We start from the raw sequence: 234581 nt of genomic DNA on the forward strand, positions 1-234581 counted from the left end.
TCTGATGCCTTCACTTGCCAGATGTTATTGTATTACTTAGTTTCTTTTAACCTTAGTTTCCTTATTTATAAAATGTTTATAATAAAAACAGATCAAATTACATAGGGGCTACAATTATATGTATGATTCAACTGCACATATAAACCTAACGCTATTAGGCTTATAAAACATACCCTATCCTATGTAATACATTAAACAGATGCTTCTCAAAAAAATACCATTGTTGTCTCCTTTTATCTCAACTATACCTATATACTACTACACCCTACTACACACCCTAGAAGTTTATTAATGACATAAATATGAAGTTAATGGTATTTTTATAGATTCAATAAGAGCAAGAAACTTATTAGAAGATACTTGCATAACCAGACCATTTTGAGTTTGCCATATTTTCCCCTAGTGGTCAGAGGAGCCAAGCCTTAGCTGCCTGAACAGCAAGCATAGTTTCTTCTTCCATCATGAGACATATCCTTTCTGATTCTCTCCCTCCACCCTCAATCCCCAGTAAAAACCTCTCAATCACACTAAAATTTTCTCTGACAATTCTTCTTCTAGCTCCACTACTAATTCCCTGTTGGTGACAAACAAGTGCTATTCATATAAAAGTATAACAAAAGCAAGAAACATACTAGATAAGATGAAATTGAAAATAAATAACCACGGACTATGTTATTTTCCAAGCTCACATTATGCATAAGACATTAAGTTTCAGAAATGAAATAAAATATTGCAGCTTGTACATCTACTATATTTAACGGTATAGCTATGTTACCAGTTTGCCACTCTGGACTATCGTTACCTACCCTTACAGAGGTGATGAGAAAATGAAATAACATACGTAAAGATCTAGTACAAAAGTGTCGGTTCCCTTTGTTCATGTCACATTTTCCATGTTGTAAATTTTTTTTTTAAGATGTTTTTCATGTGGACCATTTTTAGTCTTTATTGAATTTGTTACAATATTGCTTCTGTTTTATGTTTTGGTTTTTTGTCTACAAGGCATGTGGGATCTTAGCTCCCTGACCAGGGATCGAACCTGCACCCCCCTGCATTGGAAGGCGAAGTCTTAACCACTGGACCGCCAGGGAAGTCCCTACCATGTTATAACTTGTCTTTATATATATGTGCATTCATATTATACTGCTTTCCTTTCAGTTCTCAATACAGTACACTCAAAAATCATGCTTGTTAGGGACCAAACAGGTATTCGTAACCATGTTCACAGCAGCATTATTCATAGTAGCCAAAAGGTGGAAGCAACCCATTCATAGACAGATCAATAGATAAACAAAATATGGCATATACATGCAATGGAATATTATTCACCCTTAATAAGGAATGAAGTTTTGATACATGCTACAACATGGATGAACTTTGAAAGCATTATGCTAAGTGAAATAAGCCAGACTCAAAAAGACAAACACTGTATGACTCCACTTATATGAGGTACCTAGAGAAAACAGAATACTTACCAGGGGCTGAGTGGAGAGAAGAATGGGTAGTTATTGTTTAGTGGGTGCAGTGTTTCAGTTTGGGATAATGAAAAAGTTCTGAAAATAGCGGTGATGGTTGTACAGTAACAATGCACTTAATGCCATTGAACTGAACACTTAAAAATGGTTAAAATGGTAAATCTTATATGTACAGTTAACAATAAAAACATTTTAAAAAATCATGATTGTTAAAAGATATATATAGTAATGAAACAATATACCTGATCTACCTTAAACTGGGTGTGGCTAGGATTTCTGAGTGAAAAACATCAAGGAGGTAAATTTCTAAGAACTGGACTTAGGGTCCTAGGGGATGCAGGAATCAGCAGATGTGAAGTTAAGAGCCACCTTTAAGATTTGACCTTCTGGAAATACATTTTAATCCTGGGCCTATTCTCTCCAAATCACCTTGTTTCTTTTTGTCTTTTTCAACCGACATCATTCATGTTTTGCTTCCAACAGAGGTTCAGTTTCAGTCTTTCCCCTAGTACCCTATCCTAAAAGTAAAAACCTGGATGTTCTGAGAAAGTGGTTCTCAACAGGGGGTGATTTCACAACCCAAGATGACACTTGGCAATGTCTGGAGACATTTTTAAGTGGTTACAATGGGGTGGAGAGCAGTGGTTGCTACTGGCATCCAGTACGTATAAGCCAAGGATGCTGCTAAACTTCCCACAAGACACAGGACAGCCTCTCACAACAAGGAATTAACTGGCTAAAAATGCCGATAATGCTGGGTTGAGAATCTTGTTCCAAGATCCTGTTCTAAGGTTTTACTAAGTTCCTTGATTTCTGGTAGAAATTGATCATAAATTAAAAGTTACCTCCTGATTCCCTACTTTCTCTTTTCATTTACATCTTTTACAGGAAAAAGCAAAAATAAGCACTTATGCTAAGGGTAGGTCTTTTATTTTGTGTAAACAGGATAAGGATCAGTAGTGATGCTTTTGTGACAAGTGGGGGTAGGTGAGAGGAGGCTATTTACATTTACGCTGCCATTCTCTTCACCCTGGCCAATCCTACCCATGAAACTCTGTGCCATGGGGCAAGGTGAAAAATAGAGGGGGACAAGGTGGTAGGGACAGAGAAGAAGGAAAAACAAAATCCACATGAAGCCAGGGGAAGGCAGGCGCCTATCCTATCTGAATTGGATAATTCTTCCCAGTGGCTGTTTGGATAAGAGGAAATATCTATGTCACCAAATAAAGTTGTAAAAAAAAAAATTTTTAATTCAATTAAAAATTTAAATCATGGATTTTCTACAACATGCTATTTTTACGTTGTTTTATCTATTTATTTTTTGGCCACACCACACGGCATGTAGGATCTTAGTTCCCTGACCAGGGATTGAACCCCTGCCCCCTGCACCGGAAGCGTGGAGTCTTAATCACTGGACCACCAGGGAAGCCCGACAACATCCTATTTTTAAACTCAACATACTGCTTATGATTACCTAAAACTTGCATTTCTTCTGAAGAGCAATAATCTAATGAATGCATAATACTACTGTGTCAATAACAAGAACAGAGGACGAGGGGAAGATGGCGGAAGAGTAAGACGCGAAGATCACCTTCCTCCACACAGATACACCAGAAATACATCTACACGTGGAACAACTCCTACGGAACACCTACTGAACGCTGGCAGAAGACCTCAGACCTCCCAAAAGGCAAGAAACTCCCCACGTACCTGGTGGGTAGGGCAAAAGAAAAAAGAATAAACAGAGACAAAAGAATAGGGACGGGACCTGCACCAGTGAGAGGGAGCTGTGAAGGAGGAAAGGTTTCTACACAGTAGGAAGCCCCTTCACTGGCAAAGACGGGGGTGGGGAAGGGGGAAAGCTTCGGAGCCGCGGAGAGCGCAGCCACAGGGGTGCGGAGGGCAAAGCAGCGAGATTCCCGCACGGAGGATCGTTGCCGACTGGCACTCACCAGCCTGAGAGGCTTGTCTGCTCACCCGCCGGCGCGGGCGGGGGTTGGGAGCTGAGGCTCAGGCTTCGGTCGGAGCACAGGGAGAGGACTGGGGTTGGCGGCGTGCACACAGCCTGCAGGGGGTTAGTGCACCACGGCTAGCCGGGAGGGAGTCCGGGAAAAAGTCTGGACCTGCCGAATAGGCAAGAGACTTTTTCTTCCCTCTTTGCTTCCTGCTGCGCGAGGAGAGGGGATTAAGAGCGCTGCTTAAAGGAGCTTCAGAGACGGGCGTGAGCCGCGGCTAAAAGCGCGGACCCCAGAGACGGGCATGAGACGCTAAGGCTGCTGCTGCTGCCACCAAGAAGCCTGTGTGCGAGCACAGGTCACTATCCACACCCCTCTACCGGGGAGCCTGTGCAGCCCGCCACTGCCAGGGTCCCAGGATCCAGGGACAACTTTCCCCGGGAGAACGCACGGCGCGCCTCAGGCTGGTGCAACGTCACGCCGGCCTCTGCCGCTGCAGGCGCGCCCCGCACTCCGTGCTCCTCCCTCCTCCCGGCCTGAGTGAGCCAGAGTCCCCGAAGCAGCTGCTCCTTTAACCCCGTCCTGTCTGAGCGAGAGCAGACGCCCTCCGGCGACCTACACGCAGAGGCGGGGCCAAATCCAAAGCTGAGCCCCGGGAACTGTGAGAACAAAGAAGAGAAAGGGAAATCTCTCCCAGCAGCCTCAGAAGAAGCGGATTAAAGCTCCACAATCAACTTGACGTACCCTGCATCTGTGGAATACATGAATAGACAACGAGTCATCCCAAATTGAGGAGGTGGACTTTGAGAGCAAGATTTATTATTTTTTTCCCTTTTCCTCTTTCTGTGAGTCTGTATGTGTATGCTTCTGTGTGAGATTTTGTCTGTATAGCTTTGCTTCCACCATTTGTCCTAGGGTTCTATCCGTCCGTTTTTTGTTTTGTGTTTTAATTTTTTTTAATAATTATTCTTTAATAACTTTATTATATTTTATCTTTATTTTATTTTACTTTATTTTCTTTCTTTCTTTCTTCCTTCCTTCCCTCCTTCCTCCCTCCCTCCCTTCTGTCCTTCCCTCCCTTCTGTCCTTCCTTCCTTTCTTTCTTTCTTTCTACTTCTACTAATTCTTTCTACTTGTTCTCCCTTTTATTCTGAGCCGTGTGGATGAAAGGCTCTTGGTGCTGCAGCCAGGAGTCAGTGCTGTGCCTCTGAGATGGGAGAGCCAACTTTAGGACACTGGTCCACAAGAGACCTCCCAGCTCCACATATCAAATGGCGAAAATCTCCCAATGATCTCCATCTCAACACCAGCACCCAGCTTCACTCAACAACCAGCAAGTTACAGTGCTGGACACCCTATACCAAACAACTAGCAAGACAAGAACACAACCCCACCCATTAGCAGAGAGGCTGCCTAAAATCATAAGTCCACAGACACCCCAAAACACACCACCAGACGTGGACCTGCCCACCAGAAAGACAAGATCCAGCCTCATCCACCAGAACACAGGAACTAGTCCCCTCCACCAGGAAGCCTACACAACCCATTGAACCAACCTTAGCCACTGGGGACAGACACCAAAAACAACGGGAACTACGAACCAGCAGCCGCAAAAAGGAGACCCCAAACTCAGTAAGATAAGCAAAATGAGAAGACAGAAAAACACACAGCAGATGAAGAAGCAAGATAAAAACCCACCAGACCTAACAAATGAAGAGGAAATAGGCAGTCTACCTGAAAAAGAATTCAGAATAATGATAGTAAAGAGATTCCAAAATCTTGGAAATAGAATAGACAAAATGCAAGAAACATTTAACAAGGACCTTGAAGAACTAAAGATGAAACAAACAACGATGAACAACACAATAAATGAAGTGAAAAATACTCTAGATGGGATCAATAGCAGAATAACTGAGGCAGAAGAACAGATAAGTGACCTGGAAGATAAAATAGTGGAAATAACTACTGCAGAGCAGAATAAAGAAAAAAGAATGAAAAGAACTGAGGACAGTCTCAGAGACCTCTGGGACAACATTAAACGCACCAACATTCGAATTATAGGGGTTCCAGAAGAAGAAGAGAAAAAGGGACTGAGAAAATATTTGAAGAGATTATTGTTGAAAACTTCCCTAATATGGGAAAGGAAATAGTTAATCAAGTCCAGGAAACACAGAGAGTCCCATACAGGATAAATCCAAGGAGAAATATGCCAAGACACATATTAATCAAACTGTCAAAAATTAAATACAAAGAAAACATATTAAAAGCAGCAAAGGGAAAAACAACAAATAACACACAAGGGAATCCCCATAAGGTTAACAGCTGATCTTTCAGCAGAAACTCTGCAAGCCAGAAGGGACTGGCAGGACATATTTAAAGTGATGAAGGAGAAAAACTTGCAACCAAGATTACTCTACCCAGCAAGGATCTCATTCAGATTTGATGGAGAAATTGAAACCTTTACAAACAAAAGCTAAGAGAGTTCAGCACCACCAAGCCAGCTTTACAACAAATGCTAAAGGAACTTCTCTAGGCAAGAAACACAAGAGAAGGAAAAGACCTACAATAACGAACCCAAAACAATTAAGAAAATGGGAGTAGGAACATACATATTGATAATTACCGTAAATGTAAATGGACTAAATGCTACCACCAAAACACACAGACCGGCTGAATGGATACAAAAACAAGACCCATATACATGCTGTCTACAAGAGACCCACTTCAGACCTAGGGACATGTACAGACTGAAAGTGAGGGAATGGAAAAAGATATTCCATGCAAATGGAAATCAAAAGAAAGCTGGAGTTGCAATTCTCATATCAGACAAAATAGAATTTAAAATAAAGACTATTAGAAGAGACAAAGGACACTACATAATGATCAAGGGATCGATCCAAGAAGAAGATATAACAATTGTAAATATTTATGCACCCAACATAGGAGCACCTCAGTACATAAGGCAAATACTAACAGCCATAAAAGGGGAAACTGACAGTAACACATTCATAGTAGAGGACTTTAACACCCCACTTTCACCAATGGACAGATCATCCAAAATGAAAATAAATAAGGAAACACAAACTTTAAATGATACATTAAACAAGATGGACTTAATTGATATTTATAGGACATTCCATCCAAAAACAACAGAATACATATTTTTCTCAAGTGCTCATGGAACATTCTCCAGCATAGATCATATCTTGGGTCACAAATCAAGCCTTGGTAAATTTAATAAAATTGAAATTGTATCAAGTATCTTTTCCGACCACAACGCTATGAGACTAGATATCAATTACAGGAAAAAAATCTGTAAAAAATACAAACACATGGAGGCTAAACAATACACTACTTAATAATGAGGTGATCACTGAAGAAATCAAAGAGGAAATCAAAAAATACCTAGAAACAAATGACAATGGAGACACGACGACCCACAACCTATGGGATGCAGCAAAAGCAGTTCTAAGAGGGAAGTTTATAGCAATACAATCCTACCTTAAGAAACAGGAAACATCTCAAATAAACAACCTAACCTTGCACCTAAAGCAATTAGAGAAAGAAGAACAAAAAAACCCCAAAGTTAGCAGAAAGAAAGTAATCATAAAAATCAGATCAGAAATAAATGAAAAAGAAATTAAGGAAATGAGAGCAAAGATCAATAAAACTAAAAGCTGGTTCTTTGAGAAGATAAACAAAATTGATAAACCATTAGCCAGACTCATCAAGAAAAAAAGGGAGAAGACTCAAATCAATAGAATTAGAAATGGAAAAGGAGAAGAAAAAACTGACACTGCAGAAATACAAAAGATCATGAGAGATTACTACAAGCAACTCTATGCCAATAAAATGGACAACCTGCAAGAAACGGACAAATTCTTAGAAATGCACAACCTGCCATGATTGAATCAGGAAGAAATAGAAAATATGAACAGACCAATCACAAGCACTGAAACTGAAACTGTGATTAAAAATATTCCAACAAACAAAAGCCCAGGACCAGATGGCTTCAAAGGCGAATTCTATCAAACATTTAGAGAAGAGCTAACACCTATCCTTCTGAAACTCTTCCAAAATATAGCAGAGGGAGGAACACTCCCAAACTCATTCTACGAGGCCACCATCACCTTGATACCAAAACCAGACAAGGATGTCACAAAGAAAACTACAGGCCAATATCACTGATGAACACAGATGCAAAAATCCTCAACAAAATACTAGCAAACAGAATCCAATAGCACATTAAAAGGATTATACACCATGATCGAGTGGGGTTTATTCCAGGAATGCAAGGATTCTTCAATATATGCAAATCAATCAATGTGATACACCATATTAACAAATTGAAGGAGAAAAACCATACGATCATCTCAATAGATGCAGAGAAAGCTTTCGACAAAATTCAACACCCATTTATGATAAAAACCCTGCAGAAAGTAGGCATAGAGGGAACTTTCCTCAACATAATAAAGGCCATATATGACAAACCCACAGCCAATATCATCCTCAATGGTGAAAAACTGAAAGCATTTCCACTAAGATCAGGAACAAGAAGACAAGGTTGCCCACTCTCACCACTCTTACTCAACATAGTTTTGGAAGTTTTAGCCACAGCAATCAGAGAAGAAAAGGAAATAAAAGGAATCCAAATCGGAGAAGAAGAAGTAAAGCTGTCACTGTTTGCAGATGACATGATACTATACATAGAGAATCCTAAAGATGCTACCAGAAAACTACTAGAGCTAATCAATGAATTTGGTAAAGTTGCAGGACACAAAATTAATGCACAGAAATCTCTGGCATTTCTATACACTAATGATGAAAAATCTGAAAGTGAAATCAAGAAAACACTCCCATTTACCATTGCAACAAAAAGAATAAAATATCTAGGAATAAACCTACCTAAGGAGACAAAAGACCTGTATGCAGAAAATTATAAGACACTGATGAAAGAAATTAAAGATGATACAAATAGATGGAGAGATATACCACGTTCTTAGATTGGAAGAATCAACATTGTGAAAATGACTCTACTACCCAAAGCAATCTACAGATTCAATGCAATCCCTATCAAACTACCACTGGCATTTTTCACAGAACTAGAACAAAAAATTTCACAATTTGTATGGAAACACAAAAGACCCTGAATAGCCAAAGCAATCTTGAGAATGAAAAACGAAGCTGGAGGAATCAGGCTCCCTGACTTCAGACTATACTACAAAGCTACAGTAATGAAGACAGTATGGTACTGGCACAAAAACAGAAAGATAGATCAATGGAACAGGATAGAAAGCCAAGAGATAAACCCACGCACATATGGTCACTTTATCTTTGATAAAGGAGGCAGGAATGTACAGTGGAGAAAGGACAGCCTCTTCAATAAGTAGTGCTGGGAAAACTGGACAGGTACATGTAAAAGTATGAGATTAGATTACTCCCTAACACCATACACAAAAATAAGCTCAAAATGGATTACAGACCTAAATGTAAGGACAGAAACTATCAAACTCTTAGAGGAAAACACAGGCAGAACACTCTATGACATAAATCACAGCAAGATCCTTTTTGACCCACCTCCTAGAGAAATGGAAATAAAAACAAAAATAAACAAATGGGACCAATGAAACTTCAAAGCTTTTGCACAGCAAAGAAAACCATAAACAAGACCAAAAGACAACCCTCAGAATGAGAGAAAATATTTTCAAATGAAGCAACTAACAAAGGATTAATCTCCAAAATTTATAAGCAGCTCATGCAGCTCAATAACAAAAAAACAAACAACCCAATCCAAAAATGGGCAGAAGACCTAAATAGACATTTCTCCAAAGAAGATATGCAGACTGCCAACAAACACATGAAAGAATGCTCAACATCATTAATCATTAGAGAAATGCAAATCAAAACTACAATAAGATATCATCTCACACCAGTCAGAATGGCCATCATCAAAAAATCTAGAACAGTAAATGATGGAGAGGGTGTGGAGAAAAGGGAACCCTCTTGCACTGTTGGTGGGAATGTAAATTGATACAGCCACTGTGGAGAACAGTATGGAGGGTTCCTTAAAAAACTACAAATAGAACTACCATATGACCCAGCAATCCCACTACTGGGCGTATACCCTGAGAAAACCATAATTCAAAAAGAGTCATGTACCAAAGTGTTCATTGCAGCTCTATTTACAATAGCCCGGAGATGGAAACAACCTAAGTGTCCATCATTGGATGAATGGATAAAGATGTGGCACATATATACAATGGAATATTACTCGGCCATAAAAAGAAACGAAATTGAGCTATTTGTAATGAGGTGGATAGACCTAGAGTCTGTCATACAGAGTGAAGTAAGTCAGAAAGAGAAAGACAAATACTGTATGCTAACACATATATATGGAATTTAAGAAAAAAAAAATGTCATGAAGAACCTAGGGCTAAGACAGGAATAAAGACACAGACCTACTAGAGAATGGACTTGAGGATATGGGGAGGGGGATGGGTAAGCTGTGACAAAGCGAGAGAGAGGCATGGACATATATACACTACCAAATGCAAGGTAGATAGCTAGTGGGAAGCAGCCGCATAGCACAGGGAGATCAGCTCGGTGCTTTGTGACCGCCTGGAGGGGTGGGATAGGGAGGGTGGGAGGGAGACGCAAGAGGGAAGAGATATGGGAACATATGTATATGTATAACTGATTCACTTTGTTATACAGCAGAAACTAACACACCATTGTAAAGCAATTATACTCCAATAAAGATGTAAAAAAAAAAAATAATAACAAGAACAAATACTTTTGCTTTATTTTCCTCTTGCTTTCATACTAAATAACAGACCTGCTGTAGCAAGTATAACTCATTTGGTATAATTTAAGAATTTCAAGAAATTCATTAACATTCTCAGGCCACTAGACCATTATAGTAATTCATTATTATAGTACACATTAAAATGGTGTCTTCTTACAAACACTTTGGAAAACTGACAGTACATAGTAAACACCAATACATGCACACCCCATGACCCAACAACTCCACTCCCAAGTATATATCCAACAGAAATGCATATATACACTCACCAAAAGACATGTATAAGAATGTTCTCCACAGCATTATTCATAATAGCCCAGAACCAGAAACCACTCAAATGCCCATCAATGGTAGAATGGATAAATTTTGTATATAATAAAAGTAGATAATGAAATACTATTCAGCAATGAGAATGAATGAACTACAAATACATGCAACAATATGAATGAATCTCACTCTAGTAGGCTGAGTAACAGCCTCCTAAGATATCCAGGATTGAAGCCCTGGAACATGTAAATGTTACCGTATATGACAAAAGAGACCTTGTGGATATGATTAAATTAAGGATCTTGAGATGGGGGATTATCCTGGATTATCCAGGTGGGCCCTAAATGTAGATGTAGAGGAATATTTGACTATAAACAAGAGAAGATGATGTGATGATAAAAGCAGAAGCTTTGAACATGGAGGAAGAGCCCACAAGCCAAGGATTATAGGCAGACACTGGAAACTGAAAAAAAGACAAGGAAACAGATTTTCCACTCACAATTAATTTCCAGATTCAGGAACCAACCTCAGCTTTGGCCTAATGAAACTGATTTTGGACTTCTGATCTTCAGGACTGCAAGAGAATACGTTTGTGTTGTTTTAAATCACTAAGTTTGTGATACTTTGTTACAGTGGCATCCGGAAACCAATCACTCACAAATATAATGATGAGCAAAAAAAGAGTGTATTATGTATGCATTTACATAAAATAAAAGACAGGCAGAACTGATTTTAGAAGTCAGAATAGTAGTTACTTCTGGGGAGGAAGAAGAAGATAGTGCTGAGACAGGGGCAAAAGGAGGGATTCTGGGATGTTCTTAACACTCTGTTTCTTGATCTGAGGGCTGCCAAAATGAGTATGTTTAATTTGTGAAAACCCTTATTTATGTACTTATATGTATGGTATATGTAAGTTTAAAAATTGATGCCTTTTCAACACTTACCTGATAATCTGCTGAAAAAGACATATATTCAAGGTGGGGAAAATACTTACTAAACAATAACTTTATTTCTCAACAACCGTAAAGATTTTGTTTCTCTCTCCAAAGGATTTTAAAAATCTCAACAGACAGAATGTAATAGTTAACTGCTAAAAAATAAGCTAAGAGTAAAATACTGCTTAATTAGCTCTGTTACGCCTGCACCCTAGGACTGTAAATTACAAAAATACAAGTAAAACCACATTTTCTGAAATAACAGCAAACAGAGGAGAAAGTCAAGTACTATATACCAAATGATCAAAATGTCTTTTGGGCCTAGGATTCTTCAAACTAGTAAAAATGGTAATAATAGAAATCTCATGCCATTAATCTATATAGATTATTAAATATAAAAACAATTTATAAAACACATCAGATTTTATTGCTTGAAGAATATAGCATATGAAAATCACAAGAATGTCAAAATGAAAAGTCACTAGGATTCAAACATATAATACATTATCAGATGCAGTAAAATATTAATTAACCTGAACTCTGCATCAAAAAAAAAAGTATGGAAAAATATCTAAGTTGTTTACATAAGAAACAGATATACTTAAAATAGAAAGTATAAGGATGTTACAGTACAAGTTAGAAAAGCCAACACTTATTAACTTATTATTTCTTAGACTAGACTACCTTTGGTACTTAAACTTTTAAAAAAACAATCCCTTCTATTTTGTCCAAATGCACTTCATGGATTCAATACCAACTTCAACTCAAAACATGAAGCAAGATTCACTTAGTTGTGGCATGGAAGAAGTGTATTTAATAAATGTATGACAATATTTCACTTTTTCTAAAACTGCAAAATATGATCATTAAGAAATCTAATGCTTGTAAACTTCACTTATTTAGCTCTTCAATTAAAATTGGAATCCTGGCATCTGCCATCTGTCTTTAGACCTGGTGAATATACAAATTTAAAAGATTTGGCAACTGACATAGGAATTTAGATTACTTCATACTATCTTAAGTGGCTTTCCATTCAATACAAACAATAGGCCAGTTCTTCAACACACTGGATTCCTATAAAAATCACTACCATAGTTTATTTATTGGAACCAAATTAAAGCTTTTCCCTTGTAATGAGCAGGTTGAAACTATGTTTCATATAGGGCTGATCAATTATGATACACTTTCTTAAACAAAATAAAACAATCATTTTTTTAAAGCTCAATTATGATGGAGACAATGATGCCATTTCAAAAGGAAGCATTGGACACTCTAGGCCATCTAGTCAAGAAATTGTAAAAGTAATGCTAAAAACAAACAATAAGTAAACTATGACTACAAGTTAAATTACAAAAAAATCCGTCTTATAGCAAGCATGCTCATTAACTTTCATTTCTTTCCCCCAGCAAAGGTTTGAATATTCATGAACCTTAGTTAAACCAACGGAACCTAAGCAATTGTTTCACAAGTTCCAATAAACATGGATGGACTAAGCAAGTAATACTATTAACAATCACTGGAGTGAAATACTAAGAATCATGACAGTCCTCAAAACGGGGCAGTCTTTGAAATGTAATAGTGTAGCTCAAAATGAATTATGCTATAATAAAACTTTAGTTTTTACCTCTACATAAAACAAAAACAAAATCAAAACATAACCTACCAAACTTTACAACTACTACTGAACATACTCACCCTAGTTTCTGAACGTCTTGTTTGAGATTTTTTAAAACAAGTATATTCATCTGAGCATATATATTTAGTGCCTGTATATATACTCATTTTAAAAGACAAAAAATCCAAATACTACAGAACTGAACTCTTTGTTTTTTCACCAGCCTGATCTAATATCTACTGCATCACATAGCACCTCCCCCCCAATAATTTAAAATTCCCAATTTTTAGTTTAGTTAAAAGGGCAGAGGAAATGCAAATGAAGATTTAGAGCTTCTGTATAAATTTCACTGTATTTTTATAAACTTGAAGTTTTCTGTAACACTGTTTATTGATCAAATAAAGGACTCACTGCTATCTAAAATTTCATAAACACCATTAAAAATTCAAAATTGATATTATACTGAGCCTTAAATTTTCAATAGTTAGAAGAGACAGTTTTTACATGAATAGCACACAATAGATGAAACTTAACGGCAGACAACCCTAGAATACCAATGGCAAGTCCACCAAGATGCATACAAAATTACAGATAAGCATTTCTTTCACTGTTTTCTTGTGCAGGGAAAAACATTTATAGAGGAAATAGAAACTCAGCTGGTGAATTTCAGATATCATCATCATCTTCTTCATCCTGAGAAGATCCTGCCTGGTTGGATGCACTTGCTGAAGCAGCAGCAAGCTGTGCTTGTTGGGCAGCTTGCTGCATTTGAAGCCATTCCTGTTGGGCTAATTCTGCTTGTTGCTGTCTAGCCTAAACACAAAAAACATAAAAAAAAAATAGTAATTTTTAAAAAAACCTACAACATGCACACTTTCATAAACTCAGTCATTATCAAATTTGGATATTTTCCAACCATGATATAGTTGTTGTACATGAGGACAACATGAACTCTATAAGAAAATATAATTAGAGGTTGCTTCTTCTCAATTTTCTTAAGGAGAGTTTCCAAAAGTTTCCATAAAAATTTTCGATAAAAGTTTCCTTTCATGCTACATAATGGTTCAACTGAAGAACCTAAAAAAATTTAAAGAAAAATCACAACATTCACTCTTTGGTTCCTTTTCCCTGTGTTTCTCTCTCTTTTGTTTCACTTGATTCTTCTGTCCTCTCAACTCATAATTTTGATGTAAACATTTGCAATCCAAAAATTATTTCTGTGGCTTAAAAGTTCACTAGTACAATACCTCTGTTAGGGAAAAGTACTGTACGTGAATGCACCAGCTACCTTGAATTTCTTTTAAGTTTCTATCACAGTTTCCTACTCTATAGATACATCTCTTTCTTCCTCTGTCCCTCTCCCCTCTCTCTGTAAATACACACGTATGTACACACAAAGAACATACTCTTCCCACATACACACTAGTGAAAATTATTTATCCAGTACTGAATTTAAGTGGGATAATTAAAATCCATTCATTTGAAATATCCTCTATAAAAACCACCACAGGATTTGAGAAATCAATATGCATACATATGCATTACATGCCCTATTGCACGAGCTAAGGCTCCTTCCCAATTTAATTTCATCCATTAGCAGAAAAACCACACCAAGAAGGGAAAAATGAATCTGTTTTTGAAAAGATCATATAATTTCCCATTAGAGTTTACCAAAACAATGTTGTTTCTCCATTTCTGTCTTTTCTCAGAAGTATTCTTTAAGCCTGGCTCATACCCTCCTTTATGAATGGCCAATTGCTAGTCATCATTTAAAACACACATCAGTTTTCAGTTTTTCTTGGTCCTTCTAGGTCACATTTTCTGCTCTATTTCATATTCTGTAATTCTCTATGCATTCCCATACCTATCCATTTTGTTCTCTAATTATGTAAGTATACATCTTTTTTCTCCACTAGAGTGGAGAATAGAAAATGTTTCCATATTCATTGTTGCATTCCCAACATACAGGCCCCCAGTAGTTTCTGACTGGATGAATGTTTTGTGGGAAAACAATGAGGCTCAGCACAACCTTAAGATTTTACCATGTAAATTCCTAACTTTTCTTAATAATCTGTCATGAATGTATTATCCAAACATTCCTAGGGGAAAATTACTACACTTAAAAAAAAATCATTTAGGGACTTCCCTGGTGGTGCAGTGGTTAAGAATCCACCTGCCAATGCAGGGGACATGGGTTCGAGCCCTGGTCCTGGAAGATCCCACATGCCTCGGAGCAACTAAGCCTGTGTGCCACAACTACTGAGCCTGCGCTATAGAGCCTGCGAGCCACAACTACTGAGCCCGCGTGCCACAACTACTGAAGCCCGGGCGCCTAGAGCCCATGCTCTGCAACAAGAGAAGCCACCACAATAAGAAGCCTGTGTACTGCAGTGAAGAGGAACCCCTGCTCGCCGCAACTAGAGAAAGCTGCGCTCAGCAATGAAGACCCAATGCAGCCAAAAATAAATAAATAAAAATAAATAAATGAAATAAAATAAATTTGTTTAATCTGTAATTTTAAAAAAATCATTTAATTGTTACCAATTAAGTCCAAATTTCTCAGCCTAGAGTTCAAGACCCTCCAAATTACTGTCTGCCCCAATGTATTTCTCTAATTTTCTTTCAAAACATTTGTCTTGTGCTCCAAAAAACAACAAACCAAAAAGACCCCTAGATAAACATAAAGTGTTTCCTAAATACACATCATACCCTCCCACTTTTGCTACCTTTACTCATGCTGATGGTCATTCTATTTGAAATCTGATTTTCACCTACTGAAATTCCACTCTTCCTTCAAGTCAAACTGAAATACTAGTTTCTCCATTAAGTTTGTTCCTGATTCCTTCCAGTATCATGCAGGGTCTAATCAGGAGATAGAAGTTACACTAGTCAGGGAAATAGAAAGAATGTCATATAAAAGATTATTAACCAAGTATAAAGGTGGTAACTAGGTAACTGAAAAGGCAAGAAATGAACACTAAGATATGTGGGTGGCAACTACAGGAAGCAGCCACCAACCCTAAAACTGGGGGAAACAAGGGAAGAGGCTGGGATTTTTAAAACTTGGAAGCTTAGAGGAGCAACCCATGGAAATGAAACTCAGACTTCTGAAGAAAGGGCATAAATTGGCTGGTACTACTACCATCTCTGAGCTTAGAGGAGGGCCTCAAGGTTTGAGACCCAAATCCTTGAGGAAGGGGATGCATGTTCAGGCTGCTTCTGTATTAGAGAAACTGCAAACCAGATTCAGTTCCCACTACAGGAAAAAAATGATGCAGCCAGGGTGATGCATTGCTGGGTTGCTCAAAGGAACCTGAAGCCAACCGAAAGTAAAAGAAAGGAACATGTGCCTTCTTTCACCCAGCCCTGTAATCTCCCTCTAGAGCCCCCTACTGGCAGCACAGTCTAAAGGAAGTCAGCTAGAAAACAGAAACGTGGTTTGCAGAGTACTGTGCCCAGTCTCAAAGCGGAACATAGAAAGGATGGTTTCATGCTGAGATAATTGCTTAGTAACTGGCACACTCCTATATCATTAAAATCTAATGTGATATCTCTGTACTTGGGGATCTCTTTACATCTTCCTCATGAGACTAGTCAACCTCATAATACAGCTGTTAATATACCTATATTATACCTTCCCTACAAGACAAAAACGTTATTTGTGTTTTTTTAGGAAATTAAAGACCAGGTATTCTAGTAACTACTTCTACCTATTTTTATAAAGAAATATGAAAATATTTCCATAAAACACAGGCATGTTTACTTTTATGGCAGGAATACCCAGAGTTCAAAATAGACTAAGAACGCTTCACAGAAAATACTTGAAAATGGTAGGACAAACCAAATATATTGATTTAATCAACTTAATAATACCTACTTTGTGGCCTAATCAACTATAAATAGATACAATTTTGTGGCACATACAAGATAATTCAAATAATTTCAAGTCTCTACACAGGTCTTATTGCAAAGTTGCTTTATCTTGTAGTTTGCTCAGTGATCTACAAAGACATGTACTGGTTACACTAAAAATTTAACTGACTTTTAGGTATCATCACCCCATATCAGCACCCATACTTTTCTCTCTGAACATAAAAGCATTCCAGTGTCTTTAAAATCAACGTTGATTGGTAAATATTATTTGTATTCATTTCCACAAATTAAAAATTTCAGTGTATTTATTCTGCTTTCTTTTTTTCCCTTTTGCTTCTCACCCAATCCATCCCAAGTATTTTCCTTCTAAAATGGAAGAGTGAAAGAGAAGTAAGTAGGCATATACTTCCTAATTCACTTCTTCTGGAGATTTTCATTGTGTTTTAAGTTTCCCACTTCCACACACTAAAATAACTCATTTATAATTTACAGCTAACTTTAATCTCAACATATTAGAGATTACCTCCTTTTCAAATATTTGCTGCTAACAGTGAAAGATAGCTTCAAATGAGGCTGCTATTGTTTTGGCATATAAAATAAAGTCTAAATGATTAAGTGAAATGAAAGTTATGTAAAAGATGTTATAATAATTTATCAGTTCCTTTTATATTTAAGACTAAAGTACTTTATGCTCTAGGAAAAAAAGTACTAAGCGGCTGCTATAATTTTACTTCTCTTCTGATTTTTCTCACAATAGCAAAGAAATACTAGGGTATTTTCACCCATAGGTCAGGGCAAGAAAGAAGGGAGATAAGGGGAAAAAAACAAAACAAAATAGATGACAAGTGTAGAGAGCTGAAGACAGATATGGCAGTCAATTATTTTTCATTCATCTTTTTGCCCTAGAAACGATAAAGCATGTTCATTTCACTTAAAAGTTCCAAAATAAATTTAAGCAAACAAAATGGTGGCTAGAGCATTAGCACAGTATAGTAGAAAGAGCACAGGTTTTGGAGTCAAAAGGTACTTACCCTTTCATTTGTTTAAGTCAATCCTTCCCAGTACTAAGCTTCATAATGATAGGAACCATGTCTCTTTTTTATACTGTTAGAAGCCTAGCACCTAGCACTATATCTGGTAAATACTGAAGACTTTAATAAATGTCTGTAGAACAAATGATCTGATCTCATGCAAGCTTCTCTATCTCTGAGTCTGTTTCTTAAGGCATAAATGGGTATAGTAAAATTTGTATTACTCATTAAGAACTCTGCAAAGTATATAACATATTTAGCAGAGCATCATTTTCCTTTTATCAAATATTTCCTTTGGCACCCTGTAGGTGATCTGCAATAGTAGAGACTCAATAAATAATAGTCATTAGCTTTTTTTTTTTAAGACATCTTGCTATTTCATGCCTCTTTTTTTTTTAATAAATAAATTTATTTATTTATGGCTGTGTTGGGTCTTCGTTGCTGTAAGCGGGCTTTCTCTAGTCTAGCTGCGCGCGGGCTTTCTCTATTTGCAGAGAGTGGGGGCTACTCTTCATTGCAGGGCGTGGGCTTCTCACTGCGGTGGCTTCTCTTGTTGCAGGGCACAGTCTCTATGCGCACGGGCTTCAGTAGCTGTGGCACATGGGCTCAGTAGTTGTGGCTCGCAGACTCTAGAACGCAGGCTCAGTAGTTGTGGTGCACGGGCTTAGTTGCTCCGCAGCATGTGGGATCCTCCTGGACCAGGGCTCGAACCCATGTTCCCTGCTTTGGCAGGCAGATTCTTAACTACTGAACAACCAGGGAAGTCTGCCATTAGCTTTTTAAAAAAATTATCACTCCTCATTTGGTACCTCATATTCATATGGATTATAACACTGTTTGCATGTGCTCATGCCTGCCTCAAAGGCTTTTCCACTTTAGCACCTATTTCATGGGTTGTTGTGAGGATTAAATGAAATAATACTGGTAAATTACTTGGCAACATGATTAACACATGTTTAGAACTCAAATGTTGGTAAGCTTTTATCTTCCTTATTAGTTTAAACGGTATCTGCTGTCTAGTGCTTGATAACACTTAAAATTCAAATGCTTTTAAATATAAACCAAACTGGTTGTTATGACTACAAAGAGATCAGTTATGGTACTAATCTGGAAGAGATGACCTAAAATGGTATTTCCCAGTTCTAATGGTAATTACAGTAACTGGTAGCAATTCTTATTCTATTCAAACCAAACCTGTCTTTCAATTTCAAATGAGAAGCCAGAACTTTGTAGGGAAAAAACAATATCACCTTCTCCCCTCTTTTTTTTTAAATAATGGTGAATAGGTTCTTTAACCTCCTTGAACCTCAGAATTGTAATTTGGAACATCAAGGTTGAAGTAAATGATTTTCAAAAGTCTCTTCCACCCCTAGAGTTCTGTGCTTCCTTGACTTACCAACCCAACTCAGTCATCCATTCAACAAATAGTTATTGAATACTCCCCCTGTGCTAGTTACCATGTTAGGTGGGTGCTAGAGATACAACTAATAATGGGTCCTGCCCTCAGGGAGCTTACAGACTAATGGTAGGGACAGACATTTATAAATGACCATACAGCTCTATGCCCATGATGAAATAAGTATCTCTATGGAACTGAAACACTCCATATTTTACATCCTGTTTGCCATAGAACAACCTCTGGCCCAACGATTTCGGTCTAACTTTCAAGATCTTCCCACTGGCAAGTCAGTCAAATGCTTTATTTCAAAAAAGTATTTACATATAGACAGTTTGCTTGAGCAATCTGAGCATTTTAGTAGTACCCAAAAATGGAATGGATTATTTTTTAAGCTGTTATCATAAATTTTCAAGTTCATAATTCCTTGCCCCTGCCTTTGCAGGGTAGGTGGGGAGGAGGTACAGAGAAGAGAAAGTAAAAATACCGTTAAGGTACCTCAGCCCCAGCCGATAAGTTTTGCCTTGAACAGTGATTTGCATTCTTAATAATCAGGTTATTAAGCTCTCAGTCTTATGTGGAGTAAATATTCAGTCACATTCAAGAATCACTGTACTCTGTAACTGTCTTCTCCCCAGCTTCAAGGAACCTGGTAGAGAAGAAGGAAACGCCAATTTTTCTCTCTCAATTTCTTCCTCTTGTTCTTGCCCTACATACCTGTGGGTATTCTAGGTGTTGCATCCCATCCCTGAGTGGAAAGGACTGATGGAAAGCTTTTTTGTGTTGGTCTTTGCCATCAGCATGGGGTATGTGTGCATACTGGTTGTAGTGTCTATTCACTCCATGTGGAAGCTGTGCTGTGTGGGCTTCTGCATCCCCTTATCTTCATCCCTAGGTATTTTTATTAGGTAATAGATGCTGCCAGCCTTTGTTGCCTCTACTATAACACCAAGGAACAGTGAACCATGGGGAGAGCACGAGGGGTGAGATATACTATAGCAGTCATCTTTGGAAAATATGATCTTCCACAGAGGATAGCTCCAAAATGTGTTACAGAGCTTGCTTCTATTTTGCCACCAAGGGGACCTGGGAGGGAATGAAGAAGGTACCCAGGATTCTAAGGATGGGCCAAGGCAGGCCCAGAAGATGGTACAGAGATAACATTGGTGAAATTCTAAGAGGCTAGCCACAAATTCCATTCAGTCCCAGCTCCCTGTGGTCCCCTCCTTTCTTTTTTTTTTGCGGTATGTGGGCCTCTCACTGTTGTGGCCTCTCCCGTTGCGCAGCACAGGCTCCAGACGCGCAGGCTCAGCGGCCATGGCTCACAGGCCCAGCCGCTCCGCGGCATGTGGGATCTTCCCGGACCAAGGCACGAACCCTGAGAGTCAGCAGGCGGACTCTCAACCACTGCGCCAGTAGGGAAGCCCCCCTCCTTTCTTAAAAAATAAAGGGATATTAGTACTTGTTGCTAACCCTTCACAGACTGGACATTAGAACTGTGACAAGCAAGAAAGGAGAAAAGTTTTCTCCCTTTCTCTGCTCCACTGGCCCTTCAAAGTTTTTAAGATTAGAATGTTTTAAAGGTGTATTAAAGTCCTAATTTAACTACAAAGTAGATGTTAATCAGATTTTTCTTATATGCCATTCGTCTAAAAATTTGATACAATATTTTCTCACCAGTCTATCATTTTAAATCTTAAGAATGTTTAGGTATACTTTTCATGCTTTTAAATGGCCATTCTGCCTGAGAAAACATCAAAGTAAAATCTCAGTAGTTATTTGGAGTTCTTCTCAGAAAATAGGCTGCTGCAAATATTTGCTTTTATATAAAGTAAAAAACTAGCCAGACCTAACATCAGGCTCTATGATCAAACAATCAGCCACAGAAAGAAAATTTTTGGGGTACGTATGTTGACTAAGGAAACGATTTTAGAAACCAGTATGATTTTGGTTAGCAAAAAGGGTCAGATTCAGATGAAAATAATTTAAAACGTGTTACTTACTTTTGCAAATAATTCCTGTTGCTGTCTCAATAACTCTTCTTCAGGAATGCCAAGGTTTTCCAAACGAGAACTGGCCTTTCTTCTTTTTAATGCTACTGTCTTGCATTCTTGTAAGACTTCTTTTACTTCACTGATATAAGAGCCAAAGCCTAAACTTTCTAGTGCTGGGGAAATGAAAATATGAAAACATGAAAAAGTGGTAAAAACACAACTTTTTCTCTCACCTATGGAACATTAAGTTTGGTGAGGGTTTTGGACTGGGTGTTGGAGGGGAAGGTTGTTGCTTTCTAATAATTTTACCTATTTTATAGCTGCACAACAATCATCGGTATGGCTAAGACAAAATATTTTATCAAACTTTCTTAATATTAGATGGCAAATTAGTTAAAACTTAAGGAACATTTCAAGGCACTGGCCTTCACTTTTCCTTTTCTTTCTAATTTTTTAAAAACCAAAGCATTTCCTGGAGGAAAAAAAAAGTCCAATGTAAGAACATGTGGTTTTAGTAAGAAAACATTTTTCCTATACCACTCATAGTAAATCAACCATTAAGTCATCGCTTTCTCAAAGAATACAAAAAGAGCAAATGTTTGGAATATATTTGTTAATAAAACATATTTTGTACCATTTGGCTTAGAAAAAGTAGGCTGGTAACACATGCTCTAACTTTCAGCAGGATAAGATGAAAGAACAGATAAGTTCTTTTGTCTAATATACCAACAGGAAACTAGTATTTTTAGCAAAGACACTCAAACTGCCAAGTTTAAGAAATACTGGTGGAAAGAGCTTATGAAATTCAGCATTTATATTCAACCAAAGTTTCCCTTGAAAATAAAACTTAACAGGAAACACTATAAAAATATTTAAAGTGACATGGCAGAAAAACTGGGATAAAGGAAGACTATAAGGATGGAAGAAACATTAACAAAAAATTATCTCCCTTTATTTTTTCACATTTAGAAAGAAAAATTTGTAAGAAAAAAAGGCCTTCTGTAATCCAGAAAGACAAAGCATAAAATTTCCTTTTGGCTCACGGTATTTAAGATTATATAGTTTTCTAAATGTTAAGGCCCCAAAATCATATTTTGCTTTCTGAGCCACTGATGAAATATAGGTGGTGAAAAACACAGTAAATGAACTTAAGTTAGTTCATCAGTTCTTACAGTCTTTCAACAACTATGATGAGCCAGACTCCCTCAGTAAAGATGCCCTAAGTTCCAACTTTAGGAATTTGCTCTTCAAGGAGAATACCAAATATACCTTTAAAATCTACATTCCCATATAAGCTGTTTTTTTAGGCATTTTGAATGACTTACAACTTTAATTATTTCATATATTAAGCTGTTTTCATAAACCGTCTTTAGAAATAATGTGATGCCAAAAAGCAGACTGCTATTACTTGAATTTTAATTAACTTACAGACCCTCCCCTTGTCTGAGTTCTGTTTACCAAATTAACCACCACCTAATCCCTGGCCTCAAGGAGTTTGGAGTATAGTAGGAAATTAAGTGAAAATTAGGCAGCCTGAATTTTTTACTTGAATTGACAGACATTATTTTTTAAGTGTCAATGCTAGAAGCCAGAGTTTTATCTTTTCTCTCTCTTTTTTTTAAATAAATTTTTTTATTTTTGGCTGCATTGGGTCTTCGTTGCTGCGCGCAGGCTTTCTCTAGTTGCGGCGAGCAGGGGCTACTCTTTTTTTTTTGGCTGCGTTGGGTCTCTGTTGCTGCGCGTGGGCTTTTCTCTAGTTGCGGCGAGCGGGCTTCTCATTGGGTGGCTTCTCTTGTTGCAGAGCACAGGCTCTAGGCACGCAAGCTTCAGTAGCTGTGGCACTCAGGATCAGTAGTTGTGGCGCACGGGCTTAGTTGCTCCACGGCACGTGGGACCTTCCTAGATCAGGGCTCGAACCCGTGTCCCCTACATTGGCAAACGGATTCTTAACCACTGCGCCACCAGGGAAGCCCCAAGCAGGGGCTACTCTTCATTGCGGTGTGCGGGCTTCTCATTGCGGTGGCTGCTCTTGTTGCAGAGCACAGGCTCTGGGCGCGCAGGCTTCAGTAGTTGTGGCTCACGGGCTCTAGAGCGCAGGCTCAGTAACTGTGGTACACGGGCTTAGTTGCTCCGCAGCATGTGGGATTTTTCAGGACCAGGGCTCGAACCTGTGTCCCCTGCATTGGCAGGCGGATTCTTAACCACTGTGCCACCAGAAAAGTCCCTCTTTTCTCTTTTTTAAAGGCACAAGCATAGTAGTGCATTTTCAATACTGGCTGGAGACAGTACCAAAAGAAATCAGTAAATGATTTAAGGTGTCCCACCACATTCTAAAGAAAAGTCTTATTTTCTTATTCTAAAGAAAAGTTTTGGGCTTCCCTGGTGGCGCAGTGGTTAAGAATCCGCCTGCCAATGCAGGAGACATGGGTTCGAGCCCTGGTCCGGGAAGATCTCACATGCCGCGGAGCAACGAAGCCCGTGTACCACAACTACTGAGCCTGCACGCCACAACTATTGAGCCTGCATGCCTGGAGCCCGTGCTCCGCAACAAGAGAAGCCACCGCAATGAGAAGCCCATGCACTGCAACGAAGAGTAGCCCCCACTCGCTGCAACTAAAAGAAAGCCCGAGCACAGCAACGAAGACCAAACGCAGCCAAAAAGAGAAAAACAAATACCGTATGCAGGCAAAAAAAAAAGAAAAGTCTTATTTCCTTAGCCCTACAACAAGGTTCTCCAAGATCTAGCCCCACTTACCTTCCCAGCTTTATTTCTGCCATTAAATCCCTGCATATTTTGTTAAACCTGACCGCTCAATGTTTCCCAACAGGCACCAGTTTCCCACATTCGTGCTGACAGTAATTCATTCAAGGCCTGGATCAAACTATATCTTCAAATTAAGCTTGCCTGATCCTCCTAGACAGAAGTAATCTCCCCCTTTTGAAATAAGATAGACTTAGAATTTGGAACTTGGTTGTCACTGTATTTGTATAACCTTGGATATGTTGCTTAATATCTCTAAGCTTCAATTTCCCATCTGTAAAATGAAAACAGCATCTATTTCCTAATATCTTCCTACAGCCAGAAGCACTATAGTGGTTAAGCTTGCAGCCCCACAGGGACTGACTCCCAACTCTGCCTCATATTAGCTGTGTGAGTCAGGGTAAGTTCCTTCACCTCTGTTCCTCTAAAACAAGAATAACAGTACCTACATCTCATCAGATCAGGTTGCTGTGAAGAATAAATGAATATAAACAAAGAGCTAAGAACACAGGCTGGCCCACAGAAGGAGCAAAATTAAGTATTCACTATTATATTTTTAATACTTTAAGGACTGTGGAAATCAACAAGTGATTAACCTATGGCATTTAACAACACAGTGTCTAACATGTAAGAGTCCCTTAACTCGGACATATTATTCATCTTTTATTCATCTTTTTGTTGTTGTTGTTCAGAAAACATTTAGGGGAAATTAGGGGAAATTTAGGGTGAAATTTAGGGTGGAAATTTAGGGTGGGCACATTTCTTAGTTTATAATTCTACCACTTCAGAAAGAGCAATAATTTTACTGAAAATATTTAATTTAAAAAACATCACTCAAGAACTACTATGACTTTTCAGATGGGGAAAGCAAGCCCCTGGGAGGGCGAGAGCCCAGTCGGGCAGTTACTGGGGGAGAGGCTGGGTGCCACTGACGTTTGTGGCTTCACTCAGCAGGCCAACTGCCCCCTCCCTGAGGCCACTCAGAAGTCACTGGGTGGGGAAGGGGCGTTCAAGAGGTAAACATGATTCCAGCAGGGGACAGCCCCAAGGTCCCAAGGGAGGGCTGGTCGGGGCAACGGCTGCCTGGACAGGCATCATCTTCTCGTGATGAGATGAGAAGGCTGAACGTGAAGACCTTCTTCCAGCCCCTATGTGAGCGAGAGTAGATTCAGAAAACTGCCGCTACGTGGCAGCAGTCACGGCTTTACTGTTCACCAGCTTCCCAGTTGAAGGGTTGTCAGGGCACACAGGTGCACACGGCCACAAAACACGGCATCTTAAATAACTTCCAGAACATGATATAGCACAGCCCCAGCCTCTCCAGCAGGAGACTTTGCTACAGTTTAGGGTAATATTCTGATGATGTGGGGCTTCTTGCAGCTCCCCAGTCACCTTCCATGAGTCGGGGGGAATCATCTAAATGGACCCCACTTCCCGGAGCAGAGGCCTAGCCGTAGCACTGCACTTCCGCCTGGAGCTCCTTGGTGACGTAGTTGGCCAGCATCGCCAGCAGCTGCTGCTGCAGGGCCTCACTGCCCATGACCAGGATGGTCAGCTGCACGGCGTCTGTCCATTCCAGGCGCCTGACGATGGCAGTGGCTTCGTTAAGGAGCTTCTGCTGCTCAGGAGGTGGCAGCTCCATTATGATCTGAGGAACTGGCTTAAACTGTCCACTTGTCATCCAAGCGCCTAACAAACCCCCGACGGCCCCCCCAACGGCTAGTCCTGGTGACCCGCCCACCAAACCACCAACGAAGGCCACGGCCCCTGTGACCAGGCCGCCCCTCCCGGAGTGCTTGACGGCCGCCCACATTTTCCTCTCCTCGGAGACGGAGCACAGGAGCCTCATGATGTCCTCCACCGCGACAGGCATCGCAGCAGACCTGCAGAGGCGGCGCTGCGAGGTCACAGGCTGGCAGGCGCCGGGACTTTTTTTATTCATCTATATCTTTTCTCTTACACTTAAGAGTATGCTAGTAAGTATACAGGACCTAAATAAATGTATAGCTATGCATTATCACACCATTAAATTCAAGCTGAACAAGTATATTAAATTTACTAAATTAACAAGTCAATACACTTGAGAGAACTCTTCAAAATGTCATGAATCACTAGACTAGACATTAAAAACTTCAATCCAATCTACCTTAAACCATGGAGGGCTTGGGTTAAAAATTAAAAAACAGAAACAAAAATCTCACTTTTAAACACATCTAAGGTTGAAAACACTGTTTTCAAAAAAAAAAAAAAAAACTGCAAGTAAGTCCAAGGTTAATATTTAATATTATTGAAAGAGCTATATTCTCAATGCTGAGTACACTGTACTCTCAAGAAAATGGTTCAACAGGAGCAGCCATAAATTTAATTTCAAAACTGCATTGACTTTAATCCTAATTTTAAACACATTTTGGCTAACGGATATGAGTAACTGGACACAGCATTTTCTAAATGGGGCTATTTTACATCATCTGTTATCATGTAGTAATAATATCCCTATTTTACATAAAGGAGAATCTTGAAGGATAAGGAAAATGGCTCCTAAGCAGGGCCATCAGTTAACAGTTGTGCAGGTGGTTCAGTGCACAACAGCAGCATATCTGAGGAGAGCCATTCATACTGTAAACATCATAGATTGGTATGCTTATTATAGCACTTTTTCTGGCAGATGGTAGTAAAGGTTTTTAAGGAAGCAGTGTCTCAACAGCCATTTATAATAAAAACTCTCCAGAAAGTGGGCACAGAAGGAACCTACCTCAACATTCTAAAGGCCATATATGACAAACCCACAGCAAACATCATTCTCAATGGTGAAAAACTGAAAGCATTTCCTGTAAGATCAGGAACAAGACAAGGGTGTCCACTCTCATCACTATTATTCAACATAGCTTTGGAAGTCCTAGCCATGGCAATCAGAGAAGAAAAGGAAATAAAAGGAATCCAAATTGGAAAAGAAGAAGTAAAACTGTCACTGTTTGCAGATGACATGATACTATACATAGAAAATCCTAAAGATGCCACCAGAAAACTACTAGAGCAAATCAATGAATTCAGTAAAGTTGCAGGATACAAAATTAATACATGGAAGGAGTGCCTTTTTCTAATTTGTACAAAGGGATTTTATGGACTATTGATGGCCCTCGCTCTAAGGATCTCAAAGTCAAAAAATATATATATATATATATATTTTTAAATTTGTGGATAAAACACATATCCCTTGTTTCTCAGAGGTCTGTCTGCTACCCTCTGCCATCTACCTTAAAACTGTACCCAGAAAAGTGCATGGCATATTAAGGAAAAAAAAAAAACATTTAGCATGTTTTTTTCAATTTGAAAGACAGATATTAAGACAACTACTTAAAAAAAAAAAAGGTAAAAATGTCCACCCAACAATTTTAATACAGTCGTATCTTATATTTTACCAAAAATGATGTACTCCTCAAAAGTTTTGTTATAGGGCTTCCCTGGTGGCACAGTGGTTGAGAGTCCGCCTGCTGATGCAGGGGACACGGGTTCGTGCCCCGGTCCGGGAAGATCCCACATGCTGCGGAGCAGCTGGTCCCGTGAGCTATGGCCGCTGAGCCTGCGCGTCCGGAGCCTGTGCTCCGCAATGGGAGAGGCCACAGCAGTGAGAGGCTCGCGTACCGCAAAAAAAAAAAAAAAAAGTTTTGTTATAACATGAATTTGTGTGAATTACTTTATACTTCAAATGCATAATGCATGCTTTTCATTTGAAAAAACTAAAATATAAAAAAATAGCGTTCTCTAATTTCTCTATTTTCTTTTGTTTGTATGTTAGGTGATGGAGGTATGGAGGTGATGTAGTTAGCTTAAAATATATTAAGAGGATGTAGGCCAAAGTGACTTCTTGGCTTACTGGCCTGACAAAGACCCTTAAGAATCATGCCCTCTATGGTATCACCACTCGTGGGAATCTGGGACAACAATGAGAGACGGATGGCAGAGCAAGAATCAAATATCATTCATCTTTATATCCTTAGCAGTATCTAGTACAGTGCCAAGTACACAGTAGTATTCAAAAGTAACTGCTGGGTGGCAGAAGGAAAACAAAAACAAAAGACATATCAGTTTTAAAGAAAACAGTAAAATCCTAACTTGAAAAGCACCTGATTATGTGATAAATTGTGCAATGTAAATTACATGTCCCTTCAGAAAAAAATTTCAGTATGGATGATTATTTAGGCAATACAATATCATTCTTATTATTATTACAACTTCTCTGCAATCACTCAGATCCTCTGATTTCAAAACTACTCCACATCCACCTTCCAAAACAGACTGTGGTTTAGGCTTTAGAGCAAGATTCTCAAAGTGTGGTCCATGGACTTGTGCCAGAAATGCCTGTAATGGTCTGCAATGAGTTAAGCACGGAAATTCAAAGTAAGCATTTTAAGAACCTTCACGGCAAAACTGTAACTATGTGAAGTGATGGCTGTGTTAACTAATTTTATTGTGCTAATTATTTCATAATATATACACACATCAAATCATTACATTGTAAACCTTAAACTTACACAATGCTACATGTCAATTATATTTCAAAAAGCTGGGGGGAAAAAAAAGAAACTTCATAGCAATTTGACAAAGTAATTTTATTTCTATTGAATGCAGTATCAAAAAATTTCATTTTGTTTTTCTAGTGATCCATTTTTTTTGTATTTTACCAAAGTACCAGTGTGAGAGGGATTATAATTTTTTTTTAAAAAGTCCTTCAACACAGAGCTTGGAGCAACACAACTGCTGAAGAAGTGAATCCTCGGAGACTTTTTCAAACTTTCACTACTTTCAGTTACTATTCTCAAAAACATGAGGAAAAAAAAATGTAGCAAGAGATTTAAAATGCAGAAATAAAATAATATCACTTAAAATATTCTTATTTACACTTTGTCTTTACAAATGGCATCATGATGTAAGGTTAAACATAACAGACTTTCAGCTTTATATTTCCATCAGTATCACTATAAAGTTTTTAAATTATTATTTATTGTAGCATATTTCATGTAAGTTCCTCAATCCTGACAGATTCTCAGTAATTGCTAATTATACCTGAAACCATTAAGTATTATTTATACATAAATGGGGAAACCTTAGTTAACAGATTTGCCTAAGGCCAGACTTTCCGGTACAGAACCTGCAGCTCCTAACTCTCAATGTCAATTCTTTCCATAATGCAACAGAACATGTTAGTACTCATTTAAAGATATGTGTTCACAGAAACCCAGCAACGAAATAAAAGGAACACCTTATAAGCTTAGAACTCCCTCTGTTGTGTGTATGTGATCTTCAAAGTCCATGTTCTTAAAACTAAAAATAAGCAAAATAGTTAGATAATTTTTTAAAATTTTAACTAGGTTATATAATTTCAGATTTACTGGCAATAAAATTATTTTAACTTCTGCATGCATTTTACAGAACTGCCTCAAATGCTTAATTTGCCCTGACAAGGTAAAGCAAAGTGGCAAGTGAACAAGTGAAATGCTCTGGAGCAAAGTTTAGTTCATTAAACTTATTACCAAAAAAATCCAAACTTCAACATGTGAAAATCAAACCACTTTAAAACGTACATTATTCCACTTGGCTATATCTTACATTCTTAAATAATCAACATTGACAGAACAGCATAAGAAATGTCATACCCAGCTTTCTAGAGTTAGTCTATAAACACACACTTTAAACACCTAAAAAAATACACACCTTAAGGATTTCTTTTAAAAAATTTTAATCACTCAAGACAAAAGTTTCTTTAAATGATTAAGCAATATGATATCAATATGAGATTATAAATGTATAAAATCTATTCCCCTAACTGGGGAGAATTTGGGGCTAAAATGTAGGTCCTTATCCACTTAACAAAGGCAATGTTAAAAGAAAAAAAAAAAAGGTAAATTTATAAGGCTGTAGCAGGTTAATGCATGATTTTTTTTTTAATTAATAAATCATCCTCAGTACACAAGGAAAATGCTTTCACTGGAACTTTTTGACTCATATGTTAAACTGAATTTAGCATATTCCAAAGTTGAGCTGTTTAGCATACTGTTCACTACAGCTGCACTTTTCTTCCATCATGTCAATCAGAAATCTAAATATATCCTAGAAAAGAATAAACTCTACCCAAGAAGACAGATTGTAATGTGTTTTTAGATTTTTGGAATGATCCCCACTTCTGTGGTGTAAACAAATGTTTAGGCAGATCCTTTCGAAATCTTTTGCAATTTTCATTAGAAAGACAATGTTGATAAAAGATCCTTTTTCTCTTTTATGAGTTGTAAAAGGTAATTACAGCTATTTGTGTTGGATAATCTTGTGAAAGGCTTGCGACAACTGCACATACAATGTAAAAATAAAAACACAAGAGGAAACATAGACAACTTGGCTTTCATTTTACTTCAGAGTACACCAAACAAGTAGAAGAAAACACTAGCTTTAAAATCAAATATACTTCTTCCTAGAGATTTTTTTTCTCCTTATGTACTGAAATGGAAATGGCAGAGTATGTTTTAAATCTACCTCCTACACATCATTAAGGATCAAAAACGAATCATTTAATCCTTTTGTCAATATTGACCATAAAATACTGCATATGGTGAATATAAGCAGATGTGTCCTCTACTTCAGAGTAACAGGGAAGTCACCTTTTAAAAAGTTAAATTTTAAAAATAAAATGGTAGACAACCGCCTGCCTACCAAAATTAAATTAATCATGATTTTTTTTCTGACTTCAAAAGCAATCAAGAAATTGTTAGAATTTTAATTGGGTTATTATAAAAAGCAAGTTATCACCTCAAATAGAATGCAACCTTTTCATAAGAGTATATGTACAAGTCACAGAAAGTGCCTCCCAAAACATTATGACTAGTAAATGTCTCCCCATCCCTGAAACAAACCATCAGAATATGGTCCCCCAAATCCCTATTAACTGAACTAAATCCTTTCCAAGATGAGAGAAGAAACTGTTAAACTTTCAGAACTGCTGTTCAATAAAAGCTGAAGCGTTTACATCTAAATGGGGATGACAGCAGGAAACAAGTGGGAAATATTCCATGAAAAACATCTCACAATCTTTCAACCCAAGCTTTAAAAATCTATCTCCATGGAACAAAGCAAGCTACAGAAAAAAGGAAGAAAGTAAGGAAGGAGGGGAAGGAAAATTAAAGAACACTGCCCCTTTTCTTACAGAATAGAACTGGAGTGCTTTGGCAACTTGTTGATTAACGTTAGGACCATGAAACCATTTTTAAAGCAGAAAATATACTCTATCCAACTAATAAACTTTACAACGTTGAACATGCACGTTAAGAATATTTTTACTCGTGTTCTGAAAATTCATCTTTTCCTCTACACTGGTGAAAAGGTCGGGTGGGGAAGGGGTACCCTTTCCACTCATGCTTGAACTTCCGGTCTGAATTCTAATTCTCCAAGGCAGAACTTCTGGGTTCCTCTCTCAGTTGTCATGATCTAGGTTCCACTTTAGGCAGGCACTTTCTCAGTTGTCACGTCTAGCTTCCACTTCAGGTAGGCAAAATTCTTGTTGCTTGGGCTTACCTGGCTGTAAATTGAGATCGCTGCTACTACCTTATTTGGGGGGATGTTAGCTGACCTAATCGTTTGAAACCCTTACCTGCATTCGCTGTTTGAAAAGGACCACGAGAATATTACACAGGGATTTTAAGGCACCGGCTGCTTCTATGCCCGCGCAGCTTTTTCAGTTATCAGTACTAACCAGGGGACAGGACTGAAGGCTTTGACATGAACGAGTCACGCGATTAGCACTGTCCCCGGCCCCTCTTTGAAACAAAATCCCACACATACCACTTACCTTGTATGACGTGCTCTGGCGAGATGGTCTTCTTTTCCGATTTATTGCAAATCTCATTGGCTTCAGAAGATATAAGGTGAATGAATTCAGTGCAGCAGTTCACCACCAGCTCCCGGGCATCGTTGGCCACCCGGACATTGGGGAGAGTCTCTTTAATCATCTTATTGATAGCAGCTCTGGGTATAGTGAGATCATCATCGTTTCCAGATGAGGAAGCCATCGTACCTTCCTATCTCTCGCGCCCGACTTTGAAAACTCCCCCAGTTCTGGTCCACTGCTCCACGAAGATTTTTCAAAAGGCTGCCCTCGGAGAGCAATCCGGGGGGCGCTATCAGACGAGGGTGCAGGAAATTAAGGGGGGAGGGGTTGGCTCGAGAGGGCGTGGAACACCCGCGTGTGTGAAAGATTCAGGGCGAGGCTTGGAGCAAATTTGGGGGGGCGGGCTGAGGATTCTGGGGACAGCACTGCCCAGGTCGCAGAGGGGAAGGCTAGGTGGTCCGGAAATCTGAGCACTGGAGAACCCCCTTCGTGTCTCCTCTGCGGGGCGTGCGCTGTCGCCTAACCGGTTCCCCAACGGCGCCGGAGCAGACGCAAGGTCCAGGGGCACTGGTCTGGCCGCGGTACAGGACGGACACCCAGCGGGCTGGGCTCTACAGAGCCGGAGCCCCCGCTGCCAATGCCGCCGCCGCCAGCAGCCGCTGCTGCCGCCTCAGCCAAACCATCCTTGAGACACCCGCGCCGCCGCCTCACAACATGTCGGCCGCGGCCGCTGCTGTAACCGGGGCGGCCTCCGGGGAACAAATACGGTCAGAACCAGGCACAAGGGGAGCGGCAGTGGCGCCGCTGTGGCCGTTTAGCCTGAACGCAGATCGCAGAAGCCAAAGCCGCGGAAACGGTGGTCCGTCCCTCCAGAAGCCAGAGAAGGTTTGCTGGAAGCCTCTCCCGATACCCTTTGCGCTACCGGAAGCCTCGCCCCCACATGTTCCCCCCTCCCTTCCAGACCGACTTCCGGGTGTGGCTGCCGCCCTTCCCCCACCTGCGCTGGCGGGAACCGCCCGTTCTCTCCGCCAGCGGCTTCCGCCTGCTGCTGTCCCGGCACGCGTCCTGGCATCCCGCCCTTTACCAGGAACAGTGGCCGGGCGACCGCGCGCCTCGCGGTACCGGGGAGCCCCAAGCACGCACCGGGGTTTCGGCGCCAGACTCGGGTTGGGGTGGGTGGGTGGCCCGGCGAGGGTGGATCGCCGCCACTGCCTTCTCTCAGCCAGCTGAGGCCTCGGAATCCTTTCCTAGCCAAGTTTGGAGACAAAGGAGCGCTGGATTTCGTTAAAAGAACTCTTTGCTAACCTTCAGGAGCCCGAATTGAGGTTGAAAGGAAGAGGAACGAAGCCGAGGCTCGGGAGTGGGATGCGGGCAAAGCAGAACCCCGTGTGCCTGGGTTTGCATCGTCCGGAGGAAAAAGCTTTTGATGATATCTAATAGACGTTATTCGGCTCAAAGCTCTCTATGGTCCTCCACCCATTTTCTGGTTTTATGGGAAATGAAACATTCAGAGAAGTGACTTGCCCTCCCAGCCACTACTAATAGCTAAGCTGGAAACTAGAAATAAGATCCAACGTAGTGGAAAGGCGTAGTGTACAATGAGCCAAATTACAAGGTTCCAGCTTAGACATTTTTCATGTTGTATTGCACGTTGGCTTCTGATGAGGCGGAAAAAAAGTGTGTTAAAGTATCTTAACTCTGATTTTTGCTTCTCTCCAGGGAAGCAAACGTGTGTCAAGTTCTTAACAAAAATTGCATTATTTTTAAAAACTAAGTTTGCCATACTGTCATTTTGAAGAAGAGGCTGTGTTATATAAATAGCAGCGTGTTGCAATTTCTAAAAAGTAACCAAGATACCATTTAAATCAGTTTAGGCACTTTAGTTAATGGGATACTTTGTTCTCCATACATTGGCAGCAGCTGGCTTGTTTGAAATGTTTTAAAGTTTTTTATTTCGGTGTAAGACCCTAGATGTGGCACCTTGAGGAGAACTTACTTACACTTTTTTTTTTCATTTAACGTTTTCTCCAGTACACTTGCAGGTTCTTTAATTTCTTAAGTGTAGACACTTGTTTTTCAGTGTTCCTAAGTTTAGTCAAAACAAAATTTCTTTGATAAAACAATATTTTTAAATTTTTCTTCAAAATAGGAATGTGAAGGAATGTGTTGGCGCAGATGTTGGCTCTCTATTGTGTTTTTGTAAGTCAGTTTACTGTTAATTTAAAGAGTTATAGTGTCTAAATTTATCTCAGCCTTACCAAGTTTGTCAGACTGAAAAAGCTAGCTAGCAAAAAATGTCCCCCAAATTATCACATTATTATCACTGACCCAGGTATTATCATTCCTGAAAAAATGTAATAGTGATAGTTATGCTTGTTCATGTAACATTTATGCTACGTAGGCTTATAGAGTTATGATAACATAAATCAGTAGAGCATATGTGTTAAGTTGTTATTCCAGTAATGGTTTATCACTACAGGGTTCTGTGGTAGCATAAACAAGAAATGTGTAGTAAAGGAACCTAGGTTCCAGTCCCAGTTTTTCGTTACTTTAGACAGGCCACTGTCCAAGTCTCCTTTTCTTCAACTAGGAATGGAAATAATATATAACTCAGAAGATTCAAAGTCAAGTGAGACTATGCAAAAGCACTTTTAACATTATGAATTATTATATAGATGTGTTTATGATTGTCATCTTTACCAGGTCTGGGCAGTCTTCAACTAATAATAAGCCATACATAACATGGCTGAGAGAAAATTTAATTAAATATAAATAGTGGGGTGATATTGTAACCGAAAGTGGTGTCTGGCTGCTTGCCGCTCAAAAGCCAATAAAGGGGCAAGGTTGGTGGACAGGAAAGTTTGCTTTGTTTTGGATGCCGGCAAACGGGGTGGGGGGGGTGGGGGGGCGGGGAGGTTGGAGGGCAGACGCCTGTCCAAAGACCGACTCCCCCCCCCCCCCTACAGCCAGTGAGCAAGAACTTTTATAGGTTGAGGGAGAGGGCTACATGCAGAAACAGTACAGTCAGCTCTGACAGTTATCTTGAAATTGGCCATGCGGTGGTCTGACCAGCATCATCTTGGTTTTTTTAGATACAGTGAATCTTCAGTTCCATGGTCGGTTCGTTCCCATTTCCTTGAGGCCAGTTCTTGGAATTGTGGCAGGGTATGTCATGGCTACAGTCTGGGCATCATGTAGTTAACTTCTTACACCTGGTGTGGGTTTCAGTATCTAGAAGACAGCTCACAGGATACGGCTCAGAATATTATCTATAGCCCTTGAGAAGGAACTAAAGGCCCTTGACTATACTCAATGACTAAACTATTATTATTTGGTCTCCTTTGACTGTTTTCTTTGTCTCTGCATTTTCTCACTTCTCTGACTAAAGTTATTATTTGGCTAAAGTTTTTCCACAGACTAAAGGCAGGCTGAGGACGTGGGACATAGACCATAGGGTCCTGCTCCATTTCAATATATCATGAAATATGCTCATCTGGATCCCAAATTTAAATAGTTATTTATAGAACAATATATCCCTATTATAACTGGGCTTTTGAAAACAAGGGTAACATCTCTTTAATAAGCTTTAAAGGTTTTAGAGAGAATGCATATATATGAAACGTTTTTTTCATGGTATCCAAAAATTCATGATATGAAAAGAAGAAAAGCTGTTTCTTATGATGAGTTAGGCTAACTCTATAGTAGTTATCTTAAAATGTTAGTTTGTAGATGCCTAGGTTTTCAACTAAAATTACTGACAAGAATATTATACCATATGTAATTTGAAGTTAACATTTGAAAAAGCAAACAATACTCTCCATTATGCTCATTTGTTATTACTAACACACCAATTGCTAGCTGGTGATAATTCAAAAGTTTTAAAGAACATTTGTGTACTTCTTTTGTGCTTAGCACGGTGCTAAGTACCTCTTCCTGTATTTTACCCACGTACTTTTACCTGTATTACCTCATTTAATCCTCAGAGCAACCTTATTTGATAGATACTGTTTTAATCTCTCTTTTACATATAAGGAAAGTGAAACTTGGTAAAGCTAAATTACTTCCCTGAAGTCAGTAGATCAGTCAGGATAGGCTAGATTATGTTGCAAGAACAAATAACCCCCAAATCTCAAAAGGTTTATTTCTTATTAATGTTACTGTTTCATCATGGGTCAGCAAGAAGACTTAACGCATAGTAACCACTCAAAAACTCCATTGGAACTGTTGAGAATAAGTAATGAAGGAGCTTTGAAGTATAGGCTTTTGACTATATTTTGAGGTAGAAAAGAACAAAATATTTGTGTTCAAAGTAACAACGTAAAGTTGTGGAGACAGAAATTGTTCTGGAAACAGTGAGGAGGTTGCCTTAATTGGAGTAAAGCGCTTGTGTTGCACAATAGTGAGAGAAAAGTAAGATAGCCAAACATACGAGGCAGCAGAAGTCACGAAGTAATAGAAGCCAAGAGGTAGAGGGGGAGGAGAGAAGTCAGTCAGTTGTAACAAGGGCAACAGAAGCAAGGAGAGAAGCCTTAGGGCCTCAAATGCTGATGTCAGAGAGCTCCCCAAAATAACTAGATCGCTAGAGTGTGGGTGTATTCCGCTTTCGAAAAAGACAGTACGCGTCCATGATGCAGTTTCCTGTGCTTGTTTACTTCCTGTATATCTTCATAATACTCTTCTAAAAATCCTATTTTTGTTCTACACAACTTGAAAGAGTCCAGCTCTAGGCTTTGGCTTCACATCTGGGTTTGATCCCCACTCTGCCACTTAATTAACTGTAACCTTGGGCAAAGTATGTAAGCTGTGTCTTGATTTTTCTCATCTGTAAAATAAGAGTAAGAGTACCTGCTTCACAGAGGTGTTAAAGATCTAATGACATAATGTATACAAAGTAGCCCAGAACGTAAATGCTCAATAAATGGTGATAGTTGTTAAAAATAATGATTGATAATCCTAGGAATGGAATAAAGAAAGATGAATCCAAGAACTATTTCACAGAAGGAGCTGCAAGAACCTGGTAGTTTGGCTCCTAGGTGGTCAAGGAAACAGATCAGTCAAATACAATTCTAAGATTTTTAGCCTCAGAAACTGAGACTAGGGATTAGGGTAGTATCAAAAACAGCAAAATTGAAAGGGAGCAGTTTAGGGAAGATGCGCTTGCTTTTGCACATGTTTGGGTTTGAGGCAACAGTAGGCATTTAAGCAAGTGATGTCCTGTAGCAGTAGAAAGAGAAAGACAGCATCCAATTCTACATTCATTCAATAACTGAGTGTCTACTGTCGTAAGTATAATGTGACAGAAATAAACATACAACATACAACATCCTCCTTGTTTCCGAGGCCCCTACATTCTGTTGGGAGAATCAGAATATAAACCAGATTGAAAAAAAAGTGCTCTAATCAACATACAAGCTAAGAGTGTACAGAGGAAGGAGAGATTAACACACCAGTTGTGAGATACACAGGGCTTTAGGGAAGACAACATTTTAACTGAGCCTTGAAGACTTGAGTAGAATTTTAATAGAGAAGGAAAGAGTATGCAGCTGAAGAAGAAACACAAAAGTACATCATATGAATTAAGAAAATCAAGTAGCCTGCAGTGGTAGGGTTTGTGAAGAGGTATAGTGGGATATGCTGCAGGAAAAGTAAATTAGGCCCAAAAGAGAATCAATCAGTGCCTATTATAAATTACACACTGTGCTAGAAGTTTTCATATTCACCATTTCATTTAATTTTCAGACAGCCGTACAAAATGAGTGTTTTGACAGGTGGGAAGAGAGTTTTAGAGAGGTATACTAATTTGTTCAGAGTCTTATAGATAATGAGTAATAAAGCTGAATTTGAAACCAGGTTGTTGTTTAACTGAAGCTTAGGCTAGTATCAATATGGTAACTATCTCTAAACAAACTAAGAAAAAAGAGTTATATTAATTTTAGCACTTTAAGAATATAAAGCACTTTCATGTGTATTTGGTCCTTATTACTAGTCATTAATCCCATCTTATAGGTGGGAAAATCAAAATGCAGCAAGGTTATTTAAGGTCATAGAGTGAATAAATGGAAGATTGGGAATACAACCCAAGCTTTCTGACTCCAAAGCCTCAGGTCTTTCCAACATCATTTTAAGGAGTCTAGTGTTTCTTCTGCAGGCAGTGGAAAGAGCAAGTGAACATTTTTTAAGGGGGATGACATAAATGTTTAGAAAGATTAGTCTGGGATAATATGTGGGATGGACTGGAATAGAGACGAGGACACTAGTTATTAGGCTGCTGAAAAAACAAGTTAATAATGATGTAGACCTGAACAAAGAGAGTTTAGTTATAATAAGATAGAGGGAACAAATCAGAGTCATTTGGAAACAAATTATAGGATTTTGCTTCTAATTGCATCTGCAAGTGAGGAAGGAAAAGTAAGTACTACAGAGCCAGTGAGCATCTGGTTTGTTCATCCCTGCATCCCTGGGGCTGCACAGTTCCTGGCACATGATAGGCACTCAGTAAATATTTGTTAACTCTGGAAGTGAATGAGGACCTTTAAGGATAGTAGAGTAAAAAAGAAGTCCAAAGACAAAAAGCAGCAAGTGTGTCAGGGAAGACTTGATAGAAACCAAAAAAGCATAGTGCAAAGGAAACCATGAGGGGAGAGGTGGAAGGGTGTGAGATGCCACAGAGAGGCATTGTTGGAAGGCGATCAAGCAATCACTGAAGTAAAAGGTCAATAGGCAAAAGCAGAAGTCAACATGCAAACAGTTACAGAGAGGAATGAGGGAAAGAACTGGATGCAAGGAGCACAGAGTACACTTTCCAAAAATTGGGTGGTAAAGGGAAAAGGGCAATGGGATGACAGCTTGGGGGAAAAGCTGGGTCAAGGAAAAATTGCAAAGGCTAGGAGACACGTGTAATTCAAAAGAAAAGAGGTGTAGGTTGAAAATACAAGCAAAATAAGGTCTTCAGGAAATGGAGGTGGATGAGATTGAAAAGGCACAAATAGAGCGATCAGGATTAGATATACAGATCTGGGCATGTTTCACAGAGAGGAGAGGCTGAAGGCAAAATTATAAGTGGGTGATTATAGACAGTGATCGCAAAAGGAGATGACCAAAGGAGAAAGGATATCTTTAGAGAATGACCACTGGCAAGGGCAAAAGAGGGGTCAGAGAAATAGCAAGAAAGTTGTATAAATTCACTGTCACATAAAATGATACATGACAGAGTTTAAGAAAGAAGTAGCCAAAAGTGTCAAGAGTTGCAGAGAGGGGAATAAGAACTGAGAATAAATGGTGTTCATCTAGTGATATTTGTACAAGCAATTCATGAATAAAAACCTTGGAATTCCTTCTTTTGTCTACTCTATGGGTCAACTTTGTAACCAACTCAGAATTTTTAAGGTGAATAACAAATTCCTTTGTCTATAGGTGATAAATTTAAGATGTGATGCAAATAAGTTTTTCTTTCAAATGATATGACTTTTGAATACAATTCAATTGTGCTAATTTAAAAAGCATTTGAAGCACATGAAACTAGGAAGCCTACTTATGTAAATTCCATTATTCATTCATGCGTGGCGTTCATTCAGTGAATGTTTATTGGGTGTCTACAATACACTTTGCTAGGTACTTGGGATATAACTGCATTGGCAGTAAATAAGAAAGACACCATCCCGGCCTTCGTACCTAAAGCAATAATACCAAATAAAGAAAAAAGCTGTATTTTGCCATCTTCTTTTCTTTTCTTTTTTTTATGGGAAAATGCTTATGATATTGTTCGGTAGGGAAAAATGTTTATGACTCCACTTTTTTAATGTACAGAAAAAAATGAAGACAAATATCAGAGAGTCTTTTCCTTTGATTCTGGGAGGTGAAATTATAGATGACACTTTCCCTTCTCTTTTTACTCTTCTGATATCTTCTTGATAATAGGGGAAAAAAAGTAGTCTAAAATAATACAGAAATAATATAGTATATATGTTTGAAGAGTTATTATGTAGCTATTAAAAGTATTATATATAAATTAGCACTTTCCCTTGAATATTAAAGCAAAATATAACTATTGTTATTAGAACTATATAAAAATACATATGTAAATGGATAAAAGCTGAAGAGAAACATTCAACAGTTAACAGTTGTGTTGGAATAGAGAAATTATTGGTGATTTTACTTTTGATTTTTCCTTTAAAGTTTGAAAAAAATCTTAATCTAGTTTTTTTAATGTCATATTAGCAAGTAGTGAGAAGTTTATTTTTCTATTGATTTATAAATGTATCTGTTCTTCACATTCACAATGTGACTTGAAAAAGCAGTCCTTGGATTTTAACTCTTTTGTTTAGCAAGCAAAGCTCTTAAGTTGGTGATCCCCAGGTGAAATCTAACCCACAAATATCGTACCAATTATTTATTCCCACAAAAAATGCTGCCTAACAAGCTACCGCAAAGGTCAGTAGATTAAAACACTAACAAGTTATTATTTCTTAGGAATTTCTATGTTAGTTGGGCAGCTCTTCTGGAATTGGCTGGGTTTACTCATTTTCTGGGTCAGCTGTGAGTGAGGTAAATGGCTCTACCAATTTTGGCTGGACTCTCATGTGTTTGGGGACCAGATGTCGTCAGATCTAGAAAGGTTCCATTGTCTTTCACATTCTTCCAGCAGGTAAGCCTGAGCATGTTCTCATGAGCAGAAACTGTTCTCATGAGCAGAAACTGTCTACTCATTTATACATTTACTCAATGAGTCTCCTATGTGCCAGACTGTAACAAGGAACTGGAGAAATAAAGTAAACTAGAAAGTTACCACATCTATCAAGGAGCTTGCCGTCTAATGGGCAAATAAACCAGGGACTACAGTGCAGTGTGTTACGTGCCGTGATTGTGGCGTAACCGGCCCTATGGGCATAGTGGAGGATCTTGCAAATCAAAGTGTCATAGAGGAGGTAATGGTTGAAAAAGTTTTCAGAAAGAAAGGAGAGGGAATTTCATGCAGGGGAACAACAAAAGCTCGGTTAAACAGAACATCACGGCATTCTTGGTGAGCTGTGATACTTTGGTGGAAGGTGTAGGGAAAGGAACATATGAAGGAGTAGCGTGAGAGAAAGCTATTCACGGAAGTGTAGTATTTAAGGTACTTCCAGTTGCAAATAGCAACTCTAGCCAGTTAAGCTGACCTTACCAGAAGGATGCCGGTATATCTCACAGAATGTTTGTATTGTTGGGTAATCAGGGAAACTCAGTAGTAGGAATCCATAAACTGTCCTCCTTGTGGGCTGTAAACAACTCCGCATCTCTATGCACCTCAGTTCAAAATTCCAATTTCCCAGGAGAGCAAGTCTGTTTGGCCAGTTTGGGTCAGATATCTACCCCCGTGTCACTCAGCCATGACTAGACTACGAGTTACATGTGTGAATATTGCTGCAGTTCTGTCCCTGTGCTGGGGAGGGAGATGGCACTGTGAGCTGTGTGTCTGGCCTAAGAGGTATCCATTGTATTTTATTATTTAGTTGCCTTTCCCCACATGTACAATGACAAAAACACCTCCAGCCTACTTGATACAGCCATTCTAGTCCAACAGCCCCTGCTCTTGTCCTCTTCCATGCCCCAAAGTACATCCAACTGCTGGAAAGGACATCTTAGAGTTATTGTTCTCTTAGTCCTGATCTCTGGAGGTAAAGTGCCCATTCTTCTAGGTCTCATCTAGGTGTGGGTCCTCATGGTCTTGCAAGCCAAGAACTAAATGGTAAGTTTAATCACTACCGGTACACTGTAAATAATTTGGGGGCCAGGGGTCTCAGTGGTTGCTACAGAAAGAAAGGAAGGAGAATAAAACAGTGACAGTTGTTTTATTTATTTTTTTAAACTTTTATTTTTATTCATTTGTTTTTGGCTGCTTTGGGCCTTCTCTAGTTGCAGCTAGTAGGGGCTACTGTTTGTTGCAGTGTGCAGGCTTCTCATTGCAGTGGCTTCTCTTTGTTGCACAGCACGGGCTCTAGGCATGCAGGCTTCAGTAGTTGTAGCACGCGGGCTCAGTAGTTGTGGCACAGGTGGTCAGTTGCTCCGTGGCATGTGAGATCTTCCCAGACCAGGGCTCGAATCCGTGTCCCCTGCATTGGCAGGCGGATTCTTAACCACTGCACCACCAAGGAAGTCCCAATGACAGTTATTTTAAAAGGGGAAAAATTGGGTAATTTTTCAGTCTTCAGATATTCCAGCAATATATTCCCGCTACTGTTGAAGCCATAACTGATACGTATGACAGCCCATTACAAGCTTCCTTGCTTGTAGCTAATATCTCAGCTGACTGAGAACTCTGCCTACTAGGGTAATTTAAGCCTTCATTTGTAGAGGTCTAAGCCTTTGGTGATCTTCAGCGCCAATTGTGTCAAACTAAACAAAGGCAATGTAGCAGATTGGAGAACAACACTGAGGTAGAATGACTGGAAACCAATGAATGTTTTTTCAGTAAATGGTCTCTACTTAACAGATAATGAAACTGAAGCACAGGAAGTTTATTAACTCTTACGCTACAGATTTAAGATTTAAACCCATGCTGTCTGGCTCCAGAACAACCGTTCCTCATATTTATGTTATACTGCTTCTGCACTGATAGCGTGGAGATTGCGTATTGGGGGTGAGCCTTCCATACCTGGGATTAAGTCATGCTGTGGTTCTTCAGCTTTAACTAGCCTTGTGACCAAAACAAGTTATTTAATTTTTCTAAGTTTCAGTCTTTTCATCTATAAAATGGGCATATCCTTTGTCCATTGCACCATACCTGTCATTTGATAAGTAGATTTATTAAATGGTGGCTATTATTAATTTAATAAAAATATATTGAGCATTCTGTGGTAGGCACTGCATGTACAGTGGAACAGAGGATGGACATAATTCCTGTGCTCATGGATCTTCCAATTAAAAGGATCTGAACCAAGCCATAAAATGATAACAGGAGGGGCTTCCCTGGTGGCGCAGTGGTTGAGAGTCCGCCTGCCGATGCAGGGGACACGGGTTCGTGCCCCGGTCCGGGAGGATCCCACATGCCGTGGAGCGGCTGGGCCCGTGAGCCATGGCCGCTGACCCTGCACGTCCGGAGCCTGTGCTCTGCAACGGGAGAGGCCAGCCACAACAGTGAGAGGCCCGCGTACTGCAAAAAAAAAAAAAAAAAAAAAAAAAAAGAACAGGAATGTGTGGTCCACACAATTGCCTCCCTCGCCTTGCATTATGAACACCAAGACTGACATATGGGAACATAACGGTGATTGGGAGCTGAAGACGACAGATCAAGAAAGAAAACAAGCCTGGAACAATCAAGAGTAAAGGGAGCAAGACAAGGATCAGGCATGAAATCAGGAAAACTCCCAAGAGAAAGAGTACCCGCCTGGTTTTCTAGTTCGTAAATCGGGATTTTACAAGAAAAGTGGAGGGAATGGATCAAGAAGTTCTTGTCATAGCACAGGAAGTAGAGTAGCTGAAATGGTAAGTGAGAGACCTGTGGAGATGAAGTGGTATATATTCACTACACACTGTAGAAAGCATGATTAAAGAGAAGAAAATGAGAAACATTAAAAAAAAATTATCCTCCTGATTTGGAGAACAGCCATACTTTGTAATATGAGCCAAGAGATAAAGTCAACTTTGTCTCTCAAGGGGGGGAAAATAATAAGCCTTTTTTCAGGCTAAATTCCCTTGCTACCCAGTTTGTTTTCTTAACTGTAATGATCACTGGGAAAAGAACAGGCTTTAGAGATTCTGCCCAAGCAATTCACAGACTGTTTTCTTGATAATAACTATGTAGCTCTTTTCTCAGTCAGGCTCACAGGCAGGATTTAATCTTGGTTTTTGATGGAAAGTATCTTTAACATTTATCAAATGTACCAAAATAGCTCTAAAAGTGTCTTAGGAAGTATGTGGGGGAAGAAAAGTGAATTATATATATCCTTGGGGTGACCTCATATAAAATTATGCAGATTTACCCTTATGATCGTGGTTATATAATTTGACCTAAATCATTGTCAGGGTTCAGGCCAGCATTTATCACAGTGAGATAGGAAATGGATTCATTGGTTATGTATAGTATTTTCAGGAGCACCTAACTTAATTTGTGGATAAATTACAGGCAAAGTGGTTGAGAAAGTCATAGTTCCCAAGTAAACCCCAGTTTACAGTGTTCACCATCTGTGAACATCTTTCATCTTCAGTAAAATTAAAAGTAGGGTTATTGTTTGGACTGGAAATATGTACTTTTGTGATTTGTTTGTTTGTTTAGGTGACAAGGACATCTAAAGCACAAAGACTGTCTTTTACACAGATGCTTTTCTATGTGTTTGCAGCTTCAATTTAAAGGACAGCAAAGTTGATTTCAATTTCTGTGCTGTAATTATGTTGATTATATTGGAAAAACATGAACCAATACATTTAACTTTACGAACTGGTTACAGAAACTTATCCATGTATATGAAATTTGTTGAGCATTTCATAAGTTCATAAATAATATTTACCTTCTGAATAATGATAGTATATACATTTATGCACATATCCCATATAATACATTGATTATTGGCTTGTTGAGAAAAATATGATCATAAAATATATGTCATTACAGCCCAGATACAGAGCAATAAAAAATTTAAAATATCTGACACCACAAGTCTGTATTAGCAATAACATTGTTATAAAATACTTGTAGCATTCTTGATTTATTTTTAAAAACCCAGAGATTCATTCAGTATCTTTCTGGCATTTGAACCAACGTCTCTTCATCTTCCACACAGTTGCTGACTGAGAAGGAAAATGGTTAGATTTGTCAAGCAGCTTTATAGTTTCACATTAAATTTCAAAGTTATTGAGACCCAAGGAGAGAAATAACAACAGTGGCATTCCTAATCAGCAAGAAAAGTATAAATTATACACTAAGTGAAGGAGCCACTGGCCAATTGTTTAGAGGAAAAAAAATACACCATGTGTCAAATTAAATTCCTGGTGGGTTAAAGATTTTAATGTAAAAATCAAACCATAAAATTACTAAAAGAAAATATAGAAAAATACCTATATAGTCTTGGAAATGGGAATTATAGCACATAAAATGTAAAGCAAAGATTGATTTTTAAAATACATAAAAAACTAAAAAGTGTTTTGGAGATCACCAAAAAATTAAAGGGCAAATACCAAACTGGAAGGGGAAAAAAAACACCAAAAAAGTAAAAGGCAGACACCAAAACTGGAAGGGAGAAAAAGGGACAAAGGGTTAAGAAGTCTTACAAATCAGTAAGAAAAAGATAAATAGCCAAATAGGAAAATGGGCAAAGGACTTCTGCAGGTAAGTCAGAAAAGAAGGAATAGAAAGGGTCAATCAAGATGAATTTTTAAAATTTTTGTCAGTAATAAAAAATACAAATTAAAACAATATTAAAATGCCTTCTTTGCCTGTAGAATTGATAAGGATTACTTTAAAAGACTATCCAGTGTTAGAGAAGGTACTACAGCTGTTCTCAATAGCTTTTTGGCAAAGTGTCTGAAAAGCACATACCTTTTAACTAGAAATTCCACGTCCATATAATAAGAAAATATATGCTACGGAAATTATTGATGATGTTATGTCACAAGATATTTGTTGCAGTTTCCTTCCTTGCTCCCTCCTTCTGCCCCATCCCCTTCTCTCTCTCTTTCTTTCTATCTCCTTTTTCTTTTTTGTTTCATGTTTGGTATTGGTGAAAATTTGAAAAAATTAAAATGTCCAACAAAAAGGGGCTGGTTAAGTAAAATATGGTAAGTTTATTCAATAAAACATGTTATTCAACCAATAAAAATGACAACACAGTAAAATATTAGAAAAATATTCACAATATATTAGGTTTAAAAAAATGGGGTACAGAGCAAAATGTACTGGGAAAGCATCTCCTGTCTCTTTCTCTCCCCCCACCTCTCCCTGTCTCTCTCTCCCTTTCTCTCTCAATCCCTCTCTCTCTCTCTCCCTCTCTCCCTCTCTCTCCCTCTATCCCTCTCTCTCCCTCTCTCCCCATCTCTCTCTCCCTGTCTCTCTCTCCCCTTCTCTCTTCCTGTCTCTCTCCCTCTCTCCCTGTCTCTCTCCCTCTCTGTCTCTCTCTCCCTCTCTCTCTCTGTGTCTCTCTCCCTCTCTCTCTCTCTGTCTCTCCCTCTCTCTCTCTGTCTCTCCCTCTCCCTCCCTCCCTCTCTCTCTCTGTCTCTCCCTGTCTCTCCCTCTCTGTCTCTCTCTCTGTCTCTCCTTCTCTCTCTCTTCCTCTCTCTCTCTCTCCGTCTCTCTCTCTCCCTCTCCCTCTCTTTCTCCCTCTCTCTCTTTCTCCCTCTCTCTCCCTCTCTCTCCCTAGCCGCCACCATCACACCCACATACACAACTACTGGAAAGGTTTTGGAAAAATATAATAAACTGTGGGGAAGAGTGATTACTGGATTGTTAAATGTTCTTCCTTTTGCCTGTCATTTTTTTTAAATTTTGCTACAATGAACAAGAGTTATTTTTTGGTAGATAAAAATATTTTTAAATGAAATATGTAATGTTACTTAGTGGTTGCCTTTTCAAAACAGGTAAGAATCATCAGTTAGCCATTTGGTTACAATGTTTTAAATCTCAACATCTTAATAATCATGATGCAAAATTGAGAAAAAAATTTTTGAATCTTAAAATGCTATAGAATTGGTAGATCATTTTTCATTTCATAAGGTATCACTTATAATCACTAGTTTTTATTGTTCCTATGGCAGTGTTTTATACACAAGAATGGCTGAGGTTAGGAACTTGTGCCCTGAACAACATATTGGAATATAAAATCTGAAGTAAATAATAATTTCCTCCTTTAAATATAATGAAGATGTGGGAAGAAGTAGTAGGCAAGAAGGCTCAGTGTTACCATGGGGACAATTAAGTTCTCCATGGTACAAACCAACCCACTCCAGCTTCTGGGTCAGTGACTCACTAGCTCACAGGGAAGTTGCTAAATACTTAAGTGCATACCTACTACCTGCACAGAGTGATTTTCATTACCCAGAGAAGTGCTGTAAAAATACTATTCAAACAAATAAGGAAAACCAATCCAAGTTAGTATTTTAAAAATTCTACTTGGGGAGCATTTACTATGCATGAGAAGACAAATTTTTATCCCAGGTCACTCCAGAACTGTCACGTAACAAATTAAAAATTGATAGGGATACTAATTAAAGTCATTAAAGCAAAATTACAAAACACTTCTATTAGTACTTCCATGGTTTTTTTAAAGAAAACAGCATTTCTTAAAACAATCCCCAAGGTAGTCTTGTAATTTGTTAATTTTAAGGATCTGTGTTAAACTTTGGGGCCAATCAAGGGAGCCAACAATTTAGCTGAGGAACCAAGATAGCCATTCATCAATTCATTTATTTGTTCAATAAAATAGATCGACAACCTAGTATATGCAGAGCTTTAAGCATTAAAGAATACCTAAAACATGCCTCCTACCTTCAAAAGCTCACATTTAGAAGGAGAGATAGATTTATAAATAAATCACCACTATAGGTCAATCTCAGTGACTGCCGTACCCAGCGCTCCTTCCAGCAGAACTCTGACCATGCCACCTGGTGAATGAGCAGCCCTGGGTAGCCATGTTCTGCATCGAGTGACCAACCCACATCCCCTTTTCACCTGCTTTCCCTGCCATAGCGAGGAAAAGAGCTTTGGCCCAAAAATTTCAGCCAGAGAAAGACAGGGTAGCAGTCAGATTGTCTCTTTAAGACTTCCAACAAGAGATACAGAGGGCTATTTAGTAAATTGGTAGTAGAAATGAAGCTGAAGCTGAAAGGATTCTTAGAGAATCTAATAGCCTATTGTTGACCTGAAGCCTTACCAATAACACCATCAATTAACATATATTTTGTATATGTACCATATACTGTATTCTTAAAATAAAGTAAGCTAGAGAAAAGAAAATGTATTAAGAAATTCATAAGGAAGAGAAAATACATTTACAGTATTGTACTATATTTATCAACACGGTAAGTTTATGTCATGTGTTTACAAAATGAATCGTCTGTCAGTACCTAAATCAATATTGTCCTATATGATACAAAACACTGTAGATGTTATATGTATTACTAACGCTAGACATCAAAAATGGAAAGGTAATGTGAAAAATAAATCTGTATTTATTTACAGGTATAATAATACATGCATTGATAACAAAGAAGCAACAACATTGCTTTATGGTAGCCTAGTGTAATCGACACGATTGCTTCACAGCAGCCTAGCCTATACACCAATGAAGGAATTTTTATGGCATACAGTATTACAGTCATATTCATAATACAGTATTGGAAACATTGGTACATTTTTTTAAAAAAACACTTACCTGTGATGATAGGCTGATATGCAGTTTCTCCAATTATGAGAGAGACATACTATATGGGAATATATTCTTTAAAAAAAGCAAAGAGGGGCTTCCCTGGTGATGCGGTGGTTAAGAATCTGCCTGCCAATGCAGGGAACATGGGCTTGATCCCTGCTCTGGGAAGATCCCACATGCCACGAAGCAACTAAGCCCGTGCGCCACAACTACTGAGCCTGCACTCTAAAGCCCACGAGCCACAACTACTGAGCCCGTGTGCCACAACTACTGAAGCCCGCGTGCCTAGAGCCCGTGCTCCGCAACGAGAAGCCCCCTCAATGAGAAGCCCACACACCACAACGAAGGTGGCCCCCGCTCGCCACAACTAGAGAAAGCCTGCGCACATCAACGAAGACCCAAAGCAGCCAAAAATAGATAAATAAAATAAATAAATTTTTTAAAAAAGCAAAGATATAAAGCAGTAAGAAAACTAACATATTATTAATTTTATAGTAAATATCACTCACCATAAGCCTATGTAAGGAAAGAGTAATATCTGCATATATTTTATGCATTCTTGACATACCTTTTTCTTAATTTTTTGGCTATTTCAAAGCTACACAGTTCATCTGTGAGTTTTTCAAGTTGTCACAAATCTCCAAAAAATTTTCCAATAGATCTGTTGAAAAAAATTCCCATGTAAGTGGGCCCACACAGTTCAAACCTGTGTTGTTCAAGGGTCAACTTAATGGATTTACCTTTCCACAATAAATAACCATAAAACTGGATAAAAATAAAACAGCAAGTAAATTATATGGTTAGATTTGAATTCAGTGCCGCCCAGTCCTTCCCACTCTGCTTCACGTGTATGTTCTCAACAACTTGCCCAGCAGGATTGATGAGTGAAGCTAAGGAAAGAGCAGCTTGAGCACCACAGGATGGCTGCAGGAAAACTCTCACCAGAGGTGTTTGTGGGGATGGAACGCCCAGCCCTCAGGATTCATCAGGATGTTTATGTTTACAAGTAATAGAAACCAACTTGAACTATTTTAAGTAGAAAATGGGTAGTTACCAGAAGCTAGGGGTGTCTCACTGAGCCAAGGGCAGGAATGTAAGCAGCCAGGCATCCGAAGGACTGAAATTGGAACAGGAACTTCAGCAGAACTCAGAGAACTGACTGCTTCTCCCTTGACTGTTTTCTCAGCATCTGGCTTCTCAGTTATTCCAACCATATGGCAGCTAGCAGATGGCAGCCACAGCCCCCAAACTTACTTTTACAGTTCCAGCCACATGGAGAAACTCATTCTCTCTCTCCTCCCATCCCCACTTCCAAATTCTCTGGGAAAGAACACTGCTTAGCTTGAGTGAGCAGCTATCCCCAGTACAGTCTGTGCCACCAGGGCCTGGGTAATGTACACAATTCTGCCGTAGGTGAGGGACCAGTTAAAGGTTCATTGTGAGCCACCAATACATTCCAAAATACATCCACTATGCAAGGACAGTGCTATAGATCCTGTGGATCCTGGCAGGAATGATCTTCCTCCCTTGGGGAAAGCAAATGAGCTGAGGGGCAGCCAGGGATGTGACTGTCTGCAGCTACACAGACATACCTTCTTTTTTTTTTTTTTTTTTTTCGGTACGCGGGCCTCTCACTGTTGTGGCCTCTCCCGTTGCAGAGTACAGGCTCTGGACGCGCAGGCTCAGAGGCCATGGCTCACGGGCCCAGCCGCTCCGCGGCATGTGGGATCTTCCCGGACCGGGGCATGAACCCGTGTCCCCTGCATCGGCAGGCGGACTCTCAACCACTGAGCCACCAGGGAAGGCCCAGACATACCTTCTTGATGCATCTCTTGACCTTGAATGTCAGACTAAATGAGAGTTAAGAGGGGTATTGGTAATTTTTTTTTATCTGTGACAACGTTCCCTAGAAAGCAGTTATCTTTCTCTACAAATGACAATGATCGAGTCTGTTCAAAAGAATTGATTTTACCACCCTAATATCTTGCCCAACTGATTTGGTGGTAACAAGTTTAAACTGCTTACAAATGGGCTGATTGAAGTAATCTATTTACTAAAAAATATAGAAATATATTCTGGTATTTTTGTACTCCTTATGGAGAAGAAGTAATGGTTGGTTTCTTTATTGTTTTCCCCAGAAACAGCTGGCATCCTTACAATGCACATTAGTCAGAAATAGCATTGGAAGAAAGACAGAGAAGGACAGAAGAGACTCACACAGGGAAGGAGGTGGGGTAACATTTCTAGTATATATATTTTTTAAAGTCCTTTTTTTTAAATCAAAAAGTACTCTACTTAGAGGAGATACATAAATAATTCATTCTGAAAATTATACCAACAATAAATAGATTGTGTGGCCTAAATGGGTATGGCCGTAAGTGGTAAAACCTTAAAATCTTGAGCTGCTATAACCCAGAAGGATACTATACAGTATTACATGGAAGGAAATTACATGGTGGCCATTTTCTGTCAAATGGGAAAAAAGAATTTCCAACTTAGACTCTAATTAGAAAGTTACTCTTTTACATAAAAAGAGAAGAGTTTAAAAGATCTTCCACTCTTCATCCTATGAGAAAAACACTTTGGAGAAAGAGACAATGGCCATATTCCAAGAATTGGCAGAAGGCATTTTACAGAGAGAATTGAATCCTACTTAGCAATACCCTTGATAAGGACTTGGTACATAAAGTTTAGGTTTCAGTTTAAATATCCCTTCTTTTAGGGAGCCTTTTCTCATCCCTTTAAACTAGGTCAAAATCTCCTGCTCTGAACTTCCACAGAGTTGCAGATTACATGGACATACTTATACATTATAATTTATCTGAAATTCAAATTTAACTGGGCAACCTGTATTTTATCTGACAACTTTACCTATATTTCATCTTTTCTTTTTTGAGCACCTACCACATTCCACTGTGACTGCTCATTTAAGAGAATAAGCTCTCTAAGGGCAGGGACTATTTTTATCTGGTTTACTTTGCATCTCTAGGGCCAGGCATGGTGCTGGTCAAATAAAGGTATTAGATAAAGATATATTGAATGAAAGAAAAAGTTATTGCAAATGAATACAAAATAGAGAGTGAGCCTTTTTGGTAGAAGGTTATAAAAACTCAGATTCAACAAGGGACACATCTTAAGGTGGAACATCTTGAAGATAAAAAGAGTGGATTATGCAGAGTGGACTACACAGAAGAGGATTAATTGAATCTGGGGTTGATTAAGGTAAGAAAAGAAGGCATTATATTAGACTAGACTAGAAATAAGTCCCTAGGTGTACTGGCTTCTCATTGAGGGGAAATACAAATCCCTCACCGAATAGTAATTATGATTTATTGATATATTCTGGAATTGTGCTGAAATTAATTGTCTAGTGAACGGTTTATAATTCTCATTCCACAGTAGGCACTCACGCTGTTTCTGGTCATTGTTATAAAAAGGCCCTCCTGGTATTGTGATACATGAATAGATGTGGCTGAATCAGACACACCTAAATGCCTCCTGTGGTGGGATTCCCACAGCTCAGAGTCGGAAGACTTGGGGAGAAGCTGACAACAAGCCTCTTTATTTCAGCGTGGTGTGCTGTGCATTTCACTTGCAAGTGGCCAGTGCCAGGCTGTTTCTCAGCTTTTTGGGTGGACATTGGAGCCAAATGAATTGCTTCTGATTACTAAAATATTTCTTTAGTGTATTTACACATCATGTAATTCCAAGCACTCAAGCTGTTTATACTGTTCCCTCCCCCTAAACAGAACTTCCCTTTCATCTGTGGTTAAATTCAACTCTCTGACTACTGCATGCTTGCATCACCAACTGAACAGGTAGCACACTCACTGAACCCATTTTAATACTCCCTTAGTGCTGCCCACGGTCATACTACATTTCCTTAATCCTTTCACTCTTCTACTACTGCATGCCTTCTCCTCTCCTCAAACCTCCAACACCTCCTCCCCGTCGTCATCCTCAGCAGGTGATCTTGCTTCACTGTAAACGGAGAAGCCATCAGAAGAAAACTTGCCCAAAAAGGAGAACCCACGATGTTCTTTTTGGGCCTGATTCCAAACTCTCCACTCATTCCCTTCCACCTCAACTCTTACCAGACTCCTGGTCATTTTGGCCCTAATCTGTTGGACCAAAGTTATTGTGATATAGGAATAGAGAAGAAAAGTAATGAAGAAATAATAAAGAAAATAATGTTATATTTGTTGTATTTGCAGTTTATTTCAAATATTCAAATAGCTGACGTGGTCCCCATGCTTCTAGGAGATTTTTCTAACGGTGTTTGCAGGCCGCAAGGCAGCCAGTGCTTTCGTTTGAAGTATGGCAGAATTATTACTCTCATCCACCTCAATCCTGAACAGCTCTGGAGCTCTGGCTAACAGGGCTCAGGAGGTAAACTCAAATGTCATCCTAAGACTACCACATAATCTGCTTTCTACTGTAAGACACTGAATTTTGTTCATTTAGGCAGTGGCTTTCAGACTTTTTGTTGTTGTTGTTTATTTCCTACAATAAGAAACATATTTTACATCAAGACATAGTACACACACATACACACATTCACATATATGACTGAGACCAAAGTTTCACTGGACAGTACTTATCTTTAAAAAATGCAATGCACTCATATTTTCTAATCTATTCTTCAAATGCTGATTGTAATGTAATAAATAGATTTCATTACTCACTAATGAGTCAAAGCCCATGGTCTGGAAAATAATTCACTAAGGGATAATTAAAGATGTTAATAGTCAAAATTTTTAAGATTTCACGAACAAATACATGAACATTAATTTAGAACACACTCAACTATCACCACCTCCAAGGGAGTGGCCACATTATTAGCTGCTTAGCTAAGAATAAATGACTCATATGACGACTTATCTATGTTGTAAAAAGCAAAACTGGGCTTCCCTGGAGGCACAGTGGATAAGAATCCGCCTGCCAATGCAGGGAACACGGGTTCGAGCCCTGGTCCGGGAAGGTCCCACATGCCGTGGAGCAACTAAGCCCGTGCGCCACAACTACTGAGCCCGCGAGCCGCAACTACTGAAGCCTGCACACCTAGAGCCTGTGCTCCGCAACAAGAGAAGCCACCGCAATGAGAAGCCTGCGCACCGCAATGAAGAGTAGCCCCTGCTCACTGCAACTAGAGAAAGCCCGCACGCAGCAACGAAGAGCCAACACGGCCAAAAAATAAACAAATAAAATAAAAAAGCAAAGCTGATATCAGAATAAGTAAGGTAAAATCAATTAGGGAAAGGGAAACAGCTCCTTCCTATTGTTCTTTTTTGTTCTCCACCAGCATAAACGCCACTATTCAAGTAGCCCCTGTATTACAGAGGGCTGAAAATTGAAGTCGTGGATTGGGGTAAGGGACTAGATGGATTAGGTGACTTCTAAATTACTTTCTAATCCTATGATCTTATTCCTTCAACAAGTATTTACTAATTGCCTGGTATGTATGCCAGGCATGATACCAGGAGATAGGGACCCAGCAGTGAACAAGACATGCAATGCTCATGCTGTGGAGAAACTAACATTCAAGCTGAGGAGACAGATAATAAACAAATAAACAGATTGATAGGATATAACTTAGTTATGAAGGAAATAACAAAGATCAATGATAGAGAATAATAGGGGTGACCTACTATTCTTCCTATCTATTATTATTAATTATACTACTGCTGTATTACTGTAGAGGTAGTAGCAATATAATAGTTATCATTATCATTGTCAAGGAAGGCCCATCTGAGAAGGCGACATTGAATCTGAAACCTCCAGAATGAAGAGGAGCCAGCTCTGGACTGAGCCAAGAGAACAGCCTTTTCCGTCAGTGGAACAGCAAGTACAAAGGCCCTAATTCAGGAAAGAGCTTGTCAGGGCCTAGCAGACAGAGGACTGGCATGACTGAGCTGAGTGAGCAGGGGGAGAGTGCTTGAGATGAGTTTGGAGAGGTAGGAAGATGAGGGCCTTGGAGGTCAGCATATGGATTTCAGATTCTATTCTGTGTCAATGCGCAGCCATCAAAAGGACTTAAACAAGGAAGTGACATGATATGATTTTCAAAGAACACTGGATATTTTGTGGAGAATGTGTTGGAAGTAGGGAAGTTGTTCTAGGAGTCCAGGCAAGAGATGATGGGGCCGGATTACGCTGGTGGCAAACTCTAAAATCCTGTTTCGTTTGCAACTAATAGACAATAAGAAAGTAATTCTGCTTATTTGAAAATGTTGCTTATTTTGCCTCCAAAGCAAACATTTTTCCATCTTTGCTAAATAATTTAAATCCAAGGGCCCTAAACTTGTGTGTATGTGTGCACACAGGTTGGGGTGGGGTGGTGGTGGCTGTTTTTAATATCCCAGAGCTGCTTTGTAATCATGGATGTGTAGCAGCTGGTTGGAGGGTGGAAAGACTGCAGTGAGTTGAGACTCACTGTAGCTCCCCGGGAATTCCATCAAGCTTGGGAAAGTGTTAAAGACGCTGTATATACAAGGCCCACCTCGGTCACATAGGGGAAAAGAAAGGTGTATAATCTTCAAATTCACTTGGGAAAATCTAAGATAGCAGAGTAAGAGAATATCATTTCCATGAGGGTCTCAAAGCCTCAAAACCTCCTGTACGGTGTAAGAATTTGAGACTGACAGTCAGTCCCCTAGGATACCATGATGATATTTCCTAAGCCAAACAACAGGAGACTTTTTCTAACAGTTCTGGGGGGAAAGGGCTGGGGCTGCCTGGGAGGGCAAGAAAGTTAAGCTAGCAGAGAACCTAGAGATGCGACTGTCTGCTTGTGAGGAATTGCTTATTGTGACACAGATTTTTTTTAACATCTTTATTGGAGTATAATTGCTTCACAATGGTGTGTTAGTTTCTGCTGTATAACAAAGTGAATCAGCTATACGTATACATATATTCCCATATCTTCTCCTTCTTGTGTCTCCCTCCCTCTCTCCCTATCCCACCCCTCTAGGTGGTCACAAAGCACCAAGCTGATCTCCCTGTGCTATGCAACAGCTTCCCACTAGCTATCTATTTTACATTTGGAGGTGTATATACGGATGACACAGATTAATGCTTCTCTGTCCCAGTCTCTGAGGAAACTGTTTTAAATTCTTAATAAAAAGAACAGTGAAGTTGAAAAACAAAAACAAAAAAAGCTGACTCTTGGAGGCTTAAACTGCATTAGCCCGTTAGCCCAAGGGCTGGTTTACGTCTAAAAGCTCTGTATTATTCACCAGAAGGAAGGGCTTGGGAATTCCTATCCCCTCCTCCATCACTTTTGGGCAGAACCCCTGCAGGAGTAGCGGAAGACTGCGCAGTGTCCCACCTGGAGCTCTGGCAGGAGGCTGATCCTGAGCATGAAGAAAAAAAGTTCCCAGAGGCCGTGAGATCACTTGGGGCCTATGAAAATGAGAAAAACTTAGGAAGTTGAATGGCCTTATAAGGAAACCAGAGTGGGAACTTAGAGCCAGATACCACTGATGCTGTCATCCACTTATTAAAAAACCCCCAATGGCCTGGGAAGATGAAGCTGACAACTGGTGGGCTGGAGTAAGCCTTGCTGCATCCTAAAGCAAGCTGTGGAATCTTATTTGGAAATTCACAAGAATCAATTAAACCAATATATAGTCTAGGAATAGTTTATATCCAGATCTGCTTAGAGGTGGGAAAACGGGTCAGGGAAGCTCCCAGCCCCACAACAGTTGTTCAAAAAAAGAGAACAATCACAGACCCACACTCAAAGTGATATTGTGTCCTTTCCTCCTGCACATGTGGTTGACCCAGTGTGAACGACTCTAAAAGTAAGCTCCCTAATCAAGATTCCAGATCAGGGGAGGGTGGGAGGGAGGGAGACGCAAGAGGGAAGAGATATGGGAACATATGTATATGTATAACTGATTCACTTTGTTATAAAGCAGAAACTAACACACCATTGTAAAGCAATTACACTCCAATAAAGATGTTAAAAAAAAAAAAAAGATTCCAGATCAGGTGCAGGCTAAAAGAGGCTTGAGCTATGTCTAATTTCTTAGAGCCCTTTGCTCTGTAGACACGCATGTGAGTAGAGGCTTGCTCTTAAAAGCCCTCGTTTGGACTAGGTGCAAGGGCCCTACAGGAGTTTAGCTGGCTGCTGATCACTTATGGTTGTGTGTCCACGTCCATTCTGGTTCTTTAGTCACACTTGTAAACAGCATACAGGGTTTTGCAAAAGGGCACGTCAAAAGCTCGCGTGAAGTTCTTAACATGTGATATCACACGGAAACACATTTGGTTTCTGAAATGCCTCGGAAATGAATCACACACGTTGCTTTCTACTTTCGGAATAGGCTGGAACTGGCTCAGCATGTCCAGCAGGTTGATCTGTCTCCCCAAATCTGTGTTGCTATGTACATATGTGCATTTCTCTAAGGAAAAATAATTAACAGTGTTTTCATCTGTCAGAAGTTGTTCTTTGTTTAATTATTCTTTTTATCACCTTCATAAATTCACATTCAGTTCACAGCATCATCCTGGAGAAGTGATATATGTGAGCCAATAAAAATGAACTAACGAAAAAATGTTGAGTCATTTTAAGAAAACATCGTTAAAAAATTGAGTAAGAAAATAAATTTTGCAGTCCAGATATACCTTGAACAGAACTTTTTGTTCAAATGAAGAAAGTAATAAAAAAAATGTAGAAAGTGACAAACACGTATAAGAAAAACATGCCTATGTAATTCTTGCAAAAACATAGACTACTGATGGGAAAGAGAGAGAGAAGCATGGATATCAAAGCCTGAATTTAATTCTTGTGAAACACCTAGACTTTATTGATGGGAAACAGAAATAGACGCATGGATGTGGGCACATGCAACGATTCACTTAAGGTTATGAAAGGCCATGAGGAAAGAAAGCATTGACACTTATACCTTCCTGAAGTTGTTCCTATATTGTCAGGGCCAGATACAACAGATCCTTTAAAAAGAGGGAGGAAGGATTTCCCTGGTGGTCCAGCGGCTAAGACTCCGTCCTCCCAATGCAGGGACCCCGGGTTTGATCCCAGGTCAGGGAACTAGATCCCGCATGCCACAACTAAAAGATCCTGCATCCCAAAAGGAAGATCCCGCACGCAGCAACAAAGATCCCATGGGCCACAACTAAGACCCGGTGCAGCCAAATAAATATTTTTTAAAAAAGGAGAGACAGAGGGAGCACAACAAAACCAATGAATTAAGGGAAATCAATTCTAGGCCAGAATTGTAAAAGATGAGAGATTAGTGTTTTTGAAAGCCAATGCTATCTAAAAAGGTAAAAAATCAAATTCTTTCTTCCATAAAATTACTTTTTAGGAAACATTAATCAGAATCAAAACAACAAAACTCAACAACTGATCTTTTTAAGAAAAAAAGCACACAGAAGCACACCATTTGAACAGTGAGAGAAGAATCTAGAATGATTCATTACCCTTCTGAAATTCCTGCCCCACCTGTTTCTATCAGCCAAACACTTTATGTCCCATATCACAGAGAAAAGAGGATTTCCCTTCCTCTCCCCACCTTCTCTCAACCTACTTGCAGAATAAAGAAATAGCTAACTTAAATGAACACTTATTGTGTATTTATTTTGCAGCCTATATTGTTCTAAGTACTGAAAAATCAGCTGTGAATAAGATAGTAATAGTGCCCCCAAGGAGTTTACGTTCAAGTGAGGAAGGACAAACAATAAACATTAAAAAAATGAATGAGAACTTCAGGTACCGATAAACGTTATGAAGGAGCTATAATAGGATACTGGGATGAAGGTGACTAGGGAGTTGTAGTACTACTTTAGCTACAGTGGTCAAGGATGGCCTCTCTGAGAAAGTGACATCTGAGTCATTTTTTACCATCTAAGTGATAAAAAGGAGGAACCACATGAAGATCTGGAGGAGCTCTCCAAGCAGAATGAGTGATAGGTGGGATGGCCTGAGGCAGGAAGAAGCTTCCTGGCCTCACTGGACAGAAGGAAGATCAGAGTGATTGGAACTCAGTGAACAAGGGGAAGAGTGGAGGGAGATGAGAGCAAGATTTGGAGGGCCTCGCAGATCCTGATGAGAAGTTTGTAGGTTTTCTGATTGCAGTAGGAAGTCTTTAGAGGGTTTCAAGCAGGAAAATTATATTATTTGATTTGTACTTTGTAGAGATTACTCTGGTTGCTATATGGATAGAGGAAGAGCAATGAGGGATCAAGAGTGCAGCAGGGAGACCAATAAGAGGTGTTGATGGCATTGACTTAGATGAGAAGAGTAGAGATGGAGAGAAGTGGTTGGGTTCAGGATATATTTTGGAAGTTGGAGCCAATATTGATGAATTTGAAGTAGAAACTTATTGACGGGCTGAAAGTGCTATGTGAGGAAAAGAAAAGAGCCAAGTAGGGCTCTTAGGTATGTGTCCTGAGCAATTTAGTGTTATATGTATTATTTACTAGGATGGGGAGGCTGGAGGAAGCAGACTTGAGGTAGGATAGAAATCAATGACTTTGTTTTGGCCATGTTAAATTCGAGATTCTCATTAGACATTTTAGTGGATATGTTGAGAAGTGGGTTGGATATACAAGTCTGGAAAGCAGGAGAGAATTTGGAGGCTAGAGATATAAACTTGAAAGTCATCAGTATATAAAGGTCTTTGAAGAAACAGGACTAGAGAAGATCACTAAGGAGACAGTATACAGAGAGCTAAGGACAGAGCTCTGGATACTCCAACATTTAGAAGTCCTGTAGAGGTGGTCTCCCTTCATGTCCAAGGCAAGTCTTTTACATGTTCTCTGATTTTATCCAACCCATCCCTTCTGTAGTTGAAGACTTAAAATGGCTGTAAATTCTCTGGTACTTCTCTCACCAAGAGGTGGAGTCTAATTACCTTCCCCTTGAATCTGGGCTGTCACTAAAGCCAGTGATTTATTTGACCAATAGAAGTCATCGGAAGTGACATTTTGGACGTAAGAGGCTAGGTCTTGCAGCTTCTGTCCAGGACATTTGGAATATTCTCTTTGGAAGCCTGAGCCATCATGTAAGAAGGACAATCACCCTGAGACTGCCCTGGAAAAGGCCACCTGCAGGTGCTCTGGTTGACATTTTCAGCTCAGCCCAACCTTCTAGTCACTCTTTCCAAGGCATCAGACATATGGGTGCAGCAATCTTGTACCTTCCAGACTAACCCATACAGCAGCCGATCTGGCAAGTGACCTCATATGACATCACATGGGGCAGAAGAATTGCCCACCTTAACTCTGCCCAAATTGCTAATGCTAAAATCATGAGATATAATAAAAGAGTTACTAAGTTGGGGATAATTTGTTATACAGCAACAGAAAACTGTGACACCTTCCTTCTTCCTCTGGGACCTTATTTTGTAATCATTCTCATCCCTTCTGGATCATTCTACCTTCTCTCACACAGGTTATTTTGTTAAAACTTTTCCTTCCTTACTGTTTTTTTTTCCTCCACTTGTAAGTATACTCAGTCTTTCCTATCTTGATAAAAATCTTCTTTAACCTTCAGCTCCCATTTGTCAACATACTGCAAAATCTGGCTTTTCCCTTCAGCACACCCCCGAAACTGATCTCATTGAATTCAACAATGTCAACTCCTAATTGGCAAAACCATCATATATTTTTCTGTCCTCAAATTGAACTATATCTAGTTTTAAAAGCTCTCATGATTTTGTAAGGATGAGAATAGCTGATGTGGATGGCCTGAGAAATAAGGTGAGAATCAGAACTAGTCTGCACAGCCAAGGACTTCAGGATGTCAAAGGCATGAGTTTCTTGTGCTGAAATATGAGAAGCACCTCAAAACCAGGAAACCTCCTGGAGACAAGGTGGATCCAGAATGAATGAACCAGGTAGAACAGAGTTGGGTAGGTGAAAGGAAAATACCAACAATGAGAAATTATTCCATCTAGAATTTTGGTTCAGCATTTGGACAATGAGCAGGGTCAAACTCCTGAGAGTAGAGCAGTAGATTTTTAGAAAGCAGGGTAGGCTTATAAGAGTGTGGAGAATAAGCAAGAGAAAGCCCTTAAGCAGATTCTTAAACTTTAAAGCGCTTATCATTCAATTGGGGAAGTCTCATTTAAGATGCAGGTTCCCCTCCCTTGCCCAAGAGGTTCTGGGTTTGGATCAAAATTTCCCCTTTAGAATAAATACCCCAGGTCATTCTGATACAGGTGGTCTTCAGGCCAGACTTTGAGAAATACTACTAAAGCAAGAGGAAGGTCTTGGCTATGGTGTTCCAGGATGAGGCCATTTGGTTATTTCTTTTTACATAGTTAATTCATTAATTTCTCATGATTGTGTAATCAATGCTTGGTTTAGCTGGGACACTGGGACCCCTGAGTGGGGTTTCTCTCTCTCTCCATGTAGTTTCAGGGCCTCATCCTCTCTACATGGCCTTTTAATTAATTAATTAATTTTTGATTTTTATTTTATATTGGAGTATAGTTGATTATATTGTATTAGTTTCAGGTGTACAGCAAAGTGATTCAGTTATACCCATACAAGTATCCATTCTCTTTCAAATTCTTTTCCCATGTGGGTTATTACAGAATATTGAGCCAAGTTGCCTGTGCTGTACAGTAGGTCCTTGTTGGTGATCTGTTTTAAATATCTCTACACGGCCTCTTTATGTGGCTTCGTTCCCCGTGGTCTCTGCAGCAGAGTGGCCAGACTTCTTAACAAGGCGGCTCAAGACTCCCAATAACACAAAATGGAAGCTCCTAGGCCTCCTTAAAGCTGAGGCCTGGAACTGGCATGGTGTCACTTTTGCTACATACTATCCGTTGAAGCAAGTCACAGGCTTAGTCCAGATTTAAGGGACAGGGACTATACAGGTGTGTGAACACTGAAAGATGCCATTCAGTAGGGGCCATGATGTAACAGATTAACAGGGAAAATAAAGGAAGAAAAAATAAGATAAAGCTGGGGATGTTGGGAGCAGGAATGTGTAAAGTTAGGATATAACATGCATACCACAAGGCATGTTCACTTTTCATAGGTGAACTACAAATTGGGCTCTGAGTTTCCCAGCAGCCAAGACCAGTTAGAATTAAATGAGTTAATAAAGAATGATTATTGTATTAATTACTATTAATATAATAAATCAAAATAATAGTTATTATTGCAGTAGTCTAAGTGATAATAGAAATAGGAATAATACAGATGTGAATAAGATGCCTAAAAAAATTGGAGACAGATTTGGCTTCTAATTAGATGTGGAAAGTAAGAGAGAGAATTATCATCAATTTTATTAGGTATAGAATGGCAGTGGAATTAGGTAGAAAGCTGTCATTTTTTTTTATAGAGGTATACTGAAGTATTAAGGATTTACCCTCATCATATCTATAATTTACTTGAAGTGCTTAGGAAAAAATGTAGAACAAACAAATGTGGAAAAATACTAATAATGGTTAAATCCAAAAGTGATAATTGTTGGTTTATAATACTGTCTTTTCTGTTTTTTAATGCTTGAGATATTAATAAAAAGTAAACAAACAAATAAACCTCAAATGTATGAATTGTCTTCTATATTCTAGGTTCTGTCTTATGGGCTTGTGAACATCAGCAAACAGAATAGACCAAAATCACTGTCCTCAAGGAGCTTACACTATAACAGAGGGAGACAGGCAATAAACAATAAAGAAAATAAATAAGAGGAGCAAAGTACCATGGAAAAGTAGAACAGGATTAGGAAGATGGGGAGTGCAAAGATGGGGAGCAGGGCTTCCCTGGTGGCGCAGTGGTTGGGAGTCCGCCTGCCGATGCAGGGGACGCGGGTTTGTGCCCCGGTCCGGGAAGATCCCACATGCCGCGGAGCGGCTGGGCCCGTGAGCCATGGCCACTGAGCCTGCGCGTCCGGAGCCTGTGCTCCGCAACGGGAGAGGCCACAACAGTGAGAGGCCCGCGTACCAAAAAAAACAAAAAACAAAAACAAACAAACAAGCAAAAAAAAAAAAAAAGATGGAGAGCAAGTACAATTTTAAACATGATGGCCAAGGTCAGCATCATGGAGAAGGAGACAAATGAAAAAAGACTTAAAGGATGTGAGGGAATTTTTCATATGTATAACTGAAAAGAGCATTTGAGGCCGAGGAAGCAAGTGCCAGTGCATCTGAGGTGTTTACGTTCTACGAACAGCAAGGAGGCCAGTGAGACTGAAGCAGGGTGAACCAGCAGGGGAGCAGTGAAGATAATCAGAAAAGTCCCAAAGGGGCCAGATCACATAGGGCCTGGTGGGCCACTGTGAAGAATTTGGCTTTTACTGTGAATGAAATGGGGAGTCGCCAGCGTTTTCAAACAGAGGAATGACTGAGCTGAATTCTGTTTTTAAAGGGTCACTGTGCCTGCCGGCTTGAGAAGGGACCATAGGGAGAACAAGGATGGAAGCAAGGAGACAAGTTTAGCGGCAGCTGCAGTAATCCAAGGGACTGATGATGGTCTTTTGAATCAGCATTGTAAAGCTAAATATGAAAACCAATGTCCTAAGAGAAAACAGGGGGAAAACGACAGTGCCTTGGCACAAAGCTTTCTTAGACAGGACACGTAAGGAATTGTCCATAAATGAAAAATCTGATAAGCTTTACTTTCTCAAAATTTAAGATTTTAGCTCATTAAAATGTCGTTAAGAAAGTAAAAAAAGAAGCCATAAACCAGAAGAAAATATTCATAGTACATATATCTTACAAAGGAGTCATATTCAGAGTCCTACAACTCAACAATAAGTTTAACAGAACTATAAATATAGGCAAAAAATTTAAACCATTATTTCATAAAGAAGATATTCGAATGGTCTTGCTCAACATCACTTGTCACCAGAAAAATTCAAATTAAAACCACAATGAGACACCACTATACACCCACCAGAATGACTAATATGTGAATGACTGGCTCCATAACTCCCTTTGAAAGTTGTCCAGTCCTTCAGTGCAGTAGTTCACAGGGAGACTGAGGGGACAAGCTGGTGGAGCAGAGGAAGGCCTGGCCCTCTCCATTAATATGCTGTGGCCAGAATGTGGAACGGCTGGAACTCCTGCACGATGCTGGTGGGAGTGTAAAGTGGTTCAACTGCTTTGGAAAACTGTTCGGCAGTTTTTTATAAAGTTAAACATACACCTACCTTATGACCCAGCAATTCCACTTCCAGACACCCAAAAGAAAAGCATATGTCAGCAAAAAGGCAAATGTTAACAGTAGCTTTATTTATAGTAGCCCAAATCAGGAAGCAGCCTACTTGTCCATCAACAGAGTGAGGAAACAACTGCAGTATGTTCATACAGTGGAATACCACTCGGCAATAAAAAAGAACACACTACTGGTACGTGCAACAACATGGACAGATCTAAAAACCATGTGGGTGAAAGAAACACATGACAAAAATAGTATACACTGCATTACTCCCTTTATATGAAATTCAAGAATAGGCAAAACTCATCTTTGATGATAGAAAGTAGAAAAATGGTTGCCTTTGGGTTGGGGTGACTGGAAAGGGGCACAAAGGAACTTTCTGAGGTGATATATCTTGATCTGAGTGTTAATTACACAGGTATATATGCCTGTTAAAAGTCAGGTTTGTGCATCTTCCTGTTTACAAATTATACCTTAATAAAGTACTGAAAGCATAAAAGGAATGATTCCGTAACTCCCTTTTAAAGTCGTCCAACACTTCAATCTGTGGTTTGCATGTACCTTTTGATCTGGCATAGTTTCCTTAAGGAAATGGAGGGGACAGAAGGATGCCACCCCTCTCCCATCTAGAAAAGAAAACCAAGAGGGTGTAGTGTCTCTGAAGCCAAGTGAAGAAAACATTTCAAGGAGCAGGGAGTGGGCAACTATGTGAAATGCTGCTGGTAGGTCAAGTAAAGGAGGACTGAGGATTGACCACTGGATTCGACAACGGAGACATCAGTTACTGGTGACCAGGACAAAACCAGAGTCAGAGGGATAGTGTAGAGAAAAGCTTTATGACAGTAGGCTTAAAAGAGAAAACGAGGAGAAGAATTAGATATGGTGAATACAGACAACTGTTTTCAATTGTCTGTTTAATGCTGTGTGCTCAGTGCCTAGCATAATGCCTGGCATATATTTAAGAGGTGTTAAAAAAAAAAAGAGGTGTTCAAAAATATATTATTTTGAATGGTTTGATTACAGAAAAACATGAATCCGAAGTTCCCTGGCGGTCCAGTGGTTAGGACTCAGCACTTTCACTGCCATGGCCCAGGTTCAATCCCTGGTTGGGAAACAGATCCTACAAGTTGCGTGGAGCAGCCAAAAAAAAACAACTATGAATCCACCTTATTTATTTATTTATATTTTTGGCTGTCTTGGGTCTTTGTTGCTGTGCATGGGCTTTCTCTAGTTGCAGCGAGCAGGGGCTACTCCTCGTTGTGGTGGCTTCTCTTGTTGTGGAGCACGCGCTCTAGGCGTGTGGGCTTCAGTAGCTGTGGCATGTGGCTCAGTAGTTGTGGCTCAGTAGTTGTGGTGCACGGGCTTAGTTGCCCCACGGCATGTGGCATCTTCCCAGACCAGGGCTCGAACCTGTGTCCCCTGCATTGGCAGGCAGATTCTTAACCACTGCACCACCAGGGAAGCCCTGAACCATCTTTTCAGAAGGATTTAAGACCTAATCAATGGAAAGTTGGGATGGGCCTTGGTTTGTTAAATTTATGGGCAGAAGTTAGAGCCCAGGTTAGGTTTGCATTTGGGCCTCAGAGCTCCAGAGTTAGCTCCCAGTGGGCGTTGCTGCTCAGACTCTAGTCCTTTTATTTAGAGGCACTCAGACCTGCCCTGTGGAACTAAGTGGGACCAGTTTGTATAAGCCCCAATCACTCATGCTCTTAATTGAAGGTTAACTCAAGTATAGGATGATCCCTTTTAGCCTCAGAAGTTTCTGTATTGGAATGATCCTAATAACTGGACTGATGACCAAATTTTGACACATCATCAGGGTATCCTCAACAAACATTGAGAAAAAAGTTACTCAGATGCCATATTTAGGAGGCATAGTTTTGGAGTTTTTTTCCATTTTTAAATAATTGAAGTATAGTCAATGTGTAGTATTATATAAGTTACAGGAATACAATTTTTAAAGGTTATACTCTATTTATAGTTATAAAATATTGGCTATATTCCCCATGTTGTACAACATATCGTTGTAGCTTATTTTATACATAACAGGTTGTTTTGTTTTCTTTGTTTTTTTTACATAACAGTTTTTAACTCTTAATCCCCTACCCTTATTTTGCCCCTCCTCCCTTCCCTCTGCCCACTGGTAACCACTAGTTTTTTTTTGTTACATTCACTAGTTTGTTATATTTTTTATATTCCATATATAAGTGATAACATACAGTATTTGTCTTTCTCTGTCTGACTTATTTCACTAAGCATAATACCCTCTAAGTTCATCCATGTTCCTGGAAATGGCAAAATTTCATTCCTTTTTATAGTCAAGTAGTATTCCATTTTATGTATATACCACATCTTCTTCATCCATTCATCTGTTGATGGACACTTAGGTTACTTCCATGTCTTGGCAATTGTAAATAATGTTGCTATGAACATTGGGGTGTATGTATCTTTTTGAATTAGTATTTTGGGCTTTTTTAAAATATACACCCAGGAGCATAATTGCCAGGTCATATGTTAGTTCTATTTTTAGTTTTTTGAGAAATCTCCATACTGTTTTCCACAGTGGCTGCACCAACTTACATTCCCACCAGCAGTGTACAAGTGTTCCCTTCTCTCCATATTCTCATAGGAGGCATAGTTTTAAATGGCCACTCTGTCTACAGCTCCTGCTTATAGCCACTAGATTGCACCACCCCTTAACTCTCACTTCACCTCTGCCATTATTGATTGCACCCTGGTTAACACCGGCCCTAAGCCGGGCCCATCAGATTCCCTCTCCCTGGAATATGGAATTGGTGGCGGGGAAATCTCTGAGGACAGGGCACAAATTGAGTGCATTGTCTTTGGGGATAAGCAATTTTTTTTTTTATTGGAGTATAGTAGATTTACAATGTTGTGTTAGTTTCTGCTGTACAGCAAAGTGAATAAGTTATACATATACATATATCCACTCTTTAGATTCTTTTCCCATATAGGTCATTACAGAGTATTAAGTAGAGTTCCCTGTGCTATACAGTAGGTCCTTATTAGTTACTTATTTTATATATAGTAGTGTATATATGTCAATCCCAATCTTTCAATTTGTCCCTCCCCCTCTTTCCCCCCTGGTAACTATAAGTTTGTTTTTCTACATCTGTGACTCTATTGATAAGATATGTTCTAAGCACTTTATGGAAGCTATCAATAATTTTCCATCTGAGATGAAATACTTTTTTTATATCATAAAGTGACATAGATCTAGGATACTTATAGGCTATTCTTCAATTCTTCAGATAATTAGCTCAACTGTGAAATATAGTAAATGCAATTATTTGTGGTTTACTTGAGCCACAGAAGGAAGAATGAAAAAATAATCTTTCTTTGGGATAAAATTTGAGACATTCCAAAGAGGAGGATCCATTAGGATGGTCATTTCAAACTTTTTCGACCATTACTTACAGTAAGAAATATATTTTACATTGCAACAGATACACACAATTGAAACAAAAGTTTCACAAAACTATATTAATCCTTAATATATATGATACATCCTGATATTTTCAATTCTTTTTTGTGTTTTTAGAATGCTGGTCACAACATACCAAATTGATTTCACAACTCACTAATGAGCCGTGTCCTTGAGTTTGAATAACACTGCTCTAAGTATATGTCTTAGTCTTTTTGGGCTGCTGTAACAAAATAGCATACACTGGGTGGCTTATAAGCAATAAAAATTTGTTTCTCACAGTTTTGGTGGCTGGGAAGTCCAAGATCAAGGCACTGGCAGATTCAGTGTCTGGTGAGGGGGCCACCTTCTATAGACAGTCCTCTTTTCACTGTACCCATACATGGCAGAAGGGTAAAGGGGTCGTTCTTATAAGAGCACTAACCCCATTCATGAGTGCTCTGCCCTCATGACCTCCCAAAGACCCCATCTCCTAATACCATCACCTTAGGGTTAGGATTTCAACATATGAATTGGGAGGAGGAAATAAACATTCAGTCTATTGTAGTGTAATAGGCAGGATACTAGTTCAGCAGATCTGTCCCCCCAAAATTTAAGCTACAAAAAGAGAAGCATCCAGAAGATTAAGCAAAATGAAAGAAATTAACCCAACGTCATTGAAAAAATTTTGCAACTCCAAAGAGAAGTAACAAAGCAATAAAAGCCTGGAGGAAATATCTACAACAGGGGAAATTAAGACACCCCCAAACCACAGACAGAGTAGATGGATCATGTCTAGTTTGAAAGAGATAAATGTCATATTGAAGCTCTCAAACGCTATGATCACAAGGCTGTGGCACTCTGGTAAATGCTGAATGAGCTAAAAATAATAGTGAAAACTACGCAGTATTTAACAAGACTTACAGAATCCATGATGCCAGTAAAGCGAAAACATAGTGGAGATAAAACAGTATATTGAATACCACCACTGACACCACCACCCCACCCCATGGAGCAGGAGACCTGAGACCCTGCTGGACATGTCCTGATTAGGAGTGGGGTTTTGGCTTCTGAGCCACAATCCTATGGTTATGAGCAAAGGCTTTGAAGGGAGCTGGCCCTACCACATACCAGCCATGTGACTTTCATAAACATCTCTACACTCTTTTCACTCTTTTCCTTGTGTGAAAAATGTGGATAATAACAGTCACTGCATTATGACTACACTGTGGCTGTCACAATTAAATAAGATAATGTATTAAAAGGTTTAGCAAAGTTTCTGGCCCATAGTATTATTATGTTCTGTTGTTTCTGAATCAGTCAAAAAACAGACACTGAAGGGTCTGGTAACCACGTACAAATGTGGTGGGAAGAGAAGGGAGAGCTGAGCTAGGAAATCAAGAGGGTCCAGGACACATGGAGTCAGTGCCTAATGTTTGGCAGCTTCCATGAGAATCACAGTTTGAGGGAGCACTTCCCACAAGAATAGGGGTTGCTGTTATGGAAAAAAACAACAACAAATGTCCACAGCACCTAAGAAGCAGTGAACACAATAAATGAATCCATGTTCCTCTGGGTCTAAAGTTTGTGTCCTCAATTACTGTATTATCCTAAGATTTTTTTTTTCTATCTTAAGATTTTAATTGGGACGTTGAACACACAATAAAGTGTGTAAAGAGAACTAAAAAATAGATTTGTGAAATCATTCCATAGTTAAATACTATATGTGATTATGTTTCAAAGAGTTTTCAGTCTAACAAAACTTGCCCTCTATTAGATCCTTTCTAAAAACAACAAGAAGCTCACATCCTGTTCTTTTACCTGCTCTGTTATTTCTCCTTCAAAAGAGAACTGCATCTTATTCACCTTAGAATCCACAGGCACATAGGAGAGGCTCAATAAACATTTATTTCATAAACCCAAGATGTCTTCTAGAAAATCATATTTCAGGCTTTAATACCTCAAAACGTAGTTAGCACAGAAAGATATAAATGAATAAATATAGTGCAGTCATATAGTGAAATACTACTCAGCAATAAAAAAGAACAAACTACTGATGCATTATCAAAAACTCAAAGGGATATATAATATATTATTCCATTTTGGAAAAGACAAAACTATAGGAACAGAAAACAAATCAGTGGTAGACAAGGGATGGGGGAAGGTGATTGATTACAAAGACGCATGAGGAAAGTTTGAGATGATGGAAGTGGTCTATATCTTGATTGTGGAGGTGGTTACATGACTGTATATCATTGTCAAAATTCATAGAACTGTGTATGTAAAAGGGGGGTATTTTACTATATATAAATTATTCCTCAGTAAACCTGACTGAAGAATAAAGGAAGACCTAAAGATCATAATATATGACACTCTTTGATAATTTACTTAAAATACATTTATTAATTTTGAGGTGACTATCAGAGTATTTCACAGAAATCTTGAAAGCAATTGTCCTGCAATTAAAGTCCAAAACATCATTTAACTATAGCATATCAAAGATACAAATAATCCTAACTATTCATTTGCTATTGTTTTTGTGAAGAATATGTTGTATAAGCCTGAAAAGGGGGTGAGAAATGAGATATGAGCCTAAATTTGGAAGAATCAAATGGAGCTGAAAAGTGGAAAGGGGTGCTTTCCTGTATGAAAAGTGTTAGTTTAGCTATCTTTAAATATTCAAGATCTGAATATATAATGAAGAAAAGACAGTCTCTTCAATAAGTGGTGCTGGGAAAACTGGACAGCTACTTGTAAAAAAGTGAAATTAGAACATTCTCTAACACCATATACAAAAATAAACTCAAAGTGAATTAAAGACCTAAATGTAAGACCAGATACTATAAAACTCCTAGAGGAAAACATAGGTGGAACACTTTTCAATATAATCACAGCAATTTTTTTTTTGATCCATCTCCTAAAGCAAAGGAAACAAAAGCAAAAATAAAAATGGGACCTAATTAAACTTAAAAGCTTTTGCACAGCAAAGGAAACCATCAATAAAACAAAAAGGCAACCTACTGAATGGGGGAAGATATTTGCAAATGATATGACTGATAGGGGGCTAATATCCAACATATATAAACAGTTCATACAACTCAACATCAAAAAAACCAAACAACCCTATTTAAAAATGGGCAGAAGGATTGAATAGACATATTTCCAAAGAGGAAACACAGATGGCCAACAGGCACATGAAAATATGCTCAGCATCACTAATCATCAGGGAAATGAAAATTAAAACCACAATGAAATATCACCTCACACCTGTCAGAATGGCTATCATCAAAAAGAACACAAATAACAAATGTTGGTGAGAATGTGGAGGAAAGGGAACACTGTTGGTGGGAATGTAAATCTGGGGCAGCCACTGTAGAAAACAGTATGGAGACGTCCCAAAAAACTAAAAATAGAACTAACATATGACCCAGCAATTCCACTCCTGGGTATATATCTGAAAAAAACCCAGAAATACTAATTTGAAAAGATACATGCACCCCAAGGTTCATAGCAGTGTTATTTACAATTGCCAAGGTATGGATGCAACCTAAGTGTACATCAACAGGTGAATGGATAAAGAAGATGTGAGATACACACACACACACACACACAATGGAATACTACCCAGCCATAAAGAAGAATGAAATTTTGCCATTTGCAGCAACATGGATGGACGTGGAGGGCATCATACTAAGTGAAATAAGTCAGACAGAGAAAGACAAATACTATATATCACTTATATGTGGAATCTAAAAAATACGACAAACTAATGAATAAAACAAAAAAGAAGCAGACTCACAGATATAGAGAACAAATTAGATGTTTACCAGTGGGGAAAGGGAAGGGGGGGGCAATAAAGGGGTAGGGGACTCAAAAAATGGGTTATTATGGGATTATATAAAATCATGTGTGAAACTTTTGAAAATTGTAAAGTACTATAGAACTTGAATCTTTCATTCAATAAAAAAAGAGTTTTAAAAAAGATCTGAATAATAAAAATACAAGCTTACATTTTCAAGGTATATAAAAACTATCCAGCAATTAGATAGCTACTTATCTTCATGGATCATTTCCTTGGTTGGTCATCTCTGTCACAGTTCATATCACTGAAGGTTGTTATATGCTGGCTTCTGTCTTCCCATTCATTAATTCAATTTTTCGTTCACTTAATAATTGTTTATTAAGCATCTCTATATGCCAGACACTGGGGATGCAGGGGTGAGTAAAACACATGAGAGCCATTCCTTTTGCCTTACATTCTGGTGAGAAGAGAAACCAAAAATGTGGACAAATAAATACTTTCAGGTAATGGTAAGTCTTATGAAGAAATAACACAAGGTGATGGGGTATACAATAATTTTGGGGGTAGGCAGTGGGTGGGCAGAGTACTTTGGATAGAGTAGAGAGGAGACAACATTTGCACGGATAACTCTGGGAAGTGAATGGTGAGGAGTCAGCCACGGGAAGAGCTCTGTGGGAAGAGTGTTCTAGGCATAGGGAACAATAAGAGCTAAAGCTTGAGACAGAAATGCATTTGGCATTAATGAGGACTATAAAGCAAGCCCATGTGGTCAGAATGCAGTGAACAAGGTAGGAGTGTAACAGATGAGTCCAGAAAGCTCTGCAGGTCTCAGAGGCCTTGGAGAGGAACTTCCAAGGCTAGTAAGACTTGCTGATGGATTGGACATGGGGTGGTGAGAAGAAGCACTGGGTAGGTGAGGATGCTTCATCCAAGATGGAAAAGACTGTGATAGGAAAAAACTCTGAAGGGAGACCAATAATTCTGTTTTGGGCTTGTTATAGTTCAGATACACTAAGAGACATAAATGGAGATGTAAGAAGGCAGCTGGATATTCAGGAGTGGAGATCTAGGGAGAGAACAGAGTTAGACACATAATTCTGTAATTCATCAGCATATAAATTGTGTTTAAAGCAACGAGACTAGATATAATGACTTATGGAGTGAGTTTAAATGCAGAAGAAAAGAGGCTCTAGAATTGAGACCCAGGGCACTTTAATATTTAGAGATGGAATAAAGGAAGAAGTGACCCAGAAGCAACTCCAGTGATACAGGAGGAAAACTGAGAGCATGTGGTTGAAGCTAACGGTAGAATGTGTTTCAAATAGGAGGAAATGGTCATCTCTGCCAAATCCCACAGAGAGGTCAAATTAGAGAGGATTGAGAGCTAATACTGAATTTGGTAAGGCGAAGTCACTGGTGACAGATTTGACAACAGTCATTTCCACAAATAATTGGAGTGGGTTGAACAGAGAAAGAGAATTGAGGAAGTGGAGAGAGCAAGTACAATATAAGCAATTGTTGATAAGGTTCACTGTGAAACGAAGGGCATAAGTTGGCAAGAATGTGGACTCTAGGGAGAGTTTAGGCATGACGCAGAACAGAGGTCAGATAATGGCAGGAGTGAATCTTCAACTAGGCAGGCATGCAATCCAGTGCCCTAGAGAGGACAGGGTATGCTTCTTCATCGTGAAAGGAGGGAGTACAAGTATTTGGTGGTGAGAAGATGTAGTAATTATTGCCTGATGGCTTCTGTTCCTTCAATGAAGTGTAAAGTGAGATCACCAGTTGAAAGTGAGGGAAGATGAAGTGCTGGAGGTTTAAGGAGAGAGGAGATGTAAAATAAACAACTTGAAGAGTCAGAGGCAATGTCATATTCATATTTGTATCCTAGCACAGTGCCTGGTACATTGTTGGCATATTGAAAAATGACTGAAGTTTAGAATCAGAAAAGAAAGGAAGAACTCTTACATGCATTAAAAACTTACATCTCAAAAATAAAAGTGATGAATTTGTAGTGTACTTTTGTTGACAAAGAGTCTGCTTGGATTTATTCTATAAATTCTAGAATATTAGAGGAAGAAAGCATCCTTGCAAAAGGTGATTTAGGACAAGATTACTACTTTACACTTTATTTATTAGGCTATCTTTCTCACTATGCTAATCTTTTCAAGCATGAGGGGATTCTGTCTTGTCATCTTTGTATTCTCAAGACATATATAAAACAGTGCCTGCCATGAAATAAGTGCACAGTAATGCTTTTTTAAAATAAATAAATGACTAGTAACATAAGGGGCTTCTAATCCCAAGAGGATTTATAAACTGGAATGGAAGACTAGCCAAAAGAATTTAAATGCTTCAGGGATGAACAATTGTAGTGGATTATAAAGACAAACATGCTTTAGGGACATTTTGAGGGAGTCACAATATGAAACTTTTCTACCTTCCCACAAAACTTTCTTTGTGACATTATTTCAAGCATGAAAACTGATCTAAATGGATTTTGGGTCTCACCAATGTGGCAGCTCTTATATTTGCTTGAGTTTACAGACTCTTTGATCTTTCCTCCATAATGGTCATGGATTTTCTTATTTAGCTAACTCTGTGCGTTATTGTGAACCACATTCCCAGATGCTTCAGAGCCACCCATCTTGCTTACTCTTCTCCTCTAGAAAGACTCGGAGAGATATCTTTTCTGTCTGGATGATGAGGTACCACATTCACCCTCGCCTGCTATGGAAGACCAGCCCCAAAGGAGGTTTATACCAAGCAGGCAGATTCTGGTTCCACCTCATTCCTACGTTAAGGCTGTTCTTACTCCTAGAGTTTTGTATACCAGTACCTTCCCATTTCTTGTAACATTGCTTTCAGGAGTAAAATATTTGAAAAATTAAAAAATAATCAGGAAAATATACTTGGGAATATATGATGGAAGGAGAGGGAAGATAGAAAAACAGAAACAGAGAAAGGTGGAAAAAGAAATCTGACCACTTTGAAGTCAATTAACATAATTACAGCCATTCAGTTGAGCAATACAAGAATATGATAAACTTCACAGCTGAGGGGGAAAAACATGGCAGAGGGGCATGCAAAGAAAAGCTGAGAAAGAAATCTAACTCTGAACTGGTCATTCTGCCCTGTAGTGAAGGGCATAGGAGCAATTTTTATGCTGGGGAGAAGTATGTGTGGCCATAACTATCTCTGCCTTCATGCGTTTATACCAGTACAAATCACAAACGACAGAGAATATAAACATACTAACTGAGGCTTTTACCAAGAAGACTTGACTTCTGATTTAGAAACAGTTCAGAACAGGGAAGGAGGGGACCCGTTACTCAGTCATTGTGTAAGTGGCTGGCGCCCTCTAGTGGCTTCTTAATTCCCTGCATGCGGGTCCTAAAATGCACTTTTGAGGAAAAGACCTTTTAGGAAAAAAATAACTAAACATTTTAGGAAAAAACAAAAACACCCTGTTTCAATGTCCTGACATAGAAGTTTTTCAGGGTGTTCTGTCAACAAAGGTAAAATTGGGGAAGATACAATATTTGTCTGTAAAACAATTAAATTATTGAAAATAATCTCTGGTGACCGAAATGGGAAGGAAATCAAAAAGAGGGGATATATGTATACATATAACTGATTCACTTTGCTGTACAGCAGAAACTGTTGCTTTACAGTGTTGTAAAGCAACTATACTCCAATAAAAATTAATACAAAATAAAGAAATAAATTATTGAAAATAAGCTAAGTCTTTGACAAAATGAAATGCCCGTGAACAAAACGATAGCAATTAGTCCTTTCCAGGGAAGGTTTCTACACATCTATAAATGAAGCCAAGAGAATGGATGAGGCATTCAGATAAGCACATCAGAAAGAAAAGAAAAGGTTCAAGGAAGTCAACAACATCTAAACCTGTTAGGGAGCCCAAGATAAGAATTATCAAACAAATAGGAGGACCTTAGACACTGGTATTTGAAAAGATCAGAGAGGAGAGACCATCAAGCCATGGTAGTGGACAGTGTCAAATGGGGCAGAAAAGTAAAGCAGACTCTGATTAAAAACCAGCCAATATGGGGGGTGTGGCCGAAATGTCACAGTAGGATGACCCTGAACTCACCTCCTCCCATGGGCACACCAACATTACAACTACTTACAGAGTAACTATCTATGAGAACGACATGATGACTACCAGAAGAGATTAACACAACTAAAGATATTAATAAGGAACAACAAGATGGGTAGGAGGGGCACAGACATAGAATAGTCAGGACCCACACTCCCAGGTCAGTAATTCACAAACTGGAGGAATTTCACAATCATAGAGGTTCTCCCCAAGGAGCGAGAAGTCCCAACCCCACTTCGGGCTCCCCAACATGGGGGTCAAGTACTAGGAAGATGAGCCCTCAGAATGCCTGGCTTTGAAAACCGGGCGAGGGAAACAAGAGCAAAAACAAACAAATGGAACTAAAGAAAACTAAAAATCTTTTGCACAGAAAAGGAAACTATCAACAAAGCAAAAAGATATTTGCAAATGATGTATCTGATAAGGGACTATTGAAAATATATATTGAAAAAATATATATTGAAAACATACAAAGAACTCATACAACTCAACATCAAAAAAAACAAACAACCTGATTTAAAAGTAGGCAGAGGACCTGAATAGACATTTTTCCAAAGAAGGTGGCCAATAGACACATGAAAAGATGCCAACATCACTAATCGTCAGAGAAATGCAAATCAAAACACAGTGAGAGGGCTTCCCTGGTGGCGCAGTGGTTAAGAATCCGCCTGCTAATGCAGGGAACACGGGTTCAAGCCCCGGTCCGGGAAGATCCCACATACCGCGGAGCAACTAAGCCCGCGAGCCTAGAGCCCGTGCTCCGCAGCAAGAGAAGCCACCGCAATGAGAAGCCCGCGCACCGCAACGAAGGGAAGCCCCCTCCTGCAGCAACTAGAGAAAGCCTGCGCACAGCAACGAAGACACAGCACAGCCAAATATTAAATAAATTTATATATAAAAAAAAAAAACACAGTGAGATATCACCTCACACCTGTCAGAATGGCGATCATCAAAAAGACAATAAATAACAAGTGTTAGCTATGATGTGGGAAAAGGGAGCCCTGGGTACTGTTAGTGGGATTGTAAATTAGTGCAATCAATATGGAAAACCGTATGGAGGTTTCTCAAAAAGTAAAAAATAGAATTGCTGTATGACCCAGGAATTTCACTTCTGGATTTTTACCCAAAGAAAACAAAAACACTTATTAGAAAAACATATGCACCCCAATATTCACTGCAGCACTTTTTACAATAGCCAAAATATGAAAACAACCTACGTGTCCACTGATAGATGAATGCATAAAGAATATGTGGTATATATAATATTATATACATATATCTCCTGTATACAATGAAACATAACTCAGCCAAACCAAAAAAAGAATGAAATTTTGCCATTTTCGATAACAGGGATGGATATAGAGGGTACTATGCTAAATAAAATAAGGCAGAGGAAGACAAATACCCTATGTCCTCACATATATATGTGAGAATCTAAAAAACAAAGCAGACAAACAAACAAAACAAAGTGAAAACAGACTTATAGATACAGAGAATTATGGGTGGTAGGCCAGGGGTGGGCAGGTGGGGGAAAACTGGTGAATTACAAACCTCCAGTTATAAAATAAATAAGCCACAGGAATGTAATATACAGCATAAGGAATATGGTCAATAACATTGCAATAACTTTGGTGACAGATGGTTACTAGATTTATTGTGGTGATCATTCCATATGTATGCAAGTGTCAAATCACTATGTAGTATACGAAACTAACATAATATTGTACATCAACTATATTTCAGTAACTTTTAAAAATCTCTATGCTCAAAAAAGATTAGAAGGATAAAAAACAACATATTAAAAGTGATCTTTTGGTGATAAAAAAACCCAGCCATTGTGCGATGGATTCAAAGGTTAAAACAAGTACCATTCAAAAACAGGCAAACAATATTGATCAGGGTAATAAAATTATAGTTAAAATGAAACCTAAAAGTGTGTCAAATTTTTCCACTGTACTAGAATTTAGATATATTAAATACTGTTTGCATGGGCTTGTTATACACACACACACACACACACACACACACGCATACTTTTCTAGTAACAAAATTTGATCTGTATTCTCATTAAACAGCTTTTATTTCAACATGAGGAAATGGCTTATTGAGCTCTCTATTCAAGGGGAAATGAGTTGAACTAAAAGCTTTCTGTCTTCCTAACTACTTTAGACAGTGTCTGTTGTAAAACGCTGAGGCTATTAGCTTCTCAAATGAATCACAATATATGAAGATATCCAAATTTAATGAGGTAAATGGAAGTATGCCCAGACTACAAAATTATTATTGAGAAATGCATTTAAAGCACTAAACATTTCCCTAATTTGGTTATTAGGCTAGAATGATTCTGCTGTTGTACCACTTCTATCTAGTCCATTTAAAGAAGAGAGAATTAGCATGCTATACAGGAAGCTCCTGAAATGCTTCCACTGCAATAATACTGTTGGTATCTAGAGATTTGGCTCAGGTTTTAGATCTGTTAGGTAAGTTTTGTTTTGTAGGTTTTCATCGCCTTCCTCCCAAATTTACTGACGCCTTAAGACAGAAGAATTATTTTACTCACTGAAAAGAGGTTTTTTTAACTGTTCAACTATGACTTAACTGTCATTACTGACAAGTGAATAAACCCAGTCAATATGCTGGGTTTCTTTTAAAAAATGAAAGTGAACAGAATAATTTTGAAGAGTTGGCTAAACTCAGATGATACAATTGAAACAGTATTTTAAGACAAATTCTACACAAAACCTCATTCTATACAAACACTTTATATTAATAGCACACAACTAGATTATATATTCCTTGAAGTTGGTTGACTGTACATTTAAAATCTTCAGGTCCCAGCACAGTGCCATGAGAATACAATGCTCAATTATTGAAATATTTCTTGACATGGATGACAACTGTGATAGGCAGGATTCTAAAGATACCCCCTTCCATAAGATTCCTGCCCCTTGGTTATTCAGTCAAACAATACTTTAAGTACTGCAGAAATGGGACTTTGCAGATGCAATTAAGGTTATTAGTTGACCTTATGAAAGGGCAATTACCTAAGTGGATCTAACTTAATCATACAAACCCTTAAAGGCAGAGAATATTCTCCAGATGCTGCAGAAAAAAAGGTAGGCAGAAGAGGAAGTCACTTTGAAGCACCACCAGGATTTGATTCCCAGTTGCTGGCTTGAAGATGGAGGGAGACACAGGTCAAGAAAACAGAGATTCAGTCCTAGACCCACAAGGAACTAAATTCTGACAACCTGAAGAAGCCTGGGAAGTAAATTCTTCCCCAAAGCCTCCAGAAAGGATCATAGCCCTACCAACACCAGGATTTTGGCCTCATAAGATCCTGAGCAGAGAACCTTACCACTGCTTGTCAGACTTCTGACGTGTAGAAATGTGAGATAATAAATGGGTATGGTTTTAAACCTCTAAATTTGTGATAGTTTGTGGCAATAGAAAAGTAATGCAAAAATCAAATAAACATGAAATTTTTTGCTATGTAAAAAATTTTTACTAGGTAGGATCTTAAAATTGGGTCCTACATATAATCAGATTCACAATGGTGCCCCTCATAGTCAAACAATTCTCTTTGGGGAAAGAATCTAGAATTTAAATCTACAAGTCTGGTGCAAACCCGAGCATTGCTTCAATTCACGCAGTTCCTTTCATTGTCTTTTCAAATAGGATGCTATATTATTTGGACAGAGGATTTGGTTTTGGAATTTCTCATTTCAATTTGTAATGCTATTTCCTCCAGGAAATCCTTGATCTCTCTTTCTTCTCTGAATTACCTAGTTGTATCATGTTAATGTATCCCTATCTTAAGCCTCCTTAAATTCTGTTTACATGCCTTATATTCCTTTAATTTGAAGACTTTTGAGAAACATAACTTTTTTTTTTTAGTAGGCTGGGATACATAGTGTAATGCAAAATTATATGGAAACTTTCATGTGCAGTTTAAGGGATAATAAAGTGAATAATTTGTCTACCCACCATCCAGGTCATTCTACATCCCAGAAGTTCTCTGTATGCTCCTCCCTAGTTGAATTCCCTCACTACTTCCAGAGATAACAACTATCCTGATTTTTGTGTTAAGCATTCTCTTGTTTTTCTTTATAGTTATTGCCTATGTTTACCTAAACAACATATTGTTTAGCTTTCCTTGTTTTGAACATAAAGTTTGTGAATTTCTACCAAAAAAAAAAAATCCTGCTGTGATTTTGATTGGGATTGTCATCCCTTCTAATCTGGAAGCTCTTATTTTATTTTTCCCCCATATTACACTGGCTGAAACCTCCATTAAAAGTTAGAAAGAAATGGTGAGAGTGGATATCCTTACCTTGTTTCTAATCTTAGGAGGATATCATTCAGTCTTTCATCTTCAAGTATGGTATCAGTTATAGGTTTTTCATAGATGTCCTTTATCAGATTAAGGAAGTTAATCTTCTATTCCTAGATTGCTGGGAGTTTGTTTTTTATTGTGATAAGATATATATAAGAAAACATTTTTCCCATTTTAGCCATTTTGAAGTGTACAGCTCAGTAGCATTAGGTACATTCACATTGTCGTGCAGCCATAGCCACTATCCGTCTCCAGAATTTTTCATCATCCCAAAATAAAACTCTGTAGCTATTAAACAATAAATCTCCATTCCCTTCTTCCAGCTCATGGTAACCATCATTTCTATGAATTTGCCTATTCTAAGTAACTCATATAAGTGAAATCATACAGTATTTGTCCTTTCATATCTGGCTTATTTCACTTAGCATAAAGATTTCTAGGTTCATCCAAGTTGTAGCACAAATCAGAATTTCCTTCTTTATTAAGGCTGAATAATATTCCATTTTTGTATGCATATACCACATTTTGTTTATCCATTCATCCATCAGTGGACACATGGGTTGCTCCCATCTTTTTTGCTATTGTGAATAATGCTGCTAGGAACATTGGTGTACAAATATCTGTTCAAATCCCTGCTTTCAGTTCTTTTCAATATATACTCACAAGTGGAATTGCTGGGTAATATAATAATTCTAGTTTTAGTTTTTCGAGGAACTGCCATACTGTTTTCCATAATGGCTAAATCTTTTACATTCTCTTCAGTAATGCACAAGGGTTCTAAATTCTTCACATCCTCACTAAAACTTATTTTCTGTTGTTTGTTTTAAGTAATAACTATCCTAATGGATGTGAATTGGTATCTCATTGTGGCTTTGATTTGCATTTCTCTAATGATTAGTTAGCATCTTTTCATGTGCTTATTGGCCATCTGTATATCTTCTTTGGAGAAATAGCTATTCAAGTCCTCTGTCCATTTTTAAATTGTGTTGTTACTACTGTTGTTGCGTTTTTTTGTTTTTTTTTTTTTTTGTGGTACGCGGGCCTCTCACTGTTGTGGCCTCTCCCGTTGTGGAGCACAGGCTACGGACGGGCAGGCTCAGCGGCCATGGCTCACGGGCCCAGCCGCTCCACAGCATATGGGATCTTCCCGGAACGGGGCACGAACCCGTGTCCCCTGCATCGGCAGGCGGACTCTCAACCACTGCGCCACCAGGGAAGCCCTGTTGATGAGTTTTAAGAGTTCTTTCTATATTCTGGATATTAATCTCTTGTCAAATATATGATTTGAAAATATTTTCTCCTAGAGTTTTTTTCTAATCAAGAATGGATGTTGGGGACTTCCCTGGTGGTGCAGTGGTTAAGAATCTGCCTGCCAATGCAGGCGACAAGGGCTCGAGCCCTGGTCCAGGAAGATCTCACCTGCTACGGAGAAGCGAAGCCCGTGCACCACAACTACTGAGCCTGCGCTCTAGAGCCCACAAGCCACAACTACTGAAGCCTGCATGCCTAGAGCCCGTGCTCCACAACGAGAAGCCACCGCAATGAGAAGCCCCCCCACCACAACAAAGAGTAGCCCCCACTCGCCGCAACTAGAGAAAGTCCGCGCACAGCAACAAAGACCCAATGCAGCCCAAAAACAACAAAAAAGAATGGACGTTGGATTTTGTCAAAAACTTTTTCAGCATCTATTGATGATGTTTTCAAAATTTTTACTTTGTTAATATGATGAATTTCTCTGACTGCTTTTTAAAAAACACTTTATTGAGACATAATTCATAGCCCATAAAATTCACCCATTTAAAGTACATAATTAAATGGTTTATAGCATCCACAGAATTATACGATCACCACAATCGCTTTTAGAACATTTCATTACTCCAAAAAGAAACCCTGTATCTATTAGTAGTCACTCCCATTTCCATCTGTATTATTCAGTTGTCATATTAATTAAGGCTGCCAGAACAAAATACCACAGACTTGGTGGCTTAAACAATAGAAATTTATTTCTATTCTGGAGAACAGAATATATTTAATTCTGGAGGCTGGAAGTCCAGATGGCTGTCTTTGTGCAGTATCCTCAGATGGCCTTTTTTCTGTTTGTGTGTACTCCTGGTATCTCTTCCTCTTCTTTTTTTAAAATAAATTTATTTATTTATTTTTGGCTGCATTGGGTCTTCGTTGCTGCATGCGGGCTTTCTCTCGTTGTGGCGAATGGGGGCTACTCTTTGTTGTGATGCGTGGGCTTCTCATTGCAGCGGCTTCTCTAGGAGTGTGGGTTTCAGTAGTTGTGGCATGCAGGCTCAGTAGTTGTGGCTTGCAGGCTCTAGAGTGCAAGCTCAGTGGTTGTGGCACACGGGCTTAGCTGCTCCGCGGCATGTGGGATCTTCCCAGACCAGGGATCGAACCAGGGTCCCCTACATTGGCAGGCAGATTCTTAACCACTGTGCCACCAGGGAAGTCCCCCCTGTCCCTTTTCTATTCAATTCCCCACCCTTGAGAGACAAGCACTGTTTTGATTTCTATTATATATCAGTTTTGTTTGTTCTTAAAATTCATATAAATGGAGTCATATAGTATTTTTATGTATAGCTTTTTTCATTCAGTATATTTTTGATATGTATCCACTTATTCTGTATAACAGTTTATTCTTTTTTATAGTACTTAACTGTATGAATGTATCAAGTTGCCTATTCATTCTTATACTCACGGACATTTGAGTTTTTCTAGTTTTTGGCTATAAATGAGAAATGGTACTATGAACATTAATGTACAAGTCTTTTGGTGGACGTATATTTTCATTTCTTTTGGCTAAATACCTAGGAGTGGTATTGCTGGATCATATAATAGCTGTATGTAGAAATTAAAAGGAACTGCCAAAGAATTTTCCAAAGTGATTCTAGATGTTCCACATCATTTGGTGTTACCAGTTATTTTAATATTAGCTATTCTTTTTTTTTTGGTTATTTGTTAATATTAGCTATTCTCATGGGTAGCCTATTGTGGTTTTATTTTTATTTTCTTAATGACTAAATATGTTGAACACTTTTAAATGTGCACATGACCACTCACATATATTATTCTGTGAAGTATCTGTTTAAGTCTTTTACCTTTTTTTTTGTTTTTTGACCATGCTGTGCAGCATGCAGGATCTTAGTTCCCCAACCAGGGATTGAACCCAGGCCCCCTTCATTGGGAGCATGGAGTCTTAACCACTGGACAGCCAGGGAAGTCCCCTTACCAATTTTTAAATTGGGATTACAAATTTTTTTTTAATTTATAGTGAGTTGTTTTACAAATTTTGAATGCAAGTTTTCTGTCTCATATATTTATAGCTCTCTCTCTGTAGCATGCATTTTCATTTTCTTAATGCTGAGAGATTTAAGAGAAGTTTTTCATTTTGATCAAGTCACTTATTTACTTTTATAACTAGTGCTTTTTGGGTCCTAAGAAATCTCTACATACTCCAAAGTCATGAAGTTATTCTCCTATGTTTCTTCCAGAATCTTTAAAGTTTTAGCTTTTACATTTAGGTTTATAATCCACCCTGACTTATTTTTAAAATATAATATGAGGTAGAAATTAGACTATTTTTTTCCCCCTTAAGTTTCTCCAACAGTTCCATCATTATTTGTTGAGGGCTTTCCTTTCAACATTGAATTACTTTGGTGCCTTGCTGAAAATCAGTTAAATATATACCTTTACATATTATATATATATATAAATATATATTAAATCATATAAATATATAAATACATAATTTGCTATGTTCCACTGATATATTTATGAACTCTTTTTAGTTCTATTGAATTTTAACTTTATAATAATTCTTGAAATCAGGTAGTATAGTGTAAGTCCTCCAACTTTGTTCTTTTTCAAGATTATTTGTCTACTCTAGGTCCTTGACATTTCCACTTAACTGTTAGAATCAGCTTGTTGAAGTCTTTAAAAAAATCTGTTGGAATTTTGTTTGGGTCTGCATTGAATCTATACATCAATTTGAGACAGAACTGACATCTTAGCAATATTGAACATCATGAATGTGGTATATATTCTCTATCTCTTTATTTTTTTATTTTATTTTTCTTTTTGCGGTACGTGGACCTCTCACTGCTGTGGCCTCTCCCACTGTGGAGCACAGGCTCCGGATGCGCAGGCCCAGCGGCCATGGCTCACGGGCCCAGCTGCCCCGCGGCACGTGGGATCCACCCGGACCGGGGCACGAACCCACATCAGCAGGCGGACTCCCAACCACTGTGCCACCAGGGAAGCCCTCTCTATCTCTTTAAATCTTTGTCTTGGCAGTGTTTTGAACTTTTTAATATACAGGTCTTCATGTCTTACATTAAATTTTTTCCTAGGTACTTTATGTTGCTTATTGTTGACATGAAAAAGGTTTTAGTGATTTGAATAGAAGATAAAAACAGTCACAACAGTCCCTTAAGCCAAAGCATAATCAAGGCCCTAATTCTCTTCAATTCGGTGGAGGCTGAGAGGTGAGGAAGCTGCAGAAGAAAAGTATGAAGCTAGCAGAGGCTGGTTCATGAGGTTTAAGGAAAGACACCATGTCCCAACATCAAAGTACAAGGTGAATCAGCAAGCGCTGATGTAGAAGCTGCAAGTTATCCAGAAGATCTAGCTAAGATAATTAATGAAGGTGGCTACACTAAACAGTAGACTTTCAGCGTAGACTAAACAGCCTTCTATTGGAAGAAGATGCCATCAGGACTTTCATAGCTAGAGAGAAGAAGTCAATACCTGGTTTCAAAGCTTCAAAGACAGGCTGACTTTCTTGTCAGGGGCTAACATAGCTGGTGACTTGAAGTTGAAGCCAATGCTCATTTACCATTCTGAAAATCCTATGGCACTTAAGAATTATGCTAAACTACTCTGCCTGCACTCTGTAAATGCAACAATAAATCCTGGATGACAGTAAATCTGTCTACAACATGGTTTACTGAATATTTGAATCCCACTGTTGATACCTACTGCTCAGAAGAAAAGATTCCTTTCAAAATATATTACTGCTCATTTACAACACACCTGGTCACCAAGAGCTTGGATGGAGATGTACAATGAGATTAATGTTGTCTTCATGCCTGCTTAACACAGCATCCCTTCTGCAGCGCATGGACCAAGGAGCAATTTCCACTTTCAAGTGTTATTATTTGAGAAATAAATTGTAAGGCTATAGCTGCAATAGTGAGTGATTCCTCTAATTGATCTGTGCAAAGTAAACTGAAAACCTGCTGGAAAGGATTCACCATGCTAAATACCATTAAGAACATCTGTGATTCATGGGAGGTCAAACTATTAACACTCATAGGAATTTGGAAGAAGTTAATCCCAAACCTCCTGGATGACTTGGAGGGGTTTAAGACTTTAGTGGAGGAAGCAGCAAGAGAACTAGAATCAGAAGTGGAGCCTGAAGTTTTGACTGAATTGTCACAATCTCATGATAAAACTTGAATGAACAAGGGGTTACTTCTTATGGATGAGCAAACAGAGTAGTTCCTTGGGATGGAATCTACTCCTCGTGAAGATGCTGTAAAGACTGTTGAAGTGACAACAAAGGATTTAGAATATTATGTCAACTTAGGTGATAAAGCAGGATTTGAGAGGATTGACTCCAATTCTGAAAGAAGTCCTATTGTGGGTAAAATGCTGTCAAACAGCACTGCATGCTACAGGGAATTGTTTGTTAAAGGAAGGGTCCATCTGTGCGGCAATCTTCATTGTTGTCTTATGTTAATAAATTGCCACAGACACCCCAGCCTCAGCCACCACCAAGACAGAGGAAAGACCCTCCACCAGAAAAAAGAATATGAATGCTGAAGGCTCAGATAACGCTTAGTATTTGTTAGCAATAAAGCATTTTAAAATTAAGGCATGTACATTGATTTTTTTTTAGACATAATGCTACACAGACTAACATACATAGTTATATAAACATAACTTTGATTATGCTTGATTTGTTTACTGTGTATTCACTTTACTGCAGTGGTCTGGAACTGCACTAGCAATAAAGCATTTTAAAATTAAGGCATGTACAAGACTGTCATGTGGATTAAATGAGTTATCAAATATAAAATGCCTAAAATAGTGCTTGATAAATGGTAAACATTCAACAAAAGCTAGCCATTATTAGTACAATTATGAACCTGTGGCAGAATGAACTCTAAATTCATATTACTTGTTTTAAAAATAAAGTATCACTAGAAAAATAAGCAAATAATATGGTAGTCTGAATGTACTTATTATGCATTTTAACAATGATTTCTACATAAAAAATAAAGAAAAGGAAAGTAGCAAGTTTAAACCAAAACAATAAATAAAGTGAATTAATTTTCACAAAAAGTATAAGTAAGCTTTAGAAGAAAGAACTTTCTTTAAAAACCTTAAAATTTATTCAAAAGCAATAAAATAACAGTTTCTGTGAAGTATGAACTGTATATAATAAGTAAACACAGCACAGTACCAAAAATTCCATTTTTCATCACATCAACGTCTTCTTTTAATTACAAATTTTCTCCCTGGAATAATGCAAATTAATAGATTATTATTTGAAATACTGATTTAGCATTAAAAGTCCACTATAATAATGAGGGGCATAATTTAAAGCAAGAGTGGAAAATATTTAGTCAGTTGAAAAACATGAATCAGAATGTCAGTAATGGACCACATCGATAGAAAAAGCAAATAAATCTGGTTGGGGAATTAGGAGGGAGTGCAAAATTAAATTGATTTTAAAAACAAAAACAGGTGACAATAAAAATAAGATATTTAGACATTGGTGTCACTTTATGGTTCAACTGAAGGCACAGTAAGATAGATGAAGGGCTACATGAAAAAAGTCAATGAAAAAGAGAGAAAAAAACAGAACAGGAAAGGAAAAAGACAAGAGAGAAATGTTGCACAAAGAAGTAGCACAACATACAAAAGTGGAAAAGTCTCAGGAGATTCTAATACTATAGGTCAAATATTCTTGTCGTATCTTGGTCTTTGCTTGGGCCAGGAATTTGAAAATATTATCATGTCTCTAGGTACGTACCTGTACTCCTACTTCATCTTGGTTTTTTTTTTCCACTTTTAATTGTTACCCAATCACTGATTTTATCAATTCTCATTTTTCATCTTATTGCGCAGTATACAGGACCATATTTTGTAAACTACTTTTCTTTTTGAAAATAAGAGGGATAAATAATACTCCTTTCAACTTCCTAATAAACTGTGAATTAGCTAATTAATTCACAACACTTCTACTGCTCTAATCTAAAACAGGAGTTCTTAACTTGAAGTCTGTGAACTCCTTGAAATTGTGTTCAAAATTGTGTGCATGTGTAACTTTTTGTGGGTTTTGAAACTTTTGTCAGAGTCTGAAAGCAAAATACTACTGTGGTAGAGGCTTTATTGTGAATGGAACTGCCAACATAGTTAACCATTAAGAAAATCAGTATTGGGGCTGATCTTCTTGTTCCAAGAAAGGAAGCTAACACTTACTTAACATTTCTCACATACCAATTTCTATGTTCTTTCTGCTGCACCAGTGGACTTTAAGATTGCACTCTTTGGAGCAGGGCTAATGTACGTCCTAAGCACAGTCCAATAGTGATGCCCCCAGCCCTTCCATTGCTTAAAATAAAGAGCTTTATTTTACACCTTTACACATATTAACTGATGAGTTAAATGCTATCAGGACTTAGCCTGCTGGTTTTTACTCTCTACAGAAGTGAAACTCACACCATGAATTAGAAACAAATGTAAATATCTGACAACACCTTCAAACCAAACTTTAAAACTTTAGTCATTCACCATACCAAAGAAAGATTTTTTTAACAGTGTAGATTAAATTGGAATATGGCAGATAAAGACAATAACAAAAAAGTCTACTATAGTCAAGTGTGGCAGTGAAAGGGTTAAGGGCATGATAGCTAGGGCAAAAAACTCTGTGGTGCTCCCCTTCCCTTGGTGCCCTAAGCTTGTACTTATTTTCCTTAAAAGTTAATCCAAGGCTGCTCTGTAGTTTTTGCATGAGCAGTCATGAAAGAGGTGAGCAAGTAATTGGGTAAAGCTCAGAAACAATTCACCCTCAATCAGATAAACTATCTTTGTATCTGATTGACATATTTGTGTTTCTTTATAACATTTCATTTAAACAACACTCCTTGGCTTTTTAAAAGAGCTTAAAAAGTCTGCTTTTAAATCGGAGACCAATCCAATGTCTACTTTAGTGATGGGTGAAACAAGCTGAGAACCAGAACTAGCCTGTACATCAAGGTTCTACACCCCAATTTAAAATACTTCATGTCAAATTTTACTAAGTGGTACACAGTTATTAATGCAATGCACATGTAAATGACCATGAAGGTAGTTAAAGAGTAAAACCATAGCAAGTCAAAGTTTCTTTCAATAGTAGCTGTCCTAGCTCTGAATTTTCTTACTTTCCATTAGAAAAAAACAGTGAAATTAGAAAAGAAAAAAATGGAGGTCCTACAGAAAAAAGCATTGAGAAGACATCTTCAGCCACCTTTTCCTCAACATTAGGTATAATCAGTAAGTAATGACCATTAGAGAACTGAAAAAAACCCACAGATGAGCATTTATCAAGCATCAGTCCTAGCACAGGTTCCAAAGGACACCGAATATAGTTCTCAGCAACCAAAAGAGCCAGTCCTTTCTGCCCAAGACAAAATTAAGCCAACACAGAGGCTCATGAGTTATGAGTCCCAAGTGAGCCTCAAGTCATGATGAATATTGACAGTGAAACCGAGCAGGACCCTGTGGGGCTCCTGGGCACAGAAGCCTTTCTGTGTTCCCCGTTTATTGTTTGTAGAAAATAGGCTTCAGCCTCCATGACCTTCCCTGAATTCCAAAGGGCAGGTTCAAACCGTTGCTAATCAGGGAAGGGAGGGGACACAGAGACAGACAAAGGAGGAACAGTCCAAAAACAATAGCGCAGCCTTGGGGCAGGGTCCTGGTTCTGCCTCAAGGGATACACATAACAATATCTTTGAGCTCTTCTGCAGAACTAAAACTCCCAACAAATGGAAGATGTTAACTACTTGAAGCATTCTTCATTCCAGAGAGAAAGTCACAGTTTGATAACCTCGAGAACCACAGCAGCTCATCAGGAAACCACCTGAGGACAGATTAAAGGAATACAGGCCCTGCACATACCCTGATCCTTATCAGCAACCCTGCCCTTGAACCATTGCTATAAAATTCCTCACCAAACTCCCTGGGTTTTGAGGCTACGAGCCTGCTGTATCCCCCTTTGCCTGGCAAAGCAATAAAGCTCTCCTTTTCTACTTCACCCAAAACTGTCTCTGAAATTCAGTTCGGCACCAGTGCACAGAGGCCAAGTTTTTGGCATTAACAGTGGTTAATGCATTTAAAACTCAGCAGAGTATCACTAGTGTTAAAAAACAAAATACAACCAAGTATATTTGAAGATCTAATTGGCTTTATGCATGAATCAGATAGCATTTCATCTAGTAAACAGAGAGGTGCTCAGAGTGTTAGGGGAAACACTGACTGAAACCGATGCCCTAGCCAGGCACCATAGTAACCACTTGCATGAATTACCTTAAACAGGAGGTCCTGGGAAGGAATGCAGAATTAACAAGCTACCACCAACCGGAGTAATTCAGGGAAGGTCAAAAGGAGAGAGGAGACACCAGTCCATATGTCCTAGCACCCTCCCAGAATTCTCCTCGCTGGAATCCATCTTGGCTGAGTGATGTGTGTGCCACCAGGAAGGACCCTGAGTCAAAATGATTGGCCAGAGACAACCTGGAAACTAATCCCATCACCGTAAAACCCTGAAAGCCAGTGGCAGAGCAGTCCTCCTGGGTTCCCTTATCCTCCTGCTCTCCACCCAGGTGCCCCTTCCCAATAGTCTCTTGCTTTGTCAGCACATGTTTCTCCTCGGACAATTCATTTCTGAGTGTTAGAGAAGAGTCCACTCTCAGGCCCTGGAAGGGGTCCCCCTTCCTGCAACAAAAGGAGCTGTACAATATGGAAGGCTTTAATAGGCAGAATCTGGGCAGGATAAGACAGTTATTAGCAAAAGAAAAGAAAGGATTGTTTCAGTCAAGGTCACCTTTCTTTGGGGGAAGGGTGGCAGGGGTCTTATCAGGTAGATTACCCCGCTACTGCTGATCGGAAAATTCCAATGATTGACTTAAAATTCCACTCCTAGGAGAGGCTGCAATTAGGTCTTGGTTTGCTGTCCTAGGGGCAAGTGACTCCACTTTGTGCTCCACCTTTTTTTTTTTTTTAACACTAGCAATAAATAAAACTATATGTGTACAGAATTTAACTTTGGCTAGATTTTCTTAAGAACTGACTAAAGTATTTTGCACTGAGTTTCCATGATAATAGAATAGGTAAATTGATTTGCAATATTCAAATCCATCTATCTTTCCCAATGAGCTTTAGAGTGAGAAATATTCTATCAGCTGTGTAGTAATTTTAAGTCCCACAACCTTAATCTCTAATTGACTAAGTAGTTGCAAGACCAAACTATATAATTAGACAGTACTGAAGAAAAGATAAGTACAATTATGTAAATAGTATTATCAATAGTGGTTAAGAAGAGAGACTCAGCTTCCTCATCTATATAGTGAGAATAATAATAGTAGCCACTAAAATAGAAGATTTGGTATTATTAGGATAATAATAGTACCTATCACAAGGTTGTTAATAAAGATTAAATGAGTTAATCTATGTAAAGCATTTAGAATAGTAAATTTATCCTGTATAAATTCTATTTTACCAAAAATAAGACTCTTGTATATCCATGACTGTAAGGGCCATTGGAATATAGCAGAGGTTCTTAAAGGGAGCAGTACTCTCCCCTAGGGAACATTCTGGAAATCTGTAAAAGTACTTGTTGGTTGTCACTATGATGAGGAAAAAGGGACATCCTGTTGCTGGCACAGAATAGACAGGGACAAAAGACACCAGATGTCTTATGGTTTGCATGGCAGTTCTACACAACAAAACTATCTCCTTGGCAATCCTACTAGACTTCCCTAGTCCATTTATATTTTCCCACTCTACAAGATAACTGTTTCATATACCTCCCCTCTTCTTAAACCTCTAATACCCTACCCTGCCTTAGCTGATAACCCTGTTTCTTATTTCACTAAGAAAACAAAGGCAATTAATAATGGAATTCCTCCCCCGCCACCATGTGTTTCTTCCACTCCATGTATTTCTGTACCCTTATATTCTGCCTTCCTTCCCAGTACAGTGGATAAACTGCCCCTTCTTTTATTCAAGGCCAATTCTACTTCTCTTCTGTATCCTGTCCCCTTCAGCCTACCTTAAGGATTTTACTCCTTCCACTCTGTCTTGCATTATCAGTTTCCTCGTCTACTGGATCATTCCTACCAACATACAAAATGCTGTTTTATCTCTTATCCTAAAAAACAAAATAAAAAACTCTCCCTTGACATCACATTCCCCTCATTTCTCTGCTCTACTGTATATCAAGAGTTGTTTATTCTTGGTGTTTGCATTTCTTCTCCTCCCATTCTTTGCTGATTCCACTCTAATCAGGCTTTTATCCTCACTATTACTCTGAAGCCATTCTTAAAAATGTCATTAACAGCTTCCACATTAACAAATATGATATCAATTATCAATCCTCACTTTATTTAGCAACATTTGACACAGTTGATCTCACCCTCCTTCTTGAAGCACATTTTTACTTGGCTTATGGAATATTATTATACTCTCCTATTTTTCTCCTATCTCACTGTTTACTTCTCAGTTAGCTTTAATTTAAATTATCGATACTCACATGCTAAAAGTAATTTAGCCTTACTAAATTAGGCTTAGTTTTTGGACTTTTTTCTTTTTTTAACCTCCATTAATTTCCTTGATTTAATCCATCATTATGGCTATAACTACCATCTATATGCTGATGATATCTAAATTTATAATTTGTCTCATAAATGCAACAATTTATCATCTTCATCTGGATATCTAATAGAACTCTCAAATTTATATCTAAAATCAAACCCTTGATTCTCTCCATGCCTCCAAATCTGCTCATCTCCTAGTATTCCTCATCTCAGTAAATGCTCAGTTACTCTGGCTAAACTCTTTGTAGTCTTTCATGACTTCTATGTCACTCAAAACCTATATCAAACACTGTTTGCTCTACCTTCAAAATATATCCAGAAATTGAACCATTCTCAACACCTTCACATCTATCCTCCTGCCTATCCAAAATCATATCCTGCCTGGATTTTTACAAGTAGCCTCCTATATGTTCTCTGTTCTTGTCCCTTTATCATCCATTCTTCATAAAGCAATCAGAGTGATCCTTTAAAAACATAAATCAGATCATGTCACTTTCTTAAGCATAACCCTCTGATGTCTTCCCATCACACTTCAAAAGGAGCTACAAGATCACTATGGCACCCCCACCTCCACTACCCTACCCTTGGCATTATCTCTTATCACATCCCCTCCCTCTTTTTACACCAAATCATCCATACACCTCCTAGCAGTTTTTTGAACATACCAGGCATGCTACCACCTCAGGACGATAACACTTGTTTCTGTTCCTCCAATGCTCTTCCTTCAGATACTGAAGTAGTTTAATTCCTTACTTCCTATAGGACTCTGATCAAATGTCATCTTCTCATGAGACCTTCCCTGATCACCAGATCTAAAACAGTATACCTGATTCACATCATATCCTCTTACCAGCTTTTCTTCATGACACTTATTTCCACCTGGCATTAGAGCATATGTTTATTTACTTGTTTATTGATGATCTCCCCACTAAAATGTAAGCTCTGTTTGGACAGGGTCTTGATCATTTTTGTTTTGTTTATTTCTATAATCCCAGTGCCTGGTACATAGTAGATGCTCAATAAATCCTAAATGAATTAAATGGCTAAATAAATGATATACAGTAAACACAACTGTAGTTTTAAAGGCTAGATGAAAATTAATTTTATCAGGCTTTATAGAAGTTTGCCTTGTTTATTTTACCATCTTACTTGTTTGCTATACACTTGAAATTTCATAATGTGTAAATTTTGTTTTTACCAATACCATTATTATTTCTAGTCTTCTGCTTATAAATAATAAATTAAGCTTTTTCTTTTTTTTGGCTGTGCCACGTGACTTGCGGAATCTCAGTTCCCCACCAGGGACTGAACCTGAGCCATGGCAGTGAAAGTCCGCAATCCTAACCACTAGGCTATCAGGGAACTCCCCAGATTAAGCTCTTTTTAATGTAAGGAAGGACGTGGAGAAATGAATAGAAGCTCCAACAGTCTTTGTCTTGGATCCATTCTAAAAACACTTTTTAAACTTTTTAGGCCACCAAACTTATTATGACATGTTTGAAATGAGGCAAATGGGCATTTGAAAAAAGCTGAAATTACCTGGAAGAGATTCTTTATTTCTCTGTGCAAACTATAGATTAACTGCTTATAAACAATGTCGAGTGTCTGTAAGGTATGTAAGCAGGGACAAAGTTGCCTCTTCAGTATGATATGCTCAGGAATAATGAGAGCAGAAAAATCATGTGAATGAGATATTCTGAGCCACTATGGAAATTCTATGACCAAAACAAAGACTACCTTAATAATCTTTACTAGAATGGTTTCCAGGAAGTCTAGGAACACAACTAATTTTGGAACTCCAAAAAACATTCTCTAATACTCTGGAGTTCAAAATACTTTCCCAGTATGAGGTAGAATTAGTCTTCAGTCAAATATAGAGATTATATTTAATCAAATACATAGGCTACTTTAACAAAAGGTAATTTTCAAAGCTTAATTTTCAACTCTACTTATCTGGGGTAAAGGCATTCTAAACTCACAATGAAGTTTTTCATACTTTCAATATTTGTGTACATCACCTAATGGCATGAGTGCTTCATTTAAACGTATGGGTTTCTTTCTTACAGAAAATAAAATGATACTAATTGGAGACAAATTATTATAACTTCTAACGTATGAAATACATACCTGAGTTGAACCAGCACCTGTTTGCATAGAAGACTTTTTTAATAGTCTCACTTCTTTGTTTATATATCTTAGCATTCCACTAAGTGTACTGAAGTCATTATTCTCAGAACTATCATCTTCTAGGTCATATGGGAGAGGTTTAAATGAGTCTGACTGGGTATAAGTCAGATCCTTCTGGCTTTCTTCTAATGTTGAAGGTTGTTCCAATTGCATTTTTTTTAAGTCCTGCAGTAATTCTTCAGAAAGATCTTCATCACTACGAGTTCTGAAACTAAGGTCACTGGCACTAATAGAGCGACGTAGTTTTCTACACTTGAAGAAAGCTGTGTGAGAATGCTTAGCAAATTTTGAATCTTGAATATCAGGCGCAATTTCTACTGGAGATGTAAATGGGGCTCGTAGAAACTTGATGTCTTCTGACCTTTCATGTCCAGAAATTTTGGCTTGCAATCTGGTTAATTCTGATTCCTGTAGAAAAATTGGTACATAGTAGGTGCTGATTACATATTTCTTAAATGAATGAATTACTTAGAAAATCAGACTCTTAGAAGTCATCTAAGTTAAACTTCATCCTAGTACAGAAATTCTTTTTATAACAACTCTTGAGTTTTCCAAGCTCTGTTAAAACCCTTCATTGTGGGAAAATTATCTATATTCACTAGAAATATGTTTAAACTATACTAAGGAATTCCACTGAAAATTACATTTTCCTTATAGAACTTTTTCTTTCTTAGTATTGATGACAATATAAATTTCTATTCAAGACTGAAATCTTACATCTAAAAAATTTTCTGCAAAAGTATAAAAAGGTATACAATCATTTGTTAATCTAACATACATACATACAAAAAAACAATGCCCTGCAGAGTTTTCTAATAGGAAATAAATGTCTATTAGCTACTCTGCTTTATATGTCATCATCACAAGAAATCTTTACTAGAAAATTTTCAAAGAAAAGCCTTTAAATGATTAATAATATTTAATAAATTAATCCTTATTAAATAAACTTTTCATTTCTGTTTTTCCGTGTCCTTCATTTGGGTCCTCTGACCCAACTTTGGGATCCTAAGAATAAGACTGCATACACTGAAAAGCGATAAAGCCAAAAAAAAAAAAGGGAAGACATTTTAATTTCAAAAGTTAAACATACGTAGTAGTTTCCTGTTCAAATACATTCTCCTTTTCTTACAAGTATCCATAAGATGCATATTTCTAAACCAGTCACTTTTAAACTGATAGTTTCTATTCTTTCTAAAAATACTGTACTTATAACTAAAACTGTCATAACCACAGTGTGCATTGCAAAATGAAAGTTTAACATGCATGTTTCAGTCCTTTGATGTCTTTACAGTACTTTATCTAGATAAGCTTGATTTATAAGTGGCAGAAGTGCGAATTTTTTTAGTAAGTCTTGTATTCACATTTTTATAATCATAATTAATGAAGTAATTATAAAGTTGACACATATAAGGTCATGTGCAGTTTAAGTTTTTTTTTAAACTTCTGTGTGTTATCTAGCCAAACTGAGAAATGTGGTATCTCAGATAAGCAGGATTCCATTTAACTTACAGTTCAACACCTAACTTTTACAAAGAAATGTAGTATATTGAATATATTAAACATAATTCAACTTTTTCTTAAGACTCAGAGAAGTTCACTGCTGTGATCATTATTGTAGTGTGCAATAATACAGTGATGTCTTCAGGGCTTTCAGAAAATGGACTTAGCTTTGCTCTTACTTCCTCAAATACGAGGGTACTTGTTAGGGTACCAAAAGAGGTGAACTGGAAACAGTGCCTCAAACAGTGTTCTTCTCTTCTCCCTCACTTCTGTTTCTGTTCTCTGTCATTTACTGCTGCTGTCAATGAATTGCTTTCCATTATTTATAGTTACTTCTAATTGTTACATTTATGCCAGCTTCTGCTCTTCTATTAGCTTTTCTTCTTTCTTTCTCTCTTATCCTCCTTAACTTCTCTCCAATCTAGACTTTGGAGCCAGCTGTGGTTGCCTTACTTTCTACTGTCAGAAAACAAAGAAATTCTACCTCTGTCTGGTATACTGGCTAATCATAGTACATGTTCTAAGATCTCTGTATGTATGGTTCATTTAAGAATTGCTGCTATTTTGACAATATTTTCACAACTTCCTAAGTATTTGAACTTAAAAACTTCTGAATAATTGATAAGTGCAATACAATTTTATTTATCTCATTGGTAATATCTAACAAATGAGCAGACATAATTACTGTGACAAGGGATATACAATGCAGAATCTTTAAAATTTTTAGTCAATTTTTTGCAATGAAGTTTTATTATTTTGTGTAAATGTTGTAAATCCCCAGAACACTAACTATATTACTATTTCATAGAGTGTTCAACTGAAACATAATTTTAGATTCTGTCTATTCATCTTTCCTCTAGTACTGTGAATATAAAGTATTTTATAAGAGGAATTTAAGTGCTCAGGTTAATAATTACAAATATTTCTAAGGTATTAATTGACTGAGTTCTTTTGGTTTTTAATAACTTCCATTTTGCTATAAAATCATTTATTGCTTCAAAACTATCAGTGAGTTTGGTCTTTTTTTAAGGTCTTAGCTGACAGTGTTAATCATGCTTATTGGCAGTTTGAACTAATATTAAATTTTTTATCTCTATGCATCAATACTGAGATTAATTCAAATTCTAGAGTAAACTGTCATGATCAATAGGGGTGAATAAGTAGCAAGAGGTTATTTGAAAAATGACATATGTACTCAAAAACCAGTAAAAAATTTTTTTAACATAATCTTGCACTTTCTACTTTATGATTTTTAGAGGAACTTGCCTGATTTCGAAAAATACTATTTTTTCTTTTTTATATATATCTTTATTGGAGTATAATTGCTTTACAATGTTGTGTTAGTTTCTGCTGTACAACAAAGTGAATCAGCTATATGCATACACATATCCCCTCCTTCTTGAACCTCCCTCCCACCCTCCCTATCCCACCCCTCTAGGTCGTCACAAAGCATCGAGCTGATCTCCCTGTGCTATGTGGCAGCTTCCCACTAATGCTCCTCCTTTTATTTATTTTTTATTTTTTATTTTTTTTGCGGTACGCGGGCCTCTCACTGTTGTGGCCTCTCCCGTTGCGGAGCACAGGCTCCGGACGCGCAGGCTCAGTGGCCATGGCTCACGGGCCCAGCCGCTCCGTGGCATGTGGGATCTTCCCAGACCGGGGCACGAACCCGTGTCCCCTGCATCGGCAGGCGGACTCTCAACCACTGCGCCATCAGGGAAGCCCTGCTCCTCCTTTTAAAGTACATCAAGTATAAAACCCTCTGAAGTAAACATTATGATTAAGTTGGTATTTGCATAAGTTCCAGGCCAAGATGGCAATATAGGCTCCTCTCATATCTCCTCCCACACACAAAACACCAAATCTACAGCTACATAAGGAACAATTCCCTTCAAAAGAAACAAGCTGAGAAAGAAACATCTACACATTGGGTGGATAAGAAAATGCCCACACCAAAACTAGTAGGAAAGCTGAGACTCACTTTTGCCATAAACCCCACGTCAAGCACAGGGCCATACAATGGGAGGGAACACCTGACTTCCAGTTTCTTCCTTAGAAGCAAACGGCTTGGATCCCACATCTAGTGCTCCAACTTTTAAGACTTCCACCTGAGTGATGGGCCCTCACAACACTTAGCTGTGAAAGCCAACAGGGCTTGAGTCTGACACACAAGATTACAGCAAACAAAGAAGCAGTTCTTAACAGGCTTCCAAGGATGTACTATGGCTATCCCCTTAGAACTCAGTACAGAAGGAGCAGTACAAGGGAACCCTGTAAGACTATCAGCAGAAACTGCAGGCCAGAAGGTAGTGGCATGATATATTCAAAGTGCTGAAAGAAAAAAACTGCCAACCAAGAACACTCTTCCTGGGACTTCCCTGGTGATGCAGTGGTTAAGAATCCGCCCTGCCAATGCAGGGGACACAGGTTCGATCCCTGGTCCGGGAAGATCCCACATGCCATGGAACAACTAAGCCTGTGCACCACAACCACTGAACCAGTGCTCTAGGGCCCATGTGCCGCAACTACTGAGCCTGTGTGCTGCAACTACTGAAGTCCGCGCACCTAGAGCCCATCCACAACAAGAGAAGCCACTGCAATGAGAAGCCCCTGCTCACTGCAGATAGAGAAAGCCCACGTGCAGCAACAAAGGCCCAACGCAGCCAAAATAAATAAATAAATAAATAAAATAAATACTCTTTGAGTTAAAAAAAAAAGAATACTCTTCCTGGCAGTTGTCCTTCAGAATTGAAAGAGAGATAAAGCATTTTCCAGAGAAGCAAAAGCTGAAAGAGTTCATCTCCACTAGACTAACCTTACAAGAAATGTTACAGGGACTTCTTCAAGCTGAAATAAAAGGATACTAATTATTAATAGGAAAACATGAAAATTTAAATCTCATTGATAAAGGTAAATATATAGTTAAATTCATAATACTCTAATGTTGTAATGGTGGTAAGTAAATTACTTATAACTATAGTATGAAAGTTCAAAGACAAAAGTATTAAAAGTAACTAAAACTACAATGATTTGTTAATGGGTACACTGATAAAAAGAAGTAAATTTTGACATCAAAAACAAAATAAAGGGGGGACAGAGTAAAAATGTAAAGCTTTAGTATACATTCAAAGTTAAGTTCTTATCAACTTAAAATAGACTGTCATACATGTAAGATGTTTTATGTAAGCCTCAAGAAAACTACAAAGCAAAACTTATCATAGATACACAAAGATAAAGGAAACTAAACATTCCACTACAGAAAATCATCAAATTATAAAGGCAGAGAGCAACAGAAGAAGAAAGGAACGAAGGAATTAAAAACAGCCAGAGAACAATGAACAAAATGGTAATAGTAGGTCCATACCTATCAATAATTAAATATAGATGGACTAAATTCTCTAATCAAATGACAGAGTGGTTTAATAAAAAAATAAGACCTAACTGTATACTGCCTAGAAAGACTCACTTCAGTTTTAAGGACACACATAGACTGAAAGTGAAGGGATGTAAAAATATATTCCATGTAAATGGAAACCAAAAGAAAGCTGAGATAACTACACTTATTTAAAAAAAAAACCGACTTTAGGCCAAAAATGTAACAAGAGACAAAGAGGGTCATTATATAATGATAAAGGGGTCAATCCAACAAAAGAATATAACATTTGTAAATATTTTGCACCTAAAAAACACAGGAGCACCTAAATATATAAAGCAAGTATTAACAGACAGCAACATATTAATGTAGGGGGCTTTAATATCCCAGTTTCATCAATGGATAGATCATCCAGACAGAAAATCAATACGAAAACATTGGACCTGAACTACAAGTTAGACCAAATGGACTTAACATTTACAGAACATTCCATCCAACACATGACAGGAGTGTACATATTCTTCTCAAGTGCATATGGAACATTCTCCAGGACAGATCATATGTTAGGTCACAAAACAAGTCTTAATAAATTTAAGAAGATTAAAATCATATCAAGCATCTTCCAACTACAATGGTATAAAAGTAGAAATCAATTATAAGAAGAAAACTGGAAAATTCACAATTACTTGGAGATTAAACAACACGCTACATAACAACCAATGTGTCAAAGAATAAATCAACAGAGAAATCAAAATTATCTTAAGACAAATTAAAATGGAAATATAATACACCAAAACTTATGGGATGCAGCAAAAGCAGGTATAAGAGGGAAGTTTATAGCGATAAACGCCTACATTAAGAAACAAGAAAGATACCAAATAAAACAACCTAAATTTCTACCTTAGGAAATAAAAAAGGAAGAACAAACTAAGCCCAAAGTTAGTAGAAGGAAGGAAATAAATATCAGAGTGGAAATAAATTAAACAGTGACTAAAAAGACATAGAAAATATCAATGAAACTAAGAGCTGAGTTTTTAAAAAGATAAACACAATAGACAAACCTTTAGCAAGGCTTAACAAGAAAAAAAGAGAGAGAACTTAAATAAATAAAATCAGAAATGAAAGAGGAAATGTTACAACTTGACACCAAAAAAATACTAAGGATCAAAAGGGACTACTATGAACAATTATACACTAACAAATTGGTCAGCAAAGAAAAAAATAGGTAAAATCCTAGAAACATACAACTCAAGACTGAATCATGAAGAAAATATAAAATGAGATCTCAATAGACCAATTACTAGTAAGGAGATTGAATCAGTAATAATAATAATAATAAAAAAATCTCCCAACAACAAAAGTCCAGAACCAAATGGCTTTATTGGTGAATTCTAACAAACATTTAAGAATTAATACCAATCCTTCTCAAACTAGTCTAAAGAAAAGAGATGGGAACATTTCCAAACTCATTTTACCAGGCCAGCATTCCCCTGATACCAAAACCAGACAAGGATGCCACAAGAAAAGAAAATTACAGGCCAACATCACTGATGAACATAGACATGAAAATCTTCAAAAAATATTAGCAAACTGAATGGCCAGCATCAAAAAATCTACAAACAATAAATGCTGGAGATGGTGTGGAGAAAAGGGAACCCTCCTACACTGTTGGTGGGAATATAAATTGGTACAGCCACGATGGAGGTTCCTTAAAAAACTAAAAATAGAGCTACCATACAATTCAGCAATCCCACTCCTGAGCATATATCTGGAGGAAACCATAATTTGAAAGGATGCATCCACCCTGATGTTCATTGCAGCACTATTTACATCAGCCAAGACATGGAAGCAACCTAAATGTCCATCAACAGAGGAATGCATAAAGAAGATGTGGTACATATATACAACGGAATATTACTCAGCCACAAAAAGGAACGAAATAATGCCATCTGCAGTGACATGGATGGACCTAGAGACTGTCATACAGAGTGAAGTAAGTCAGAAAGAGAAAGACAAATATCATATAATATCACTTACATGTGGAATCTAGAAAAATGGTACAGATGAACGTATTTGCAAAGCAGAAACAGAGTCACAGATATAGAAAAAAACTTATGGTTACCAAGGGGGGAAGGTAGGCAGATGGGATGAACTGGAAGATTGGGATTGACATATATACACTACTATAAATAAAATAGATAACAAATGAGAACCTACTGTCTAGCACAGGGAGCTCTACTCAGTGCTCTGTGGTGACCTAGATGAGAAGGGAATCTAAAAAAGAGTGGATGTATGTATATGTATAACTGATTCACTTTGCTGTACAGCAGAAACTAACACAACATTGTAAAGCAACTATACTCCAATATCACTTAATAAAAAAAAGTATTTTAAAATAAATAAATATTTTAAAAAAATATTAGCAAACTGAATTCAACAATGCATTAAAAGAATCATATACCATGATCAAGTGGGATTAGGTCCAGGGACATAAGGATGGTTCAACATCTGCAAATCAATGAGATACCACATTAACAAAATGAAGGATAAAAGTCATATGATCATCTCAAAAGATGCAGAAAAAGCACCTGACAAAGTTCAATATCCATTCATGATGAAAATGCACAACACGTGGTTATAGGGGGAATGTACTCCAACATAATAAAGGTCATATATGACAAACCTACAGTTAACATATTACACAACAGTGAAAAACTGAAAGCATTTCCTTTAAAATCAGGAACAAGACAAGGATGCCCACTCTCACCACTTCTATTCAATACAGAATTGGGAGTCCTAGCCAGAGAAATTAGGGGGAAAAAAAGGAATAGAAGGAATCCAAATTGGAAAGGAAGAAGTAAAATTTTAACTGTTTGTAAATGACATGGTATTATATATAGAAAACCCTAAAGATGCCATCAAAAAACTGTTAGAACTAGTAAATGAATTCAGTAAACAGCAGTATACAAAATCAGTATATAAAAATCTGTTGTACTTCTATATATTAATAATGAATTATCAGAAAGAGAAATTAGTAAAATAATCCCATTTATAATTTCATCAAGAAGAATAAAATGCCTAGAAATACATTTATCCAAGGAGATGAAAAACCTGTACACTGAAAACTGTAAGACACTGATGAAAGAAACTGAAGAAGATACAAATAAATGGAAAGATATTCTGTGCTCATGAACTGGAATAATTAATATTGTGAAAATGTCCTTACTATCCTAAGTGATCTACAGATTCAATTCAACCCCCATCAAAATTCCAATGGCATTTTTCACAGAAATAGAACAAGGTATCCTAAAATTTGTATGCAACCACAAAAGACCCCAAATAGCCAAAGCAATCTTGAAGAAGAACAAAGCTGGAAGCATCACACTTCCTGATTGCAAACCATGTTACAAAGCTATAGTATAGTACATATTAGCATAGAAATGGACACATAGATCAATGGAACAGAATAGATGGCCCAGAAATAAACCCATGCATGTATAGCCAATTAATTTATGACAGAGGAGCTAAGAATATACAATACAATGGAAAGAACAGTATCTTCAATGAATGGTGCTGGCAAAACTGGAGAGCCAGATGCAAAAAAATGAAACTGGACCCCGATCCTACACTATACACAGAAATCAACTCAAACTGTATTCAAAACTTAAATTTATGACCTGAAACCATAAAACTCTTATAAGAAAAAACACGGGGTAAGCACCTTGATATCAGGCGTGGTGATGATTTTTTGGATTTGACACTAAAAGCAAAGGCAACAAAAGCAAAAATAAAAAAGAGGGACTCTATAAACTAAAAAGCTTCTGCACAGCAATGGAAACCAATAAAATGAAAAGGCAACCTACAGAATGGGAAAAAATATTTGCAAATCATTTACTGATAAGGAGTTAATATCCAAAATACATAAAGAACTCATACAACTCAAAAGCAAAGAAACAATCTAATTAAAAAATGGGCAGAGGAAATGAATATACATTTTTTTCAAAGAAGATATACAAAGAGCCAATAGGTACATGAAAAGGTACTCAATATCACTAATCATCTGGGAAATGCATATCAAAATCAAATGAGATATCACCTTATACTGTTAGAATGGCTATCATCAAAAAGACATCAAAAAGAGATGAGTGTTGGCAAGGGTGTGGAAAAAAGGGAGCCCCTGTGCACTGTTGGTGGGCATGTAAACTGGTACAGCCATTAAGGAAAACAGCATGGAGCTTTCCCCCAAAATTAAAAATAGAACTATCATTCGATCCAGCAATACCACTTCTGGGTATATATTCAAAGGGAATGAAAACAGGTTATCAGAGATAACTGTACTCCTATGTTCATTGCAGCATTATTCACAATAGCTCAGATAAGGAAAAAACCTAAGTGCCCATCAACGGATGAATGGATAAAGAAGATGTGGTACTACCAAACGTAAAATAGATAGCTAGTGGGAAGCAGCCACATAGCACAGGGAGATCAGCTCGGTGTTTTGTGACCACCTAGAGAGGTGGGATAGGGAGGGTGGGAGGGAGGGAGACACAAGAGGAAAGAGATATGGGGACATATGTATATGTATAACTGATTCACTTTGTTATAAAGCAGAAACTAACACACCATTGTAAAGCAGTTATACTCTAACAAAGATGTTAAAAAAAAAAAAAGATGTGGTAAATATACATACAATGGAATATACAATGTGCCCTTTGGAACAACATGAATGGACCTTGAGGGCATTATGCTAAGTGAAATAAAACAGAGAAAGACAAATACTGCATGATATCACTTATGTGTGGAATCTTAAAAAAAAAAAAAAGTCAAACTCATAGAAACAGTGAGCAGGAAAGTGGTTGCCAGAGGCTGGGTGGTGGGGGAAATAGGAGAGGTTGCTAACAGGGTACAGCCTTTCAGGTATAAGATGACTAAAGTCTGAGGGATCTAATATATAACATGATGACTACAGTTGGTAACACTAGTTGTATAATTGAAATTTGCTGAAAGATTAGAACTTGAATGTTCTCACACACACAAAATTTTTTATAAGTTCATGGTTGAACATAAATTATTTCTCCTGTGGTAATATGATACATATCAGATTAATAATGTCCAAATTCAGTGTCTTCTAAATAAAGTGCATGCTATTCAAATAGGTCAATTTTTGGTTATTTAGTCCTCTACAAACTACAAGGATGGGAAAATAAGTCATAAATTTACTTCATTATAGTTCTGCTTTATGTATTTTATATGTTTACTTACTTTAATAAGTAATGCTTCGTTTGTAGCTTCAATTACTTTATTCCTGTTTTGGACTTGCTGATGCAAATTGCTTATAGTGTCCTGAGCTTCTTCTAATTCTAGTTTTGTTTTCTCTAACTGTTCATTTAGTTGCTGAACAGAAGTCTTTTGAGAATCAGCAGTAATCTTCCATTTTGCATGCTTCTCCTGATGTGAAATCATCTACATAGCCCCAAAATTGAAAAGGAAAGGAAGAAAGAAAACAGGGTGAAGTTGGTTTCAACAACATTCTAATACTTTCCATTTCCACTTAAATGAAAGTAAATTCTGTTTGTAGTTACAAACATGATTTCTCAACAAATATACTAGAGGGAAAAAGGGGAGAAGGAACCCATAGTTTTAAATTTACTTAAGAACAGTTAACTAAATACCATGGACTGCTTTTGGATCCTGATTTGAACAAATGAGCTATAAAGACATTTTTGTGATAACTGAGGAAATCTGAACAATGACTGGATGTATGATGATATTAAGGAATTAAAGTCAATTTTTAGGTGTTAATAATAGCATTGTGGTTATGTTATTTTAAAATAGCCCTCATCCGACTTCCCTGATGGCGCAGTGGTTAAGAATCCACCTGCCAATGCAGGGACACGGGTTCGAACCCTGGTCCGGGAAGATCCCACATGTCTCAGAGCAACTAAGCCCGTGCACCACAACTACTGAACCTGCACTCTAGAGCCTGCGAGCCACAACTACTGAAGCCCGCGTGCCTAGAGCCTGTGCTCTGCAACAAGAGAAGCCACCGCAATGAGAAGCCTGCACACTGCAATGAAGACCCAACGCAGCCAAAAATAAAAATAAATAAATAAATTTATTAAAATAGTCCGTATCTTTTAGAAATGTTTACTGATGAAACAATCATGTTTGGGATTTGCTTCAAAACAATATGTGATATGTGGGGGAATGTGGGGGAGGGAAGAAAGGGAAGTGAGTGAGGTTAAAGATATGGTCACCATACTTCCCAGTTTGCCTACAGCTGTCTAGGTTTTATGCCTGGTATCCTGGTGTAGTTACTAATAGCACCCTTTTTCATTCTCAAAAGTATTTCCTTTTAGATAAAAGAGATGGTCGACATACTTATAGATTAAATCAAATTGGCCATGAGTTGATAATTACTGAAGTTGAACAATATATAGGAAGAGTTATACTATTCTACTTTTGAATATGTTTAAAATTTTCCATAATAAAGTTTAAAAAAATCTCATTTTCATTGAAAAAAAATCAGGAGTTTTGCAATTAAATGACTTTTCTGACAACTCTGAAACCTGTATTTTAAAAATTATAGTTAAAAATTATTGATCTCCTTTCCTATTACTTTAATGACATATTCTCTCATTTTTATATTCAACCAACATACACACTTTAAAAAAATCTTTGTTAAGAACAACAACAAAAAAACCTATATATATATTTTTTAACCTGTATTTATTTTAATTACTCCTATTTGAAGGTCCTTATTTTTGGAAAATAGCAAGGCATTTTATTATCCACTCTTTCCATTCCTTAAAGGCTTCTACAGGTTTTGGCAAATTCACATTATCCTCATGACTATGTTTTGGAGGGAGGTGTGTCAGCAGATTCATCTTCAATCCACCTCACCAGCGCTTTGTACCCTTCCATAGTGCTACAACCAATAGCATGCTGTAACTTGTGTAAACAGATAGGGTAAAGGTTTAGGGGGCACTGGTCAGCTTTTTCCAAATCTTTGGAACTTTGCATTAGATGTTCAAGCCACTGGCAGTGTTAAAGTCCAAATCTGTGTCCAACCTCATGGGTTAAAGTCTTATAGGATCAAAGTGGCAAAACACTAGTCATTTCAGGAATGTAATAGTTATCAAAAATCGAATAGTCGTTTGAAGGTGTTCTCTGCAGCTTCTTTACCTTGCCTTCATAAGATAAACTATAAAAAAACGCCATACCTGACAAGGCTGAATATCCCCATACCATCTGTTAAAGAGGCCTGTCCAAAGGCAAAATTCCAGGGAATCTCTTGGGTAATGCTCAATCAGTGTTATTCCCACAACACAGAAGGCATCTTTAGGTTTCTAATTTTTTAGAACTTCAGGGTATGCCTGCATGAATTTGTAGGTTTTGGATGTTATCACTGACTCTAAAATAACACCTTGCAGAGACAGGAACTGGTTCTAGGAGCTTTACTGTCAAGCCACAGAAAAATGCTTCACAGTAGCCCTTGAGTCATTTAATATATTCTTCACTGATAACTCTGGTGTTTCCTAGAGATCCAATGCACTGTATATAAATACTGCATTTCTCTGGAGAGGGTGTCTTTCTGTAAGGATCACTGAAAAACTTTTCAAAAGTCTTGGGGAGCCTCAGGATGGGAGGTATCCAATCTGATCACGAATGCAAGATGGGTCCAAAGGTATCACCCTCTGGCTGGAAGTCTTCATTTATCAAAAGCTGTTCCACCAGCACCTAACTTTTACTGTGACACAAGTGCTGGGTTCTTAAGATGAGAGCTGTTTTTAGTGTCTGTTTAGAGTTCCATACTGTTTGCATAATGAAAGGTCTCTTCCATTCACATCATGTTCCTATGTAGAGCTTTCATTTTTCTGTCTGAATGGGTTAAACAGCTGTTTCACCACGAGGCTCAAAAGGACCAGCATGTCTGGGGCCTGACTGGAAAAGCATTGTGCTGGGTGCCTTCATCCCCGACAGGCCTCCAAGACACCAGCTGCAGCCCCTGTGCGAGTGTCCATATTAGGTATTTTTATATGATGCATATAAAATATTAATACCAGATATTAAACAGCAATACTAGAACCAATTTTTACAATTCATTTTATGTACTATTGCTTATAAATAATTTCAGGATGCTTATAAAACTAAAAGTAAAAAATTGGATGATTAAAATAAAAGTAGAAATTCAGACCATGTAATAAAAGCATACTGAGTAGTTCCTGGCAAATACCTGAGATGGACCAATTACTACTGATGTTCACTAAGTTGACCAGCTAATATCAAATAATTATGCTGAACTCATCAGCATTCACATTTGTCTCTAGAGACCAAAGGTTGTAATCTCTTGGCCTGAGGACTGGATTCAGCTTGCAAATGTGTTTTGTTTGGCAGACAATGTTTTCAAAGAGATATGACTCTAAATGCATTTAAACAAGACATGGTGACCACAAACCCAACTTATCCCTCACAAAGATGTTACCAAACTCCCTAGAAATGAGTTTAATATAAATGTATTTGCAACCATTGCCATACAGAAAAATGCTTTATTAGAACTTCATAAGTAATTTATTCAGATCTTAAACATAAATTCTGGATATCTTCAAATATAGTTTTTAAAAAGACAAGAAATGCTATTCTAATGGGTGACACTGCCCATTTCTATAAAGGCTCAGGACACATGGATAGATAAAAAGTATTGTACTGCCTCTCTAACTTACTATCAGAGCAAATGTTGAAAATTACAACACATTAATAGATCTACATCACATGAAACGGCTTATATTGGTTATTAAATACCTCCAGTGAGTTTTGGCAAGCGCTATTTTATAACCAATGATACAATGATAATGATGTGCCAGGCTCTGGTGTAAGAACTTTAACTATACTAATTCATTTAATCCTCAACACAGTTTTATGAAATAGATAGCATTATTATATCCATTTTAGTTAAAGATGTTAAGTTAGTTGCCCAAGGTTACATAAGTGTCAAGTAATGAGCTGAGATTTAGAACCAGGATGCCTGGCTAAAGAATTCAACCTCTTAACCCCACAGAATATTAGTTCACCGGATATGAAGCAAAAGTTATACGTTTAGGATACCAGAAATGGAAGACCACATGTATTACTCTATAATGAACATTTAAGAGCTAGACTTATACTTTGTTCAGATAGATCAACACACTTTAGCAGGGGGTAATAGAACAAATTAAATTTTTATTTACCTCTAGATGATAAGCTTCTTTGACAGATTCTACTTCTGCTGACAATTTCTTGATTTCTGCTTGCATTCTTGCTTCTAACTGAGCTTCACGTACTTGAGAAGCCCCCAACTCTTCAGCTAAATGTTTTCCATGAGCTTCCTTAAAATGACATATTAAGTAAAGGTTACATTACTTGTTTATTTGGTTATTATAGCTAAACAACTCAGCACATTTATAGAAGTATCTTAATCTTTTATAATACTATATACTCAAACACAGTTACCATATTAAATGTACACTTTAAAAAATGTATTAATCTAGATTTTAATCTATATCTTTAAGAGAGTACTAATGGGAAAGTATCAGTATATTGTTTGTTATAATATAATAGAAGTTCACTAACCAATGCGTTTTGTAAAATAAACTAATAACCACAGAACACTGAACTTTGGCAGATAATAGTCTGCTCTTAGGTATGGGTATGCATTTTTGCTCACCAGATGTGCTGTTTGCTTATCCACAGTCAGTTGTGTATTTATCTAGACCTATTTATGCTAGTTGTGTTTGTGACTACAATTATGTAATTTTATTATACATTATGAACATTGATGAAATATGCATGTAAAATGAATGTTTTTATATGAAAACTAAGTTATATGCTTTGAGACAATTCAATAAGTGAGTCACAAACATTTGCTACCCAATTAGAACCAGTCAGGATAGTTGTAAAATATTGTGTGAAATCCCATAAAAAATATGAGATGCTATCCTCTGATTCACAAATGTCTTTCAATTCTTTTTCCATTTTAAGAAACTAAAATTGGAAACTATAGATGATGGAATATGAGTATGGTTTATGCAAGAAAGACTAGGTGGAATTTTAATCAAGTGACCCTACCATACACCAAAACCCAAGATTTGGTCCCACATTAAAAGATTAACGTATGAATGTAAACTTAGGTTTTTGGGTTAAAATATAATACTTAAAGTGTCATTTTTTTAAAATAAATGTATTTATTTTGTTTATTTATTATTTTTGGCTGGATTGGGTCTTCGTTGCTGTGCGGGCTTTCTCTAGTTGCGGCGAGCGGGGGCTACTCTTCGTTGTGGTGAGCGGGCTTCTCACTGTGGTGGCTTCTCTTGTTGCGAAGCACGGGCTCTAGTCACGCGGGCTTCAGTAGTTGAGGCACGGGGGCTCAGGAGTTGTGGCGCACGGGCCTAGTTGCTCTGCAGCATGTGGGATCTTCCTGGACCAGGGCTTGAACCTGTGTCCCCTGCGTTGGCAGGCGGATTCTTAACCACTGTGCCACCAGGGAAGCCCTAAAGTGTCATTTTTTTTTAAAATGTTTATTTATTTATTTATCTTTGGCTGCATTGGGGCTGCATTGGGTCTTCATTTTTTCTTTTTCTTTTTTTTTTTTATGCGGTACGCGGGCCTCTCACTGTTGTGGCCTCTCCCGTTGCGGAGCACAGGCTGCAGATGCACAGGCTCAGCGGCCATGGCTCATGGGCCCAGCCGCTCTGCGGCATGTGGGATCTTCCCAGACCGGGGCATGAACCCGTGTCCCCTGCATCGGCAGGCAGACTCTCAACCACTGTGCCACCAGGGAAGCCCTGGGTCTTCGTTTTTGCGTGTGGGCTGTCTTTAGTTGCGTCAAGCATGGGCTACTCTTGGTTACGGTGCACGTGTTTCTCATTGCGGTGGCTTTTCTTGTTGTGGAGCACTGGCTCTAGGTGCCTGGGCTTCAGTAGTTGTGGCACATGGGCTTCAGTAGTTGTGGCTTGTAGGCTCTAGAGAGCAGGCTCAGTAGTTGTGATGCACGCACTTAGTTGCTCCGCAGCATGTAGGATCTTCCAGGACCAGGGCTCGAACCCATGTCCCCTGCATCGGCAGGCGGATTCTTAACCACTGCGCCACCAGGGAAGGCCTAAAATGTCATTTTTAATAATTCCCCACTTTCACTTACTTATTTGATTAACTGAGCTTAGTTTATCAGATAAAATCAATTATACTACATTTAGATCCTATTGATAAGGACAGAAATGAGATAAAAGTAGATAGCCTCCCTTTTCCTAGTAGACTCCCATGTGCCTGACATTCTAGTAAAAATTCCCTGTATATTTTTTATTAGTCTAACCACCCAGAAATGTGAATAAAAATGTCATTAGGTTAACCAAGGCTAAATGTAAAAACATTTTCAGTCAATTCCCGTACTGAATTAGTAACCATAATAGAAAGCAGAAAAATCACAAGAACTTTTCTAGAATACCAATAAATACATTTTTCTCGAAGTCTAAGTAATTAACTCACATATATCAATCTAAATATTTTTAAGCCAAGTTGTTAACTTTCTATCTAATACTAGGGAAATACAATCTATATTAGTGCTCTTGCTATTTAAAAGCTCTTTTCCTCCCCAAGGGTTCTGGACTGCAGGTTTCTAACAGTTATAAATTTAGATAGTCAGTTTTCATATATGAATGGCTACAAATGTAAAAAGTTTTTACTAAAAAAGATTTATTAGAGACTTCCCTGGTGGTCCAGTGGTAAAGAATCCGCCTTACAATGCAGGGGACGCGGGTGCGATTCCTTGTCAGGGAACTAAGAGCACACATGCTGCGGGGCAACTAAGCCAGTGTGCCACAATTACTGAGCTCGCGTGCCTCAACTAGAGCCTGCGTGCCGCAAGCTACAGAACCCATGCGCCCTGGAGCCCAAGCGCCACAACTACCGAACCCACGCTCCCTGGAGCCTGCATGCCACAACTAGAGAGAAGCCCACGCGCCGCAATGAAGAGCCTGTGTGCTGCAATGAAAGATCCCACATGCCTCAATGAAGATCCCGTGTGCTGCAACTAAGACACAATGCAGCCAAAAATAAATTATATTAAATAAATAAATAATGAATAAATCTTTTAAAAAAGATTTATTAGATTTTTTTGTTTGAGTGATAGCTCAAATTCACTTGAAAGTCTGAAAGTGCTTTATAACTCATTTTATTGAAAACTAATTAGTTTGACTAAAAGTTCTGAGAGACTTCCAAGTTACACTACAATGCTGTGCTAAATATAAGTTTTTTTTTAAATTTGGGTAAAATACACATAACATAAAATTTACCACCTTAATCATTTTTAAGTGTAAAATTTGGTGGCATTAAATACATTCACATTGTTGTGGAACACAATTAACTTTTGTAAGAACTATATTCTATAGTCGAAAAAGTAAAGGTTAAAAATTTTAGTATTTTCAGTAAGGTAAAATTAGAATAGGGATTACTTTCTCTTTAGAGAGTTGCTTTATTTCCTCCAGTTCACTTGACAGCCTTTCTACTTCTCTCTGTGCTTGGACTTGTTGACGATGAGCCTCCACCAATTCTGTATGAGAGTTCTGCATCTGCTCCCGAGATAGCCTCAATTCTTGCTCCAAATCTATGGCCTCCTTGTACTGAGTTGCAATGTACTGTTCCTGCTCTTTCATAACCTGAAATGCACAAGATATTTGTAGGTTTCAAAATAAAATGATACAGATAACCTATTCTTACTCTGATTTCTCTTTTAATAAATGACTTAACCCCTCCCAACTAAACCTCTATATAATTTAACATATAATGAATATCATCCACTGTGAAACTAACATTTGAAAATGTTTTCTTTTTTAATGATAAAAAAATGACAGAAGTACTGTAATAAATCTGGGACTCACTGGTATATTTTACATGACTTTAATATGCAAGCTGCATAATCCTTTAACATTATGATGCAACATCACAGAATATATAATAATATAAAGAGAAGAAAGACGTTAATATTTGATTATCCATGTCAAAGATGGAGAATATACTGGCGTGAATAATCAAAACCTACCATTAACCCACACAGCTTGGTTAAGGATGATCTTATTCTCTGCAAAAGGGAAATTTGTTATTGGGACTACTACTCCTTCTGAAAACCTTTTACATTCCTCAGTTAAATCCCTAGTAAAGTATTATTTCTTAGAGAAAAAAAAAATCAGTAAAAAGTAAATTAGTTCTAAATTGGCTCAGTGAGGTAGATTAGATGGTAGATAATGACGCTTGACTTTAGGGCTGATAAGAAGGAAAGAAACCAGTACAAATCACTAGGACCCTAATGTCTAGAATGGGGGCCTAAGGTCCAACAGTGTTGTATATCAGTATAAATCTCATGTAAATATTTTTAGCCAGCCCTTGTTAAGGAATATGCAATGATTGAGCCAGTAACCTTTCGTTTTTCTCACTGGGGCCCAAACTTGGTCTCAGAGACCCTGCTTAATTTATGTAGTGATATATAATCCAACAAATATTTATTCATGCTTACTATGTGATATGTACTATTCTAGGTGTTGAGGATAAAGGAGTGAACAGAGGAGACAAAGTGGCTACCCTTGTGGAGTTTATATTCAACTGGAAGAGACAGATAATCAATTAATCAAACACAATAAAGAGCTATATATTGATATTAAGTTTTAAAGTTGAGTATAGTATTTAAAAACAAAAAAAAGTTACATCCATGAGAGCTCTTAGAAACAAATTCACTTTTAAAAAAAGGCAAGTGGGTGGAATGAGTTCAGTAGTCAACACACATGCAAACTGATGATATGAAGCCATCAAACTTTATCTGGCAACTCAATGTACTTGGCCTCAATAAAATACAACTATCTGTTAATTCATTCTCTGGATAGAGTCCCTCAAGGACAAAGGAGTGCATCCTATTAATATCTGATCTTCAGTTCTATCACATAGTAGGTTCTCAATTAAAACATACATATATTTATTGATCAAGTGTGCATATATCATGGATTTACTATGTGAGAGATATTATGCGAATGCCTATAAGGAATATAAAGACAATTAAGATGATAACCTCACCTATAATCAGAACATCAGAATAAAGTAATTAATAAGGAAAATAATAGGTATCTGGCACAAATAATTAGCCTAAAAATACTTATGGCACAGTTTCTGTGCATACTAAATACTAAAACCAATCAGTTTAAAATATAAAGATTTTAGACGAGGGGAAGATGGCGGAAGAGTAAGACGCGGAGATCACCTTCCTCCCCACAGATACACCAGAAATACATCTACACGTGGAACAACTCCTACAGAACACCTACTGAACGCTGGCAGAAGACCTCAGCCCTCCCAAAAGGCAAGAAACTCCCCACGTACCTGGGCAGGGCAAAAGAAAAAACAGAGACAAAAGAATAGGGACGGGACCTGCACCAGGGGGAGGGAGCTGTGAAAGAGGAAAGGTTTCCACACACTAGGAAGCCCCTTCGCAGGCGGAGACTGCCGGTGGCGGAGGGGGAAGCTTCGGAGCCGCGGAGGAGAGCGCAGCAACAGGGGGGCGGAGCGCAAAGTGGCGAGATTCCCGCACAGAGGATCGGTGCCGACCGGCACTCACCAGCCCGAGAGGCTAGTCTGCTCACCCGCTGGGGCGGGCGGGGCTGCGAGCTGAGGCTCGGGTTTCGGTCGGAGCGCAGGGAGAGGACTGGGGTTGGCGGCGTGAATACAGCCTGCAGGAGGTTAGTGCATCACGGCTGGCCAGGAGGGAGTCCGGGGAAAAGTCTGGACCTACCGAGAAGGCAAGAGACTTTTTCTTCCCTCTCTGTTTCCTGGTGCGCGATAAGAGGGGATTAAGAGCGCTGCTAAAAGGAGCTCCAGAGACGGGCTCGAGCCACGGCTAAAAGCGCGGACCCCAGAGACCTGCATGAGACGCTAAGGCTGCTGCTGCCGCCACCAAGAAGCCTCTGTGCGAGCACAGGTCACTATCCACACCCCCTTCCGGGGAGCCTGTGCAGCCCGCCACTGCCAGGGTCCCGGGATCCAGAAAAAACTTCTCCGGGAGAACGCACGGCACGCCTCAGGCTGGTGCAACGTCATGCCGGCCTCTGCCACCGCAGGCCCGCCCCGCACTCCGTGCCCCTCCGTCCCTCTGGCCTGAGTGAGCCAGAGCCCCCGACTCAGCGGCTCCTTTAACCCCGTCCTGTCTGAGCGAAGAACAGACGCACTCTTGAGACCTACACGCAGAGCGGGGGTCAAATCCAAAACTGAGCCCCTGGGAGCTGTGAGAACAAAGAAGAGAAAGGGAAATCTCTCCCAGCAGCCTCAGAAACAGCGGATTAAACCACCACAATCAACTTGATGTACGCTGCATCTGTGAATACATGAATAGACAACGAGTCATCCCATTTTGAGGAGGTGGACTTTGAGAGCAAGATTTATGATTTTTCCCCCTTTCCTCTTTTTGTGACTGTGTATGTGTATGCTTCTGTGTGAGATTTTGTCTGTATAGCTTTGCTTCCACCATTTGTCCTAGGGTTCTATCCGTCCATTTTTTTTTTCTTTTTAATTTTTTTTCTTAATAATTATTTTTTATTTTAATAACTTTATTTTATTTTATGTTATCTTCTTTCTTTCTTTCCTTCCCTCCCTCCTTTAGACAATGAATCATCCCAAATTGAGGAGATGGACTTTGAGAGCAAGATTTATGATCTTTTCCCCTTTTCCTCTTTTTGTGAGTGTGTATGTGTATACTTCTGTGTGAGATTCTGTCTGTAGAGCTTTGCTTCCACCATTTGTCCTAGGGTTCTATCCGTCCTTTTTTTTTTAATAATTATTTTTTATTTTAATAACTTTATTATATTTTATCTTACTTTATTTTACTTTATCTTCTTTCTTTCTCTCCTTCCTTCCCTCCTTCCTTCCTTCCTCCCTCCTTTCTTTCTTTCCTTCTTTCTTTCTACTTCTACTAATTCTTTCTTTCTGCTTTTTCTCCCTTTTATTCTGAGCCATGTGGATGAAAGGCTCTTGGTGCTGCAGCCAGGAGTCAGTGCTGTGCCTCTGAGGTGGGAGAGCCAACTTTAGGACACTGGTCCACAAGAGACCTCCCAGCTCCACATAATATCAAACGGCGAAAATCTCCCAATGATCTCCATCTCAACACCAGCACCCAGCTTCACTCAACAACCAGCAAGTTACAGTGCTGGACACCCTATACCAAACAACTAGCAAGACAAGAACACAACCCCACCCATTAGCAGAGAGGCTGCCTAAAATCATAATAAGTCCACAGACACCCCAAAACACACCACCAGACGTGGACCTGCCCACCAGAAAGACAAGATCCAGCCTCATCCACCAGAACACAGGCACTAGTCCCCTCCACCAGGAAGCCTACACAACCCATTGAACCAACCTTAGCCACTGGGGACAGACACCAAAAAAAACGGGAACTACGAACCAGCAGCCTGCAAAAAGGAGACCCCAAACTCAGTAAGATAAGCAAAATGAGAAGACAGAAAAACACACAGCAGATGAAGGAGCAAGATAAAAACCCACCAGACCTAACAAATGAAGAGGAAATAGGCAGTCTACCTGAAAAAGAATTCAGAATAATGATAGTAAAGATGATCCAAAATCTTGGAAATAGAATAGACAAAATGCAAGAAACATTTAACAAGGACCTAGAAGAACTAAAGATGAAACAAACAACGATGAACAACACAATAAATGAAATGAAAAATACTCTAGATGGGATCAATAGCAGAATAACTGAGGCAGAAGAACAGATAAGTGACCTGGAAGATAAAATAGTGGAAATAACTACTGCAGAGCAGAATAAAGAAAAAAGAATGAAAAGAACTGAGGACAGTCTCAGAGACCTCTGGGACAACATTAAACGCACCAACGTTCGAATTATAGGGGTCCCAGAAGAAGAAGAGAAAAAGAAAGGGACTGAGAAAATATTTGAAGAGATTATAGTTGAAAACTTCCCTAATATGGGAAAGGAAATAGTTAATCAAGTCCAGGAAGCACAGAGAGTCCCATACAGGATAAATCCAAGGAGAAACATGCCAAGACACATATTAATCAAACTGTCAAAAATTAAATACAAAGAAAACATATTAAAAGCAACAAGGGAAAAACAACAAATAACACATAAGGGAATCCCCATAAGGTTAACAGCTGATCTTTCAGCAGAAACTCTGCAAGCCAGAAGGGACTGGCAGGACACATTTAAAGCGATGAAGGAGAAAAATCTGCAACCAAGATTACTCTACCCAGCAAGGATCTCATTCAGATTTGATGGAGAAATTAAAACCTTTACAGACAAGCAAAAGCTGAGAGAGTTCAGCACCACCAAACCAGCTTTACAACAAATGCTAAAGGAACTTCTCTAGGCAAGAAACACAAGAGAAGGAAAAGACCTACAATAATGAACCCAAAACAATTAAGAAAATGGGAATAGGAACATACATATCGATAATTACCTTAAATGTAAATGGACTAAATACTCCCACCAAAAGACACAGATTGGCTGAATGGATACAAAAACAAGACCCATATACATGCTGTCTACAAGAGACCCACTTCAGACCTAGAGACACATACAGACTGAAAGTAAGGGGATGGAAAAAGATATTCCATGCAAATGGAAACCAAAAGAAACCTGGAGTAGCAATTCTCATATCAGACAAAATAGACTTTAAAATAAAGACTATTAAAAGAGACAAAGAAGGACACCACATAACGATCAAGGGATCAATCCAAGAAGAAGATATAACAATTGTAAATATTTATGGATGCAACATAGGAGCACCTCAATACATAAGGCAAATACTAACAGCCATAAAAGGGGAAATCGACCGTAACACATTCATAGTAAGGGACTTCAATACCCCACTTTCAACAATGGACAGATCATCCAAAATGAAAATAAATAAGGAAACACAAGCTTTAAATGATACATTAAACAAGATGGACTTAATTGATATTTATAGGACATTCCATCCAAAAACAACAGAATACACATTTTTCTGAGGTGCTCATGGAACATTCTCCAGGATAGACCATATCTTGGGTCACAAATCAAGCCTTGGTAAATTTAATAAATTTGAAATTGTATCAAGTATCTTTTCCGACCACAACGCTATGAGACTAGATATCAATTACAGGAAAAGATCTGTAAAAAATACAAACACATGGAGACTAAACAATACACTACTTAATAACAAAGTGATCAGTGAAGAAATCAAAGAGGAAATAAAAAAATACCTAGAAACCAATGACAATGGAGACACAACGACCCACAACCTATGGGATGCAGCAAAAGCAGTTCTAAGAGGGAAGTTTATAGCAATACACTCCTACCTTAAGAAACAGGAAACATCTCAAATAAACAACCTAACCTTGCACCTAAAGCAATTAGAGAAAGAAGAACAAAAAAATTCCCAAAGTTAGCAGAAGGAAAGAAATCATAAAAATGAGATCAGAAATAAATGAAAAAGAAATTAAGGAAATGAGAGCAAAGATCAATAAAACTAAAAGCTGGTTCTTTGAGAACATAAACAAAATTGATAAACCATTAGCCAGACTCAACAAGAAAAAAGGGGAGAAGACTCAAATCAATAGAATTAGAAATGAAAAAGGAGAAGTAACAACTGACACTGTAGAAATACAAAAGATCACGAGAGATTACTACAAGCAACTCTATGCCAATAAAATGGACAACCTGGAAGAAACAGACAAATTCTTAGAAATGCACACCCTGCCAAGACTGAATCAGGAAGAAATAGAAAATAGGAACAGACCAATCACAAGCACTGAAATTGAAACTGTGATTAAAAATCTTCCAACAAACAAAAGCCCAGGACCAGATGGCTTCACAGGCGAACTCTATCAAACATTTAGAGAAGAGCTAACACCTATCCTTCTGAAACTCTTCCAAAATATAGAAGAGGGAGGAACACTCCCAAACTCATTCTATGAGGCCACCATCACCTTGATACCAAAACCAGACAAGGATGTCACAAAGAAAGAAAACTACAGGCCAATATCACTGATGAACATAGATCAAAAATCCTCAACAAAATACTAGCAAACAGAATCCAACAGCACATTAAAAGGATCATACACCATGATCGAGTGGGGTTTATTCCAGGAATGCAAGGATTCTTCAATATATGCAAATCAATCAATGTGATACACCATATTAACAAATTGAAGGAGAAAAACCATATGATCATCTCAATAGATGCAGAGAAAGCTTTCGACAAAATTCAACACCCATTTATGATAAAAACCCTGCAGAAAGTAGGCATAGAGGGAACTTTCCTCAACATAATAAAGGCCATATATGACAAACCCACAGCCAACATCGTCCTCAATGGTGAAAAACTGAAAGCATTTCCACGAAGATCAGGAACAAGACAAGGTTGCCCACTCTCACCACTCTTATTCAACATAGTTTTGGAAGTTTTAGCCACAGCAATCAGAGAAGAAAAGGAAATAAAAGGAATCCAAATCGGAAAAGAAGTAAAGCTGCCACTGTTTGCAGATGACATGATACTATACATAGAGAATCCTAAAGATGCTACCGGAAAACTAGTAGAGCTAATCAATGAATTTGGTAAATTAGCAGGATATAAAATTAATGCACAGAAATCTCTGGCATTTTTATACACTAATGATGAAAAATACGAAAGTGAAATCAAGAAAACACTCCCGTTTACCATTGCAACAAAAAGAATAAAATATCTAGGAATAAACCTACCTAAGGAGACAAAAGACCTGTATGCAGAAAATTATAAGACACTGATGAAAGAAATTAAAGATGATACAAATAGATGGAGAGATATACCATGTTCTTGGATTGGAAGAATCAACATTGTGAAAATGACTCTACTACCCAAAGCAATCTACAGATTCAATGCAATCCCTATCAAACTACCACTGGCATTTTTCACAGAACTAGAACAAAAAATTTCACAATTTGTATGGAAACACAAAAGACCCTGAATAGCCAAAGCCATCTTGAGAACGAAAAACGGAGCTGGAAGAATTAGGCTCCCTAACTTCAGACTATACTACAAAGCTACAGTAATCAAGACAGTATGGTACTGGCACAAAAACAGAAAGATAGATCAATGGAACAGGACAGAAAGCCCAGAGATAAACCCATGCACATATGGTCACCTTATCTTTGATAAAGGAGGCAAGAATGTACAGTGGAGAAAGGACAGCCTCTTCAATAAGTGGTGCTGGGAAAACTGGACAGGTACATGTAAAAGTATGAGATTAGATCACTCCCTAACACCATACACAAAAATAAGCTCAAAATGGACTAAAGACCTAAATGTAAGGCCAGAAACTATCAAACTCTTAGAGGAAAACATAGGCAGAACACTCTATGACATAAATCACAGCAAGATCCTTTTTGACCCACCTCCTAGAGAAATGGAAATAAAAACAAAAATAAACAAATGGGACCAATGAAACTTCAAAGCTTTTGCACAGCAAAGGAAACCAAAAACAAGACAAAAAGACAACCCTCAGAATGGAGAAAATATTTGCAAATGAAGCAACTGACAAATGATTAACCTCCAAAATTTATAAGCAGCTCAATAACAAAAAACCAAACAACCCAATCCAAAAATGGGCAGAAGACCTAAATAGACATTTCTCCAAAGAAGATATACAGACTGCCAACAAACACATGAAAGAATGCTCAACATCATTAATCATTAGAGAAATGCAAATCAAAATTACAATGAAATATCATCTCACACGGGTTCAGAATGGCCATCATCAAAAAATCTTTAAACAATAAATGCTGGAGTAGGTGTGGAAAAAAGGGAACCCTCTTGCACTGTTGGTGGGAATGTAAATTGATACAGCCACTATGGAGAACAGTATGGAGGTTCCTTAAAAAAGTGCAAATAGAACTACCATATGACCCAGCAATCCCACTACTGGGCATATACCCTGAGAAAACCATCATTCAAAAAGAGTCATGTACCAAAATGTTCATTGCAGCTCTATTTACAATAGCCAGGAGATGGAAACAACCTAAGTGTCCATCATCAGATGAATGGATAAAGAAGATGTGGCACATATATACAATGGAATATTACTCACACATAAAAAGAAATGAAATTGAGCTATTTGTAATGAGGTGGATAGACCTAGAGTCTGTCATACAGAGTGAAGTAAGTTATAAAGAGAAAGACAAATACTGTATGCTAACACATATATATGGAATTTAAGAAAAAAAAATGTCATGAAGAACCTAGGGGTAAGACAGGAATAAAGACACAGACCTACTAGAGAATGGACTTGAGGATATGGGGAGGGGAAGGGTAAGCTGTGACAAAGCGAGAGAGGCATGGACATATATACACTACCAAACGTAAGGTAGATAGCTAGTGGGAAGCAGCCGCATAGCACAGGGAGATCAGCTCGGTGCTTTGTGACCGCCTGGAGGGGTGGGATAGGGAGGGAGATGCAAGAGGGAAGAGATATGGGAGCATATGTATATGTATAACTGATTCACTTTGTTATAAAGCAGAAACTAACACACCATTGTAAAGCAATTATACTCTAATAAAGATGTAGAAAAAAATAAAAAAGAAGCATAAGGACTTCCCTGGTGGCACAGTGGTTAAGAATCCGCCTGCTAATGCAGGGGACACAGGTTCGATCCCTGGTCCGGGAAGATCCCACATGCCATGGAGCAACTAAACCTATGCACCACAACTACTGAGCCTGTGCTCTAGAGCCTGCGAACCACAACTACTGAGCCTGTGCTCTAGAGCCCATGAGCCACGACTACTGAGCCCGCTTGTCACAACTACTGCAGCCCGTGTGCCTAGAGACTGTGCTCTGCAACAAAGAGAAGCCACCACAATGAGAAGCCCGCGCACCACAACGAAGACCCAATGCAGCCAAAAAATAAATAAATAAATTTATAAAAGATAAATATAAAGCATATTTAACACTAAAAAAACAAAAACAAAACATAACGATTTATATCAACCTTGTTCCTTAGGAGGAAAATAATTTGCTTACAATTTCCATTTCTTTCATCTTTTCTTGTGTCCGTTCAGTTTCTTTTTTCAGTTGACTTATCTCCTGTTCATTTTGTAGTGTTATAAACTCTTTTTCTCGAAGTTGTTCTTTGGCATTTTGCAATTTTTCATTCAAACCTTCTATCTGAATTTTAAACAGAGCAATGTTAATGTAACTAAAGAAAAATAATTCTTCAGTCATAACTGCAATCCAAGTAAGTCAGGTTTTAAACATGTATATCTAAAATAGCAAAAATTTTAAAATGTTTTTTTTTTCTTTTTTTTTTTAGGAGAGAGTGAGTTTATTAGAACAAAGAGCCAAAAATATGTTTTTCTTAAAACAACCATAACTTTGACATAAGTATCAGAATTCTTGTGCCTAATAAAATGCTTATATGTATACCTAAAATATACTAAAAGAGATGACAGTCTCAATCACATTTGTGTAAGAAAGGAAAATAAAGGTACGTTAAAACAACACACATTACATGGCCTTCAAAATAATTTTACAGGTAATTATCTGCATGAAGTAAAAAATACAATTAGTGAAAACAAACTCCCCTTCTTTACTATGTTCCTTCCTTAGAGGCAACCACAGTTAACAGAATTACTTGCAAATCCTTCCAGAGATATTTTATACATATTCAGATATGCACACATTATAATAAATATGTGAACACGTTGACATACAAAAAAAATACATTCAAAATAACATTAAAAGGGTAAGCACCAGAAGCCGGGGAGTCAGAGAAAAGGAAAAATGTGGTGGAAGGGTACAAAGTTTCAGTTAGGCAGGATGAATAAATTCTGGAGATACAATGTATGGCACAGTGAATGACTGTAATTAGTAATACTATGTTGTATACTTGATAAGTGTTCTCATAAAAAAAAAAAAGTAACTATATGAGATTGTAGATATGTTAATTAGTTTGATTACTGTAATTATGTCATAATGTATGTGTATATTAAAACATCATGTTGTACATCTTAAATATATGCCATTTTTTGTCAATTATACCTCAATAAAGCTGGGGAAAAAATTGAGAAGAAAATGAATATAACATAGGATGTACAAGATAATTAAAATTATGCAGTAATGGGAATTCCCTGGCAATCCTGTGGTTAGGACTCCATGCTGTCACTGCCAAGGGTCCAGGTTCAATCCCTGGTTGGGGAACTAAGATCCCACAAGCTACACAGCACAGTGAAAAAACAATAAATTAATAAATAAATAATAAAGTAAAACAATGCAGTATGTTTATTGTTTGTATTCTATTAAAAAGCTGTATTATGTGAATAACAGATGCTTACAGTTAAGGATTTATTTTTTTAAAATAATTTAAGACATGTAATTTTTAATAATTTACCTGTTTGTTGCTTTCTTTAAGTTCCAATTCTGATTTCTCCAGAGTACCCTCTAATTTAATTATTTTCTGTTCCATTTCTCCCCTGTACTCACGAATAGTCATATCCAAATATGTAACCTAAGTACAAAAGCAACATTAAGCTGTCACTCAATTTTATTCTAACATGGAAAACTGTGTGCTTGCAATGTGATTTAGAATTGTTTATAGTGGGTATAACTAAAGAATAAATGCATCTCAAATAAATTATTAAAAAGAATGAGATAGGGGCTTCCCTGGTGGTGCAGTGGTTGACAGTCCGCCTGCCAATGCAGGGGACATGGGTTCGTGCCCCGGTCTGGGAGGATCCCACATGCCGCGGAGCGGCTGGGCCCATGGGCCATGGCTGCTGAGCCTGCACGTCCAGAGCCTGTGCTCCGCAACGAGAGAAGGCACAACAGTGAGAGGCCCGCGTACCGCAAAAAAAAAAACAACAAAAAAAAGAATGAGACAAATAATCATTGCTTAATAATACTGGATCTTGAGCCTGATATATGATTATGTTCACATAAGTGACAAATAAAATGATTCAAACTTCATTTTATGCTTGATAAAAGCTGCTAGGGCTTCCCTGGTGGTGCAGTGGTTAAGAATCCGCCTGCCAATACAGGGGACATGGGTTCTATCCCTGGTCCGGGAAGATCCCACATGCCGCGGAGCAACTAAGCCTGTCCACCACAACTACTGAGCCTGCACTCTAGAGCCCGTGTGCCAAAACTACTGAATCCACATGCTGCAAGTACTGAAGCCCGCGCACCTAGAGCCCGTGCTCCACAACAAAGAGAAGTAACCGCAATAAGAAGCCCGCACACTGCAACCAAGAGTAGCTCCCGCTCGCCACAACTAGAGAAAGCCCACGCACAGCAATAAAGACCAAATGCAGCCCCCCCAAAATCAATAAAATTTAAGAAAAAAAAAGCTGCTAAATAACAATGCAACATGAAAATTGTGGGATGCAGCAAAAGCACTGCTTGGAGGAACATCTAAAGCATTGAATGCATATATTAGAAAAGAAGAAAGGGGCTTCCCTGGTGGTGCAGTGGTTGAGAGTCCGCCTGCCAATGCAGGCGACACAGGTCCGGGAAGATCCCACATGCCACGGAGTGGCAGGGCCCGTGAGCCATGGCTGCTGAGCCTGCGCGTCTGTAGCCTGTGCTCCTCAACGGGAGAGACCACAACAGTGAGAGGCCCGCATACCGCAAAAGAAAAAAAAAAAAAAAGAAGGCCTAAAATCAGTCATCTAAGCTTCCACCTTGGGTAACTAGAAAAAGAAGAGCAAATTAAATCCAAACTAAGCAGAAAAAAAAATAATAAAAATTAGAGCAGAACTCAATGAAATTAAAATTGGGAAATCAATAGAGAAAATCAACAAAGCCAAAAGCTGGTTCTTTGAAAAGATCAATAATATAAATAAGTCTCCAGCCAGACTAACTTAAAAAAAAAAAGAGAGAGGATATAAATTGCTAATATGAGAAATGAAAGAGGAGATATTACTACAAATCTCAAGGACATTAAAAGGATAATAGAGAAATATTAAAAACAACCCTTTGCCCATGAATTTAATAAAACTAGATGAAATAGACGAGTTACTCGAAAGGCACAATCTGCCAAAACTCACACAAGAAGAGACAATCTGAATAAGCCTATATCTATTAAAGAAATTCAATAAATGATTAATAACTTTCCAAAACAGAAAGCACCAGACTCAGATGGATTCATTGCTGAATTCTACCAGACATTTAAGGAAGAAATTATACTAATTCTCTACACTCTCACTTAGTAGATAGAAGCAGAGGAAATACTAACTCATTCTCTGAGGCCAGCATTACCCTGATACCAAAACCAGACAGAGACATTATAAAGAAAGAAAATTACAGACCAGTATCTTTCATGGACATAGATATAAAAATTCTCAATAAAATATTATTGAATCATACCCAACGATGTATAAAAAGAACTATATACCACAACAAGCGGGATTTTTTCTAGGTATGAAAGGCTTTTTCAACATTTGAAAATTAATTAATGTAACTGATCATATCAATAGGCTAAAGAAGAAAATCACATGATCATATTAATAGATGCAGAAAAAAAATTTGACAAAATCCAACATCTATTCATGATAAAAACTCTTGGTAAACTAGGAATAGAGAGTAACTACCTCAACTTGATAAAGAATATCTAAAAAAAACTAACAGCTAACATGAGAAACTCAAAGTTTTCCCATTAAGATCAGATACAAGGCAAAGATATTCCATTGTACCACTTCTTTTCAACATTGTACAGGATGTCCTAGCTAATGCAGTAAGACAAGAAAAGGAAATAAAAGGTATACAGGTTGGGAACAAAGACATAAAACTGTCTTTGTTTGCAGATGACATGATGATTTAGGTAGAAAATCCAAAGGATTTGACAAAAGAATTCCTGGAACTAATAAGTGATTATAGCAGGTTGCAGGATACAAGGTTAATACACGAAAATCAATTGCTTTCCCATGTACCAGCAATGAACAAGAGAAATTTGAAGTTAAAAACAAAATTATCATTTATATTAGCATTCTCCAAAATGAAATAGTTATAAATCTAAACATATTCAAGATCTATATATGGAAAACTAAAACTCCAATGAAAGAAATCAAAGAATTATATAAATGGAGAGAGAGTTCACGTTCATGGATAGGAAGACTTAATATTGTCAAGATGTCAGTTCTTCCCAACTTGATGTATAGATTCAAGGCAATGCCAATCAAAATCCCAGCAAGTTATTTTGTGTATATCAACAAACTGCTTCTAAAGTTTATAGGGAGAGGCAAAAAACCCAGAAGAGCCAACACAATTTTGAAAGAGAACAAAGTTGGAAAACTGACATTACTCAACTTCAAGACTTACTAAAAAGGTACAGTAATCAAGACAGTGTGGTACTGATGAAAGAATAGGTGAATAAATCAATGGAACAGAAGAGACCAGAAACAAACCCATGTAGATATAGTCGACTGATCTTTGACAAAGGAGCCAAGGCAATACAAGATGTCCTTCAATAGGTGAATGGATAAATAAACCATAATATATCCAGGCAATGGAATGCTATTCCATGCTAAAAAGAAATAAGCTTTGAAGAGACACGGAGGAAACTTAAATGCATATTACTAAGTGAAAGAAGCCAATCTGAAAAGGCTACAATACAATATGATTCCAACTGTATGACATTCTGGAAAAGGCAAAACTACAAAGACAGCAAAAAATCAGTGGTTGCCAGGGTTGGGATAAGAGGGAGAGGGATGAATAGGTGGGGCACAGAGGATTTTTAGGGCAGTGAAAATATTCTGAATGATACCATAATGACGGATAGCTGTCCAAACTCCTAGAATGTATAACACAAAAGTAAACTGTAAACTATGGACTTTGGGTGATTATGAAGTGTCAATGTATCAATAGGTTCATCAGCTTTAACAAATGTACCATTCTGGCAGGGAATGTTGATAATGGGGAAGGCTGTGCATCTGTGGGGGTGGGGCGTTTACAGGAAATCTCTCTACCTGCTGCTCAATTTTGCTGTGAACCTAAAACTGCTCTAAAAAATAAAGTCTTTTAAAAAAGATGTTGCTAAATAATGTCTTCTGAATATTTTTCTTCCTCCAATAAATACTAGCTGAGCAAGTAACTCCTTTAATCCCATTTTCTTCTGATATACAGTATTAAAAGAGATCAAAAGGTTCAGATACTAAGCTAAACTTCGTTCCAGAAAATCCACCTGCTATAAAAATAGCAAGATAAAGAGAGACGACATATTTCTAATTTTAAAAATATTTATGTGCACAGAAAAAAGAAATACCTATAAAGGGACTTCCCTGGTGGCACAGTGGTTAAGAATCTGCCTACCAATGCAGGGGACACGGGTTCGAGCCCTGGTCCGGGAAGATCCCACATGCTGCGCAGCAACTAAGCCCACGAGCCACAACTACTGAGCCTGCGCTCTAGAGCCCACGAGCCACAACTACTGAGCCCATGCACCACAACTGAAGCCCACATGCCTAGAGCCCGTGCTCTGCAACGAGAAGCCACCTCAATGAGAAGCGCACACACAGCAATGAAGAGTAGAGAAAGCCCACTCATAGCAACAAAGACCTAACACACCAAAATAAATGAATTTTTTAAAAAAAATTTATAAAAATGTCTATTTTGCCAAAAAGAGGGGACCTCTGAAACCTTGTGCGATTGTATTTTAACAGAAAATTTCATTAAAATATAGTTTAAAAAAATATATATATATATATATATAGTTAAGAAAACCAACTTGAGCTGCTCTTTGCTTTAGCTCCCAATTTCTCTCCTTAAGTGCCTGATCCATTTCAAGGAGTTCTTGCTTTTTGTCTTCAATCTCCATCTTGCATTCCCTGCAATTTATCAAAGTGAAAAAGATCTAAGCAAATAAATAGGAATATTATAGTTTCAAAAAAATTAAATCAAGTGGGTTACCTTTCCTGTAAGTTAAAAGTGATAGGATATATTCAACTATTTCAGATTGAGAGCTCACATTAAAGGAATAATGTATAAAGAAAATGACTGATATCAATGCAACTACTTTAACAGAGTGTTCTAAAAAGGCAAAAGTTAACTCAGATTCTACTATTGGAGACAATTTAAGCTAAATGTTAAAAGCACTACCAGGGAATAAGATTGAATCAGTATAAGAATTTAAAAAATATATCTATATTTTTTCATCTATAGATCAAAGGAGTGTTTGAAAGTCTTTTATATATAATAGCTGTGAGTTCACTATAACTGAACGAGGCATTTATCTCATGATTGATGTCCCTGATATCCAAAGCTCAGTAAACGACCACTGTATTTCTTATGGGAATTTTTTTTTTAACATCTTTATTGGAGTATAATTGCTTTACAATGGTGTGTTAGCTTCTGCTTTATAACAAAGTGACTCAGTTATACATATACATATGTTCCCATATCTCTTCCCTCTTGCGTCTCCCTCCCTCCCACCCATCTAGGTGGTCACAAACCACAGAGCTGATCTCCCTGTGCTATGTGGCTACTTCCCACTAGCTATCTATTTTACATTTGGTAGTGTATATATGTCCATGCCACTCTCTCACTTTGTCACAGCTTACCCTTCCCCCTCCCCATATCCTCAAGTCCATTCTGTAGTAGGTCTGTCTTTATTCCCGTCTTGCCCCTAGGTTCTTCATGACCTTTTTTTTTTTCCTTAGATTCCATATATATGTGTTAGCATACGGTATTTGTTTTTCTCTTTCTGACTTACTTCACTCTGTATGACAGACTCCAGGTCCATTCACCTCACTACAAATAACTCAGTTTTCTTTTTATGGCTGAGTAATATTCCATTGTATATATGTGCCACATCTTCTTTATCCATTCATCTGATGATGGACACTTAGGTTGCTTCCATCTCCTGGCTATTGTAAATAGAGCTGCAATGAACATTTTGGTACATGACTCTTTTTGAATGATGGTTTTCTCAGGGTATATGCCCAGTAGTGGGATTGCTGGGTCATATGGTAGTTCTATTTGCAGTTTTTTAAGGAACCTCCGTACTGTTCTCCATAGTGGCTGTATCAATTTACATTCCCACCAACAGTGCAAGAGGGTTCCCTTTTTTCCACACCTACTCCAGCATTTATTGTTTACAGATTTTTTGATGATGGCCATTCTGAACCCGTGTGAGATGATATTTCATTGTAATTTTGATTTGCATTTCTCTAATGATTAATGATGTTGAGCATTCTTTCATGTGTTTGCTGGCAATCTGTATATCTTCTTTGGAGAAATGTCTATTTAGGTCTTCTGCCCATTTTTGGATTGGGTTGTTTTTTTGACATTGAGCTGCATGAGCTGCTTGTAAATTTTGGAGATTAATCCTTTGTCAGTTGCTTCATTTGCAAGTATTTTCTCCCATTCCGAACGTTGTCTTTTTGTCTTGTTTACGGTTTCCTTTGCTGTGCAAAAGCTTTTAAGTTTCATTAGGTCCTACCTGTTTATTTTTGTTTTTATTTCCATTTCTCTAGGAGGTGGGTCAAAAAGGATCTTGCTGTGATTTATGTCATAGAGTGTTCTGCCTATGTTTTCCTCTAAGAGTTTGATAGTGTCTGGCCTTACCATTTAGGTCTTTAATCCATTTTGAGTTTATTTTTGTGTATGGTGTTAGAGAGTGTTCTAATTTCATACTTTTACATGTACCTGTCCAGTTTTCCCAGCACCAGTTATTGAAGAGGCTGTCTTTTCTCCACTGTATATTCTTGCCTCCTTTATCAAAGATAAGGTGACCATATATGCATGGGTTTATCTCTGGCTTTCTCAGATTCTACTATTGGAGACAATTTAAGCTAAATGTTAAAAGCACTACCAGGGAATAAGACTGAATCAGTATAAGAATTTTAAAAATATATCTATATTTTTTCATCTATAGATCAAAGGAGTGTTTGCAAGTCTTTTATATATAATAGCTGTGAGTTCACTATAATTGAACGAGGCATTTATCTCATGATTGATGTCCCTGATATCCAAAGCTCAGTAAACGACCACTGTATTTCTTATGGAAATTTTACTCAAAATGACACCTTACATTTAGTGAAGTATTGAAGTCTAATATAGAAATATTTTAAATGTATTTTTTAAATGTATTTTTTATAAATTCTAAACCTCTTAAAACACTAACTTATGAATAATTTTATATATAAAAATGCTTAAAATGACACAATTTTAATATTTATAGCACTCTAAAGCCTCTGATCAGAGAATTTTAATTTCAAACTCTAAGTTCTGATATCACAAAGGATGAAAATGTTGTTGATCTTGAATCTTCATATGATTTTCCAATCTTAAATATGAAACAATATAATAAAGGTGCTGACTTTAAAAAGCAGATTCTGAACTTCTTTAATGAGATGTTTACTGTTCTCCTAAAAGCCTGAAGAGTTCATACAAGGCTAAACTTATATTCTAAAAGTAATATGAAATGAATTCTAAAGATAGCTCTAATTGCTGTCTATATAAATAGCTGCACTTCCAAAATTCAGCTACTATCTAGAATTTTAAGTTTTGTTTTACTTCTTTTATCCATTCATTCCCTTCATCATTTAGCAAATATTTATTGGATGTTTCTTATATGTCAAGGTTCTATGTACAGTGGAATTAATAGGCAACAGGATAGATGTTGTTCATTACAGAGAGCTTACATTCTACTAGGTCAAGAGATGGACTATAAATAATAAACAACTCAACATGAAAAATATAATACAAAGTGCTATGTTAGAACATTAAATACAGTGATGAGATCGTGACTGGGAGGCTATGTTAGAATAGGTGGTCAGGGAAGGGCCCTTTGAGGTAATGTGAAGGGTATGAAGAAGTTGGCCATACAACCATTATTTCAGGCCGAAGAAACAGCTATGACAAAAGTCCTAAGGTGGGAAAAAACTTGGTAAACTTTAAGTACAATAAAAAAGCCAGGAGCAAGCAGAACAATATGAAATGAGGCCAGAGAAGTAGGCAGGAACCTTGGGCTTTGTATTACAGGAAAAGGAGCTTGTATTTTTTTTTTTTTTGGTTGTTGTAAAATACATATAACATAAGATTTACCATTTTAACCACTTTAAAGTGTACAATGCAGTTACACTAAGTACATTGACAATGTTGTGTAACCGTTACCACTATTTCCAGTACTTTTTCATCATTCTGAATGGAAACCCCATATCCATTAGCAGTTTTTTCCATTCTCCCTTCCCCCAGTCCCTGGCAACAATTAATCTGCTTTCTATCTCTATGGATTTGCTAATTCTGAATATTTCATATAAATGGAATTATGCAACATATATGTGGTTTCTTTCATTTAGCATAATATTTTCAAGGTTCATCCATGTTGTAGCATGTTTCAGTACTCTATTCCTTTTCATGGCTGATTAATATTCCTTGTATGGATACACCACACTGTGTTTATCCATTTACAACTACCAGTGTACAGCTGGGTCGTTTCCACTTATTGGTTATTGGGAATAGCCGTACTATGAACATTTGTGCAAAATTTTTGTTTGAACACCTGTTTTCAATTCTTTTGGGTACTTACCTAGGAGTGGAATTACTGAGTTATATGGTTAATGTATGTTTAAATTATTGAGGAACTGCCACACTGTTTTCCACAGAGGCTGTAACCATTTTAGTTTACCATTTGTTATTTTCTGCTTGGATTTTTGTGTGTGTGTGTGGTATGCAGGCCTCTCACTGTTGTGGCGTCTCCCGTTGCGGAGCACAGGCTCCGGACGCGCAGGCTCAGCGGCCATGGCTCACGGGCCCAGCCGCTCCGTGGCATGTAGGATCTTCCTGGACCAGGGCACGGACAGGCGGACTCTCAACCACTGCGCCACCAGGGAAGCCCTTCTGCTTGGATTTTTTTTGTTTGTTTTTATTATGGCCATCTTAGTCGGATTGAAGTGGTATCTCATTGTGGTTTCGATTTACATTTCCCAAGGAGCTTGGTTACTATTCTGAATCTTTTGGGAAGCCATTAGAAGATTAAGTAGGGAAGCAATATGATCTGATTTATGTTTTGAATCATAAACTTAAATCAATTCTGTGGAGAATGAATTATGGGGAAGGTCAAGAATTTAAGCTGGTAGACCAGGTGGGAAGCCACAGCAACAGACCAGGTGAGAGATGATGATGGCTTGTGCTAAGGTGGTAGTAGAAAAAATAAGAAATCAATAGATTTCAGAATATGTTTTAGAAATAAAGTTGACATGACTTGCTAATAGACTGGATGAAAAAAGGGAGGGAAAGAGATAAAAATAATCTTATAGATTTCTGGTTTAAGCAACTGCATAATAATGAGATGGAGGAAGGGCAGGGTTATGAGTAAAAAAAATGAATTGTTTTAGCCACGTTTAAGATGCCTCTTTAAAATACGTCAGTGGAGATAACAAGTAGGTCATTAGATATGAGTCTGGAGTTTGGAGAAGAGGTCTTTCTAGAGATATGGGTTTGGAAGTCTCTGACACATAGTATTTAAAGCTATGTGAAATTTACCAAAAATGAATTTGTGGGTAGAAAAGAGAAGGGGTCCTGCTCTGAACCAAAGGTTACAATATCTAAGATTCTGGGTCACCTTGCTTCTCTCTATCCTGTTCTTTCATTACACATTTCACATCCTGCTCTGTTTTCCTTTTCAGAATCCATTTCCTACACTTTGGCTCCAGTCTGGCTCTCCACCCCTACTCACCACAGATGTGTACTGGAACAGCATTTTATGCTATTGCTGCTAATCTAAGAACCCAGATTTTAGAGTTGGACAGACTGTGTTTCACTCCCCTCTCTGGACCCTACTATCTGACTTTGGGCATTTTACTTAATTTTCTCAAGCCTCAGTTTTCTCAAGCATAAAAAGGTGATAATAAGCAACTCATAGGTTTGTTGTAAAGAAATGATTGAGATCATATATGAAGTCCCTGCCATAGTGCTGGCACAAAATTAGGGCTTAACACAAAGAACAACATTGTTATTGTTAATATTATTTTTCTATTCATCAGTGCTGTATGCTGGTCCAATCATTTTTTACCACTATGGGATACAGGAGAGGGCCAATGTAAAATGGTCCAAAGAACAAGGATGGAAGTATTAGCCAACAGCAACAGCTATATTAGTGAGATGGAGCATGGGATGAACTGCCTAGGATGAGACACAGTGAGCTAAAGGCAGTTGAGAAGTTTGGACATCTAGAATTCAACAACAAACTCTATAGTATGACCCAAGGACTAAGGGTAATAAAGTGAAGTACCTGTAACTGTGATATCATTTTTTAGTATTTAACTCACCTAAGTTCAGCTGTGAGATCCGTTATAGTAGTGTATTTTTCCTCTAATGATAACTGAGCCTTCTGTAGAACATCTCTCAATTCCTGGAGTTGTCTTAAAGTACTCTTTAATTCTCCATGAGCATTTTGTAGTTCAGTCTCTAGTACTTCCCGTTTCTGCAAGGCTTCTGTTAGTTCAGTTTCAGTGTGGTGCTGTAACTTTTCTAACTCCTTCACTGTTAAAAGCAGAGAATAATTTTAGAATTATATATATAAACTACTTGTTATTCAGAAATTTGTAAGCAATTATAATTAAGAATATCCAATTTTATTCATCTATAAGAGGCAAAATACCACTGATTGTCCCTTCCCCGTCATCTCAAATTCCCACTTTATTCCATTTCTTTAAATATACAAATGCAGGCAGCTAAGCTGAGCTAACCTGTTGCTTACCAGCGTTTGTTTTCTTATCTAGTTCTGTCTTTGTCTGTTCTAATATCATGTCTAACTGAGAGAGATGCATTGCTTTATTTTCTCCATCTCGTTTTAGGTGCTTTATTTCTTTTTCCATTTTATACAGTTCTTCTTTGTAGTGATCCATCTCAAGTTTTACTTGCCTAATTAAAAACAAAAAATAAAATAAATAATAATTTGGAAACTTAAAAATCAACTAACTTATCTCTGACTGAACAAAGTCTGCAAGTTATATAAAGACAAATATCAGCAAAATGTCTAGTCATCGTGGGATGAATTGGGAGATTGGGATTGGGATTGACATATATATACTATATATGACATATATATACTAATATGTATAAAATGGATAACTAATAAAAACCTGCTGTATAAAAAAAATGTCTAGTCAGAGTCTTAAATCACCTATTATATTGTTAAAAATGCTCCAACTAATAGATTGTAATTCTGTACCAATTACATGCCACTAAACACAACTATATGATGTATTTACCTAGTACACTACCTGGCACACAAAAGGTGCTCAATGAATTTGTTTTCTTTCTATTTGGAGATATTTTAATTTTTTTTTTAAGATTTTTTTTTTTTGATGTGGACCATTTTTAAAGTCTTTATTGAATTTGTTATAATATTGCTTCTGTTTTATGTTTTGGCTTTTTGGCCGCGAGGCATGTGGGATCTTAGCTCCATGACGAGGGATGAACCTGCACTCCCTGCACTGGAAGGCGAGGTCTTAACCACTGGACCACCAGGAAAATCCCTGAGATATTTTAATTTTAAAACAGATCCACGGAGATATATAACAGATATATTTTAACTCTAAACCCTTTTGGGAGAGAAAAACAGTTTTATAAATTATAGTTTCAGAAGTGAAAGAAGCAATAATTGGAACAGAGAAAAACCCTGCTTCATGAAGAGATCTTGGAACTAGATATATCTTTCTTATGAAGTTTATTCATCTGGTTCATAAGCTTCCTACTAGTAATTAGAACTTATTTTACCCACTGAATGTGCCTATTAGCTATAATTAAGAAGAGTTTTTGTCTAGAAGTCAAAGGGTGGGAGTAAGAAAAGAAAGAAGCAGTTATTTCAATTTTCTTAGTGAAACAAAAGCAAGATCATCAGTGAGAGCAAGGATTGGGGAGGGGTTGTTAGAGTTTTGAAAGAAAAGGCAAAGGTGTAAAAGAGTCCTCTACAAGAGTAAGTAACATTGTGATTGCCAGACAGACAGCATTAAGAAAATGCCTAAGGTTTTGAAGTTATGGGTATAAAGTAAGACTGGTCAGTGTCGTTATATTTTTCTCCAGCCTCTGTAAAGATGCAAGCATGAATTAGTCTGAGTTGGATTTTTAGTTCTGTGTACACAAAGTAAGAGAGAGGTAAAGGAGTTGTGGGTTTATGTAAATCAGTGATTTTAATGATTAATTAGAATTTAAGCTAGGTAAAGAGAGGAGAAAGGGCATTAGGGAATGAGACAGTGGTAGAACTGATAGATCAGAGGTCCTAGTTACATCAAAGAATTGTTGAATTTGGGATATTAAAGGGAATGAGGTAATAATATAGAGGTAGATGCATAGTATTCAGATTATGTTGAAATAATGGAGATATCAGAAACGATAAGATCTAGGATAAATCATGTGAGTGAGTGGCTGAGGATCAGCTAGATAGATGTATATTGAAATCCCCAAGAATAAAGACAGGAGTAGTGTTGGAAAGAGCTATGTAAGTCAGGTGGCCTGTAGGTGTCAGCAACAACGAGGGATGATATGATCTGATGACATGAGGTTCATGGTGTATGTCATACTATTTCCCATCTCAACCCTGTGGTACAAGAACTATGGGGAAAAGTTTTTACTTTAGAGAGCTGCAGGGGAAGAAGCAATGTCCTCAGGGGACAGTCACATTTCTGTTACAGCAAGAGAAAAGAAGAGATAGAGAATATAGGGAATGTCTTTCAGGATGGACTGTAAATTCCAGAGGATAAAGTGGAAATCTTTCACAAGTTCAGATGCGGTGGGAAAAGGGAAGAAAATACATGAGGAGGTTTTTGGGACTTAGTAAGAGAGATGAGGGTAAATCTAACGCCTGGAAATCTGATGCTTCTGTGGAATCTGGCACAAGCAAAGATAAAGTTACAATGTTGATTAGTTTTTGTGGAATTAAGGTACACACTGGTGGTGAGGCTGTGTTAGTGGATAGACAAATATCAATGGCAGAAAGAAGGTCTGAAGAACTGTGGTCTTAGTCTTAAACATAGGATATCTTCTTGACCCCACTGAGAGAGTTGAGGATATCTGGGTAAGCAAGTTGCTACTCAAAGCACAAAGGCCCTACCTTTATTCCTGTCAGAGGGGGAGAGGGAGTCTGAGGATGTTGTGGTTTAAGTTCAAATGCATAAGTTAACTCTTATTCCTGTTGGTAGAATGGTGGGCTAATTAAGAGTTTATTATTAATTATGTCAACTCTTGTCGACAAAGTATAAGAGGTCTGGGGAAGCTAGGTATAACTTTCAACTCATAATTCCCTTTCTTGACCAAATAACTATTGATTTCTTAGCACAGCCCAGCCACATTAAATCAGGATCTTTAGAGGTAGGACCTAGGCATCAGTACTTTTTAAAGCTCCTTGGGTGATTTTAATGTTCAGTCAATGTTGAGACCACTGTTTTCTTCTATTAATTTACTCCCTCCCATAAACAATTAGAATCCATGAAAAATTCCTCTATATGAGAACATCTTTGCCTGACACTTTCACAATTCAATTTAATAAAACAGCTGCTGAGTGCCTATGAGGTACAAGGAACTATGCTGATTGTTGTGGGAGGACCGTTAAATTAAACCATATATTATCTTGGCCTTAAGGAACTACAATATAGTAGGAGAGAAAAGGATATTAACTTATAATACTAAAAGGCATGAGGGATATGAGGGAGGTGCAAACAATGCTATAGGAACACACACCGTAGAGAAATTAATTTCTCAAGCAAACACTTCACTGAACATTATCTGATAGTGAAACTCAAATATGACTGATGTTAAAGCAGGAAGACAAATATAAACTAACATATTCATTTTACCTGGCAGTACCAGTAAGTTCAATAACTTTTTGCCTTTTTAAATCTGCTTCATATGTGGCTGCTTCACATTTTTCCTCCATTTTTCTCAACTTTTCAGCTGAACTTTCCCTTTGTTTCTGAAGCTCTTGTTCAAGTTTTGATACCTTGTAAAGCAATTTTCAGTTAAGTATTTTAAATTCAAACACAGTTCAACATTTTTCAGAAGAAAAATATTTATATAAATTTGTAGCCTAGCCTATCAGTTTCAAGATGTTATTACAAAAATCAAAGTATAGACCGAGAAACACCGTTTTGAAAATATGAAAGCAAAACAATTTTTAATAAGATATTTCATTCACACACATATTTATAGAAGTGACCACATCATAACACTAAAATAGGACTTAAAAGAATTGTACAGAATAATGGTAAATGTTGCTCTTTTCATCATCCTCATCTGAAATGCTCTTTCTTCTCTTGTCAAACTATGTTTCTTTCCTTCTTCACAAATTGGCTCATACCAATTCCTAGAATTCCCATCTGCCCTCAAAACGTTACAACTTGCATTTGCTCCTATTCATTCCTCCTGTTTTACTACATTGCAGGAGGTATTCTTCCTCCTATATAAGTCAAACTGCTTCATAGGCATTCTGGATTCAACTCCAATCCACTTTTTAAGGAACCTCACACTATTACCTCTACTCTCTGCTATATCTTCAATCTCTCTTTCTTCTGGTTTCTTTATATTAGCATTTAAACATGTTCAAGACCTTCCTATCATAAAAAACTTTCCTCCACACCTCTACCTCCTTCCGACTACCACCATTTCTTTCCTCCTCTTTATAGCCCAACTTCTCAGATTTTTTCTATGCTTGTTGTATCATTTTTCTCACTTTCTCATTCATTCCTCAACCCATAGCAATCTAGACACTGTACAGAAACTACACTGTGTCACCAATGGCTTCCATGCAGCTAATTCCAATGGATATTTCTCAACTCTTAATTTACTTGACACTGATTGTAGCAGCCCATGACACCAATTATCATCCCTTAAGTCATGAAATACTTACTTTGGCTTCCAGGTACTGTATCCTTCAGAGCTCTGTCAAAGTCAGGCATCTCACCCCTCATTCTATGTTCTCTCCCTAGTTAACCTCAGCCACTTCATTTTTTTTTTTTTTTCAATTTTTTTTTTTGGCTGCATTGGGTCTTCATTGCTGCACGCAGGCTTTCTCTAATGGCAGCGAGCGGGGGCTACTCTTCGTTGCGGTGCACGGGCTTCTCATTGCAGTGGCTTCTCTTGCTGCGGAGCACGGGCTCTAGGCGTGCAGGCTTCAGTAGTTGCAGCATGTGGGCTCAGTAGTTGCAGCAGTGGGCCCTAGAGCACGCGAGCTTCAGTAGTTGCGGCACGTGGGCTCCTTGTTGCGGCGCGCAGGCTCTAGGGCACGTAGGCATCAGCAGTTGTGGCTTGTGGGCTCTAGAGCACAGGATTGGTAGTTGTGGCGCACGGACTTAGTTGCTCTGTGGAATGTGGGATCTTCCCATACCAGGGATCGAAGCCATGTCCCCTGCATTGGCAGGTGGATTCTTAACCACTGTGCCACCAGGGAAGTCCCACTTCATATTTTCAATGAACATTTACATGACTGTGATCTCAAAGTTAATATCTGGCTAATGACTTTGATATCCTCCCTGCTCTTCTAAAACCTCTCATTGAAGAACTAAGTACAGATTATAAGTCATTAATATCCACACCCCCAACTTAAGTTCCAAATATAAAATTAAAATAGTACCCAGGTAAAAAGGGAAGGGAACTATGGAAAATCTACCCATTCTGTGTTTGATTAAATGGCACACTCATAAGCAGAAAGAATCTAAAGATAACTATCTGAATAAATCCAACACGGAACCTGTGCATAGTGGAACATGAATAAAAAGTAGAAAAAATATATGCTGGAAAATTTATTCCAAATACTGAAGGAATTTTTAGATATAAACTTTTTAGACCCTCAAATAAATTAAACAAGACATAAAAATCTCTTAAAACAAAGATCATGAAGAAATAAAATAACCAAATGAAAAATACAAAGGAATTGATAGACTTAAGGAAAAAAAACTCAGAAGAAAACTGTAAGACCGTTATAGAAATGAAAACAATTTCAGAAAGAACAAGAATTATAATCAATCTTACAAAAACTGGAGTCAATGACAAGGGATTTAGAAAGTGGGAATCAAATAACAGATGAGATGAAGAAATGCCTCAGGATGAAGCTGTACAACAGGCATAGCAAACAGTAGGTCTAGACTTGAACAAAAGAGATAGAGAGCCACAGGACAGATGTCTCTAAAAAAGAAAATACAGAATACCTGCCTGATATATTTGAATGTGCAGAGAAGAGATTCTTTAGTTCCACTGGAGAGGCTGAGGATGAAGTTAGAATACACAGATTAAAAAGTCATACAAATGACAAAAAGGTGAGGTGTAGTGAGGTTACTGGGAACTATCATTTTCTAATTTATACTTTTCTGTAAAGTGTGATGAGAGGAAAACAAAACAAAAAATGTGAAATATCTGTCAGAATAATTCAGATGAATTTGGTAATGAATGAAAGAGAAAAGATTTGATTCTAGAATAAAATTTCCTAGGATTCTTTCTTTGGAGTAATAACTTATTTTTTAAAATGAGTAGTTTCCTTTGGGATTTTTCTTTTAGTGCATTGCTTGGCATTTCTTTAGGGATTATCACACATCTCCTGATCCAAAATGAAGAAATTGAAAGCTATAATGATTCAGATAGGTATTATATTCAGGTCCAAAAAGGAAAAACTGAATAAAGAAGACTAAATTATAACTAAGTTGGATGGAGTGACAAAAATGTGTCCACGGTATTACACGATCACATTACATTGGAATAAAACTTTATACATTTTACAATGTTGATTTAGAATATTTCTTATAATATGGTATCTTTGAGGTTAAACAGCAATTTACATAACTAGCAAAAAATCTATTATCAATTTTAAAAAATTTCTATTTCATAAAACCATTTTGACCAGTAATATATACCTGTTTTTCAAGTTTAGTTTGAATGTCTTCTAGCTCTCCATTTCTAAATGTCTCTTGTTGTAACATTTGCTGCTGTTGTTGAAGAGTATGCTGCAGAATAACATTTTGCTCAGTAGTCTCTTGAAGACTGTGATTTTTAATCTTCAGCTCTTTCTGTAAACAATATACCTAACAAATATACACATTTCTCATTATAATGACATATTTCAAATAAAAAGCAATAAAATGTCAATGTTGTCTACCTTATTAGATAATTACCCTCACTTGTCATATGGGACAATTGTATTCACAGCTATAATTTATTATGTGGAAGGGCAGGGCTCATTTTTCTGATGGGGAGGTATGTTAGAAGGGCCTGTTGATAGGGTTGGTTCTTGGCTGATGTCTGGGAATGTGGCTTTTGAAATATTCCTTAAGTGATGAGACTGTTTTCCCTGGCTAGGGCACCAAATCATGCTTTCCTTCTAGGAGCTTGGAATTCTGATACTTATGGCTGTTCTTATGTGACCAGCCCCCAATAAAAAACCTTGAACTTTGAGTCATAAGCAGGCTTCCCTGGGCAGAAGTACTGCATAAATGTTGCTGCATTTCACTGCTACAGAAAGGAGCTTATTCTGCGTGACTTCTCCCAGAACAAGGGAGAAAACATAGGAAGCCATGGATTTCTTCACACTCCATTTGATATATCTTTTTCTCTTATTGATAATAAACCATAACCATGAAAACACTGTATAAATGTTAGGTGCTATTTAGTACATTACTGTTGCTATCATTGCCATTGTTTGTAAAATAATATCCCAGCAAGCACTCTTGAATATTCACGCTCCAAAAAACATACACGAAAACAATACCAACTAAGAAATTGCACTTATTCACTCCGAATATTTAGGACTTGAATATGCTGATCCCCCAAATTGCTTTAAATGAAACCTTTAGAGTTATCTGGGAGAACCTATTAAGAAGGAAAAAAAATGCCCTTTGTCCAAGAAATCCAAATCCTAAAAAGTGCCAAAAGACATCATTTTAAAATTCTATAAATAATACAGCATAATTTCATATATATTTCATAATATTTGTTACCTGTTCCTAAAGTAAGGGGAAGGTTTACTAAATGATGATATATAAATCTGATTTTAAAAGATGCAACCATTTAGGGCTTCCCTGGTGGCGCAGTGATTGAGGGTCCGCCCGCCAATGTGGGGGACGCGGGTTCGTGCCCCGGTCCGGGAGGATCCCACATGCCGTGGAGCAGCTTGGCCCATGAGCCATGGCCACTAAGCCTGCACGTCCAGAGCCTGTGCTCCGCAATGGGAGAGGCCGCAACAGTCAGAGGCCCGCGTGCCGCAAAAAAAAAAAAAAAGATGCAACCATTTAAAATCACAGTTTAGGGAGTTCACTGGTGGCCTAGTGGCCCAGGTTCAATCCCTGGCTGGGGAACTGAGATCCTGCAAGCCACATGGCATGGCCAAAAAAAAAAAAAAAAAATCATAATTTAAAGGACAGTGGCAAATAAATTTTACAAAATAAAGTGAAAAAAAATCCCACATTTCATTAATATGAAAAACACTCAGGCAAATAGAAAAGTGAAAAGTATTAGAGAGTATTAGTATTAGAGAGTGGATTGTAAATAAATCTTCTTCAAAAGATTTCTTATTGTTGCTTATGTAATAACTTTTTAAAATGAAGGAAAATAAACCCATCCCTTTAAAGCAAACAATCTTTCTAATAAATATCAATCCAGAAGAAAGTAATTTTAAACTCCTAAGAAACAGTGAAGAAGAATCCTGACTTGGTTTTTTCTAATTATACAGCAGTGGAATATTCAGCAGCATCATGAAAGGCTTAGGGGCCAAATAGCCTTTGCTTATGATAAGAAGCTCTTAAATTTCAAACTTCTTCATTATATGATGACACTGTAAACTTAGAGAACCTTACATATAACAGGCAACTATCCAATTTCTAATATTATTATAATTCTTTTTAATGCTAATCTATTTTACTTAATGTTGTCTGTATGAAAATAATTTATTTAGTGTAAATAGGTATCAGTGACACCTGTTTTGTTTTTCCTGCTAGCTCCTGAGAAAACTACAGATCACATCTCTGCTGTAGTTTATTTTATATAGAACGGACTTGCCTATAAGTTTATATACTATTCTTTGTTTACTGGAACATGCTGTCTTATACTTACTTTCCTAATCAAAAAAAAAAATGGACAAAGTATTAAAATAAGAAAAACTATTAGAAAAAAGATAAGGCCTAACCAAAACACTAAGAAAGTCATACCACATAAGAACAATTAAAAAATTTATTTTAGTAATCTAGCCACTAGCAAAATAATTTCCGTTAAAAATACTGAAGTATCTAACATATTAGTTGTATCACAAATATTAATTCACAAAAATTAACCTACATCTATCTAATTTATACTGGCATTTCACTCTACTACCCTTTAACTTCCACTTGAGTTTAAAAGTAAATATAAGACAAATAGTTTTGACATTATATTCTCTACTAAGTTATTATCATATTCAGAGAATAAACTTTTCCTAAAGAATTCATTATTTTATAATTAAAGTCAAGAAGAAAGTAGAATTTACATTATAATATCTACTTTACAATTAGCTTTATCTAATATTAATGTATATCCAAAAACGCTCTCATGATTATTACTAAAAAATAAAATATAACCCAGAAAAGTTACTGACACAATGCCAACTTTGCAAAATTTAAGTCCATCAATTTGAATAAAGACATTTATCAATAAAATGACTGACCGTGTTGAATAAATGCTTTACGCAGAAAATGTTTTGGCTTATTCACGTCTATTTTGTGTTTATTTTCTTCTATCATGTTGACAATGTAATTCTGCATGAACACATACATTATCACTTTTTAAAGCATTTTAATACAAATTAAAATATTTTCAAAATAATTCAGGACCCCCAAGTCACTATTATTTTCATCATAAATTTATTTATTTCAACATATGGAAAAGAATATTTGCCTGAGGCAAAAACTCAGGGGCATATTTATTAGCTTTGTGTGGTGGGTTATCAACATGTAGTTCTTTCAGCTGGCTTTCTATCTATATGCTCTGGGGCCATTTAATTATTCAGCTAGTATGTGATTCGGGACTGCCTACTGATTTGGTAAAATATCTTTATAACATCACGTATTACTAACAGAATGGATGCACTATGAATTAAATCACATTTTCTAAAACCTAGCTACATATGATGAAAATCTCATAACTCTGCTGTTATAAGATATTAATTCTATTAACCAGCATTAGAAAGAGTTTTCTCTGTAAGATATTATAATTTGCTCTAAAGACAAATAAGCCAAAACTAAATAAATGTATGGATTGGTACCTAAAAAAAAAAAAGGTAAAGAGTAATTGGATTTTTCTCCATGTTTCTTATCAACACACAAGAAGTGAAAGATGATCTTTTAAGTAAGTAAGCCAATGCACATGCAGTTGAGCTAATAATTCATCAGCAATAAAAGGGCTGCAAATCTTTCTAATTTACTTACTTACTTTTTCTCTAGTATTGTTGTATAAACATGACTACCATTTCTGATTTCTAATTCAGTTCCAGCCTAGGTTTATACTTCCTGCTATTCTGAAAAAAGTTCTAAGTTCATTTTGGGTAAATGCCTCTTATCCACCCAAGTCTCTGATGCTATTTCTAAGAATACAAATTCTAAAACTCAACAAACTCTCTGATTACAAACACTGCCTGTCTCCAGATTCCATCTCTGCCAAGTCCATTTATGCTGGAGTGCAGTGAGGGCTATAGAATTTAAATGCCTAAATAGGGACTTTCCTGGCAGTCCAGTGGTTAAGACTCTGAGCTCCCACTGCAGGCGGCATAGGTTTGATCCCTGGTCAGGGAATTAAGATCCCGCATGCTGCAGGGTGCGGCCAAAAAATAAGTAAATAAAAATTTAAAAATGCCTAAATAATGGTTTAAAGAAGATCCCGCTGGAAAAAAAAATCACACTCCTATTCTAAAAAGTATAAGTATCTATAGTTTAGGTGGTTTAATTTCCATATATTGGAATACAGAAATATATGCCCACCTGTGAAAGATGCTATAAAAACCTTCATGAGGGGAAGTAGAAGGAAGAAGACAGGTCCATATAAAATACAAAGTTTTTGTTTTAACCTCTGAAGTTATATAATTATGTGATGCTTTTTTTTTTTTTGCGGTACGCGGGCCTCTCACCGTTGTGGCCTCTCCCGTTGCGGAGCACAGGCTGCGGACGCGCAGGCTCAGCAGCCATGGCTCACGGGCCTGGCCGCTCCGCGGCATGTGGGATCGTCCCGGACCAGGGCATGAACCCATGTCCCCTGCATCGGCAGGCGGACTCTCAACCACTGCGCCACCAGGGAAGCCCTGTGATGCATCTCTGATGAAGATTTGTTGACTTTTTTTTTTTTTAAAGAAAGGTTCGTTGTTTTTTTTTTAAATTTTATTTATTTTTTATCTTTGGCTGTGTTGGGTCTTTGTTGCTGTGCCCAGGCTTTCTCTAGTTCCAGCGAGCGAGGGCTACTCTTCGTTGCGGTGCACAAGCTTCTCATTGCGCTGGCTTCTCTTGTTGCAGAGCACAGGCTCTAGGTGTGTGGGCTTCAGTAGTTGTCGAACACAGGCTCAGTAGTTGTGGTTCGCAGGCTCTAGAGCGCAGGCTCAGTAGTTGTGGCGCACGGGTTTAGTTGCTCTGTGGCATGTGGGATCTTCCTGGACTAGGGCTCGAACCCGTGTCCCCTGCATTGGCAGGAGGATTCTTAACCACTGTGCCACCAGGGAAGTCCAATTTGTTGATTATTTCTAAACATGAAGTTAAGGTTTAAATATATATATTATAAATTCTAACAAAGAAATAAAGGAATTCTTCATTAAGATTATTCCTTTCAGCAAATATTTAGTGACTACCTATTATGTTGAAAGCAAAGTGGTTGACAATGAGTATATAGAGATGAATAAGATAATTCAAGAAAAGTCTTCTATCTAGTATCTGAGAAACTCTTCTCAATAAAGAAAGTTGAATTTATAAACCTAATTCTCAATCCTTCAAATAGAGGAAGAAAAAACAAAATGGAAAAATTTTGAAGAATTTTATACCTCTAAATCTAAAACAATATTCTAAGTGTTAATCATTTTATATTAGAATTACTGTGATCAACAATAATCTCCTGATTCCCTAAAAATAGGTAATAGAATTAGAATTTTAAGGTGTCATATTTTGTGTTTTATATGTCATATGATGTTTGTTTCTTAAAGAATATAAAATTGGGGACTTCCATGGTGGCATAGTGGTTGGGAATCCGCCTGTGAATTCAGGGGACATGGGTTTGATCCCTGGTCTGGGAAGATCCCACATGCCGCAGAGCAGCTAAGCCCGTGCACCACAACTACTGAGCCTGCACTCTGGAGCCCGTGCACCACATCTACTGAGCCCGCATGCCACAACTGCTGAAGCCTGCGTGCCTAGAGCCCATGCTCTGCAACAAGAGAAGCCACTGCAATGAGAAGCCCGCACACTGCAATGAAGAGTAGCCCCCACTCTCCTCAACTAGAGAAAGTCCATAAGCAGCAATGAAGACCCAACACAGCCATAAATAAATAAATAAATTTATTTTTTTAAAAAAGAATATAAAATTGGAGTTTACGTTTTACTGGAAAATTTTTTTTATATCAGCTATATAAAAATGTACTTTTAAAGTATCTTGAAAATAAACAATATCTCAAAAAGAAATCACTTGAAAAATATGCTATATTTAAAGGAAATGTTAATTTACTTCTTCAGATTTCTTCTTTAGCTGTTTTTCAAACTTTTCTTTATTTCCTTCCAATTGGTTCAAATGCAAAGCAAGTTCTTCCTTACAAATTTCCAATGCTGAATCTAGTTGTCTGACCTAAGCAGAAAAAAAGCAAAAAAGGAAAATCAACCAGTACTAATGCGTGCTTATTATATGCTCAATATTTTACAGCGTTATCTCCTAATGTTACCTCACTGCTTCAACCAGTGAATATACAGTCCAACTTAGGATATAAAATGCTATTAAAGAAGAGATTTATTTAGAAAACTAATTATTACTGCAAACTAGGAAACCAAAGAGGAAACCAGTACCTGGAGTCCTGAAGAATAAATGGACATGAACAAGTGAAGAAGGGCATTCTAGGAAGAGGGGAGTACATTCAGAGGCAAAGCACTGTGAAAAGGAATGGTAAGAAGTTGGCAGGAGCTTAGGGTACCAAAACCATGAATTTGTAAGAGATGGGTACTGGAAGGGTGGGATTAGCAAGATAGACTGGGGCCAATTGTCAAGGACCTGCAGGCCAGACACCCTGAAACATTTACCTAAAAAGGTAAGCAGTATTTAAACCTATTCCTTAAGTTCCCTTGATCAAGAAAAATAATAAAGTGAGTACAAACTGGAGTATTGTGTTAAAAATGCTATAGTGCGAATATTCTGAATATGCTGAAGTCACTAAGAAAATGAAATGTTTTTGTTGGCTAATGAAAAACAAACTTAGACGGAGAAGGCTGCTTTTGCTCTGAATCAGTGAAAACATTTTCAGAAAGGCAGCAATGTAACTTGGTTCAAGTGTTCATAAAGCTGCAAATGCTTCACGCTACCTCAACATTAAAGAGCGAATGAGCAAAGAGCAACTCAAATTCAGTAAAATTTTTCAGAATTTGCACACATGCTCCACATCCCATCTGTTAATAAGATTCATTCTTGTCTTGTTCCTTTCTTTTCCTTATTGTATTTCTGAGCTTCTCGGGAGTATTTTTTTTCTTTCCTCAACGCTAATAGCATTCTAGTAAGTAGTCATGAAAGTGTGAAAGAAATTTCAACAAGATAAGGAGAAAAAGAAAAATGTTCCCTCTTCCAGATACTATTCTACATCATGAAATTATCTTTGCAACTCTTATTTCTAAAAAGAGACACAACTGAAAGACACAGTTTTCAAAGCCTGTCCCTATAGCCTGTGAATATAACCATTAACAGTTAAAAAGCTTATAATTTTGATTAATTATCTTTGTTAATAAACTGTTGCCCTAATAATAATTTTTAAAGTCTTTTATGAGAGGTATAAATATTTACAGGTTTTCTCTATTAAGCATGAGAATAAGCATTGGTACTTGTATCATCTTCCACACACAGAAAAAAAAAACTGACCGTCAGAACATCACATGTGATAAAAATTAACAACGTAAAAACTCAATCAGGCAAGATTCATCACTAGATGTTAAAACCATTGGTCATTAGTTTGTTGAGGGACAGGACTTTGAACATGGCCTCAAAGAATCACCCTATGTATTGCTTATTAATTATAAAGGAAAAATTATGCCCTTAAAATAGTGAGATCTGGCAGTAACCACCTTAAATAATAGGTGTCAAGATTGGCAAAGCCAATAATGGGGTGATGTGAAATTATGTGCCTCCTGATGTGAAGCAGTGGGAAGGACACTGTATAACCCACAGTATAATCCACAATTGTGGTGTGTGTGCTATTATGGTTGACCTAGACTTTTCCAAAGATTCAGTGTCGTGAAGAATAGGAGACAGTGAGTTTAGGGGAATCTAAAAAGCCAAAAGCAAAACATGAATTATGACTGCATTCTAAATTGGGGAAAGAAAAGGAACAAGCTAAAGTAGTGTTTCTCACAATTTAATGTTCACACAAATCACCTGGACACCTTAATTCAGAACCAGAGCCAGGTCTAGGGTGAGACAAAGGAGGTTCTAGGGCTCAAAGTTTAAGGAGGTACTCACTCAGGATCATGCAAATGCCTACCCTTCACTTGTACAACCTGGAGAATAAATGTCTCCTTAAATTGTATGCCAGAGGCACTCCCTTGCTTCACTTTAGTCCCAGCTCTGTTCAGTAGATCAGATATTCTGCAAGTCAAACAAGTTCCCGGGTGATAGTGATGCTGCTAGACCATGCTTTGAGTAGCAAGATTATTAAGAACATTTTTAAATAATTGGGAAATTTTCAGTATGGACAGTATGTTGAATAGTGTTACTGAATTAATGTTGACTTTCTGTGGTGTATAGAGATGGTGTAATCAGGTAGGAGAAAGTTTCTATACATATGAGACCCAAGTTTAAGTATTAAGGGTGTAAAGTATCATGACATCTGCAGCCTTCTCACAGGTGGACTAGCAAAAAGGAAATGTGTGAGTGGCGGTGGGACTGGGTGGGTGCATGTGCATGTGTGTGCAGAGAGATGAAGTGAGTATGGTTAGAGTTTAAAAGACAGTAAATCTAAATGAAAGGACACAGCTGTTCTCTGTACTAGTCTTTCATTTTGTAGGTTTGAAACTTTTTATAATAAAACTTAATTAAAAATAAATTAAAACTAATAAATAATAAAAACCAAAATATCTACTACTCTGTTGGAATTCTCATTTGAACAAAGAGCTTGAGACTCTAAATCTCATACAAATAAACATCATTCACTGTGTACAAACCACTCATAAATATACATGTATATATATGTACATGAATGAATAGAATCAAAACAAAGACACTGCTCTGCTAAACCAAAGAACCTCCTCGGGGGCATATTCTGGAGGCAACCACATAGGGGCTCTACGCTACCTACTTTCAACAGAAGCACCTAAGCTAGTCTTTGTTTATTTTTTTTTCTATTTATAACTTTAACTTTCTTTGGGGAAATAAAACACACACAAAAATCTAGAGTGGAAAATAAAACCAAAGCAAAACAAATAAAATAAACAAATGAAATCGCTAATAAGTACCTTCTCAATTTTCTATTTAATAGCAGCTAACATAATTGCTTTATTGGTTTTTTTGTTACCAGTTCATAAACTTCCCATCAGTCTTCCAGCTATCATTATCATACTTCTATAAGTGATATAAGTTTAAACTTATAGATCCTTATAACTCTCCTGCAGATAGAAAATTTCAAAATTTTTATGCAAAGAACAAACTGAGGCATGCAGAAGGACATGGCCAAAAGTCAAGAAAGAAGGTGGTAATGACATAATCAAGAAAAGAGGAATATACTTCAAACTTCTATTTGATATGTTAGAATCATTTAGGGAATTCCCTGGCAGTCAACTGGTTAGGACTTGGTGCTTTCGCTGCTGAGGGCCCAGGTTCCACCCCTGGCAGGGAACTAAGATCCCACAGACTGCACAGTGCATCTCAAAGAAAAAGAAAAAAAAAAAAAAAAGAAAAAGAAAGAAAGAAAAGAATCATTTAGTATAGCTTCAATGAAAGCAAATCTACTAAAGGTACCAAAGGAATAAAACCTAACACCATAATTCATTCTTTAGCTGATTTCCTTCCTGTCTCATATCTGATTATTAACAAATGAAAATAACTTACCAGATGACTGGCTAGATGTGTTAGGTAATTTAATGAAAAACAGGAGTTAAGTGGCAAGATGGATTTTTTTAAATGAAATTATATCATGCCTACAACCTTTGTACAATAATGATTTTTTAAATATTAATGATCTTAGAGGTAATTTTTACATGAGGAAATGAACTGACATGGCATTAAATGTTAAAAGTTTTGGAGAATACTATAGGAAAGTTATGGATAAACATATAATTGGGTTTACGAGGGTATACATGGTCACAAAATGGATGAAAAACAGAGTACTAGGCAAAAAGTAAATAACATTGGATTTTTAAAATATCCTTTATATTTAATCCATATATAACAGAATGAAGGTCACAGCATATTTGAAGCTATTTTTAGCACTAAAAATGCAAAGAAGAAAACACTGAATATATGGTAATTACTTAGCAAACTCTGAGTAACTTAGTATGTGTTAAGTATTTTATGTACCTCATTTCATTTAATCCTCAAACCCACCCTCTTCTAGGGCATTGTGATCCCTATTTTACTGATGAAGAAATTAACGTTCAGAGTTTAAATAACCTAGCCAAGGTTACAGTCAGTTAATAAGTACACTGAAGCCAGAACTAAAACCTAAGTCAGTTTAGCTTCAAAGCCCATACTTTTAACCATAAGGTTATCCTAGCCACAAAACTGTATTTTACCCCAAAATTCTGGATTTATTCCCTATTTAATCATATAGCAGAACTAGTAAAAAGAAGCAAAACTGTATTGTTTATAGTTTCACCTCTCTTCACTTCCTTTGTTAATTTTTTTACTGGTAACGTTAGTAAGTAGCTACAGTTTAAAAAACACATTTTTTGTTAAAAAATCTTTCTTAAGGTATTATAAAAAGAAAAGTTAGATAATCTACAGACTAGATTATCAACTATCAAATAATTAAGATCATAATTCACAATGAAAAATATACTACTTAAAGAAACTAAGTTCATTGACTTAGGTAAAATTTTTACCACTTTATTTTTATGTAAACTTTTTTTTACAATTTATAGAGAAAACTAAAAAGCCACAGGAATGTCTCCATTAAGAAAAAAAAGAAAAATTTTTAAAGTATTAGCATACTAGCCTTGATTGTTTCTTCAGATACTTGGTTCTGTAATATTTTCAAAGCTTCATCTTTCTTCATATTTTCCTTTTCCATTTCCTGAAAACATACAGATTGGTAGCAAAAATATACGTACGTGTATAAATATTTTAGCATTAGTAACAGGTTGTTAAACAACTGATTTGACTAGAATTAAAGGTATGTTAAAGAAACATAAACTTAAAATATTGGTCAGCTTTTAAACAGCACTTTTTTATAAAGATGATTTTACCCCTTTGCTTTCCGTCAAGAGTCTGTCTAGTGATTCAAGGTGATGTTGTTTACATATTATATCTTGCTGCAACATGGATATTGTCTTTTCTTGTTCTTTAAATTGTTGTTCTTTTTTCTCTAGTTGAGATTCAAGCTAAACATAGAAACAGGATTTATTAATTTTCATATTAATTTTTTTTAATTTGAAACATTTTAAATACAGTCAACCCTTGAACAAGACAGTTTTAAACTGAGTCCACTTATACATGGATTCTTTTCAATAAATATGTACTACAGCACTACACCATCAGCGGTTGGCTGAATCCACAGATGGGAACTATGGAAAGGAAGGGTTGACTGTAAAGTTATATGTGGATTTTCAACTGCACAGGGTTGGCACCCCTAACTCCCAAATTGTTCAAGGGTCAACTGTACACAGAAAAAAACATAACACTCACAATTTAAATTACTACTGAAATTACATAGCTTATTGTATTCTGCCAAATTTCCTTCAGTTTCTCTCCTTTTAGAGAAGAAATGAAATCACAAGTCCATATCTTATCCCTTCCCTCCCTCACCAATACTATGTTCCCTCCCTCACCAATACTATGTTGAAATTGTTCTATATCATTCTCTGGTGTGTTTCATTCTCATACATGTTTTTTGTGCTTTTAACTATATATGTAGATCCATGAACAATATGTAACATAATTTTGTTTTGAAAATTCACACAGACAATATCAACACTTTTGCAAGTTTCAGCAACTTATTTTTTTTCTCTTAATATTGTTTTAAATATTTATCCATGTATCCATATGTGGATCTAGTTCATATTTTTATGATAATACAGTATTCCATCATAACAACAAACTAGTCTGTTCACTCTTCTACTCAGAAACAGTTAGATATTGCTTTTTCACTATTATGATGTTACAATAACATCCTTTGTACATGTCTCTTTATACACATGTATGGGGGTTTCTTTACAACATACCACCTAGAAGTGGACTTCCTGGTTGTAGGATATGCACATTTCTAACTTCATTAGGTATTTCTCTTCAAAGTGCATCAAAATTTATACTTTCACTAGAAATGTGTAAGTCTCACTCCTTACAACTTCACCACTAATTGACTGGTGTTATCAAATGTCCAAAAAACTTTTGTGAAGACAAAACATGAGTAAACTGATATGTTTATATGTATATTTGTGCATATTATATACACAAGTATATAAAAATTATACATATGTGATAATAGCAGCAACAGGTTAACTAGAAAATACTAAAACCAAAGAACTGTGAAATGAAAACACTCAAATGAAAATAAATTACACATCAGAAATTAGAGGAACAGAAAGAAAAAAGATTGAAGAAAGTGAACAGAACATAAGGGACCTGTTGGACACCATCAAGCACACCAGTATGCACATCATGGAAGTCCCAGAAGGAAGGGAGAAAGAGAGAGACAATATTTGAAGAAATAATGACTGAAAATGTCCCAAATTCGATGAAATAATGATATAAACATCCAAGAATCTCAACAAAATCCAAGTAAGTTGAACTCAAAAAGACCCACAATGAGACACATTATAATCAAACTTTCAAAAGACAATGACAAGAACTTCCCTGGTGGTCTAGTGATTAAGACTCCAAGCTCCCAACACAGGGGGCACGGGTTTGATCCCTGGCCCCCTGGTCGGGGAACTAAGATCCCACATGCCACGTAGCACAGACAAAAAAAAAAAAAGAATAAGAAAAAGACAATGACAAAGAGAGAATCTTGAAGCAGCAAGAGATAAGCAAATCATCACATATAAGGGATCCTCAATAAGATTACATGCAGATTTCTCATCAGAAACTTTGAGGGTCAGGAGACAGTAGGCTGATATTCAAAAGAAAAAAAATAACTGTCCATGAAGAATCCTCTATCTGGCAAAACTGTTCTTCAAAAGTGAGGGAGGAATTAAGACATTCTCAGGTAAAAGTTGAGGGAGGCTGTGACCATTAGACATGTCCCGCTAGAAATACTCAAGGGAATTCTGTAAGGTGAAATGAAAGAACACTAGATAGTAACCTGAAGTCATACGAGAAATTAAAATCTTCATAAAGATAAATACATGGGCAATTGTAAAGCCTAACATTATCGTAACAATGGATTGTAACTTCCACTTTTTGTTTTCTAAATGATTTAAGAGACTAATACATATAAAGGAAAAAAAAGTTATTAGTCAAAAGTTAGTATTACTGTAACTTTAGTTTGTGACTCCAAATCTTGTTTTCTACAAAAGAGACTAATCCTTTTGAAGGAATTACCAGTTTGTCTTGGGGCACACAATGTACAAAGACGTAAGTTTGTGACAAAAGGTGTGGAGATAAAGCTATAAAGGAATAGAGTTTTTGAAATTAGAGTGGCATAAATTCAAATTAGAGTGTTATAACTTTAGGATGTTAAATGTAATCCCCATGGTAACCACAAAGAAAATAGCCATAAAATATAGACAAATGGAAATGAATTTTAAAATTTCAGTACAAAAAATCAACTAAATTCAAAAGAAGACAGTTATCTAGGAAAAGAGGGATAAAAAAGCTAGAAGGCATATAGAAAAAGAAAAGCAAGATGACAGAAGTCCCTCCTTATCAGTAATTACTTTAAATGTAAATGGATTAAACTCTCCGAGGCACAGATTGGTAGAATGGAGAAAAGCACACATCCACCTATATGTTGTCTGCAAGACACTCATTTTTTCATTTTATTTTTTTGAATTTTATTTATTTTTTTATACAGCAGGTTCTTATTAGTCATTAATTTTATACACATCAGTGTATACATGTCAATCCCAATAGCACAATTCATCAAACCACCATCCCCATCCCCCTGCGGCTTTCCCCCCTTGGTGCCCATACGTTTGTTCTCTACATTTGTGTCTCAACTTCTGTCCTGGAAACCGGTTCATCTGTACCATTTTTCTAGGTTCCACATACATGTGTTAATATACGATATTTGTTTTTCTCTTTCTGACTTCACTCTGTATGACAGTCTCTAGATCCATCCACGTCTCAACAAATGACCCAATTTCGTTCCTTTTTATGGCTGAGTAATATTCCATTGTATATATGTACCACAACTTCTTTATCCATTCGTGTATGGATGGGCATTTAGGTTGCTTCCGTGACCTGGCTATTGTAAATAGTGCTGCAATGAACATTGGGGTGCATGTGTCTTTTTGAATTATGGTTTTCTCTGCAGTAGTGGGATTGCTGGGTCATATGGTAATTCTATTTTTAGTTTTTTAAGGAACCTCCACACTGTTCTCCATAGTGGCTGTATCAATTTACATTCCCACCAACAGTGCAAGAGGGTTGCCTTTTCTCCACACCCTCTCCAGCATTTGTTGTTTGTAGATTTTCTGATGATGCCCATTCTAACTGGTGTGAGGTGATACCTCATTGTAGTTTTGATTTACATTTCTCTAATAATTAGTGATGTTGAGTAGCTTTTCATGTGCTTCTTGGCCATCTGTATGTCTTCTTTGGAGAAATGTCTATTTAGGTCTTCTGCGTATTTTTGGATTGGGTTGTTGATTTCTTTAATGTTGAGCTGCATGAGCTGTTTATATATTTTGAAGATTCATCTTTTTTTTTTTTTTTTTTTTGCGGTATGTGGGCCTCTCACTGTTGTGGCCTCTCCCGTTGTGGAGCACAGGCTCTGGACGTGCAGGCTCAGCGGCCATGGCTCATGGGCCTAGCCGCTCCGCGGCATGTGGGATCTTCCTGGACCGGGGCACGAACCCGTGTCCCCTGCATCGGCAGGCGGACTCTCAACCACTGCGCCACCAGGGAAGCCCTGGAGATTAATCCTTTGTCCGTTGATTCGTTTGCAAATATTTTCTCCCATTCTGAGGGTTGTCTTTTCGTCTTGTTTATGGTTTCCTTTGGTGTGAAAAAGCTTTTAAGTTTCATTAGGTCCCATTTGTTTATTTTTGTTTCTATTTCCATTACTCTAGGAGGTGGATCAAAAAGGATCTTGCTGTGATTTATGTCAAAGAGTGTTCTTCCTATGTTTTCCTCTAAGAGTTTCATAGTGTCCAGTCTTACATTTAGGTCTCGAATCCATTTTGAGTTTATTTTTGTGTATGGTGCTAGGGAATGTTCTAATTTCATTCTTTTACATGTAGCTGTCCAGTTTTCCCAGCACCACTTATTGAAGAGACTGTCTTTTCTCCATTGTGTATCCTTGCCTCCTTTGTCATAGATTAGTTGACCACAGGTGCGTGGGTTTACCTCTGGGATTTCTATCTTGTTCCACTGATCTATGTTTCTGTTTTTGTGCCAATACCATATTGTCTTGATTACTGTAGCTTTGTAGTATAGTCTGAAGTCAGGGAGTCTGATTCCTCCAGCTCCGTTCTTTTCCCTCAAGACTGCTTTGGCTATTCGGGGTCTTTTGTGTCTCCATATAAATTTTAAGACTTTTTATTCTAGGTCTGTAAAAAATGCCATTGGTAATTTGATAGGGATTGCATTGAACCTGTAGATTGCTTTGGGTAGTATAGTCATTTTCACAATATTGATTCTTCCAATCCAAGAACATGGTATATGTCTCCATCTGTTGGTATCACCTTTCTTTCATCAGTGTCTTATAGTTTTCTGCATACAGGTCTTTTGTCTCCCTAGGTAGGTTTATTCCTAGGTATTTTATTCTTTTTGTTGCACTGGTAAATGGGAGTGTTTCCTTAATTTCTCTTTCAGATTTTTCATCATTAGTGTATAGGAATGCAAGAGATTTCTGTGCATTAATTTTGCATCCTGCAACTATACCAAATTCATTGATTAGCTCTACTAGTTTTCTGGTGGCATCTTTAGGATTCTCTATGTATAGTATCATGTCATCTGCAAACAGTGACAGTTTTACTTCTTCTTTTCCAACTTGTATTCCTTTTATTTCTTTTTCTTCTCTGATTGCCGTGGCTAGGACTTCCAAAACTATGTTGAATAAGAGTGGTGAAAGTGGACATCCTTGTCTTGTTCCTGATCTTAGAGGAAATGCTTTCAGTTTTTCACCATTGAGAATGATGTTTGCTGTGGGTTTGTCATATATGGCCTTTATTATGTTGAGGTAGGTTCCCTCTATGTCCACTTTCTGGAGATAAAATAGACTTTAAAGAATGTTACAAGAGACAAGGAAGGACACTACATAATGATCAAGGGATCAATCCAAGAAGAAGATATAGCAATTATAAATATATATGCACCTAACATACGAGCACCTCAGTACATAAGGCAACTGCTAACAGCTATAAAAGACGAAACTGACAGTAACACAATAATAGTGGGGGACTTTAACACCTCACTGACACCAATGGACGGATCATCCAAAATGAAAATAAGGAAACAGAAGCTTTAAATGACACAATAGACCAGATAGATTTAATTGATATTATAGGACATTCCATCCAAAAACAGCAGATTACACTTTCTTCTCAAGTGCGCACGAACGTTCTCCAGGATAGATCACATCCTGGGTCACAAATCAAGCCTCAGTAAATTTAAGAAAACTGAAATCATATCAAGCATCTGACCACAACGCTATGAGATTAGAAATGAATTACAGGGAAAAAAAATGTAAAAAACACAAACACATGGAGGCTAAACAATACGTTACTAAATAACCAAGAGATCACTGAAGAAATAAAAAAATACGTAGAGACAAATGACAATGAAAACACGACGATCTGGGACTTCCCTGGTGGCACAGTGGTTAAGAATCCGCCTGCCAATGCAGGGCACACAGGTTCGAGCCCTGGTCCGGGAAGATCCCACATGCTGCAGAGCAACTAAGCCCGTGCACCACAACTACCAAAGTCTGTGTGCCTAGAGCTCGTGCTCCACAACAAGAGAAGCCCCCACACTGAGAAGCCCATGCACCGCAATGAAGAGTAGCCCCCGCTCGCCACAACTAGAGAACGCCCACACACAGTAACGAACACCCAATGCAGCCAAAACTAAAACAAACAAACAAACAAACATGACGATCCAAAACCTATGGGATGCATCAAAAGCAGTTCTAAGAGGGAAGTTTATAGCTATACAAGCCTACCTCAAGAAACAAGAAAAATCTCAAATAAACAATCTAACCTTACACCTAAAGGAACTAGAGAAAGAAGAACAAACAAAACCCAAAGTTAGCAGAAGGAAAGAACTCATAAAGATCAGAGGAGAAATAAATGGAATAGAAACAAGAGAATACAATAGCAAAGATCAATAAAACTAAAAGCTGGTTCTTTGAGAAGATAAACAAAATTGATAAACCATTAGCCAGGCTCATCAAGAAAAAGAGGGAGAGGACTCAAATTGAGAAAATTAGAAATGAAAAAGGAGAAGTTACAACAGACAGCGGAGAAATACAAAGCATCCTAAGAGACTACTACCAGCAACTGTATGCCAATAAAATGGACAACCTGGAAGAAACGGACAAATTCTTAGAAAGGTATAACCTTCCAAGACTGAACCAGGAAGAAATAGAAAATATGAACAGACCAATGACAAGTAATGAAATTGAAACTGTGATTAAAAATCTTCCAACAAATAAAAGTCCAGGACCAGATGGCTTCACAGGTGAATTCTATCAAACATTTAGAGAACAGCTAACACCCATCCTTCTCAAACTCTTCCAAAAAATTGCAGAGGAAGGAACACTCCCAAACTCATTCTATGAGGTCACCATCACCCTGATACCAAAACCAGAGACAAAGATACTACAAAAAAAGAAAATTACAGACCAATATCACTGATGAATTTAGATACAAAAATCCTCAACAAAATACCAGCAAACAGAATCCAACAACACATTAAAAGGATCATATACCATGATCAAGTGGGATTTATCCCAGGGATGCAAAGATTCTTCAATATACACAAATCAATCAATGTGATACACTATATTAACAAATTGAAGAATAAAATCCATATGATCATCTCAATACATGCAGAAAAAGCTTTTGACAAAATTCAACACCCGTTTATGATAAGAGACTCATTTTAGATCCAAACATACTAATAGATAAAAAAATGAAAGGATGGGAAAAGATAGTCCACGCAAATGGTAACTAAAAGGGAGCAGGGATAGCTATAGTAATATCAGGCAAATCGTACTTTAAATTTAAAAAGATTATGAGACAAAGACAGATAATATATATTAATATAAGGTTATTACAATATAGCAATAAGATATAACTATTACAAACACTTATACACCAAAGACAGACTTTCAAAATATATGAAGCAAAAACAGACAGTATTGAAGTGAAAAACAGACAGTTCTACAACAGTACTTGAAGACTTCAATAGTCTATTCTCAATAATATGTAGAACAACCAGAGAGAATATAAGTAAGAAAAGAGAGGACTCAACACAATAAACAAATCATATTTAATAGACATACACAGCTCACTCAACCCCAAAACAATATACATTCTTCTCAAGTGCACATTGGATATTTTCCAGGATAGACAATATGTTAGGCTACAAATTTAAGTCTCAATAAATTTTACAAGACAGATATCATATAAAGTACATTCTCCAACCACAATGAGATGAAGTAAGAAATCAACAACAAAAGGAAAACTGGAAAATTCACAAAATTGTGATATTTATTAAACAATACATTTAAAAATAACCAATGAATCAAAGAAGAATTCACAAGGGAAATTAGAAACTACTTAGAAATGAATGAAAACAAAAACACAACTTACGAAAACTTACAGGACTCAGCAAAAACAATGTTTAGGGGGTAATTTATAGCTATAAATGCTTACATTAAAAAACAAGGAAGATCTCAAGTCAATAACCTAACTTTAAAACATAAGGAAAAAGAAGAACAGAATAAACCCAAAGCTAGCAGAAGGAATAATAAAGATTACAGTAAAGATCAACAAAATAGAGAACAGAAAAACAATGAAGAATATCAATGAAATGAAAAATTGGTTCTTCAAAAAAATAAACAAAATTGACAAATCTTTAGCTAGGTGGTCAAAAAAAGAGGACTCAGTATTACCAATATCAGAAATATAAGTAGGAATATTACTATCAATTCTACAGAAATAAAAAAAGATCATAAGAAAGTACAATGAATAATTATATACCAACAAGTTGGATAATCTAGATGAAATGGACAAATTCCTAGAAACACAAAACCTACAAAGACTCTATCATGAAGAAATAATCTAAACAGACCTATAAGTAGTAAGGAGATTGAATGTGAAATCAAAAATCTCCCAACTAAGAAAAGCCTTGAACCTGCTTGCTTTATTGATGAATTCTACCAAACACATAAAAAAGAACTAATACCAATCCTCCTCAAATGTTTCCAAAAAATTAAGGAGAGAATACTGCCTAATACTGTAAGACCAGCATTAACCTGATACGAAACCCAGACACTACAAGAAAAGAAAACTACAGACAAATATCTGTTATGAGCACTGATGCAAAAATCCTCAACACAATACTAACAATCCAAATTCAGCAGCATAGTAAAAGGATTAAACACAGTGACCAAGGGGAACTTATTCCTGGAATGCAATGAAAATTGATCAATGTTATGTGCAATATCAACAGAATGAAAGAAAAAATAACACATGAGCATCTCAATTGATGCAGAAAAAACATTTGACATAATTCAACACCCTATCATGATAAACACTCTCAACAAATTAGGAACAGAAGGAAACTACCTTCACATAATAAAAGCCTTATATGAAAAACCTACAGCTAACATACTTAATGGTGAAAGATTGAAAGCTTTTCCTCTATGCTCAGAACAAGAAAAGGATGCCCCTCTCACCACTTCTATTCAACATAATACTGGAAGTTCAAGCCAGAGCAATTAGGCAAGAAAAAGAAATAAAAGACATCCAAGTTGGAAAGGAAGAAGTAAAATTATCTATTGGTAGATGATACGATCTTATACACAGAACACCCTAAAGATTTCACATAATAAAACTATTAGAACTGATAAATGAAATCAGAAAAGTAGAGGATGAAATTCAACACACAAAAGTCAGTTGCATTCCTATATGTGAACAATGAACAGTCTGAAAAGAAAATTACAAAAACAATTTCATTTACAATAGTATCAAAAAGAATAAAATACTTAGGAATTAACCAAGGAGGTGAAAGACTTGTACAATTAAAATTACAAAACACTGATGAAAAGAATTGAAGAAAATGTAAATAAATAAAAACATATTACACGTTCATGGATTAGAAGACTTAATATTGTTAAAGTGTCAATATTACCCAATGCAATACAATCCCTAGCAAAATCCCAATGACATTTTTTGCTGAAACAGAAAAACCCATCCTAAAATTCATATGAAATCTCAACGGACCCTGAACAGCCAAAACAATCTTGAAAATGAACAAAACTGGAGGACCCTCACTTCCTGATTTCAAATCTATTACAAAGCTACAGTAATAAAAACTGTGATTTTGCATATGACATATAGACCAATGGAATAGAATTAAGAGCCCAGAAATAAATCCTCATATATATGGTCAAATGATTTTGACAAGGGTGCCAAGATCATTCAGTGGGGGGAAAGGACAGTCCTTTTAACAAATGGTGCTGAGAAAACTGGATATCCACATGCAAAAGAATGAAGTTGGACCCACAGCTAGCACCATATATAAAAATTAACTCAAAATGGACCAAAGACCTAAATTAAGACCTAAAAAAATAAAACTCTTAGAAGGAAACATAGAACAAAAGCTTCACAACATAGAACCAAAGCTTCACAACATTGGATTTGGTAATAATTTCTTAAATATGACACCAAAGGTATAGGCAACAAAAGAAAAAATAGACAAACTGGACTTCATGAAAATTATAATGTTCTGTGCATCCAAAGACACTCTCAACAGAGTAAAAAGGAAACCCACAGAATGGGAGAGAATATTTGCAAATCACATACCTTGATAAGGGATCAATATCCAGAATATATGGAAAAGTCCTAAAACTCAACAACTACATAAAAACAACCCTATTAAAAAATGGGTAAAGGAAATAAATAGACATTTCTCCAAAGAAGCTATATGACTAGACAACAAGCACATGAAAAGATTATCAGCATCACTGATCATTAGGGAAATGCAAATCAAAACTACAATGAGATACCACCTCACACTCAATAGGATGGCTACTGTTAAAAACCAGAAAACAAGTGTTTACAAGGATGTGGATAAATTGGAACACTTGAGCGCTGTTGGTGGGAATGTAATATGGTATAGCTGCTGTAGAAATCAGTATGGTTGGTCCTCAAAAAATTAAAATCAGAATTACCATATTATCAGCAATTCCACTTGTGCATGTATACTCAAAATAACTTAAAGCAGGGTCTCAAAGAGATATTTGTACACCCGCATGATCATAGCAGCATCATTCACAACAGCTAAAATGTGGAAACAAACCAAGTGGCCATCAACAGATGAATGGATAAGCAAAATGTGCTATGTACATACAATGGAATATTATTCAGCCTTACAAAGGAAGGAAATTCTGCAATATGCTGCAACATGGATGAACCTTGAGGACATTATGCTAAGTGAAACAAACCAGTCATAAAAAGACAAATACTATATGATTTCACTTACATGAGGTACTTAGAGAAGGCAAAATCACAGACACAGAAAGTAGAATACTGATTGCCAAGAGTTGGGGGGAGAGGAGAATAGGGAGTTATTGTGTACTCTAATGAGTACAGAGATTCAGTTCTACAAGATGAGAAGAATTATGAGGATAAATGGTGGTGATGGTTGCACAACAATGTTAATGTATTTAATACCACTGTACACTTAAAAATAGTTAAGATAACATAAATTATAACACCAATACTGATAATACGAACCACAATAAAAAGTTTGAAAAATATTAAATCACTTTAGAATTTTTTCTTAAAACATGAATATATTAAAATTAATTTTATGAATAAACAAGACTAAATGATGTTATAACCATAGATTTTCACAGAAGCTGACCCAACAATTATCAAGTAGGCCCTTGGACAGACCTATCATGCCAATTCTCTGCAGCAGTTCAGTATTTGAGATATCAAATATAATATCTTCCTAGAATTTCTGCCATTTTCAAATTAAACTTTGAAGGATTTATCAGGGATAAACTCATCTGAAAAATATTTTTTATCTTCTGAGTCAGTAGTTCCATTTTTGAGACTCTATTATAAAATAATATTCTAAAATAAGAAAAAAATAGTTTACAATAAAGTTTACTGAAAATTAATTATAATCCTAAAAAACAGAAAAGTCAAATAGCAATAATTCTGTAAAACGAAGCTATTAAAAATTGTTTACGTGTGTTTGTGTATATGTGTACTATAAACATGTAAGTATGCAAAGATGCAGAGAAACTGGTCTAAAAGACATAAACTAAGATTGTAACAATGATTCTAGGGTGGGAGACTTTCTAAAACTTCATTTACATTCATTTTTTGGGTGTATGATTCTGAGGTTTTTTAATACATGCATAGATTCATAAAACTCCCATCACAATAAGGATACAGAATGATTCCTTCACTCTCAAGACCCCTCATGTTAATCCTTTACAGCAGCAGTCCCCAACCTTTTTGGCACCAGGGACTGGTTTCGTGGAAGACACTTTTTCCACGGACGGGGGTGGGGGGGATGGTTTCGGGATGATTCAAGCACATTACATTTATTGTGCACTTTATTTCTATTATTATTACATTGTAATATATAATGCAATAATTATACAACTCACCATAATGCTGACAGGAGGTGCAGCTCAGGTGGTAATGCAAGCAATGGGGAGTGGCTGTAAATACAGATGAAGCTTTGCTCGCTCACCTGCTGCCCACCTCCTGCTGTGCGGCCCGGTTTCTAACAGGTACCGTTCCGTGGCCCGGGGGTTGGGGACACTTGCTTTATAGTCAACTCTCCACCCTTCCCAACACCTGGCAACCAATAAAATGATCTTCATCCTATAGCTTTTGACTTTATTGAGAATGTCAAAGAAATAGAATTGTATACAACATTTTGCAATTGGCTTCTTTCCATTAGCATAAAGCCTTGTAGATTCACCCATGTTTTCGCCTGAATCAATAGATTATTCCTTGTTATTACTGAGTAGTATTCCATTGTATTGAGGTACCATAGTTTACCCATTTACTCATTGAAAGACACTGGGTAGTTTCCAGTTTTTGGCAATTATGAATATACCTACTATAAACATTTGTAGTAGGTTTTAGTGTAAAGATAAGTTTTCATTTGTCTAGAATAAATATCTAAGACTGCTGGGTCATATGTTAAGTGTATAAGAAGATGTTAAGTTGTTTTAGTAGTTTTACTACTTTGCATTATCCCCAGCAATATATGAGAAAACCAGTTGTTTCACATCCTGGGTAGCATTTGCTATTGTCAGATCTTCCTTCCTCCCTTCCTTTCTACCTCTCTCTCTCAGTATTCTAACAAGAATGCAGTAGTATTTCACTGTACATTTAATTTGCATTTTCCTAATGATGAATCAAGTTCAACATATTTTCATATGCTTATTTGCCATTTGTATATCTTTTCTGATGAAGTATCTATTCAAGTATTTGTCCATTAAAAAAACTGGATTACTTTCTTATTGATGAATTTTGAGAATTCTTTATATATGCTGGGTAAAAGTTCTTTGCTGGATATGTGATTTACAAATATTTTCTCCCAGTTTATAGCTTGTCTTTTCATTCTCTTAATAATGTCTTTCATAGAGCATACATTTTTAATTTTGATGAATTCCAATTTATCAATTTTTCCCTTATATTGTTTTGGTTTTATATGTAAGAACTCTTGCCTAACCTAAGGTCATGAAGATTTTCTCCCATGTTTTCTTCTGAGTTTTAATATCTTTTTATTTTATATTTAAATATATGATTCACTTTGAATTAATTTTTATATAGGTATATACTGCAGCTCCATCTTTTTGCATATGGATGTCCAATTGTTCCAGCATTACTCATTCAAAAACTATTCTTTCTCCATTCTGAATTGGTTTTGTACCTTTGTTAAAAATCAGTTGACCATATTTGCCAGGTCTATTTCTAGACCCTATATTTTGTTCCTTTCATCTATGTGTCTATTATTTTGTTGATACCTCACTGTCTTGATTACTATAGGTTTATAGTAAGTCTTAAGATATGGTAGCATAAATCCACTAACTTTGTTCTCTTTCAAACTTGTTTTGCCTATTCTAGTTTCTTTGCCTTTCCATTACAAAATTCAAAATCAGCTATCTATGCGCACAAAAAATTTTTACTGGGATTTTGATTGGAAATGTACTAAATCGAGAGATCTGTTTAAGGTGAACTGACATCCTAAATATATTGAGACTTACAATCCACAGAAATGGTATTTCTTTCCATTTATTTAGGTCTTTCTTTAACATTTTGTAGTTTTCGGCATACAAATATTCCACATATTTTGTTTTATTTACATCTATGTCTTATCTCTTTGGAGCTTTGTAAATAGCAGTATTTTTAAAATTTTAGCTTCTAATTGTTCATTGCTAGTACAGTTGACCCTTGAACAACGTGAGGATTGGTGGCAACAACCCCTCCTTGAAGTCAAAAATCTGTGAATAACTTTGCAGTCTGCCCTTCATATCTGCAGTTCTGTATCCACCAATTCAACCAACCGCAGACTGTGTAGTATTACACAAACTAAAAAAAATGCGAGGATAAATGGACCCACACAGTTCAAACCAGTGTTGTTCAAGAGTCAACTATATATAGAAATACAACTGATGTGGATGTTAACCTTGCATCCTGTGACCTTGCTCGCTCATTAATTTTAAGGTATTTTTGTAGATTCTTTGGGATTTCCTACATAGACAGGAAACAGGGATAGCTTTGTTTCCTCCTGATTGAAATGGGCTTTTTATATGATATTAAATAGGAGTGATGACAGCAGATATTCTTGCTCTGTTCCCAATCTTACAGGAGAGAATTAAGTGTTTCACCATTAAGATATATTATCCATAGGATTTTTTGGGAAGATGCCCTTCATCAGGTTCATGAAGTTCCCTTCTATTTCTAGTTGGCTAAGAGTTTTCATCATGAGAAAATGTTGAATTTTATCAAAAGCTTTTTCTGCATCTATTGATATGATCATGTAGGTTTTTCTGGGTTTTGGTATGCTAATATGGTAGATTACAATGATTTTTTTTTTTTCTGAATGTTGAACCAGCCTTCCATTCTCAGGATAAACCTCTCCTTTCCTTTACTAACCTTTAATATCTGTGAGGTCTCTAGTGATACACCCTTACTCACTCTTGATACAGGTTATCTGTGTTTTCTCTCTCTCTTTTTTTTTTACTTCATCACACTGGCTAGAGGTTTATAAATTTTACTGATCTTTTCAAAGAAGTAGATTTAGATTTCACTGATTTTCTCTACTAATATTCTCTTTTCAAATTCCAATTTCTTTCAATTATGCTTTTTATTATCTCCATCTTTCTGTTTCTTATGGGTTAATTTTGCTCTTCTTTTCCTAGTTTCTTAAGGTGGAAGTTTAGATTACTGATTTTTTTAAGTTTTCTTCTAATGTATGCATTTAATGCTATAAAGCTCTATGAACTGCTCTAGCTGCATTCCACAAATTCAGATATATTGTGTTTTCATTTTCATTGTTTAAAATATTTTAAATTTCCCTTGAGACTTACTCATTGATCCATGGATTATTTAAAAGTGTGTTGTTTACACAACATTGTAAAGCAATTATACTCCAATAAAGATATTTTTTTTTAAAGTGTGTTGTTTCACTTCCAAATATTTGGGGGATTTCCAGATATCTTTCCGTTAATGTTTCTAGTTTAATTCCATTATGGTCAGAAAACATACTACAGCTGACCCTTGAACAACATGGGTTTGAACAGTGCAGGTGCAGTTATATGCAGATTTTTTTCAATAAATACATACAGTACTAAACGATACGTGGTTGGTTAAATCCACTGATGTGGAACTGCAGATATAGAGGGCCCACTATGGGACTTGAGCATCTGTAGATCTTCTACAGTGGGTCCTGGAACCAATCATCCATGGATACCAAGGGACAACTGTATACATGGTTTTAATTCTTTGAAATGTGATAAGGCTGATTTTATGGTATATCTGATTTTATGGTATATCTTGGTGAATATTTCAGGTGTACTGAAGAAGAATGTATATTCTGTTGTTGGTCCAGTGGTTAAGACTCTGCAATTCCACTGCAGTGGGCATAGGTTCCATCCTTGGTTGGGGAACTAAGATCCTACATGCCAAGTAGCACGGCCAAAATTTTTTTAAAAAGAGAAAAAAAAAAGTTCGTTGACAGTGCTGTTCAGGTGAGTTCTATATCCTTGCTGAATTTTTAATCTACTTATTCTATCAATTACAGAAAAGAGTAGTGCTGACATCTCCAACTATAATTTTGTATTAATTTCTTTCTCCTTTCAGACCTCTTCACTTTTGCTTCACATATTTTGAAATTACTTTGTTAGGTACATATCACATTTAGAACTGTTATGTTTTCTTGGCGAATTGAGCCTTTTATCACTACACAATTTTCTATTTTATCCCCGGTAATTTTCTTTGTTCTAAAGTCTACTTTGTTTGATACTTATATTGCCACTCCAGCTTTCTTTTGATTATTGTTTGCCTGGTACATCTTTTTCCATGCTTTTATACTTGACCTATCTACATCTTTATATTTAACATGGACTTCTTAAAGACAGTATATCTGCGTCTTGTTTTTTTAAATTCAATCTCACAATTTCAATTTTTATTTGGTGTGTTTAGAACAGTTACATCTAAATTAGTATCTGAGATGCCTGAATTTAAGCACACACCCCTTTACTAGTTTTCTCTTTGTCTCCTCTATTTTTCATTTCTGTTTCCCCTTTCCAGCCTTCTTTTAAATATACGAATATTTTCAGAATTCTATAATATTTTATTTGTTAGCATATTACTGTATCTGTATAGTTTTTTTAGTGGTTGTTCTAGGGATTATAATATACATACAGTAGTCCCCCCTTATCTGTAGTTTCGCTTTCCACAGTTTCAGTTACCCACACTCAACTGTAATATGAAAATATTAAATTCCACAAATAAACAATTAATAAGTTTTAAATATCATGCCATTCTGAGTAGCATGATTAAACCCTGAGGAAAACTCTTTCCTGCCCAGGATGTGAATCATCCCTTTGCCCAGCATATCCACACTGTATATGCTACCTGCCATTAGTCACTTAGCAGCCATCTCAGTTATCAGATTGACTGTCATGGTACAGCAGTGCTTGTGTACAAGCAACTCTTAATTTACTAAATAATGGCCCCAGAGTACAAGAGTAGTGATGCTGGCCATTTGGATATTCTCTTACTGTGCCTAACTTATAAATTAAACTTCATCATAGGTATGTATGTATGTATAGAAAAAAACATAGTATTTATTGGGTTTGGTACTATCCACAGTTTCAGGAATCCAGTTGGGATCTTAGAACATATAATCTGTGGATAAAGGGGACCAACTGTTTTTAAATTTTCATAGTTTACTCAGAATTAGATTTTTCCACCTGAAGTGAAATGTACAAACTTTACAAGATTATACCATTCTTATTTTACATTGTAATCATCCAAGGTATTACATCAACATACAATGAAAACCTCACTAGACAATTCTATTCTTTCTTTCAACGGTCATAAATATTACAAAAATCTTAAAAGAATAAATATAGTCCATGGTATGTAACCAAATATTTACTGTTTTTGTTGCTCTTCATCCCTGAGGCTTAAATTTCCCTCTTATTTCTCTTTTGCCTGAAGAACTTTATCATTTATTTTAGAACAAGTCTGCTCATGACAAGTTCTCTAAATTGCCCTTAATCTAAGAATGTCTTTATATATCCTAAAGAATATTATTGCTGGACATAAAATTCTAGGTTGACAATTTTTCTCTTTCAGCACTTAAAAAAAAAAACAGTTCTTCGGTCTTCTAACCTTCACAGTTTTTGATTTTCTGATGAGAAATCTGCAGTAAAATTTAATCTTTGTTCCTCTATATACAATGTGTTATTTATCTCTGGCTGCTTTCAAGATTTTATCCTCTTTAAGCTTGTTGAATTTGTAAATTTATTTCCTTCACAAATTTGCAAAGTTATCAGTCATAATTCCTTCAAATATTTTTTGTACCAGTCTCATTCTCCTCTTCTCTGGTACTCTGATGACATAAATGCTAGACCTTCTGATATTGTTCAACAGGTCTCTGAGGCTCTGTTCACTTTTTTTCCAAATCTTTTTTTCTCTCTATTACTCAGACTGAATAATTTCTATTGCTCTATATTTGAAGTTTATATTTGTGTGTTAGCTACATTCTGCTATTAAACCCATCCAAACTATCTATTTTTTATTTGGTCTTGTGCTTCTGGTCTCACAGTTTCTCCTTCACTTTGTTTTTTGTTTTTTTTTACTCTTCACTTTTAACTCAAGATCAAGAGAGCGTCTCCTCTTAACCAATCTTCAAGCAAATAATATCTCTAGTGGAAAAGAGTCTACAGAATCACTCTTAGCTTGATAATGTCAAAAAGTAATGATCAAAACTGAAATGGCAAGAGTACTAAAGGAGAGAGCATTGTAAAATGATCCAGAAGTAATGTGATTCTAATTATAGTATTTGCCACTAACTTTTCCATGTCTTTGTTTCCTCATCTATTAAAATAAAGAAAGCTGAGCTAGTAATGTTTAAGGTTCTTTTCAGCATTCATATTCTAAATATATATTATGTTTACTTATAAAAACATAATTAACATCTTACTCTTTCAATCTGCTTTTCCATTTCTTTATGCTGGTCAAGGTGAATTTTCTTTGCCTTTTCAAAAGCTAAACAAATTTTCTCATGCTCTGTATTGATATTGGTTTCTAGACTTCTAACCTTTTCATTCTTTTCCTAGAAATACAAAAACACTTTAAAAGAACATAATTAAGAAAGAGTTTTACATAAAAGTACATTAGTAAAGCATAAAATTTATCATACTCTAGGCTTCAAAGAATCATAGTAGTTAATATGTCAACTTCAAAAATATTTAAATATTTATAAAAAAGAGAAAGTGTTTTTTTAAAAATTGTATCAAAATGATAAGATTGTTTAAAAATGCTACAAAGCATATCAAAGAACTACTACCATTTCCTTCAATTCTACTAAAATAAAAATGAGGAACTTTAGATAACAACTTGCCATATTAACTTAAAAATATATAACTTAAAAATATAGAAATAAAAATTGAGTAATCTGAAGTTTGGTAGAATTTATATTTTCCTATATGGTACATTTTAGAATAATGATACTAAAACAAACATGCTGTTACAAATTAAGTTCCTTAAAGCCACAGTAAATCTGTATCAAAAAAAGGTAATTTTTACCATAAGTTCCTGTTCTAGTTCCGCATTTTTTGCAGCAATAGAGGAATAAGCAACAATTTTTTCTTCTAGCTGTTTCTCTAGAGTTAAAAGTTGAGAACATTTCTTTGTCATCTGAAAACACATTGAAATAAATAAAAAATTATTTTTAAAAAATAAGTGACAATTCAGAAGAAAAACAGTGAAGGGAAGACCAGAAATATGACATAGCTTATTCCATCTGTGTGATACGTAAGTATTTATTTCAGATCCCTATGTTCAAATAGGATTGCCCCTGAACCCATTTCATAAAAGTAGCTATTAAAGACTGAAATTAGTACAATAAAATGTTAACAGTAGTAATTTCTTGTGGTAGAACTATCAATGTTTTATTTTCTTCTTTGTCCCTTTTTGTATTTTCAACGAGACTGTGCTAATATTTTAATTTTTAAAAAGTTATTCATCTCAGTACTTGGCAATTTTCTAAGTAAGCTGATGGCTATAGTTATAGACTGACTAAATCTCCTTTCCATTACTTATTTAAGTTCCTATCCCACAGGTCTTTTCCCTAGTCTTGGCTACAGACTTTAAGATGAAAATCAGACATTTAAAAAGTACCCTCAGATAGCTGCAGCCTCTGGTTTGAAGGGTGAGTAGAGCATATACACACGTGGACCTGGTCCACAATTACCTAATTCTGTTCTGTCCTCAGTGGAAATGACGATCAGATATTCATAAAACATACTTTATCCCCTTTTCAGAATGTAATCCATAAGATATGTGCATCAGATTCACATGTAATTGTTTAAAAATGCAGATTCCTTTGCATTACTCCATACGTACTGAATCAGAATCACTGGAATAGGACCCAAAACGTGCATGTTCAACAGGCTTTCCAGGTGGTTCTACTGTTTGCTAAAGTTTGAAATCCTCTATTACTACCCCTTTTTTTCCAATTACATAATCCAAATTTTTTACTTGTAAATATGTATTAGCCATATTAACTCATACTTGGAAGAAATAATAGAATGCAGTACAGTTTGTTTCACCAAATTTAGCCACTACAGTATTTTCCTACTTTTAACATATACTAAAACAGAGAAGTTTCCAAATATAATTTTAAAAGAAGTTATAACTCATGAGGTACCATTAATTTTTTTTTAGTATATAAATCTGGACTTTAACATACAAGTTTTACAAAAACCCTACAACACTATTTTCTTCTCTCAAAATCCAGTACATATAAATAGCTAATTCAAGCTTACTTCACTTTCAAGTTTGCTAGAGTTTGAAGCTTTCTCTAGCAGCTCCTCTTGAATCAGCTGAAACTGACTAGTTCTGTGGGCCATGTTAACCTTCAAGTCAGAATTCTCAGCTTCTATCTGCATCAACTTATCACGTAATTCTTCTATTCCAGAAGCAAGTCTTTGCCTTTCTCTTTCATATTGCTTGTTCACAGTATGTTGATTTTGATCTTTTATACTTTCTGTTAATAAACATAAAAGGAAAATTGTTCTGTATAAAACTTAAAGAATAAAAACCCATTTCAATATTGAAAGATTTAATCATAAGTTTAGTTTCTGATCTAAAGAATACTAAAGCGGATGGAGAATAAAACATACATTAAGGAAAATATAATGAAGGAACATGGTAAGCAAGGTACTTCCTATTATTAAATACATAACAAAGTAGGAATAAGGTCTTCTGACTCACTTTTCTTTTTTTCCACAAAGAGCCCGTCTCCATCTTTAAAAGTCCCATTGTTTGGATATAAATAATTGTTTGAAAAAAAAAACCCAAAACACACAAACATTGTCCTGTCTCCTTAAACCAAAGTTTATCATAAATTTATTTGGATAACTTGAGATCATTAATAATATTTGCTACTGTATATAGATGTAGGTTCAAAAGCCAAAAACAGAGAATCCTTCTTATTCCAAACGAGCTGATGAGAACTCAGTAATGCTTTTTAAAAACATTGAAGGTTATCAGAGGTAGTTGTTTGAATATACCTTTTCTTCATTATAAATGTACACACCTATGCCCACTCAAAAGTAAACAAGCTTTCAGGAGTGCTTTAAAGTAGATGCATAGGGACTTCCCTGGTGGCGCAGTGGATAAGAATCCAACTGCTAATGCATGGAACAGAGGTTCAATCCCTGGTCCGGGAAGATCCCATATGCCGTGGAGCAACTAAGCCCATGCACCACAACTACTGAGCCTGCGCTCTAGAGCCCACGAGCCACAACTACTGTGCTCTAGAGCCCACGAGCCACAACTACTGAACCCACATGCTGCAACTACTGAAGCCCATGCTCTGCAACAAGAGAAGCCACTGCAATGAGAAGCCCATGCACCGCAATGAAGACTAGACCCCGCTCAACACAACTAGAGAAAGCTCGCGCACAGCAACGAAGATCCAACACAGCCATAAATTAATTAAAAAAATAAATAAAGTAGATGCATAATGTAGATGACTGCCTGAGAATACACAGATGTGGAAACAAGTACAGATGTACTATGTCTTCAAGGACTGCATAAGTAGCCATTTCCCATCAATTCTCCATATCCCTAATAATTCAATTTCTAAGTAATCTATCATTGTCTCTGTTTTTCTGTGACATTAGAGAATATATGATATATACTATCACCACCTCTAATAACTAGAATTCCCTCTGCTGATCTCATCATTCTCTTCTGTATTCCCTCTAATTACTTAGATATCTAATTTTCTCTGCTGTCATTTCTGCTACTGGCAGCCCATTGTACTTGAAGATAGAGCATGATAAGTTAAAGATGCATATGTTAACCACTAGGGCAACCACTAAAAAAAAAGAGGTATAATTAATTACTCAATTGAGGACATTAAAAAAATGGAATACTATAATTCATTCAAAAGAAGGCAAGAAAGATGAACAAAGGGCAATAGAATAGAAAGCAAACAAATACCAAGATGGTAGATTTAAACCCCAAAAGATCGATAATTACATTAAATGTAAGTAACCTAAACATTCCAGTAAAAGAGTAAAAATCACTGGTTATTAAAGCGAGAACCAATTATATGCTTTCTATTAGAAATTCACTTATATATAAAGATACAGGTTTAAAAGGATGGAAAAAGTTTTACCAGGCAAACACTAATCAACAAAAAGTTGCAGTGATTAACTATCAGATTATGACAGTTGAGAGGAAAAAATAGCATTGTCTAGTGAGGTTTTCAATGTATGCTGGTATAATACACTGGACAATTACAATATAAAATATGGATGGTAAAGAGACCTATAACCTTGTAAAGTTTCTACATTTCACTTCAAGTGGAAAAAATCTTAATTCTGAGTAAACTATAAACTATCAGAAAGAAATTTACTCCATCAGTCTGGAAGGACGTCGTTGTTGAGCTATCAAGAAAAACTACCCTGACTTCCAGTTCTTTGACAAAACCTCAGATGTGTGGCCTTCTGGCCAAGTGCCTGTGATTTCATATTGTTGGAGCGCTCACTGTCTCCCTAGGAGTTGCAACTTTCTGTAAGTTTGCTGTGGCTGAACCAAGAAAGAAGGCATATGCAGATTTCTATAGAAATTATGATTCCATAAAACATTTTGAAGAGATGTGAGGAAGGTTGGTATCTTTCAGAGTGCAAAGTGATTTGGGGATATAAAGAATTTCTTTGGGTTGAGTTCCATGGAAGTTTGTCACTTACCTGTGTTCCTGAACTATGAAACTATGAACTATGAATATCTGGGCTAAGGAATAGTTTCTCTTGATAAATAAACAATTAACCAATTTAAAAAAAAGAGAAATTTAGAGAACAACCCCATTTACAATTGAGTCAAAAAGAATAAAATACTTAGGAATAAATATAACCAAGTAGGTAAAAGATCGGTATACTGAAAACTACAAGATGTTGATGAAAGAAACTGAAGACACAAATAAATGGAAAGACATCTCATCCTCATGGATTAGAAGAATTAACATTGTAAAACTGTCCATACTACCCAAAGTGACCTACTGACTCAATTCAACCCCTATCAAAATTCCAATGGCATTTTTCACAGAAATTAACAAACAATCCTAAATATTTATATGGAACCACAAACGAGAAAGAAGAACAAAACTGGAGGCATTACACTTCCTGGTTTCAAACTATATTACAAAGTTATAGTAATCAGAAAAAGTATGGTACTGGCATAAAAACAGACACATAGATCAATGGAACAAAATAGAAAGACTATAAATAAATATATGTATATATGGTCAATTAATTTACAACAAAGGAGTGAAGAGTATTCCATGGGGAAAGGATAGTCCCTTCAATAAATGGTGTCGGGAAAACTGGACAGCAACATACAAAAAAATGAAACTGGACCATTATCTTACACCATACACAAAAATTAACTTAAAATGGATTAAAGACATGAACATAACACCTAAAGCCATAAAACTACTAGGGAAAAAAAAAACAAAAACAGACTGTAAGCTATTAGACATCAGTCTCAGCAATGATTTTTTTTTGTTTTGGATTTTACACCAAAAGCAAAAACAAATGTGTGGGACTACATCAAACTAAAAATCTCCTGTATAGCAAAAGAAACCATCAATAAAATGAAAAGTCAACCTATGGAATGGGAGAAAATATTTCTAAATCATGTATCTGATAAGAGGTTAATGTTCAAAATATATTTAAAAATTCATATAACTCAACAGCAAAAAAAAAAAAAAAAAAAAGGGAAAAGGATCTGAATAGACATGTTTCCAGACAAGACACCAATGGCCAACAAGGTACATGAAAAGGTGCTTAACAACACTAATCATGGAAATCTAATCAAAACCACAATGAGATATCACCTCACACATGTTAGAAATGCTATTATCAAAAAGACAAGAAATAACAAGGGTTGACAAGAATGTGGAAAAAACGGAACCCTGGTGCCCAGCCAGCAGGAATGTAAACTGGTACAGCTACTGTGGAAAACAGTATGGGGGTTTCTCAAAAATTAAAAACAGAACTACCATATGACCCAGCAATTCCACTTCTGGGTATTTTTCTGAAGAAAACAAAATATTAATTAGAAAAGATATCTGCACTCCCATGTTCATTGCAGCATTATTTACAATAGCCAAAATATGGTAGCAACCTAAGTGCCCATCAATTGATAAATGGATAAAGAATATGAATATGTAAAATGTATTTATACAATAGAATATTAGTCAGCCATGAAACAGAACGAAATCCTGCCATTTGAAACAACACTGATTGATCTAGATGGTATTATGCTAAGTGAAATAAGCTAGACAAAGACAAATACTGTATGATTTCATTTATATATGGAATCTAAAAAACAAAACAAATGAAGAAACATAACAAAACAGAAACAGACTCATAGATACAGAGAACAAACTGGTGGTTGCAGTTGGGGAAGGGGAAGGAGGAGGAGATAAATAAAATAGGTGAGAGAGATTAAGAGGCACAAACTTTCAGTTACAAAATAAATGAGTCATGGGGATGAAAGGTACAGTATGGGGAATACAGTCAATAATATTGTAATAACATTGTATGGTGACAGATGGTAACTAGACTTATTGTGCTGATTTTGTAATGTCGAATCTTTATGTTGTGCACCTGGAACTAACAGTGTTGTAGGTCAATTATACTTTAATGATAAAGAAAGAAAGAAAAAGAAAGGAAGAAAGGGAAATATTCAAATTTTTAAAAGCAACAAAGAAACAAAACCTAAAGAGTCTTAAAAAGACTACCTAATAACCTAGATAATCATATATAAGGTATTCAAGTGATTTGCTATTAGTACAAATACTGCAAGTTTTCTTCTACACGGTGGTTTCTTCATGTTAATTATTGGCTAAGAACTAAGTATATTAAAAGTAAAAGTAGATCCATAATGTACAACATGATGATAATAAGTTACACTGTTGTATAGTATATTTGAAATTTAAGAGAGTAGATCTTAAAAATTTTCCTTTTTTTTGGTATGTAAATGAGATGACAATGTTAACCAAATTTACTGTGGAAATAACATATGTAAGTCAACTCATTACACTATACACAAACTTACATAATGCTGTATGTCAACTATATCTCAAAAGAAGTGCAAAAAAAAATTTCACCCAATAATTACAGAATACAGAATTTTTTCAAGTGAATCTGGAATATTCACCAAGATAGACCATATGCTGGCCAATAAACTGAGTCTCAAAATATTTAAAAAATTGAAATCAGGTACATTCATGAATTCATTTGTTTAATGAAACCAACATAATGTCCACCACTAATAACACAGAGATATCTGGAAAATGACTAAATATTTGGAAATAAACACACACAAGAGATATTATATTTTGAACTGAATAAAATAAAAGCATAACATATAAAATTAATGGGATTCAGCTAAAGCATTGCCTAAAGGGAAGTTTGTACCTTTAAATACTTACATTTGAAAAGAAGAAAGATTTAAAGTCAATAATCTAAGCTTTCACTTTAAGAAAAATTTAAAGAGAAGAGAAAATTAAACCCAAAGTAACTGGGAAGGAGTATATGGATCCTGAGGGAAATGTTATACAGTAGTCCTCCCTTATCCTAGTTTTTGCATTCCATGGTTTCAGTTACCTGCTGTCAACTGAGGCTCGAAAATAATAAATGGAAAATTCCAGAAATAAACAATTCATAAGTTATAAACTGTGTGCCGTTCTGAGTAGTGTGATGAAGTCTCACACTGTCCCTTGCTTCTGAGTAGTGTGATGAAGTCTCACACTGTCCCTTGCTGTCCAGCTCTGCCCTGCCTAGGATGTGAATAATAATCCCTTTGTCCATGTATCCCACCCGTTAGTCACTTAGTGGCCAACTAGGTTATCAAATCAACTGTTGCAGTACCGCAGTGCATGTGTTCAAGTAATCCTTATTTTACTTAATAATGGTCCCAAAGTGCAAGAGTAGTGATGCTAGCAATTCAAATATAAAAGAAGCCGTAACATGCTCCCTTTAAGTGAAAAGGTGAAAGTACTAAACTTAATAAGAAAAAAAGTTGTATGCTGAGGTTGCTAAGATCCACAGTAAGACTCTTCAATCCAGGAAATTGTAAAGAAAACAGAAATTTGTGCTAGTTTTGCTATCACACGTCAAACTGCAAAAGTTATAGCCACAATGTGTGAAGACAAAAAAGGTATTAAATTTGTACAATAAGATATTTTGAGGGAGAGAGAGGCCACATTCACATAACTTTTATTATAGTATACAGTTATAATTGTTCTATTTTATTATTATTGTTGTTAATCTCTTACTGCGCCTAAGTTACAAATTAAACTTCATCACAGGCATGTATGTATAGGAAAAAACATAGTAGTACATAGGGTTTCATACTATCTGCAGCTTTAGGCATCCACCGGGGGTCCTGGAATGTATCCTGGGAGGATAGGCAGGGACTACTGCATGTCTTGATTGCGGTGATGGTAACAAGGGTATAACCATATGAAAAAAACAAACATCTGGACTTCCCTGGTGGTGCAGTGGTTAAGAATCCGCCTGGCAATGCAGGGGACACGGGTTCGAGCCCTGGTCCGGGAAGATCCCACATGCCATGGAGCAACTAAGCCCGTGCGCCACAACTACTAAGCCTGCACTCTAGAGCCTGCGAGCCACAACTACTGAGCCTGCATGCCACAACTACTGAAGCCCACGAGCCTGGAGCCCATGCTCTGCAACAAGATAAGCCACCACAATGAGAAGACCATGCACCACAACGAAGAGTAGTCCCCACTCACTGCAGCTAGAGAAAGCCCGTGTGCAGTAACGAAGACCCAAGGCAGCCAAAAATAAATAAATAAATTTATTAAAAAAAAAAAACTGACAAAAAGCATTGAACTTTTATTTTAAATGGATGCATCTTACTGTAAGTAAATTTTACTTCAAAAATATATTTTTAAAGAATGATGCAAAGTTCAAGAATTTTGAAATAATTTTTACTGTCTTAACACATAAGTAGTAATAACAGATTATCAAGTATGTTTGATAATAGTAACCAGCTGATAATCTGTTTCTTTAAAAAACTATCATAAAGAACTCTGATTACAATTTATAATAAGAATTGAATATAATATACTTACCTACTTGATTACCTCCTAGTTTTACAGGTTCTGTTTCTAAACTATTTAATTTGCCACTTTCTTGGTTGTCATTAGAAGCAATAAGATTGTGAGATAACTGATTAGCAGTCAGGTTTGCCTGAAGCTTTTGAATTTCTGCCTCTTTCATTGCAAGCTTAATCCTGGCACAAAAGAAAATAAACCAAAAATTATTAGAAAGATTCTATAAAAATACCACAAACCATTCTCCCCTTTCAAATTAAAATAATTTTAATTAAAAAAAATTTTTAACTCTGATATTAGTCAACTATTGGCCAAGATACAGAAAGTCTTATATACAACTGATTACATTGTAAACTGGTTCAGCTACTTTAGAAACTTGATAGTATACACCCTATGACCCAGCAATTTTACTTTTAGAAATATCTGCTAGAGAAATTCTCGCATATTGTACAGGAAACATGTGTAAGTATGGACTTTGCAGCATTATTTGTAATAGCGGGAAACTAGAAATAAGACAACTATTGATCAAGGAACAGATAAATTGTGATGTAGTTGTAGGAGAGACTCTTATACAGCTATTAAAACTAAACTAACCACACTAGTCCATCCATTGATCAACCATTCTACCTACCTACCTCGACACAATGAATTTTAAAAATGATGCTGAGTGAAAAAGCAAAATTACAAAACATATAAAAACAGTATATTTATAAATATAAACAACACAAATGAATATAAACAAACACAAATGAATTGAAGGATAGATATCCATCTCATGATGGTAGATACTTAGGAGGAGAATGGGACTAGTGTTAAGGATCAAAGGGCATTATCTATCCTGTAATGTTTTATTTTTTATTTAAAGAAACAGATTTGAAAAAAATATCAAAAAATGTTAAGAAGAATCAGCTCTTAGTTGTGGAAATATGGATATTTGTTATAATACTCTCTAGACTTTTCTGTATATTTCTCAACTTCTCAACTAAAGATCTTAATTACCAATTTTTAAAACACATCGTATGTGCTAAAACTTCAGCATCTGAAAACCGTACCTCAATTCCGAAATCACCATTTTATTTGTCTCACAGCAGCCAATGTAACTGTCTTCCTTGTTTGACAAAATACTCATCTGGTGCTTAGACAGAGATGATTTAAAACCAAACATTTCTCTTTTTAACTGCAAGTTTAAAAACAAACATATATAAACTTACAATATCTATGATACAATTTATTTATTTATTTATTTATGGCTGCGTTGGGTCTTCATTGCTGCACGCGGGCTTTCTCTAGTTGTATTGAGCAGGGGCTACTCTTTGTTGAGGTGAGGGGGCTTCTCATTTGTGGTGGCTTCCCTTGTTGCGGAGCATGGGCTCTAGGCACATGGGCTTCAGTAGTTGTGGTGTGCGGGCTCAGCAGTTGTGGCTCGCAGGCTCTAGAGCCCAGGCTCAGTAGTTGTGGCGCACAGGCTTAGTTGCTCCACGGCATGTGGGATCTTCCCGGGCCAGGGATCAAACCTGTGTCCCCTGCACTGGCAGGCAGATTCTTAACCTCTGTGCCACCAGGGAAGCCCGATACAATTATTTTTTACGTAAGTTTGAAAAATTGTGTGAATTTAATAGAAACAATCTAACAGCCATCAACAGAATGTATAAATTCATTATGAAATATTAACATAATGGGAAAACTACAATAGTTAAAATAAATCTGCATTATATAAATCATTATGGAGACATCACATGACACTGAGTGAAAAACAACAGAGGCACATATTGTACTTTCAAAAATGCACTGAACTATATATATATTTTTTTCCGGATACATCTGTATATGGCAATATTTAAAATATGGGCAAGAAGGATACATATGAATTTCAAAATAGTGGCTAGCTCTGAGGAGAGAGGGAGAGAATGGGGATCTAATGAAGTACATACTGAGGCTTTATTTCCCTATAAATTTTTATTCTAAAAATGTCTGAAGTAGATATCACAATATGTTTCCCAGATTTAGCAAATGTGCTATATTGGTCTCTTTATGTATTCTGTATGTTCTGAATAATAATTTTAAAAATTAGTTGTGAAAAGGGGCAAGGTAAGCACTTAATGACTACTACCTTCAAACTATAACAAAATCACACTTTTTAGAAATAGACAAATTCACATTTCTAAATCATGTTATATGGGAGCAAGCATATATTATCACACCACTTTCAGAATCACATATCAAGTAATTCTTGATACTGAGTCAAAGGAAGTATCAATTTAAAATGAATGCTACCTGCATTTGATTACTATCAAATTTCAAAAGCAAACAGTACATTAGAAATCTAAGCAAACAGGGACTTCCCTGGTGGTCCAGTGGTTAAGACTCCACATTTCCACTGTAGCGGGCAAGGGTTTGATCCCTGGCCTGGGAACAAAGATCCCACGTGCCACGTGGCCAAAAAAAAAAAAAAAAAAAATTAAAAAAAACAATCTAAGCAAATAATCAGCATCCCAGGAAAGTAGATATTGCAGGGGGATGGGAACCAAGAATGGTATATTCTGGTTTTAACTCTGCCACTAGCTAGCTGGACAAATTATTTACTTCCTTGGGTACACTTCTTCACCAATTCAATAAAATGATAATATTGAATTAGATGATTACTAAGGTCCCTTTCAGCTTCATAATTCCATGACAGTTTAAAATTGGTAAAAGTCTACCAGCCATCCATATGTGAAACCAATCATGACACATTTATCTTATCTTATCTTATCTTTATCTTATCTCCTGATTTCACCTTTACTTTGCACCTATGAATAACAAATTTCTGACACAAGTATACTTACTTTCTTCCTAATCTCACTTATAAATATGGTCATATATATAACTCATAGAGAAAAGGTGGCCAGATGCTACCATAAAAACAATTTAATATTCTGTACCATTCTAATAGTATATGAAAAGTTGCTCAACATGGTCAACAGGGAAATGGAAATTAAAACCACAATGTGATACCAGTTAATACTCATTAAGATGGCTACAATCAAAAAGACAGACAATAACAATTGTTGGCTAAGATGTAGAGAAACAGAAATCCTCACATTTTGCTGGTGAGAATGTAAAATGGTACAGCCACTTTGCAAAAGTTTGGCATAAATTTACCACATGACTCAGCAATTCTACTTCTAGGTATCTACTCAAGAGAAATGTGTGGACAGAGACTTGTAAGCAAATATTCATAACAGCATCATCCATAATAGTTCAAAAGTGGAAACAACCGAAATGTACATCTACTGGTGAATGAATAAATAAAACGTGGCTCATCCATACAAAGGAATAATATTAAACAATAGAAAGAAATGAAATACCGATATATACCACAATGAAAGATCCTCAAAAACATTAAGAAAACGTAAGACCACATATTGTACAATTCATTTATATGAAATGTCCAGAAAAGACAAATCTCCATAGGCAGAAAGTAGATTAGTGATTCCCTAGGAGTGGGGATGGGTACAGCGGCTGATTATAAATGGGCACAAGGGACCTTTGGGGGATAGAAGTGTTTGAAAACTGGATTGTGGTGATTGTTCCAGAATCTGTAAATTTACTAAAAATCATTGAACAGTACACTTAAAATGGGTGAACGCTGTGGTATATAAATGTTCCTTTAAAACTGTTGTTTTAAAAAATTCTGTGCCATTCTTATACATGGCATCTGAGAGATTGAGAAAGGATAGAATAGTAGAAAGGTAAGTTCAGAAAAAAGGATTAGATAGAAAAGAACTGATGATTGAAAGCAGACGTGAGAAAAAAATAGAAGGTAATAAAGCAACTACAAAATTATGATCTCTTATAAAGCACTTGGGTAAAATTTTCCTTGTCACACATACTTACTGGCAACTGGGATATAATTTTTTCCAAACTTCTCAGTTCCACCCTTGAACTTTCTATTTCTTGCTGACACAAATCCAGTCTCTCATTCTGTGTTGCAATATGAACTTTTAATTCTCGGTTTTCATTCATCAGAGAAAATTTTTCTCTAAGTATTTCGTCTTTATCCTCTAACTCACTCTCTAGCTTAAGAATACTTTGTCTAGATTCAGTTAGTTGTGCCATGACTTCTGAATTTTTCACTGCCATGATCCTTAATTTTTCTTTTCCATTATTATTTTCTTCTTTTAACTGCCTATGAAGAAAAAAGCATAAAAATGAAAATAAAACATACATTTACTTTCAATAATCATATTTAGTTAATCTCACTTTTTAAATATTTTAAAGCTTAATTCTGAAATAATAATACTTGCTCACATTTACTGAGTGCCTACCTTCTGCATGCTAGGCACTCACAACTTTATGTGGCTAGCACTATTGTTACTCCCTGCTTATGGATGGAGGAAAACAAGGCAAGGAAAGGTTATGAAACTTGCCCAGTGTCTCACAGTAAGTAGTTGAGCAGAATAATCCCACTATCTTGGAGGTATTTCTGCTCCCTTTTAAAAAGTGTATGACAGGAGAGTTAGCTCCAAAATCCTGACACAATGTTTTGCAGCATCAAGAAAGTTTTAGATAGTATAAGGAAAAAAATCACAAACTATTTATTAGCCACAACTCTAAAAGATAAAATCTAATTAACCATTAACAGATTACTATGCAGCGTTTTTAAACATATATGTGTATACCTATAAAAACATGTCAAACATTAGAACAATCTACTGTTTAGAACTGTTATTGTATTTCATCAGTTCCCTTTATCACATTTTTAACATCTCTGAAATGAGGTTACACTAGGTGATGCTTCATGATTTGAAGAATACATATTTTACTAGCTAATGTGGTCACACTACAAGGACACTACATCTGTGTTAATTTTTTCTAAATATATTCAAAGCAAATATGTTGATCATATTACTCTATATTTACAAGTATATTAACATCAACACATGTTTTATTCATTTAAAATCCTAAATTTACAAGTAGAAAACAATTTCAGTCATGGATGCCTATCTTTCTACATTATTTAAGGCCATAATTACAGAATTCAAAATATTCTATTTTTAAATGTTTCAGTTTTTTCTCTATTTCCACACAAAAATCCTTTTTTTACAATAGAATACTGTACCTTAATTTCTCTTTCAGAATTTCAAGTTCACTTTTATATAGACCACACTTTTCCTGTAGCCTTTTATTTTCTTTTTCACAGTTAATTAGATTTTTCTCTAATATTGCTTCTTCAGCTTGAACCTAAAACAATAATTTGTTTTAAGTGGATGCACTAATGTGGTCATAAGTTTTAGGTATTTCAAATTAAAATGTAGTGATTTCGGAAATAAGCAGGAGAGTGGAGTAAGTACTCCACAAGTTTAAGTCCCCAGCCTTGTAGTGAAAGGAGCAAAGTGAACTTCCAGCAACAAAGAACAGGGAGGGGGGAATGCTACCACCTGTCCAGAAATGGTTAAGAGCCTACAAGAAAGGAACAACAGCATGATTACCTGAAAGCAGAATTGTTCTGCTCTATGTACACAAGGCAAGCAACTCATGCAGAGATGCTGCATCAAGTTACTAAAGGCTAACTTTAGTGTAAATGTTCCAGAGAAGTAATTTTTGAAATTTTAGCCACAGAATACTCCCAAGGAAATCACAGCCCCAAATTTAAAACAGATAAAAGTCAAGCATCCAGGTTTGAGCAGTGGAAAATGGAGGACTGGACAGATCTGCCCCACTTCCTTTGTTATATCTATCTAACTATAGGGCTCTGCTGAGCAGTTTGAAATTTATAATCCTAAGAAGTATGAAAAAAATCACCTCTTACATTTTCCTCTCTTTCCTCTATAAAGTCCTCCCTCTCTAGGAGGATATTCTCCCTACTAAGTATTCTACCTCCCAGTCCACATTACCTTATTAAAAATCCCTTCTACAATATTTCTTTCCCGCAGGGACCTTTTCCAAGGCTTTCAAAACAGTGATCTTATTAATTCACACTTAAGACATCAGTATCTAATGGGATCTTAAATTTTTCTTATTTTTAATATTTCTTCTATCCTTCTACCTTTCTTTGAACAGAATTTGTAAATATTAAGGATATAAAGAATTTATATTAATTAAGGATATAAAGAATTTATCTTAAGGTCCAACATGTGGCCTCCCTCCAAACAGGTTTATTATCATGTGGTATTACTTGAAGATATTCAATGAATGTAATTAAGCCACTATATTACTATGTAGAACCTATTCAAGGAACCTTCCCTCTGAGAGGCAGAAGTGAGCCTCTCTCAGGGTGTTATGTCTAAGGAGACCAATTAAAGGCTACATAATCTACTCTGCCTTCATTTTCACTGAGGTGACAGGAACAAATTTCCTGCTTTTACTTCTATAGCTCTAAACTGCTCACTCACCCCATCTTTCTCTACATTTCGTCCCGTGTCTCCACTCTTTTCCTTCTCTGGATAAGAAAGTTTCTGCTCATTATAAGAAGATGGTAAATATTATACTTAACTAATAATTATAAATTCTTTATTTCAATGATTTTATTATGAATGAGATCATAAAAATTACTCCCCACTTTAACCATAAATAAAGATATTCTATTTATGTCTATATTTTCAGAATGTGGATGGTAATACAAAACACTGAATTTGCACAACTGCCTCTTACCTTTTCCAGTTTTTCAGTCACCTTTTCTTTATAATGTTGGAAAGCTTTACTTAGCTCTTCAGCATTATATAGTGCTTCATTCCTTTGTTGTTCAGCTCTAAAATTTAATGAGATAATTAATAAAAGAATGCTCTGTACTTGTGTATTTAAGTTCCAAAATAACCTATATTTAATTATAAGGAATAACTAGAGAGAAGCAGATTTTTTGGTGTTAAAAAGGAGTATAAGCCTTAAAATGGTAAAATGAAAAATGAAGACTAGACTACAATAATTTCCTCACTATGATATCTATATGAAAAATAAAATAGAACATAAAATACTTATAAACTTTGAAACATACATTCTTATGTGTTGGCAATTTTTTCTCTGTCTGGAAAAGACAGATTAGGGAAGTTGCCTGAGGCTATATGATAAATTTTCAAAGATCAGGTATTACAGAATCAATCCACTGTCTAGTATATTAAAAATACTCAGTAGGGCTTCCCTGGTGGCGCAGTGGTTGAGAGTCCGCCTGCCGATGCAGGGGACACGGGTTCGTGCCCCGGTCCGGAAAGATCCCACATGCTGCGGAGTGGCTGGGCCCGTGAGCCATGGCCGCTGAGCCTGTGCGTCCGGAGCCTGCTCCGCAATGGGAGAGGCCACAACAGTGAGAGGCCCACATACTGCAAAAAAAAAAAAAAAAAAAAAAAAAAGTACTCAGTAGATCCTGTGATCTTTGAAAAGGCCAAGTAAATTTTCAAAAAAGATATAAAATCTGAACAACAAAATCCAACCACTACCAAGCAAGCCCAACCATTCTGTCTCACCTCTTAGTTCATCCTGACCTTTCTTCATACCTCTCACAGTGAATTGAGACTACTAGGCTGGAACTTGGTCAATTTCATATCCACATCTAAAAATTTTTCTATATTTAAACTTATTTTCATCACATTATTTTGAAGTTAGTGACTCTTCTCTTATCCAAGGTGAATTCCTTTATCTATACTCTGGATCTTAGTTCTTCCCTTTCAGGACTCTTCTGTATTTTCAGTCTCTTCTCTATTGGCTTACAAATTCAAGTGAAAGTATCTCTTATTTCCTGAATATATGGGGTTCTTAAATTTGGACAGCAACTGTGGATATCAGAGATGTTTGTCTGGTTCCAAGTTTCAAATAAAAAAGAGTTTAAACAATAAGGGATTTATTTGAAAATCTACGAGAATATATTCCATTCCTTAGTTGGCATAGCTGGAATTCAGAGAGCAAAGGATACCTGTTTTTTTCACTTTTTATTTTTTAAATGGTCCATACTTTTGACCAGATTTAATAGCTTTATTTATTTTTATTTTTTGGCTGTGTTGGGTCTCTGTTGCTGTGCGCAGACTTTCTCTAGATGCAGCGAGCGGGGGCTATTCCTCGTTGCAGTGCGCGGGCTTCTCATTGCGGTGGCTTCTCTTGTTGCAGAGCATGGGCTCTAGGTGCACAGTAGTTGTGGCACGTGGGCTCAGTAGTTGTGGCTTGCAGGCTCTAGAGTGCAGGCTCAATAGTTGTGGCTCACGGGCTTAGTTGCTACACAGCATGTGGGATCTTCCCAGACCAGGGCTCAAATCCGTGTCCCCTGCATTGGCAGGCGGATCCTTAACCACTGTGCCACCAGGGAAGTCCTACCACCAATATTTATAAAAAGGTCATAATATTTTCAGCCACACAGAAAAGAATGGATAAATATATACATGTACTCCCAACCCAACTTTTGTGAATCTTAACTCTTTGCTATTTTTGTTTCATGTAGCCTTTTTATTTTAAGCAAACAAAACATTATAGACATTACAGAGTTGAGGTCCCTGTTCACCTCCAAATCCTATTCCCCTGACTTTTTCCACAGTGTGACTTTGTTTTATTATCATCATACATTTTGTACATTCACATGTTGACCAAAATATCCACAAACAATACATCATAGTTCATCCACTGTAAGAGGCACATTGTTTTCACATTTTTAACATCTCTAAAATTATCATGTATTTTACGATTGATGGTATACCATAGTTTCATGATATTTTTTCTTAGTGATTACTAAAATAACGGTACACCTTAAAATCTGTGGAATCTTACATTCAATGAAATATCGTAATCTTCTGTCACGGTATTCAATTCATTGGGCCCTAGAGCCACAGTGTTTGGGTTCAAATTCTACCTCTACCACTTTCTAAATGGGTGACCTTAACTTCTCTCTAATTCAGTTTCTTCATCTATAAAATGAGGATATTATCAAACTCTTATGATTGTATGAGGAATAAATAAGTTATATACCTAAAGCACTTAGAAAAGTGCTTACACATAATAAATGCTCAGTGAGTTACTACAATACCATCAAATTTAAAACTTTTGCCAATCTAATAGTAAGACATGTTTGTAGCTTTACAACCTCACTGTAGTTTTAATTTACATTTTTGATGACAGTGAGATTAAGCAGCTTTCATGTTTCATTGGATATTTGAGTTTCCTGTCCTTTACCTCTACAGATTCTTTGTCTTTTATTACTGGATATCTCCCCCCAACCCTGCTTTTTCTTATTTTGTGAGAGTTCTTTACAAATTCTGGATATTAATCTTTGTGAATTATATTACTTGCAAATATTTCCCCAACATTAGTCTTGTCTTTTTCACTTTTTATTTGATGAGTTTTATAAACAGAAGGTTTTTATTTTAATGGACTTAAAATTTAGCAATCTTTTCCTGTAATATTCATGCTTTTTTGCTCTCATTTTAAAACATTCTTCCCTACCATGAGACAACACATAAACTATTCTCATATAAAACATTCTTCCCGGGGCTTCCCTGGTGGCGCAGTGGTTGAGAGTCCGCCTGCCGATGCAGGGGACGCGGGTTCGTGCCCCTGTCCGGGAGGATCCCACATCCCACATGCCACAGAGCGGCTGGGCCCGTGAGCCATGGCCGCTGAGCCTGCGCAGCCGGAGCCTGTGCTCCGCAACGGGAGAGACCACAACAGTGAGAGGCCCGCATACCGCAAAAAACAAAAAACAAAAAACATTCTTCCCTACCATGAGACAACACAGAAACTATTCTCATATATTTTCTCTAAAAGTTTTACTTTTCACAATTGGGCCTTTAATCCATCTAGAATTTTTTTTTTAATGCAGGTATAGTATGAGGCAGGAATCTAATTTAATTTTTTTAATCAATAATCAATTCTCCCAGAATTATTTTTTGAAGTTTTTTTTTTTTTAATATTTATTTATTTATTTAGGCTGCACCGGGTCTTAGTTGCAGCATGTGGGATCTTCGTAGCTGCATGTGGGATCTTTCAGTTGCAGCATGCAGACTTCTTAGTTGCAGCATGCACTCTTAGTTGTGGCATGGAAACTCCTTAGTTGCAGCATGCATGCAGGATCTAGTTCCCCGACCAGGGATCGAACCTGGGCCCCCTGCATTGGGAGAGCAGAATCTTACCCAATGGAACCCCAGGGAAGTCCTCCTGAAGTATTTGTTTTTAAAATTAAGTCAGTACACCCTTAATGTGGATTCACCACTTTTTGATATTTTGCCACCATTGCTTTATGTCTCTCACTTGAGAGATTTTTTTGCACTGAACTATATATCCTAGAGTAACTAGTAATATAACCACAAGTAACTATCAAATTTAAGAAATCTAAAATTGATACAATATTACTGTCTAATACACAATTCATATATAAATTTTATTAATTATTCCAATAATTTCTTTATGGAATTTTCCTTCTTCTGATCCAGGGTCACTTACTGCTTTTAGTTATCATGTCTCTTTAGTCTCCTTAATCTGGAACATCTTCTCAGCTTTTCTCAGTCTTTCATGACAGTGACATTTTTGAAGAATAAACAGTTGTTTTACAGAAGACCAACCTGAGCTTGTCTGATGTTTCCTCATGATTAGTTTCAGGCTATTCATTCTCAAGAGGCATACCACATAAATGGTGTTGTACCCTTCTCACTATATCACATATGAAACACATGATGTCAGTTTGTCCAGCACCTTAATTATTGATTCTTCCATCCTTTGCCCTGATTTGTAATGCCACCTGTTACATTATGAAGATTCCACTGTATGCATGTTTGCTTAAGAGTCTCTGTTCTGTACCACTGACTTTTTTGTTTATTCCTATACCAATATCACATTGACTTAATTAGTATAACTTTAGAAGTCTTGTTATCTATAGACATGTTCTCTACCTTGGTCTACCGCTTCAAAAGTGCCTTGTTTGTTCTTGGACATTGGTTCTTCCACATGATTTTTAGGGTCAGTTCATTAAGTTCTACCAAAAATTTTGTTGGGATATCGATTGGAATTGTACTGAATGCATAAACTATTTTGGGAAAAACTGACACCTTTACGTTAGGTTCCCTTCCAGAAAAATGGTATACACCTCATTAGTTACATCTTCTCTTAAGGCTTTCAAAGAAGCTTTATTATTTTCTCCATTGTATTAAGTATGTCTTTTTAGTCTGATATTTTGACATCTCGGGCATTACTGACCCTAGGAAGACTGGCCCTCCCAGGGCTAGCCAATTCTCAGAGATTAATAAACTTGGCACATGGGAGTGTACCTTTCATACACAAACTAAGCAATCCAGAGCCCACTCCCCATTCCTCTATCCGGCTCTTACACACCGGGCTAATATTCTCCTGTCCTAATCACCCCAGGACCAGGTACTAGACCACTCAGGACAGTCTTACACTTCTGCCCACTGAGATTATTCATACTAGCCAATCTGAAGGCTGAACACCCTACCTCAACCATTTCTTCCCACAGAAACCACAGTAAAACCTCCTGTTCATATTTTCTTCCCAACTCCCTCTGCCTTCTGAACAACCCTGATACTTCCCTGTGTGGTCCCTCTACATGACATGTCATGTCTCCTATTTCTAGTAATCTGTGAGTATAAAAACTTCTTCATTTATGACAGCCATTTCCATGTCTATCTTGCCATACCTGATTAAAACAAATCCTGAGTACATTTTTAAACCTCCATTAAGATTGTACCTATCTTCTGTAGATTTTTTCAGATTTAACTTATAGTTATTTTATTTTAATTTTTTATTGAGTGAAGTGCTCACATCTTAAGTGAATGAATTTGTACATATGTATGTACCCACATAACTACTATCCAGATCAAATATAGAACATTTCCAGCACTCAAAAGGCTCCCTTGTGGACCCTCCCAGTCAATACTCTTCACCTAAAAAGGTAAACACTATTTGGACTTTTAACACCATATATTAATTTTGCTTATTCTTGATTTCTTAAGGAAATACACAGTATTCTTTTGCATCTGGCTTCCTTTGCTTAACATCTGTAGTATCTGTCCCTGTTGTTAAAGAACTATAGTTGCTTTTTCACTGATGCATATATTTCAGAATATGAATGAATATATTTATTAATTCTGTTGTTGATGAACACTTAGCAATTATTAATAAAGCTACTTTGAGCATCCTTGTACATGTCTTTTGATAGATACAGGTCTTCATTTCTGTTGGAGTGGATGCTGGATCATAGGGTGACTTACGTTTAGGTTTAGTAGATACTGACAAATAGTTTTCCAAAGTGGTTCTACCAATTTATACTCCTACTATAAATATATTTGAATTCCAGTTGCTCTACAAATTCAAAACTTGATATTGTGAGTCTTTTTCATTTTAGCCACCATGTGCCATAGTGGGACTGTTCCTTTCGTCATCATCATTTTGATTATTTTATTTTTTTGTGGGGAAATTTCTGATTGATTCAATACCTTTAATGGCTAAACAACTATTAAGGTTTTCAATTTACTTAAAACATTCATTTATTTACGTATTTATTTGGCTGCACCAGGTCTTAGTTGTGGCACGCGGGATCTTTGTTGCCACATGTGGAATCTTTACTTGCAGCATGTGGGGGTCTTTAGTTGTGTCATGTGGGATCTTTAGTTGGGGCATGCAAACTCTTAGTTGCAGCATGTGGTATCTAGTTCCCTGACCAGGGATCAAACCCGGGCCCCCTGCATTGGGAGCGCAGAGTCTTAGCCACTGGACTACCAGAAAAATCCCCAAGGTTTTCAATTTATGCTTAAGTTAGTTTTGTTAAACTTAACTTTGTTGGGAAATCATTTATTTAGTCTAAGTTTTCAAATGTATTATCCTAAAACGGTTCATAGTACTTAGTCTTATTTCTTAAGTCATAGCTAAATCTGTAACTTAGGAGTTCCTTTTCAATTCTAATATTGGTTTTTATGCCTTTTCTCTTAGATTAATCTTGTCTGATGCCCATTACCTTGGTCACTGTGAAAAGAACCAGATTTAGGTTTTGGGGATTCTCTATTGCTTCTTTGTTTTCTATTTCACCCTTATCTTATTATTTAATCACTTCTATATTTCTTTTGGCCCTCTCCCTGTTGTGGCCTCTCCCGTTGCGGAGCACAGGCTCCAGACGCGCAGGCTCAGAGGCCATGGGTCACAGGCCTAGCCGCTCCGCAGCATGTGGGATCTTCCCAGACCGGGGCACAAACCCGCATCCCCTGCATTGGCAGGCGGACTCTCAACCACTGCGCCACCAGGGAAGCCCCTATTTTTCTTTTGATCAAGCTCTTTATGTCCTTTTCCTGACTACATAAATTGAATGTTTTAGCTCATTCACATACTAATTTTATTATTTTAAAAAATAAATTTATTTATTTTTATTTATTTATCTTTGGCTGCATTGGGTCTCTGTTGCTGTGTGCAGGTTTTCTCTAGTTGCGGCGAGTGGGCTTCTCATTGTGGTGGCTTCTCTTGCTGCAGAGCACAGGCTCTAGGTGTGCGAGCTTCAGTAGTTGTGGCACGTGGGCTCGGTAGTTGTGGCTTGCGGGCTCTAGAGTGCAGGCTCAGTAGTTGTGGCACACAGGCTTAGCTGCTCCGTGGTATGTGGGATCTTCCTGGACCAGGGCTTGAACCCAGGTCCCCTGCAATGGCAGGCGGATTCTTAACCACTGTGTCACCAGGGAAGTCCCTCACATACTAATTTTAATACACGCACAGGAGACTAAAAATTTTCTTCTGAGAATATCTTTGGCTGCAGCACACAAGCTGCAATATTTTTTATATCACTCAGTTCTAAGTCTTCTAATTTTCAAAATTTCTTCAACGGTCCATGAGTAGCAAGAAGGTTGATTTTAAATTTTCAAACATACATGATTTAGGGGTGGGGGGGCGGGGTTGTTATATATAACAATTATACTGTGGTCTGAGAAGGTGATATGTATGACACAAATATTTTTATCTTTGTTAGAATTCATGCTTTCTGGCAGAGTGAGGTAACAAATTATAAATGTTCTACGAGTGCCTGAAAGAATGTGAATTCTCAAATTGTTGGCTACAGGCTTCCATACATACAACCATTAGATCAAGATTATTAATCACTCAACTCTTCAGCTTCTTACTTTTTTGTTGCTTAATCTCACAATTCTAGTAAATGTGTAAAAGTGTTCCCTGTATGGTTACAGATTTGTTCATTGAAATTTTGTTTTCTTTAAGTATTTTGGGACTAAATTATTAAATAGAAGTTTAGAATCTTTATAGCTTCCTGCTTAAGTGTTACCTAAACATTATATATATGAGTTCTTTTTAACTCTAGTAACGCTTGTTGCACTTAGAACTATTCTGTGTGATATTAATATACCTATACCTACTTTGTTTTGGTGACTATTTGCCTGAAACATTTCTTTTCATCCCTTTGAGTTCATCTTTTCTGTGTCCTTATGTGGTTCTTTTTTTCTTTTTTTTTTTTTACAACATTGTGTTTAATTTCTGCTGTACAGCAAAGTGACTCAGTTATTCATATATATTTTTCATATTCTTTATCATTATGGTTTATTACAGAATATTGAATATAGTTCCCTGTCCTACAGGTAGGACTGTGTTGTTTATCCTGTGTCCTTATGTTTTAAGTATGTCTCTTATAAACAGCATAAAGCTCAACAACCTCCGCCTTTATACTGGCTTTTTAATCCATTATGATTAATCATCACCCAAAGAAAAGTATTTGCAAAGGTTTTATCTTTCATTTTCAGAATGCCTATCTTCATTCTAGTTCCTCAAAAAGCTCCAAGAGTCTTCATGTCACATCCTCTCCAGGTTAAAACACAAATCTTTTGGCATAAAACACAAAGCCATTTAGTCTGGACCAAGCCTGTCTTTTTCCTCAAATCCTACTACACCTGTCCATTTATAAGTACACAAAACTCCTAGTGTTCTTCAGAAATGATGTTCTTTTATACTTCTATGACTTTGCACACACTGTCCAGAACGTGTCCATGCCTACTTATTCACCTTATGACAGCATAGTCAATACCCTACCCTAAAAATCATCTCTTGTATAAGTTCTACAGAGAGAACTAGTCACTCTTTCTCTGTACTTTTTTTTAGCTACATTGTAAGGCTTGTCTTCATGTATTATTATCTTATTATTTTAAATTATCATGTATAAAAAGCTCATCTGAGTAAGTAAAGTCTGAATTTCAGAATATTTAATCACATAGTTTACATTTACAATAGCTACATTTGTTAGTGTTTATTATTTACAAAGCACCTTACATTTCTTTTTTCATTTATTCCTCACATCAAGACAATATCATCTTGACTTAATAGATGAACAAACTGAGGTTCAAGAAGGTTAAATAGTTTCCCCAAGGTAACAAAGTCACTTAGAGGTAAAAACTGGCTGTTTGACTCCAAAACCTAAACATTTCCACTAAGTAATATTGCCTACCAAATATATATTGTAACCTGAACTATACTAACCAAATACTGCTGAGAAAATGTTCTTCCAAACTCATTTTAATGAAAAAATGACATAGATGGGTTTTGAGCAGTTTTTAGAAGTTTAAATGCACACACAAATATTTATCTATGTATGACAACTTTTCAAAAAACACTTTCTTCATAACATTTATATAATAGAAGAAATTTTTAAAACATATTTTTGTTGCCAGAGAAGATAAAAATGCAAATTATGATTTTACCCTGTGTAAAAGCTGCTATAATTACATTATTATACTGTAAAATCTCCTTAAACTAAAAATTTTTCATCTTTATTAGTTTAAAAGTTAACATTCAAAGTTAATGGTGATATGGTCAAAGCTAACTAGAAAACTTTATCTTAAGATATGGTTTATACAAAATAGATATTTTTGCATTACTTATGTATTCCTAAAGGAAGACCCAACCACACTTTCTCATGAATTTAATTTCAGAAATAAGTAAGTATCATTCATTGATAATCATTATCGGGCTTTAAGGAATTAATCCCAATTCAAAATGCCAATACCATAAAGTCCACACGTGAAATTTTTAATCAAAAATTTAAAAAAGTTAACGGACAAAAAAGAACATTAAATTTTCTACTGCCAAATTTCTGAAATTTTTTCACTTCAAAAACTAAGTAGAATTTTAAACAGGTACTATATTCTTTGTTTCTCCTCTACAAAAACAATTATTTGCTTTAAAAACACATACCTCTTTCCTTGTTTACTTTGTTCAAGTAAGTCTACCTTTAGCTTTATACATTCCTCTTGGGACTTCTGCAAACTCTGTTCCTTTTCAGTCACCATTTTCTGACTCTGCTGTAATTTATCTTCTGCCTCTCTATAAAATAAAGATACTTTTAAAGGCTGTTGAAGAGATTGTTTCAGGTAAGCAAGAAATAGTTCAACATCAGGAATTCTATTAGTTTAAATCACTGAGTTAAGAGAAACAAATATTTAACAAGAGAAAGAGAAAAGGCGTATTCATCACTTGTGAACTATTAGTTTTCATAAAGAATAAAAGGATACTTCTATCAGATGATAAATATATCTGAAATAAAAGATTATATCCTATTTAATGATCAGATACTAGAAGTATTAGATATATTTCAGAAACTAGATAAGTATGACTGTTATCACCACTATATCCAGTGATTTTTCTGACAGTTGCAAAAAGCTAAAATGAAAATGTAGTAAGTATAAATTTTGGAAAAGAAAGACAAAATTCTTTTTTTTTGCTGATAATATCATTAGCTACCTGGAAAACCCCAGGAGAATCAAAACAAAAATTAGAATTAATTAAAGGTATGACAAATAGTCCAATTACAAAATAATTATAGTATTATACAAAAAGCAGTAGCCTTCCTATATACTATCAATGAACAGAACAAGAACAAATTCACACAACCAAAATATAAAATACCTAGGAATAAACTTAACATATGTATTACAAAGAAAATTATGAAATTCTGATGATCATGAGAGATGACTTTAGTGTGCATCAGAATCATCTGCAGGACTTGTTAAAACACAGATTGCTGGGTCCCACCTCCCAGAGTTTGTGACTCCATAAGTCTGAGACAGGAACTGAGATCTGCATTTCTTACAAGTTCCCAGATGATGCTCATACTGCTGGTCCCAGAACTACTCTTTTGAGAATCACTAAAATGGAGCAATATGCTATTTAGTATGCATATATTTCTCATTTTATTCATAGCAGAAGAGGAAGATAAATTATAAAGTGCCTGATTCCTTGTATTTTATTTCTTGAACTCCCATCGAAGTACTGAGTACATATTACTATGTAGGGCAACAAGCAAACTAATTCATATTAATGAAAACACATAAATAAGCATCTCAGCTTAGATTTAGTCTTTTTTAGCCCCTATATACTGCATGTATCCTGCAGCCAAGAGGAGTTATGATGGACTGAAAACAGAATCAACAAGTTCTAACTAAGACAGTCTATACACCAATATGGATTTATTGGGGTGGGGGACAAATTTTAACAAGATACGTCAAAAAGTAAAAGTAGAAAATAAATATTTTAAAGCTGTAAGTTTTACCTCAAAACTTTATCTTGGGCTGAAACTTCTGCTTCCAAATTTATAATCTGTTCTTCTAAGATTGGTACAATGGCTGCCTGTTGTTGAGCAGGTTCAAGCATAGAAACCTAAAACAAAGAACTTTTAGAGCACTTTCTTCACAAAATAAATTAATCGACTTTGTCCTTAGTTTCTTTTACCATCTGACAGGGGTTCAGTAGAACTCCCCAGTCATTGTTCATTGTTTGTGAAGCTCATCTTATCTATCAATTTACATGGGCATGTCATCATCACAAGCCAGTTTCAGCATGTAAGCTCCTGCCATTACCCTCAACTTAACATCCCAAGATAACTCGTTAGTTATTTGGCAAAAAAAAGAGAACCTCTACAGACTAATTTAAAGATAAACTTATCTAAAAAGATAAATTTCACATACATTAGAAAATTAAATTTCAAAATCACATAAAAATACTTACTGAACCTTGTTGTTATTTAAAACCTAATTTTAGAATACATGCTTACTAGAGAAAACCTAGAAAATACAGAAAAGCATAGTAATCCTACAACTTGGAATATGAAGAGTGTAGGATGGTAGAAATCCACAACCTAAATGGTGTCTGGAAAAGAATACCAGTAAGAGAACTAATTATCCCCCAAAAAAGGAAGCATGAGATAATAGTACAGGGAGGGATGAGGTCCAGGATAGAAAACTTGGGATATAGTTCTAACTCTGTTGATGAGTCCCTCCTTTTCCTACTCTCAGAACACCAAGAGTCACATGATGGCCTACCAAGAAGAGATAGAAAGTTATTATTATTATCTGGAGAATTGAACAGGAAAGGTTTGAGACTCTTGAGACATTACATGGAATGATGAGCAGGGATGAGAAAGAGTTAAAAACAAAGAGATTAATAAGGAACACTCAGCTTCTAGCTTCCTACCCCACCTCATCTGGGGCTACCCCACAGGTAAGAAATCAAAGGATTCTTTGCTGGAGAAACTCAAGAGCTCCAAAGAAAAAGACCTCATATATGGATGTTGGATGGGGGAAGGGAGATCTCTCTCTACAAAAGAGCCATCTTCTCAACCATCACCAACAAATGAAGCCCAATGGACAACAAACTTCACCTTTGCACAGAGAGCTTCCAAAGAGCATTTAAGTGCCTTCTCTTAAATACAAATAGCCAAAACACCAATATCTGAAAGCTTCTATCACAAAAGTCAGAGGTCAAAACAAAAGAAAAAAGCAACTGGCAGCAGCCAGGCAAACATATACACACACACAAACACACAGAATCATTAAATCTTCAGAGAGCTATGAGAAGATACTGCATCAGGATGTTATTAAATACAAAACAATCAGAGAACATGAAAAAGCTCCAGAAAATGAAAAATTATGAAAGCCAAAAATAAAAGATTCAATAGGATGACAATGTTGAGGAAATCACAGAAAAAGTATCACAGGAAGACAAAGAGATGGAAAATACCAGAAAAAAACTTGAAAGATTTAGAGTACCAATCCAGGTTAGGAAAGATAGAAGAAAGAAAACAGAATGAAGAAAATTATCAAAGGTTACATAAGAAAAAATTCAGGGACCAAAGGACACAAGATTTCAGCCTAAAAGGGTCTTCATGTACCCAGCACAATAAATAACAGAGGTCTATTCCTAAAAACATAAGTGGAAAAACAAATGAAAAAATATATTACCCACTAGGAAAAGTAATTCACAATGGCATCAGATGCTTTAGAGACAAACTGGAGGATAGAAGACAAGAAAGCAATGTCCTAAACATTCTGAGGTAAAATAATTTTCAACCTAATTCAATCAAGTGTGGGGGAGAACTTAAGAAATTTCAGACAGACAAGGAAGCTACCAGAAACATGCTCCAACTAAAGAAAGAGCAAACCAAGAAAAATGACATGGGATCATGGAAACAATAGACCCAACCTAGAAGAACATCAAAGAGAAGTCCCAGGAGAGCAGCTGGGCAGCAGGTCTGAAGGGCAATAAGCTCAGAGAGAACAAGATGACAGTCTCCAGAAGTGTAACTACTGTACAGACACTGCTAAAAGGTAAATTATGAATATGTTGATCGGTACAATGGGGAATTTCAGCAAAAGGTTTCCAACAGTAGCACATATGCAAAATCAAAGCTAAGACCTGCCCTGGAAAAGGCAGCCTCCCTAAAAAATATTTCATCAGGCACTTTAGAAAATGCTGAGATGGGAAGTAAAACACAAATATCTGTCTTACTGCCTAGAATAAACACTGGTGTATTTACATGCTCAAAGAAAGGAACAAAATGCTAATAGTTCAGTATTTATTAGCAAAATTCTTTTAATATCTCTTAGACTTTAAATAATTAAGCCTCTATGACTTTAAAAAGAATCTATAGTTGATTAAAAAATTAAAATACAATTAATAAACAGAAAAGGTAAACAGACACAACAAAAGAAATCTAACTGACACACTGAAAAGGTAAACTTCATAAGAAATCAAGAAAAACAAAATAATTTTCCCTCAAAGATATTTAAAAATATAGATATGTTTAAAAAAATAATAATACTGAATGTAGACAGAGTGCAATAAATGCCTGAAAAAATTATTTCCCTGTGATTTGACCATTCTGGAAATCTAACCTAGAAATAATCCCAAACACCAAAAAAGTTTTATGTTCACTGAAGCATTTTTTCTCCTTAGGCTCAATAGTACTTTGTTTTGTTTGAAAAGTACAAAATAAAAAAAAAAAAAAAAAAGAAAAGTACAAAATAAAGACCTCCCATAACTCTACTATTTAAAACAATACATTTAAAAAGTAAATAGTGAAAGTTTCACTATGACCCTCCAACCATTTCCAAAGTTATCAACAATATTGTGGAGCAGTCCTTCTGTCCTTATATTGATATATGTCATATGCATATCTATATACATACACACACATAGACACGTGCTCATTTTATAAAAAACAAAACAGATTATTGTGTGTGTGCATGTATGTGTATGTGTTTTGCTCTGTAATATTTTTCTACCACTAAATATTTTAGGTAAGTTTTTGAGTGTTGACTGTGCAGACACCATTCTAAGTGCCTCTACATATATCATTTAAACCTTACAAACTTCTATAAAAGTCAAACAACTTTGCATTTACCTTAAAAAAAAAAAAGCTTAGTAGCAATCCATTATATGGATATATCATAATTTACTTTACCATGTCTCTGTTATTGGACATTTTGGTTTCTTCTAATTTTTTGTATACCAATCATATAGAAAAACATAGGAAACCACATAAACAGGGGAGCTATTAATTAAATTATGGTATACTCACATAAGGAAACATAATACTACCATAAAAAATGATTGTTGGGGACTTCCTTGGTGGTCCAGTGGTAAAGAATCCGCCTTCCAACACAGGGGACACAGGTTCGATCCCGGGTTGGGGAACTAAGATCCCACATGCCGCAGGGCAACTAAGCCCGTGCACCACAACTATTGAGCTTGTGCGCCTCAACAAGAGAGCCTGCATGCCACAAACTACAGAGCCCATGCACCCTGGAGCCCCACATGCTATAACCAGAGAGAAGTCCGAGTGCCACAACTAGACAGAAACCCGAGCAGAGCATGTACCGTAACAAAAAGATCCCGCATACCTCAACAAAGATCCCATGTGCCACAACTAAGACCTGATGCAGCCAAAAAAAATAAGGAAAATAAATAAATAAATAAAATAAATATTAAAAAAAGAAGTCATATTAAAAATGATTGTTGGAAAAGCTACGTAAATGCATCCAAAACTGCTTAGACTATGTAAGAAGTATAATACAATTCCAGGAAAAAAAAACTATTCAAACATGTAATATTTAACTATGTAATAAACCAATAAAAGCAGTTTCTAGATGGTGGAAACTGGGTTATCTTTCTCCCTTTTCTTTTTTCTATTTTTGAAGTTTTCAGCAATGAGAATGTATTATTTTAAGAAGATAAGTAAGCTATATATTTCCTTTGTACACAAAGTAAAACCACACAAATTGATAATCTTAAGATTTTAAGAAGTTCTGAATTATCTAAATGCATAGGCTATACAAGTTCCCCTAAATAATTTTCAGATATTAAATTCACATAAAATTGATTCTATAACATGTTGATACAATATCATAATAAAAATTATTATACATAACACATTAAGGCAATACAAGGAATATTTTCCAATTATAAATCTTAAGATGATTACAATTATTTTCTGTTGGCATAGTCACCACTTCAAGAAACATACTTTTGCTCTTGACTGTGTCAATTCAAAGTGGACAGACTCTATTTTAGTCATTAAAGAATGATTCTGTGAGACCAAACAAGCATTCTGTTGCCTAAATTTATTAAGTTTCTCTCGAAGACTTTTGATTTCCTGATCCACAGGGGTAGAAGATGAAAAAGACATCTGAAAAATGAAAAAGAACAATTTATTTTGAATTATTTCATTAAGCATTACATGTAATTAATGGAAATAATGAACAATTATCAATAAAATGACTAAGTAGCTCAGAAAAATGGGTTAAGATATTCAGTCAGTGTTGGTGAGGATATGAGACAATCAGCACTCTCTCCTCCACTGCTGGTGAACATGTACATAAATAAGTTCAGCCTGGAAAACAGTGGTATACTTTGGAAAAGTTCTTGGTATTATCCAGTAAAGCTGAACATGCTAAGACTCAACAATATTACTCCTGGCTATAAATCTGATAGAAACGTTTACACTTTTGCACCTGAAGATTAAAGACATAAAAATGATAAGAAATGAAATGCCCACAAACAACAAAATGGATAAATTATTATTTAACCGTTTGTATATTTCTATTATACTCTTTTGAATATATATTTTACAATAAATTACTTTAATTTTCATGGGAGTTGAGGTTTTCAAAACATTTAATTTTATTTTTTTGAATAATATATTTATGCAATTCAGAGTCAGAATTATATATTTTTAAAAAGTACATACAGAAGTATCATTCCCATCTTTAGTAGATAGGTAACCATTTTTACAAGTTTCTTGTTTATAAATTTTTATATAACATCAATCAGCAAAAAATACGAAACTCCTTATATAGGAGAGTCATTAATTAAGTTAGGATCTTAAACCTAGTCTTCTAGTGTTTCCATACGCATATACAAGCAATACCAATTACCCACCCCGCCCCCAATAGCTCCTAATACAAAACCAGAAGAGTATGTATGTTGTTCTGCACCTTGCATTTTTCACTTGAACAACATATCCTGGCAATCTCTCCACAATCAATTCACTGAGAAACTCCTATTCTTTTTTTTTTTTAACCCCCTTAGCTGCAGTTTCTATTGCATGCTTATTCAACCAACTAGACAAATGAGATACTTCTAGTCTTCTGTTATGACAAACAGTGCCTTGTTTTGTACTTATACAGGTACTTTTCCAGAAATGGGATTTCCAAGTTAAGGGTAAACGCATTTGTGGTTTTGGTAAATATTACCAAATGCCTCTCCACTGAGGTTGTATCACTTTGCATTTCTACCAGCAATGTATGAGAATGCCTATTTCCCCCTAATATCACCAACAAAATAGTGTCAAATATCTGGATGTTTAATAATATGGTAGTGAATTTCTCTTATTGTGACTGAGATTGAACATCTTTTTATTTGTTTTAATTTCCTTTTCCATTCATGTCTTTTGCCCATATTTCCATTGGGTTGATGATTTTTCCTTATTTCTAGGAGCTTTTTACATATCAAAGAGATTAGCCCTTTATCTTTAATAGGCATTACCAATATTTTTCCCCCTCTGATTTATCATGTAACTTGTGATTCTGCTTAGGGTAAAACACAATGATTTCAATAAAGGCATATATATAATAAAAACAATCAGCAATTTGAATTAGGGTAGAGATCAAATTTCCCCAAATTACATAATCTTTGTAGACATGGAATTTGAATTCATTTTCTAAAATGTAGGCTCAGATAGCTTCATCAGCTTCCTTACAAAAAGAAAATCTCTCAACTGCTGGCTTTCTGAGGTGGGAAGAGGAAATTTTTATCAAGAAAGAGTATGATGTACATATGCAACCATATGTATATATGCATGCTGTCAATGGGGTAATAAAAATAGGAGGAAGAGAGTGGAAAAAGAGATAAAAGCGTTGAGTAAGGAAGAGGAGTATACATAGGGAGATAGATAATACGGCCAAATAAAAAAGAGGAAGAGAGAGTGAGTTCAAGACCACGAAAGATGTCTAACAACATCCACAAAATTTAGAGATAATGAATGGAGCACCTGATCCAGGCTAAACAGTAAGTACACTTTAACCACTTAATAAGCCATGATTACCTATTACGTACATGGTACAGTACTAAAATCAAGGGGGTTACAATTTACTTGAGAAAACAAGATTAATTGCAAAAAGGTAATAAATATAGAAGTTTTAAAATAGAGTAATACACCAAAATAACTGCTCTCTTGTTAGGACAGAACAAGAACCATTATATTTAAATTCAAAGAGTCTGGAGTACTAAAAACTATGGAAAACATGAATAAGGTATTTGAAGAAAGAACTCAAAGAAAAAGCATTTTAAGTAGACAAGTCTAAAACTAAAACTACTTTTAAGTAGGCAGGTCTAAAAATAATAACCTTATCTCTTGGCTTTTTTTGAACATCAGTACCACTATTGGGCATTTTACAAACTTTTTTATAAGATGAGTAATTCAAAAGTCCAAGCTGGCTAGGCTGAGAAAGATCTTCCAGAACGAGCCTTTCAGACCTTGAGAGATTAGAGGCATAACCAGAATTTTCACGTGGGCTAACACTAGAAAAAAAAGAAAAAATACATTTTAGTTCTTAGGTACTTTAAGTATCCACTCTAAATTTCTATACATTAAATAAGAAAACAGAAAGAAAAGCACCTGAAATGTTGCTGAAAATCAGATTCCAGAAATGAACTTAAGGCATTTCAACTAAATTTTTAAATAAACCATAATTAGTTTTAAACTAGCAATCTATGTTTCTGGAGCCTCTATGCTAGGATTACTTAAGATTCAAAAAACAGCCATAATAATAAAAGATTAATTAAGCCTACACATATATTTTATACTCTGAGTCCTAATATATTCTTTAAATTTTATTTATTTATTTATTTATTTTTATTTTTGGCTGCGCTGGGTCTTCGTTGCTGCGCACAGGCTTTCTCTAGTTGTGGTGAGCGGGGGCTACTCTTCGTTGCAGTGCGTGGGCTTCTCATTGTGGTGGCTTCTCTTGTTGCGGAGCACAGGCTCTAGGCGTGCGGACTTCAGTAGTTGTGGCACACAGGCTCAGTAGTTGTGGCTTGTTGGCTCTAGAGCACAGGCTCAAAATTTGTGGTGCATGGGCTTAGTTACTCTACGGCATGTGGGATCTTCCCGGACCAGGGCCTGAACCCGTGTCTCCTGCATTGGCAGGCGAAGTCTTAACCACTGTGCCACCAGGGACTGAGTCCTAATATATTAAAGGTCTTAATATGTAAATGCTTCTCTAATAGTTCTTTTTCCTAAACTGAAAGTTATACTCAAATTATTTTTTTTTAATTATAGAACATTATTCTCTACTCTGGACACATCAGAAACACATCATATAATAATGATATTCACACATTTTACATTCATAAATTAAAGTCCTACTCAGAATTGTACATGTAATTTTACTCACTCACCTAGATAACTCTTCCCCTAATCTCTGCAAACTCCATTCTGTTATCTTCAGTTCATGTCTTAAGGAAGCAACATTTGCCAGCAAACTTTCTTCTTCATTGTCTTTATTATAGTAGTCTGAGGAACTAGACTCCATTTCCTAAAAAAAGAAATGAATTTCTTATACCTTGCCTGAAAGAATCTGTGGTGTCAGTCAAAATACTCTCACACTAAGTAAATTTTAACTCATTATTTTTCTATTTCAAATGTTGTGAAATCTTTCATGGTTAATTTAAAACAAAGCAAAATGAAACAAAACACCCAGCAACAATGAATTTCTCAGCGTGTTAAGCTATAATGGAAAGTTCAACAGAATTTCAGTGAATCAATTTTTCATTATAGCCAGGGACTAGTTATTAAAGTTCCCCTTTTCTAAGCATCTTTAATCTTCTAACAATTGTGTAGACTAAGTGTTTTTATTCCATGTTAAAGATGAAGAAACTAAGAATGAGACAAATAACTTGCTCAAGGTCACACAAACTGTAAATGGTGGAACCAATATTTGAACCTAGGTCATCAGGATCCAAAGATCTTTCAATTATGTCACACTGTAGTTTTCTTATTTATTATAGATTTTCAATATGAAGTGTTCAAACTTACATAATCATGTTACAGCTGTGAACATCTGACAAAACTGGTATCATTACAGTCATTCATATTTTCTTTTTTTTTTGGCTGCGTTGGGTCTTTGTTGCTGCATGGGCTTTCTCTAGTTGCAGCAAGCGGGGGCTACCCTTCATTGCGGTGCACAGGCTTCTCATTGCAGTGGCTTCTCTTGTAACAGAGCATGGGCTCTAGGCGCACGGGCTTTAGTAGTTGTGGCACATGGGCTCAGTAGTTGTGGCTCACGGGCTCAGTAGTTGTGGCACACAGGCTCAGTAGCTGTGGCACACGGGCTTAGCTGCTCCGTGGCATGTGGGATCTTCCCGGACCAGGGCTTGAACCCGTGTCCCCTGCATTGGCAGGCGGATTCTTAACCACTGCACCACCAGGGAAGGCCTCATATTTTCTTAAAGGTAATTTATTACCACAGAAAGCTTATCCCCATCTCCCATTCGCCATGGTTATAAAATTTAAAACCACACACTCACATTCACATCACAACCACAGAGATCAAAATGACATTTAGCAGGTTAACTCACAGAAGTATATGAAGAAAAGCTTTTGTCTCTTCAACTGATCGGTATCTCAAGGGTTGTGAAATTCTCTACTAAGTAGCTTTGCACATAAAAAATCATGATAAAGTACCGCCTTTTACTGTTAATTAATATACATAATTATCATGAATTAATAATACAATTAAGATGAAGGCTTTATAATCTTTACTACTCCTATACATCTTCTTGCATAATCTTAAAATTACATTCCTCTTTCAGATACTATTTACCTTTGTCATTGTAGCATCTCTTTCATCACCCTTCTAGAATTCTGACCACATCTCAAGCTCCTAAAGGTTAGGAGTCCTGTGTATTATATTCGGGACTATAAGGCACTTAGTGAAACTCAATATTTTCAGTGAATAAATGATTACTAAACTGCCCTTCCTTCCCCTCATCTAGCTAAAATAATATGACAAATTCATTCCACACTCAAAATTTCTCAGATGTAGGGAGGAAGATTAAAAAGAAAACTCTCACCTTATTGGAAGAAACTGGCAGGAAATTAAATGAGATGCTATGGAATCTTAGTAGAGAAAATGTTTCTATCCTCTTTCCTCTTTTGTTTCCACAAATTTGCTTCTGCTTAAATAAGAAGACTCTCCCAAACACAAGTCAATGGTTAAGGTCCCCATTCTGCTTTCTTTGCAACATCTCTAGTTCCCTACAGGATGGTGAAAGAAAAAAGGGTTACGAACATTTAGGCAAATTCTAAAATGCCATTCGACATTGTTTCGACTAAATCAGCTTTATGTCCAACATCTTCTGTATATTTTCATGTAAGAATTCTCTAACCCTTCTGAAGTATCAATGAAAACGTTTGCTATGCAAACATATTTTCATTTTCCTAGTAGGCCATTTATTATCTTTAAAAAAAGATTCCTGGGACTTCCCCGGCAGTCCAGTGATTAAGACTCTGCGTTTCCACTGCACGGGGCGCAGGATGGATACCTGTCAGCGATACCCGCCTGCCATGCGGTGCGGCCATTTATTTTAAATAAATAAATAAATAAATAAATAAAATAAAGATTCCTCCTCCCTTCAACTGACAGTAGTTATGAAGTCTAGCTTCATTGCCTGTACATACGTGGAAAAGCACATTCGGCTACAGACAGGCCCTGCCTTCTTTTGGCCCTAGTAACAATGCTTTTGTAGGTATACACACGCACACCCATCACACCGAAAAACAAGTGTTCATTATACTTCCTGTATGTAAAAAGATGGGCTGTAGTCGAAAAGTATTCCTCATTTTGGAAGGAGGTCATGGCTTTATATAGTATTGTCTTGTACCAAGAACGCTCAATTTGACAGAATTGGCCCTTCGTTCATCTGGAAGAAGTGGAGGAAAACATGACAGCTTCCTTTCCGATTTTTCGTCAACTAAAATACAACCCTGCAGAGCAGCGTGCGCAGCGAGGGCGAGGACCAGACGAAACGCATCCGAGCGTACCGACAGGGAAAGGAACAAAACTCCTTCAGGTAGGCGGGTTTCCACCCTCCAGGGGCAGTCGCTCACCACCGAAGTCATAGTTGTGAGAGAGACCCACCGACGACGGCGCACGCCGCGATCTCCGCTGCGTTCGGAAACTTCGGACCCTCTGCCGGACCCCAAGCGTGGAACCCCAGACACACCACGCAGGAAACTAGCGAACCCCAGCTGGCCCGAGGTCAAACCGCCGCGGGAGCCGTTGGGGACGCCCCGCCCCGCCGCAGCCCCGCCCCCCGCGAAGACTCTGCGTGAAGCGACGCCGGACGCGCGGGGCCTGTTGGGGATTGTGGTCTGCGAGCGCGTCCGAGCCTGCCCACCCGGAACTACATTTCCCACAATTACCGCCAAGACGCCCATTGGTGTGAGGGACGCCATGAGAAGCTGCGGCCGTCTGGGTATCGAGCGGGCGCGCTCACGCGGGGCCTGAGGGAGCCAAGACCCGGGAGGGTGTGGAAAAGGACTGCTGGCTCCGCCCTCAGTCCCTACCCTTTGTAGGCCGGCGTTTTCCCTTCTGAGAAACGCCCCTCCGCCCCGGCCTTCACCTGGAGTTTCTTCAGGCTCCAGGTTTCCCTGCCAACCACGAGGAGTCCAGGGAGGAAAAGCGGAGCATAGGCGCCTATAACCCACGCCTCCCACGCCTTTTCCAGCCCGAGATCGCCCAGGCAGGGATGGGCGACAAGATCTGGCTGTCCTTCCCGGTGGTCCTCTTGGCCTCTCAGCTGCTACCTGGGGCGGCCGGCTTCACGCCCTCCTTAGACAGCGACTTCACGTTCACTCTTCCGGCCGGCCAGAAGGAGTGTTTCTACCAGCCCATGCCCCTGAAGGCCTCGCTGGAGATCGAGTACCAAGTAAGTGCAGAGGTTGAGCCAGCCTCCTTCCTTTAGCCTAGCTGCACGTCGTCGCCCTCTCACCGGCTTAGAAACTTCTTGTGGACGACCGGGGTGCTGAAGAGGCGAGGGCTGCCCGGAAGAGGCCAGCTCCGCGCCAGCACGCGAGGCGAGGCTCTCCCCGGGGTTGGGGACCGAGAAGTTAGGCGGGACCTGGAATTGACTACCCCCACCCCTCCCCTTTCCTCCGGTCGGAAAGAGGCCAGCTCTGGTGATGTCGGTGGTTTTTCTCTTTGTTTCATAATTCACCTGTGTCTTTTCTAGCCAGTACCCGCTTCAATACTGGGAATTTCACAATACAGGCCTAATACACGTTCTCCTTAATCATTGGACGAGATGATGACACTTGGCGTTAATCACCCCCACCACCCTCACTCAATTCCGGTATTGTAAATCTGTACTGTCATTGCTTCAGTTAAGGATTTTTGAACTGTGACCATGTGATTATCACTAAATCCTATTTCGGAATATTTTGAAAGGGGCTATTGATGTGTTTAATGGTACATTTCCTTCTCAGCTATATACCCCTTATTTAAAAACCAAATAAGATCTAACTGTATATTAAAACTTTGTAATCTTTCGTTCAGCATTCTAAGCATTTCTCCCATATCATTGTTTTCTTTTTAGTACCTGCGTAATATTATAGGGAATTGCCTTAATTTATGTGGTCATTCTGGTAGAGGGTAATTTCTTAGAAGAAGTCTTGTAAGCTCCAATACAGCAAATTTCGATGTTTCTAAGTAGCACTGGGAAAAAAAAAAGATGCCTTGGTGTGGTTCATCTCTCAATTTTTTTACAAGTTACCTAATTTTTAATCAGATGTTAATTTTTTATAATTGATGTAGAGAATCTTTTTCAATAACAGGTACTGTCACATATAGAGCAAAATAAAGTTATTTAGAATTTTCCTCTGAAGGAACTTTAGAATTAGATTATTTATAGATGCATAGGATAAGCATAAAGAGTAAAGTATCTAAAGTCACACAGTTAATGAGCAACACTGAGGCAGGAGCTCAGCATTTCTTGATTTCCAGTCCAGTTCAAAAGTTCATTTACTGAAGTTACCATGTGCCAGTAATGGAGAAGTAGAGACAAGGACACGGGGGAAGGGACATACAACAGAAAGAACGCTTTTCAAGGATCTTAATATTTAAAGGTTACTGGCTCATAAACAACTAATTTCAATAAAGTATGGTTAGATGCTGTTGGAGGAGGGCTTCTTCTCTGGGGTATCAGAAAAGAATTCCTGGAGAAAATAAATTGGAATCTAGAAAGATGCTTAGGTGAAACAGGAATGCCAGGAAGAAGGGGCATTTCAGGAAAAGGATCAGAATGAATAGACAGTTCTGAAAATGCATAGTGTTAGTGTTCTAGCAGTGGGCAATATGTAATGGACGCTAGAAGTGCTGAGTTTTCGATGGACCTTTAAGACTATAAAGTCTAGGGTGGGAGTAGAAGAAAGAGGTTGGAGAGGTCAGGAGGCTGGATCGTGGATCATGAATCTTAGCTTGTGTGCCATGCTGAGTAGCTCTGACCTTTGTCTGTATAAGGGCCATTGAAGATTAAGTAGTGTGGTAACTGTCAAAAATGTTTTACAGTGTGGAAGATGGATTTAAAGAGGGCAAAATTAGAGGTAAGGAAACCAAATGGGGTTAGAGAAATAGTCTAGATAAGAAAACAATTTTTATTGTTCAAAATTCATCAGTATTTACTGAGGTATTAGGAAAGAAATCTATTTTAAACTACTGACCTCTTATGATTGAGAGCTCCAACTGTAGGAAAAAAATGCCTGGGCTGAAATCCTGACTCTGGCACTTACTACCTGTGTGATCTTGAGCAAGTTACTTAACCCCATACTTTTAAAATAGAGAAAATAATAGTAAGAGTTGATTTGAAATAATTAGTTAATAAGTGTTCATATACCATCCCTGACACATAGTAAATGTTCAATATATGTTAGTTTTTTTACGTTTACACTTCTAGAGTTATATAGGTGGTATGGCTTAGCTTTATACTTTGCATCTTTAATCACTCAAAGGGACTATTCCCCTAAAGCATTCTGCCTAAACAATTTGTTTTGATTGAGGAAAGAAGTAAAATCATTAAATGTCTGTAGTCCTAGACAATGTTAGAAGGGTTTAAAGGGTAGAGATCATCTTCAACCCTTTGTCTGCATTTTCCAACTCTGTGATTAACTTTCCAATAACTACAAGCTACTGGGTTTTGTCTTAGTTTTTAAAATGTCAGGGAACAGACTTTCTAGACATTGCTCTTGGCTTACTGTGACATATCGAAAAATTTTAACCGTTTCACACATTTTGGGTTTAAGAGGACACAATTAGGATAATTGACCAGCCCCACAATATATTAAGTTCTTGAAATTTTGAAGTGTCAATATATATATCTTATGAATAGAATAGATCATTCATTTAAATTTTTAAATCGTTGAGTGCTTAATTTGTGTAAGCTTTATGCTAGATACTACAGATACAATGGTGAGTAAAAATATAGTCCGTGCACTCATGCAGTCTAGTTAAGGGGATAGACATTAATCAAATTATTACACAAATAAGTGTGATATTAGAACTCTAATAAGTGCTATGAAGTGAAGTGCATAAGCTATGAGAGTGTTTAATAGAAGGACTTGATTTCACAGTGGGAATTGAGAGAAGACATCCCAGAAGAAGTGGAGTTCAGATCTGTAGAAGAATCAGGCTTACTAGGGATAAGGGGGTGGAACAAGGTGATGGATAAAAAGAACAGCATGTGGCAATCCAAGGCTTTGAGGAAGAAGACTGAAGAACACCTTTGAGGGACTGGAAGACTATGACAGAAAGGTGAAAGTGGGACTCGTCCATCATGATCCATTGAAGTCAATGGGAAGTTTAGTTTTAGATTTATGGTATTGTTTTATTTTATATTTTAGATAGATATTTTGTATATTTTAAAATTAGCTTCTGTATTTTTATTTATTTATTTATTTATTTTTGTGGTACGCGGGCCTCTCACTGTTGTGGCCTCTTCCATTGCGGAGCACAGGCTCCGGACGCCCAGGCTCAGCGGCCATGGCTCACGGGCCCAGCCGCTCCGCTGCACGTGGGATCTTCCCGGACCGGGGCACGAACCCGCGTCCCCTGCATCGGCAGGCGGACTCCTAACCACTGCGCCACCAGGGAAGCCCAGCTTCTGTATTTTTAAATACCATTTTTAATGATTTCATTAAGCCTGACAGTCACTACCAATAATATCTTTTGTTTTACTGAAGTCTTTGCTTAGTTTTGTCACATTACTTACTTTTTGATTTAATGATATGGTTTTTGGTTTTTGGAGGAGAACCTTGAGTAATTCTTTCAGAACGCTTTGAATCCTTGGATATCTGAAAATGGCTTTACCTTTTGCTTTCTCTTCAGTAAATATAATTTTTTTACTTGGAAAAATTGAAGACATGGCTCCCTTGTGTTTTTTTACATCTAGTGTATATATGCAAGAATGCTGATGCCATCCCAGTTCTTGTTATTTTGTAGTTCTCTACTACTACTCTTTGGAAGTTTCTAGGTTCTTTTTAAATCCTTTGGAAAAGTCACTAGGATTTTTGGATCTTTTTTCATTTATCCTGCTTCACATCTATTAGACTCTTGCAGTCTAAAGATTTTTATCTTTTGGAGCAGAACTTTTTATTCTCTTATTTGATAACTTCCTCTCCATTTCTCTTGGTTCTCTCTTTTTGAAATGCTTTATTAGGTGGGTATTTGAAATCTTTAGCTCTGTCCTTCATAAAGTTCTTACCATTTCCCTCATACTTTTCATCTATACTTTTTCACCTTGTTGTGAGAATTCCTTTGGCTCCTTTTAGTTCTCTGATTTTTAGTCTCCATCCATGCCCATTCTGCTGTCATTACATTCGCTAAAGCTTTATTTGGGCAATCACATTTTTGGTTTTTCTAAGAACTTTTTCATATCAGCATCTTCATTTTCTGTAGATTTTTACATTCTTGAATTTCTCTGAGGATGTATATTACATTTATCTGAGAAAACATATTTTTAAGACTGTTTACATTATTTTTTCAGAATTTGATCCTCTGAGAAAAACCAATAACATGAAAGAGAGGGCATCAGTTTCAACAAATATTTGGTGTCTCTCTAGTCTGTTTTGAGAATTTTGAGATTGATAGATATTGGTAGCTAGATGTATTCTTTGCTCAGTGGAATATCTTCCAGAAATTCCTTACTCTTCAAATCCTTTAACAGCTTTCCTAGATTTCCAGTGTTGTTATAGATTATTTATATCATTATGTTTTCTTCATTTCATTGGGATTTAAAGAAGAAAAAGAACTATGTATATTTAGCTAGCCATTTGAAACCAGTTCTGTTGATCAGTAAGTACAGCACAAGAATAGGTAATCTATCATTCCATTAAAGCCACCAAGAAAAATAAAATGGAGTTATACAAGAAAAAGAGTAGCCTCTGAAGGCAGATTGCTGAGTTCAAATTTTGACCATGCCAGTTATTTACCATATCACCTTAGGCAACCTTCTCTGCGTCTGTTTTCTGTGGGTTTTTTTTTTGGGGGGGGGGGTTGTTTTGTTTTTTTAGGCTAAAATGAAAATAATAGAACCTTCCTTTTAGAGTTGTTGTGAGGAGTAAATCCACATAAAGCACTTAAAACAATGTGTGGCATAAAATGTAATTGTTAGCTGCCATCATCATCATCATCATCATCATCATCATCATCGGGACATTTTGAGATTGTAAAGGAACAGGTACTTTCCTGTTTCCTGTACTTATTCTTTGGCCAATAAGTAAATGGCCTGCTTGGAATATATAGTTCATATTGGGAAATAATAGGTATTGCTTGAAAAAGTCAGTTGGAATCAGATCATAGAGGCCTTGAGTTCCAGGCTAAGAAGTAGCTAGTTATTATTTTATTGAGGAGGAAACAAACTCAGAAAAGTTACATAGCAAGCCCTAAATTGCCCAAGGAAAAGGGTATACCAATTGAACTACCTTCTGTGTTTCTACTCTACAGGGCATCTGTTTTAAGAAGATTATTTCAGTAATACCCGTAAGACCTAAACTTAAGTGATGGCAACAGGAATTACCAAGAAAGGGACAAGTTCCAAAAATGAATGGAATTGAACCAAATGGTCTTTCTGCTCCTTTTTAGCCCTAACATGAGTCTTTTCACTTTCTTACCCCTCTAGGTTTAGAAATGAAATCTTTTCATCATATGATCTACTTAATATAGCTTTTTATTTTTAGAATTTGTAAAATGTGCTCTTCTCTTCTATGCCTTCCTACAGGTTTTAGATGGAGCAGGATTAGATATTGATTTCCATCTTGCCTCTCCAAAAGGAAGAACCTTAGTTTTTGAACAAAGAAAATCAGATGGAGTTCACACGTAAGTAATCTCTTAGTTGGGTTCCTTGATCTGAATACCAGTGGGCACAGGAAAATTAGCACGTTTGATACTAAACGTTAGCATTAAATGATTCCATATGAACATTTTAAACAGTCCTTGTTAGTGATCTATCTTAAACTAAAATGTCATCCATTAATCTCATCTTTCTGTTTAGGCATTTTCTTTTGATCTTGACTAAGTTTTTTTTTTTGCTTTGGTTAATGAGTATACCATAGGTACTGCATTCAATCTATTGTGGCATTTTAAACCTGCCCTTCTGGCTAGCACAGGCTTTTTCTATTTTAACTATAAGTTACTGTTCCAAGTATATATCTTAAAGTTTCTTGAACTACTGGCTATATCATTTTTGCCCATTGTTTTCTTAAAACAACAGTACAGTAATACATCTTTGTGTTTGTGTAAATTTTTATTTTACTCGAACCTCATTCTTTTTAGATAATTAGAAGATCTGAAAGTAAAAGATCTGACCATAGGAAACCATATAGAAATAAAATACTTTTTATAACTCTGAGTTTAGAGTTTGATAAAAGCCCATATATTGTATCTCTTATATCTCATTTCTTTTTTCATATCTCACTGGTGTTTCCTTATTTCATTATATTATTTTACTGCAGCACTTTGTTTACTCAGTATTGTTATCGTGTTTAAACTGTGAGTATATAGGAATAAGATCAAATATAGAATGTTTAATATTTGCCATAAACTAGACTTTGTATTTTAGATGCTTCTAAATTAATCATTCCAACCCACTGTGAGAGATAGATTCTTTGATTCCCCAATTCCCATTTTACAGACAAGGAGGCTCAGGGAAATTAAGTAAGTCTGCAGGGATACACATTTATTAAGAGGAGGAGGCAGGATGAACCCAAATTCTTGCTTTCTACCATACAATGCTTAGAACATCTCTGGCACATAGCACTATGTAAGTACTAGCTATTTATAATCATTGGCCTTTGTTAACCAAAGTACCTGCCATGTAATTGATACTCAGTAAATACTGAATACATGTATGAGTGAACAAGGTGGGGAAAATGTTTCAACCATAATTTTTTAAGTGCTTTTGAAAATGGTCTTACCTATACAGAGGTCTAAAAAAAATTTGCATAAACTATTGATAAATAAAATCAGAAGTGGTAATTTAAAAAGTCAGTTAAGATTGATATACCAGAATTAACTATGCTTTCTCTTTGATAGGTGTATGAACAAGAACTAAAAATGTAGTTCACTTTTAAATTTCAGAATATAGAAAATGTATAGAATTTCTGTCAGTTTTCATTTCTCTCCAATTTTCTGCTTTCATTTAGAGATAAACTAAAATTAACTGTTAGGGGAAAAAAGGTATCTTATTGCTTTCTTGCATAGAATTACCTCTCATTAAACCATTGGGAGAAAAGAAAGAGTTTATAAGAGTTCACATTTATTGAGTTCTTTTGATGTGCCAGGTCACAGTTCTAATATGCACTTTACATGTATTAATTTTTTTTTTATTCTTCCTTCCCCACAGTCCTATGAGGTACATGATATTATTATCATCTTACCAATGAAGAAATTGAGGCATAGAGCAGTTAAGTACGTTGCTGAAGGTTACACAGCTAATGAACAGCAAAGCCAGGATTTAAGACCAGTCAGTCCAATTCACTCCTAATCACTACACCAGATTTACAAATCTACTTTCTAAAAATTAGATTTAAACAAAAATTTATCTTTAGCTATATTAACTTTTTAAAGGCAACTAAAATCTCAGTTATACCACCAAAACAGTTTTTTTCTTAAATTAAATCTTTAAAACAAATGCTATCCTTCCAGAAGTCAGGGTTAGTAAAAATGTCTCCAGACAGAGCCTTAAACTGCTTAATACCTATTTGTCCAGTACTGTCATATATAAAAGCATTTTTCTAGACCACTGAGTTAATATTACCTTAACTCATACCATAACTTATAAATTTTGGACTACTTATGCTAATTCTTTTTCTACTTGAAAGGAAAATTTACTCTATATGCTTTTATTTGGATAATATTTTATATCGTTTGTAGTAATAATATTCCTTTATACTAAAGGTAGTCAACACAAATTTAGAAATTAATTTAGGAATGACTATAAAGTAATAAACATCTTTTTTTTGTATACACATGTTGAAGCTCATACATCTGAGTCAGTGCTTCTCAATTTTTTTTCATTTTTACCCCTGTCCCCATACAACCTTTTTTAGGCATTTTTTTCCTCATCATCCGCCATGAAATTTTAATACCGAAGATATACTACATGCCCCCTTTTTTTTTTTAACTCTATGTATATCTGTGCTTTATATATAAAAAGAATAGGTACAAAGCTTACCCTTTTTATCCAATTCAGGGTTAAGAATGACTAAATAAAGTTGGGTTAAATAAAATTAAGACTAAACAAAATTAAAAGTTAGATTAAAAAGTTATTAACATTAAATTTAACTTTATATTTTCTGAATAACTTTTAATATAATTTATCATACATTGTGTCCACTACACATGCAAATTAGCAGTTTATATACATAATAGCAATGTAATTAAAATTTTTAAAATCATTCCAAATATTTTTCAAGAAAAGTAGAATGATTAAAAAAATTACATTAACTTCTTAAAAAGTACTTTTAGTGACCTTAACTTTTAACTTTTGTTTGATGTGGGAAAATAACTGTAGCTACTCAGTGGTCATTCAGATATTATTGACTTTTTTCCCCAGTGTTTGGCATAATTGATGATGGGTTGAATAACCTTTGTAAAATTAAATAATAAAATATAAACTAGTTTTATTCAAATCTTCCCCCAAAAATGCAAAGATTAAGAGATAAAATGTATGAAAGCATTGTGTAAATTATGAAGGAATATACAAGTGTTGACTATTTTTATTTATAGTATATATGCTAAAATCCAATCACATCGCTCATTAGTTATCTCTTATGCTTAAACAAAAACAGTAAGTCACAAATAGGGGGAAGAAAAACAAGATTGGCTTTGAAGATGAAGATCACACAAGGCTATAGAAAATAATGCAAGGCACCTCAAAAATTGAAGATCAAACATACACATCCACAAGGGAGCGACCGGTATCATTAGGCATGTGTAGGCCACCTCTTGCCCTGTGACTTCTAGATCAAGCAATCAACCAATCAAACGTCCTCCAATCACAGCTATTTGCTAGCATTTTGTAGCAGTGTTCCTGGACACATTGTGTGTGTCTTCCATGAGCTCATGCTGCTTGTGATATGCCCAAGACAACCCCATGAGAGAAAATTAAATACTAAGGAATAAGATGTTGTCATAGGATTTAGCTTTGGAGGGCCACAATACTATTACAGCTTTTTTTTTTTTTTGCCCATCTTGAACCAGTTTTCACCCCTAGGGGGCAGTATCCCCTCATCGAGAATGCATAGTCTAAGTGAATAGTCACATTTGGTGGTTATACGCTTACTGTATCAGTGATGCCATTCATCAGAATACACTGGAAAGTTTTCCTCAGGAAGTGCCCCACATCTAGGTCATATTACATAATGGTCACAACATTTTATTTTTTTTTGTTGCTTTTAATATTGTTCCCCCTGTATCCATACCAGTGTTTGCTTCAGGCTCCTTTCAAAAGTTAAATGAATCCTCAAAAGACAAAGGTTTGTCATGATTGAGGAGACTGCAAAGAATACAGACAGGCTCTGAGCAGTACTGTAGAAAGATCAATTAACTTGAGAGTCAGATATCCAAGCTTCATGTATGCCTATAACAGGCTGTGTGATCATGGGCAAGTATCTTAATCTATGTGAACCTTTTACTCACCTTGAAAAGGTCGATTATGCCTACTTTCAAATATGATGATAAGGATTAAAAGAAATAAAATGTGTCAAAGCATTATGTAAATTATGAAGAGGTATACAAGTATTGGCTATTTTTATTTATCGTATATATGCTAAAATCAAATCACATTGCTGAGTAGTTATCTCTTATGCTTAAACACAACAGTTAAGTCAGAAATAAGGGGAAAAAAAGGATGGAGATTGGCTTAAAAGATGAGACTCACATGTTGTTCAGAAGGTTGTAGTAAATAATATAAGCTGCCCCCAAATTTAAGCGACCTAGCATATTGGAGATAAGCAAAGTTCAAAATCATTTAGACCAACCTTCGTGAATAGTTACAACGAAAACTAAAACACAGGTTGAACTTTGTTTTTTGTGGCCAGCAGTAGTAAATGTCATTAGCCTGTGCAATATTTTGTTTGTTAAAGTTTCTCTCCACAAAAATATTATTAGAAAGCTATTTTGCTAAATTAACTCGGCCCAGGTCAATTATCCTGAATGTGAAGACAAGATCATAAGTTGTTATGAGTGGCACTTATTCAGTAAAGGTAGTGCCACTGCGAGTAAAACTCTGGTTCTTGGACACTGAACTCATCCCTAATTTTTGTAAACTATTACAAAGATGTACTTAATCCAAAGGGGCCTAGAAGAAAGCATTTAGGACAGCCCATCACTGCTTTTGAAAACAAAGCAAAACTCACTTTACAGATTAATCTCAAAGGGGAGGTTTGTAGTGATATTTCCATATGAATTGAACTCATTATAGATTACTTTTAATAATGTATAAATATTAAGGTTCATTGTGAGGTATCATGTATCTAGGTTTTTAATCCTGTTTTCTTCCAAAAGTTAGGTCAAGCTCATTTGCCCAATTTACTGAGTAAATGCCAAGCACATCTAAGTTGCAAGTACTTGAATATATATTTCCAGATTGCTGGTTTCCCAAGAAATTTTAAATTGTCTTTCAATACTAAGGAAGTCTTTCCATCAGTAACCTGTCCAATTATTATAAACCATGTTATTCCTTCTCTTTTACAGTAGTTTTTCCTTTGATCCCAGATTGAAGTACAGATAACTGAAGACATGTCCTCTTTTTCATACAGGATAGAGACTGAAGGCGGTGACTACATGTTCTGCTTTGATAATACATTCAGCACCATTTCTGAGAAGGTGATTTTCTTTGAATTAATCCTGGATAATATGGGAGAACAGGAGCAAGAACAAGAGGACTGGAAGAAATACATTACTGGCACAGATATGTTGGATATGAAACTGGAAGACATTCTGGTCAGTATGGTTTAATAAAATAATAAAAATTACTAACATCTAGAGACCTTAGTATGCGATAGGCACTGAGCTAGGCATTTTATTTGCATTATCTCACCTAATGCTTGCTTAATTCTATGAGGATTATTATCTCCATCTTTCCAATGAGGAAAATTATGGATTAGGGATATTTTGTAACGTCTCTGTCACAGAACCAGAGAGAGAGAGAACTAGAATTTGGATACAGACTCTTAACTGCAGAACTCCCTTAGAATGTTCACAAACAGAAGACTGTAATAATGATCTGCAGAACACTTGCACATATAATAAAACTGAGTAATTTGTAAACACTTAAGATGTACAGGCATTTTTTCCCACACCATAGTTTTTATAATATGAAATTTGATATTACTTAATTTGGGGAACACTGTTAACATTACTTAGCAGAAACTAGCACTACACTTAGGAGTAAAAGCTTTTAGATTATGGCTTCTTGGCTTGAATTGCTTTATGCGCTATTTATCATAAACATGCATAATGAAACGTGCATGTATAAGAACCTACTTGCTAATAATAGTACTGCCAGTGATGGGGAGAAAGATTATTACCCTTCGGCCATAGCTAGATGTAATACAATGATAGAATTCTCAGTGATATTTATAAATAGTGTATATACCTGTGTTATAGAACTTTCTACTGGAGAAATAATGTGATTATTCCATGTTTGAAACTATATAACCTCTAATACTCTTATAACCTGAACTTTTTTTTAATAATATATTTTGATCACTTTGAGGTTTCTTAGGAAAGCAACTATCAAATTATGAGACATACTGTAGATCAGTTAGCTTAAGAAGTCAGAAAATTAAATGATCATATCATATGTGTAATTCCTTAGTGACTGAGCTCTCTGAGCCTTGGTTTCCTATTATCCTCAGGGATAATACCTCGAGTTGTTGTGAGGATGAAATGTGATATGGCATGTATATAAATGCTTTAAACAGAGTCTGGCACACAATAAATACTAGTTTTCTTACCTTCTCCATTGGTGTCACTGTGAATACAAACAAAGGATTAAGCTTAATTGGCATGAATTTTTACCATGAAAATTTTTGATCTCATCATTTCATATGTATACTAAACTTAGTTGAATTTTAGAACTAGAAGAAGACTTAGTTATCATTAGTCCAGCTCCAAACTCCCTTTCCCCTTTCATTCCATTTTATAAGTAAGGAACTGGCTTAAAATGGAAATGATGTATCCATAGTTTCACGACTAGTCCAGTCTTCTTCCCACTCATTTTTTAAATCTCAATCATATTAATATATTCTCCCATTTTAAATTTATATTGCCAACAAGAGCAAACTAGAAGTAGTTGTAAATTTTGTTAGTACTTCACTGCATTCTCAAGAGATTGACTTCATTCACAATTAAACAAAATGACCAGAAAGTTCAGATTTAAATATGGCTTAAAATACTTGGTCTTTTTTGAAAAAAAATAAAATGTCTTTCAGGAGATTTTTCGTTTACTCCCCCCACCCCAAAATTTTTATCACAACAGCAAACTTGAATAAATAATTTTATACTTGACTATCATCATCATGATATTGAAAAGAACTATGGATGGTCTTTTTATTTGGGGATCTGAATCCCATATTTTTCTGGAAAATATACCATTGCTTTACAAATGTGCCCATATGATAACTATTATATTTTGTAGTTTTGTAGGTTTAGCAGAGCAGTCTGCAATTTTGAGTATTTTTTTGCATTTAAATGAGGATTTTAAGCAAGGTGACTATCCAGGAAAATCTGTTCCTAGTATTTTCTTATTTTTGCCATCAATACTTTTTGAATTTCGAATCTCAACTTTACTTTATATTCATGTAAACCTTTTATAGTTTTTAAATCACTTCTCACCAGGACCCTACTATAAAAATAGTTTTTTCAGAAGATGTGCAACTTAGAATGCATCTTGATAAGCTTGTTTTATGAATGAGATCTTGGAACATTTTTGTATTAAAAACAGATTATATTTTTTATGGTTGTTAGGGCTAAGAAGATAATGTATATAAAATTACTGGCACTATAGCACTCAAATGTATTTTCACATTATTTTCAATTCACAGTAGCTTTGTTCATTTTTAAAATAACTAATTATAGACAATAATTTAAATACATCATGAGAACTATTACATAAGCTTTATATAATGAAGATCTTTAGGTAATCTAAGTAGTACCCACCCCTTAATTAAAATTGTGTTTGGATATTAAACTAGTAAGAGTACTGTGAAGCACATTTTTAAATTAACTTAAAATTACTGAGCATTCTTTTACAATAAATTTTTTTTTTTATCTCCAGGAGTCCATCAACAGTATCAAGTCCAGACTAAGCAAAAGTGGTCATATCCAAACTCTGCTTAGAGCATTTGAAGCTCGTGATCGAAACATACAAGAAAGCAACTTTGATAGAGTAAATTTCTGGTCTATGGTTAATTTAGTAGTAATGGTGGTAGTGTCAGCCATTCAAGTATATATGCTTAAGAGTCTATTTGAAGATAAGAGGAAAAGTAGAACTTAAAACTCCAAAGTAGAGTACTTAACATTCAAAAAAAGGGGCAGAAAAATACAATCAACTGTTACAGTCAAGACCATTAATAGTTGTTTGCAAAACGTTTTCAGGCATTACCATAGTGTGAAATAAATATTAATTTTAACGTGAAAGGAAAGGCTTCACTTTCATCTGTGCAAGTAATCTTATTGTTCCAGTTGTACTTAAGTGTATAACAAGTATCTTGCAGGTATAAATGAATGAAGCCATATTAATAACAGCAGTTTCCTACGTTTGAAAAAATTTTGCAAATGTCATAGGTGATTTAAATAAATGAACTTGGGGCCTAAATGTAACACTGAACTATGTTTTTAAAAGATTGTTACCCAGAAGTTTCTTTGTAAATGTGGCAATTACAAATTAACTGTAGAAGTTTTTCAATATATTAAGTTATAAATCATCTGAGAATTACCTAATCATGGATATCTTTAGAAGACAAAGACTCAACTTTTCTCTTTTTACATATGTATCTCCTAAATGTAAATAGAAGCATAGCTGTGAAAAACAGATATGTGGGATTTTTATAACCAAATATATTTCATTTTAATAGCAAATAGTTTTATATACCTAGCTTACATTCCCAAAAGCTGACATTTTGAATAATTCTTAAAAATGCTAAGTCATACTTATTAAAATTAGGACAGATTTTCTCTTTGAAGAATAGAGATTGCTCCCAGTCTCTATAGGAATACATTCTGTCTAATCCTTAACCAAAATATAGATTTTAAAATTAAATGTGAGGGAAAATCATTTTATTTTTATATTATCAACAGTGTTATGTTAGTTTTAATGTGTTTACTGACTTGGATAATACATTAATACCAGCAGTTGTGAAGGAAATATTGCTAAAAGGATCTGGACCTAATGTAAGTAAATATCACTTTTGTGTTCTCAAAATCAGTAAGATAAGAATAAACTCAATATAAAAGAATTTAGAGAATATCCTATCAAAATAAAGTTCACTTAAACTATAAATAAAGTATTTGGAATCTGATTGGCTCATAATGACTCAATCCTAATATAAATTATGAGATTAATTTCCAGTTAACTGGAAGAAACTGGGTTTTATTTTTTTACAATTGTTTTATTCTGTTTTGAATTATCATTTATAAGTATTCAGGCACATTTTACAAAACATAAGCCCTACTGGGTATAAATTTTATTTTTATTACAACTTTATTACAACTTTCATAAAGTGACCTTTCTGATCACTTTATTTGACATTCAGATAAGGATTGGAAACCCACAGAAGTTTAAACACTCAATATGTGAATAACCCTATAGTCTCTGCCATCCTGTCTTACTCAAGTACTAATAATTTAATGAATTAAATAGAATTTTTAGGTTATACCCATTTGTAATATTGTTCAAGTTAGAAACAATCAACTTATAAACTTGAGTGTAGAACAACCTCTGTGGGTTAGTACTGTTGGAATTCTTAATAAGCAATAATGATATCCAGAGAGAATGCTTTCATCTATAATTTACACTCAAGAGTGGTACAAAAAGAGATATTTCCCTCCTTCTTATATATTTCCCTCTATTCTTCTTCAGAAAAGAAGTTTAGATTTCCCAACTCTGAAGCTTTTTAAAAATGAGATAAGGTATTATTACCTTAATTGGTCAAGAAAATGCTCCTAAGTGTCCAGGAGTAGCCCCTATAACACATGCAAAACAAGGGCCAATAAGATTTTTGCCTATGAAGAGCCCTCCTTTTTCCCCTTCTGATACACTCATAATAAGAAGCAAACTTAAAGTACTATAGCTAATAAAACAGTACAGATATAAACTACTGCATCTTTTCTATAAAACTGTGATTAAGAATTCTACCTCTTACGTATAGCTGGTTACTGTACTGTACTGATTCTTTACCTAACAATAAATTTGGTACATCACCTTCTACATATGATTTGTGTCACTGATTTTAAACCATTGATTCAGTAACTTACTGTATAATAATGGCCTTATTTAGAAAACAAAGAATTTAAGAATATTGAGGACAATTTTATTTTTATAGACAAAGTGAAAAGAAGAGATTATTTAAGAAGCATGTTACCTGTATTAACCAAAAAGTAAAATCTGTAAGCACATTTGTACTAAATTCTTTAATATTTCTAAAGGAATACTGTTTATCTGCCTCATATGGTTTTTTTAATGTCAGTATTGTTTTGACATTAAAATTATGCTAAAACTGAGTAAGCTATTTATCACTTAACAGCTTATTTTGTCTTCAGTTTTTAATCATATAAACTTTTAAAATACTACAATATTTAACTGAGGCCTAGAGTTTCACTATGATTTGCATTTGGATCATTAATGATTGCTATTCTTTCATGTGAATGTCAAGATATAGAGGATAAGTGGTTGAAATAGCACTGAAATAAATGATAAACTGAAATGTAATTTTATGCTATGTATGTTTATCCTTCTTAAGTATTATTATGTCCTAAAATTGACAATAATTGAGTACCTATAATTCTGTGCCTTCCCAAAGAAAATTCTTTATCTGAAATTTTCAAAGATATTGGTTCAGCATGTAATGGTTTTTCAGTTGAAGTGTAATAATGCACAGTGTTGCTCAAATTGCTTTATAATTATGAACAGACACAGCCATATTAAATAAGCATTGAATACTGTGCTGAGTATATATAATAAAAATTACAATCAAAGAATGTCTTATTTATCTACCATTCATTGTAAATGCTGTCTAATCCTTAAAGCCTTCATTGATTTCATCTTAACCAAGTGTGCTCTCCCCTCCATTTGAAAACCCCTACGTCTCTGCACTTTTTATTGTGTATCATCTACCCTGCATTAGACTTCTGTTTATATATGTACTTATTCTTCTGTTGCCCAAACATGCATTGTAACTAAAAGGTGCTCAAAATACAGCGGCAAAGATCATCAGTTCTGAAAGTCTGGGATGCTAAATAAGCTAAATAAGCTTGTTCCAGTCTTCTACCCCACTGAAGAAATTGATTGTTTAGGACTGGAATTTGGCTCCAGAATCTTAATTTTTCACCCACGCAATTTGGGATTCTGGTGTCCACATTATCCTTGGACCATTTGCTAACTGGGTGAACTTGGGAAATCAAAACTCCTTTGAACCTATTTCATTTGTATAGGTATTTTAAGTAACATCTTAAAACTCAGTTAAAAGAGCATTAAGAGAGTCTAGTGCTTGGTGAAGGTTGGTATATTATTGGTGATTTCCTTCATACCATTTAGACAAGCCACTCTTCCCCCACAAGCTGGTAGAATTCCTTAGGCACCTTCCTGGTTCTGCACGCCCATCACTTTCAGGTGTCTGGGCTTCTGGAAGGCTTGTGTCATTAGACAATGGATATACAGTTAATGTGTATCTAGGAGAATGACACAATAAAGAATCCACACCTAAGATGACATCATCTGAGAACGAGCATATCATGGATGCCAGATCCCTGCATCTAGAAGAAAAGGTGAGGAAATGCACGGCAGGGAAAAAAATCAGGTCTTCAATGACCATGAGTCAACAGCAAAATGAACAATGAGAATCAGTTATCCAACAGTGAAATGAACTCCCTTATATATAAAGAAAGCAACTACTCCCCAGTCTTGGAAGTTTTCAAGTGGCAATAATGATCAGACGTAAAAGGAATTACTTCTACATCTGGTGTAAAATGGAAGGATGGACTAACAAAACTAAACTTTATACTCCAATTTTAAAAGCACTAAGTAATACTGTCTAATCCTTAAAGGATTAGGAGAAAGCTGAAAGAAAAGGCCAGGGTTTCAAAAGACACATTGTAGAGTTCTATTTTGCTGGATTCTTGCTTGGTGTTAAAAAACAAATTGCAAACAAAATTTAAAACACAATACCGTTTATAATTACTCCAAAGAAAATGACATACTTAGGTATAAATCTAACAGAACATGTACAGGATCAGTATGATAAAAATTATCAAATGGCTGGTAGAAGAAAGACCTAAATAAATGGAGAAACATACCATGTTCAAAGGTTGGAAGGCTCAACATAGTAAAAAGATCAATTCTTCCCTAAATTGTTCTATAAATTTAACATTAATTCTTATCAAAATCCAGCAAGGTTTTTTTGTAGACAAGGACAAGCTTATTCTAAAATTTATATGGAATGGAAAGGCAAAAGAATAAGGTAATTTTAAAAAAGAATAAATTCTACCTATATTAAGGCTTACCTTATAGCTATAGTAATCAACATGGTGTGGTACTGGTGGAGGGACAGACACATAGATCAACAGAACAGACATTCTAGAATACACCAAGTCCAACTGATTTTTCACAATGGTGCAAAAGCAATTCAATAGGGAAAAGACAGCCTTTTAAACAAATGGTGCTGGAGTAACTGAGACAAACACAGGTAAAAACATGAACTTAAATGTTAAAATGATAAAGCTTTTTGAAAAAAATATGAGAAAATCTTCAGCACTTAGGGCTAGACAAAGAAGTTCCACACTTGACACCAAATACATGACCCATAAAAGGAAAAACTGATAAATTGGACCTCCTCAAAAGTAAAATCTTTGCTCCATGAAAAACCCTATTAAGGGATGAAAAATTAAACTACTGATGGGGAGAAAACAGATGCAAATCACATATCCAAAAAAGGACTAGAATATCTAAAGAATTCTCAAAGCCCAACAGTTTAAAAAAAAAAAAATTCAATTAGAAAATGAGCAAATGACATGAACAGACATTTCACTGAAGAAAATTTGTGGATGGCAAATTAGCACATGAAAATAAGTTTAACATCATTAGCCATTAGGATAATTCAAGTTAAAACCATAAGATATCAGTACACACCTACCAGAAAGGCTAAAATAAGAAAAAGTAGTTCAACACCAAATGCTGGCAAGGATGCAAGAGAACTTGGATCACACTCTTACATTGCTAGTGGGATATAAAATGGTAGAGTCACTCTGGAAAATATTTTGGCAGTTTCTTATAAAACTACACATGCACTTACCATGCAACCCAGCATTTATATTCTTGGACACATCCCTGAGAAATAAAAACATGCTCAAATAAAAACCTGTATACATTATTATACAAAGCAGCTTCATTTGCAATAGCCCAAACCTGGAAATAACCCAAATGTGCTTTAAAGAGTGAATGGTTAAACTTGGTACATCCATACTATGGAATACTGAGCAGCAATAAAAAGAATAAACAATTGATACATGCAACAATTTGGATAGACCTCAAAGGAATTATGGTTAGTGGGGGGAAAAAAATCGTAAAAGGTCACACACTATACCATTTCTTTTATGTAACATTCTTGAACTAACAAAATTATAGAGATGGAAAACGGATTAGTGGTTGCCAGGTGTTAGGAATGGAGGAAAGAAAGGGAATGTGGCTAAAAAAGGCAGCCTCAGGATGGAACAATTCACTCTCACGATGGTTACACAAACCTATGCGTTACAAAATTCACAGAACTATATACACATACAAATGAGTGCTTGTAAAATTGGTGAAATCTGAAAAAACTCTGTGGTTTGTACTGACATCAATTTTCTGGATTTGAGATTGTACTGTATGCAAGGTGTCGCCACTGGGGGAAACTGACGAGTACACAGGAACTCCCTAAACATTTTTTTTTTTGCAATTTCTTGTGAATCTATAATTATTTCAAAATAAAAAGTTAAAACAAAAACGGGGCAGGTGAATTTTATACCTGGAACAGACATTACTGTGTTGTAAAATACATATTTCTAAATGAGCCCAGGAATAAGTAAAATAATTTAACTTCATGTTAAATAAAAACAAAATATTCTCATTGAAAAAAGAACTGTCATTTTAGGTATTGGTTCAATCCTTAAGAATTTAATTATCAGTAGAAATGTGAAACACTGTATTCTTCAAGGCTCTTAACGAATTGAGCCTGATCGCTGACATGAAATACGAAAGAGGAGTCAGAAGTCAACCTTTTTCCTTTTTAGAGCGATTCCATTTTCCAAAATATCCAGAGGTTATACTACAATGAAGTGGTTATTAGAATACTGCCATGTGAAGACGACACCTACTTCTCAACTAGTGCAAAATCATCATGTGAATCTCAACAGAGAAGCTATCCTTGACTTTTTCAAATGCTAACTTTTCACTGGACAATCATGACATGTAGGTATAAGGAAAATCTTAAACAGTGGATGATTGATTCCTTCACCTATAAAGGTAACAACGTCTTTTTGCTGTAAAGGATCTTAGAATTAAGGCATATATAGGACATGCAGCTGAGAAGCAACTTATTAAGTATAATATAAGCCACTGTAAACTCTTAAATGCCAAAGGGACATAAATTTAAAAACAAATGTGCTGGCAATTACTACTTCACTATCCCTTGGACCAACAGCAAAGGAATAAAGAATGAAAAAGGTCATTTTATTTAGAATGAGGAACAGGGAAACGCTAGAAAACAGTATGCATCTGGCTCATTCTCTCCTTTGATAATATATTTCCTTTCTGGCACCCAAGGGAAGATCAGGATGCAATACTTTTATATACCCATAGCCTCTAATACAAGTTACATTCATCACAATAGACCCAAGGCAAGGTTTAATACTTTAGAATATGAAAAATTTGAGCATTACTATATCCAGTACTTTGGAGAATAGAAAAGCAAAGAATATGCCTTTAAAGAGTTGATGGTTTACCTGGAGAGGAAGACTAGTTAGTATTCAGGAATTATCAGCTACTCATTTTTCCAAGTCAGCTGTCATTCATTGCTTCAAGTTTTGCCAGATTCCTCAAATTTATGTTGCATCCCTCTTATGTGCACCCTCTACACTTCCCTTTCAAATCACTCCTCACACCATATCAGAATTAACATATAAAAACCCTATACAAGACTCTAATCTCTAAAGGCAGAGAACATGTCTATTCTATCCACTGCACCCAGCACAATGCCTAGAACACAGTAATTGCTGATGCAAAGATGAGGCACACTCTTTATTAAGTAAAAAGTGAAGTTTCAAAACAACATGAACAATCCTCTTTAAGTAAAAACAGAAAAAGATAAAACGTCTTGAAGACTAAGGCTTATATACCATTATCTCTGGATTGTAGAATTTGGAAGAGTTTCAGAACTGTACGTTTTGTGTTATCTGAATTTTCACTGAAATATTTTTGTATCATAGTTGAAAACAGTAAACCTTTTTCACTTGGGGAAAAAAATAACAGAGTTGATAAAGACTTCCTCCTCTGTTTTTCTCATCTACTACCTCCATGCCTCCCAATCATTGCCCCTTTCTTCTAAACCACATCTTCATTTTCTTAGAACCACTTCACTTTTTGTTGCCAGCTAATACACAACGTGAAAGTAAGCAGAAAAGCAATACATGATAAACAAATTAGCACTATTTCCTCCAAGTCAGATTTAGATGGAGAAAAGGAGTACTTTAAACACCAGATGTAATTTCTATTACAAGAAAATCCATAATTGGAGAATACTGCAGCTTCCTTATGAAGGGAATGAACTGCCTGTTGATTGTTATATTTAACTAGTTTTCAATTATTACTATTACTAAACTATAGCAAATGCTTGTCATTTTCTATACCTAAATTTATATTTCTCAATACCAAAACACAAGTATAATTTCTTAAAGAGGTCACTTTCAGTAACTACCTCAAATATTTTAAGGCTGCTTTGCAGAGTTAGCCAAGAAAACCATCTGACATTTTTACTCACTACTCTGAATACCTTATAAATATTGTAAGTATCAATATTACTGACTCTGTTTCCTTCCCAGAACAGAGACTTTACCTCATTCTTTTTAAAACTCAAACTACATTCACATTAGTTTTTTTTCAGTATTTCTTTGATTTTTATTACAACCTGTTTTTTGTTCAACACCATTCAGAAGTATGGACTTTTGAATCCCCAGTATAGAATATCCATCTGGAAAGCCCCAGAAAGCATTCTCTTGAAAACATTTCCAAGTGCTTTTGCTTCAGAATAAGCTTTTAAATAAAACAACACAATGGTTTCCCACTATGTAGGTATTGTTTCAAAATACCAAATACTTCCTTTGTTCAACTAATACCTTAAATCTGCTCTAATTATTATTTTTATTCTATGATAGCAGGTAAGACACATTTTTATTGAAAATTTTCAGCATACCTGCCACAGTACCATCATGAAGAAATATGAATGTTCTAGGTCTTTGCTTGAAGAATGGTGATGAGCAAATGTTTAATAATAAAGGGCAGAAGCTTCTGGGAAATGCCTGGCAGAAGCAACAACTGTTAAAAAATAGTCTTGTTCCATAATCCCATCCTACTCCACTTCTTTACTTATTCCACTACTTCCAAGCATCAACCTTTTCTTCCAATCAAGCCTATCTTCCTTACTGCTCTCTGAACAGGGCTGCTCTATTGAATGACATAACTAGCCTCCCAGGTCCTCAAAACTTAAAGACCCATGACCTGCTCAGTCAAGTACTGTCAACTAATCTCTCTAACCTCTCTCATTAGTATTCCCAACATCCCCACTGCTTCTACTACCTCAGATTTAAGTAGATTTAGAGACTTCCTTGGTGGCACCGTCTGTGCTCCCAATGTAGGGGGCCCAGGTTGACCCCTGATCAGGGAACTAGACCCCACATGCATGCTGCAGGTAAGAGTCTGCATGCCACAACTAAGAAGTCAGCCTGCCCCAACTAAGGAACCCGCAAGCCACAACTAAGGAGCCCGCCTGCCGCAACTAAGACCCGGCGCAACCAAATAAATACAATGTTTGTTTTTTTTTTTAAGACACAGTTAAAAAAACAACAAAAAAAAGATTTACCTATATTTAGATTAGCCCTAGCTGGCTTTGTACCTCATATTTCCTACATCCCAGTGCCAAATTAATTGTAAAACACAACTTAGCATAGCAGTCCCATCAGAATCCAGATCATTTCCAGCCTCAACTATGTCACACACTACCCAAATTCTACTGTCCTTTTCTGTGTGGGGGCTTAATGCCTTTGCTTACCCTTCCTGTACTGTGGAATGCCCTAGTGTGTTCCCTTCTCTACAAATCCTGATCATTCATGGTCCAGTTTAAACTCCTTTATGAAGTCTTCCCTAATAATTCCTTTTCCCAAATGTCCTCCATAGCCAGGCCCCAGGCAAAAGTACTCTCTCCCTTCCCTTAAATGCTCTTGCCACTCTTGCCACTTTAAATAGGTAAACATATACATTCTAAGCTTCCCAGCAAAGAGAAAGAGATAATTATATCTACTTCACATTTTCCTCCTGGTAGTGTCTTAGAAAACAGTAGGCCCTCAAATATTGAGTGAAATGTTCATTCTCAACTCCAGGCCTGTTCTTACCCTGTTCCCTCATTTTGAACTTAGCTTTTCTTTCCCTTAGCCTCTATTTAACCCATCCTTCAAGGTACAACCTAAGAAATATTACACCAAATTAATCTCATTTCTCCAGCAATATAGCACATATTTGTAGATACCTGTAGTCATATGCTGTTTCCAAACGTTGCTTAATTCTCATGTTTATATCCTAAACTCCCCAAGACTGTACCATTCTCTAAAGTATGCTCATTGAACTCCCACCCCACCACCACCAAAATTCCATCTCCTTGAATTTATTTATGCTGTTTCTTATCCTACCCTATTTTCCGCCCATCAAAATCTTATCATCCTTGGAGGAGGGATGGATTGGGAGTCTGGGATTAGGAGATGCAAGCTACTATATAGATAGAATGGATAAACAACAAGGTCCTACTGCACAGCACAGGGAACTATATTCAGTATCCTGTAATAAACCCTAATGGAAAAGAATATGAAAAAGAATATATATGTATAACTGAATCACTTTACAGCAGAAATTAACACGTTGTAAACCAACTATACTTGAACAAAATAAATTAAAAAAAAATCCTATCATCCTTCAGAGCCAAGTTCAAATGAGATTCCCTTCAGTAAGTCCTTCCCTAATGCCTCTCTTAGATTTACTCTTCCTATGGAATTCTGTACCAATATTCCATAGTACCTAATATATTTCAACTCAAATTTAGTTCTATTTATGTTTGCATCCTCCATAATTTAAGAATTCAGAGCAGGACTCCTAATATTTCATTTTTCTCTTACAAGCAACTCACAGGTATTCAAAATATAATTGCTGCATTTAAATAAACAATAATACAAAATGGTTTGAAAAACCATTTTCAGGAACTGAGGCGTACAAAAAATATCCTGCAATAATACTGAAGTAGGTTGAATTGAGTCCCCCAGAAGATAGAAGCCTGAACTTCAAGTACTTATGAATGTGAACTTATTTGGAAACAGGGCTTTGTAGATGTATTTAAGTTAAGGATCTTGAGATAAGATCATCTTGGATTTGGTGTGGGGCCTTAATCCAATTACTGGTGTCTTTAGAAGAGAAAGGACAGGAAGATTTGATACAGACTAAGGTTGTATAAATTGAAGGCATTAACTGGAATGATATGTGTACAGCCAAGGAATGTCAAGGACTGCTGCCTACCAGAAGCTAAGAGAGAGGCATAGAATAGATTCTCCATCAGAGGTTACAGAAAGAACCAACCTTGTCACCACCTTGAGTTCAGACTTCTAACCTCTAGAACCATGAGAGATAAATGGCTTTTGTTTTATGCCAAGTTTGTGGTAATTTTTTTTTTTTTTTTTTTTTTTTGGCGTTACGCGGGCCTCTCCCCGTTGCGGCCTCTCCCGTTGCGGAGCACAGGCTCCGGACGCACAGGCTCAGCGGCCATGGCTCACGGGCCCAGCTGCTCCGCGGCATATGGGATCTTCCCGGACCGGGGCACGAACCCACGTCCCCTGTACCGGCAGGCGGACTCCCAACCACTGCGCCACCAGGGAAGCCCAAGTTTGTGGTAATTTTTTATGGCAGCTCTAGGAAACCAATATATATAGTTTTTTAAACATCCAGAAAAATAAATTTTTTATCTTCAAAAATAAGCACAATAATGAAGTTCTTAAGAAATAAACAGGTTTTGAATTTTATTTAACTAAAACTGTATTTTACCTAAACTTATGACACGGTTGATAAGCAGTGGCTTACCTTAAACTGAGTTTAGGGCAACCTCTCAATATGAAATGTCTTATGTTAAAAGTACACAATTTTAAAAGATGTAAAACCAAAGTTATACCTACATATACTATAATTTAAAAAATTCACCCCAATTCTCAATATAATAATCATGATGAATAGATGAAGTTTTATGAGGTTATTTTCATTACAATATAAATCTTAATGTTCTTAATGGTGAAGGTTCAAAATTTCAATGTAACAATATTAGGTATGGGTCAATATTTTGTTTATTCTGTCAAAAAAATTTAATCCAGCACTACCCTTTAACACTTACATCATGTTTCTAAGTTATCTAACTTTTGCTTTTCTAAGTCAGAGTGTGCTTAAGTAACACAAAACTGATTTCAATAATCCTAAAACCATAACAGAGCCATCAAATTCAAAATATAAGTAATTGCATACTTTGTTAATCTGCTTATCTATGACACTGGCATTTTCAATTAGCAGATAAAATTTTATTATAACAAGGCTAACAACACACATAGTTTTTCTAGAAAGGGCCCCCAAATAAACGTAAATTATATTTTAAAACACTGAGTCTTACATTAAGTACTACTTTTTAAGTACAAACTTATTTTTTTAATATTTTCACATTTAAAAAAATTATTTCAAAGAAATCAAGAGTTTGACCCTACTGAGGCATTTTAAATTATACCTTCCACATAAAGGCAATAAACAGCATAGGTAACTTAATTTTACACATTTTCCTGACTTATTTAGCCAAGAAAATAAAACAAACTAAATTTAGCTGACATACAATCACATAAATTTAGTAAAACAACTATTTTCTTAGAAATTGTGATCCTCTGAAGCTTGACATTTTAAAGTTTAATTGCGATCACACAATTTCAGCATTTAAAGTAGTAAAAAGTTAAATTACTACTATTCAATTCTTGTATTCATTTAACCTATAAACTCATGAGGATTAGTATGGAATTATTGCTCTGACTGAAATACTATCTCCTCTCTATTCCTTTAGACTACTTTTGTGACTATTAAATATGTTCATGTAATAACACCACTGTCAATTTGCTATTCTCTAAAATAATACTGTTCTTATATGACAAGTCCAAACTAGACAAAAAACGTATTTTCTCTTTCCCATAATGCACAGATGGCATGAGCCAACTCTTAACACCTTGTTGGAAAGGAAAAGCCTATTGGCTCATCTAATTTTATGGAGGAACAGTTTGGATTCCTGCAGCCCTTTATCACCAAATCTCCTCCAGAACCCAAGAGCATATCTATAACAAGTCCACTGATTTTTTGGGGGGGGAGGGGTGTATGCAGTTTTTACTATCTTAAGACAAACTGAGATCAATCAGAGAGCCACAAAATAATCAGCCTACTCTAGCCTATATTACAGTCTTACCTCACTTATCCAGGAGTCGAGATTTCAAACAATCTCCTAAAATAGGAAGCATGAAAAACAAAAACTTGTTCATTACTCAAAACAAGGATGTTGATTGAAAAAAAAACTGCACAACCTAAAAGTTGAGAATTATCTTTTATTCGGTGGACCTACTGAGGACTGAAGTCCAGGATACAGCCTCTCAGCTATCTCCAAGGAACTATTGTGAAGAGTCAGATGACCAAAACAAGGATATGGAATAGGACTAAGGTGCCAGGTGAAGCCTTCATCTCAAAAACAATGACACTTCCTTAGTCTTAAAAAGACGTGATAAAATGTCTTTCTTCTCATCATACATCAAAGTTATTTTCATCATTGCCTTGGCATTTCCTCATTCTGAAACTGCTTTTGCATCTTCAGGAGACATGTGCAAAATGCCATACTGTAATGTATACACAGATAAATTACATTTTTGCACCAGAGAAATGGATCCAATCTTACAACCAATGGCCAAACTTACTCCAATAAATGCATTTTCCGCAATGAAAAGCTAGAAAATAGTGGAAAATTTGAAATTTCATCATTATAGTAGTTGCTGGCTCTGCCTCAGCTACATAGGAATATATGGCTTCTATTGCAACCCTATTTTGCCATGGATTCTACAACCAATTAGAGTCTTCTCAATTAGGCCTTTAAATTCCTAGATGAACAGACAAAGCCTTGTATGTCACATAAGATGGAATACAGAATGAAGAATTTTTCCAACTCTAAGTACCTGCAAATGAAAGATTTTTATTTTCTATGTTCAATTTTATTCAATGACAGTTGAAAAACTATTTTTTTTTGAAAAACTATCTTAATTGTGTTTGATAATAGAAAACCTGATGCAACTTATGATCATAAACGTTTCGATCAATAAAATGTTAAATAGTAAAAAAACAAAAAAAAACACCTCGTTTTGAGTAATGAACAAATATAAGAAAGCCATTTACTTTTTCTCAAAGGAAATCACTTTTTTAATTAATTAATTTTTTTTTATTGGGGTATAGTTGTTTTACAATGTTGTATTAGTTTCTACTGTACAGTGAAGTGAAATAGAGCTCCCTGTGCTATACAGCAGGTTCTCATTAGAAAATCACTCTTGAGCCATTACTCAAGAATCTGAAGACCAGAACTGTGGGTAAGAAAAGTGGTTATCTATTTGTTCCAGAAAACTTCGCTTAAATTCTTCCCAGTCTACTGTAAATTAAAAACGTTTAGAAGCTAGATGGGAGAGAACGGAAAGGGAGAAAGCTGCTCAACACACTGTGAATACACATGGATTATTAACATGGGGACTGACACAAAAGATATGTGAAAAGTAGACAAATATAAAAGCACCACCTAGGCTACGCCATTAAGAGTAAGGGCTAGGGCTTCCCTGGTGGCACAGTGGTAAAGAATCCGCCTGCCAATGTAGGGGACACAGGTTTGAGCCCTGGTCCGGGAAGATCCCACATGCCGCAGAGCAAGTAAGCCCGTACACTACAACTACTGAGCCCGAGCTCTAGAGCCCACGAGCCACAACTACTGAGCCCATGTGCTACAACTACTGAAGCCCGCGCACCTAGAGCCTATGCTCCGCAACAAGAGAAGCCACCGCAATGAGAAGCCCGCGCACCGCAACGAAGAGTAGCCCCTGCTCGCCTCAACTAGAGAAAGCCCGCGCGCAGCAACAAAGACCCAAACACAGCCATAAATAAATAAATAAATTTCAAAAGAAAAAAAAGAGTAAGGACTAGATTCCCTTAACCACATCTGGATCCCTGAGAGTAGCACCATATTACAGCAACATACAATAAATGAACATTCACAATCTCTCAGTAATTAGGAAAAGGTTAGCATGCTAAGAATAGTGTTTTTAAAAACGTGAAGTACTTCATAACTAGAAAAATCTTCAATAAAGTTGCATTTTAAATGTTTCTGGTCTTTAATGGTTTAAAAGTTGCTTAAAGAGCAAACTGTGGTTTATAGAGGTATCAAGAATGGGTTTCTAACTAAAAATAGAACCACCATACAACCCAGAAATCCCACTACTGGGCATATACCCTGAGAAAACCATGATTCAAAAAGAGTCATGTACCACAATGTTCATTGCAGCTCTATTTACAATAGCCAGGACATGGAAGCAACCTAAGTGTCCATCGACAGATGAATGGATAAAGAAGATGTGGCACATATATACAATGGAATATTACTCAGCCATAAAAAGAAATGAAACTGAGTTATTTGTAGTGAGGTGGATGGACCTAGAGACTGTCATACAGAGTGAAGTAAGTCAGAAAGAGAAAAACAAATACTGTATGCTAACATATGTATATGGAATCTAAAAAAAAAAAAATGGTTCTGAAGAACCTAGGGGCAGGACATGAATAAAGACACAGACGTAGAGAATGGACTTGAGGACACGGGGAGGGGGAAGGGGAAGCTGGGATGAAGTGAGAGAGTGGCAGGAACATATATACACTACCAAATGTAAAACAGATAGCTAGTGCGAAGCAGCTGCGTAGCACAGGGAGATCAGCTTGGTGCTTTGTGTCCACCTAGAAGGGTGGGATAGGGAGGGTGGAAGGGAGATGAAAGAGAGAGGAGATATGGGGATGTATGTATACATACAGCTGATTTAAAGCACAAACTAAAACACCATTGTAAAGCAATTATACTCCAATAAAGATGTTTTAAAAAAAAATGGGTTTCTAATGGCATAATTCTTCACTGGAAAATTTATATCCAGAGGTAAGAAAAGCATAGAAAGTCTAAGATACATGGTTATGCAAAATTGTAACACCAAAGGGAAAAAAAAAGCAATGGAACCGTTACAGATATGCTCTTGGGTTCTAGAAGAGATTTGGCAATATAGGAATAACAGGAACCAAAACTGTGCCTCCATCTTAAGTGAACCAATAGGCTTTCCCTCCCAAAAGTCTCTCCAAAAAGCTTCATTTCCTTAAACTTCCATGTCTCCTCAAGGAAGTTTAACTTCAGGGATATCTAAGCAAGTTTTACATATTTTCAAAGGGGACCTAAATTCTCACAAAATCTTGTTTTTGTCTCAAATTCTGTACAGGAAAAATTTCCTTACATTCCACTAATTCTGTATAGGAAATTCTAATCCTTCACTAAGTATGTACAATATTATTAATACTGGATGCTGCTATTATAACTTCATTTTGAGTAACTTTCAATGTAATTTATTTACTTATATAAATTGATTCTAAAATTATATGTGCAATTTTTATAAACACATAACAGCAATGTAAATATTTAAAAATTCAAACGTGGTATTTCTCCAACAAAAGTAAAACATTAGAAAAACTTAATTTCTTAAAACAATTGTTTTTGGTGAGCTAACTTTGAACCTCTGCTTAATAGAAAAAAATTACTTTTAACCAGCTGCTAGATGTTCATTCAGATATTGTCAACATTTTTTTCTTTTCAGTACCTAACACAGTTAGTGATGGGTTAAATAACCTTGAAAACTAAATAACAAAATATAAACTAGCTTTATTTAATTCTCCAAGCTCAGGTCACACACAAAAGCACTTAGGATCAAACATAAATGACATCACAAGGGAGTTAGTAGAAGCCAATACACACGTGCAGACCCACCTCTGACAATGTGAGTTCAAGACTGAACAATCAAAGTCCTCCAGAACATAGCTATACATTTGCCACGGTTTCACAGCACTGATCTTAAAATTATTTTGTGTATGTTCCTTTAACTCAATGTCAGTGCTGCTCTTGTGATATTCAAGAAAACTCAACGAAAGTAACTCAATACTAAGGAATAAGATTTTTGTCAGGTAGAGTTGAGTGAGCTCTGGAGGGCCACAAACCATTATCTCAGACTTTTTTGGCCCCCCCTCCCCACGCCATAAACCAATTTGTGCCCATATTCCCCCCACTGGGAAAGCATGTTATAGGACAGGGGGAAGAAAAAGGATCAAAACCTTTCGGTAAATATAAGGAACAGAAATTAAACTTATGATTTAAAACAGGATATAGTTTTACTTTATGCAGTAAGTACATCTTGTCATCTATGAAGGTTTTATTCATTTGTTTGCTTGCTTAAATCCAGTGGAAAACTTTCTTGAACGAGAAATCACATTCCTTGAAGATACTGCAAAAGTGAGGAGTTATTACTAAGCATCTATGCATCATCTCCAACAAAGAGAAAATGCAAGGGTTAAGAGCAAAAACCAGCACTCCCTGGTGGTCCACTGGTTAATACTCCACCTCCACTCCCAATCGGGGAACTAAGATCCCACATGCCACATAGCGAGACCAAATAAAAAAAGCAAAGAGGGATTTTGTTGGGTAGAAGTGAGGCGAGGGGAGAAAATAAGTGAGCTGGTTAATTTGCAGCCTTATTCTAATTTTAAATATAAAGAGAGCATAATATTTTGATCTAGTTATTGCTCCAAGATATTTTGATATTATGACTTAAAAGTTACTTGCTCCCATCTACTTGTTATTTAGTGAGCCAATTTGCTTTCACAACGTCTCCCACCTCCAAACTTATATCAGACAGATATCTAGTTTCTTAACTGCTACTAATTATAAAAGAATCCCATGATAAAGTTCTCACTTCACATTTAACTGTCAAGTTTTTATTTCCCTGAGGAAAGAGCATGACTGATCAACTGCCACAAAAGAAACTGAAGGAGACTTTTGGGAGTATATTCATAGAGGTACTCAAATATAATTAAAAAGGAAAACTTCCCCACGCAAAGAAGGCATTTTTACTATTTCCCAACGTTGCACAGACATCTTCCTTTGCCATTACATTCTCATTCAAACAACTCTAGAACCAGATTATAAAAGTCTGCTATAACTATACAAGTCAGATCAGGTTCCAACCAAAACTTAACAGTACCTAATAAAAACTCAATCAAGTAGCCCAAAACACAGAATTAGTTCTACACCAACACTAACAGAAATCTTAATACATACACAATAGAAACCAAACATACCTTGCAAAATAAAACATGGAAAAATACCCTCAACTCACATATCAGTGAACATTCACTTCTGTTAAACATTTAGTAACAAA

General features: G+C 36.6%; 3 protein-coding genes and 4 pseudogenes across 12 annotated transcripts; 3 read left to right on the forward strand and 4 right to left on the reverse strand.

Moving 5' to 3' along the window:
• Positions 1-10207: 10207 nt before the first annotated feature.
• DR1 (down-regulator of transcription 1) lies at positions 10208-32913 on the reverse strand. Of its 2 annotated transcripts, XM_089919550.1 has the most exons (4): positions 31942-32036; positions 27527-29429; positions 21356-21519; positions 10208-13865 (listed from the first exon to the last, which is right to left on the reverse strand). In XM_089919550.1, exons 2-4 carry the CDS (start codon positions 27645-27647, stop codon positions 13719-13721), a joined length of 432 nt encoding a protein of 143 aa, XP_089775676.1. In that variant the 5' UTR covers positions 27648-29429; positions 31942-32036; the 3' UTR covers positions 10208-13718. The 2 variants fall into 2 exon arrangements, with proteins under 2 accessions (XP_089775676.1, XP_022409025.1); XM_022553317.2 differs by lacking the exon at positions 27527-29429 and having other exon boundaries at positions 31942-32913.
• LOC111164030 (protein C19orf12 homolog pseudogene) lies at positions 22617-27518 on the reverse strand (annotated as a pseudogene).
• LOC149750706 (uncharacterized) lies at positions 32454-47034 on the forward strand (annotated as a pseudogene).
• On the reverse strand, positions 38056-203218 carry CCDC18 (coiled-coil domain containing 18). 7 transcript variants are annotated; one of them, XM_089919460.1, is made up of 30 exons: positions 202045-203218; positions 200371-200507; positions 199317-199491; positions 196937-197098; positions 196314-196346; positions 192686-192792; positions 191332-191460; positions 181828-181924; positions 180296-180417; positions 179071-179362; positions 176247-176371; positions 175213-175373; positions 168362-168582; positions 167121-167231; positions 166516-166647; positions 148680-148814; positions 148430-148507; positions 143755-143871; positions 137949-138116; positions 134904-135046; positions 131807-131970; positions 131376-131589; positions 125831-125930; positions 121502-121618; positions 120136-120279; positions 110544-110747; positions 107289-107426; positions 103324-103524; positions 93129-93596; positions 38056-85661 (listed from the first exon to the last, which is right to left on the reverse strand). In XM_089919460.1, exons 2-30 carry the CDS (start codon positions 200502-200504, stop codon positions 85647-85649), a joined length of 4407 nt encoding a protein of 1468 aa, XP_089775586.1. In that variant the 5' UTR covers positions 200505-200507; positions 202045-203218; the 3' UTR covers positions 38056-85646. The 7 variants fall into 7 exon arrangements, with proteins under 7 accessions (XP_089775586.1, XP_089775581.1, XP_089775571.1 ...); XM_089919468.1 differs by lacking the exon at positions 38056-85661 and adding an exon at positions 97504-97535 and having other exon boundaries at positions 93469-93596; XM_089919473.1 differs by lacking the exon at positions 38056-85661 and adding an exon at positions 100523-100569 and having other exon boundaries at positions 93495-93596.
• LOC111164008 (archaemetzincin-2 pseudogene) lies at positions 103533-107278 on the reverse strand (annotated as a pseudogene).
• Positions 168701-171816, forward strand: LOC149750707 (cytochrome c oxidase subunit 6C pseudogene; annotated as a pseudogene).
• A 229-nt stretch (positions 203219-203447) lies between the features above and the next one.
• On the forward strand, positions 203448-219741 carry TMED5 (transmembrane p24 trafficking protein 5). 3 transcript variants are annotated; one of them, XM_022553285.3, is made up of 5 exons: positions 203448-203901; positions 209242-209339; positions 214283-214466; positions 216366-216418; positions 216803-216974. In XM_022553285.3, the coding sequence occupies exons 1-5, from the start codon at positions 203722-203724 to the stop codon at positions 216864-216866; spliced, it is 579 nt and encodes a 192-aa protein (XP_022408993.1). In that variant the 5' UTR covers positions 203448-203721; the 3' UTR covers positions 216867-216974. The 3 variants fall into 3 exon arrangements, with proteins under 3 accessions (XP_022408993.1, XP_022408992.1, XP_089775662.1); XM_089919536.1 differs by lacking the exon at positions 216366-216418 and adding an exon at positions 204205-204324 and having other exon boundaries at positions 203787-203901; positions 216805-219741; XM_022553284.3 differs by lacking the exon at positions 216366-216418 and having other exon boundaries at positions 203456-203901; positions 216805-219741.
• Positions 219742-234581: the final 14840 nt, after the last annotated feature.

Source organism: Delphinapterus leucas, chromosome 1 (assembly GCF_059928025.1).
Source record: "Delphinapterus leucas isolate spDelLeu-1000000601 "Yukka" chromosome 1, BTC_Dleu_Yukka2, whole genome shotgun sequence".
Classification (NCBI taxonomy): Eukaryota; Metazoa; Chordata; class Mammalia; order Artiodactyla; family Monodontidae; genus Delphinapterus; species Delphinapterus leucas.

Coding starts and splice junctions, on each gene's coding strand:
- CCDC18 (XM_089919445.1), bottom strand. CDS start 200,504: ATGGAGTCTAGTTCCTCAGACTACTATAATAAAGACAATGAAGAAGAA. Junction 181,925..191,331: donor CAAAGTAAACAAGGAAAGAG/GTATGTGTTTTT, acceptor ATTAAATTTTAG/AGCTGAACAACAAAGGAATG. Junction 120,280..121,501: donor TTAAAGAAAGCAACAAACAG/GTAAATTATTAA, acceptor TTTAAAATTCAG/ATAGAAGGTTTGAATGAAAA.
- TMED5 (XM_022553284.3), top strand. CDS start 203,722: ATGGGCGACAAGATCTGGCTGTCCTTCCCGGTGGTCCTCTTGGCCTCT. Junction 203,902..209,241: donor CGCTGGAGATCGAGTACCAA/GTAAGTGCAGAG, acceptor GCCTTCCTACAG/GTTTTAGATGGAGCAGGATT. Junction 209,340..214,282: donor AAATCAGATGGAGTTCACAC/GTAAGTAATCTC, acceptor TTTTTCATACAG/GATAGAGACTGAAGGCGGTG.
- DR1 (XM_022553317.2), bottom strand. CDS start 32,161: ATGGCTTCCTCATCTGGAAACGATGATGATCTCACTATACCCAGAGCT. Junction 21,520..31,941: donor GCCAGAGCACGTCATACAAG/GTAAGTGGTATG, acceptor TCATTTCCCCAG/CACTAGAAAGTTTAGGCTTT. Junction 13,866..21,355: donor AACAGGAATTATTTGCAAAA/GTAAGTAACACG, acceptor TTTTGTGTTTAG/GCTAGACAGCAACAAGCAGA.